Consider the following 258,478-nt stretch of genomic DNA (forward strand, 5'->3'; position numbering starts at 1 on the left):
CTCCTGACCTTTTGACACCCGCAGGAATCCCAGTGTCTCTTGTATTGTTTATTAGTCACAACATCAGCCAAAGTGACAGTGTGCACTGAAAATAGCTTTTTAAATAAGGGCACCAACGGCAGCCTGCCAAGGCTCCGATAATAAACCCGCCTGAAATTACAGCTCAGAGAAGAACATTAAAGAAAAACATTAGGGAACGTGTAGCTATTGATTCAAATCAAAGGGGGGAGCAGAGAGGAGTTTTACGGTCCAAACATAATGCAAGCCCTATGAGATTAAATAATTAGTTTTACAGTTTTTGTTTCAGCGAATATGCTTTTTCGAACACATTGCACTGAGGAGGATTATGCAATCTACTATAATCTGTAAATAAGCATTTTAGTTTCATTGTCCACAGTGAACAAAATGATTTTCTGCACAAGAGAAACAGTAAATACAAAGTATGTGTACTTACTGCAGGACTAGGGAGCTAAGATAGCTATTGCCTTCTTAGCTCCTGCAGAAAATGTTGCCATTGTGTTTGAACTTTTTAAATTTCAGGGTCATGATGTCCTTTAGTCTTTTTTTTTTCTTTTTTCTTGCTCAAAGCAGCTTTTTGCAAAATGGCTTTATGAACTAAAACAGTAAAGTTGTGGGTCGCAATAGCAAAACAATTAGCTGAAAGTCAATGATCTTCACTGCCATTATGAAGCTGATTTAATAAATTGGGAAAAATACTTATATAGTAGAGTGCACTGCTGCACCCTGTAACAGGCTCTTGTTTATGTGTGCAAGTCAGTGGTTTTGAGGTGGTGGTAGGGGGTGCAGTGACAGGTGCAGACACCAGGTAACTGACATGATGCAAAGAGACAGGGCGATGAGTCACCCCGGCCCTCAGCGAGCTGCCTTGCTTAACCTGCAGCAGCTCCTAGACGATTACCTATTTATAACCCTTCCACAGCAGTCCCACAACCCACTGACAGACGGGGAAATCTGGCTCCATTGGAGCTCTGTTTTGCTCAGAAGCATATTGAAGACATAACACTAAATCCTCTGCTGCTTAAGATATGGTTTAATAGGTTTAATGGAAAATCATAAGGTGCGAAGCTCCAACATATGCAGGCTGGTCCTGTGACACATCAGGGACAGCAGCTCTGGCACGGTTGGGAACTTAATTGGTAATTCGTCTTATTGGACTGATGAGATTACTCTGACTCTGAATAAAACCATATCCCTGCAAGTCATACAGCCAACTGTCATGCCTGGCTGACTCATTTCCTGCTATACCTATAAACACACTCCCCAGGATTAACGGCATGCTGTTCATTAGCACTAATAATCTTTCAAATGGTAATCCCCTGAGGTATTATTTCTTGAAAAATCTTTAATCCCCTTAAAGACGGACACAATGTCAGTATCAAATCATAACTGTTTTCAGTCTACAAATCAATAATGCAAACAATGTACACAGCTATTATATTTTTTCTTTTTTTTTTTCTTTTTTTTTTTTTACAGCTAAGACCTCTGGCACAGCATCACTACATTAGAAGGAATCCATCATATTAATGATCCCAAGGCCACTTCATTATTCACAGAGAAGCAGCTCGGCTGTCCAAATAAATTATCATTGGTGTTCCATTAATGGAAGTTTTCAAATCTGGCCACGGAGCATGCCATTAATCTGCACACAGCGTCTCTCTGGAGTGGAACGGTAGGCCACTGTACCACTGCCAGCGACCTGTGAAGATGAGAAACTCCCCACCGTCCTCGTTCACTTCCCTTCTGCGGGAGGAAGTCCAGTTATGATTGACGTTAACTACTTCACTGGCTCCAGACTGGATCTCTCCCAAGTTGCATGCTTTGCATTTTTTATGCACTGTTAAGTGGGATGCGTGCTTACAGGTAGAGGATCGAGCCACAAAGTGATAGTTCTGTCTGAAATTGTGGATGACGAACTGTCACCTTTCCCCTCCTGATGGAGCGCTTTCACTTAATCTGACACATATTGCATTTGTGTGTTAGATAATTGCAATGCCAAAAGCCTCTGCCGGTCCCTCGGGACTTCCCGCGCATCCATTCCCCCTGAACTGGTGCACAGACCTGTGCCAACATCCAGACACATACTGTTAATATTCTGATTGAACATTTGTAGAAGGACCTTGAAAAGTCACATACTGTGCAACTTTCCAACACTTTAATGAAATTGCTTCTCATAATGTTGGCATTCACTGACTATTATGTTTTTCATTATGGATGTAAGAGGGCAATAAATTCATTTCCTTTAATGCCCTACACTGTCTGGCTTTACTATCAGACCTTAACAAATAACTAAAGTGAAGTTAAAGTGAAAATCATTCTGTGGGAGCCAGATACCAGCTTCTGTTGTGCTTGTCAGCTCTTAAGCTCTATTTGCTCCATTGGAAGAACTAACCACTGCCTGAAGGTGAACAGCTGGATCTGCTGTCTGTTTTTTTTTTCCCCACCTACCTACTATCTTATTCATCCCCACTTCTAATTTACATACTCTCTCTCTCTGCCCACAACAGGACATGATTCTGTCATCCGCTTCCTGGCCAGCTCACTGTACCTTGAGTCAGGTGGTGAGTGCGAGGCAGTATTTGGCTGTGGCTTTCTGTTCGAGTGACTTTTTCAGTTTGAGCCTCGCTGGATGCCTCCAGGTCTGGAAGGAGCTCCAGCCAAAACCTTCCGATATGCAGAGCTTCCTCCTCCTCCTCCTCCTCCTCCTCCTCCTTCTGCTACAGCTCCTGAACCTGGCACCACGGGGACCTCACACAGCACCTGTTGTCTGTGATGGGCAAATGTAAGAATGATTGACTCTTTTTGAAATGAAAAGAGTGAAACTGTTACAACATTTGTCCAATATATGTCTAAATTATGTTTTCAAACACGTCTAGTAGTTGTATTTTCACTCTTTTTCATCAGTCCCATGAGTTGCTTCAGTGGACAGGGGTGCTCTATTGGCATATGCTTTGTTCAAGCGTTTAATCAAACAGGAAATAATGCAAAGAGCGGCCATGCGGGAAAAGCTGCTTAAACACCCCACCACCACCACCACCACCAGTCTTCACAAAAGCGGGCCAGGCCAGATCAAATTAAGTGGTTTGATACTTTCTCTGCCAATCGGATTAGCCTGATTAATTCCTAAAAGTGTTTAAACGATTAAAGCTGGTTAATGGGCCTTAGGAAAGTTCATGGTGTCAGAGTTGGCTGCAATATCAAACAGGGGAAACCGAGGGGGGGATCAAAACAAGAGGTACCTGTAAAAGATTTTTGCTGCATGAGTGTTGCTGTTTGTCAATCAGGAGTACTACGTGGATACCTGCACATTCAGCTCTAATAAAAAATATATAAAACAATCTTTTTGTTTCTTGAAATTACAAGACTCTGAAGGGAGAATACTTGACAAATAGTGCATCTGCTATGTAGTGACACGGTGCCTAAATATAGAGTAGAAAATGGAGCAGAAGAAAAGGGCACAGTGAGGACCATAAATATTCACAGTCCATCTACAGAAGGCTGGCGAAAGCATGGTCCAAGGAGAAATCTTCTCTTTTCATAAACTATGCTCAACATGGCACCACCGCGCTGTGCTGCTTTCGCCTCAAATGTTAGATTTGGAGGTTTCAGATGCTGGATGTTCCTGTGCCATTTTGTCTCAGATCTTCATTAGAAAATGTTCCTAATGAATACTAATGTTGAATCCTGCTATGAAGGATGATGGAGAGAGAGCAAGAGAAAGAAAGAGGAGTAATGGATAGGCAGTTACAGGTTCTGCCCCCCCCCCCCCCTCCACTCGCCCCCTCTGCTAATATACTCGTCTCCTGAGGGAGTGGTATCCATCACGGAGACGGCAGGGCTGTTATGCCACGTCGACTCGTGCATGTGAACGCAAGGTGACTCTGGAAGAGACACAGCTCATGTGAGCCCAGTCTTCTAAATGCAGCCCCATGTTTCCCCCATAAAGTGTCCATCAGCACCTTAATGCATCTCCCAGTGAAAGTGACAGGGCCTGGGCTTGCACATTATTAACTCCAGACATTTTTATGAGCTGGTGGAACAGAGTGCTCCTTCTGAATAAGATATGTTTCCAGTGTTCAGTGGCTGTATATCAGTCTTTTAGTTTTTGGCACTGCATCACAAACTCTGATAGCCAATGTTTTTAGTGTCTTTTTACATGAGTCTAAGCCGCAGACTGTGTCTCTGTAAATGCTGTAGTTACGTCATTATTATTCTCCAGTGGGATCAAAATAAATTAGGTTTATGTCACCCATTTGTTTTCATGGGAAATCTATATTCATGTTATGTAAACAGTGTTTACAATGATAAATTGTGCCATGGAATCATAAGCAGCTTAGCAGAGTGGGGTTAAAGGCACAACGAAATTGGCAGGCTCATGATAAATGCATGGGATTTGTTTAAAATATTAATCAAATATAAATGTGCAATGAATTTAATAGTGGCTTATTCCTGTGCTATATTTGGAACCAATCCATAGCCATGCACATTGCCGACTCAAAGAAATTAAACAGATTGGCACAGGCTTTTAGATGTATGTGAAATTTTTAAATTCATGGAGCGGGAAGGAGAGCTTCGTGAAAATGACCTGTGAAGTTTTTCGTGTTGTGTGTTTTCTACAATCAGTGGTGGAAGGATAACAATCATACAAGCTTACAGTTAACTTGAAGCAGTAATCATTTCAGGGAACAAATCTCATGGCGAGTATATATACCTTGTGTGATCTGAAACATATTTCGGTGTCTATCTCAGGAGGAACCAAACCTGCATCGAAACGAGGTGACAAAGCACCGCTGGGGGTGCCAGCACATGAGACACTGGGATGGAGGAAGACGCCCAAGCAAGGCAAGTTTGGAAATGTCAAATCCGCGGTGGGTAATAGAGTTTACAGCGCGCCTCTCACAGCCAGCCAGCTGGCAGGAGTCCGCTCAGCCTCTGTCGGAGTTGTTTGGAGCCTGAGCTCAGTGTGATAGTGTGCGTAAAATCTACCTGTCAGACGCAGCAGCGGTGCCACAGCGGGCAGAGCTCAGCGAGCAAAGTCCGTTCTCACACACCCGGAATAACTGCGCCCTTTAAACGGATACCATATGTTCTGCTGCGATGGCAGGTTCCTGCAAAACTGGTGATGTGAAGTAGGCAGAAAGGTGGGTCCGTCCGTCTCCATCGACTCAGTTGCGCCGAGGAACGATGCTGAACAAACCTGCGGGAGGATTTTCTACTACAGGTAAGATGATTCTCGGATATGTTTATCCACTGCTATCTAAGGAATACTCTTACGCTATTATTCGAGGGGAGATATGAGATCTCTCTCTATGATACAAAAGAGTGAAAACATGACAAATTCCCTCATTAACAGGTACATAAAATATGTAAAGGAATTATTTAGAATTAAAAAAAAAATGTGTGATGTCATCACAATTTGTGTGTGTGTGCATGTGTGTGTGTGTGTGTGTGTGTAAGAGAGAGAGAGAGAATGAGATGTGCATGAAACTGTAGTAAACAGGCAAAAACAGAGGGAGAAAGAGAAGGTGGAGAGACAGAAGGTGCTCATGATCATTAATAATTGTGGGGTCTAAGCACACACTCACATGTGCTGAGCGCACACCTTCTCATGTCAGATGAATTATTTGTGGATGTGGGTTTTGTTGTCTAATGTAGTGTGTAATGGAATTCCCTGTTATCTGGAGAGTGGTGCAGCCTGATGTGAGAATGGAAACCGCTGGACACACTGTTGGAGATAGTGAGCCTGAGTCTTGTGCGTGTGGGCTCAGATTCACAGCCGCTGGCTCCACATTACTCATGCTTCTCCACGCCAAACCAAACAGCTCTGAAACATACTGTTGCTTCAGGAGCTTTTGTTATCATGGGGTCACACGGGCCAAAGGTCTCCTGTAGATCCACATATCATGTAAATCATTGCATATGCAGACGGTAATGCAAAGCGGTATAATACTGTGCAATAAATATCAGATTTGTTCGAGTTAGACTGTCAGAGACACTCATACAAATCTTAAGGCTACGGTTTGTAATGCTGTTGCACTCAGTGGCATCACATTTTATGTTATTCCAGTTATTATGCCCAGCCCCTGTATGTCTGTTTCCTTCTTTGCAACTCAATCACCCCTCTGACCTCATAAATCATACTCTGCCTCTAATCTGTGGAAAATCACCAAATTGTCTTGTGTATTTCCACCCTGTGGCTCATCAGCACCTCAAACAAAAAAGCATGAAATCACTCTGACTTGATCTGCTACTTTCTACTAATTCCAAAATACTACACAGCTGCTTCAGGGGCTTTTATCTTATTTCATCATTACACGGGATGAAAGATTCATTTGATAGATGCGGGCCAAGCGAGACTGGCCATTGGTGCTGGATGGCAAATTTGCCAAACAGAATTGTGTATTTGCTTACTCAAATCTGGACATGCTCAGATCACACAGCCTTTTAATTGGTGGACTTGTTGCCTCAGCGACTGCCTCGCCCAACAGTGTTACTGTGTTTCTTTTGCATAAAACACTAATTTCATAACTGATCTTCCACTTCATTTGTCCTGCTGCTCTCCAGCTGCATTTGAAAACAACCGAGGAGGAGTCAAGGAGGCCAGTCCACAGATTAGTCAGAGTAATCAGTATGCACTGGGAAATACAGCAGCACCTGCCACACTTTTTCCCCTGATTTTCAATATAGGTAGCTGTGACAAGTGGGTGATATTTTTTCCCTACATGTTTATATGAATCTGGGGGTGTGAGATGCAACAGTTGAACATACAACAGATGGTGATTTTATGGCCCAGACTGGCGAGAGCTTGTGAGATGAATGCTGATTGCCAAATAAGATTTCCTGCACTGAATTCATGTCCAAGAGAGCTCATTATTAAAAAAAAAAAAAAAAAAAAAAAACAACTCATGTTGGATCAGACTGAATAGCTACATTGCATCTAAATTTACTGTATTTTCCCAAGTTTGTGCCATGATTTAGTTGGACTGTTGTTTCTGTCTTATAAGGTTTTATTATCCTGTTCTTAACATGTTTTCCAGCTGCCAGACTGCCAAATATTTTCTGGACTCCATCCTCTGATCCACTAAACGTCTGAACCTGCCGTCGTCGTCATGGAGAGCCTCAGCGAGCTCCAGAACCCCCTGCTAGACAAAACCAGCAGACACGTGGTCCCCAACGACTACCAGGGTTACCAGTGTGACTACCCGAGTCAGCCTTACCAGGACAGCCTAATCGGCTACTACTACACCGGAACCAATGGCAAGCATAAGACTCAGCAGTACCTTGATGCAACGTCCCTGCACCTAGCAGTGGAGGCCTTTTACAGGCCCAACTTCATCCTGTACAAAGACGACGTGAGTCTTCACAGCAAGGACTCCAAGAGCGAGAGCTTTGAGACCACTTTCACAGAGAGTAAAGATGCTGTGCTGGATGGAGCGTCCACAGAAAACTGCCTGGACAGCATGCAAGGAGAGAAGGATGTGAAGATCCAGACGGTGTCGTACGAGGTGGAGGATGAGCAGGGTCCTGAGTATGAGGTTAAGAGCGAAAAAAGTATTGTGTAGTGCTCTAGTGGTATCTTATTGTGGAGATTTAGCAGGATATATTTCAGTTGTACTCTGATACATGGTTATATACTCGAAATAAGCAGAAGTAGTAATAGTTATACTTCAAGTTCCTGACTCCTGCTACAAGCTACAAGGGAATAACTAGTGGAACTACACACGCTGAAAGGAAAATTGATGCAAGTAAGAGCAATTTGAAAGTGTTTGAAAGAGTAATTCGAATATTGAGTTTTGATATGAAATTAAAAGCATTTCATCACTTTGTCGTAACTGTTAAGGCCATCTTTCTGCAGAAAGTTGGTCATGTCATGTACACTGTAGCAATGCCATTATTTCATTTACTGTTTTAATAGACTGCCAGTCTGATTCATTCCTATTTCTCACTCTAAACGGTCAATTTGCTGGAATCTTTTAAATCTAGTGCAGGGTAATTGCGCGTTTTGTTTTATAATTACATTGTTAGAAAATGACACATCTGATTTAATCAATCCAGCCTATATCTTTTAGGACTATAACTACACTATCCAAATAAAACCGTGACAGCGAAAAAGAACAAAGTCCTTTCAGAAGTGGTGAAAATCTAATTTCACCCAGGGATGCTTTTGAGACACCCAGAGCTCTGAGCTGGCAGAGGAAGAAGTATAGCACTCTAACTGGGCTGATGATTGCGCCAACACTTGTCACTCGGAGGCCTGGCAGATAGATAGAGACATGGCAGTGACTGCCATTAATGCCATAAGTAATGACGCGCTTTGAGGGTATTAAGCGGGACTCTGCTGATGCACGGCTGTTGGAGCAGGTGAGCCTGGAGATAAAGTTATTCCATGTCAATTCAAAAGAGCAAATGAATCTGATGAACGGATGAAAGTTGTGTTTCCAGCCAGAATAGGAGACTTTTTACTCAGCACCTGCGTTTCTCTACTTTCCCTTCCTGTGTGTCTGTGTGTGTGAGTCTCAGCGCTAAGATTCATGTCCCTTTTGTTCATAAAACCACACAAATGTGCACACACTGTAGATTAATTCAGGAGTAGACATTATTCCAAGACTTGGATAGAGCATGTACCAGCTGTGCGTTGATGCTTACCAGCTTTCTCTACGGCAGCAATCAAACATTTAGAGGACTTTGACAGCGATGGGGACTAAAAATAAGAGCAGAACTGGAAGGCTTTTTACAATTTCATAAATTTCCAGGATGTAGTCTGTGAAGATTTGTGTGTGGTGTTTACACAGTTGCACTAGTCTTTGTTTTTTGTTTTTTTTTTGTTTTTTTTTGCTGCAACCCATATAATCACTCCACAGTTCCTTGTGCCCTATCCATAGTGTAGACAGGAAACAGGAAAAACAAGTTATGGCTCCACAGCTACTTTATGTCAGCATCTGTGTGACAGAGAGAATATAAATTGCAAGCAAAACGTAACAAGAGCGTGTGGATGATGCCACTGCAATTGTCCCTGCCATTAACAGGGTGCGCCCTGCTGTGGAGTTGACTGTCCCCCTCCAATCTCTAACAAGGCCTCGGAGAGAGCTGTGACAAGGTTGTTAAAGGCACTGTGCCACGGTGGGGACCAATCAGTTATACTGGCATCAGACCAGGCTGGGAATGTGTCCCCAGCCGGCTGGAGTTGGTGTCAGGACGACTGTCAGTAGGACTGAATGCACCAGTCACTCAGGACTGTTATCAGGTCCTGCTACAAAGATAAAAGGAGATTACTGCAGTTTGTGCCCACCGGTTTATTCATGTGATGTCAGATTATGTGGTTATGACCAGCTGCCGCTTTGATGGATCACGCCCGTCTGTCCAGGTGGGCAGTGTTCATAAAGCAGATAACAGGAAGCCTCATAATCTTTTTTTGGCAAAGCTAGATGTGTGGAAACAGTTTGGATAGTATAGCTCCGCCGTCCTCCACTTCCCTCTTACATCTAAATAAGGTTCCTACACAGAAACACTCCCAAAATAGCTCAAGATAATTACATTAAACCTGGGGTTTGGTAAATATAGATTAGATTAGAAGCTGAAAGAGAAAATTGTGCACCATATGTTTAAAAATGAGGTTGTCAGTGCACAAGCATGGTTCCTTTCTTGTCTGCCCGCCTCTCCTGACTGTTCTTTAATTACCTCTGAAATGGTTGGTTCAGTTCCTGCCTTACATATTGATTTCTATTTTGTGCCTTCCTTTTCCCCTCTTTGATTGATCCCTGCAGGCAGCAAGACTAACAAATGAAAGCTGCTCCTTATGAGAGCTATTTATTTAGACAAACATCCACTCTGTCTCTGGGACAGCTGAGAAGAAGTAAGGCCACATCCTCTTAAAGGTCAGCCATGCAGTCAACATCGCCATCCTCGCTGCAGGCACGATGTGCCAATGTACTCTGAGCGGCATTCGAATGTATCATTCATTAGCCCGCTCAGCCCCAGTGGCCCTGAGTATTTAGAAGAATTTTCTTTTTCAGAATTTATTTCAGAGTGCAATCAAAATCAATACAGAATAGAAATTGATTCATATCTATGGATATACAAACTCATGTACAAAGATTTCTGCAGTTTGAAAAAGGTGTAGGCCGAAGCTACAGGTTATTATGCCTACCCTTTAACATTACATCATATCCAATCATTATTGTGGCAACTGTTGGGTTTCTCTTTGCAATATTGTAAAGTCTTGACCTTAGCATGTAAAGTGCATTGAGATAATGTATGTTATGATTTGGCGTTATACAAATAAAATTCTGGGTATCGAGGCACAATATTGGGAGCCTGTTGAACACTCAGTGTCTTGTAAGACACCGGGTGCATTGAGGAGAAATGGTTTAGGTCTTTGATGCTGTAGAAGCAATTTAGCACATAAATGACACTGTCATCTTGCTGTTTCCCCTGTCACCTTGCAATGATGGAACAATCCGTTAATCCTGTGTTATCTGTCAGGCCGTTCATGGGTGTTGACAGAGGCACAAAATCCTCTCTGCCTGGCTGAGCACATCATGTCCTGGGTGGTTGTGGAACAAGGGCAGATACAGTGGCCTATGTGGTGGGTGGTGGAGTGGGGGTGGGGGTGGGATGGGGTGGGGATGGGGGCTGCTGGACGACTGCGAAGATGTCCAAAGTACACCTGACTATCTACACATGTCAGCCATACTCCATTATTACTCAGGTGTCAGTCTCTGGATCACCACACTCACCTTTTGTCCCTTTTAAAGAAAGTCTACTCAGTCTCACTAAATGTAACTCCACACTAAATGGCATCATCCACTCCTTTTCTGACATTTAATTATTCTTTATCAACCCGCTGTCTTCCAGAGTGACAGCTCCAGTGACAGTGAGAGTGAGGACAACTTCATCGTGCTACCCCCTCGGGACTACCTGGGCTTAGCCATCTTCTCCATGCTCTGCTGCTTCTGGCCGTTGGGCATTGTTGCCTTTTACTACTCTCACAAGGTAAAGGCCCAGAGACCTCAAGCCTGTCATTAACTCTGATTACACTGCATTCTATTTAAGGTCAGTGAGCACAAGCACTCAAACAAGTGCTACCGCAGCCCATTTTCCACCGTGTGACCCTCCTTGCAGTTGTTTCAGATGAGAGACTGTGTAAATTTAGCAGCTTTGGCCAGATTGTCAGTCTTCTGTGTCCACTTTAGGAAACCACTGTATGTTCTGTATGAGCGGTGCGCTGCATTTACACAGTTTGTCTCACAGTTTGTCGGAAAAGATTAGGCTCACGCCATGCAACTTCATACAAAGCACAGGATACACTTTTGCAACATCCTCCACAATAATTGCAGAGACAATTATAACGGAACAGAGAATAATGTGTCAGAAGAATAAATAAAGGCCAGGCTCCTTTTTTGATAGGAAACCAAAACACCCAAACAACGCATTTGTCACTGTCAGAGGGATAATGACCTAATTGCCATGGTAACTAATGGCTCCCCAAGAGCATTTCTTGTTTTCTCTCTTTTAACTGTGGCTTAACACCTACTCATACACTCAGTGCTGATGAGTAACACACCGGCTCATTTCACTCTGCTTTGTTTTGTCAGACTGGCAAGGCCATCGCTAAGGGAGACTTCTCCAGAGCAGGAATGAGCTCCAGAAGAGCTCTATTCCTGGCCGCTCTTTCCATCACCATTGGAACAGGGATGTATGTGGGGGTGGTTGTGGCCCTCATAGCCTACCTGTCCAAGCCTGGACACGTATAACACTGGGACCGGCATGCTTGGGGGGAGATAGTGAGAGGAGGCAAAACAAGAGGAAGGGAAAAGAAGAGGTTGGACAGATTTCCTCGCCTCTCATGAAGGCGTGTGCCTGTGCTGCTGCTGGCTGTCTGCGAAAGGAAGAAGCCAAATGAAGAGAAAAGACTAAACCAGAGATAGAGAAAAAGAGGGGAAAAAAACAAGATGTGTGGATGGAGTATCACTTGGACTGCATATTGATCTGGACTGGGATGCAACACTCCCACCAAGCTATTCCACCACTATCACAAGAAGAAGAAAAGAAAGTGCTGAAAAAGATGACTTTCACAAAGACTGTGCTGTACTTATATGTTAGAAGAAAACTGAGCTCAAAGCAGTAACGAACTACCTACCTTTTAACACGTTAGCCACTCACAGCATTTTTATTTTACCTTTACAGTAGATGTATTCTCTGTCAATATATTATATCTGTCAATATTATTACAAATTCATTTGTAAATGAATTTCTTGGAAAATAAGTTTGTTTATTCATGGAATATACAGGAAATTTGTCCAATTGGTCAACAGAGGGAAGCAGATCCTCAGTAGAAATATAACGAAGGTGACAGTCAGAATGCACACAAAGCTGCTGAGCAGTGGTCAAGAGGGTTAGTTGTGTTTATTGTGTACTGTAAATGTAGTCAATAAATACATTCGGCATGAATAATGAAACATTTGCTGCCATGTCTCCCATCATCTTACTTGTTGTGTCTTTGCAAGGAGTGTCTTAGAGCAGTGACTCTCAACCAGAGGGCAGTGGCTCTGCAGTTGCTTAAAAAAAGAAACTCCGAAAAATTTAACTTAGTTCCAGCAATTATTTTAAAAAAGATTTAAAAAAGACCTTTGGACCCTACTATAGCTGTGTTAAGGATGAACATAAACAAGCAAATAGGCCTACTATTAGATCTGGTGGCTAATTAACAGTGTGATGTTTGCTATTCTGGTTGGTATGAAACATTTGGATGATGCTGCGATTTGGTTACTAAACACAACTTTGAGCCAACAAAATATAAACGTCTAATGACGGTGGTGGCCAGGGCGTGCCTGCAAGGACATGTTGCAATTGTGAATGCATAACAACTCGTTAGAAAGTGAGCAAGTCAAAAAACTTAGCTCACAGCATCAAACTACATCCCTTTACTCACCAAAAGCTGTCTCTAGCGTTGGAAAACGACACCGATGTTAATTCTTGTTTCTATCATGTCTTTTCTTCTACTGAAGTTAGCATGCTAACCAGCTAGCCCTGGCCCGTCCCATCACTTTCCAATAGTGAAAGTGCTAGTAGCACACACTTGAGCACAGCAATATATATGCATTGACAATTTTATGGTATTAAATAATATTGTAATAATACCCACTTAATAATTAACAGTTAACAGTGTTAGCACAGTAAGAAGACAGTTGAGACATGATGGCTGGAGTCGATGAAAATTGAGCTTAGCTGATAGGGCTGTCAGGGCAACATTACTTTAGACAACAAAGGGAATCACTGAACAAGACATGGATTGTGTGGTTAGAGAAGCCTGTCAGAGCATTTTGTCAACCACAGCATTTTATATCGACTATTTTCTATTGCAGGCACAAGCCTCTGCTGTAACTGGCATGGCTCCTCACTGTCTTTTGGCATCACTGTCATCACTGTATAGCCTTGAGGTGACTTTAGCTGCCAGAGCACCGTGAGCGTGAGGCACAATGCCTGCTCTCTGAAGTCAGGATGTCAGAACAAAATGAGAGCAGCTCTTTATTCCCCTTCAGGACTTGGAAGGACCATCACGCACGCCCCACCTGTCATCCAATCACAACATTAGCCTCCAGAGCCAAAGTATCCTAGACCACTCAGCGCCCTTCAGGTTCAGCACAGTATTGATCACATACTGAGCTCAACAAGCAGAAGAGAAAAGATTCACTACACCTATACACCTTATCATGCACTGCATAAGGCTAAATGGAGCAGACGGCAAGGTAAGCAAGTCTTACAGAGAAGCTTACATAGCCTGACCTCTCCTAAATGTGTCTGTTTTCTCTTTTGCAGCGTCTCTCCAAGCAAGTCTCTAATGCACAAAATGTGGCTCGATAGGGGAGGCGGGGGCGAAAGTGCCGCTCTCATCAATGGGAGCTGTATGGGGTGCTGAAGTGGGCTCACTCTGCGAGTGAGTGCAGCGCCGCATGTGTTTTCTCTCCCTCAACAGCTAGGAAGCTTCACCCACGCCTGCTCGCACACTTACTCACAGCATCCATAGCTAGCTCAGACCACCAGAAGCAAACTGATTTTATTAGTCATCCACCCCCATGTGGATAAAAAACTTTCCAAGAGGCTGCAGCAGGTTGAATCTGAACTTCCGTTACATGTGCGAACACAGTTTTATAGTGTTTATCACTGTATACAACTCAGTGTTGGTTTGAGAGGACCATTAGCTCACTGTGGTTCTAAATATAAATATCGAAAATTAACCAAAAGTTTGTTTTTGTTACGTTTGACAAAGTCACAGCCCAGATGTCACAGCTAACAAATGACTTTAAAAAAAAAAAGAATTGATTTTGCACACAGAACTAAAGTGAGAAACACATTTCTAGAGGAAAAACATTGATGAATGTGTTGAAACAGAATGGATAAGAAGCTGAAAGGGAGAGGAAAAACAAAGACATTAGAGCTGAGTGCTACATTAATAAGGAGCATGATGCTCTTGACTGAAAGGCATTTCCAGATCCTTATCGTTGTTTTGATGAAATACCTGTCAGCACTCTGCGCATGGACAATAGACGCATAAACAATATTTTCAGTTTGTGACATGCCTCTGCAAAAGAGGATTTATCTGAAGTGGTTGCAACAATTACAGTAACAAAATAGCTCGACAACTTTCAAGGAATTTCTCTCTGGTGAAAAGGATAAATCAGTGTTAAAGAAAGATTCAGCAAAAAACATTTTCAGCTCACCACCCAAAACTGCAAGTGGAAGATATGAATGAAGAGTGTGGAAACTGTGCATTGAAATTTTAAGCAGATGGGGAAACAGTGGTTATCTTGTGAAAGTGGAAAAAACCTCTTAGCTCTGTAGTGTGACAGATCTTCAATCAAAACCACATACAGTAGTTCATTCGGTAGATTACAGACACTTGCATGCAGTTTGAAGTTCATCCACAGATCATTTTCCATGCAAGCAGATAAATTTAATGTATATTTGATTATTCCAGGGACACTTTCGAGGTCAACAGCAGCACCAGTCATGTCTGTGGCAATGGATGGAAGGAAATTCATGTTTGACAACCTGAATGGCAATGAGCATATAATAGCATTTACTCAGCTTTTCAACACACCAGCGGTTTCAGACAGAAATCTTACGCTTTCTTTTGATTGCAGTGTGTTGACCTCACGTCACATATATGCACATATAGCTTCAGAAAATGGCTGGTTGAATTTATTTCATAAATTGTTAATAAAAGGACAAATGCAATGTAGCAGCAGAACATGAGAGCATGAATATGAATTAACACAGGAAAAGAAACCTCTGCATCTCAAGAGTCAACATGCCTGAAATGGAAAATCTGAAATGGAAAAAAATGGAAAAAAAAATAATACTATAAGACTATAATATAATTCTTTATCAGAGCAATAAAAAATAGTTTAAAAATTTTTTCATTCTCATTCCCCACTCCATTTGAGATACTTTTTGGCACCAACTCCAAATGCAGCTTTTAAATATGTGAACAAAAGGATGAATAGTCTACTGTGTATCACAGAGAGACATACTGCTCTTACTTAAAGTATAAGTTCACGTTTTCCAAATCTGTCTTAAAACAACCGTCAGGTCCCCATATGAGCATCAAAACAGGTTTTGCTCACTGTAATCACTCCCCCTGTTCATTCGTGTAAAACTTTGCCAGTTTTACACGTCAAAGTCTGTTTACAGGTGTTGGGGAGCCTGACTGCACATGTGAAGAAATTGTATCAACCCTTTTTTGGTTCTATAGGGAGCTGTGGGAAAGCTGATAAATTGCCTCAAGTGATGCTGAGTCAGTGTCAGTTGGGTCTGAAGACTATAAATCTGAGAAATGAAAAAAATAATAATAATCTGGGGGTGTGGAGTAAGAAAGAAGTGAGTTTACCAGACCTCCATAGCAGGCTGATAGCACAGAAATAGTGTGCTTTTTTTCCCTTACTTCTTGTACTACATTCTTTTTGGCTTATGATTCATTACCAAAAACAGTGTCTGGTTGGGACTTCTTGTCAGTTGCTATGAGTTGTCACCAATAGCTGATTTTCCCCTCAAAGTTCTCAGATGGTTTCATTCACAGTTTGAGGCCCAAAAGGCAAAACTCTGCAATATTTCACCAAAATAATAATTAATAATCTCCAATTTATCTTGTGACTCTTTGGAGGGGCCTGACCCTGAACAACTGATTCTACTTCAGTACTTTCACTTTAAGTAGGATTTTGAATGCAGGGCTTCTAATGGACTTTTACATTACTAAATGATCTGAGTACTTCTTCTTAGCTTTAGCAGGTCAAATCTGTATTCGCAACAGGTTTTCTATGACACTTTTTATTGTGTATCAGGAAATGAGGACATCCCACAGTAACTCTTAGCACAACAGATATCAGCAACCATTTCTGTAAACCCATTTCTCTTTTGCCCTCTCTCTCTCTCTCTCTCTCTCTCTCTCTCTCTCTCTCTCTCTTTCTCCACTTTCACATCAGAGTTAAGCTCATCTTTGAAGCATTTCACACATACATGCTTATCTGCTCTCACACCTTTGTTGCACAGCAACATGCCTCTCTCTGTGGCGCCAGCATTTGCCAGGACGTACCGATAAGAGCCTCACAGCCTCATCTTCTCTGGCTTCACTTATCACTCTTGAGCAACAAGGGAGCACCGTCTATCTGTTCATGTTTCTCTGCTCATAATAAATACAGACTGGACACTTTGCTCATCTTTGCTCTGAGCAGTCCTCTTAAGTGCCGTCTCGTGCCAGCAGAAGCACCTAATGCAGCTCTGAGACTTAAAGCTGGTTTTTAATTGCAACCTGAGCGCCCGACACTTCACAGGAAGGGGTGATGTCATTTTCTGAGACAAGACATAAGAAGCAGGAAGTAATAAAGACGGGTCAGATAGTATTAAAGTAAACAGAGACTAACACAGTTTGTATCTAACCAGATGACTGGAGCTGGCATCTGAAACTGCCCACAGATGGCCTGCTGAAAATACCGAGCACTGAAGGCTGTAGGGCGGCTGCAGCAGACAGCTGCTGGTGCTGTGCCAGGCAAATCATTCTAGGACATGCAGTCAAGTCCAACGTCAAGAGATAACCAATAGCCTTTACTAGACTAGGCAGCAGTGACACAGAGGACTGGTGGTCCACGGGGCCAGCAGAAAAGGTTATCCAGGGACACAGAACTCCAGTCATGCTACTGTAATTCTTTTTTTGTTTTCACGGATATACCACTGCATGCTACTGTTGTTATGCTAAAGGAAATGCCAACAGGTCAGCAGGTGTGAAAATGAGATGCATTTCAATCTCCATTATTCACTTTCCTCGTTCCTTCATCTGCTGTGGACAGACTTTAATCTATCATAATGAGAGAATAAAGTAGCATTCAATAACCCACAGACATCAACGGCAGACTTCAGTCAGCAGCCAAATCAAAAGGCTTGTAGGGCTAAATTAGCATTATTATTACACAAATCCAGCAATAATTTCCCACACAAACTCAGAATACTGAGGCACTGAGATGATGATGATTCTTGTCCAGTGAAGTGTCAAAGAGAGATGGTCGGCTGTGTGTGATCAACACAGAATGGCTCTGGAAGGATGAACCCTGGAGATGAAATCAGCCCCCAGCCAGGACAGATCTTTTAGCTGCAGTATCAATCCTGTCTCCATTAACCCGCAGCAAACAGCTTCATCACTGAGAGCACCAGAAGAGTGACAGGAGAAGACAAATACTGATCAAGATATCAGATCATGTCGGCTCACAAGCTGCAAATATAAGACCTCCTTTTTTTCAGCAGAAGAGATAAAAATCAGTGTCAAGATGTACATTGTATATTTATATACTGTTCAATATGTGACTATAAACTTGTAATTTTATCCACATGTACACCAGAGTGTTAAGGAATCTGATTTGGAATGAAGTTCAAGGATGCCACCATGTGGCTAAAATGATGCACTGTGGTTCCAGTGATGAGATGCTGCACTCACAGAGTTGTCAGTATTACACAGATTACATTTTTGTGAAAGAATATATTTCTAAATTTACATCATTGAAAGAAATGAAGAGAAATCCAATGTGCTATTAAAGAGGGAAAAAGAATGATGTGTCACACATGCAGGTATGTCTGCATACATAAATGTATATTATGTGTATTGGGATATAATAATAATAATAATAATAACTTTATTCATATAGAACTTTTCTAAACAAAGTTACAAAGTACTGAAACCAGATAAAAGAGAAGGCCAAAGAGTCTAAGCATAGTTACTTCAGATTTATCATCGTTGATTTTGTGAGAATTTTTTGGACATCCAGGATTTAATATCTGAGAGACAAGATGTAAGAATCACAAGGGTGCTTTATGATTGAGAAGAGAAGGGGGCCAAGAATTGAACTTTGAGGGACGCCCCATCTTAACTCAGCCATGGAAAAAATGGAGTGGGCAACAGAAAAAGTTCTGTTTGAGAGATAAGAGCCCTTGTTGCCTACCTACGTTTCTTGCTGATGTAGGAGGATATGGACCTTGTCCAATGTGACACTTAACTTACCCATGTAAATAGACACTTTATGTATGTTAATGTGTATAAACATGCTTTATGTTTGTGCACTGTATGCAAAATATCATAAGTATATATATACACACACATACACACAATAGAACATAACAACTAATGCATATATAAGGATTCCTAAGCAAAGACACACTGTATTGTATAACAAACATACTCTTTGTAATGTATGCAGGTATGTTTATATTTATATATATGAGTTATATGCATTCACTGCAGGCACTATGAAGCAAGGGCATGGATGTCTTTATATGATATAGATCTCATCATTTGTGTGTAGGTTTGTAGGACAAATTTTGAATGACAGAAACAATTTCAACTATGGATTACAAAAACAGCATGTTAAAGCAGCTTCAATTTAAAAGCAGAGGCAGATGCAGTTTAGTAAACAAAAATAACTTTGATGAAACAATCTCAGCATGGTGTATTAACTGACTTTTTAAAGCATTAGACCATGTTACACATCGTTTGTCAGCTGTTTTCAAGCTCAAGAACTGTCAACTCAAGAACTGTCGGCCTCATTAATTTCATATTAAAACCTGGCATTTTTAAAGTAAAGTGCTTTTTTATCACTACCAGACAGCTCAGTTGTATGAATTAATTTAAACTACTTTAAAATTCAGTTGTTGCTCCTTATAGTCTTGATTCTCTTTCTGTCACAGGCGCAAGATGAGAGGTGGACTGGATTGAATTAAATCATTTAAAAAAAGCACATAGTAAACAACTGACAACAACTACATTTGCTGAGGAAGATCATGTGATGTGAAAACTAGTAATGGATCTTATGGTGAGATTGTTTTGTCAACTAGATAGCTTCATTTTCTGCCTTAACTCAGGCATATGGCCAAACTGCCCATGAGCATAAACAAGTGGTTCACAAATGAACTCTCACAGAAACAAAAATGATGTGTTAAGGGCCTAAAATTAATTGATGGTCATTAAATTCGGATATCAAGAGAGTAAGCAATTCAATATTTTCAGTTCTTTAGCTTGTGGTGGTTTTATTTCTATTTTATTTTGTTTCTGAGTTAAAGCATTGGAGTTCAGTTCATTCATTCACATTGGTATTTTAACATATTCATTTATTATATTTATGCAATATATCTGTAGACAGTAAATACAACTAAGAGTCTACCATCACGTTTTCTACTTCATATTTCACCGAATATGTTGAAGCCTTCAGTTTCAGTAACAGCCAGCTGTCTTTAGTTGTACTGATAGCTCTGTGCAGCAGAGGGCAGAACAGCACCACATTTAAATACTCTTCAGTTTGACTACATCTTGTGTTTCATCTCAGCCTTGCATGCAACCAACCCAAGAGCCGTCCCAAAATGATCTGCAAGGACTTAATCTCACCAATGAAATGAAATCATATTGCTAACCCCGTCAAAAAGAAATTGAATGTTAATATTGCATTAGTGGAAATCTTTCCATAAACCTCCCTCTGATCTCACTTTGCATGGATTGAGATGATCTTATGATGATCTTCAGCAAGCAGACTGTCCATCATAAGGGATACTGTGAATTACCTCCTCATATCCAATGCAAACAGCTTGATCTTCAGCAAATCTGATCTATCACAACCTTATATTCCACTCTCAGAGGATTAAATAGCTTTGCACTTTAGAGGAATAATCCTCACTCTGTATATGTCTTGGCCTCAATAACTGAACTGGACTGAGGGTCTGTGGAGGTGAGGGCTCAGTCTGCTGCAAATCATTTTACTCACTCAGCCTCAAATGGTTGTTGTGCTACATGGGAAATTTCACCTTTAAGGGGGGTTGAGGAAAGTTACATTTCGTGATGTTTGTTTGCAGTGTTGAAGTGTGATCGTAATTCTCCTGAAATGTTAGACTGAACCAAAATATGTGTGTATTTAAAGATGCTTTTGGAAATATGGCTGCCAGCGAAGTTATCAGTTTTAAGTTTTAATAAAATCGTGGTGGAGTTGAGGTGATCAGCCAAAAAAAGTCTGACTCAGGTCAGGTTGGTGTTAAGGGTCTTACTCAGGTATAACCGAGAGAGATCGACAGTAAACGAGACTTTGAGTCTACAGCCCTGGTGGCAGCTCTGCACAGCTGTGCTTTGAGCTGAATGCTAGCATCAGTGTGTTGACATGCTCACAGTGACAAGGGTGTCAGGCAGGTGTGATATTTACTTTGTTAATCACTTTGTTAGCCATGTTATTTTGGTGTGTTAGCATGCTAACATTCGCTAATCAGCACTTAACACAAGTGCAGCTGAGGCTGATGGGAATGTAGCTATTTGGTCATAAATCAAAGTAAAGTGGACCTGATGAATCCTGAGAGGGACATGAATGTGTGCACCCGATGTCTATGTGAACCATCCAATAGCTGTCAAATCAGTTGACTAAAAATGTTAACATTCATGGTGACGCTAGTCAGAGGAGCATCAAAGTCAGCTAGCTGAGTTATCATCCTCTGCGGAGCATGACTGTTTATGTAAAATATTGTGGCAACCCACACATGAAATTTCAGTCCGGACCAAAATGGCGGCATGATCGGCATCACCATCCTGAAGATATTCCTAGCATGGCTAAAAACTGAGGATTGTTTGGAGATACCTCTAGCATTTCGTGACTTTGAAAGTGGACATTGCATAAGTAGTGAAGCAGAATGGGTGAAAAAGAAGAACAATGACATTAGCCTTCAACCAAGAGTGATGCCAGAGTCAATTATGGCCCACTTTTTCAACTAGAATCTACTCGAAACAAAATGCCTGTCTGTTCTGGAGACTCATCTGTAGCTGATTTTATGTTCTGACCTCAAAATGAAACCATGAAAGTGTTTTGTTTTTTTAAACAGGTGAACATGTATGGTTTGTAAAGTGCTTTCGTGTGTCAATCTTCCCAGGTTTAAGTGTAAAAAGAAAGCCCCGGACTCCTCCATCACAAAGTCTCCTTTCAAAATACACCTCTCTCTTTCCCTCTGACACTATTTAAGTGGTCAAGCATCTTCTTAGATTTATACCTCAAAATACACAAATCAGGGTTATTCCCAGGTTCAGCGCCTCATTTATCACCCTGACACACTCCAGTGCATTTCTCAGCCATCGTTAATTATTGTGTGTATACTTAGCTCTGTCAACAGTGTAATTATCAACCTCTTCTCCATTTGGTGACATTATGGGTCCAATCTGAGAGCCTTTCAGAGCAGAGACATGCAGTGGCATACTGATAATCACTGTCCCCTGCCCTTTGAAATTGCTGTCTGTATAATTAGAAAAGAACTCAGTTATTCAACTCATTAGGATGGCTTAATAGCTAACTGAGAATGAAGTGTAAAATCTTATATGGATTACTGCTAATGCGAACACGTAGATGTGTTGTTCAAGTGACCTGATACAAAGTTTTATGAGCAGCCTGGGGAGAGACAAGATTGCCAGCAAATAAAGCTGTTAGACTTTGGCTAAGTATTTAGATAAGAGGATGAAACAGCTTGAGTGTTGCCTGGTAATAGCATCTATTAAAGTGATTTGAAATCAGGCTGAGGTCATCCTGCAGGGTGTGGAGGGGGTGGGTGGCTGTCACTCTTTCTCCCATCCCAAAAGCAGCGGTCCCCTAGTTTAATCTGAAATTGAAGGCTCTCAACTGCGACGGATTATAGGGACTAACCCGAGCATGCAGCCAGGGACTGTCTCCTAATGAGCCCGGCCAGCAGAGCATTAAGTGACAACAAGTAGCTACTCCAACAACGGGGCAACATCATGCCAGTTAAGAGTCACAATAATACTTTGACAATCAAATCATTTGTTACAGGTTCGAAAGGAAAGAAGAATAAATGGACACCAAAAAGCCACATTTAATAAAAGGCTATTTCTATTTTTATGCTTCATATTTTGAGATATACACATTTTGAAATGAAAACACAAACATCTTTTTAAGACTACAAGAAAACATATTTAAAATTGTGCCTTAGAGAGAGAGATTAATATATCAATTATATACAGCGCGATATAGGACAACATTTACTTTCTTTCTCTTAAAAGAGTACTGTCGGTGGGATGGTTCTTATTTCAAATGTCACCATTTACTAACTGTACAAGCAACATTAAAATGAATGTCAAGAATGAAATGTAGACCTTCAGACACTGACTACTCACTGGTCATTAGTAGTCCTAACTGAAATATTATAAATGCTATACTGGATAAAATTTGACTCATCTGGCTCTATATATACACCAATATTAACACTTTACTCCCACTCAGTCCAGTCTTCTCTACTATGCATAAGAAACAACAACTGTAAGTGAACTGTACGTTTGGAAGTAAATCAGGAAAAGTGCATTTGCATCTTCTGTGCAGCAGATGAGTTTCCTTCTCACAGACGTCCAGATGCAGGCCAGTTTAAAGAAGTCGATGAAGGATGAAAACCTGCAGGACGGTGTGTCATGTCGGGCAAGTCCGTACACATGCTGAAAGCAGCCAGGCCACTGCATTCACTCAGGAGAATAACAGTCCTCAGTGTCTATGGGCTTTTCTCCTCCTCTGCTGGACTCAGGGGATCACTGGCTTTCTCCTCGGCCACCTGTCTCTCCTGTTTGCCCTCCTGCAGTCTGTCATGAGAAACCGTCCCCAGCACTTTGGCACTGTGCTCCTGTGCCTTGGCCCTGAGTGCAGCAATGCTGTTCTCTCTCAGTTCCTCTTTAGAAAAGGTGGACTTGCCCTCTGACCTCTTTTCCTCCGCCTCAGCTTCTTCTGCCCTCTGAGAGCTGGGCTGCTGGGGTGCGTCGCACTTTCCTGTTGGCGGGGGAACAGCTGCCTCCATGGACTTTTTGTGCATCCCTGCAAAGAGTTGCGGGTATTCAGATTTAGAATTGCGTCTGTTGATTGGTAAGCCATCTTGGACTGAAAATAGCAAGCAAAGATAGTTCTGGTTTAGAATATAATGTCTGAATGGACAAGGGCAAATCATGGCCAAGGTAGAGGATGAAAATATTTTTTGACATAGAAAGCCTGTGCTAAATCTTTAAAGGCTCATGCTTAGCAAATGAGAGCATCTACTGTTCTTGTAAATAAGGCATCAGTGCCTGCATATACACAATCAGTTAGGTGGAGAAATTGTGATAATGTATGAAGAAGATGAAATACAAAGAGAAGATTTCAAGGTGATGATGAGCTTAAATTGTGTGGTTAAAATGCTCTTTACACCTGCTAAAACTGTCAAAATCCAAAGACAGAGCAGCTGAAAGCAAAAGCGAAAGAATATGTGGGGACATCAGTCTCACCGAGCAGCCAGGGGGCGCAGGACTCCATGATGCCATCCTTGGCAGACTTGAGGATGGACTCTGGCAGAGGGATTGAATGCCTCACCATGGCTCCATACAGCCCATACTCAGCCATCACTGTGCTGCGGCCCCAGCATTTCTCCCTCTTCCTCCATTTAGCTCTGCGGTTCTGAAACCATACCTGTAACAGGACAGCAAATCACTGAGTGATTAGGTAGAGGCAGCATCACCCCACCCACCGAATATGACAATTAGATAATTATCTGCTCTTCCTGTAGAGCATGTGGAAGCAGAATTGTAGTTTCCAATGAGGGAATTTTGTCCAAGTAAAAACTGTATCATTTAAATCAAACAGATCAGTGAGGCTAAAAACAACTCTGCTCAGAAAAAAAAAAAAGATTTCTATAATGATCACACTATTATTATTAATATATATATTTTTTAGTAGTCTTGGATGTGGCTGAGATGGAACTGAGACTGGTAAAGACTCATGACCCTTAACCTGCGATGGCCAAAGGGAAACATAAAATTGATGATCCTTGAGTTTTGCCAGATATGGCACAGAGTAGATATTGTGGAAATTTTGGGATTAAATATTTGTGATAACTTTTTGGTCTTGCTATTTGTATTTCCTTATGTGTAAAATGCAACAGTTGGCACCCTAAAGAATTTTTGGCTTTATTAATCATTAATAAATTATATGATAAGGCCTCACTCATCAGTCATAATCTATCAATAATTGTGATCGTCAATTTTGCTGGTGTTTATCCTCTCTGTTTGGTAATGCTGCGTCCATATATATCAGTAGTGCATTAATAAATGCTTAATTTGTTAATAAATGGTTGAGATCTTCTGTGGCCATTTTCCAGAAGGTAGTGAGGGTAACAATTAGTTTACTTTTTTTTTTTAAAGGTGCATTTAAGAAAGTGGAACCCAAGTATTTATTTTGTTGGCGCATGGAAACTGAATTTCCGCAGCTATTTTAAAGCTGAACTATTTGTGAATCAAAGTGTGATTCAGATTCACTCGAGATAACTGTTGCTCCGTTTTGATTCAGTCCATTGATTTCCCATAACCTCCTGCTACAGGTGTGAAGGATCTCTGCCTCCTGTCAGAGCTCATCTCCAGCTACCATGTGGTGGCTTTATAGATGGTTTGACACATCAAGACACTCCACTTGGCCACGGCCAACAGCTGCTTAAGGCCCTGCAGGCTATCTGTCAGCTCAGAGAGAGGCCAAATTGATTGTATAGCACAACACAGGACTGTTAAACACTCCACTTAGGCCCCTCTGACGGCTCTGTGAGGAGGGGCCCGGAGAGAAGATTCAAGTGAAGAGACAGATTTTAAATTGAAAACGACCAAACCGTTTTCAAGCTTTTTTTTTTCTTCTTCTTCTGGTAATTCTGATGATAACCCTTATTTCATACACGATACTTTTTTTTTTTTTTTTTTTTTTTTATATGAGAAATTGCTTCTCTGCCCCTCAAAAGAAGCCAGTGTGGAAGCCGCGAGGAGGAGCGACCCTGGGGCACGCCGAGGCTGATTGAAAAATAAGTTAATTTCAGGCCCAATCGATGGCGGGCAGGCGGGCAAATATCATGGGAAATTAAACTACCGGGACTCGGGGGAGCAGCGCTATTGACCCGTGCTAATAAATTCAATGTAGTTATTTCATTTGAGCTCCCTGCGTCTCTGCAGCAGCAGCAGCAGCAGCAGCAGCCTCCTGAGCTCGTCTGATTTAACTAATTACACTCAATGAGAAAATTGGGTGTTAATTTTATTTAGTATAAGAGAAGGCTCTGGGCTTATTTATTTATTTCCTTTTATTATTTATTCGCGGCTGTGCTGTTGCAGCCCGTAATGAGAATGAGATTAAAAGGCACCCCGGCAGATGGATGGTCCAGGTCACGCTGCAATCTTCTTCCGCCTTGATAGCTTGATTAGGTCGTTAGCGGCTTCTTCTCCGAGAACAAATTGTTTCACTTCCAACTATTGCGGCTGATGAGAGATTATGCGTCCTGGCGAGGATGCTGGAGGAGAGCAGTCTTTGTTCAGACAGGAGGGGAGCAGCGCTGATCGATTTACCGAGGGGGGGGGGTCACTTAGCCTATCTCCCCTTAAACATTAGAGCAGCATGAGAGGCAGCTCAAACATTACAGCAGGTTATTAGCACTGATGGAAAAGTGAAGGATGAGGAAGCTGCAACTGCCCTTACAGGTGCATATTAGGCAATTATAATATTCACATAAACTAATTAGGGCTATAATTAAAGAGACATATTAATTCTGATATTATTTACGCGAATAGTCTCACATAAGATATCTGTTTTGCAATGTGTAAGTGTGAGTCTAAAAAAATATCTTTTGTAGCAATGCAAGACACTTAGCTTTAACTTTATTTTATAAGTGCCTTTATTTGGCTTTTATTAGCCATATATTTAGGCTGAGAGCATCAAAAAGAGAATATTTGCTTTTTCAATTTTTTGAAAAACACTTCAAGACCCTATTGGATAATTTTGTTATTCATACTATAGCCCAACATAAGATAAAAGCGGTAGCATTTCCATAGGAAAAGTGACAAAAAGTAGTACCTAAAAACAACAAAGTTAAAGTGACCATAAAGGCTATATCGAATATAGACTCGATTTCATGAAAATAAACCAAAACAAATCAAACACGCCCCCTTGCACCAATAAAAACTTTAAATTCCCCAAATAATCAGGGATTCAAAAAGCAGGATGCACCATGTCCAAACACCAGAGGAAAAAATAACACCGATTCACTGTAGTATCAGAAAAACACAGCAAGCTAAAGGAGACATTTACCTGTATCCTGTCTTCGGGTAATTCTGTTTTCATGGCCAGCATCTCTCGGGCATAAACATCCGGGTAGTGCGCTTCATTGAAGGCCTTTTCCAGCTCCTCCAGCTGGTATGAGGTGAATATGGTCCTGTGCAAGCGGGATCATAGGAAATGTGTGAACGGGTTGAGCAAAACCTATTTTCCAGAGAAAGCTCTGCAGAAATATAGGCTATATTTTTTTTGTGTGTGTGTGTGTGTGCTCTTTCATTTAAACTAAACGAAGAGTGAAATATTGGGATTAAAAAGACAACAAATGAATAAAAAGGCAAATGTAAACAACGCTGAAAATTTCACGGGGAGAAGTAAACTCTTTTTTTTTTTTTTTTTTTTTTTTAAATTAGCTCTTTCAGTCATTTCATTTGTGTTGGGGGAACGATTGGAGCCGAACATTTCAGACGACCTCTTTAACTCCTGGATGACAATAATGGAGGAAAATACGAGCAATCTGTGGCCGATTTGGAGCAAATTCTTCTCAGTAATTGACTGGTTTATTGTCTGTAACAATAAGGCTACATAAAAACACAGACACAGAACTATTGCCACTGTATTTTGATGAGGGTAATAGTCCCTAAAGATTATTTCTTAAATTTTACGGAAAGAAAACGTAACCTGTGTGAACTTTAACTTAATTAAAAAAAATGAATATTATCATTCTAATAGCCAGAAATATCCACTAACCGGTGACGTCGTTTCTTCCGTTTCTTGCTCTGACTTACAGATGACTTTGAGAGTTTTCGTTCATTTGAAGATAAATCCTCGGAGTCTGGATTAGAGAAACAATAAGCAGAGAAATGACAGAGGATAATGACAGCTAAAAGACCATTTTCATTTATTTTTAATTGCCGTATTAAATACAAACAGCTGACACTGACAGAACATTCCTATTTTTATTTTTAATATTTAATTTAATATCACACAGTAACAGTATAATAATAATAATAATAATAATAATAATAATAATGCCCTGATAATAATCAAATGCATGCACAGTAGCCCTGGCTGCGAATATGACAAACACTTGTGTTGCAGTGATTTTTATTATGACCAACAATAAGCTGACCTGAGCTGGCAGACTGGCTGGTGTCCAGCGGCCCCACGGACCTGCTGTGGGGCTGCAGGTGAACATCTTGTGCGTCCGACAGCACAGTCTCCAAAAACGCTGGCTGGCTGTAGAACGACGGAATTCCACCAGGGCCGATTAATCCCATCCCCACACCCACACCCACACCCACACCCACGCCGGCGGGGCCCAGCACGGATCTGGCGGCGATCAGGTGCGCCCCGGCCGGCAGCGAGCTCAGCGGGCTCCTCGGGGCCGCGGATGGCTCCTTATTGAGCCCCAGTATCTCCTGAATGCCAAAGCCGGTGCACCTGGTCGGCGGATGGGTCGCGCTGCTCTTCGGCTGGAGGCTGTTACTCCCTCCGTTTGCACCCAGAGAGGTTTTCTCCGATAAATTTAAACTTTCCGACAGCACGGCGCCTTGTTTCCCTGTCATGGTGTCTTCGATGCTACTTGAAAGGCCTATTTCTTATTAAAGCGTCTCACAGAATGGTCCCCAGTGCATGATCCTCTGTGTAACACACAAGAGTCCTTTAGAAAATGGTCCTTTTATCCAACAGGTCCATCCCAACAAGAGGCAGGACCCAGCAGCCAATCAGCTGCAAGGATTCCGGATTCCTGTGGATCATGGATGCATTATACGCCCTCTCGGATACATATTTGCATTTTCCTGAGGACAGTATGGATAAACGAGGAAGGGATTTAGGCTAAAGAAAGAAAGGGGGGAATGGAATGACTATCCTCCTGCATGCTGAGAATAAAAACTATAGCCTCCATTACAAAAAAGAAGCTGGAACCCCACACATTTTATAGACATTAAATAATACAGAGATGAGAAAAATTAAAACTACAACATCAGACCTAGAAGTAATAAATACCCTATGCTTAAACCGTTATAAACTCACTGCAGACATACCACTGCTCATACCATTTTTCGTTAAGAAGTCAGGCCTAATTAAATCGTCTATTTCACACCTCTTACTTACCTTTGAAATGCTGCAGGTTTAGAAAATTACCTCAATCTCCTGGAATAAATCAGTGTGTATTACCTTTCGCTGAATGGTTCACACAGAGAGAGGGAGAGAGAGAGAGAGAGAGAGAGGGAGAGAGAGACAGCTATGATCTCTCTTCCCAACCACTGGCTCACACGACTGGATAATTGATCTCCAGATGCTATGGGAAACTCATCACACGCAAATCAAAGGCCCTCCCAAAAACGACAGCTGGACGATATGGACCCACTCTGCTGCGCGGCGCTGAGCGGCGCTAATCCCGCAGCGGCAGCGGCCGCAGCAGCGGCAGCAGCGGCCGCAGCAGCGGCAGCACAGCAGCAGCACAGCATACCCACCAGGATACACAGCAGATTCAATAGCTCCATGGAGGAAAAGTGAATTGATACAGAATATGGGCCAAGGAGGAAGACTAATAAATGATCAACTGACTGTTTATTAACAATTAGTGTTTTATATAATAATACTTCTACTAATAGCCCACCTATAGCTAACAATAATAATGCAACCTGTACTAAAGCCATCTAAGCAAAATGCTGGTTAACGACTAATTATGACTGGCCTAAGATAATTATAGAGGCCTAATTAACATTAGTTAAATTATGGGGGGTAAAAATGATGCCAGGATGTTGAAACGTTTATTGATGTTTTGAACATAGTTTGTGGCATTTTTGTATTAGCATTTTTAGCTGGCGTCTATTTTTGGATATGAGCCTAAAATATATATATATATATTTAGCCTACATATGTATATGTACATATCTCATATCATACATATGTATAGGCCATATAGGTATGAAATGGTTCTTTTTGTGACTTAATTAATGTTCTGGTTCGTGATCATTTTAATTATTTAACTATTTGTTAGTAGTTTTTTTTTGCTAATAACTATTTTGCCATTACCATTCTTCTTGGTGTTTCAAGGTCAGCCAGATGATGAGAGTGCTGTAGCGTTAGGAAAAAAAGAGAGAATAATCTCACCACAATAAAGCTAATCTTACACATTCGGGCTGAAAATGAAAACTTGTAAAATGACGTAAGCCTAAATATGTGCTGTTTTCCCTAATTGCTTTTAATTTCATTCTTTATTACACTGGCATACATTTGTTTGGGAATCGTGATTCGGATTGGCCCATTTTTGTGCATATGGGGGTGCAGGCTTGCTTTGCGCTGCTTCCATGCACAGACATCATCAAAGTGACACAACACAACAACGAGCAATGCGACGAGGCAATGAAGGAAACTAAAGCAGGTCAGTTCCAGAGCAAAACAAAGACACCCGGTGGGGAAGTGCAGCTCCGGACAACATGACGCACAACATGACTAAAGTTAAAACCATGTGAACTGGGACTGGGACTGCAGACAGCAGAGTCTCGGCGGATCCGCCTCGCAGAGTCATATTTTATATCAAACAGTGTGAAATGAGCTGCTGAGAAGGGGGAAATATTGCTGCTGCAATTAGCGGCTGGCCAGTTGAAACTAATTAGGGCCTATTTAGTGGAAATTCTATTAATGAAGAAATCAATGTTATTAGGATATGCTAATGACACATCAGCCTGTTGGGATCCAGTCATTTATTAACATGGAAGGGTGTGAGCCAGGATGACCCGTCAATTACAGGCAAGTCACTGCCCGCTCTCACTCCATCATCGCTCCTGCTGCAATCCATACAGGCTGGGTTTCTTGTTTGTTAATAATGCCACAGTTTCTCCTCTCTGCATGGCTTTTCATAATCCATTTCCTATACGAAAATGACTGCATGCTGATTTACATGCAGGAGAGAGGCTGCCTAATAAGGCTCTAGATTAAGGGAAGATTTAGTTCAGTCATTCGTGTAGATTGGGTTCCCCATCAAAGACATGCAGGATCTAACGGCTGCAGATTAAAAAGCAAACAGCTGTTGGAATTTTTTTTGTTTATCGCCAACCCCCCCCCCCCCCACCAAAAAAACAAAAACAAAAACAAAAAAAACACCACCCACCACTACTCGTCCCCTCTCCAACCCCTACATCCTCTCTCCCTTCGCTCCTCCTGTTCTTTCTGTGGCATTTTTTTTTTAGGCTTAATGCAAAAACCATGTTAACAGCACAGATATGAATAAGCAGTGATCAACTTATCCGGAGTGTAACCTTCAAACAGGAGTGTCAGGTCAAACACTGATAAACTGCTGAAAGCAAAAAAAAAAACCAAAAAAAAAAAAAAAAACCCGCCCACTATAATAAATATCATATCCTGCTGATGCGACTGCTAAAGCTTGCAATGCATTTGTGATAATGAGCAAGCAGACAACTTGTTTATTTGCAGGAAGGTCACAGCAGAAGCGGAAGCAGAGCTGAATGCATTAGCTGATCTCCAGCACACAAACAGTTTCTCAACTCATCGCTTTCATCCCATATATGAGCCCCTTTTCATCTAGGAGTGGTGCGTTCAGTGTCTCCTCCCTTTTTTTTTTTTTTTTTTTTAGGATAAAAGTGAAGCACAGCTCGACTACTCATCTGCTCTCAGACAAGCAGGCAAAGCAGCTATTTGGTCTCTCTGCGGTCTGACTCAGTCTGTCCTGAATCAAGCTGGATCCTCTGTGCTGGGATGGGGGTGCAGGCAACTTGATGACAGCACACATGTGGAGCCGAGTCAGGGGAAAAAAACTAAAGCACAGCCAGAGCCTCTGCTTTCCCAAAGCACTTGCCGGGCGTGATGTGATGCCATGTAAATCCCACCCGTTCCCCACTCCCCCCCCCCTATTACAGAAAGAGTTTGCAAGCCCCGCAGCTTTCTCATGGCTCCTCCACAATGGCATGTTTGGAAGCTGCCCGTCGGCATTGCTTAATTAGGCGAGGAGTTGATTAATTTGTACTAATTGACAGCTAATTTAAGGACTCGGGGCACATCGGATTGACGTTTGTCGGGGCACAGAGGCTATGTGAGGTCAAGGCAACGCGCTGGATGGTTAGATGGATGGATGGGTGAGCTGTGACCCCCCCCCCCCCCCCTCCCCCGCTCTCTCTCTCTTTCTCTCCGTGTAGAGGAGCAGCTCTGCGGGGACTGACCCGCTTCTTTAAGAGGCTGCTTGGCTGGAGGCTGGCTGCGGGTGACAGCCAGCCACCAGTGCGTGCACCATATTGAGGATGTCAGGTCGCTTACCGCGTCAACGCTCAGCAGACTGATCAATGTTCATCAGTCAGCATCAACAAGTGTCCACATGCAACCAGTCCCGGTGACAGCAAGGTCACCCCCAGGAGTTAATGCTAACAACAACTGAAAATGAAGTTTGATCAGGAATTTGGTGGGCCTGTAGGCTACTGCAAATTCCCACTTTTCTAATAAGGATCCAAATGTAACTAAGTACATTTAACTAGTATTGTATTTGAGTGCACTTTTGAGATACTTTCCACTTCTTTATTACTATCACCACATTTCAAAGGGTAGCAGTGCAAGTTTGATTGTAGATTTATTCAACAGCTACGGTTACTTTACTAATAACTTCTAAGACTTTATATCAAACATCTGATAAGCTTCCACAATAGGATAGGTTGTTATAGATTAAACCACCCTGCAGTTTAAAAGATTGGCAGTAAAACAGTAAAATGCAACCTAGATGTATCAGTAATAGTCAAACAATGGCAGTCTATCATTTATAACAGGCCTGCTATGACATTCCCCAGAGGGTCATGTTCCTGCTCAATGAGTTTGAAAAACCAAAAGGTTGCCAGGTCTGATGTTGTTTATGCTTTGGCATTAGTTAAAAATATTTGTACTGCATTGATAAATAGATGGGTTTTAACAATCAAATCTGCAGTTATGTTAATAAGTCATGATTGAAGTTTTTCCCTTTTTGAATAGCAAGCCATAACTCTGCAGTTACCTCTACACACATATGGCTGCCGTTAGAAAGTGATAGATAGAGGTTTCAGTGAACCTAATACGTTTCATTTGCTATTGAATTCATAGCTACTTCATTTTTTCCACAGTATACAAACCTTCAATGTTATCAGAAAAAAATAAAGTTTTTTTAATAGCTGGAATTGTTGCATGCAGGGCACTCTTGGTTGGCTGAACTACCCTTGCAGTTGAATTTTATATTGTGCTGTCAAATACTCTAAACACAGCTTTTCTCCTTGGTGGCCACTGCTTCTGAGAGCTGAGGGACTGTGTAAATAATCCATACTTTTCCCGGAGAGGTAAAGTAGGGTCCGTGTGAGAGGCGGGGGGGGGGGGGTTGAAGCCACTGGGGCAATGGCGGCCTCTGTCCGTGTGAATCGCAAAAGACGTTTAGGGGCTTATTAGCAGCCCGGGGAGAAGTGTAACCTGTTGGGAGTGAGCGACCAGAGCCTCAGCGACATCTCCAGCCGAGAACAGTCCGAGGCATTGTCTTACCTAATTATGGCGGATGGACTTCTTTTTGTTTCCCATTCGGCATGCCTGTCTGATTCTCTTTTTGCCCGGCCGCTAGCGCCGACAACGCTGAAGTGTGCTAATTAGAAAAGAAATGGTCCTAGTAATTATGTCAACTCTCATTAACGGCGATGACAATGAGCAATATTATTTTTACGCAATGTTTTGTGTAGGGGACCCTGCTTCCAATGCTCATTAAATGGAAAACATGCCCTGGTAGCCGGGAGAGCACTCTCACGTCGGGGCTCCTTACGTGTCCGCAGCCGGGGAGGTGCCGCACTTTGTGGAGCGGCGGAGGCATGAAGTTATGGCCCTAATTAAAAAGCTGAACAGTCTCGAAAAACTGTTGCATCACCAAAGTTAGCTGCTTTGGCTGCAAACTTAATCACTTTATAAATGAAAGGGAATCATCTTTTCATCTTAAAACTTTATTATACAACCTCACAAATTGCAAAAAATTGAAACCATGTTTAAAATAGAAATAAGAATAAATAGAGAACATTTAATCAAGGCAGGTCTACAAGCTACAGGGAAATTCTGTGAAAAGTAATAAATCATTTGAAGTTTCCGTAAAAGGAAAAGCATCTATCTAGAGGACAACAGGCGCTCTGAGGAGTTTGGAGAGAAGACCTCAGCTGTGTGAGTGAGCAATTTGCTCCAGTCTATGGGTTTGAAAGCAAAGTCTTTCAACTTTGTCTTGAAGGTCTGAACATTTTCAGAGTATGTTGCTAAACGCTTACATCAGATTCAGTTTGAAATCCCAAATCTCCTGTCGCGCTGAGAAAAAAAAAGCAAAGATTTGTCACTTCTTGGGTCTCTCCAAGATGTTCAGGAATTTTCCCCTGGTCATTTCCCTCGCTGGAAAACAAGAAGACACAACATTACATACTCTAGATAAACCACAGCACAGGTTAAGAGACCAGTTTTAATCATTATGCTTGTAAGAGACCGAGACTGCAGTTTGCTTTATTCCAGAAATCTTTCATGAGTTGGTAAAACCAGAACAAAGCTGTCAGTCTTACACAACATTTGCCTGCAGCTCGAACCATTTCTAAACTGTTGTTTAGTTATGCAAAGCATGTATTTAATATCTGCAGTATCAAGCTGGGAGGTAATTTACACAAACATCTGTTCTTTCAGGACATGGAAAACAACATAAAATGGAGACGTAGCTACCAAAGAGTCGAGTGGTTTGCTTGATTGCAGTCTCAATGTAGTGAGGCACAAGCACTCAGACTTACACATGCACTAAGGTGTATGTTTGTGTGTGTGTGCTTCACCAAGATGAGACAGAATAGAAGCAAAATATCTCTATTAACCTCAGTTTGTGTTATGGAAAATAGCCATGTATAAAAACGACAAGATGATTCACCTGAGCGGTAACTAAGTCAAAACAACCTTTTCAGAGTCACTGTTAATTCTCTCAAAGTTCTAACTTAAAGAAAAATATTCAAATCAAACAATGTTAGAAGTGAAAATCACTGAGACATTACAACATACAGGACTGTATTTTTACTTTGCTTTAAAAAGGACAAGTCTAAAGGAGTGGGACCCACGACCTTTGGTAATAACACTGGATACAACTGTCCCTTTTGTTTCTTTCTTTTTTTTGTTTTTCGTTCTTTGCCTACTCGGGAACCCAATGCCGGAGATTTAGTTGATATCGTAACGTTATGAGATGAGACATCCTCTTGCATTATCTATTAAAATAAAATGCTATAATTGCCATACAAACTATTTAATGAGAATTAAATGATCAATGAATTCATCACATCCACATTGCTAATACCACAAGTTGTTTTTTTTTCCTTAGAGACCACATCAGTAACCCCTGCAAATGAATGTACTCTACTCAAAGCTACATAACTGAAATTATGATATTAAGTAGAGAGTATTTTTTTAAGAGTATTTTTAATTTTATAATATAATATTAACTTAATTAATCTAATTAATCTAATCTGTTAACTCTGTGCCAAAGACAATCCTGACACTGAATTGTCCCTGCTGAAGTCCCTTTGTGAAACTGGTCTTCACTGGGAGGGCAATCATGGCTGAGGCTTTTCTATCAAAGACAAACCGTTGTGTCACTACGAAGACTGTGGGGACTTTCTTGCAGCATCATCATAAACCCCGGAGAGGCAGCATCCAGGTACAGTAATTACTCTTTTATAAAGATAAGAAAAGTATCAGGCTCTCAGCTCCACTACAGTTTTCACGAGATGCAAAGCTGGAATCCCCGAAGCGACTTTATTTGGCTTCTAACAAACCTTGTGCATCACAAAAATGTAAGACTACAGAGCAGGAGGGTGAGGACTGATTGTAAACAGGCATTAAGCAGAAAGTCATCCACCTTCACGATGCCTGTTCGAAGAAATGTGATCAGGGTCTCAAATGCTGTCTGCCTGTGTGCTGGTGTGAAGGGCCCCCGCCTCCCCTGCCCACGGCGGCTAATGAAAAAGCCGGGGCGGTTAGTAATTTAGATGAGTCGCACAGTCTGGAATGATAATGGTGCATCTGGGCGTGGGGGCCACGTCACCTTGAGGTGTCCGTCATTAGGTTAAAGATGATCCTAATTGGAATGGGATGGATTCATTTTGCACTTTGCTGTCTCTTCAAATCACGCTAAACAAAGTCATCAGGGGACCCCTGGACATGCATACGGCACTCCAGGTTGAAATGAAGCCATCAAAATTAGGCGAGGAAAAGTAATTACATTGAGATGACCCTAAAACCGCAAGTACATTGATGTCACTTTATTATTAGGAGCAGTTATACTAGGAACGGTAAAGTGTAGCAGTTAATATTTTTGATTTTTAAGGTGTAATGCCTCTCTATCTGCGTATCCTTTTCTCCTTCTCTTGATGAGCACAAACTGTAAAACAGATCAAGGATGGCTGAGCCACTCCTCCTGAGACCCCTTACCCCAGAGTGTCTCATTAATTACGGCTCAGTTCAGCCTCCTGCTACTCAGATAGAAACTCATAGCATTGATATCATCACATTAAAGACCCAATTAAATGTAAAGCAGTGCTCCATTTGTAATGTGTGGCTCTGTTTTTGTAAAAGAGGAAATATGGGAAAAGTGATGTGACTGGCAGGGTGAGGGTGGGCTCTCATTTCGGGGATGGGGCCAACCAAAATTCAAACATTAGCAAGTTATTACAGTATATGAAAGGTTGGGAAGAATGCATTGAAAGACATAGTCCATAGTACACAGACAGTGGGAGCACTGGCAAAGGTACAATAGTCACAGACATTTTGAGAAGTCTGTGTTACTATTAACAATAACATTGATTCAGTTCTATTCAACAGTCCCAGGAAGCCAGCCCCATGTTTTTAGCGCATTTTCAATTTGGCAATAAAAATAGCCTGGAGATGTGAAAAAATGTTCAAAATATTGCAAGAAGGTTTTTACATTTGGCTGAGGTAGCAAAGTTGGTGTATGAGTAAAAGCAAAATGCAACAAAGTGCAATGGAAATATATTTAGCAGATATGTGGTGATGTATGTGAAGCATATGGCTTAAATGTCCACTGAACCTTGGAGCGATGAGAAGACTGTAACCTTCCTCAATATGCAAAACAAACATAAATGCCATATTTCTCTCACATTTTCCACCTTGTCGTTGCTTACTTGAGATTAAACTGATGCTCTTTTAATTACATCATCTCACTGTGCCCCCTTCTTTTGCAGTGATTTGATGGCACCTGACTGGAGAATTATTGCCACCAACTGTTAATCTCGATGCACTGAACTTTGCGTAAGAGTAAACATGCATTCATTGATATTTCTGTTTGCTCATTATCTGGAAATTTGTTTTAAAATCTGCATTACATTTGGCTGGCTGGCTTGCTGACTTGCTGGCTGGTTTGGCTGGCTGGCTGGGGAGTGTGACAGGGAGGACCCTGGACCATGAAACTGGAATTCAGCCATTATTCATTTACACCTGAGACAGGTCAAAACGTCCTCTGTGAAGTGAGCCTATGCTAACAGGTAAACAAAATGTCAAAATGGAAAACTCAAGGCAAAAGTGTCACAAAAAACTGTTGAATTCAACTGTGCTGCGCTAGCGTGTTACAGTGCTCCGTTTCATGAATTAATTTTTTCCACAGACGACTGCGTATTTTTGTAAGAGATGAGATTAGAGCCTCAAAAGCACACGCCCACACACTTGCACACTCACCAACAGCCACATCTACGCAGGCTTTGTCATACAACAGGAGAGATCAATACTGATTAGGGGGACTTAGAGATTTGTTTAGTTGATTAGAAAGGTCAATTACTAATTTTGCACTAAGTTAATCAGCATCTTGTTACGACTGCCATCCATACTAAATGACACCTCATGGATTCTGTGGGCAATTCCCTTGCCCTGTTGATTTGTTGCTATCTAATTATCATTTAGCCCCAACTGGTCTGAGATTCCATCACAGTCGAACATGGTAGTTTAGTAAACAGCCACAGTGCACATTTTCAGTGTTACTAGACTGTGAACTTTTTATCTAAACAATTTTAAATAATTTTCATCCATAAAGAGATGTAATATATAAACGAACAGAGCTTAAGCCAGGCTATCATCAGACTGTGGGTTTATAGGATATTTGCAGAGAGGACAGCACAGAGCAGATAACAGAGGAGCCAGCTAAAGGTTTCTCCCACATCGGGCCAGTAATCCTCTGGATGTACATTTGTGTCTGATTACTGCAGCTGCAGTACTCAGCAACAGTGCACAGTGACATATATCTGAATAAAAAGATGCTCTATACCCTGAGGCTATTTAAAATTGTACTGTTTTTTTTTTTTTCTTACACATTTTACAATATTAGTAAAGGTGACTGAAATTCCACGGTGCAGCTCAAATGTTTTGGCAATATCCTGCTGCACGCTGGCGAATAATTTTCATTGGGCAAGTCCCTGGTGGCTCGAATGTAAATGCAAAGGAAAAGCGGTGGTGTAACATCTTACTTTCCCCTCGTTTACGGTGAGTGAGCTGGGTGTCATTGTCACAGCCCACTCCCAGCCCCCCACCACAACTCCCCTGTGTATAAAATGAGAGTAATCATCACTCTGCCCCACGCCCCCCTCCACCCGCCTCTCTAGATGGCACGCTCCCAGTGAGCCCGTGGACCCCTGTTAGCTCCAAAGACAGATGACCACCTGGGTTAACTGGAGTCCTGGACCCCGGCCGTGACTGCCCCAATTCACTTTCATTAAGAGTTAAGAGGACTTATCTGACCATCACTGCCCATCTCAGAGTGCTGCTCAGCTATTACGGGCTGTAAGCTTTATTTAATGGATTTAACATCCACTTTCACCGCCCTCCTCCCCGGGGACAAGGGAGACACAGAGGAGATGACACACACACATACACAAGCAAAAAAACACTTGGATGCGCACACATTCTGCCTACACACACCCCCTCCCCACCCAAACACCCCCGCCATGCAACACATACACCTGACGCTCATGTTTGTGTTCAAAATTCAATTACCCACTTATTGATACTTCACAGGGATATTTAAGATGCAGACACGAGCTGTGATTTCCCAGGGGAGCCACTGGTTCCTCTTTATGTCCCAACCGAGAGAGCCCACCCCTCCTCTCCTCTTCCTCCTCCTCCCTCTCCAATGCATTTTCGCCTGGCTGTAACACACACACACACATACACACACACACTCACTCACACACCAAAACAAACACATCTGCACCTCCCAACCCCTGCCCCAGCCTATTCCTGTTCAAGAGGTGTCCTTATTAATAGGCAATCAGTCAAAAATCATTCATTAAAAAGCCTAAAAGGTTTTACACCCGCACTATGATTAGCTGGGAAAGAAAATCCAATGAATTCCTAATGCCTTTATGGAAATGAGGTGTCATTTCCGATCTGCTCAGGGAGGCGGCAGGCAGGCAGAACTAAGGAACGGTGTTTGAGTGAGTGTGAGTATGTATGTGTGTGTGTGTGTGTGTGTGTGTGTGTGTGTTAGGCTCTGCCTCCCTCTTCTTCAACACAGCTCCGACACTGATCCTGCTTAAGATATGGACAGGCTCTATCAGATACAGCTGCAACCTGCTACACCGAGGAAGGAGAGACTTCATGTCACCCTGCTGCAAAATGTGTGTGGAACGGCTGACAGTTTTTCAACAATGGACCATGGCTATAAGTCGCAGCACTATTATGAAACAGCACACCTAATCATTTAAAATGTAACACTGAGGGAGTCAATCTGAGAGAACTAATCACACAAGGTTGAAGGTTACTGAATATTAAGATGATAAAGACTGAGCCTCTAAGCTGAACCATCCTTGATCCTCGTTTCACTTGGAAACACACAACACTGCCATTCATCGCCACTACGAGCCCACCGAGACACAGGGGAGAGGTGAAAAGACGAGCACAGCGGAGTAGTAAAGGTGAGGAGGAGGAGGAGGAGGAGGAGGAGGAGGAGGAGGAGGAGGAGGAGGAAGGGTAGTAACAGCGGTGGTGGAGAGGCATCCCCTGTTCCTCATTCAGCGGCTGTCAGCTCAGGCACTTCATAACCACCCGCCCCGCGGTCAGCCCGTCCTGATGGATTGATGGAGGCACATTAGCACCAGTGGGGCCCAGTGAATGCAATCATATTCAGCAGTGGCGTGCTTCTAATAGGCCGGAGATTGATCCTGAGGGTGAGGAGGAGGTGGTGGTGAGTGCGGGCCCATTAGGAGCTGTCAGGGCAGGGCGACCTTCAGTCTCACCTTCACACAGGAGGATGCAACAGGGGTCAGCCTGGGTCTGTGCCAGGTGGCATCAAGGCGGAGGAGAGGTGCTCTGTAGTGCTACACAGGTGACAACAGGTGGTCCTACACCCAAAGCTTTTCATTATCGTAATATGGTGATATCACCTACAGGTTGCATTTTTCCTGGGCTTAAAAACAACATATTTTCTCTGATGTGTTTGATATTTTATATCTGCGTGAAAAGGGCAGAGAAAACTGTTATGTTAGTCCATAGGCCAGACAAGATTTCTGTACCATTAAAGATGGCAAAAATCGAGATTTTGAAAGGTCAATATTTTCTAGTTAATATTTAAATACGACAGCCGTTGCTGAGTGGCAGCTTTCTTACTGTTATCAGCTCAGGTTTCCAACCCACCACAATAATGGAATGAAATTTTAATACTGGTGCATGTCCTCTTTTAGGCATGATACAAAGACTTTTATGAGGAAATATTCTTGGCTTTAACATGCACTGTGAGTCTGACTGACAAAGACACAGCTTTGTGAGCTCTTATAAATCTCAATGAAATCAATTTTTCGGACTTCAAACCCTAATCCTAAATTTGTGTAATATTGTGTAATTGATGAAACTGTCACTGAAGCAAGCTTGAGATACAATAATGATGACAGTACAGACACTGCAACTTGAGGAAAATCTAAATTAACGGGCTAACAACAGGCTTGATTATCAAAACCTTTCCTTATTATCAGCACGTCTTAGAAAGACAAGTGTTAAATGATTTTCAGAGGCCTTGAGCCCACCAGCGTGATAGAGCACCATCACCAACTCCAGCAGCCAAGTTACCAGCCGTCTCAGTAGCCGAGGCCCTCCAGTGCATCCCAAAGGAACACTCAGCTTTCAATTACCTCCAATAACAGCACTTATCAGAGTCCTCAGCTTTCCCCAGAGACGTGGGGCTTGATGCCCACGCTCAGCGGCCCACGACAGGGGCATTCATCACGGGGCGGAGTAACAGCTGGGGCCTGAGAAAGAGGCACGCGTCAAGCCCCTGTGGGACTAGACTGGGCCAGCGTCACATAGCCATTATGTGGGTGGGGGGGCCATCATGTCCTCCCATCACATCTATGTTAATATGTACAAACATGAATATGCAGCAATATGTGCAACAGTGCGCAATCTGCAAGAAAAATCAGAAACCAGCACCTGTACTGTTTAGGTGTGTTCTAGCTGTAGGGGGATGGTGTTCTGGTTCAGGTCCCTGTTCTCACTGCAGTCGGGTGGGTGAGTTTCCACCGCTTGATTGTGCTTTGCCCATTAACCAGCTCCCTCTTTAATGGTCCCACATGTTGAAGGGGGGAGGGGCAGTAAATCCTGTCCCCTGGCCTCACTGTGCCGCGACTCTGCGGTGTCTCGTTTATGGGTAGTGAAGAGTGCACAAACATGATGAAAAAGTAGCCGAGATTTACAAGGCCTCCCCTGACAGCCAGGAAAAGGAGAAAATTAAACCAGAGAGCATTAAACAGGCACCCATTACAGGGCTGCTCCGACACCAATAATAACCATCATTGTGTCCCGTCATCCCGAGGTACATGACATGATTGCAAAACCTGCAGTCCTGCACCTATGACAGCTAACATCTTTATACCAGCCAGATTACATGCTTCTTTGGGTTTAGAGAAGTCGCGGAGATTAGACACTTTGTCAACAAAATGAAGTTGTGACTTGTGGTCAAATACAACACATACTACACAATCTATAGATGCTTTCTCCAGCCTGTTAATATGTATTCACTCTTTTGCAGGCTTTCCTGACTCCCGTAGTTTGTCTTTTTAGATATATGTGCATTATATCGTCACCAAAAATCTTGAACATTTCATTCAGTCTGGAGTCAACTCCCTTGCCTAAGGTCTGATGATCTCTTTGGATAAATAAACATTTTCTACTTGTACATCTCTTAAATTTCATCAAAGACCTTCTGGATTTTGTTTGGCTTCATTTGATTTATACAAACAGGCTGTCATCATGGAGTTTTACAAAGCAGTCCACTCATTACAAACCAAAAGGGCTGGAGACCACAGTGCGACATATCTCCTGCTCTTTCTCTTGATCAAATCACTTTTCCCTTGTGCACAGACATGTTGGTTAAATTTAATTGATTTAACCTCCACGCATATTTATTCATATATCTGATCCTAGTAAGAGGGCAGCTATACCACAATTCTTCATTGCTTGTGTGCTTTTCACTGAAAAAATAAATACCCATTTTTCTCTTAGAAAAATATGAGCACTTATCTACATCTCTCTAATCCACACTCCACAAGGATTATGACAATGGAGGTAGTGTGGAATGGATTAAAAACTAGATTTTGCATCCATCAAATGCTTGAGCACTTGTTGTATGGGCTCTTGGTGAGCATGCCCCTGTTTCGTACCTTTTCCAATTTAACAAGATTGACCTAAATCCATTATTTTTGAAGACCTCAAGGTCATCTTATTTATACAGTTTGACATCAATGGAGCTGGAGCTGTTTCAAAACTGCAAAGTTATGTTTTTTACATTACCTATTCTGTCTGTGGAAAAAAAACATGTAAGCCTGTGTGCAGTCAACCTATTTGGGATTCTGTGAAACCCTCCAGCTAGATACTGAAATGCTGTGAGCACCATCTAGTGGTAATGTGTAACTAACTAACATTTTAATATCAAGGAACCTGAAGGTTGGATCAACCCAAAGCCTTTTACAAATATTAAGTGTGCATTGCCTTGTATGTGTCGTTTATGTACTTACACTCCTCTAAGCCCAGCTGGTAAGCGAGGTTCTGAAGTCCTTTGACCTTCTCCATCAGGTTGGCTGTGGTCAGACTCCCTAGCTCTACAGAAGGAAAACAGGAGACTCTCAGCTACATGTAGTTTTAGCAAAATGTTATCCCATTTGACAGGATTATATTTTAATGCTGTTTCTGTTCACACTCACTACAATCATCCAGTTTAACACCAACTGTTGCAGGTACACTGAAAATGTTTCAAAAAACCGTAACATGTTACATGCACATACCTTTCAGCATTTCGATGTCCTCAGTCTCTAGTTCAGCCATCCACTTGGGAGGTGAATTAGTTATGGGCTATAATGTAAGACACAACAAAAGTCTCAGCAGACAGCTCATGAAAGATTTACACAGCAGGCTAATATATTCCAGGATGTCAAGGCTATTTAATTATATACTTTGTAAATCAAAGTGACCCACAGTGAATCTAACTCACATTTTTACAAGATGCAGCAAATTCTGCAACTCCGGGCACTGTGTGAGAGATTACAGGATAATTAAGATTCAAACAAAATAAAACATAATTCCATAATAACTAATGACACAAGAGCAAACTTACACTGTTCTGGCCACAGATCTGGCGACGCTCTGTCCAACTTCTCAAAACTCAGCAAAGAAGACTCAAAATCGTCACCTATCATGACACAAAATGCATTGTTTCTTTTTTCTATGGAAATTTCATAAATGTATATAATTCAATGGCACAGTTTAAGAGAGAATCAGAACACGAGCACAGATCAACACCTCTTGGTGGTTTTGGTGGACTTAAATGCACTGAGTGCTTTAAAAAAAATAAATAAATAAAAATAAACAGGAAAAGTGGAGGAATTGGGATGAAAAAGTTGAAATGTCACTTCTAGTGTTGAAGCAATATCCATTTTAAGTTAGTACTTCAAAAGTATTTTGTTTAACACAAGTTACTAAGTACTGACTTTAATTTGGTTTTTTAATTTATTTTCAGTAAAAGTTCATGAACTAAAAAGTAACAGTTTGTTAACATTTCAAAAAAGTCTAATTTTTAATGTGTGTTTGGTGCAGAGGTTGTAATTGTTTGTTCTCACTTGCAATTAGCCCAAATGTTTGTATACAGCTGTAGTTGGCTTTTTATTACATGCAGTTTTTCAGACAGGATGAGCTCTGTCTTTAAGATTGAACGTCCTGTGACTAAACTGGTGCACATCTGCAGTACCAGATCTGACTAGTTTAGTTACAACAGACAAAAATCCATTATTACATACTCTATCACTTCAGTTGAGAAGAAAAGTGCATGAAGAGCAGGAGCTGTTTATGAATAAAAGAGGACTTCTTGTAAAATGTACAAATTTTAAAACATAAAGGTACAATGTTCTGTCTGAAATGAAAATAGCCACTTTCATTCAGATTTCATTACAAAAATCTTTTGCACATACTTCAATACTCCTTACATGTGGTGTATTACTAAAAGTTCTATCATGTATACAGCTGTAAAAATTTGTCCATTAATAGATAATTACAGATAATTAATCAGCAATTATTTTAATCATCCACTAATCACTTTAGTTGGTAATACAAAACACCTGAAGATCCCCGGGCTTTTTTTTTCTGTTTTTTTATAACATTTTATAGAAAAAAACAATCAACTGGCAAAATATTCACAGGTCAATTGATAATGAAAATGATCATTAGTTGCGGCACTAGTCACATGGTAGCACACAAACAACCAACATAATGACAGACAAAATAAATAAATATAAAGCTACATGTTGACTTACATAGTTTAGAAACTGTACATTTAAAATACAGATGGGTGAAAAATTAATGGAAAAACACAGAGCTGTTCCACCTGGAGCCTCCCAAGCAGCTTCACTGCTTCCTTGTCATAGATGCTGCGACTCTGAACTCTACTGGAGGGATGAACAACATTCAACCCAAGGATTTTGTGTTTTGATGATAATGATGGTGGAAATCACTGCTTAACACGTTAGTCTAAGATCTCTCATAGCTGTTCAATTGGGTTGAGATCTGAAGACTGTGAGGGCCATTAGTGATGGGTTGATGAAGCTTTGTTGAAGCACTGAGGCTGTCAAACCAACTGTGTTTAATGTGTTCACTTGGGACACGTAGAAATACCACTAAACACACTGTCTCCACAAGCTCCTCCATAACTTAGCCGTAAGCATTTCAAATTGAAATATTTCCATACTCACTCAAGACAAGGAGAAAGGCCCCATCTCAACAGCGTTAACATATCACTAATTTTCATACTCCTTAAACCATTCAATGATCCCTTGCTCCCTGTATGGAGGCTTCACATTTATTACATCACATTTATATATGCTACATTTATGATTGCACTCATTTATTGTGGATTTTCTTTAGTTTGTCACCCATCTGTATGTGCATATGCTGATGTATTTAAGTACAATTTGGTTAGTCACCTGGTTAAACATATGCAGCTTAACAAGGACAAGAACACTCAGTGGCCACTTTGTTAGGTACACCTGATCGATCCATTGCAAATCAATACAACAGCGTTGCCATAAATTCGACCTTCAGAAGTATTTAATGTTCAGTTATTGTTAGCATTGTCGCAAATGTATAAATCCAATTATATGTTTACTGAGATAGTATAGTATGGGACTACATTACATTAAGCATATATATATTACCACCATCACTCATGACTGAAACATATTAGAGCTGAAACTGAAATTTAGTAGATTAACTAATTAGCAGATTGACTGTTTTGATAATCAATGAATCTTTCTTCTGAAATGGCTGCTTATCCTTTATCGTTTATTGTAGTAAACTCAATACATTTGGGTTTTGGACATTTGCTCAAACAAAACAAGACATTTGAGGACATCCATATTGGATTCAATTAATTGGTTTGAATCAATTAATCAATTAATAAACCATTAATTGATTAATCGAAAAAAAAACAAACAGGATATTAATCTTCAATAGTTTCATACAATTTAATCAACACCTTGATGACAGAGTCTAAAGACCTGAACATTGTAAGCATCATAAGATAAGACTTTATAGTACAGCAGATGTATTGGTTGTCATTAGACTGTGTACAGCCCAGTGAACTGTACCACCAGTGTACTGGACCAATTCACTGTAAAAATCCAATGAGTGCACACTCTGCAGTGATACCAAGGCAAAGCGTGAAAAATCGAACAGCAGCCATGAGTAAAATGCATAAATAATTATAACGTTGTGAATTATCACACTGTGACTGTTACCCATGGTATAAACAGAGGTGGTTTAGCCTGTGTGCAGTGCAGCAGCAGCGTATGTTTTGGGTGAAGCTGTACGTTAGGTTCAGGCTCTGTGAGTCTGCTGTGCTTCCCTTTAGCCAACGGGAGACAAAAACATCCCCAAACAGTAAAAATACGGCGCTAACATGTGTGTTCTGTCGTCCCGGGGTGTTCGTGTAACACAGCATAGGAGTCGGTAACCGTTTAGTGAGCTTAATAATGTCAAATTTACCATTTATACACGACATAGCAGGGTAAGGAATTAGAATTTACCTCCATTTGGAGACGCCATCTTCAGAATAAACACGTGACGAAGGACAGCCAATCACAGCAGCCGTCCTCGGAGATGACGTGTGCGGGTGTACTTCACGAACACGCCACCGGGCGGGCCACCGGGTTACTGCTCAGCATCAAGGTGAAGAAGAGGTCCCAACATACTTCAAATACGTGGACCCCACCCATTTCCTACGTTAAGCGTTCACGACATAACCCCCTAATTTAGAGACATGAACAAATGAATACAGCTGAATGTCAAGCTATCTGTTATAATCTAATTTTCTCTATTTTATTATTGTTTTACGATGATGTTTTACGTCATTCAAGTTGTTTCAAGGATTAAAACTATTGTAAAATTTTATTAAAATTTTTTACATGACTATATCAGCACATTTCTATTTATTCCTGATTTTGTGGAATATCTTGTATTACTGTATCTGTCTTACTTGTTTGTAAGAATTTTTTGATCTCAGAGGTTTCCTGATGCAGCTTTGAGCTTATATTGTGGTCCAAGTTAATGCTTTATGGTGCAGTAGCTAAAGGGGCTGCTTGGTAGCTGCTTGGCAGCTAGAGCACCATGCTGTCTACCTGATATGGAGTTACCTGGTTGTAACATGTTGGTAAACAAAGTTAATATAGCATGTAAGGTTGTGTTGAGTGTGAGGGTGCAGTTAAGGGTGCTAAGAAGTGAATATTGGTGACACAAGAAGAACCAAAAGGAAACACTGATGATATGAGCATAAGTAAGAACAGACTACAAGAATATCATAGTTTATTAATCACACTTAAATGAGCACAACACTGAGAGTCAGTAGTAGTCTTACAGTGTCAAAACAGAATCCAGTACCTGACAGTACATAGACACTAAGATTAAGACAACTGCAAAAATAAACAACAAAAAGACAAAAACAAAGAAAAAAACAAAAACAAAATGGATGTATCTGATATCCTACAGCTACATAACAAATGTTTTGTTAAAATGATGAGTAGAGAGATGCAGCATTTAAAACTTTCGTCACTAGTTCCAGGCACTTTAGCTTATTATTGTGATACAGACAGTACACACTAAGTTCAGGATGTAAGATGTGTTCTAAGTTAAGGCAGCTTGGTGATGATTATGTGTCTGGATCTTTATTCTCAAATACTCCACAACACTCTGGCTTTCATATATTCTGATTCAAGTCTGTCTTGTCTCTCTTTCTTTACACTACAATACTTGGAAATGTTGAGAAACATAAATACTTGGACAGGTAGTATAACAGTGTGTACAGTCAGTACTGTATGAAAATAGTTCAATGTGAAAACACTCTAAGACAACAAGTGTGTCAGACACATGATTACTTGAAGTCCCTCATATTAAGAGCAGTTGTTATACATCTTTTCATCCATGTCATCTTCATGCAAAGTCGTCTAGAACTCCCAAGAGTCCATCCACTTCAGGCCAGCCATTGCGCTGCCCGGCTCGTGTGCCAGAGGTCCGGTCATGCCATAGGAGAGTGGATGGAACAGGTAGAAACTAACAGACAGGGAATGGAGTACAGTGACTCACACAAAGTCAAATAAGTGCTTTTAATCTTTAAAATATGCTATAATATAAAATCACAGTCCCTCAGCCAGTTCTGAGAGCTGTGACTGCAGCCTCAACTGACCACACTGCAACAGACAAGTTGTGTTCACTGACAGTATTGTGACTGTTGTTAATAGTATAGACGCTTTGGAATGTATTGTATTGAAATGTATTCGCTTTCTTGCCAAGAGTTAGATGGGGAGACTGATAACTAACACATTAAGCTGGAAGTACAACATGGTGACAATTTAGTTTAGCATAACTACCTCCAACTCCTTAACTATCTTCTCTATCTTGGTGCTATGCTAAGCTAACCGCCTGCTGACTGTAGCTTCAAATTAGAGTGGCATCAATCTTGTCATCAAACTGCCAGCGAGAGAACAAAAAATGATATAATATCAAATAATAAATAATATTAAACAGCTATTTTAATATCACTGACTTAATTTTCATCTTCACGTCAACACACAGCAGTGAAAATGGGTTTAAAAACAATTGTTTAACCTCAGTAAATGCAACAGACATTACATACTGATGATAAACCTTTTATGAAAGCATAAGAATGAACTACAACAAATACTTTCCTTCACAGTAATGACTCTACTGGTCAGCTCACCTGTAAAGACCAGTAAACAGCAGTACCATCTGCCCGGCTCGCTGCAGCCAATCAGAATAAGGTGGGCGGAACAGCAAGTCAGCACTTTTTAAAAGGATGTCTAGTGTAATTCCTGTGAGAAAGAAACACAATGCTTTAACCAGTGAACCACGGCCAACATGACTGCTTCGTCTACATCAGGGGGTTTCAAAGCTTTAAACCCTGTCAGACAAAAAATGGGTGTGGGCTACAGCCCTGTTTAGAGTACAGACAGCTATCACTGGATTAAGTTGATACTGAAGCAAACTTAAAATCCTGATAGTTCTTAGAAAAGTTGTGGAACAGATTTACAGACAATGTATTCACAATGGACAAAGGAGAAAGTGATATCCCCAGACAGCATCAGGTTAGGACTGAGAACAAGTATGAATAGGTACCTTCATTTGCCCCGTGCAGTGTCTTTGCCTCACATCTCTGACCTTCAATTCTGCCTCACAGTTTGAAAACCTCTGTTCTATTAATGGAATAGAATTGAAGGCAAAGTGCAGTGGGATTTAATACCTGTTAGCATGCTGTTGAAGAGCATGGCAGGAAAGTAGTGGTGATAGTAGAGTACACGGCCCATACTATAGAAAGGTGCATAGTGAAGCAGCCAGCCGAGAAGAAGCAGTCCTCCCCCTCTCTTAAGCACATGAGAGTGCTCTGAAACACAGAGTGGAGTACAACACAACGTTTACTTGATGTTTAAATCATCTTTTTACTGCTGCTACAACCATGATCTCGCAGTTTACAAAAAACAAACTGCCCAAATCAATATTTATACCTATTCTTCTTTGGCTCAATGGGAAACCTCTTTGGAGGGCTACAGAGGCCACTGCCACCATGATCAGATACAATCCCAAACTGGCCAGGTTCATCCACCAGAGCACCTGAAAAAGAATATTTAATCATGAGGATTTTAATGGACATTGGTCCGAGAAGAGCGACAGTGGGAAAATGAGACTTGACTTACAGGGTTCCCCAGCAGGTAAACACGATACTCTGTCTCATTCACTCCTGAAAACCTCAGTCCCTTTACAGAAATAAACCAAGAACATGTATGGTTAAAAATACCATGCATGCATTTCATTTCAATGTTTTTATACTGCAAATCATTTTGTGCACCTGGTAGTTGATGGGCCAGTGCCAGGGTTTGGAGTTCATCTCATTGTCTTTGGGTTTCAAGCCACTGTTACCCTAAAGAGACACGTTTTTTATTCCAATAAATAGTTTCTAATAAAATACATTCTTTAAGCACACATGGATTTTCTCAGTGTTTCTTACTCTTATCATAACAATGTGGGACTCCAGTAAGATCTCCAGAAAATGGGGCTTCAGCACAGACAGACTAATGTTAGGCACTGGCCAAACATACAAAAGGAAAAGTAAAAAGTTGGTTAGCGTTTAACATCAACACATATATACAAAGATGTAGGAGCACAAGTACTGAGTTTATCATACATTTGGGGTTGATATGATCTTCAATGTTCCACTGTGAGCTTGGAGTTTCTTTCAAGTAGGGACTACATGTCACCTCCACCTGTTCCCAGCCCCTGAATGGAAACAAAACTTAAAGTACACTTTCACACACACAAAAAATCTTGAATAAAAGAGGAAGTTAAGTCAGAGCCGAGAAGATTAGTTTTACCATTTTGGAAGAGTCTTTCCAGAGGAGTAAAGCACGCAGCCGGTAGCTCGGTGCAGAAAGCGAACTTTGCTGCGGAGCACCTTCACCAGGTCACCCTTCTGACCTCCACACACCTCCACCTGCCACAGGTCATTAGCGTCTCCTGTGCCATTCTAAGAACAGACCAAAGATACAGTGGCGTGTTAAGCTCATATGAAGATATAATAACAACATGAAATCACAATCGCAATATGACAGGTTGGCATCTCTGAACGGCAGTCAAAAGGTAACATCAGTTCTACCCAGGAACTGTGTAACATGTCACAAGTCGACTGTTGTGCTTCAGATATGGTGGACTAGACTCACTATGCCATAGCCTGTAACCTGGAAGTGTTTCTTGGTCAGAGGGGCCTCATGGAGGTGACTGTGAAGGTTGCGAGATGTTCTGAAGGGACCACAAAAAAAAGAAATTTACATTGTAGAGCACAGATGGAGATTAAGATTAAAATTAGATTTTATCATATAAATTAGCTGGGATTACGTACTCTTTGTGTTCCAATCGAATGATGTCACCATGCCGAACCAGGTCAGGGGTCCCTGATTGAGCTTAATAAAGATAAACAATAGAGAATAACAATGAGAGGCTCATACATTACTTCCTTATGACTTCAATTACTCTTAAATTACAGTAAATCGACCTCATCTTCTCACATTCATTATTATTCTGTCTGTGAACAAGCCACAAATTGTTGTAGTCTTTATGCAGATAGGCTGTCACCTGTAAGGACGAAGCAAAAAAGGTGTTTATTGGAATGAATAAAAGGATCACAGGTATTAGCATAAATAATTATGATAGTGGATGTTTTACAGTTGAACCTATAGCCTGACCTGCTGCTGCCGTGCTCCCACTCCCTCTGGGTATAAGTGCCAATGAGAGTGCAAATAGCCTCCAGCAATACGGAGATTTTTCACAGTAATGGTGGAGCCATATGCCAAGTCTACATCATTAGAACAACAAGGTATCAGTCGGACCACATCTTTAAAACACAGTACATTAAATGGAAAATTCCTTTTCTTTTTTTCTTTCTTTTTAAACATCATTAAAAGTGACACCAGCAAATTATGGAACTGAACATAAGACAGAAGAGTAAGTTTATGTAACTTTATGAAGCAGAGGCTTCAGCCCATCTGGCTGTCATCAATACTGAAGGAATGCCTACATTTCTCTTTGACCTCCCTCACATCTTCTTATTAGTGTTTTAGTAAACACAGCTGCAGCACCATGTGGTTTTATTCACGCATGTGTTTGGGACTCACACTCAGGCATGGATGCATTGTGGAGATTGTTCCCGATTAGACGGGACTGAAAGGCAGAACTGAAGAAGCCATCTCCTGGTCCACTGGTGAGAGAGAAAAATCATGATGGCCCACACAATGCTGTGGATACTAGTCTGTGTGCTGAGCAGTCATCACACTCACCTTTTGTTCAACACAACAAAGTGGATGGCAAATACTGTAACATAGAGGAAGAGTGGAAGCAGGATGAGCCCAACAACTCGAGCCAGGAAGTGCTTTGCAATGTCCACCTGCAGCCAGGAAAAGTCAGAGGAGCGGCCAAATGTGAAACATTACTCATCGACACTCTGTCATCAGTACCATTAAAAATTGTTTACTGTTGTTTACCAGTGAAAGGCTAAGGTCTCCCAGAAGCCTCCAGAGGTCCCAGACTGTGTTCAATCCGACCAGGAGGATGACAAACAGACCCACAAACTTCACCCCCAAAGCTCCAGCAAGGTTTACACCCGTCAGTACCAGCCAGAGCCACCAGGAGGCAGAGAAAGGCCTGAAAACAAAAACAAACAGGGAACAATCAAGTGTATTTACTTCTAAAAAAGATCTCCAATGTATATCATGCTTATGTTCCACCCATTAAACATTATCTGAAGATTTGTTCTTATCAGAAAAAACTAGTAGTGCCTAAGGACTATAATTACAATTGTTGCATCATATTGTAATAATAAAGACAGAGCTCCATCATAAGATGCCACAACAGTGTTCGATTAGGATGTGAAATAAAAAAACAAAACAAGCCACACAGTAAATGTGTGGCATTTGTACCTGAAAATGAGTTGATTATTTAATAATAAAGTAATTAAAATTGTCAAGAAATAATCAAAATAGTCATCCGTTTGTTAACTGTTGACCAGCTACAAGTTTCAGTTCTACACCACAAAGGACACGATAGACTAGAATTACCACTCTGGGGTTGTGTGCCTCCGCCACTTAGATTATTTTCAGGTTACAGACCTGTTTATTCAGAATCACATCATATAAGTCTTAACCATTTGTGTGAAATTTTGTCATAATTGTTGTGTAAATTCTTGAATTGTGGCTAAAAATGTTTTGTGCGGTTACAGTGACCTTGACCACTAAAATCTAATCAGTTCATCTTTGAGTCCAAGTGAACATTTATGGCAAATTTCTCAAGAAATTCCTCAACGCTTCTTGAGAATGGGATGGACGGACAGACAGACAACCCGAAAACATAATGTCTCCAGCCCTGGTTGTCACTGGTGCAGAGACATAAAAAACTGAAATTAAAGTTCTACCTGTTCCACCCACCTGTAGCTCTGCTGGTTGAACTTGACCATGCTCAGCACTGCTGCCATGATGAAGAACATGAGTATAGGGTCTAACAGGATGTACTGGGAAATGGTGATACAGCCAGTGTCTGTCAGGAGGGCGAAATGAAGCACAGATTCATGCTCCTTCATCCAACAGGATGAATGCACGCTGCTAATCCTATCAATACAATTTGCCATTTAAATTGATTTTTTCAGATACAAGAAACTTCTGGTATTTATCAAAAATTGTTGTTGGCAAAATATACATAAAATAAAATGAAAATTATTATGAAATTATTTCTCTGCTCCCAAAATGTGTAGGTTTCATCAAAACCTACTTTTACTCTTTCAGAGAGAAAAACAAAGAAATTGGAAGGTACAGTTGTTGGTGTATTGCAACTTTAATATGTTCTTGAGTCGTGCGACCTTTTTAAACAATTGGATGATTACTCACCAAATATAAGCAGAGTGGCAGTGATGAGAGCAGCAGTGTGAGACTGAGACAACTCCAGCACTATGAGGTAGGCGAAGACTGGGAGAAAGGAGCCCAACACCGCACAAAACTGTAGGGCAAAGGGGTGGGACAGACATATCAGCAGTTATAATACATGTTGTCTTTTTAAAACTGTGACAACACTATATGTATATATTCAAAAGAGCAGTTTCTCTACTGTGGAAAGCAGCTTACCCCTCTCATCCCCCAGTAGTTGTGGTGTTCATATTTATCTCCTGGCTTTATGAACGGAAAGGTGCCATCATAGCCGGTCATGTAACCTGCAAGACCTATCAGCATCTAGGACAGAGTAAAAGAGGTTAATATTGGAGAGATTTCACTACATGAAAAGGATAATTTGCCATCTCACTTTTCCAAGAGGAGGATGGACATCAAAAAAGAAGGTCCTGTTGATGTAGTAGCTCCCCATCTTTCCAAAGTGCGTCTCATCCCAGCTGAAACACCAAAACGAGTCACTGTGAACAAACGGCACACTATGATGCTCAGAATAAAGTGCATGTGTTTTACTCACCACACATGAGGGGGCTCCGTCAGCTTGTAGAGGCGTGTAGAGAGAGACAGGCCCACCACCAACATCAGCAACGCTCTGCTTTGGGGCTCGCTACTTAAAGTTCCTCTGGCCAAAAACTGAGCAGATGTCCCATTTGAGGACTGAGTGTCATCTTCTGGCTTGAGCCCAGCAGTTTGACAGTTTTTGTCCTTTGACACAGGAGGGGATGGGGTTTGGAAGGTCTTTTCTGAGGCGGGAAAGGTTTTCCTGTTTCGTAGTGTTGAAGTGTCCCCCGTTTTGATGCACTGTGTAATGCATTCTTCTTTTGCCATGAGGAAATAAAACCTGGAATAAAATGACTAGACCTCCTTCCAAGCCAGGTAAGCCAGGCAATATTTTGGTAATATTATCAAATCATATACTAATAGCTAGTTCATAAGTGGTGACAAGATGATGTGCAACTACACTAACAGGGTCAAATAACTGCATTTAGCGTGGACATAAAGAAGATGTAACACTGGCAGTGATTGTCACACCTTTCCTACTCAACAAATTAACAGACATAATATTAGTTACAATGTCGGGACATTTTCAACAATAACATACTTATCCTAGCTTCCTTTATCTAACAAAAATATCCGGTCCCAAATAGTAACAAGTAACAAAGTGCCCGCCTCTCTCTGTCGCCTAAAATTCACCGTTTCTGTGTTTAAAGATTTACATTAGCAGCACAGCCAGAACACGAGAGGTTGTAGCTCCAGTCCTCGACACACGTAGAGAGCGAAGGGAATTCTGGGAGGTGTATTCCACTGTATTATTCATGTGGGCACGGTATATCAGGGTAAACACGATTTCCCAGAATCCTTCTGGAATAGCTCCTCGTCCCCGGTTAGCCAATGGGATAAGGCTGTGGAAGAGCAGCTGGAAAAGCAGAGATTGCGCAGTTCCATTTGGCCACAAGAGGGAGATATGGTATAGTAAATTATTTCAGTACACTGTTTTTTTTTTCATGTCTTTTCTTGTGAAATGTGATTCTGTTAATACAACGGATATTTCTGGTCCCCAGTTCTGATTTATTTATAATCCAGAGGACAGACTGTATATAAAAAGTCTGCGGTTTCTACCCGTAGTCAAACACATTTGCTCAAGTACTTTAAGTACTTTTTTTTTTTTTTTTTTTTTTTTTTTTTTAATATTTCCATTCTCTGCTACTCAATGCTTCTGTTTCACAACATCTCAGAGGACTACAGGAATATTATGGACATAGAGTACTCTTTGTTCCACTACATTCATTTGGCAGTGGTTTGTAGATTAAGATTTTACATTTAAAAACCAAATTATGATCTTACAAAGGAAGTTACTTTGTCAAACCACCCAATAGTATATCAATGAGTTAAATTAGCTTCAACATTAAAATGCTGCAAACATGCCTTTGTACAAAAAAAAAAAAATGCTTTATTAACACTAGTATCTACTAATATAAAACCCTAAATGAGGTCATTTTGCACAATAAATGCTTTCACTTTTGATAGTTTCAGTAGTTTCACGTTTGCTAATAACAATTCTACACTTTTACTAAATTTGTTTACTGAAACAATAACATAACACTATATTTTCACATTGTGTTATTAGGCTACTTCTTTTTAAGTAAAGAATCTGAATACCTCTTCCACCACTGCTAAACACACATCAGTTACACACTAATGTGATAGCTATCTATGTACATACCTGCACCAAACTATTCAATAACTACGCTGCTTGGTATAAGGATATCTAATGTCTCTATAACCGTTAGTTCATGGCAGCAAATGACTGTGAATATACTCATGGAGAATGCTAGGTGTGTTGGATGCCATTTTTCAAAGTAAACCATCAAAGAGATAGATATTTTTATATTTTTATTTTTATGACTGATAGTGATTACAGTCAAGAGGTAAACAAAATGAATGCGCATGATATTTCCAATGACCACAGATTTACAACAAGACATTTATCTCAAGTTATTTGTGGTTTTGAAAGGCTTTAAATATTCCAACTTTGTCCTAAATGTTAAACTTCTGGTCCGGTTTAGGTGATGATTTGAACAGCACAGTAAAATACAGTGGACATCAAGTGGACGCATCTGTACAACTGTAGGTTTGTAGATTATGAATGCAGGTTAAGGGCATAAGTTATCCTCCAAAGTTAGAATTGAACTTTTATATTGCTGCTGAGCTTTCTTCACAAAAGTTCAGTCCTTCAGACAAATAATGCCATAATTTTCTTAAACCTGAATATAAAAGACAAAAAGGCATGAGAGGGAATTCAGAAACTAAATGAGTAAGCTGATACAGTCTATGATACATTCATGACAAAAGGACCCAACAGAAACTAAAAGAAATAATGTTCACAATTACTAATATTTAGCCATAAAGTTGTGACGCATGTAAGCTGGTGCTTGCATTTCAAAAGCATTGTCTTTGTAATGAACTTGAAGAGACAAAATGTCTGTGATTAGAACAGTGCTGCCACTTCCAAAAATATATTTCATTGTCTGCTCCACAGGGCAGGTTATACACACAGTTCCTCTGGTACAGTGTCAGCCACTCTCCTCATACATAAAAAGATATGCTTTAAAAAACATTTTTACAGACATGTATAAATCTACAAAGCTATAATGCCAGATTTTTCTTACACTTTAAGTTTTATGTCAAACAAATTATTGGTTGTGCTATAATGCATTAAGAGAATATGTAACAAAAATAATACATAGTACTAGATCTGTACAAAATAAACCAAACCTCTCCAACAAAGCCTCTGTTTTTACATGCATTCAGATATGCACACATGGGAATTGTCTGATGTGAGATATGGGATCCAATTGCATTGCAGCTGAATGAGAAATCCTTTTGCCTGTGTGACACTGGAGCATAAAGTGTCCAATCTCACAGTTAAAGCAGTGATATTTGTGGATAATTTCAACTAATGTACTTTGTTATAATTTCAGAAGTTAGGCTAGAACATAGCCTTGAATCAAACTTCGAAAAGTCCTGGTGGTTAAGTATATAACAAGTTAATACTTTTAAGAAGCAAAAAATAATTGGGATCAGCAACTGAGTCCATGTTTTCCTACTTCATTGCTTGTGTTAAGATTGGGATAATGGTGTCAAACAGAAGATGGCAGGTAACACCTATTGCATCTTTTTCAAAACATTACATAGACCATCATATACATCTACAGTCTTTCCATGTCCACGTAAAGGCTGAAGCTTTTAATGCGAAAGATTGGCTGTACTGTGTGCTTCCCAGTTCTTGGTCCAGAAATTCTTCAACCTCAGTTTGTGGTAAATCTTGAAGTACAGAAAGGCTGCTGTGGGGAAAGTTCTTCCTTCAAATTTGTGATGTTTGTAAACCTTGACCTTCATTTAGTCCAAGGCCAAAGCTAATTACAATGACTCAGTGAGATAATATTGGTAAGAGGTTGGACAGTGATGCACAAGTTGTTTTATGAGTGGCTGATTTCTTAAGGCATTCCTTCCTTTACAAAAGACAAATATTATCTCCTCACACTGTCTCTGAATCAATTGTTGAGACAAATAAAACAAGAGGAACCAAGTACGCCTTCTGAAATAGGTTGCTTTCTTAGTTTGCAGAGGCCAGTCAGCTAGATGAAATAAATAACACAACAAAAAAAAAGAAGTGACAGAGAAAATAATATGGAAAATATATCTGTATATCAAATTGCCTGGGGTTACTGAATAAAAAAAATCAGTCCACAAAATCCCTTTAAGGCAAATGGATATCTGGTGAATACTAAATCCCATGTAATACATTCACTGCACTGTTTTCCTGGTCCTCTTAAATGTGTACGAGGGGCATATGAATGTGGTCTATGCTGAATGCAAGTGTGTGTGTGTGTGTGTGTGTGTGTGTGTGTGTGTGAGTGTGTGTGTGTGTTTGTGTGTTTGTGTGTGTCTGTATGTAGGGAAACGAGTTTGGACGTTTCAGTGTTACTGTTGGAGGTTTAGTGCCAGGCCCTTGGGGAAGAGGGCAGAAGGGTGTGTAAGGTGATCTATGAGGGAGCAGGAGAAGCAAGCGCTCCAACAGTCACTGTCTCAGTTTCCTGTCTCCCTAAGCCCAGACTCCGGGATCGTTGGGATGCATTTGTGTGGTTGGGCAGAGGCCACGAAGCCCGGCAAACAGGTGCACTTGTACGATCCCTCTGTGTTGATGCACTGCCCGTTCTGACACAAGGGCACCTTGTCGCTGATGTCCTCACACTCATTTATGTCTGCAGGAAGAGGATACATGAGGAGTTAGTCACCAGGGAGATTTCACAGCTGAAACAGCTGCCTGCATCACATCTGCTGCTAAGTGGCCTTAAGGGTATTTGAGGTTTCACACAAATGATTTCACTTTGACTTTTTTCTTTCTTTCTTTCTTTCTTTCTTTCTTTCTTTCTTTCTTTCTTTCTTTCTTTCTTTCTTTCTGCAATATTCTAATGTACATTGATTTCAAGTACCAAAGTGTATTCTTGACCTTAAAAACAGCAGTTTACAAAATAACCTGACCTCAAGGTTCATTTAGTAGCTTTCTGTCATATCCCATGGCCTTCATTAAAAGAAATGAGAAAAAAAGTACTCTCAAACTGCATCGTCAATTTTAAGGCACAAATCTCTGGTTTAGCTTCCAAAATGTGAGGATTTGTTGCTTGTCTTTGTCTTACACTGTAGTAAATTGAATAATTTGGGGTTTTGGACTGTTGGCCGGTCAGAGCAAGACATTTGATTTGTGGAGGAAACAATCAGCAGATTAATCAATAATGAAAATAATCATTAGTTGCAAATTCCATGACAACTGGCCAAAATCCATGTGCAGATATAGATCATGTGATATGATCAAAAGCCTCAGAACAGTTACTAAATGGACCTTGACATGAGATTGTTAAATATTTTATACAATCTTGTGAACAATAAACAAAGCTGTTTTAATTAGTTCCACAAAGGTCCGGCTTTGGAGGCACTAAGTTGTCAATGTTGCATAATATCTCATCTTGTATATCTTTAATCAAACATGCCGTCATGTTGCGTGTCGGCGGGACAAGGTCTGAACTTTACTTCTCAGTCATCTTGAGCACTGAACGGTTCAGAATGATGTTAAAATTAACAATGCGTTGGATTACATTTCCTTTTGGCCTTCAAGAGATTTTTCTTTCCCTTTCTCAGCATGGGAGGTCTGATTGTCATTTCATAGCAGTCAATCTCAAATGACCCTTCTTCTGTTTATGTCATGTTCTGCTGGGGAAATGCTGGTGGTGATATTTATAAAAAGAGGCATGGCACGAGTTGCAAAGCTCCCACATGTTTCCACAGTGTCGGAATTCGATCGCTTTCCTTGGGAAAATGGCTGGCCTTGGAGCTGATAAGCTTGTACGCAGACAGGATATTGTAAACACAGCATTTCATTACAACAAGACAGTCTCACTTTCTCGCAAAACAAACAAAGTACAGTTAAAAGATATAATATCGCATGTAAAACACTGAGCGGCTAAGATTCAAGGCCTCCTTACTCTTGGCAGTGTGCGACTAGGGAATTTCAGACCAAAGGGTAACACACAGTGGTTTTGAGGAGTACACCGCTTTCATTAGTTTCCCATAAAACATAGCTTAATGCAAGGTTGTTAAATTCAAAGCTTCTCCTTGAGCATGATGATATACTGCATGAAGAGTTACCTCACTGAAATTAACCCAATACCGAGCTCAAACAGGCTTAAACCTGAAGGAAGAGTTCACTGTGGTTTGAGCTCAAGATTCAACACCACATTTTGAAACAAGATGAAATGCAGTGATTGATTCTCTATTGATTCTAGGAAGTCCCTGAACATTTTTACTTGGAGCACAGAGTCTGTGTGTGGGTGGTCTGCTGGGAAAGATATCAGAGGTTGCTGGGGATAGAACCTACCTATACAGGCCATCTTGTTTAGATCAAGTTCGTAACCGTCGAAGCAGTCGCAGGTGTAGCCTTCTCGCACGCGAACGCAGCGGCCGTTCTCGCACCCATTCAGGACTCCACATTCCTCTGCTTGGAGACCCTCAAAGCCTTCGTAGCGTTCTGATTGGATGCAGATAAAACACAAATGTTTGTTAACCAATAACAAAGCTGCCAAACTCATTATAAGTGATGCATAATGGCAAATTATTAATAACGATGTATCAAATGACAATGTGAAAACAGCGTGAGTGTGAAAGTTCCCACCAACTTAAGGACAAATAAGACATAAATAAGTAAAAAAGGTGTAGTGTTTAATGATAAAGTGTAATGTAATCATTATAATCGTCAGTAGCTGAAAATCATATTTTGCCTGCATTTTACTTGTCAGTGCATTCATGCACATAATATGTAATATTCACAAATACATATTGGAGATGAAAAGCTTCACAGTGTGTCCTTGTATGAAAAGGATGTATTCTGTATACCCACCTGCATAAGAATCCACTGGTCGTGGCTGGTGCTCTGGTGGCCGTGGGACGGGGACATTTACAGGTGGCTGTTGAACATTGTAGTCATTGTCGTTGAAGAGAGGAACGCTTTCAGGAACGTCAAAAGGTCCTGCAGGGCTACCATAACTGTCCCAGTATGGAGGAACAAAAGGCTCAGCAGGATCCTCTGGCCCCTCAAGACCGTACTCGTATCCTTGGCGCTCCCGCAGACTGTCTGAACCTCCTCTCCGAGGCAGGTTGCACATGATTGCATAGTCATCTGAATACAAAAGCACACAGGGAGGAGTTATACAACTGTATGTTGGATAATTATAACAAGTGATGTGTTAATGTAAAAGCAGTTATTAAACAGCGTAAACATTGCCTTATGTGCATCCTGTATCTTACCAGAGTCTCTCCTGGGACAGAATGCACACTGTCCACTCCAGGCGATGCCGTATAGGCAGCAACACTCAGTGTATGTCGTCCTGCGTCCCTGGAGGGGTTCTGCACACATGTTGTCGCCCTCCAGGCGCTGCCAGCATATATCCATGTGCACATCGTGATCAGGCTCTAGAGTTTCTGGGAGACAGAATGAGTAGGGATTAACAAAGCGAGTGAAGACATCCATCCAACTGTCCATTACAGTCGCCCACCGCAATAAAAATTGGCAACATGCACCTCTACGGACTGGACTGAACCCCACCTCATATCTCATTACAGACTCCCACCTCTTGTTTTTACTTTATAAAAAGCAAAATTCTACCCACCCTGTTGTACTGTCCACTCTGCTTTCTCAGCAGGAACGTCCTTAGCCTACACCCTAGCTATTGTTATTGTTGCAGCAGATTATTTTTCTTAATTAATTCATTGATTGAGTGATCAATTTTCCAGAGCACAAATTTCATTTGAATTGTTTGTCTGTATCTTAAGTCAGTATCTAAAGTTACAGAATTTCAAATGATATGTCAAAGGCAGCAAATCTTAACATTTGGAAGCTAGATTCGGAGTGTTAGTCATTTTGCTTAAAAATGATTTAAATTACTTGATTAACTGCTGCGGATTAATTTTAAATTTATGAACTAACTGATTCATTGACTCATCATTTTACTATTGTGAAACTCTCTGTTTCTAGTTTCCAGAAAGAAGCAAATATCACACGTGTGTCGAGTGTGTGTGTGTCACACCTTCTGTGGTATTGAGGCCAATGCAGCGCCGCCGTGTGCTGTCCAAGACTAATGGAGGACTGCAGAAACAGTTGAAAGACCCGGCCACGTTCACACAGGCTCCATTCTCACAGGTATTTCCAAATTCACACTCATCATAATCTAAAAACACATATACAAAGAGAAGCGCACAGACATTAAACATCAGTAGTAATTCATTAAATTTGCATGCATTAGTATGATTACTAAAACCATATATAGGATTAAAAGGTCAGCATCCTCTGGAGAACATTACATTTCTTATACATTCTTGATGCCAAGTGAGATTTTCTGTATGATATGGTTTTGTTGCAAACTGGTTGAGGATGATGGATGGATAGAGCACAGTTCATCTGTTATTGTCATATGAATGTTTTCAAATGTTAAAAAACATAAAGAATGTAATTTCTTACCCACACACTCAAGCCGGATGTTGTCGTAGTAGAAGCCGGAGCGACAGTAACAGGTATAGGTAGAAAAGAGATTTGAACACTGCCCATTTTTACAAATGTCTGATCCAAACATCTCACATTCATTTGCATCTGAGGGGAGACAGAAAAATTCACACAATGGTATTACATAAGTGGTGAAACGCTGCTTCCAAAAAAACTGGCCACCTGTCTCAAATGTCATTCACTCCTCTTGTAAGAAGCTGTCAGTCCACACTATAATAACATTAATTAATCAAGTATGCAGGTATCCCATTAAGCCTTGGCTAGCTGTAGAGTCTATCTATCTGGCTTTAAAAGTTGCTGCAGGTATAAATAAAACAAGGGCTGGCAGTGCACCTTTCTCAAGGATATTGATAAAACAAGTCAGCACTGATGAGAGAGAGAGTACCTATGTAAGGACGCTGTTCTCCCAGACTTTGTGTAGAAGAAACAGGCAGAGTTAATAATCCGCTACCATGAGGGCACAACTGGGTATAGTCATCTGGAAAATAAGTTAGAAATGGTTCATTAGTAAAATGCAAAAGAACTCAAACAAAAACATCAATTCTCAGTATGGATCCTCAGCCTCCTGTTGTACCTCTGCCAGGGACAGGGCAGGCATGGATCTCGCAGTTGTCCCCCCAGCCCGCCCCCACCGTGCAGCAGCACTCCTGCTTGGTGGTGTTGCGAGACAAAACGTTGTCGCAGAAGTTGGCATCATTCAAGTTATAGTAGCACTCCTTCCTCTCCTCAGCTGAGGTGGCAGATGGAGGGACTTCCAGGGCGAGTTTTGGGCCAGTATCTGTGGTAGACAGAGGTCATGGTTAGCTATAGAAAAGGAAATGTGGAAGTCGTAGGGATTTGGTAGTTCAGGAGGGCAAATGCTCACTGATAGAAATGCTTGAACTTAAATCTCTGTGTTTAGGTGGGATCACCCAGGACAGAAAGTAACAGTAGATCTGACACTCCAGTAGCACATCATCACACAGCAGAGGCATCAAGTGGCCTCTGCTCTCCATCCATCAGAGACTGTCCACATGCCTCCAGCAGGTAGTGAATTACCCACGCCTGCCACTGCTGAGCCTGCTCATTTGTCCAAAGGCATGGGCTCAGGCATTTCACCCTTAAGCTGCTGGCTTAGCCAAATGGAAACACTGGCATGTGAGTCAACACACCATTCACTCTCACATGATTGATTAACACACGTCAAAAGCAAACAGCGGAATGTGGCAAAAAGGTACACAAAGGCATAGCTGGGGTTTAGTGCCCAGGCAGAAGAAAAAACATCCCCGCTGAGGTCGCGCCGCTTAATAATGTAAATACGCCCAATTCGTGTACACATACGCCTATCAAGCCTGAGATGTGATGGTATTTCCATGACTCAAAAGGCTCGTTTTGTCATTCGGAAATTGCAATACATTGCGTATCTGTAACCTCTGCCCTGAAGCTCATTTTAGCACGGAAGAGAGCAATGTGTCTTTCGCGGTAATTGCCAATAACTACACCTTATCCTTGTTTGTCTTGGTGGGAAAATGGGTTTACAGTAACTAGGGCCTTCGCTTGGCTGTCCTGGAGGAGTTACTTCATCATTTGTCTGAGGGATTAGGCTAGCACAAATTTTTGTAGGCAACCCACCCAACCTTAACTCTAGCCTATAAAACAAATGGAAAGAGCTAGGTCAAAAGATACTCCAAGAGACGTGGAGTGAGTTATGTCCACCTCGTCACCCCTGTTGTTTGGATAATGAGAGACAGCTCATTAAATCAGGGAAAACTCCGTCTCCCAACGATGGGATGGAGAATTAAGTCCTGTGAGTCACTGTGAGCGCTGGTCCTGCTCTATTACCCAGGGAGCGGCACTGGCTGGAGATGGGATCAAATTCCTCATTGTCGTTGGGGCAGATGCACAGGAAGCTGCCATCGACGTTCTCACACAGGGCCTCCCCGCACAGCGCCAAGCTCATCTCACACTCGTTCACGTCTGCGAAAGACAGCAGAGGAGGGCGTGAGGTTGGTAAAGGATCAGAACAGTACGCACAGGAATGTGCTCAACATGGTCAAGGCAAAGTCATGAAAAAGCATAGGCATGAAATAGCCATCTTTATCATTACTGAAGCCATATCTATACAGTTCTCTACTACAAAATTTGTCATTTTCTATGAAGAGGACACTTTTTCTCAATCTCAATACACAAAAAAGAAGAAGTCTGGTGATTTGCTATATTCTCTACAACAAATTCAACAAAAAGGACCACAATCAAGAAAAACTTTTGTGTGTCTCTCAATATTTTATTATTTTTCTGTGGCTCTCCAAAACCTACTGGCATCACAATTATACTTAAATTAAAAAAAAAGGCTGGATAATAATTTCCTAAAACAGCTGGGCACTGTAGTTTTTAGTAAACATTACTCAAACAGGAAAAATGGTGCTTTTGTTTGGCACTATTTTCATCTGCAGATGAATACACATTTGCTGTTCTTGTATTAATGGCAGCAGGACAGTGTGTGGAACCAACTCAAAGACAAGTCAGTACAGTGCCCATGTTCATTGTATTAAAGCAACATGTCATCCACTGCAACGCTGTGACTCACAATTGTGTTTTTGGACAAAACAATCATGTTCTCTGGCACAGAGGATTTGGCTATACAGAAAATAGGCTCAGTTCAATGCTGATTTTGTTATTTTCTGGGTTTTTTTTGTTATTTGTTGACAATAAGAAACCAGAAAATACCACCAGATTCGCTCATGAATATTTATCGGCGAGTAGTTACACACCAACACATCTGCTCATATCTCCCGGCGGGTTGGTGTAGCCTTGGTCACACTGGCAGCGGAAGGAGCCATCTGTGTTCTCGCAGAAGCCGTGGTTCCCACAGATGGTTTCATTGACGCACTCATCAATATCTGCAAGGCCGGTGCACACAGAGAGGTGAGTGCAACGTTAATATTTACAGTGTCAGTCTGCACAATAGACATTCAAACTGCCTCAGTAAACAGCACTGCTTATCCAAAATAAACATCACTACCATTCTGACTTTACAATAACAAGAGAAATCACTTCCATCATAACACGGTAGACACAGTGTACTGAGTAGACAATTCATTAGGAGGGTTTTCAAACTGTGGTGTCAGTTAATTCAGGGAGACTTTCTCCCTGCTTCAGCACAGTGAATTTGAATGTACTGGGATCTGGAAAGCTGCGAGGGAGTGTTTTTTGGTTGTGTTAATGGAGTGAGAAGTGACACCTCGGTCACTGGGACGTTGGCAAAATGTAAGCGATGGAGGAGTTTTCAGCTTCCAGCCAGCATTCAGCATTCTTACCAGACACTTTACAAGCAGTTGGAGAAAGATGGCTGAAAGTGCAGATCTGTTGTGAAGAGGTTTTTGACAGTGTTCTGGCAGGAAGTGCTTTCCACTATAATCAATGAAATCTGTTTAAACCCACTTAATGCATTCGACATCAGCTGTAGATGTCCTCAAAAATTAAATGGTCCTATGAAGGGATTGTGAGGATACAGTAAGTCTTGGTTTTAGGCCCACAATGGTAGTTAGTAATCAAATCTGGCAGGCGGCAGCCCGTAATAGTTCCTTCTTTGCATGGCAATAAATCATAAAGCAAGTTTAATAAACCCAGTGGAGCAACGCTGCTATATGTCAGCATATGTGGGGAGGGAGAGACACGGATATGGAGACAGTTAACACTGGACCATGTAACGGCATTGCTAATTCCCTACCACTCACTGTCTAAAGGCAACATTTGTTAGCAATTTCTGACATACACGATTTAGTATTTCTTGGCATCTCCAGTGCAGCAGAGAGGCCAAAGACTGATACCGCTGGAGGGCAGGTCTGATTATAATTGTTAAAAAAACAGTCAAAGACATTAGTGATCACACTTTAGTCATGTGACTTTGGCCACTGGTCAGTTAGACTTGACACCGATTAGTATAAACAAAACTGTTTCTTGACAAGTTAGTTTTTATTTAGTTTTCCAGTTCCATGAAACTGTATATTTGAGTTGAGAGTTTAAAAAATGGCCTACTCATCTGTTCCAGTCTTGTTGAGGTCTAGCATGTTTAAACATTAATTTGTTATAAAGTGCATCTTGTTCTTTTCAGTTTAGAAATAAAGAAACATAATAAAGCTTTTCAGGCAGTCTAGCTGTTACACTAAGTCAGTGCTTGCATATTCTCTGAAAGAAAATAGGGGGGAATATTTTGACAGACAGGACTATCATTTGATATGAGCTGCACTGATGTAATTAGAGGACACACCACTATGTCTGTTTTATCGCAGGCATGATTTTGTTGACGTTTTAGTCTCATAACAACCCTCCATGGCTGCTCCATTCAAAGTTTCCATGACTAATAGTAACTCCACTGGAGTGAGGTTTAGAAAAACAGGAAGACCTATTTCAAATATGGAAAAAATTCAGACAATAAAATCACAACAACTTCAATAATTAAATTACAGTTTGATCAGTTTCACTTAACAGCCTCATAACTTGTAAAGCTCATTCTGGACACATCTGCTCAGTTAAGGTAAAAACTCAGACGTTAGAATGAAGTTCTGTCATTCATATGTTGACCACAGCAGTTTTATTCTGCCTCGGAGCACTCATAAAGGTTGTATCCATCGAAGAAAGGAAGGAAGAAGGCCAGGGAAACCACAACCGATTTGATTTGAACAGAGCTCTTGGCCAGGGCCCTGTCTCCCCCTCCAACACAGACAACTGCTTTCTCAGGCTTGCTGGGGGACTTGTCCTCTGTCAGTGTTCCTGTCCTGACTTGGCCACTTCTCTAACATGCCTCTGGGGTCAGAGACAGGGGCTCCCACAAGCTAATAAAACTGCAGAGACAAAATTGTCTTCGTCATTTGTAAAACCTTTCACAGGAAATGCTGAAAAGGACCAAAATTGCTAGAATAGACTTGTGGGCTCAAATGGCTGCAAGATCATAGAAGAATGGATGGACACATACTGAAAACCGCCAACCCATTGGATTTGCATTTTGCAGCTGCGGAGTGAGATGCCGAAATAATGGCGTAGTTTTTTGGACACTTTAATATGTTGCATGTAACTAAAAAATACAAGAAGTATATTCCCAAAGCTCTATCAAATATATTCTAAGAGTAAGGTGAAGGGTATTGGGTATCAACAGTTTAAGAAACGTTTCCTCAAGTGTAAAGCACTTAAGTGGAGTTAGGAATGTTGGACTGACAGCGGCTGCCAGCTGGGAGGTCTGGTAGGAAGGCAATGAAAGCTCTCTGCTAATATATGAAATAATCAGTGTCTACAAGCAGCTTTTCATTCATGTGTGACATGGAACACAATCTGTTGCAAACCACATGTTGTGATGAGATGCAATCAAAGTATCATCCCAGAGAGGAATGAGAGCATCGAGAGCAAAACAATTTTAATGGCCTTTGTTTTTTTTTTCTGTGTATCTGATTCTGGTGGTGTTTTAGTAGCAGCACTGCTTGACCAGCCATTCAGATCTGTCATCCAAGCACAGAGAGTCAGCTTGCTCATCACAAACAGCACTAATGGTTCATGGGGAAAAATGAATAATACAAAATGAGATAACTCCACCAAGAGCTTGTCTCACACCAGCAGGACATGGGATCGCTTTTCTTAGTCTTTCCATGCAATAATGAGTAACGTTAGGACACATGCGGCGCTGAAAATCACCCACGGGGAAGAAGTGAGGCAGGGAAGAGGGTGAGGAGTTCAGCTGAGATGAGAGGAGCTGAGGATAGGAGGTGACCCAGGCCCAATAGGCACCTATCCTAATGGCCTGACCCAGGATTGGGGGTAGTGGAGGGCGGTTAAGTGTAGGTCTCTGTGCCACGTGTTAATCTACAGCACATGGTGGCAGGCAACATGAATATAGGAATCAGTGACTGTTGGCTCACCCTCCGCAGCCCACACCTCTCCCCTATTCTCTGGGCAACCCCTTGTGTGATTGGACCCATATGTAGAGGTTACTTCACATGCAACTGGGCAAAGATGAGGTGAGGTATTTGTTTTCAGTGAAGCATGTTAATGCGCTTTATCTGACTTCACATCTACAACCTGCCTCAGGAGGTGAACCTGTCATATCGTGTGTGTAGTTCTAAAAAAAAAACCAAAACATCATCTTACATCCGCACAACAGTGTGAGCAATCACACACACACATGGTAAAGTCTTTAGATTTCTATACATTTACAGGGGCGGGAGGTTGGCAAGAGTGTGACCACAGACAATTTCCGCCCTTAGGCCAGTCTCATTAAAGACAAGGCATAGCTGGAGTGAATTTATGAGCATAATCATGAGTTAAAGCTAAAAACAATAACCTGGGAGTACACACATCCAGACATACACACATAGCCCTGTGTACAGTAACATGGCAGGGCTGAGTGCAGCCCTCATAGCACAGTTGTGGCTGACGCGCTGCTGCGGAAAAAACCCTGTTTTTCCCTTTTGTATCATTGCCTCTAAATCTAAATGAGCACTGTGACCGGAGCCAAAGACAACCGCTGCCCCTTCGAAAGGCCGGTGAGTAAAAATAAAACAACGCCCCTCACAGAAACTGCAAATTACAGTGTCTGGCCTCTTCTTAAATATTTGATGATTTTTACAAGCAGACAAAAGTGCCTCGGAGTAATCGAGCTCCCTCCCTGGACTTTTATTGGGGTGACGGCAGCATCTCCCACAACTTCCCATCGTGAGGTGAAACAAGCCACTATTGTGTGTAGTGTTGGGCTTCTGAGGGTAAGAGGGCTTGGTTCTCAAACCGGGGCTGTGAGTCAGTGCTGAGCTGTAGAAGTGTTTGTTGTGGGGTCTAGTGAAAACACGGACAGCTGGCGTGACAACATAGCAACGGGGGGGAAGATGGTCAGATGTGGTCATAACTGGGCAACCATACAGACACATTAAAATGGGAGTTTTGTGACGCCATAGGGGACAGCGAGAAGCTCTTTCAATCAGGTCCCACCTCAAGATTTCCTAATGCATGTCAGGTAAGATGGTGTGTGACATATAGCATATAATAAGTCAGTGGAAGTCTTTGTCCCCTACATATAATACAGTTATATATATTTATCACACACCAATGTGCACTTCACTGATGTGTTTTGAGTCTAAAGGAGCTGAGGTGAGCAGCTGGTTTCAATCTGCTCTTATCACACTACAGGCCCCTGAACCCTTCAGCTGGTGCCAGACAGACAACATTATAAAGTGCAGCGAAGAGTCAGTGGCACGTAGCCGGGATCAGGGTGATGGAGGGGGCGCAGGTCCGATCTGTCACTGATCAACACTGCAACAGCATATTTTCCCCTGATCTACATCTGTTGATTGTCCAATAAAAACTCGGGGTTGTGAGAATATGTGAAGCTGCGCAGCACTCCGAGTGAATCTCTACCACCGTTGCAGTCTCTGGTTCCTTTTCTCTAACACAAACACAAGAGCAAAGATGCAAAACCCTGCAGTTAGCCACACACACACACACACACACACACACACTTGCACTCTCATACACAATCACCCACAAACACCCACAGCTTCCAGCTTTAGTCCAACACATCATTCCAATCTGATGCTCTCAGACTGATCTCCCCTCTTCGCCTGTCACTCTCCGATGACTGTTTGGATCCTATCTTAATAAGAGCAAAATATTTGGCCTTTTGTTTTTGTCTCTCATAAACCCAATTTGTTGTTTTATGGTTCTATGAGAGCAACAAAGAGAAGCAACACAGCAACAGAAAACAGAGACTGATAAACTCACGTTGTTGTGCAACAAACCACATTAATATCTCAAGTCCAAGGTGTCTAATCCTGCCAGTAAACACATAGTAAGGCTCCATGTATTCTGGAGGTCATGGAGATGTGTGTGTTGATGTTGGCCAGTTGTGGGTCCAGATGTAACATTATTGCAAACCTAGCCAGCCAACATGGGTGACCGGGCTCCGCCATAGAGGGGCACAAAGAGGTAAGGGACCGTATAAGCCAGTCTGACAATCCTATCCCCTCTCAAAGGGAGAATAGCAGCGATCAGGTTCCACCTTGTTTCTCTGCCAGAGCCACTCCATTAGCTCCGTTGTCAGGAGGATGAGACTATTATCGGCTGCTGGCCTCACACACTGCCTCCAGTGACAGTGCACTCTTCTTTCTAAAGTGCCCCAATTTCAGGGGCCACTTCTCCTCATCTCCCTCATGGTCTCTTGTGCGGGAGGACTTTGAGAACCTGATAGCTTTTGATTCACATCGGCCTCTTTGTGTCTGCATGCCAACCAGATATCATTATCTATGTGCAGAGAGAGAGCCCTGAAGAGTATGTAGAGTGGTGAGTTGATTTCAGGCTACTCTCTGTTCTCTGTCTATCTTTAACTACTGTACAAATGATAAATGGACTGAATTGGGGAACATGTATGCTACAAGAATAGGTAGGCTCATTCTTTTGAGACTGAAGACAATTGGGCTCCACATTTGCCTACTTTTTCTTAACATAATTGTGTGTGCTAGTCTTTTCACTACATGTGGTTTGACCACTCACCACAGTCTGTGGCGTCTTCTCCCTCGAGGCCTGGCTGGCAGCCCATGAAGCACCGGTATGAGCCGATGGTGTTCTCACAGCGCCAGGTACCACACACTGAGCCCCCAAACTCTTTGCACTCATCCTGGTCTGTGAAAAGAGAGGGACACAGATGTTGGTTAGTGACTGACAAACAGAGGCACAAACACAACCACATGTGCTATCAGACACTAACATGGACGCATGCACCCCCGCACACACAGTATTATTCCCTCCATTGCTCCTCTGCTTCCAGCGTAATGGCTCTGCAGCAGGAGTCGGCCAGGGGGCCTGCGGTGTAGCTGTCCTCAGTAAACGCAGCAGGCAACAGGAGTGGCCAAGAACAATATTATCACAGCAACTAAAGAACTTGTGAAGGAGCTAAAGGGAGACGTTCCAGAGGGAGAAACACCTCCTGCTCACAATGGGGTCATTCATACTTCCCTCGGGAGAGAGGGAGTTCAGGGCTCCAGCCACGTAATCCAGGCACCCCTCAGTCCTGAAACCATGGAGGAAAAACCTCAAAGCCAGGCTTGGACACTTTCACTGGAGCCCAGTCCCAACTGGCTATAGATAATCAGTCATAGCCAACTGTGTGCTCTAGCCAAAATGCACCATGATGATCAAACAGCTAATGCTGACATGTTGGTTTACCCAGAGAGAGGAAACGTCAGGGCAGAATTTGGAGTCAATAATCACTATGACATACACAACAGGACATCGTACAAGACTTTTATTCCATCTTACCTTCACAGTCTGCTGTGTCAGCATTGAACTTGAAACCAGCCTCACACAAGCACAAGAAAGAGCCATCAGTGTTGAGACACTGGCCCCGAATGCACACGTTGTCTTTACCGCATTCATCCTCGTCTAAGGCAGAGAGAAGGGGAAAAGAAAGACGGGCAAATTAAGAGAGATAACCGGAGAAAGTGTGGGTTGAGATTTGTTACATATTGACTATCACTAAATAGCCCCATACATCCCCTGTCTTCATTAAATCCACAGGGAACACCACTCCTTTTCATAAGTATCACGAAAAGAATGTGTAATCAAGCGCTTGTCTGAACACAAGATGCATGGGCCATTTGGAGCACTTATCGTGTACTGGCAAACAGGAAACAAGGGAGGAAAAACCTCTACCTCAGCTTTTCAGGCTGAGAACATTTCCCTCTGACTCGTAAGAATTAATAATGAATGCTATATGCTTGATTACCTGTAGATTGGTGGGTAATTGCAGCATTACAGCATAACTTGTAAGGTACATGCATCTGGGGTAAAAGGTGGGGGAAAGGCAGGAAAGCAGAGGAAAATGATTCAAAGCCTGTCTTCCTTTTCCAACCTTTGATTATCAGAGGAATCTTTCAGAGATGACAAGGTAAACACCCATTTGCAAAAGATAGGGAGAAATAAAATGAATGCTCCAGACTATAAGTAAACACATAAATATGCTGTGACTAGATATCTTTGGATTTATTTCAAGGACTTCAAAGCCCGCATTGAAAGGCAGAACAAATCCATGGCACAACCTGATGATTTGGATTAAGTTTAGATATGTTTCAGTCCGCTGTCAGTCCTTTATTATGTATGTTCTGTTTTTGCTGAAAGTTTGGCCAGGTCGAGGCCAAGCATCATTTTGGCCTCACCTGACTAAACCCTTCTTTCATTCCCATAAACTCACACACCCTCATCTTCCCTTCACCTTCCCCCACAGGCTCATGTCAGAGGGGTCTGGCTTTCATTGTGTCAGCACTGTACACACAATGGCAGACTGCAAGAAAATATACGACAACTGCTGATTTATAGGATAATTAGAGCCCTGTATTTGTTGTGGCAAGCAGCCAAAGTACCTGATGCAAGCTGGGCAGTTTGCTGTGGACGTCTGTGGACGATCTAAAGCACTCCAAAGCCAAAGCCTCAGTGGAAGAATGTCCCTGTGCAAGGAGGGACCCAAGTCCTCTTACCCTCAGCCGTTGCCATAGACTGTATATAAAAATCGATTTAGACTCCAGGTGAAACCTATGCTAAAAGCTGCATTCTATCTAATGACCATCAGGGGGCAACTCCACTGGTTGCAAAAAGGAGTCAGATTGAAGTCTATGGGAAAATGGCCCTACGTCTCTCTTGATTTATTACCTCAGTAAACATTTTCCTAATGAGTTAATCGTCTCAGTTGCTATTTTCAAGTCTTCTTCAATACAACATGATGTTCATTTTTTAAAATTATGGTCAAAATAGATGATAAAGCAGGATATGAATTAGGGCGTGGCTACCATGTGATTAACAGACTGCACCACACTCGGCGACCTGCCTGACAATCAGGTTAGAGTACAGAGCAGGTCAGATCCACCCCTCACTCCTCTTTAGCTCTACCCTTTCCGCCAAATATGGTCTCATCTGGTTTAAAAAAAAAAAAAACGACAACGGCCAAAATACAAAGTCGAGGCTTTAAAATGGCCATTCACAAACCACTGGGTGATGTAACAGTGGGTTGCCACTTGGCCTGCACTCAGATATCCACCCCTACCTGCATCATATCATGACAGGATATTTCACTGCCAGACATCCCGCTGTTTACTTAACTTCACCTCTTAATAACAACACCCACCAGAAATAACACTGATCCAATTCTGACATCCTAGCCAAAGTTATTTCATGTATTTTGACAGCAAATGCTCCAGTTTGTTGAAAAGAAAATTCTTCCTTTGCTGATGATCAGGCTACATTTTCATTTTCCCCCCATTGCTGTGACCAGAGGGTCACTGGGTGCGGCTGGAATAACATCAAACTGATTTCCGAACAGTTGATGAGGACATGGTCCATTACACAGAAAGGCTAGTCTGAGCACCCATGCCAGGGGTCCCAGGCCTGGTCTCAGCACCCAAGACACTCTGTCAGCCTGCCTGCACTGAATGAAGAAAGCCAGCAAGCCAACAAGGTTACTGTAAAATGACTAGAGCAGCATGTGCTAAAAAACATTATTACATTATTACCAACTTTCGCCAATTTTTGACTCTGCCTCACCCAATTACACAAAGTCTATAAAATTTGTCTGAAAAATAATTTGCCATTGCTGTTACTGTTCATGCTGAAGTGTGTTACTCTACCTTGGCAGCCAGTCCTTCCATCAATGGTGGTATATCCATCAGGACAGATGCATGAGTAGGAACCCTCCGTGTTCAGACAGTCTCCCTCACCACAGATCCCCATGATGGTTAAACACTCATTGATATCTGTCACACACAAGCACAAACATACACACACAGCTGTGTCAAGATGCCAATATGAGGTAAGCCATGAATGGTCAGGTACCTTGCAGAGCCTATAGTTCCCTATTTTCCCAATAGGACACTTCGCTCTCTAAATGCAGGTCTACTTGTGGTTCCCAGAGTTTGTAAGAGCAGAATGGGGGGCAGAGCCTTCAGCTATCAGGCTCCTCTCCTGTGGAATCAGCTCCCAGTGTGGGTTTGGGAGTCAGACACCTTCTCTACCTTTAAGATCAGGCTTAAAACTGTCCTGTTTAGTAAAGCTTATAGTTAGGGCTGGCTCGGGTATGTCCTGACCCATCCCTTAGGTATGCTGCTATAGAGCTAGACTGCTGGGGGATTCCCATGATTCACTGGGCGCTCTCTCTCTCTGTCTCTCTCTCTCTCTCTACTTTATGCCATTAACTTTGTATCTTTTTCTCTCCCGTAGTTTGTGCTTCTCCTCTCTCTCCCTCTCTCTGTCCTCATTCTGCAGGTCTCTCTGCCTCGGGAGCAGCAGGATCCAGATCCACCACTACTCATCTTTACTATTAACCACTGTTATCTGTCATTATTATTGATAACACCATTACCTACACAGCTGTTCCTGGTCTCTCTCTCTCTCTCTTTTCTCCTCTCTCCTCCCCCCACCCCCCCTTTTTTATCTCCTCCTAAACCCAACCGGTCGAGGCAGACGGCCGCCCACCCTGAGCCCGGTTCTGTTGGAGGTTTCTTCCTGTTAAAAGGGAGTTTTTCCTCCCCCCTGTTGCCAAGCTCTTGCTCTTTGTGGGAACTGTTGGGTTTTTCTCTGTAACAAAGTAAGGTCTTGACCTTGCCCTGTAAAGTGCCTTGAGATAATGTATATTATGATTTGGCGCTATACAAATAAAATTTAATTTAATTTAATTGAATTAAGCCACTAGAAATGGTTAACCACTAATGGTATATTTTATGTGTCTAATTATCCATAGTATATATATAAGTGTGTGTGTCTATATACACCTCTGCAGGATGTCCCATCCACCAGCTCCAGACCAGCAGGGCAGGAGCAGCTATAAGAACCGACGGCGTTGGTGCACTCGCCTCCGAGACACAGGCTGGTGTCCTCACATTCGTTCACATCTGTATTGACACATACACAGACGTCATCAGTATGACACATTCACGCCAGCTGTAAATCACTGGGTCTCACTTCAAATTTGCCCAAGTTTTGTCATTATGGGTGAAGAGCTTCCAGACCACAGTGAACATGTCAGAAAAGTTAGGCATCATCGACATTGGTGAGTAATGACTTATTCTTACTATAGCACGCTGGAACAGATGACTGTGAAATGGATTGCGCAGCCATCGTAAATTTTAGTGACCACAGTGAACCACCCACAGCACTGTACCTTCACATGAGAGCCCGTTGGGTGCCAGTGTGAAGCCCGGGTCGCAGGACATGCAGGAGAAGGAGCCCTCTGTGTTGGTGCAAACACCCATGGGGCACACACCTGGGGTCTGGCACTCATCGATATCTGAGAGACAGAAGAAGAAGAAGAGGAAAAGGTTAGCTATGGGTTATCATGTTAAGCTAAGGGACCTCTTAAGAGTCCACTTTTTGATAATTCACTCTCTTATCTGTTAAAAATTGTTAATGGCTTCGTGTGACTCAGTCCAACATGCAGTAAGAAAAGCCCTCTTTATTAGATCGCACTGACAGTGTTTTATTAAAAAGAGTGGAAAGATAAGTATGCAGGATGGTCACTGAATCCAAAACAGCAAGCTATTACAGGTGGCGTATAATGACTATATCTACAAACAGTCACTGGCTCGCTGTTATGTGATCATTGGAAATTCCTCGAGCCGGCACAGATTGTATTTCTTATGAAGAAAATAGTGTGGGCCATTGTTAAGTGATTGAGACGGCTCGGTTTTGCCTTTGGGTGAACAGAGAGAGTTCAACAGGGCGAGCTTGCTCCAGTACATGGAAGGCAGGGGAGTGGTTGACTTCATTTCAAATTAAGCCCTTAATATTTTCCATGGCATCAGAGACATCCATTAAAATCCTGTCAGAGGCCGACTTGGACTGGTGCTTGTTTTGTGAAACTTTTTCCCAGCACAAAGACACATATCGGTGGGGGATCTTCCTCTCCGGCTTGATCCACACTTCCATTGAAAAACACACCACGGTATATATGACTAACTGAGGCCATGTTTGAATCCATTTAAATAATCATTCCTTTTCTGCTTCCCATGAAGTCATGACAGATCTAACCTCCCTGGATTCATCAAAGCAGCCATCTCACCGCATTGATCTCATAAATCATGTCATGACAAATTACTGAATACTGTAAAGATTTTCTGTAATCATGTTCTAGGGCTAACGCAGTCCTCATTTACTGTGGTCTACTGTAATGTCAGGTCCAATGTTCACCATAGTGGCAGCTTAAGCTATCCTTAGCAGGTAGGTAAATACAGATGGAGTCTTACCCTCGCAGCTGTAACCGTCCTCAGTCAGTTGCAGGCCGGCTCCACAGCTCCTGCATATGTAAGATCCTGGGGTGTTCAAGCACAGCTGGCCGGGGCACACGTTAGCCACCGAGCACTCATCCACATCTGGGCACAGATACACAGACACATCATAGCACAGATTATCATCTCTGGCTTCAAATAAATAAACCCCGCCAGTTTTAATCAGTTAGATCAGTAATCACTGGAACTAGGAATTACAAATGTCGACACCTCTGCCTTTTTAGCTGAGCTATCTGCAGGACATTCGCCTGACATCATCTTGTTCTATTTGAGGGCCGGTGTCTCATTGTGTTGAGCAAGGATTAAATGAGTGGTGCCAGAGGTGGAGGGATCCAGGATCCAGCTATGATGTGATGTCTAGAAGGAGTATTTTGGGATTTTGAGCACAGATGAAGGAGCTTTTAGTCCAAGCTGTCACACCTGATGCTGTTTACATACAACCTACCCCAGCTGGGGAACATGTTTGACAGAGCTGGCACATTCACCCTAACCGCAGCTTTGATGGGTATTAAAGCCTCATCTGGCATGCTTGAATAGAAGAGGCTACACACACCTGTGCTCAAGTATACAAACATAACAAAGCACATTCCTGCACAAAAACAGCCCAAAGCCTCACCATCACACTGTTGTCCATCCTCAGAGACTGTGAAACCGGGTTGACAGATGATACATGTGAAGGAACCCTCTGTGTTTGTGCATGTTCCCTGGGGGCATGTAGTGGGCAGTGCACACTCATCAATATCTGGTGTGAAACAACAAACAATGTTAGACAATCTCTGCAGGACTGGGATGTCTCTACAGCCAAGAAAAAAGCCAAGAAAAAAGATCCAAATTCACAAAGAAAAGCACTTTCATCCCCAGTGTGAGGTCTGTGAGACTGCATTTAAGATACATGTGATGTTCTGCAGTGTTCCTTTTACAGGAATGGTGTGTAATAAACCAACCTTCACAGAGCTCCCCGTCATAAGATACTCTGTACCCTGTAGGGCAGTTCTTACAGGTGTAAGAGCCTTCTGAGTTTAGACAGATCCCGTTGCCACAGGTAGACAGGGACTGGCACTCATCAATATCTGAGTGAAACATATCAGCACAGACATCACTATAAAATGTGGAGGGAATTCAGTTGCCCAGCAAAGGAGTTTTTAATGGCGGGAGCCCGGATTTACCTTCACACCTCTGCCGGTCTTGAGACACTCTGTAGCCAGCCTTACACCTAGTGCAGGTGTAGGATCCCTCCGTGTTGGCACACACCCCACCTAGACACAAGTCAGCCTGGGCACACTCATTCACATCTGAAAACAAAAAGACCAGATTTACCACAGATGGGCAGATGAATCATCACAATCTATCAATGTTTGTCAAAAAGCGCAGTTTAGTGGAAACCATTAGACAGCGGACTTCATACCTTCACATCTCAGCCCATCAACAGATGGTTCAAACCCAGGCCTGCAGTTCTGGCAAGTGTAGGAACCTGCTGTGTTGATGCAAATTCCCGCAGGGCATGCATTACCAGTTGCGCACTCATTGACATCTAACAAAAAGAAATAATTTGCAGACATTATGCTGCTGTCAAGAGAGCTTCACGAGCAGAGCATGCAGTGATGAGTTACACCCTACATAGATAATCCTTTGCAGACCTTCACAAGCTTTGCTGTCTGAGGTGACTTGGTAGCCATGGTTACAGGTGCATTTGTGGGTGCCGTCCAGATTGACACAGCGGCCATGGAGACAGACTCCCGGGAGCACACACTCATCCACATCTGGAGGGAAGATATAGAGGATAAAAAAGGAGGGCCTCAGGAAATAAAGACAACTGCTGACTCTTTGTAGCCTCTTTATAAACCTTCAATGGTGCCGCGAGGCTTCTGTAGTAGCACTGTGGAGAACTATTCACAGAACTGTTACTTTGAAATGAGACATTAATAATGTCTGACTGATCTTCTGACCGATAGTTACCTTGGCAAATGTTGTCCGGTGAGAGTTGGTAGCCTTGGAAACAGTTGCACCTATAGGAGCCCTCAGTGTTGACACACCTACCATGACTGCACACTGTTTGGTTCAAGCACTCGTTTACATCTGAGGACAGAAGGGATCAAGAGACACATGTATGGGAATATGATTTTAGGTTTTATCCTGCCTCAATTAGAATTTAAATATTACGTTAATAATATTAAACAGCAATATATCTTTTAAGATATATATAAAGTGTCAGGTATCTGTGTAATCCACAGACGTCAATTCTGGCAGATTCTAGGGCTTCTTTAGAAATATCACTTTTCGTCTAATTGTCTGTGTATGTTTTAAATGCTGTTAACACCACAAACAAAGTTCACCCCCATTTTATTAAGGTTACGGCAGAGACCTGAAAAACAGAACCTCCAAACCTGGAAAGCCTGCATGGTTGGTTGTGCCCACTGGAGGTAAGAAAAAAAAATTTATTTGATTTTTTTTTATTTTTAATTTGGGTGAACCAACCTTTCAACATAAGATTAAATATAAGATGTAGGGTTGATGATCCCTGTGGTAAAAATGAACTTTTGCCGCAGGAGACAGCATTGATAAAATAAAGACCTGTATACAAACTAAGGGCTGTATAAGCATATTGCAGCAATAAAGGGGAAACAATCACAGCATAATTAGTGTGCAAAATGACAGCAGACATTAAATTACATCAGCGCACAGACCCAAACCTCATTCATGAAGGCCTTTTACTATTTACAGCAGTAGCTGTCTTTTCCACTTCATGAGTCAGAATAGTTGACCCAGGAATTATGTGGAAAACCTCATGCAGAAATAATGTTTTATAGTGGAATTTACCAAGTGTTAACAATGGCAAGTTTTTCAGGTCTCATGAAGGTGTGGAGAGAAAAGGCAACTGAGGTCCAATTATGTGAGTGTAAGAGACAGTAAAAGAGGAAGGGAAAGGGGGAGAGGAAGGAAAAGTATTTGTCTACAAAGGAGGTGGAGAGAGTTACTGAGCGGTGATAGAGATGCTGAAACAGAGAGCTCACACAGTGAAAACACAGAGTCACAGACTGGGTTTTGTTTGCCTAGCCATAGGCACTGCCAGACGTCTGTCAGTGTGGCCCGATGCTTTGTTTCTGCAATCATCCGGCATCTCTCAGGCCTCAACGATAAGCCTTGACAAGGGAATGGAGCTGTTTTCTCTATCACACCAGCAATTAGGCTTATCCACGATTCGGCCAATTGGGCCCAAACTACTGAGTTACCGTCAATTGACTGAAGCAAATGCTGGAAACCCAGCACTCATGTTGCCTGTTTTATGTGACTCCCACAGCACCAGACGTATACTGTGGGACTGTTAGCGCTGCCTGTGTGGATGTTCGGAGTAAAAATATTTACCTCTGGTGTTATCCCTCATTTACCGGGTTCCTCTAAGTTACTATTTATATACCACAGATGTACAGGGAATGAATACTACTAGTTGACTGACAAACAGTAAGTAGCTGAAGTGGTGTTTTCTTTGGAATCAGGAAAATCATGAGACTTTAAACGAGGGCATCAGTTGTCAGACCCACTGAGAAATCGTTTAGAAAGAACTCCAAAGTACTTGTAAAGCTGATTTCTGTATTTTTCATCCTCATTTGGTCTTTTAGCTTTTCACATTTCTGGAACCCTTATTCCAGGAGCTTAAGTTTCCAAACAAATTAGAGGGGTCTTAAAGAGGGGATGTGGTTAGTAACACCAGTCAGGCTGTTATGTAACAGGGACAAATTCAGGCTGGGAGCTACTAGCATGTTAGCTTAAAAAACACACATCAAATGCAGTTTGTCGGCCATTTGTGTATTCAAAGCTAATAATCTGCAGTAAGAGTTTTACAGTGGACCATGACAACACTATGGATGAGTGAGAGAATTTGCTTACGTGTCAAGACCTCTTCGCTTTAGGGAATTGACCGTCTGGCCTCCTCATACATCTCCAGTGACTGCTCAGTTCTCTCACCTAGCTCAGCAGTGGTAATAAAACCGTGCTGGCCTCTGCCGGGCCCAAGAGTGCAGTGGCCAGAGCTCTCCAACAATAATACGCTGTTTGTTCAAGGCTGTGGCCAAGAGAAAATATTTGGACTCTCCCAAATTGAAGTATTATAAACAATCTTTTTACGGGGGTCAGTGATATCGAAAGATCAGCAGTAACACGGTGAATGTGTTTAAACAATATTGGGGATATGCAGAGGCTGCTGGGTGGAGAAGCTGATATATCATACGTGGAAACACTGAATGGACAGAGAGGGTGGGTTGTTGTGCTACGCCCACAGTCACTGTGGTTTTGGGCTGTCATGTGGGCCGAGTAGTGATCCACACTGCACAGAGAACATCTAATACGCACTGCTGAAGCATAAAATAAAATAGTTTCTGTAAAATTTTGTGCACATCAGCAGGCACAGTGTCCCTTTGAGCAAAAAGCTGGGCTCAGTAAACCTAATTCAGCTCGTGCTATTAGGTGAACTGTGCTGGATCACAGGCTGTCAACAGGTCTTTAACAGCATGGCTGGTTGCCATGTCACCTTGGTTATTTTTGGTGATGCCAACCGGCAGCAGCAGTTTCATCTACGTAAATGTTACCTAAAACAGGAAGCTTTTATGGTGTAAGAGGGAAAACCCAGAGGAGTTTGTGTAGTGGTGGTGCTGCTGCTATGATGGAGTGTGGGGTTGCCTTACCCACACATCTTTCACTGACGGGCCTGAAGCCCGGGCCGCAGGCCTGGCACTGGAAGGAGCCGAGAGTGTTGATGCAGACACCGCTGGGACAGGAGCTGGGATCTCTGCACTCATCTACATCTGCTCAGGGAGAAGGTGGGATATGAAAATAATAATTTGAATTAGCTGTTACTAAATCAATGTGCACATGCATAGAAGAAAGGGTGTGACGTCACAGATGCTAATATATGCAAACAAACAATCGCTCTGTCACGAACTGAGCAGAGCTTTCTCATAGTTTTCTTCCTGGCTTCCACTAGAGGAAAATACATGTGTTTTGTTACCGGGCTACACATTAACTCATGGCAGCAAACAAATAGGTCTGGCTAGGACTGTGCTGTTATAAGAACTTGACTGTGTGCGTAGGTGCTTGTGAGTGCATGCATGTCACCTTCGCACAGGCCTCTCCAAGACTTGGCGTAGCCACTGTTGCATTCACAGGTGTAAGATCCTTCTGTGTTGACACATTTGCCATTCTGGCACTTGTTGGGCATGCTGCACTCATTAATGTCTGCCAGTTTGAATGAAAACCAAGGAGAACGGAAAAGAAAGTGACTATTGTGTTCCACAGCATTAATTAGGGCAGGATGCTTTTTAAATGAACAGCGCTGACAGACAAGAACTTGCACTGCTCTGACAGAGAGTCAAAAAGGTAACAGCAGCCTGTGGTGACTTTCATCCACTGGAAACATTATATCTCTTGCTGTTTTGCTTGGGCTGTGCCTCACCTTGACAGAACTTCCTGTTCTGGGTGATCACTTGGCTGTAGCCGCTGTGGCACTGGCATGTGTAGGAGCCATAGCTGTTTACGCAGCGGCCCTTCCCTTCACATGGGTCCTCGTCACACTCATTCAGATCTGCGATGGGAGACAGAGACAGGAGGTCAAGACAGCGAAGGAGAGTAGAAAAGATCGAATACAACATCATATTGCAGTTCCATTTCACCAGCAAAGACCATGCACTTTCCAGCCCCTGACTTTGGAGCTCCTCTACTATACAGACATTCCACAGTGATGGGCCTGAGCCCAGCCGGGTGGAGCAGAGGCTCCAGCCAAGGCCTTCAATGTGAGGTAAGGGATCACAGCACTGTGGCAGCTCTTTGGATGGCCTGCACGCTGTTGTCAGGCATCACGGAACAGGTCAACATAAACAAACGGATCTCTTTCATTTTGGCTTGCTTAATTTCTCAAGGCTTCTGTGCCGTGTAATGTTTGGTGTTGAAGACTTGCTTGCACTGAGATGATGATAGACAGAGCCGCTGGGGCCTCTGGTGTCAGCATGTGTGTGTCTGTATGCCCCCCCTTCTCTTTCAGTGTCCAACCATTACCCCTGTCTCACTCCATCTCCCTCTCTCGCCCACCGGTGCTTACCAATGCAGTTGGTCTGCAGCGCACTGAGCTTGAATCCTGGCTCACACTGGCAGGTGTAGCCAGTCTGCACAGGAATGCATTTCCCACGTCCACATATGGTGGGGGTGGTGGCACACTTGTCAATACCTGAAAGAACAGCCACGGAAATGTGCACAGTCGTTACTCAGAAAGCAGACAATGATATTTGTGACCTAAGGTTACACAACATTACAGACAGTGTAAAAAATAAAAAACGCATTCCAGTAACACATGTTGTTCTCCACTGGAACCTGTCTTGCTGTTTTATAGGTGGAGTCTTGGATGAGAGGACAGGTTTTACAGCACCGTAGTGTTCTAACAGGTGGTATGGAGCGCTTACAAAGAGGTCGACGAGAAACAGGTCATGCACAGTAGAGCCTGACATCAGTGTTGTTCTTGTCTTTTTCCATCCAAATGGACTGTGGTAAAACAAAGACACTGAACTGGGCCCCTGTGTATGGCTGAGGAGGAAAAAACTAACTACATCATGTCTTTTTCTATAGGATTACTGTAAATTCTCCCCACCTCCTTAACCTTCCAATCGTGAGTCACTTCACTCTCTCTATCACACACACACACTTTCACTCCGTCTTCCCTTCTTCCTGCATTTGTCATAAATCTGGCCTCCATCCACTCAGGATAGCTTCTCCTTCCAAGAGGCACACTCTTTCTTGGTTTTTCGCCCTCTCACCCTCTGTGCAGTGCCGCATCTTCAAGCCAACTTGGCTTTGAGAAAAGGGGTCAAATAAAAGCAGAGTACAAGCGCTCCACAGCTTTACTCTGGGTCAGCCTGCAAGAATGCCTCATGAGAAATGCTGCTGTCTGCCAGCAGTTGACAGAGAACATAAAAAATGAAGAATTCAGTTTCATGCTGTTCTTGCGCATGGTTGTCCTACAGCCCCATACCCACCTGGTGATTTTAGATTTGCATCCAGTGTAATAAGCTGATTTACATCAGTTATTTTGTATTTTTATAACCTGACTTACATCAGTTATTTTCATTCATTTCATTCTGCCGTCCATATTTTACTCTGTTCTGACAGCGATTTCATCATTTGCAGTTAATATACAATAAATACTTTTTCAGAGTGCTTCAGGGCTCGTTCAGTACCTAACAAGCTTAATAATAATTCTTGTTTACTTCAGAGAATTAAGGACGTGGAAGATTTCTGTTTGCTGGTTAACACACTCTGGCATGTGTGAGTTTGGGACTGATTACTGCTGACGAAGTGCGTTTAGCTTAGCTAGGTTGTTGTCATCTTTGGAGAGAGTGAGGACTGCTGTCGGGTTAGGGTTAGCAGTCATCAGACCGAGACAGGCCTGGTGACGTTGAGTGCTGTGTGTGTTCGTGTCGTTGACTGCTTTCTCTTTCAGTGTAATCCTTCCTCTGAATCTGGAGCATCAGAAACTTTCTTGGCTGTTTCCCAGGTTTTTCTGCCATAGGCCCTGCCACTCTCCATCACAACAGTCCCTCTCCTCTTCAGCTCTGGCAAACCAATGATTGCTGCTCAATGTAAAACGAATCACTACTGATGCTCCAGTGTGGAAATGTTGCCACAAACACCAGATTTAAAACCAGTATATAGTGAAATACAGAGAGATTTATCTGCTGCTGATAGGTTTAATCAGCATTCTGTGGACTCATTTGTGAATGGCTGGAATCTAACAGATGTTCATTTATATATAAAAGTCCTGCACTCCAGTTTTAAAGAACAAACTGATAAAAAAAGTGCACCCAGGTTAACACAGACTAAATTGCCCAAGTCTGTCTTGTTTTTTTTCTGTTTTTCTATTCTATTTTCATAGTGGGATTTTTCTGTATTTTGATATGTGTAATTCCTACATTCGGTTAATACGAGGTTATTTTACCTGTGACTGAGTCTGTTTGGGTCGTGTCCTTTGAATCTGGCCTCAGGCTGGTGATGGAAGAGTCTGGAGAAGTCTCTGTGAAGAGGGAGTGGGTGAGTGTGAATACAAAGAACCACTAACACTGTCTTATAAAGTAAATTATCATTCTCCACGACCTTTACGATACACTGCTTGTTTTCCCAACCACTACTACTTTAGCTGTCACTCACTGGGCTGCTGAATAAAAATGATCTACTCTTTTCTCTGGGATAAAAACAGTACAATGACCAAAATAAATCAAGTACACTTAATGAATGAAGGGAACCTTCAGACTTTAATGTCAATGTTTTCACTGGCGTGAGGGCAGAGCAGACAGGGACTGAGACTGCCACCACTGTGCAGGAGTGAGCAATTTATAGAAAACACATCACGTCTGTGCCCGACTAAAACTACAACTGGGCCTTGAGCTTAGAGATGCTAAATAAAACCACAAGAAGCATTAAACAGCAGTGCTGAGGCACTCGTCAAGGGTGAATATGTAGTAAAGCCAAGAAAAAAAAATACCTGGATATTTCACTGGTGAGTCAGTCACAACAGCTGGCTAAAAAACAAGCAAGTATTATTTGTTAAAAACAGGTTTTGATTACATTTTTCATTACTAAATTCATATTCATACAATATGTCTGCTTTTGTTATCATATTTAGTACTAATTAGGAGTGTTTATCTACCAAAATGTGGCCTGAATAAGTTATATAATCAAAACAAACTCTCCAGCTGAGATAACTAGAGTATATCGTCTTAAGACAAACATTTCAATAGCCAAGACAGGGAGGGGGAACTTACCAGGCTCAGAATTTCCACATCTGCCACCAGACAGAGAGAAGAGGAAAAGTTTATCAGTAGCAAAAGCTGACATTCTGTTCGTATTAACAAGTACCCTCACTGACAACAAGCAACATACACAAAAATCTGTGCTCTCTTTAAGCACTTGACTTGCAGCTTTGGAGGTCTTTAACTCTAATAAAACAAAGCTTACAGCACATTTATCCTCTAAGCCAGACAGAGAAAATTGTATCATAAAAGCAGCGCAGACTACTGGCTGAGGAAAAATGCAAAGAGAGACAAGGAAATAGATATCTCTGATAATGAAGACAAAAATCCTTAAATATTTACAGAATTGTCTCCTGACATAAATCAAAATGTGGTGGCTGTGCCAGTAAAGTATCTCACAAGCATTAAATCAGGAGGATGCATTTGCAGAAAATCCTGAGGATTTAGATGTATGACCAATGTTCATTACTTGTGTGTATTGCTGTGATGCTCACAGGGGTTTCACTTTGATGGATGGTGAACATGAATACTCCTCCGAATTTGTTCGTTGCTGGCCTGAGCATTTATTTGTGGAGCTCAAAACATCCTGTTGATGTTTGGATTCTTAAAAAAGAAGTTAATCCATTTACGTCCTGCAGAAAAAAATTCCTATTGTGTAATCACTCAGCTGCCCTGCATTGTTTATGACATGGGTTGTGGTAAAAATATTCAAGTGGTTAAGTGAATACCATGTTTGGATAACTCTGAAGCCTGAGTGTATAATATGTACAGAACATTCGGCAGCAACAATTTTTCATCTCTCTACTATTCAGAGTAAACATTTATCAACCTAAAAGACAACTTGGCAAAGGTTTCATGTACCACGCATTTTAATCTCACCTTCTGGCTGTGTAGGTGTCTGTCTGTCTGGATGAGAGGGATGGAGAGGCTGCTGTGGAGTCAGAGGATCCTGAGGTACCTGTGGTATCTCAGGGTACTCAGGGTATTGGGACACTTGTGGTGTCTGTGGGTAGATGGGGAATTGTGGCCTGATGGGCAACAGCAGTGACGGCTGGGAGGATGGAGGCTGAGGGTAAGTGGGATTCTGCTCCTCCCATGATACCCCTGTGCTCTGCAGATCGTCACCTTCCAGCTGTCTGAGAGAAATCTGCACATCAGAGCGCGAGTAGGTATATCCATGACCAGCTGGGCAGATCTCCTTGAAATGGTCTGCAGGGTAGGAAACACATCAGCAAACAATGAGCTATAGAAAACATTGCCTTTGTGTCATGCTCGCCGACTCTTAAAGCTAACGTCAAACATTGCCAGAGTGTAATTGTGGCTTGTATTTCTGTCTGATGTCCACAGCAATACCATAAGCCATCCGTGTAATACTGTTATGTTGAGCATGCTGTGCTCAACATAACAGGGCAGTGGCAGGGCAGTGACAGCAGGGCAGTGACAGCTGTCACAGAGGGCTACCAGGAGGGGATGTGGCGAGACTGGGGGATCTCTGCAAACAAATAGACACAACCACTGCATTTGGGGGAAGTAGAAGATCATGTAATACTGACTGACCTTTGAACTCTTTGGTGTAGAGGTATGTGAATGAGAGGCTAATGGAGGATTGGCTGGTTACTTAAAAGTAGGGAGACTGCAATTCTTTGTGTCCGAGCCCAACAAACCTCAGCAATGGTGAATCCATTACAAGTGAGGAGCACTGTGTCCCCTACCTGACCTGAAACCAGCAACTCTATGCCAAAAGAGTCTGGAATAGAGATACGAGTAATGACAGATATGTGGTCGCTGTAAATGCTTGTGTAAATGCAGGAAATGTGGATACGATAAGCTACTGAATGATGAATTTAAAGTGGAGGGAAATAGGGCTATATATGATCAGGGGCCACATCAGAAAGTTAAATATGGAATGAAAGTCAGTGGGCTTCTGTTACCTCCAAGTCACAAGAAATGGGCCTGGCAGCTTTGTTCAGAACACAGCTCTAACAGCTTGTCATGCCTTACAAAAGCCAGCGTCCGAAATAATCAGAGGCTGTGTGTCTGTGTACTGTGTCAGTGCTGGCTGAGCAGCACCATGGAGGTCTGTGTCTCTGATATCTGATCTATGACAATCCCTATGAATCATTGGCCAGTACAGACACTCCATAAAACCAGCCTGTTTCTCTCAGAGACTTTGAAGATTAGATCGGTATGAAAAAAAAAAATGATGACAACTACTTCCCATGTTTCACTTGGCCAGGCTATTTATTTCTGCTGTGAAGTTTTGCCGGTCTATTAGTGGGGTTTCTCTCTGGAGGTTGGAGTGATAACACAAGACTGACTCCCACTATTATGTAGCCTCCAAAATATGAAAACTGTTATGTTTTTGGTCCTTTTCCACTCCAAACACATTTGATTATTTTGACCTGCTTTACATGCCTAGCAGAGAGCAAAATGGTGTCTAAGTGGTAAATATTCTTTGCCTGTGCTTTCACTATCATTGCTCACCCTTGCATAAGATTAGATATGACATTTTATATCTGCAAAAGCATTTAACCCAGCGAATGGTTCTTCAGCAGGTACAGTAAAAAACAGGTATGGATGGTTAAGTTTGCATAAGGGTGACGAGGTCAGCCTTGAGGAGAATTCAGACACATGCAGAAGCAGTACAGGGCGACTTTTGACTGTACCTGATCCTGGCAGAGGGCAGCGATCGCACCCAGAGCCCCAGGCTTTGCCCACTCGGCTGCAGCAGCAGATCTGCTTGGTAATGTGTTGAGCAAGTGGCAGAGAGCATGTGCCCACTGACACCGAACGGTAGCACAGTGCCCTCTGGACAGACACAGCCTTGTCCGCTGAGGAGAAAGTCGATACCATCATGTAAATCAAAGCCACACGTAATAAAATAGTCACAGCCTTATGATAATGTGTCATTATGAGCAGCACTTACAGACACAGTGACTCCTGGCAGCGTCTAACATGAAGCCCGGTTTACATGTGCACCTGTAGCTTCCCCTGGTGTTGAGACATTCAGCATTCTTACAGATCCCAGGCAACAGGCACTCATTGATGTCTGTGAAATATACAGTATGACAGTCATGCAGTATCTAGTACATTCTGATTATGGAAATATCATGAAGTCATGTTTTTCCCCTGGCAAAACTTTATTGAACTCCCAATGAACCAAACATGGTACAAGTATCGATATCAGATTTAGTGCTCTGTATTTCACATTAAGTATACAGAGCTTGCATGATGTAAGGCTTTAGAAAACATCTACACCTTGAAAGGTGACAAATTAGATTGCAATAGATCATGTGGTCAAAACCACCAGCTGCTGGGAGGTGATGAAATACAGGAACTTTAAGGTCACGCAGTCGTATGAAAGCAAGGAGGAGTGATGACATGGGGGAAATATGTACAATAAATTTGACCACTACACTCAAAATCACGTATCCATGCGACTGTAAGATATCACAAGCTCACAAAGCTGCGGTAACCTTGACTTTGAAATCTGGGCAGTCAAGCACAGACATAGAGGAAATCGCAGAATGTTTTAGATTATCATCTTCCTCAGCATCTTTCCATTACACTATCCCATAAGCTCACTGCATCCTTAGCTTACGTCAATGAGTGAGAGTTAAAGAAGTTTTTCCCCCTGTCTGACCTGAAGCATGTGCCAGAGTGATACGGTGGTCGGTGGAGTTTTAGTTATTGCTCCAACAGCTCCTGAGTCACTAAGCCAAATGAAGGCAAGCTTGCCAGTTAATGTGCCAGCCAGGAGCATAGGGGGACATATTTCAGCCGCTTAGTCATGCGATCACACTGGGACCAGGCAAAGTTTGTTGTTCTACCGTGTTAAAAAAAGAGTACATCATTAGGTCTTTTCCCATTGCTTTGATGACTGGAACTAGACAGCCTGCCACCACAGATTTTCCCAATTCTAATTAATCTGTTCTTGTTTTGTTGTTTTGCTTCCTGCTGGAAAAAGTGAGCTTATAAGGGATTGAGTCTGATAAATTCTCTGGACTGAAGCAAATCCAGGGAATGCCTCAATGTCCCTTTTGTTGTGCAGTTGTTTCCTCTTTTCTATCTGTTTTTCCATTTCCCTTTGCACTTTTCTTTCTCCCCAAGGAGGGACTTGTTCTGAAGCTAAAGCTGACAAAGCCTCCAGCCTCTATGTTATGGCAATGTAAACAAGTCTGCGTCTCTGTCAGCAAAAGCAACTTGTTTAGATGAGAAAGGATGGGGAACATACTGTGAAGACGATGAGACAGACTACAGATGTCATTACTGTCTCTGCTCATATTCACACTCTAAAGACTGGAACAACAATATTGCGTGGTTGAGTTTAAGCAGCATGCTATCTGGTCAGAGTTCAGGTCAGCGTTGGGCTCAGCCTTCATCACATGGGGTCTTTAATCCATGGTTCGGTTGAGTCCCAGATTAGTGCTATTGTTACAGTCTGCTGGTGGGTTGATTGGGATTGAAGCTGACTTCCATGACAACCTGTCATGACCAGCACTAATCTCAACATCTATTTTGAATTTATACTTGGTTGCTCTCATTGACAAATAGTCCTAGTGGTAAAAACTCATGTGTCCGTCAACACCTTTTATCGATTCTGATTGCTTCTTTATTATTTAATGACACATATTGATGACTGCAATATTCTGTCTTTAGTGTCAACCAGTCTGCTGCAACCTCACTTGACCTTGTCCGCTCTTAACCTCTGGAAAAACCAAGAATCACATAAACACCTGCAGAATTATTTATAGAGACTGTAAAGGAAATTGGCAGCATTACTCTCTTTATTATGTATTGGCTGTTATGGCCAAAGGGAGCACCTTATGACTACTTTGGAAGTCTCAAACCAGACATAACTTATTGGGCCAAACTTCATCCATTTAGAGACTGTGAATAGTGAATGCACATTCTCAAAATGCAGCCAAAGCAGCCATTACAGGGAACAGTAGATTTTTACAGGCAAATTCCTCCCTTATAAACCCGATACATCAGGATCTAACCCCATTGACCCAGGCAATATTCAGTAAGATGAATGTCAAATGTCAGTGTTTTTGTAATTTATTATTAAGGTGATTGAACATGTCAAAAGAGTTCCTCCTGGCACCAGTTTACCACCCACGACCAGAGACTGCATGTGCAACTATGGGGGCTTTTCATCTAACAAATGGCCAATTCAGCTGACCTCGTTTCTAAGAAGCAGCTTCTGAAGATAAGGGATCATCTCTGAAGTCAGTGTGTGGCGTATGACTCTGACAGGGAATCTTATCGTATCATAGTAAGGACGTCACTGACCACAAGGGTCAGTGTACAAAGCCAGAGTGGTAAATCATGCCTATTACAGAGTATGAGACAAGCGCTTCTCTGTTCCATTAGAATACACTACAAACAGCTCAGAGAAGGAGCTCCAGTTTGGCAAGCTGGACACCATCCTGATAATAATGACAAAATCCAAGAAAAAGCAGGTTATTGCCTCCTTGGCAGTTGTTGCAAGACCTTAAATTAGAAATAATTTTTGGGAATGGTGCAGCGGCTGAACGGGACAGACACTTAAAAGCGCCCCAGTAAATATTGTAGGTAACTGTCAGCTTTGCTTTTTTGGAAGTCAAGAAACAAGCAACTGAAAGGAAGGAACATCTTGAAACAATCACAAAAGAAAAGCATGAATAATAGAAAGATAAATTTCCACATTTGTTGGCTAGTTGACACACGATTGGAAAATAAGTGTGTCCTTGTTCACAGGTCTTTGTTTTAATAAAACATGTTTCCCAGCTCAATCATTACCTGAAAACATTAATAGGCCAATAGTGCGGATACGAAAACATGTTGAACTTGATGAACCAGTAGAAGAGGCCTGTTATTGATGTAGTCAAAGCTGCCCATTGGAGCATTATGTTTTTACTCTCCATAGGCTTCAGTAAGCATTGCCTTTTGGATTATGACACCATTAATCAAGTCACTGACAGAGCTCAAGTCGACTGTCAGAAGAGCTGCATTTTGTTTTCCAAAGCGTCAGCATCCGTTGCCTTGTTCACAGATCAAGCGGTGCATTTCTTCCTGTCTTTGAGCCGAGGTTTATTTGTTCATGTTGACTAATTCCAATGCTGTGTACTAACACAAGCAACACATATAAATTGTCCAATTCTCGAGAGGAAGCTTGTCTACAGAGTTGACACTGTGGGTGGTTATTGCTTCTTGAACCATCGGTCATCTGACTAATGGCCACCTCTGGGACACTGCGATGACGGAAAACACAGTGTGTATTCAAGAATGACCTGAGTTTGTTTTCACATACAGATGGATGGGTGAGCTAGTGTTCATACATCTTCTGTTCTGCTGGCACATTTAGGAAGGCCGAGCAACAAGATCTGTGACTAAAGCTCCCTCAAAAATACTCAGAGAGCCACATTTACCATAATCGCAGCCTACCGTACCATTCTCCACTTAGAACCCCAAAGACCAATTAAAACAACAGCCCCAGACGCTTATTGGCTGCTGAACTCTGACCCTGGGCCGAGGCTAAGTGTAGTCTTGACCTGGTTCCCATAGGGGCCAGACATACAGCAAGGGATATTTTTATAGGCATCCTCAGGGGTCCATGCATGCATGGAAACATATGGGCAGTAAGTTTTTATAACATCCATGCCATAACATTTAATATAAGCTATGTTTTTGTCATTGGTAAACTACCTATATATTAAAATATGCAGTGGGATAAATCATATAATAAAAATATTGAACTAAATAGACATTTTCCAACATATTTCATAGCTTACCTTGACAGTGTGTGAGATTCATCCTTTTAAAACCTTTGGAACATTCCACTTGTCCATTTGCAATCACTGCATATGCTGCAAACAGAAAGAGGAAGCACAGCTTTAGAGGAGGAAAATGATCTTACAGTGCCGTGCCTGTCTGTCACAAAGCATTGCACTCATCGCAGAGAGAGAAGACGAGCTCAGCTTTAGGAGGGGACCATATAACTTACAGATGTGAGCATCTTGGCAAGAGGAAAAATTAGGGGACCCACAGCTGGGCCTCGAGGGACTTCTAGAGTGAGTGTATGGAAATGGATCCCGATCAACCACGTTTATAAGACAGCACTGCCATCCAGCAGAATGTAACGATAACACTCGACGTCATTTATAATCATATTACCCATAACTCTCCTCAACCCCCAGGGACAGATGAAGGAAGTGCTTATATCATAAATATGTTGAGGAAGCCTACGTGACAGCCCTGACCTTCATCATCAACCACAGTGCAAATCTACTTAAACAAGAGACTAATGGTTTAACTGTACACACAAAGAATGATGATTAATGTACAGCTAACAGGAAAGTGATTACCCCAAAACTTCTTTTTGCTTGTTTTGCCAAAGCAATTAAAATCACATGGTGTGTTCTTCAGGTGTGTATACATTAGGGGTTCACAGAAGTGCTGCAGTAAATAACCCAAGTGTGTCTGTTAATGCCCCAGTGCGGCCATACTTTCAGTAACAGAGGGGGCCTGAAAACATCATGTCATTGCTCATTCGGCACCCAGTCAAGCCCCAGCATGCTCCATTAAATGTGGAGAGGGGTCAATGTGACTATCATTATGGCAAAAAGATGGTTTCTGTTTGTGTTTGAGTGTGTGTGACTGTGTCTGTGTGTTTGGCAGAGACAAAGAACTAGTGTGTATTAAGATATATAGATTTCTTAACAGAGACAGGGTGATTATTAATAGCAGACCTTTCCATGACACAAACTGAGATGAAGAATTTCGCTTCATATCGTGTTGAAAGGAGAATATCCAACTTCTGATTTTGGAGGGAGAAATGTGTGTTTGGGTGAGGAGAGCTCTGAAAATAATGGCATGCTTATTAGTATGACGGAACTGTTTCTCACTGTTACAGTCAAATTGAATTACAGTCATGAATCAGACAGCTTAAAGCCGTGATGGTGGGTCCTTGCTGCATGTTGCTTCCTAATCATGATCGCCATGATTCTGTTTTGCACTTTTAGCACATAAACACACTGGAAAAACATTGTTTCGGCCAAGATACAGAAAAAAAATATTTGGTGGCGTGTGTGCAACAAAGTTTATTATGTCTTTGCTCAAATACATGAGCATGAATAGGCATTTCACTTTTCCAAAATATGAAACAGGACTTTCCTTTTTTTTCTAAACATACATGTATAATGGCAGAATTTGCCTCATTCACATTCATTTTTGCTTGCATCATCATCCAATGTGAGCAAATGCAGAGAGAAATCATGATATCCAACATTTCCCACTCAGAAAACAGGAACAAAAGAAAGTGATGACAGCCTTTGGATTCACACCATGACAAGAAAAATTTTACCAAGTGCTTTAAACTCGCTGCCACAGCGACGAGGGGTTGAAAACAGAGGTGACGTATGCAAGAAACCATAACCGCAGCCTTGCCAGTAAAGATAACACATCTCCTTCCCTGGCAGAGTGCTCTGGGAAAAGGACAAAAGTTGTGTTTGTGACCAACTCCAGCAAACCAGAGTGCTGACTGAGAGACAGCTCTGGTCTGATGTCAGTGACTATCTGGATGCCTGACTGCAGGCAAGGAGGACCAGACAGGATTATATCTCTATAACTCATCTATCATGTCTACCTGACAGAAAGCAATAGCAAACACATACAGTGAACCCCCAATGTTTTAGAAGCTCAGTCATCATTTTTCAGAGTTGGACACTGGAAGGATTATGCACTGTATGGTTTGAAGTTCCAAACACAGTGGCCAGAAAAAAAAGACTTCATCAGTCTTCAACATGTGCTAGACACCAACACAACAATCTCGTAAATATATGCTGTCAATATAAAACCCAGAAATCAGTCATGAGTTTGTGTCATTTTCCCAGGAGTGACTGGAATGTGTGCCACATGGAGGTTTTCTGGGAACCAGGTCCTGGAAGCTGAGTTATGTTTTGGTCCTGCTGTGACCCAGTGGACCAGGCAGGGTCAGTGTACCTGAGGGTTGACAGAGCAGAAGTGGGTCAGCATGAAGGGGGCAACGGGGAAAAAGGGGGGAACTGTGTCAAAGCGACACCCCTGTTCCTGTCTGCCCACCTCCTCATCTTCCTCCACACCCCTCTAATCCCCCTCCAAAGTTTCTGAGTAATGAGCTGTTGTGGTAGGGCAGTGGGCACGCCCTCCCGCCGTGATGGGATCAGGGAAAGTCTGGCCTGAGTGACAGCAGGGCGCACATGCCAAGGGAAGCCCAGTGGGGGAGGTTCAGGAGTCTCAATAAAGCTTATTAGCAGAGAGGAGAGGACCTCTGCAGTCAGTATGAACTTCAGCATGAATCTGAGAGACAGCTCCTTTCAAAACTTCTTGGGATGTTGCAAATGTCTTGTGCATCCTTAAAAACTAATTACGTAAGAAGCATCGCACTGACATTAAGAAATCGGCATCTTACCACATGTACCTGGTACACAAACGTTGCACATAGGATCTAATTTGGTAGACTGTACTCAACATTTCCTCAGGTGTTTTCTGGATCTAAAAATAAATGCTTGCTATCAGAGCTTAGCTCAGTAGATCTTAATTTTCCCCTAGAGGGAATTTGTTTGAAGTAAAGTTTAAAAACCAGCAGCTAAAGGTTGATGACAGCCCTCCTAAATAGTGGTTGCCTTCTCTAGGATGCAGTAATCATAAGATACAGAGAATCTTTGCTGTTTGATTGATTAATTCATTTTGCAATGCCGGTGCAAGGCTTAATACATCACTTGTAGTTGAGTCTTGTTTTTGAATCCTAGGCTACTGTACTGGAAAATCAGAACCGTGTCATCTGAACATTCATCTCCAGAAAAGATGCTCAGCACCGGGACTAAAAATCAGTGACAACTTGGCCGTGTAATTTTCATTATTACACAAAAAGCTAAGAATTATGGTATCCTCAGAGGATTTAATGATGTGTCCGTTCTCATGCTTGTTCCTACAGTCATTTGTGTAGAAAACATAGAGTTACACAGGCAGTGGCTTGCAAGAGTGAGCTCAAGCTGCGCATCATTAGTGTCACCCTTGGTTACAAAGACTGTAGACCCAGACTTGTCTGTATCCACTGAGGGTACAGACAAAAAACTTCCAATTGTTGTCTATCCATTTAGCCCTGATCCACAAAAGACTTTGTCACCCCTCACTAATTTATTGTCCGTCTCCATTCAATTGTGTTGTGCATTCCACCGGTAACTGTTCAGTAATATTTGCTCAAATTCCATTAATTCAAATTCCTTGAAGCTTCCTGATTGGTGGTGCTGTCCCAAATCAAATCTGAATAAAGCCCTTGGGTCTCTTTTAAACATGAAAGTAAACCTTGCTCCACCAAGGGCACTGCTATGGGCATTCAAATGAAAGGACAGCTTATGCAAAATGAGAGAGAAAGTAAAGAGAGACGGAGGCAGGAGGCTGAGAACGGAGAGGGAGTTTATAGTCAAATGGGTTCCTCAGCTGTACAGAAATCTTTAATTGCTAATTCGGTACAATCACTCAGTGGACCACCCAGCCCGGGGGCTATACTTCTAAGACGATTGAGAGGTCTGGTCCATCAATCACAGGGCTCAGAGCCCTTTACCAACTTCCCCTGGGACCAGCCTGGGAGGCAACCTCAGTGTTGGGCTTCTCTCCTTAACTGGCTGGAAAACCTGAGAACGTGTGGGAGACAGGAAGGAGGAGGGACGGATGCCATCCACAGGACGGGAACAGGAGACAGCGTTCCTTTCCATTTCATTGGGGGCCACTCTATAGGAAAACAACCGACACCCAAGCCAAGTCCTCCTCAGGACCATTTCCAGCAATTTACTTTCTGACATGCCGCCACAGGACAAACTGGTGCCACAGAGAGAAAACCAGGAGCAAACAGAGCTCTTTAATCACCATGGAGGGTTTGAGAGTCTCTATGATGGCAATGCCATCTCCTCTTGGCCTTTGAGCCAATGCTTGATTGGAGCAAACAGTTTAAAAGGAAGTTTAAAGTGCTTTCAAAACAGAACGCCTCCTTGGCACACGCCACATTTGCCATTCTGGCACGGTTCATATCGCATGGCCTGTAGGTAATGTGTCCCTGCTCATGAAGCTAAGGCTAATCAGTGTGGACACATGGGCCTAATATCAACAACCTCCTCCAGATACAGACATAGACACAAAACCAGTCTACAAGCTACAAGATACTTGCTCAATCGTTAACAGACTTAGCTGTGTATCTGTATCATATTGCTTCGACACAACCATCCCGCAACACATGTGCATCAATTGCAAAAAGGCTTTGATCAGATGGTTATTTCATTTTTCTGCGACATTAAATCTTTACTCAAAACATGCTTTCCATTGTTCCTGTTCACGAAAGTATGCATTTTACATCTCTGTTTGTAGTTTGACAATTCTGCTTCACGCCCTTCTCCAAGATGCTAATGGAAAAGTAACCCGCATCAAACACACATTCAAAACAGATCCACATTCCTCATAATCTGAAGTTCACTGTGGAATATTAACCACTTGGGCTGGTTCCAAAAGAAGGCATGCCACAGTACATTCCCAATAAAAATGTGCTTAACTTAGCTTGTATCCAATTAAGAAATGCAACACAACTTTCATATCCATCTGCCTCCAACTGGGATTTATTTCTCATTGTGGTTAGGTCTGCTCACCCCTGATTAGCCACACTGCTGCCCAGCTAATAGAGTCCATCGTTCTAGTTGTGAAGGAATAACTCTAAGTCAACATCAATGAATCAAATGCTGTCAAATGCTTCTCACCATGAGACACTGCTGTGGAGATGTTCCAATACATCTGTTCTTTTGCGGCCTATTTCTAAAGCAAAGTCGCTGCATCTCTGGTTTTTGTTGGTCATTAACAAGTGTTCATGTTTGATCAGGGCTAATAAAAAGCAATAAGCAAAGGCTTTGGTCCTTCAATGAATGTCAGATTAAACGTTTGGGGAATAGATGGGAGATTTGGGAGGAATGACTTAATGTGGGAAGATCTGGAAGTCGTGGAGCTCTGTGGGCCCCCTCCTGCTTTGCCTCATCTGCCTTTATTGATCTAAACCTCATGAAGAATAGTGTCCTCGTGACAGAGAGAGACACAGGGAGGGAGTGGGGGTGAGGGGAAACAGGCAGACAACTTCTACAGATAGAGGTGGAATTGAGGGTGGGGCGAAGCCAGCTCAGGGGCACTGACATCATGATAACCCCGATGACCCAGGGAGGTAGAATTAGAGGAGGAAGCCAAGGCTCCTGTGGGTGTGGTTGTTACTTTAGGCCCTGGGGACATCTGATTTGGCTCCCCTGGAAGCCTCCCAGCATCGCAACGAGAGGGAAGCTGCCCAGCAATGACAGATGGGGAGACAAACGGCTTGTGGAATTCTATTAGCTGTGAAATGCAGTGAGGGAGGTGCTGCCAGCGGAATTACAGAGTCATGCCAACACTACAGTATGGGTCAGAGTCAGGCCACAGCAAATGGCCCTCAGTTGTCTTAGAGAACCTCAGATTACTTGACTAATAAAAAAGTATCCTTAAGTCATACCAAGGTTGCACAACCATCTTTATCATGGCTCCTTGCCTTTTGAAGATAAAATTCCTCTCACTATGCAGTGGATTCAGTTTCTGCTGTGTGCTTCTTATGTGACTTTGGCACAAGTCCTAAGGTTAGCCCTCACACCTGAGGACAGTTTTGACCACCTCTACATCAGTCTCTATCACAAATTACAATCCTACATCAAACTCAATTGAAGTTCAAACAAAGTGTGGAGCAGTTTTTTTCATGTTCATCATAAGAACCAGAGGGATGGAGCTGACTCCAGTTTGTTCTGGTTGATCTGGATCTCATTACGAGCCAGGAATCCTCAGCATGTGACTTTTAAAGGCACTGGCTCCTAAAGGCTTGGGCTCCCACTGAGATGGGACACACTGGCATTCATGCCCCCACAACGTCAACCTTTCTTTGCAAACATACATATGCAAACAACCTCCTCCCTGTATTGCCACAACACTGACATAACCTCCTCTGTGTATAATAATAAATAATATCCTGCTATATAATGTTGTCAACTGCTCTGACATACATATACATTCACAGACTTCACATAGCTACCCAGCCAGACTGCAACAACAGCATTATATTATGAATCTATATCACTTGACTGAGGGAGGCTGATGCAAATATACTAAATATACAGCAATGTGGAGGGTAAATGGGCCTTGCATGGAATAATAGATGTTGATATATTTAAAGCCAGGAAGCAAAGACTTAATAAGAATCCTGTCTACAACAGAACCGCATTAAACCATGGTCATATTGTCATCCTCTGTAAATGTCATAAAAAAATGTTTGCTCTCAGTCATCAGTGCCTTTTGTAACCAGCTATAAACTGACCAATGGTAGCGTTACACCCTTAAATACAAATGGGGCTTTCATGACATCATTATCACATACTCCACAAGAGACACAGGAGACTCTTTTAGAGCTATATGACTTTTCTCCACACTGCAAGCCCAACTGACCCATTCACTATGAAATGAAATGCATCATTTTTCAGGGGGGGCTGTTGTTTCCAGGTTGCATATCATTCCTGTCAAACACGTAAGAAAGCATACTATGTCTAGGCCAGCGAGGGAGGAATGCTGCTGAAAGATCTAGCCAAGTGTCTAAACAGAGAACAATAACACTCTGGAGGAATTCAAAGCATTTCTCTTATTAAAGCTCCCTCCAAGACTTCTGGGACATAGTATATGACTTCATTTTGACTTCATTTTTCCTTTCTTTCATTCTCTCTCTCCACTCTTCCCTGCCTGCGTGTGACCTAGGGCCCAGGCCTACAGTATGCTGCCCCCCAAAACAACCATAAAAATGAGTGAACGGGGTATTCACTCTGTTTCTTTTGCAAACTTCAAAGGAGGGATCAGGGGAAAACATCTGGGAGCCAAAAGAGGATCGTGCTGGGGACTTAGGAAGAGCAGGAGTCGGGCACGCTGAGGGAGACAGGAACGAGAGAGAAAAGAGTGGATAGGCATCTATGATAGATGGAGGGGACAAAGACAGATGATGTCTGCTTCTGATTAAGGCCTGGTCAGACATTAAAAAAGGTACGCGGACTTTGACAGCTAGTTTGACATCTGCGGGCATGGTTGTAATATAATTAAGAGTGCTGGGACAAAAACTGAAAAGAAAAGTGTCCCCATGTGCCATCATACTGTGGCTGCTTCCCATGAGGCTTTACAGCAATAGCAGGTCCTGCACCAGCACAGGGCCATAGCCATGCCCTCGAGGAGCTGTCAGGCCAAGCAAGAGTCTCCATCTACAGTGAAGGGTGTCACCACCCACCCTGCCTGCCAGCAAACAACCACCCTGCTGCTGTTTCTCAAACCTACCGCAGCTCTGGTGGGGCTGTTCATTTCCTCACTCTTTCAAGGCCGTGTTGGCTCATTCTGCCCGCAGGGTGGGTGGCACTCCTGCCAGACTCTCATCTTCATGCTAAATGTGTTTTCATTTGCTTTTCGGTTTTGGTTTTATGGAAGCGCAAACAGCTTCACTTTAACAACTGGTTGCATGAGCGAGTCATGTAGTTTAGGAATCTAATGATGACTGCTATGTGCTAATCATCATCAGTTGCAACTATTAATTAGGCCTATGATAAATGTTGTAAAAATCCACCAAGCATTAACATCTGCTGCTCAGGAATAAAACAGACATAACTGACTAAACACCTGAAAATACAGCTCTATGAAAGTAGAGCCCAGCTGTGTCTAGCTGCTTTGAACAAATGCAAAAACAGTACAAGAACACCAAGAGATCAACATACCAACAGCACAACAGAAAATAATACCAACAGAATTAGACCAGATTACAAATAGATTAGATGTAAGTATGCAATGGAACAGAACAGGACAAAAAATGAATTGCTCAGCCCTGATGGCTTTAGTCAGTAGGGCTTACCTGGTTTGGTTGGACATTTTTGGCACTTGTTGAGACCCCAGGAGGCGCCCACACTTCCACAGCAATCATCCTGTTTGGTTAAGCCTGGCAAAGGCTTGCCACACTACAACAACATACATCTGTGTTAAATCTAAGAAACAAGTTTTGAGAATGAGTGTTACATATTTGTGCATGCAGGCTTATTCGTGTGCACGGGCAAGGGCGGAATCCTCAAGTGTATTCGTGTCAGGGTGTGCATGTATACCTATCTGTGAGGACAGAGTGAACCAGACACATCTGAGACTAGTTACTTGGAGGAGGACATAAACACTGAGCCTCAAGAATAACTATGAACCTCCTGGCATGCCTCATTAAGGCATTTGGCTAATTGTGAAGGGAGATTCCTATCTGACCTTACTTACTGGATTTATGGCCAATAGAAATTTCTGAAACTAAAGAGGCAACAGAGAGGACATTCTTCTGCAGAACACCAAACTGGCAAACTGGCAGGAGAAGAGGGAAAACTGCAAGCTAAAGCTTTTGTACACTTCTTTTCTGGGGCAGTTGTGTTGTAGAACTGAAAAATCACTGCAAGGTTTCATTTCCAGTTCTCTCTCTCTCTCTCTCTCTCTCTCTCTCTCTCTCTCTCTCTCTTTCTGTCTCTATGAAACCAGAGTAGAGAAAATATGATCTGCAGTTCAGGACAAACAAACTTGTTCAAGGAATAATGCTGGCAAAAACAACTCTACTGCAAATCATCGTGTTGTTGCAACTGCAAACCTAAAGGCCAAGAGTCAAACATAATGCCTTATCACAGCCAAGCAAACAGATGCTGTATTAAGTGTATTAAGCCTTAGATTAGCCAAGATCACGCACTGCCATTTGAGTCCTTCCCATTCCTAACTTCTTCTTCCCTCTCAACAAATGTTTGTTATGACATCCATTCATTATCTTGTACAGTAAATCTGCAGTATCTGCCATACATGCTACCATGCAGACCATGAAAAGTGGCCACAAAGAGAAGGACCACATGGGCTCGATATCAAGCTTAACCTTTGTCCTGCGAACACACCCTAACTCACAGCTTGCCTTTGTTGGGAAACTGGTGGAACATGAGATGATGACCAGTGTAGTCAGAGCTCATAAATCCTGGACATTACATAAATCATTCCCACAGGCCCACTTCCTGTTTGAGACAGAGAAGGTGAGGGGATGTGGACATAATGTTGCCTGTGGCAAAGCAACACTTTCTCCCACTGGTTTCAACGCCTACAATGGATCAGCACACACCAGGTGGCTTGGATCAGCTAGTGTTGACAGTGTACATAGTGTGTTTTAACGACTTAACACAATACCTGTCCATCGACTGTTTCCTGAAAGCATCTTCCCACATGTCCGTTCTGACGGTTGTGCGGTCTGGCGTGGCCATTCCCATTGCCACTGGTATGTGAGTGCCTGCTGCTGTGTTCAACTGTGGGTTCATGTCCATTTCCAGGCTGGGAGCGTTGCTGGACAGAGTGAGCCCCCTCTGTGATGGCTGGTCTCTGCCCAGGCTGGACCCGAGCTACTTGGTGGATCTGGACCTCGGCCTCTGGAGGGTGCTGTATGTGGACGTTCACCAGGGATGGGTGGAGAGACACTGGACATGGAGACACACAGTTTATACAATATAGCCGATTGTTTATAGTTTCAAATTTTGAATAATGTAAGTGGAAGCATCTTCAGCCAAGGGATAAAAAGTGTATATACATCCTGCAGTTTGCGAGCTATTAGCGAACATGCTGCACAAACTTATCCAGCACATACTCAGCTTGCTTCATCACCAAGCTATGAGATGTACATGGGGAATTCCAGGCGGTGAAGACACTATTAAGATACTACAAAACAACAACAACAACACAAAGAGTTTTGGATTCTCTGGTTTAAATCAAATCATATTTAAGACTAAAAACAGATTTGTTGAGGAGTTGAGAAGATGTTGCAATGAGGAGAATGAGCTCTTTTGTCCTACTGACAGAGGGGAAGCATCTATCTTCAGGGAGTGCCAGGGTTTTTTCCCAGAATCCTGACCCACACTCATGAATCATAGTCTCACTGACAGGCGTCAGGGAGAGTCCAAGGAGAAGAAATAGACCTTATCAAAAGTCCTGGACATGAAACTGCCTCGGTGCATTTATAAAACATGCAGACAGGAAGGCTCATTTTTTTGTGGTGACATGACAATGCAGACATTGAACTCATGTCATCTAATTATGATTATTCATGTCATTTTATTCAAAATAGAGGATAGAGGATTTCTCAATGGAATTTAAATTCTCTGAGCTTCTGCTTCTACTTACTGCTAGATAGAGTGAGATGCTGAGCGAGACGTCAGGAGGATAAAAAAAATGATGCCAGGAGAGATGAAAAGCAAGCAAATCTTTTATATTCCTTCTTATAGCTTCATGATGTTGCCTTGCTCTGTTTCTAATATTCACTTCTGTCTGATAAAAGCAGCATTGTGTGAACAATATGAGGACTTCCATTGAGTCATCCATTACTTCTTTTGCTTAAAATAGAGTCTGACCTCCACTGCTGGCCTGCAAAGGCAGAGTGCTACACCGTAAACACATTAGTAAATCAAGGAGTACGTGTGTCTTTAAGAGCTGAGAAGAGAAGGAGAGCAGTTGGCAAAAAATAAAAAATAAAGGCCCCTCGTCACACCAACATTTAAAACTGTGAAATTTTGTGGCAAAATTACTGAGTAAATCCTTTGTGTTGCGTTCAGGTTTCCAACAGCGAGCCGTCTGACAGTTCTGACAGTGCTGTGTTGCACCATCCACTTTTTAACCCTCCTCTGTCAGAGAATAAGCTACTAAGCTAAGAAGTCAAGCTGAATGATTACCTTGCTGATTGGACAGTGGCAGCGTGTACATGGAGTGGGAGGGAGATTTTGGTGCCTGGTGACTGGCATCCTTGTGGCTGTGAGGGGTGGTTCTGGCAGGAGCTGGCAGGTGGCAAAACTTCCCCGTTGAGTTTGATGGACACCAGCACAGGTCCCTGCCGATGCATCGGCCTCCATTAAGACAGGGAATCTGACAGAAGACTGTACGGAAGAAGAAGGAAGAAAGCAAGTTATGGCTGTGACAGAGGCAAAGAGATAAAGAAGATGAAGGAAGACATTATTACGAGTGAGAAATCCGTTAGAGAACACAAGACGCTGCATTTAATTGCCCAGTTTTATGCATCCTGATACACAAGGATCCAGTAATAAGAAACAGAAGGAGTAGTCCTAATAGGAAGGGTATGTGCTGAGGCTTCATGTGGACGACGTTTGTTTGCAAACGGTTAGCAATGGTCATGTTGTTCTCTTCTTTGGCACTATCAGACACCTCATTCCACATGATGCTTATCAAGTTTCATCTTTGTCCTGAGGGCAGAGCCACGGCACTGCCCCTCACGCTGCACCTCTTTCATTGGCATGTTTTGCCTCACATCACTAATTACATACTCCTGTGCAGGGTGATGAGTGATGATTCATCTTGTAACAATTTCGGAGAAAATAACAAGTGCATGCATATCTGTATGGAACACTTGGCTGGCAGAAGGAACAGAAATGAGAAATCACTAAACTTTCAAGAATATAAGGAGGTCAACTGTCTCTTAACCATGTGAGTAAATTGAATCCCATAACATGCTCTGTCTACAATTTGATTTATAGATTGCAATTTACCACGGAGAGAAAAAGAGGAAAGGTCAGTACTGACCAGATGGTGTTTGACAGCACTGCCTTCACAGCCTTTTCATTGGCCTTATCTTTTGGCATAAGGGATGGGTGCCAGCTCAGCACCTTACATACCTGGGCCCATCTACAGATTCACTCTGACCTGACCTCTCCTAACTCAAAACATCAAAGACAAAATCAAATAAAAATATTCTATCCAACCGTGACGGATAAGAAAAGAACCATTCTGGGGCACAAAGGATGCAAAAGTGAAGCACTGCACTTTTTCCGGCACAGCGATACAACACACCACAAATATGGGGACTGTTTAACAAGACAGTAGCTGGAGGTACAAACAGCCCATGTACTAGGAGATGAAAGAGGATGCTGGTGATGGAAACACGCTGTGAGCTGCATCCTCTCTTGTCTCACTGAGACAGACAGTAACACACTAACAGGGTGCAAACGGGGAACAGACGGACGCTGGACAGTCTCGATGGCATGTGGGGAATGAGCTCCCTGTCACATAGCATTAACAACAGTGAGGCTGGATGAGGCAGAGAGGGAGGGATGGAATAAGAATAGAGGAGTAACAGATAGGGAATGAAAGGGATTAGGAGAGGAGAATGTTAACAGAGTAGATTGAAAACAGAAGAGAGACTGGGATTGAGAGAAAGAGTGAATAAAGATGTGGAAAAGCAGACAGAGAGACTACGAGACGTCCAGCGTTGGTGTCCAGACACACAGGAAGGCCTCCTGTGATTATACATGCTGGCTAAATTATCAGCTCAAGTAGGCTATTAAATACTCTCAATGTGGGATGCAGGTCTGCACTGGTCTCTATTAGGCCAGTCCCACCCCAGCACGGGGCAGGAACTATTCTTAGACAACAACCTACTGTTGACTCTGCACGCCACGCTCCCTGTCTGCCTATCTGTCTGTCTATTTAACAACCTCTAACAACCAAACAGACACACACACGCACACACACTTCTCACTCAATAAACAGACTTCTGCCCAATCTAATATCCGGTTTTGAAGTAAGTGCTGTACACAGGGTGCGTATCAAGGGAGCCTGTTATAACCATCCAGCCAGATTTTACTGCACCCTGTAAGGAACATAACAACAGCATGAGATAACTGTTTGCTGTCCACTTGACATTCCTTGACGAACACGCACACCCGAGCAATAACAGGATGCGAGCCTAAATGGAAAGCAGTCGCTTTTTAACGCACTCTTTAACGCATGCCTTTACATAATGAAGGGAGATTTCTAGAGAATAAAAATGGGGCATAAAAACAAACCGCTGCTCAGGGAAGAAGTGGAGGTGCCAGGAATGTAATCTTGTGGAAGGCCTCTGCCAGGATGCTGTTTGGAAAGTGTTTGGAATATCTACGCCACGTTCCAAAACCCCATTAATGGGCACATAAATCTGCAACATCAACCTGTTTATATATTCATAAGTCAGCTAGGTCCTCCCCATAGAGCCTTGTGCACTTAGGTGAAGGGCAGTTGCACGTTTGAGTTTGTATTTATGTGAGTTGTGACTGGAGAGGACGTGTATGTGTATGTGTGTGGTATGTGCGACCTTCACCTCTAATCCACAAGTAGTAATTAGTCTGAACTTTAGCTAGACCCTTATAACTGATGAGAAAACTAAGAAACATGCAGGAGTACGACCCTCCCCTTGGCACTGACCGCCCCCTCCCTTCCCATGGACACTCCTGTGTGAATTTGGAGCAAAGCCCCCCGGATAAATGGCAGGTTTAATGTAATCCCTATAAAATCCTGTTCATGCTGCTACTCTTTCTCTCTTTCTGCCTTTCCATCTCCTCTTTCACTTGCTCCTTCTCTCCCAGGGAGCGCATTAAATGGTTAACGGCGGGGCCAGCCGCGAGGTGCAAACCGCAAAGAGATGGGGCTAAGTGTTGGGAGCGTGGGACCACCACGTGTGTATGTGTGCGCGAGGGGAGATTAGTCCTCTTTTACAGAGCCCGCTTTTAATCTGCTCTACCCCCGTCTCTCTTGCTTTCCCTGTCTCTCTTTCTTTTTGACAGTGAGAGTTTTTAGCGTAGCTCTCAGCTTTAATCTCCACCACTCTGCCTCCTCTCTGAGCTTGGTATTCAGAACAGACGGCATGCCACTGGGAGCCCATTTTGTCAAGCTCACCCCATAAAAAAGAAATGAGAAACTAGGATGGAGACACAGGGAAAGTGTGTGAGAATTAGAAAGTAAGCAAGAGAGACAGTGAGAGGGAGGGAAAGAGAGATGTAGGGGCAAGAAGAAGCAGACGAGAAAGATCAGCATTAATGACAATCAGAAGGCCTGGAGTCGACACTCACAGAGTCTGAAGCCCTGGTTCTTTGGCTGCTGCTGCTGCTGCTGCTGCTGTGGCGAGGTCTCACTGTAAACCGTGGTGATGTCTCCCCTCTCACAGCTGTTGTAGCAGCGCCCGCCGCTGCACACCCTGCGGCACAGCATAGGCGTGAAGACGATCTTAATGCGGTCCAGGTTGGAGGTGAGGTTGGCCCCTGGAAAACACACACACACCTGGTTGAGAAGGAGCAGCAGCAGAGACAAGCTGGAAATGAGCTGCATCCTTCCTCCTTCAGCCTCACTGTGACACACTCCCAGTCTGGGCAAAGGGAGGTTTATAAGTGTGTGAGGGTGTGTGCTGACGGTTGGCCAGTGGCACGCTGCAGCTGAACGAGCGATGTGCCACAGGCCAGCGAATGGGGGAGAGGATACTATTAGGTATTGGGCTTGCCTCCAAGCCCTTTATCTTTGGAAGAAGGTGTTTTGGATGTGTGTATGTGTGAAGGAGACAAAGAGAGCGTGAGTGCAAGTGAACATTGTGTAATGGTGGGAAGCCGTTCAACAGCCGTTGCCCTGGTACAGAGCTAAAAAACAAGAGAAGCTTGAACAGCAGACAGCTGTGCACGCTGGAGAGTGCATCAGAGGAAGATGAGGTAGTGAAAGAGGAATAAAATTTAGGAAAGACTAGATCGCATTTCTTTTTGTTGTGGGTAGAGGCGCCAGTGCTCAGTGCCTGTCATGTCAGAGAGGTGACAGCGCAGATTCCCAAAGATATCAAAGCATGTCACTGTGCAAACACACAAGAACAAACACTGCTCACAGTCCTCTCCAGCAATTATGTGTTTGTTGACCAGCAGCACACACACACACACACACATGCGCGCGCACATACACACACACACGCAGTCACACATTGCATGCAGCTTTGACATCAAATGTCTATCTGTTTGGTGTGATGCACACCACAGAGGGGATGGGGTGGGTGGACGGTGGGAGAGGGGAACTGCAGCCTGGGATGGGGCCAATTTTCTTCCTTGTGGCTGATGTTCCATTTAGCGATGACACCACAGGATGTGTATGTGTGTATCTTAGCCTCAGAAAATTGAGTGAAAATGGGCTGGTGTTTGTTTTGATGCGGCTTGAGTGGCTGGAGGGTGAAAGTGAGGACAGATAAAAGTTTTATGATATGTATTGCACTGTGTTTGATAGATATGTTTTGTTATTTGTCCTTACCTGCTGGTAATAGTGCATTGTTGAACTGTCCGTGTAGCTGGCCGTCACTGTTGGGCCTGTGACTGCTGTGGGAGTGCACATTGCTTTGTCCATGTCTGTGTCCATGCCAGTTCCTGTGCTCATTGCTGTGGCTGTTAGCATAGCCGTTGCCACTGGGTAGAGCGTTGGAGGTGATAGGCCCAGAGGACGATGGATAACGTTTCACAGTGCGGGAGGTCCCTGTCTGCTGAGGGGAGGAGTCAGGGGGTCCCCGTCTCACTTGGGTCCTGTCAATCACATCATCACAAGACCATAAACATATGACCTCAGACAAAAGCTAATGTCCTGCACATATATACACTCATAAAGATACTCCCATTACCAACCTATGTGCATCGCCGTGAAATCCATTTGAGCGTGGTCAGTGTGTGCAACAGAAAATAATATCCCTCAGAGACAAACATGCTGTCTTAGGTCATAGCTTTGCTTTAATTGATTTTATAGATAAGACACAACGATTTGGAAATAATTTTGCTTTAATCAAATTAATAATACCATATCATTCTTTAAGCACACTAGGTTTCTCAACTAACATCTGCTGTAAGTCAGAGAGCCATGACGCTCACTAATTAATGAAAGATTCTGTTTGACATTAAAGGGATTTCGCAAGAGAAGATTTTTCACCACTGATTAACAAAAAATGTAAAGTATCAGGCAACCAAAGGGAATAAGACTCATTGGTCCCAGTTTGTGTGTGTGTGTGTGTGTGTGTCTGTGTGTGGCTGGTCTGTTTGCCTCGGAGACAAGTGTGTGATTAAGCACATTAGATCTTTCCATCATGACTACAAAACCTCTCCATCACCCATTGTGTCTGCTTGACTAGCTTATGAACTCCCTGTTCTGTCTGACTGTGGCCAACGAGGGAGCAACATCCTGAGGGCTGCACCAGGCTGGAGGAAGTATTAAAACTAGGGTCGTGGAACAAAGCTCGACCAGAGCTGCAAGGGGCACGTTTTTTTTTACCGGTGAGCATTTGATTTGGGTCAATTACTTGGGCCTGTGTTGCGCGATCTGGAAGCTGAGCTCATGTGAGCGACCTGGGGGAGGCGCGTGCCTCTCAGACAGACAGGCAGACGGACCTACCTTGGCTCTGGAGGTTTAGGAAAACTCAGACAGTGTTGGGATTCAGCCCTGCAAAAAACATCTGGATCCCACTGATCTGCCCTGACAGACAGTCAGCAGAGCAAGACAAAGATGAGCCATGTCGGCCAGATCAGAGGAACAGTTCTACAAAGCACACCTGTGGCCCTGTAATGTAATTGAGGCTGTAATCAAACCTCAAATGAGGATATAAACCATGCACTAACATTTAATATGTGAGGTTTTCAGCCACACACCACGTATTTTAACCCTGAATCAGCTCTGCTGACCCACAGACACACAAAGATAATCAGGCAAATAAACACACTTGTGCATGCTATTCAAAAATGCATACGCATACACACACACACACGCACACACTTGCACACACAAAAACACACAGGCACACACCCTGTCCCAGCTGTGCTAGATGTAGCACAAGCCTATGCATGTCTCTTTATTCACAGAGAACAAACCCCATTCCTGCTGCCAAGAGGAACGGGACACGGAACGAGAAGGGGAAAAGAGAGACAAATGTTTGATAATGGCCTTTCACGTCATCTTTTCAAAAGACCATGGGCAGCACCTATAGACAGCTGCTGACCCAGATCTCTCCGGGGCGAGTCCCGAGAATAGGAAGTGTCACAGGGAAACAAGAGGTGCTTGTGTCAAGGTGGTGAGGACAGACACCATCCACTCCAAATCATGATTTTGTTTTTCCATCATTAACAGTGACACCTGGCCTGCAAGCATCCTGCCCTTCTTCCTTGGCTTAGCCAGATGTTGCTCTCGCTGTCTCTCTCACTGTCAATGGCAAAGTGACTTCCTCCCAGCATGAGCTCAGCGCTGCCCTCTCTGCCTGCAGATCAGGGGGCAGCAAGGGCAAGCACGACTCACTCTGCACGTTTGATGTCATCATTAGGAACTTCAAGGCCCCTGCGATCCAAGGAGGAACCATTCCCCCCACCTTGTTTCTGGGTGACTTGAAAGCAATTTTGAAGACCTCTGCCAAGATTACACGCAACGTGGTTTCAACAGACAGATGGAAAAAATGTTTTGGGTAACAAATTATGACCATACAGTTTTAATTAAATCACTGATGGGGCTGATAAGAGAGCTGCTGAATGAGCATATGGTAGAGATATGAGGCATATAAAAATGATTAGAAAAATATATTATATAAAATATATTAAATTTACAAACTTCACTACTAATTATAAGCTATATATTTAACAGCTGTCAGGTGAGCTGTTGTTGGTATTACAGTAGTTTTGATCATCTGCATCTTTCCTAAGTTCTACAGAACAAATTTCTAAATTATACTTTCCAGCACCTCTAAAGCTCACTGATTAACACATCTCATCTCCAATCTATATACAAACAGAAAAATAAAAATTTTTGGTTTTAGGGAGACTTAACTCCTGTAACTGTCTGCTGACAAATAACAGTTTAATCCACCCAGGACTTCTGTGCTGCATCTCAGGCTTTAGCAGTGGTTAAACCCACCTCACAGTGACAACAGTCTCTGGGAAGTCAGGTAGCATATCTTTGAACTTTGGAGCAAGCTAGGTGAACTGTTTCTCCCCCATTTCCAGTATTTATACTAAGCTAAGCTAATCACTGCCTGGCTCTAGCTCCATGAGCGACTTAATGCACAGACATGAAATTGGTATCAATCTTTCAATCTAACTCAATAAAGTATTGAACAATTCATTTCATGGCCAGAGAAAAAGGGTACACGTGATGTTGAAAAGTCCCAAGGCCATAATCATGTTTTATTATTTAGATACTTGCATTACAGAAGGGAGATTCACTCAAGGCTCCACTTTAGTGGACAACATGCATTATTTCATGTTCAGAAAATGTGCTCAATAATTATATTCAAAGACAGACTGTTCTTATGCGATGATAAATCTCAGTCCAAACACTTGATCAAAGCACCAGTTTATATTTGATAGCAAAGGAGGCCTCCAACCAAGACACAAAGCCATTGGCGCTGTCCACTTTCACTCATCATTATTCATTTCACATGTATGGAAAGCAATTAGAACTAAACATCATCACATTTGAGGAAATTACAAATCAAAGTGATGGCCAAGAATCGACACTGTGCATGAAACTTCCAGCGCGTTGCAAAAGTATAACTTGGCACTCGGTTGCTGTGTATCTTTGAACTCATTGCAGCATTACAACATGTGAATATTAGCTCTCATTAAGGCATGACAGGCACCATGAATGGCAGTTCCAGCCGTGCCTCTTGACCCAGATGAGTTGGAGAGGAGGCAGTTTTGGAGCACAAACAGCACACAGTGAAAACACAAGCCAGGACAGAGAACTGGAGGACAGTCAAAAAGGCTGCAAACTCTCTGATCTCTCAGCTTCTGCTGATGCTGTGCATAAACCGCGTTGTTAAAAGAACTCCATGAATTACAGTGCCAAGCAAAATGCTAGGTGCACTTTGAAGTTTTGATGAAAGTGTGTTGGGGAAGGGGGTGTTACGTGGTGAAATTTGGTTAGGTGGCTTTTTTTTAAGTGCCAGGAAACCCCCGTAGCGGGGGCTTGGAAAACACTACTTCCCATCATCCCAGTGGTGACTGTGTTGTTTCTGTAAGTTGCCCACTGGGAAACAGGAGCCTCTTAAATGGACGGGGAAATTCAGGATTTATCTGATGATCCTGTTCATCCCAAACATTTGCACACCCGCTCACACACACACGCATGCAGTGACCTAGATCCTCGAGAATTGTTTACATCTTAAACCATCTCCGTAGCCCACTCAGCATGACGAGGCCAGAACAGTGTTTATGTGAAGCACTGCACAGTAATGTATGGGCCACAGCTGATTCATTCACTAACAGTTCAGTCTCTGACGTGCTTTCGTTATCATCTGTCACTATAAATCTGGATATGAAATAAAGCATATTTGTCAGTTAATGTATTTCAGACGGAGAACCTACTTTTTCTAAGTGTAGGATGCCAAGTAGGTTGGAAACTGGGTCAGGATTGTGATAATAAAGGACTAGTGTGTTGGATTTAGTGTGCAGGTAGCACTGAGGTTGTAGATTGCAACCAACTGTATACTCCTCCCCTCACCCCCCTTTCCAAGCGTGTAGGAGGACCTAGGGTGGCCTTCAGGTAATGTACAAATGCAAAAGGCCCTCTCTACAGCCAGTGTTTGGTTAGTCTCCTCCGGGGTACCGCAGAAACATTATTATGAATATCATATTCAATTTCTGCCAATAGATCCCCCTAAATCCTACACACTGGTCCTTGAAATGGTTTTTCACAGGCACTCTCAGCACTTGAAGCTCAGCACAAGTCTACCTTGGCAAAGCTCATTTTTCATTTTGATTTGTTTTAGAATACCTAACTCTGAACCCACATCTAATGGCTTGGATTGTTGGCTTATAGCAGCGAATGCAGAAAATAGACTGATATGAAGAGCTCGTCTGGTTGCTGGATGGAGCCATTTGGCTTTGAACAGATTGTCTAAACAAGACAGTCTGACAGCAGACAGGAGTGTCTGGCATGAGCGTCCCGGTCTGGGTTACACCACAAAACTCGCTAGCTCCCAGTTTTGTCACTTTGTCCCATCACAGTTGTCTTTGTGTTGGACTGGACATGACCTCAAGAGTGATGGGCGGCAAACCTCTGGAACCATCAGTAGGTTTAGGACCCATCAGCACAAGTCTCTCTCTATCCTGCTAAGGAAAATCAGGTCATTATTCTTTTTATTTAAACAAAATGTTTAATGGTTCCATTTGCCTCTTTCCAACAAGGAGCGTCAGCCAAAAACCCTTATTGCATAAGAACTGCCCATAATTAGGGCAATTTGAAAGCTACTTGGTAAATGGGAAACCAAATGATGGTCATCAAAGACCAAGTGTAAATCAAAGTGTAAATCAAAGTTTACACACATTCACCGCATTCAAAGTAAGCATTAAAGACTGTTGTTCATTTTAAAGCTTGCCCTCGGATATGCAGATCATCAGTCTAACCGGAGGGAACAGCAAAAATCTAAAAAATTGTGCAAACAGCAGCTGAAACAATGAAAACTTTGTACTGCTAAACCACTGCAAACGCTGTTGGCAACAAAGGAAGAGAAGATTTATGAGTGTATTTGGGACATGCACTTTTGGAGAGAAAGGGACGGAGAGCTTTACGGAGCACCGTGTGAGAGGCACAAACTGTTTTTGGATACAACAAAGCATATTGGCCCTAATCCAAAGCTTTTTAGTGTTCCCTGTGAAGCGGCAAACCAACAGTTAGGAGAGGTTGGACTTAGATGGTTTGTGATGAAACAAATAAACCATGAAAAACAGTGAGCTTGCAAAAACACCGTAGTGTTCAGAGGAGGTGCTGTTAAACTGGGAAACACCTTGAAATGGACAGAGATCATGTATCATTGTGCTCTAGATTTTAAATTTGAGATTGTCAAGAGAGAGATGTTTTTCACCAGAAGGCTCTACAACAGATGGTGCTCCACATTTCACAGACTAAAGCTTGCAGACAAGGAAGGAGAGCGCAGACTGTTGAAACTAGTCCCACGAGGTGTCATTCAAGAACATTAGCAAAGACATACACACTTGACTCTTGTTCATGTTTTGCTATTCAAAGCCCAATAGTGTTATGAATCTCTCTGACGTCCAAAACATTAACTATAATGTCTACGAAAAAGGAAAACATTCCAGATTATAAAGATACTATCGCAGGTTGACTAGGATTCCTGTTCCAAGTATGACTAGTATGCTTCAGCATTTGATTTAGCAAAAATTCAGCTTTTATATCTGATATTTGATAAGAATTCATTTCTAATTTGAGATTATAGGTCTATTTTGATGTTTCATTTGAAAAGATGGGCTTCTTTCCCCATGTTTGATCTAGCTGAACGGGAAAAGTTTAATTCAGAATTTGGTCAGTCTTAACAACCTTGGTGTATTTTAGGAGGTGGAAGTAGTCTCTGTGGGCTGAGAAAGAATTAATCCTGTCATACCCACCCAGTCAGTGCACCAAGCCATCTGTACCACCAGTGGTCAAACCCCACTGTGGTCACACATCTCATTCCTCAGGCTTTATGCAGAACGCCCTCATCCATTCATTATTCACCACCGAGGTCCCTGTGTGTTTCTTTCAATAAAATCCTGAGGTTTGATCCTTAGCAGGCACCAATACATACAATATCCAACCCCACTTTCATTATATTGTTGTTGTGCGTTCCTCGTGGCAACAAAGTCATGCAATGCCACGGTGGTAAAATTTGTGTTCACTGGAAATTCAAAAATAACTCAACATGAGCCTCTGTCACATTAAAGTCTTACCCTAAATTACAGCTTTTTGTGGATGTTTAATCTGTGGTAATAAATGTTTTAACCTCCAGAGTCTTGGCTTTTCTCACAGCTTGTTTTGCAAGATAATCATGAAGCTTGCATGTCAACTTCTCATTGAGAAACTCTTAATCCAGGAAAGGATCTCAGAACGGGGCAAGGTGGTGGCTTTTGAGAGAATATCCTATAGTCTAATAAATGAAGTAGAAAAATACAATAATAAATGGGGAATGTTTCTGCGGTTTCACTTGCAACAGAGGAACCAGCAGACACAACTTTCTAAGGATTTGCTTGAGTGCTGGGCTCATAAAATATATGGGTTATGCTTATAATAATATTTGTTTGTTACAACATGCTGTGTATTTGTAAATAAGAGTGAAAGAGTAAAGAGAGTGAAAGAGCAGAAGGAAACAAAAAAAAAACTTGATGCTGAATATTGTTTTACAGGAACCTTTCTGGAAACATATTTAATAATTTTCTTGCTTAGAGTTAAATAGTTAGCTTAGCTTAGCATAAAGACTGGGAAAAGGGGGAAACAGCTTTGTTGCCCTTGGCTCTGTCCAAAGGCAACGAAATCCACGTACCATAACTTCTAAAGCTCACAAACTAATTGACACGTTTAATCATGTTTGTTTAATCAGTGTAAAAACCAAACATCATGTTGTAATTTCACAGGGATTTATGCACCAGACTTTTTCTCAGCTGGGACCGGTAACTTCCTAGAGCCTCTGCTGATTATTTGGCAAGAAACCGTCAAGTACATAACTCCTCGTAAAACTGCCAATTGATGTTTTTGCACTTTGTTTTTTGTTTCAGATTCAATAAAAAACTAAATGTTGTGCACTTAGTAAGCTTTAGAACTGGTAGCCTCCAGCATTAGAGCTGGTAGACTAGCTGTTTACCCTATTGCACTCTGCACTAAGCTAACCAACTGCTGGCTCCAGCCACATGTTTACTGCATAGATATGAGAGTGATATCAGTGTTCTCGTCTAACTCTTGGCAAAAAAGTGTGAGCATATTTCCCAAAATGTTGAACCATTCCTTTTAAGAACTTGCATTATATACCACTGGTTAGATTTCAGAAAAAAAAATGTTCAATTTACTCAGATACAAAGAGTACAACCTGAACTATGATTGCACAGATGAGAGAGGATAAATTGTGGAAAAAATGATTGTAAGCAGCAATGAATGGGTGAAATAAAAAATATGTCTCGGCAAAGCAACAATAAACAACAGATTTTATTCTTGGAAAAATGAATAATGAATTAATACAGCCTGAATAGTCAGAATACCAGAAAAAAAAAAATGAAATTTTGACTGAAAGCGACTTGGAAATTGAATTTAACATTGCCAGTAGTCCAATAAGTGTCCCATACTATAAACAAGGAATAACAGGAAAACACCTAGTCACAGAAACATGTGCAGCGCTTTAATGATAAGCTCTTTTCTCCTGAAATAAGTTCTTCATACGTGGCTGCATAAGGCTAAACATCAGTGAGCAATTAAGGCCGGGTCTTTCTTTGATAAAAATCTCTAGTCATTATGACTTGGATAATTGTGGGTCCTGGCAGAATATTTCCCCTTGTGAAAATCTGGGTGTGTCTGTGAGCTTATCGCACCAGCCACGGAGGCTGGATTAAATCATGTTCTCTCTGTCTGGACAGCCTTCCAAGAATCCCGCTAGTAGCAGCCAGAGCCTGGGTGAAATGAATTACAGTGGGGCTGGATTGATTCAGAAAGCTTTTTTTTTTTCTCCCCGGGGGATGAGGCTTATATTAGTGCAACAACTGGGCAGAAAAGTAGAAAAGGTTCTTGAGAAATGTATTTAGCAAAGACTGTTATTTGGATCAGCCAAAATGCTACACAGACAAATGAAGAGATGAAGTTCCACTTAATTCTATAGGTATTACCTCCCTCACTGTCAGCATGAAAATAGATTTTCTGTGAATATGACCTCATTGAGGTTTTCAGTCAGTACATGATCAAAACATATGACTCCGGCAGTCTACTCAATCACAGGCCACAAACTGTGAAATAACCAGTTCCTTTTTTTTATCTCCAGGGGGGCAGTGGCAGTGGCAACCTGTCTGTTTTCACCTCAGCATTTATAAAGTCGGGTTTTCAAACTATAAGAAATCCAGAAAGGCCCGGTTCTGGATGTAAGCAAAGCAGTGTGGTTGCTGTGGTTCAGGGGCCAGAACCAAAACGCCTGGAGACATGGGGAACTGAAAGGCCATTCAATACTCTCCGGTTTATTGTAGTTGCTATGATCATTCACTTAGTAAAATGCCGCAAGACAGGTCAGCAGGAAGAGCCATTACAAAGTGCTGACTGAGACTGTGCCTACACTGGTTAGTGTCATATGTCAGACTGCTTTGACAATAAGCCAGAGAGGGTTTCCAATAAGAGAGGTGATTGAGGGAATTTTTTAGCAGACCTGTTACATGGGTTTGAAAAACAATAAAAACTTTAGCAGAGGTTCAAAGAGAACATGAGACAAAACTGCAGACAGAGAAACACAAAGTCGAGTTCTGATGTCTGGAAAGAAGATGAAACTGGAACTTGAGCACGTTGGATGAGCATGTTTGCCGCCTTTGGAGGTCTGCTCCACCACTTGGCCCCACAGGAACCCTACATCCTGACATCTGAATAGATTAACTGGTCCCATGCACAGCCATACTGCTAATTAACACTTTCAACACTTTGCCCCATGTCTGCAGGATGAGCCTGATTGATGCTGTCTCCATCTGCCTCAGCTCTGGAGCTGGGGCTGGACGGCATTCTGGGATAGGCGCCCCTCTTCCTATAACTGCTGTACAGTATTTGTGCCTCTAACAGCTGCATCTGCACAGGCCTGCTTGATGAGATGGATTTGGCCACGGACGCAGAGACTGCTGGCACCGCAGCACAGAGAGTGTGTTTCGGATGGGGCTTCGGGAGAGTTGGGATGAGGAGAGAGAAAGACATATCTGTCCCACGCTGAGTGCTGAGTTCTCTATGGTCCTTTGTTCCCTCTGGCCTAGCAGGAAGCCAAACACTCATGGGACTCGTTTGGCTCTGTGTTTGTAGAAAGAAAAAAACACCAAGTCTTCCTGGCCTGGCTCGTTCAATATGTTGCGTGTTTAGCTTCCTCGCATTTGAAAATTTACACGACATTTAGACACACATTTTAACAACATATGCTGCATCAGTCTTGCTTAATTTCTACCATCATATGCTGTTCAAAATGCAACATTTCGTCTTCTTGCCTTTTCCAGCATGAAGGGAGTTCACCTGAGGACAGGGTGGCCTCCACAGCTGAGTCTGCACTCTGCCATGTTGATGTTAACCCATAGTAGCAGAGGTGCACAATGCCCTATGCATCACAAAACCATGGCAGAGGATGTCCAGCCATGCTCCGGAAAGCCCTATCCCATTCATATCACAAGTGAAAATGCTCACCAGGGACTGGGGTCAGGGCAAAGGTCAAGTTTGTAGCACCAGCACGCCAAGACAAACACGCCTGCAATCCACAAGCAGAAAGCCAGTTAACCTGACCCCGTTCAAGTTCGTTCCCCAGTCTACCCACGCTGGGATACAAATCACAGCTCTGGACACATGGTCATATGCCTGGTTTAGAGTAGAGATAGAGTCCTATTCATGTGAGAGCAACACACCCAACCTGTGGGAATTACCCTGCACTCTCCCCCCCAGCTCTACTGTAGCCCATGACTCCCCATCTGCAGACCTCCTCTGTTTTGGCAGCAGCCAAAAAGGGAGACATGAGGATGATTCTGAACATGTCCTCTTTGAGCAGCTAAGCAAACTGCCATGTGGTACAGTGGGAAAACTTTCCCAGGCTGAATGTTTAGATATATATTTTAGTGTTAAGAACACCCATGTCTGATCAAAGTCAAAGGCATCAAGAGTATTATGAGATGGAAAGCTACTGTGGGGATTTGGGCTACTCTTTTAATTTATTATCCTCTCAACAGAGTTATGAGAAACTTGTTGAGCGAATTTCCACTCCAGCTTTTCAACATTTATGATCATATTTTATTCAAGCTCCGCGTTTCTCTTACACTCGATACCCCAAATTCTTCAGTGATCGTTACAAGCAAGAACCCTGGTGATGATAGTAAAACAATATTTCGATACAGGTGCTGAGGTCACCTAGAGGATTTTGACAGAGGCTCCCGTCAACACTGGTCGTGTGGTTTGTCTGGAGTGGGAGTGAAAGCAAGCAGTGATCCATGATTAACATGGAGAACTCCCACTATGACCACAGTTTCCTCTGAGAAACAGCTGTGTGGCTATGTGCAAAGCCTTGAGTCAACAAGCCACATAACCGCCAGTCCTATTAGTCACCAGGCAAACGGTGGGGTTGATATAAGCATAACAGTTAATGCCGTATGTATCACCCGCTTAAGGGTCTTTTGCTCCATGTTTCTGGGTGTTTTTATTTTTCTTCAGCATTTCAGTATGTCACTGGGTGTGACTAAATTTGTAATTATCCCTGAAGCAAATTGCACTTTGCAAAATTGTACCGAGCAGTTGCTTTCAGTTATAGACCAAGAAACTGATGCATTGAAATTAAATTTGAAACATTTTAAATAAAGAACCGGTGGTAATAGATGGGGATATATTGATTCTGATACCGATATCCCACCATTGGGACACTTTGGCCTTGACAGCACCACTTTAGGTGTGTTTTGGTTAGTACCGGACTCAATCTTCACACAGCTTTTTCAAATTATCCATTGTTTGAAAGCTCTAAGTCTCCTAATTCTATCTGTGCAAATAATTTAAGATCTCCATATCAGTACAACAGCTGTTGACACAGAATTGGTTCAGACTTGCGGCTATGGCTCCAAAGTATTTTCCATACAAAAGGTACAGGCCTTTGGTTCAGTAACTCTTATACTCATTCTGCCTTTTCAGTTGAGACATTTAAAGATTTGCCTTTCATAGACCATGGTTATGGCTTGGCTTGTGCACAAAAACGTAGGGGGAGGGGGTAAACACTTAACACGAGGCCAGGGATTACAGTGACACTTCAAACTGAGTTGGCTGTCTGTTGTGATTGAATGAATGTAAGTGATAGTAGAAACACTGAATTATTTTAAACAACAGTATCAAAGAAACTTCATTTAATGTGGATCAGTAATGGCTGATAACTGATCCACTTTTCTAGGTCAATATCTGTACTTAGACCGATCCCATGTAATAGATCAGTGCATCCCTGGTGTTAAATCATATTTACATTAGGCAGGTAAAAATGATTAATCCTTAGTGACAGCAACAGTTTATCATCATGCTTTCTCTACCAAAGTGCTGTCCTTCCATATCATATTGTATAAGTATCATATCATATTGTATATTGTTCATTGTATTGCACTTCATATCAGAGTGTACTTCATATCTTATTGTATCAAAACACATTGTATCAGATCACAGTGAATCAAACTGCATTGTACTGCAATTGCAGTAGCCTGTTTGAAAATAGAAGAGGTCATTTAATCACTTACTCATCAAATCCACAGCATGTTTAAACTCTAGTTCATAGACTATGGCAACTTGAACTGTATGCAGCTCTGTTATCCAGGTAGGTGCTGCCAGCTGTCCTGACTCTGATTATGTAACCAGAGAGAGACCAGAGACCAGAGAGAGGTGACCTTTGGAGGGATGACCGGCATACTGCACACACATCCTGCTCTGCCCTGCTCTGTTTCCTGCAGAGGGCTGATGTAAGAGAATGGCAGGGGTGTGATGTTCATACAAAGGACTCATAGGAGTTGGTGAATACGTCCTCTATGTGTTATCACAGTTCCAGCTTAGCCAGGAGTGTTCACCACTGGCCCTGACCTTCATACTGGGAGCTGATGGACTAGCTGTGATCTACAGGATCTTGTGCTGACAGGGACAAGCCTTTCACTACTGCTGAGCACAGCGCTCACAGGAAACGCTGGGTTACAGCGAAACGCATTTGTTCCACAGGTCCGAAGAGGGAAACAGTTATTTGTTTGCCAGCTGCATATAGGATGTACCTATTTTACTGTTTGAGTCCCACAGAACAGGCAGCTGAGACCTATGGGACACAGTTGAAAGGATCAGAGGGAAGGTGGGAGACTGGAGACAGGAATACAAGAAAAGGGAGTTGGGTACGGAGTTGTGTTCACATGTATCACAATTTTCACTGAACAGGAGCATCCTCATATGTTTTCTCTGTCCCATGAAGACTTTTACCCAAGGCTGTCACTGATAAATGTGCTGGACCCATTCAGTAGGACTATCCATGAAAGAGTTCATTCTCTAAAATAACATTTCACAGTGGAGGTGTGGCTGGAAAGAGCTGACAACGTGATTTGATGTACAGATTTGTTAAGGCAAAGATGTGTGCTCACAAGCAGAAAGCGAAAATGTCTTTGTTTTGCCACTTAAAAGCACTCAAGCACTCGATTTACACTGGCTTTGCGGGGACAGATGAACACTTGTGTTTTTGCAAGCAGCAAACCAAAACATACAGCTGATAGGTTACGCCTTTACTGCTGATATGCACAATTTAATTGAGGTTCTAAGGGAGGCTTATTTCATGGTGAGTGTTTTTTATGATAAAAAACCGGGTTACTTGAACTCAAGGTTTGTTCTGAGATGACTTAAAATTAACATTGAAACACTATGGGAAACCGCCACCCTAGTTGCTAACTGGACAGGATATCTTCAGGGCATCTCACTGTTTGACTCTGATGTTCTTGACCATTGTAGAAGTGTTACCTCCACATTTTGGTGAGGTACTTTAAACATTACAAAAATTCTGAATAACTCGTGTATAAGTCAAAAAAAAAAAGTCTATAATGATGTGATGCATGCAAATGTTGCTCAAGTAAATGATTTCAATAATAAACAACACCTACTGTTAAAGACATGCAATACAATACAATACAATCAAGTGTTAATGAAAACACTTTAACAGAGAAACCAGACTGCAAATTCTTTTTTAGTTGCTCATTGCCTAATCAAAAAAGCCTGTGTCTAGCCACACACATTTTAGGCGCTGGCCTGCTAAAAATTTAGTTAAGCATCATCTTCACAGAGATGTTGACAAACTGCCTAAAATCTACCACAGACACGATAATTTCCCTGTCGGTCGTCTGTAGACGTGCACAGTGACCCAGAGCTGGCTGGATAGTGAGAAGTGAGGCCAAGCAGCAGGTATGGACAGCACAGAGTTAAACTGATTCAAGACTTAAAACTGGTAAACCACTTTCCCTTGTTCAGCTGCACAAATTTCTTTCTTTGATTGATGTTTTCTCTTATTATCATGCTTTTTGTTCTGTCCCTCCTTGTCTGTCTCATTCCTTCTCTACACTATTTCTTGTTCTTGGCGCCACTTGACAGGCTGGGTCAGTAATAGGGTGCTCGTGACATAACAAGCTAAGTCCGCTCCAAGAAAGACATATATAGTACCTCACACCTTCTCTAGTAGGGAAAAATGAAAGGAGACTGGCTAGGTGCTGCTTCTATCGGAGTGGCCTTTGCTCCCTCAAGTGGGGGCAAGACCAACATCATCTATCTGAGCCTGAGCGTCTGTCCTCCCCACTCCTCTTCTTACTCCTTAATTGAGCCTTGGCACTGGTCTTTTCTCTCTATCTGACTCTCACTCGGCGTGACCTCACATTGCTCGTGCTTTCCTGGCCTTGGAAACAGTGGAACCTCAGCCTGATATATGAAACCAAGACTTACATCCACCACTTCTCCAGGGGGAACACTGTTCCACCCCGAAAAGATCACTCTGGGCTGAGAGAATGTAGAACATTTGCAGCAGTTCACGAGGGCTGAGCTTAAAATGTGCATTACACAAGCACTCAAATAGCTTCCTGGAAGTACCAATGAAAGAGAGTCAAGTATTCAAATAATTCTTTGACTAATGTTTAAATGAAGGCATTTTACAATTTTGGCATATGTTTTTATTCTGTCCTGAAGATTTCAGGGAAATCTGTCAACTAGTAATTGGATTAGTCTGAGCTCCATGCTTGGAAATTTTGCAGCAGAGGGAAATGGCTCATCTTGAGCTTAACAGCACTTCTTACAAACTATTAGTCAGCTTCAGTAGAAACATGACTGTGAAAACTGCCATAGTGGGGGCAATTGTGACTCAAGCACACTGTCTGCTTCTTACAATGTTGAACCTGTAGCCTCTGAGCTTTCTATTTTCCCCAAATCTGTGACTCAGTACGCAAATATGTCCTGTGAGTCAAGAACAAAGAAAACATATGCATAGCAACTGTGCACTCTGCAGAGATCTTGTATTGATTAGAAAATTTACCATGACTCCAAGATAATCGTTTTGGGGTAGGAGGATATATAAAAACTCCTATGAACCATCAGCCAAAACATTTAGCAGAGTTTCAGAGCTACCACAAACATGTGGATGGCTTAGCCAACGTAAATCCATAACACCAGTAAAAGCACAAAATGACACAAGACCCTCACAATTAGCAAGAGGAGCACCATAAATGTCAGATGTAATTGAGAATGTTTAAGTGGTTTGGTGGAGAGAAATTACACAGATGACAAACTGGCTAAAAAGTGAATGATGACCTCAGTGCCCAAACAAATTATGGCACTTTAACCAACTGTGAGCGGATTAGAAAAGCACCGGGCCTGAGTCCAAATGGAGTACAATTTGACAAGATAAGTCTGAACCTGTAAGCAATAACAATCCATCAAAATATTCCCAGAAACAATTACTCCCTTTCAACATCCTTGATCAAGAATATGGTTCTAGCCATGGTAAAGTGATTAATCAAATCAAAAAGTTGTTTCCAACAAGACTGGAACTAAAACAGTCAGATATTCAAGCCAAGAAACTATTAGGCCTGTCTGATTAGCAGTCTTTGGAGAATTTGCTGAATGTACTGAAAGACCCCTTAGTCTCAGCAATTATTAGTTGGATACATTATAGTCACAGTTATTCCAGTACATCAAAGAACAAACTTAAACAGCCAAAGCCTAAAGAAAATATAATCTTCCTGCTCTGTTTTCAAAGCAAATAGCATGGGTTAATACTTCTGTCTGGTAAATCATCTAATATTTTCCTATATTTTACAGATTTATTTTAATACATCTTCAAGCATGAAAGTAAATGGGAGCAAAAGCCTACTTGATTTACTTAGTATTTGTTTTACTTAAAGTGTATTAAAGATTTAACATATGAACCCAGTCATCTGGTTTGATTTATTCCAACGATAAACACAACCAGCGTTGAATAGGAGTGTAATGAACTACTGTTTGTTCAAGAGCCTTTAAATAATTTCTAATAGCACAGCGTGTCAATTTGTTTTCTGTGAGCCTGCCTGTATGACAGTAATGGTAGCTAAAACAAATATCTCTCAGTGAAATATCAGAAAATACTGTATATTAACATATGTTCTCCGCATTAAAAAAAAAAAAAAAAGTTTTCATAAGCTCTGAAAAAGCACTGCTATCAAAATAAAGAATGAGACTCCACTTTGTTGGCGTATAAAGCAGGAATGGTTTCCAGACAGTTGTGAAATAAGAGCAAATACATCTTTTGAATAAACTGAGTGAACTTATTGTCCCATTACAGACCTAGCTAACAAGCTTGCTAGCTGACGGCTAACACTAGCATTAGTCAACTGACAAGCTAGCCAACGCTGCCTTTTTTTCCCTCTTTAAAATCTCGTTATTGAGCGATTATTATCATTAAAGTGTTATTTCTCAAATAATGTACCATCATGTGAAATGGCACAGCGTGGCTAGTGTGTTAGCCATTAGCTTGCCAACAACAACAGTTTGTCGACAACCCCTACAAGCAGTCCCTCCATCTTCTAGCCTTCTGCCTAGAGTTAATAGAAGCACTTTCTATTTAAAGTTTTTTTTTTTTTTTGACCCATCTTTATTTGGCAAAGCTGTGGGGCTCTTTCTGGCTATAATAAGAGGAGGTACAGAAGCACAGCTGCATCACTTACACGGTGTGGACAGGCTGTCTGGTGGTCGCAGGTCGTGGGGTCTGGACCTTGGTGGTGTCGATGGCCTGCCTTTCTGAGGGCCTTCTCCGTGGTTGGTCTTTCTGAAAAGGGTTGCTGCCGGGTTGAACACGCCTCAGGGTGCCTCTGTCATGGATGTACACCTGCTCTGGAGCCACCTCCTCGCAGCGGGGCCCCTGGAAGCCTGAGCGACACACACAGGTATGTGGCCGGCTGCAGGAGCCACGGTTCTGGCAGGGGGGCTTGCAGTCAGCTGAAGAGAGAGCACAGATGGAGATCAAGTTTTCAGCAGGTCATGTTAGAGCATGTGCCCCCCTTGTATAAGGGAGCAACAGCAGGAATGGCTTTCCTGCTACTGCTCGTTCATGGCCTCCCCTGATCTCAACACTGGGGCTCACTTTAAATTGATTCAATCAAGGGGCCATTAGTTTCACTTCTCAACCTTTTTTGTCCTTTTCATTCAGCAGAGAGCCTGGAGGGGCTGTCATGTTCAATTTCTCTTGAGTCTTTAACTGCCCTGTTTAGTCTAAATGTATATGATCACTTACATTAAATCCTTATCCAATTTATCACTAAAGTACAGCCTGTATGCTTCAGGTTCATGGCTCAGTTTAGTGCTGCCAGCCTTTCTATACAGAGTGATTTCCTAAAAATACCTTTCGTCACTGATCTAGAATCCAGTGTGTGCTTTCACTGTAACACAGGCAGCTTAAAAAGGTTATAAAAGTAAGAGGTCATAAAAAAATGAGCGAATGGGAAAAACTGGTTACTAAAGGCCAACTGCAAATAGCTGACACTTCATCAAACAAAACGCCTGTAGAGCTGTATCTTTTATTTGAAAAACAAACTGAATCTGAAGGGGCTTACTGTACTTTCAAGATGAATGTGCGCATAATATTTATCAATAGTCTGCAAATACACACTATTGAGGTCATTTCATGGTCATGGAAAAATAATCTGTGTCACTCTACCAGCCCACCCCGCCCCCTCCGATCACACTCCAGATACTTGAAGCGCTGAAAGACCTGTGGCACGCAATTTAAAGTAAACAAGCTCTCGATCTTGTGACACACATGTATGTGGTAGACGGCAATTGAGGATTTATGACATTGTCCTCAAACAGTAAATCAGGCCACTGGTCTGTGGTGGCTAAAGCAAACAGCGGCACTCTGTCAACAGGGCTATGGAATGCTATTGACACAGATGCTGTGGACACTGACAGATCGCAGGCAGGAACGCTGCCACGGCTCTTGGCAGAGAGGAGCGCTGGCAGTCCAAAAGGGCCCCACTGGGTGCGAACAGCGCTCTACCTGCTGCACGCTTCCTGTTATTGCAATACTGCTCAGACTCTGAGGATACTTTTAACATTTCTTTAAGTCTTCAGTGAAAGCACAGTGGGCCCCAAAATTGCTTAAAACTGAACTTAAAGAAAGAAACATGACAAGGCTTTGAAACAACCGTCGCGTCAGGCTTTTATTTCCATAGACATATTCCCACACAGAGAGCCAAATTAAGCACTGTAATTTGGGTTTCTCAGATCATGATACATGTTAATTGAAAGACCACTGTATTACGTATCATCAGTCTGCGGTATGATGAGAAAAACTAACAAATTGAGGATTAAGTATCAGACAATCACCACTCTCTTCTGCTTTATGGTGAAGCAAATTTTATTTAGACCAACTAATTCACTCGTGCATTTCACTTTAACTACTCTGAGGAAAATGTAGACCCTTTTTTGATGAAGCATACACATTTAGAGAAATGTGGTTGTGGATTTGTGTAACTTGGTACGTGATCCGAATTTTCCATCATGGGATAAAACAGGAATTGCCTGAGCTCTGTTTGGCAATAATTTAAATACATCATCTAACTAAAGTACAGGCTGGCTGGGTGCCATCGCCTTGTCCAGAGTCTGTTTAACCTCAAGTTTGAGGATAAAGTGGTGGATCAAATAGGCCACAGATTCCAGTGACATTATGCTGCTGGGGGAGAACTTGGTAATGTGTGAAACTGCATTCTTCAAATAAACTGTCTGAATTGAAATGAGAAACAGCGCGGGGCAGAAAAAAATAACCCAATAAATGTCGGTTCATGGTTGGCTTCCGATGGGATATGCGTTCAGACGAGTGACGTGTGACCTGTTTTCAGCTACGAGGCTCAGAACTGACACCAGACAAACACGTCGCCCGCGCTGACAATAGAGTGGACAGGTCAGTGACTCTGGGCCTGACATGTGCCCCACATGAAGCCTCTTGCGTGGCTGTGGAATACAGTGTCACTGCCCCTCTGTGTTGTCTCTGGGCCCTGCCTCTGGGCTGTTGAGCACATTGTCGCAGTAATTGCTGTCGTACAGATTTGTCTTGCACATCATTAAAACTAATTGCCTCACATTCCACCCATTTCACAAATATGTGCAGCAATTATTACTTTGCGAGAGTAATAATAAAATGAGAATCCATCCGAAATAAAAGAGGAGAAATGGCAAACATTCCTGGCATTGCCACTTCAGCCTTAATTATGACTGAGACAGCCTGGCCAAGTTTGGGAGATTGTGTCCAAATCCAGTCATCTGAAAAGAGGAGACTATTAGACTGTTGTTGGCAGCTCTGAAACAAACATGCTGATCCAGACGAATCAGTAATAAAACACATTATTAATATGGAAACAACGTTTTCTTTGGGCTTAGCTGAAATACCTTCAACTTCATATATAAAGTGAGTCAGATGTCTGCAAACCCCCTCAAACTTGATACTCATGGAGGTCTTCACTGCCTGAGTAGCATCTCTAAAATAATGCCTGACAGCTATAGTGAATACATATTTACATATGTGTAAATAGTGTTTTCTTTTCCTATAATGTAAGTTATTTCTACTGTCAAAGTTCTTGGTTGGTCTTGGTCTTGGTTTTTAGGCAACCACAAGGGGAATCTGTACATATATTAAAAGCAACCTGGGGGTCATTACTGAGGTAAGTATTGTTTGTAATTTCCCTAGTGGGTTACTGTTACCTGTTACAAGCTTAGGTTTGCATGTGTGTGTATATCCAAGGAAAATTACCATTCTTGACCCCCCCCCCCCTCCTCTGGACTCTCATTTCCAACTTAGCGCTCGTTTCCAGTCCATTACAATCCACCAGAGATTCTTCTTTCCCTCTCTCTGACTCAAAGTAATACAACCCATCAAATCTTTATAGTCCTTTCATTCAGCAAAGGGCAATTTGAAACCAATATCTGAGATAACTCAAACATGTAGAGAAATCTCCTCACTTTACATAGGTCAACAGTGCTACCAGAGGAAACCAAACATTTCTGAAAATAATATTGATAATGAAAGCATAATCGCAATGCTCTTGGGAAGGACTATTCTACAGGCTGAGCGTCATTATGAGATTTAGAGGCTGGGAGCTGCTCCGGAGATTAGAATTTAGTAGAGTATGACAAAAGGCTTGACTGAGGGCCTTTTCAAACCCTGTAAAGGGAGACAGGAAGCTAGGGAATAAGAATGAAAGGTAAAATGGCATTAGAAATGATGGTCGGAGCAACTTATCTCTGATTGGCTGGTTGCAGTGTGGCCATCTCTGAATATTCTCTAGAAGATAGTAGCTGTTTTCATACTGGAGGCAGAACGTGTGCACTGTCACAGACATTTTTAAAACTCCTGTGACTGAATGCGTGGTCTGGTAAACCTCCTGTGATGACAGCAGGAGCCCCTCTGTAGGAGTCGCCACAGAACCTAACACATCTCATGAAATAGGTCAAGTGTTCAAGATTGTGGGAGGCAGAGGGGAGAGACAAGCTTAAAAATTTGGACTCACTATCCACTGAAGAAGTAAGAATTGGTCTATTGAGCAGTTAATACAATTGCCTCTCAATGCTAATCATTTCAAGTGAGTGTTAATCTCTTTACAACATGTGATTTCCACATGGTTGCCAGAGCAAGTGCTATCATTTCAGGCTTGCCAAACGCTAACTTTGCTGTCTACAACCAAACTGCTGTTACTGTAACTCTGCATGGTTTCATTAAAAGCTCAGAATCAAACTTCTCTATTGTTCTAATCAGAAGCAGAGGGAAGGGAGCTTGACACTGTTTGACAGATCCTTTATTTTTTCTTTGTGGTAAAACTTACAAGTAATATTTCACCAAATTAAGGTGCCTCTGTCATAGATGCGCATTTTACAATCACAGTGTGGGTTTTTCGGTCCAATACAGTAGTTGCAGCGTTTATTCTCCTAACCCACCTCAGCTCTGTGGGGGGATTTTGTTAACCTACATCTGACCCATGACACTGTGTACATTACTTTTAGCCATGCCATATCATGCCTCCACCGCACTCCTCAAACTCCCACATTCAGCTTCTAATGAGCCACATGCTGGGGCGCTCTGTGGAGGATATCTGGATCTGGGGGCGTGCGCCCGCAACTTGTAAAGCTGACTCTGTGAGACGTGGTGTTCACCAAAAACCCACAAACCCCATCATCCTGAGGGATCACATCCCAACAACTTCCATATGGTCTTTAAGCAGGAGGGTGCTATGATATATGGTTGGCTACGGGCTGCCCTAACAACACTGTGGCCTCAGTGAGCGTGTGTGTGACTGAAGGAGAGGGCTGCTTGTTGTTAATGTTGCTCTGCAAGTCAATAAAGCCCAGTCTTGCTTTTCTGGGCTCTGTGTGGAGAGATCTGCAGGAGCTGGTGTACTTTTTTGCATCATGACGCTGTAAAAAAAAAAAGAGAAGCAAATAAGCGTTCTTGAAGAATGCGTTTACTTCTCTCTTCATTATTTCCATATTATGAACAGCTCACGAACAAAGACGTTCAAATAAACAAAAAAGAAATTATACAGGAAGATGTCTAAGTCCAGACGCTGAGTACTACCTCATTTCACCACGCTTTCGTCTATGGTAGCAATTAGAAAAACATGTGGCACAGGAGGCCAGAACAAGACCCAATTGCAACCTACAAACAGACACACCAGCTGGAGTGGAGAAAGCTGCACTCCTGGTTTGGGGAGACAAACTGAGAGCGAGCTGTCCAGCGTCTATGTTAATGATGGGCTTTGGGACGATGGGGTGTGTATTGATTACAGGATCTGTCTAATGGGCCATAACTCTCTACAGGGCTGCCAAGGGAGTGTTTTGCCCCTGAACTGTGAACTGTGCAACCCCCACAAATCCACACACACGACATATAAAGCCGTGGAGGGCTCTGTGGCTGTCTGTCTCTCAGTAATTTCAACCCTGGCTCAATGGCGTCACGAGAAACACCAGCATCTTAAAAACCTCCTGCTGTTCTTGTAAAACAGAGGACGCTGCACAGGAGGCTTGGTTCTCATTGGCATGGGTTTCATTTGTTTAAAAAAAAAAAAAAAACCTTTGGGAAAATAAAGTTGATTTCTTTTTCATTTTTTTTGTAATTCAAATGACTAACTGCTGCAGAATAATTGTACATGTATGATTTACTCTTGCTCATCATAACATTTATTTTCATCAAATAAAAAATGAGAAGTAAACTCTCAGGTCTGCTGCTGGCTAGAAGATGTTGTGCACAGGATATTGACTCATATTTACAGTAACTCTGCTGAAGAGCTAATGCATTTAGCAGTGGCATTCAGCAGTAAAGTCCCGGTGACTCGGAGGATCATGGTGTACACTGTATCATGTGCTTGGCTGTGACTCATGACCTAGCCGCATATACTATCCTATTAAGTGTATATGCCATGACAAACCTCTTTAGCTAGAGTACTGTCATGGTGCGACTGATGTGTAACTACCTTTAAGCCAACTTCTTGAAGTTCAGCATGAGTTTTTGTCTGAATGCAGAGAACAAATTTTACTGTAACAGCGGGTCCGTTATATTTGAATATTCTGCTGTGTGTCACAAAAAGCAAAGTGAAACGGCTTGTATCTATTAGGTGAAGATGGTGAACCTGCATTTTTGGATACCGTTTTGGAGGTCAGAAAACGTTAACACGTGTATGTCCTTGATACTTTCCCAGCTGCTTCACACATGTTGAATCAAAAGAAGAGCATCTAATGTGTTTCACACACCAGATCAGGTTTAAATCTATAGAACAACTGTTTTTATACTACTGGGAGTGCAAAATTATTTAACTGATTAATTCACATAAAACCTACATTGTGATGGCTTTGACATCCATGAAAATCTCATTTCCTCTTCTGGACTTTAAATGAGCCTCCACTAAATCCAACCAACCAGTGTTATGTGCACAAATCAAGGCAACCATGAAAATGTTGAACAGCTAAGTCGAGACTTTAACTTGACTTACATGGCTCCCATTGTGCTCACGCTGCAGGGATTTAATTCTGCTCAAACTACACTGGAGACATGATGGAATAAGAGAAAGGGGCTTCATTCTATATCTTTTGTTTAGAAGGAGAGGAATGGTTATCTTGTGATGGCAGAGGTAAGCAAGAGAGAGAGACTTTCAGCCTGAGGAGTTATTTTAGCGTTGGGATGGGGCCCTGAGCGGCACAGCAGGCCAAAGAAAGCTGGAAGGCAATCAAAAAGAAACTCCTCTCTACCGCATTTCACTCTGTCAATTACCAACTGCTTAAGAGACTGAAAACAACTTTATTCCTCCACGTGAGTGATGCACCTTTCATCTGCACTCCCTCAGACAGCAACGGGTTTAAATCAAGGGCCACGTGTGTGCTCTTTTTTTGAGGGGTTCATGCTCTCAGTATTGGCTATTCTTGCCACATGCTGCCATATGTTGCACATTCTTTTGTCAAAGCATTATGATGTATCGTGTGGTGAAATAGATTCCACTGCAGAATCATAAGCCTGCACTTTATGGAGCACTACGAGCTCAGGTAAAATGTAAAGCTAGTTCCTGTCTGTGCTGCAGGGACTCTTTTCCCAGTCTTTAACTGCTCTGAAGTTTTTGATATTGTCCCACACCTTCACTCTATATCTGGTTAACCACGCCATTGATTATGGCTGAACAATTAATTGAAATATTTTTAAAATCACAATTTGGCCAAATGCAATAATCAAGGAAGCTGAATTGGGCCACGCTTGCCAGCAAAAATAACATTATCACCAATCATATTTTTTTTTTCAGCGCAAATAAAAAGGCAACATTTACCATTCCCACTAAAATTGTACGTTATCCGAACATCTGTCAAAATACTCACAATAAGATTTTTTTTGGACATAGGCTACTGTAGTTCCACCATGCCATTCATCCAGTTACTAAAACAGCCACGTTAGCTGGAAAAGCCAGGGCAACACAACATAACTCTGATGCATAGTCCCAGATGTACGCCAACACCTAGCGCTCCTTTTTTAGCCACGCTAGCAGGAAAATGTTTGTCCACCGCTTTGGTCAAGAATGAAGTATCACAACAGCTACTGAATACATTGCTATGACATGTTGTGCAGACATTTGTTGTCCCCAGGGGGTGAATCCTAAAAACATGTCTGCTAGCACCGTCATGAGGTTGACATTTTGGATTTTTAGTGACATAAGTATTAGAGGCATTTCCATGAAATTTGGCAGATACCTTCCTGTCTCCCTCAGGATGAAATGGAATGACTTTGGTGATCTCTTAACTTTTCCTCTATTGCCACCATCTGGTCAAATTTTCAATTTGCCACATACTTTATGAGCAAATAAATAACTAATGACATTCCCTCCAGCTTCAGCTGTGCTTGGTGCTTGATGCTAAATGGTGACCATTACCATGCTAACAAGCTAAACTAAGATGGTGAACATAGTGTAAATGTTATACCTGCAAGTCATCAGCTTAACATGCCGATGACTTGTCACTGTGAGCGCGTTAGCATGCTGACATTAGCATTTACCTCACAGAACCGCTATGTCCACAATAATTACAGCCTCAAAGAGCTGCTTGCATGGCTGTAGACTCTTAATCTTGTAAAACTAGTAGGTCTAGCTACACTACTTCCACCTCACCAAAGAGCTCATTTAGCTCAGACTAACAGTGTGTGTCCTGCCTGGTAGCCCATCCAAGACCCCATATACAGCCAGGTTTGAGTGAAAGCCACATTCAAAAGGGCAAAGATAAGAATGAAGCGTCTGCCAGAAGATACAAGGGGAAGGAGATGCACTTTAAATCTCCAGTTGAAAGTTCTTACTATAAAGTTTTTTTCCAAGAAATGTTGTAAACCAAAACTTAAAAACTGTAATTACACTGATACACAATATCTAATTGAGGGTTACTGTATTTATCATAAAACATACCAACAATTCATACCTTTATCCTAATTCAACAGCTAAGTAACTTACTATTTTGTAAATACATTTCCGTGGCCATTCCCTACACAAACTAGAGTGATGGTACAAATTTTATGAACCAATATGCTGTTTTCTCTTTTTGGAAATTACTGTTTATGCAGGTGTACAGCGTTCCCATGGCTTTCTATTGCTGGAATATTTTATGAATGATGTGTTGTTAATGTATTGGTGAGGCATTGTTTTAAATTGGTGTGAGATTCCATGAAAAACATTACAAAATTTTATCTGGAAATTTGACAGTGGCCATCTGGAGTGTTAGGAAGATTTAATCAGTTTTTGTGTGAGGACGGTGTTGACAGTTACAGTAATGAAGCTGACAGACAGGCTTGTCTTCTAACTGAGGCAGCGGGACGGCTGCTGGGCTGTGACTGGGCGAGGCTGCAATATGGCCTCCCTCTGCTCTTCATCTAAGCAACAATACTTTTGATGAACAGATGTGAATCTCAACACAGCAGGGAATACTATAAGTGCCGACCCAGAAACACGATGCTCCATTCATCTCAGTGAAAGCTTCGATCCTGCTTGCAAGTAAACAGATGGAAATAAAGCCAAGCTCACACCTGGCCTCACTTAACCAGCCAACCACAACAAAGATACACACCTTTGCTTCTTGGCTACCATTCATTAAATCAGCATTGGTTAGGTAAAACCTGAGTCATAAAAAGACATGAAGTTTTACCTTTAATCACAGCAGTTCACTTGGCTAAAGAAGAAATAAACATGAACCAGTAGTGGAAATGCAATGCTCTTAATGGATCAAAGCTTTCTATCTCACAACAATGGCTTTTTTCTGCACCAGAATTTGCTTTAATACACAAACAGGTCTGCTAACCATCCGTCCTGAATTCGAAAACAGAGACAGTCAGCACTAAGCCTGCCAGGACATGGACAGGGCTCAGTCTTCAGATAGACTCTACCCAGCAGACCCAGTGAGACCCAGACGTAGACCTTTTTATAAACACATTTCTAAAGACATGTAGGCGCACTCCCGGGACAACTAGTGATCCAATTCCTGTCATATATTTGCTCTGACTTCAACCCAATTGAACAAGGAGGTATTGTTAGGAAGCCATAACTCTAGACACCCAATCCAGCCTCGCGGGTGAAGCCTGCAGCTGACACTTTTAATATTAGACATTACTTCAATCCCTTCAGCGAGAATTTCCTAAACGCAGCTCAGCCATGATATGTTTTTACTTATGCTCCCAGCCGACAGGTTTGTTCCTTTTCTTTCCCCCACTGTGAACATGTTTTCTCATGCTGCCATCTCCTAATAAAGCAGCCAGGATCTCAGGCAGGGACAGAATAAAGATAGCCTGAGCCTGTTTTCCTCCACGGAGGTCTTCTACGTGGGGGCTTCCAGTCCCAGCTCAAGTCTGGGGCCTTTGTGTTGGCACCTTGCCTGCCATGGGACTTCACTCAGCTGATGATAGCATAGCCTCCAGTCAGACCTGGGTGAGGGCCAAGCTGTAAGAGGGTCCAGATGGTTGGACAGACCCCTGGCCTGCTCAGATTCACCGCCTTGTTTAACATAGGCATGTTAGACTGGACCTGTTACTTTCTGGCAGATTTTAAGTATTTACTCTTTTAATTTGGGTAACTGCAGCTCCATGTTAGATGTAATTTACACCTTGGTAACTGTGCCTTTAGCTGGGACTTGAGAAAAATAGATGGAGGCTTTGCACTGGGCAGGAGGAAAGGAGATCTAATTAGGAGGCTGCTGGGACCAGTCAGCTTGTTGTGTAATCGACTGGCTGAAATGTGTATGAGCTGTGTGTGCATATGTGTGTGTGTGTGTGAGCGTGTGTGTGTTAAGAAAAAACACGGAAGTAAACAAGAAGTAAACAAGTATAGCTGCTGGCTGCATAGCTTGATAGATAGCTCTATAGCTATCTATAGATAGATAGATAGATAGATAGATGACAGACAGAGCTTGAGTCCCAATGTTAGTCAAGAAATGTTGCTTGTGAGTTTTACTTCACTTGTAAAATTTAAAGATAACTTTCTCTTAAAAAAAACAACCCAATTCTAACCTGTTATTTCTGTCTGTAGCAAACAATGGTGTTCATAAATTTGAAACTGACGCATGACATGCAATGAGTAAAACTGGTGTAGGCACGTCTATTTTAAGCCCAACCTCAATCAAGAACTGATCTAAAAAAAATATGAGACTTTTGCTGTGACAGTCTTCATACAAGTTAAACACAGACGTATCAACATTATGATGAAAAGTAGCAATTTCAACCCGTCTCTGTCAATATTGCATTTCGAAAAGTGGCCAATTATTCATCCACAGCCAATGCTCTCCGCTCCACTTTTAATTATCTGGCTCTTGGGGTATCCAATACTGCTGTGGTCAAATAAAAGAAGCAGCAGTTCCACCCATAATTAAGGGCTTGTGTCAAAAAGACAGCCAAGTGCTAAGTGCTTGTAATTTCCACGCAAGGATCTTACATGAAGAGAAAAGGCAAACACCGCATGATGAACATGACCATGGGGGCAATAACACCCTAGGAAAAATTTCATAGAGCAATTTTACTTGACAGGACAGTCATTAGTAGCCTTTTACTGGATTATTTCTCAGTCTGTGTCCATATGTCTGTAAAGCTTCTCTGTCTGCTAAGTTTCCTAGCTCCAAAAGCTCTGTTACACAGTACATAAGGCTTGTCAGTGTGCTTGTGTGCCGTTTCCAGACTTGTATGACCTTGGTTGGAAAGCAATAAAATTGTTATCTTCAGTAGCTAAATGAAAGAGTGTCCATGCAAGTTACATTTATTTAAAATTTACGTAGGACAATAAAGTTTTTTTCCTTACGTTTTATGCAGCGATTGGTTCCTGGTGCCAAAACCCAGCCCGAGCAGCACTGCTGACCTCCACAGACATTTGGCCTGAACAGAGGAAGAGATACATAGAAACCATTATGAAGTTAGACACTGACAGCAATGTGTCAAGCATACATTAATATATAGAGCAATAAAAGTGAGTGTGGAAGGCCTCAGACCCTTGCATGTCAAAGAGATCTGACTGCAAAGACTGTTATAGTTTCAGATCATTCTGATGTGGCTGGCCCATTGATATGATCACCTGTGAGATTACACTATAATTGCATTTCATTTGATAAAATTTCAGGGCAAGTCACGAAACTCTATCTGAGTGTGGATCCACAAGTCTTCATTCTGTTATGCGAGAGTCCAGAGTGAAAACAAATACAGAGTTATCTGAGCCTTGAAGGGATTAGACACACGGGACATGAAAAGCACCCTGCATCTCCTATAAATCACTGAGCAAATGAGAGATGACAAGTTTTAAACAGTTATAACTGGATTCTTTGCACTCTTTAATCCTCACTTGCAGCGCAGGCCAATTTTTGCAGCAAGATAGATGAAAAGGCACCAGACCGCAAGAGCAACTTCAGGGCAACAGTCAAGGTGCTGGCAAGGATCTGTGCCCCGTCATCTTTTCACAAGATATTACAGTAAGTGGATGTCTGACTCATAGTGATTTGTGGAGATAACGGGGATTGACTCACTGACCTCAGTCAGAGTGCACTCATTAGATACTCCGAGCGTTACTGAGGCGTCACAGGGATAACATGCAGTTGTTTGGGCCCTCTGGCAGGCTTAGCTTTGTCATAAATCAAACAGAACCATTCCAAAGACATCAGTCATCACATTTAAATTCCATCATGAGATATATGTATGTCTGTAATGAAATACTTACAACGTAATTAGGATCATGCCTCTGGTTAAAATATAGCAACACCTTGTTCACACCTTGTTATATTTTTATTTAAACCCAAACACAAGGAGGTGGAGTCTTATTTCACCACTGAGCTGATCTGGATCAGTCAAATGTCTGACAGGTGCACTGAAAACAGAAGGGGAGTCACACTGAGTCAACTTGAATGTAAAGGAGGGTTAAGTGAACCCAGCACTGCCAGTGCCGCGGGGTACAGTAAATGAGTAAGCTGAGTGGGAATTCCAAGAGGAAATGTGTCATGAAAGCACTTTCTCTAACAAGCAGCAGATGATTCATCCGAAGCTAATGAATCAAAGTGTTAAAATAACCAAGCGGACTATTATAAGGTAATGTTCCCGTAGATTTATGTAATGCTACCTTTATGCTTCTTTAAAACTCAAAGGGCCCTATTCATTTAACACTGAAATGTGTTTTGTTGGCAATGTCAGGCAAGGCATTTGCCCTGTGCTGCAATAAAGCATGTTGGATCTAATACTACAGGCAGCTATTTTCTTTATGCATTGCTTTAAATAGACAGCACCTCAATTCAACCATGCATCGCTGCAGCTGTCTGAGTGACGGATACATTTAGAAATGTTGTTTTTAGTGTGTAATGGATCAGGGCCTGCTGGTGGTACATGGTATAACACATTTATTCCATGGACATGCAGGTATAAGTAGCAGACAAGATCCCTGTCCAGCCTTCCTCTTGAGTGTGAAGTGGTGAGTGTTAGTTTTCAAGGTCCTGCACCACAAAGCTCCTCTTCAAGCACAAAAGTATCAATAGCATGCAGGTGGGTGAGGGAGCAGGAACTGAAACATATAGGCCATTAGTCACGTTCCTGTTAATTAGGCTGGACTCAGTTGAGTTAACATTAGGCTATATGTGTGCCTACAGATGGCAAACCAATTGGCCGAATCCAATTCCGATTGGCTTATTGCTTGTAAAGTGTCCCCCATAAATTGGCCATACAAATAATCAATTTCCTAAAGGCAAGAGGCCCTGTTGTGGCACACAAAAGAGATATTTCATTCATATTTCACTGTCTGCAACCCAAGGTGAGCCATTCAAATGCCTCTCTGATTATTATGTAAACACTCTCCCCACCAGTGTGTATCATGCTTTGTCCCTATGGAACAAACAGGACTGGATGGACGAGGGTTCATTTAACAAAAAGAATAGGGCTCTAATAAGGAAACAACCGACTGTCCTGTTTGGAGTTTAACAGAGACAAAAAAATTGGGATTTGCAGCACTGAGAGAGGGCCATCGGAGAAACAGGTGTTTCTGATCACTAAGCAAATTTGCAAATGTTCACCAGCCAATGCTCCAGTTGAGCCACTACAATACATGGCCACGGGCAACAGCACAAAACTGGGGCGCACACATTGAAGTAGTCTGCAGCTACCCTCCTACTACGATTTAAATATACTGTAATGTGTGGTAATGGGAGGAAATGGTGATAATGCAATGATGCAAGGGTCTCAAAACAGTTCAAATATAGTTCAACCATTCATATACACATTTGCTGTTCATTACAAGCATCCACTATCAGCCCAGTAATCAGCACAGTGTTTAACCTCAGCTATTATTCCATGTCCTGCCATAACCTTGATGACAAAATACATACATTACACTAATTCATGAAGTTGGAGTACAGCTCTGTACTGCATAACAGTTTCATGCTCTCTATCCAAACAGTTTTGTATTGATATAGAGCAACACTTTGTAGCCATTTTCTGTGGGTTGTTAAGTTACATCACCACATGGTTTAACTTATAGGAAGAACGATTCTGCTTAAGTGGGCCACCACTACTTTACAGTAAACCACATGGACTGATGTACAGTAAAATAGGTCACACAAAGTACTTGCTCACACAGTGAACTTGAATGGCTGGAGCAGCTTGATAAAGCAAAGTAAAACATTTTTTTTTTTTTATCAGACTGTAGAACATTTGGCTGTCACTCTTACCCAACAAGTCTCCTTGTGTTGGCAGACTTGCTGCTCTGCCTGCGGTTAACTCTGGCTCGGTGCTGCAGGCTGGCCGGTTGTCTGGCGGTGCGCTGCGCACCATCCCGCGGCGCAGAGGCAGTGTCGTCCCGGGGGGCGCCTGCGGCATGAGCCGGTGCTGCTCTGGATGATGTGCCTCTGGGAACGCGGACCAGAGTCCTGACTTGGCTGGCCCGAGGAGAAGTTTCACCGGATGGTTTGGAGGATGCACCGTCCTCTGGTCCCCTTGGCAAGTGACCTTGACTCCTCACCCGTGACTGCTGCAGGTCCCAGACCGCCCGGTCTGCCCCTGCACCCTCTTTCCTCCCACCTGTTGTGTCCTTCTGACTGCTGCCAACTCGCATGAACGCCACAGTCAAAAGTATTAAAACAGCAAATCCTGCACGGTCCATTTTGAGCATGTAAATTTTTGAAACTACCGCGTAAAAGGGCAGGTCGAGTAACAGTTTATGGAGAGCCACTAAAATATGAGCAAATAAAAAAATTTTAAAAAAATCCGCGATTAGGCTACAAGAGTTCAGCAAGACGGCATCCTCTCCCAAGAGTGAAAGAAGCCTGGATACCTCTTCATAATGCCCAGGTGAGACTTAAAGCGGGATGTCTTCAGGGTATCAAATCAGCTCCTAACCACAGTCCAAAAGTGAGAAACTCTATTAGCTTTTTCTCCTTCCTGCGCTGAAGAAACGTTATTTTAAGCAAACATTATTCCATCTGTTTTTAGTTTATGATAAACAAGAAAAGAGGCGCAAAGACAGCAGCGCGTCGGTTCCAGGACTGCTGAGGCTCCCCTCCTACTCCAAGTGAGAGAGTTTGAATCGTGCTCCCATGAATATCACCACCTCCTTGGATCTGAAGTCACCGGGAATTTTTGTAGGGATTGCATGCGCTTTGCAAGAAGAAACTCCCCCTTGTCGGCTGTATTGTTGCTTCCACTCACTGCACCGCTCGGTCCGTGTGCCCACACGCACATTTCTCTGCCAAGTTACATCATCTCACTGTGTGTCTTTTTCTGATTCCTTTGAACAGGACTATTGAAGTTATCATGGCTGCAGCTGCATCAATCATTACCTTCAGTTTGAATTAAAGTTGACAGGCTACTGCAGTATCATAAAAATTAAGAAAACATTTCCAGATGTTTTCTCAAAGACTCAGCAGCACCATTGCTGGATTATTCAAGTAAATATTGCCTCTTTTATGATGATTTCAGTTCATTGAGCGTAGGTTATTTCATCTTTTCACAGTGCCACAGGACAGTGTGAAGCACTTTGACTCTAATTTACAATGCTGCAGTTCAACTTGTGCAGGTTACAACTCATAAAACGTGCGTCCTTGCAGTCTGTTGGCTCACAGACTCACTTTGATCTAGCAGTAAAAGGTATGGGAAGCTCACAGTTCAAACTCAAACTAAAAGCTTGGAAAACTGGTCTGGTTATGTAACAAATCTCATTCATCTCCCCCTCTCATCCATGCTGCATCATCACTTTCCCTCCCACTGTCTGGAAACAACACATTACTCTTTTCCCAGAAGATCTTAAACAACCCAAAGAGAGGTAGCTCCCTGCTCTCATTCAACCCACAAAGATGCACGCCTGTGAGTGGACCCTGAGCATCATTACCACTCACAGGACTGCCATCCAAAACACACAGCAGCAGAGAGGAAGACAAGTAGTCTGCCCATTCTCCTTCTCACCAGAGCTGAGATTTAAAAACCTCTGACAAGTGAAGTTTCACCAGGAAAACTGGGGGTTACTGTATGAACACTTAAAGAGACAGAGAGCCCTTCCACCAGACTCTTTCTGTTGGCTCTCCAAGCAAACATAAGTGGAGACTTGGACTGAGCACCACAGCTGATTACAGCTCATCTTCCAACCCATGAGAAATCTAATTAGAGAAAGAGGCTGCATTTGTCTTATGACTGTCCAGCGGTCTCACCCCGCCCCCAGGCATGCTGTCTGCCTGGTGTCAATGGCGCCTCTGAAACCGATCATGGCCAGTTGACCCCAGCGTCCTTGAGGGTGACCAGGGCGCGCGCAGACGAATCCATGAGGTGCTATCTGCTCGCTGACCTGTGGCTGCAGCACTGTTGCTGTGCTATGGCCCCAATCAGTGTCGTTTGTTGCAAGAATATTTTCACACAATTGTGTCAGCGTGGTCAAATCTGTATTTGTACAACTGGCAAAAGCTGGACAACAATTTAAGTGTCTCCATTGCTTCGACTGTCTACACTCAGTTGTCAGTTTATTAGAGCACACCCATCTAAAACTAATGCAGTCTAGGTTATAAGGGTCAGTTATTGTTGAAACTGCAGAGAGGTGTTGTCATCTGTGTGGTTATTTTGGAGGATGCAGTTTGTGGTGCTATTATGCTCTATTGCGTTATACTGACAAGTGTTTTCTATTATTTTGTCATTTATATCAATAAGGGTAGATGAAATAACGGAAACACCTCTCAGTGTAATGCGATACAGCTCCACAAATTGAATCAACACCTCTATAAAACAGAACAAAAACTGAACATTGTAGCCTTCACGAAGGCCTTCATGAAGCCCTGTGGTATAAGACTGAATTATTCCGAGCTACTGTATATGAATGTACTGGCACATGAGTGTATTTCAACCACTCAAACACAAAATGTGGCGAGTGTTCAGCTGTTACAGCCAGCTTAATAAGTGGGTAGAGTTTTCAAATCGAGTTTTAATTTCAGTTTTTTCTTAATTAGTTGACCTACACAGCAAGCTTTCACATACCCCGTGGCAACTGCACAAGTACCCTCTGGGGCATAAGTATCCTCTAGTTGGAAATCATTGAAGATCTGTGGAGCAGTCGTCCATGTTATAAAATAGGACTTAACGTGGCCCAATTTGATACAATTTGCAGCATCTGGAGGAACTCTAGTATAAATACCAGGAGGATGTCTCTGGCTATGACCGACGCTTCAACACAAAGAGTCCTTTGAAAACTCTGGCATGACAACCAAGCCACTCCTATCATCTTTCAAATGCGGGGCAGAAATATAACTGCATTACAGTGCACAGTTTCTTACAAAGCACAGGGTCGTTGTAACAATAACAACATCCAAGTCTCGTAGTTACATTGACGCAAACAGCTTCTGTGAGTGTGTGTATATGTGTGTGTGTGTGTTTGATGAAGAAAGCTCAAGGTGGCTTTGATTTGCCTCCAGACTACTTAGTGCTTTCAATTGCTCCACTTCCAAGATGGTTTTCAGCACATAACTGTGAGGCAAAAGTTTCATAGCTACTGAACACACATTTGAGGCCTTCTAATGAATCTTATCATTGAAGCAAACTCTGCATGTTTACATGTCAGCATGAACGTCCCAAGAGAGACACATTTGCATCCATTTAGTTGAGAGTGACTGCCTCGTCACTGCTGAGCGAGTGAAGGGTCAGGGTTCAAGTGTACCCATTGGAAAGCCAAACAGTATCATTGCACCCAGAATGTAGGGCTCTCATTATAAGCAAGTATCAACAGTGTATTTCTTAGCCTCGCCTCCAGAATTTTAAGTGATCCATGTGAATTAGTCTCTGTGATGACTTTCAATGGCAAGCACCAACAAGGAACGTCAATCTCTTCGTTAGCTACCTTTTGCCGTCTGTATCAAAGCCCCCAGCTCTCCTTCCCCTTTGCCCAGCAGCTAACATAATACTGACATTGTTCAGACTGGGCAGCAGTGAGGACCTGGGGGAAAACGTGGAAAAAGAAGGTTCGTTTGGCAGAGAACCACTTCGTAAAAGCTGAAATTATGTGCTTTATTAATGTAGTTTTTTTTCATTGAACATGACAGCTTTTCCTTGGAAGGAGTATTATAGAAGACCTCCATCGTGTTACCTAGCAGACTGAGCAGTGTACATAAAACAGGCATTCACGCAACAAGAGGAAACAGTTGAAGATAGAGCAGGATAAATGTAATGTGCTTAGGCCAAGGACTACAGGGCCTTTCCCAGCTTGTATGAATGAAGTGCTGTCAGCTGGGTAATAGAAGTAGGTCACATGGGCGTTATTTAAGACAGACGCTTCCACTTCGCCTTTCATGATATTCATTCTGAGTGTTTTTTCTTTTATATGGGGTTTGTGAGTGCTGGCTTGAAAAAAACTGAGTATTGTATGTGTATGTGTTTCAAAGTCATGCCATACATGCGAGGATTGCATTGTTTTTCGTTGCCTGAGACAAAGGGAACATCTATCAACGCCATCGACGATTTTAAAATAATCGAGTGATCCAGAAACATGATAAAGTTAGACAGACTTTAGCACCACTGGCTATGTTTCTGACGCATGTCATAGCACTGGCAATGCGTCCGCCCTGCATTACTTCATGGGTGAACGATCGGCTCTTTCATTTGTGGGTGTGAGTTGTTAAGCTAACAAAGGATTTGAGCTGCCTGGGATGTCATCAGCAAGAACACTGTAACAAAGATTAAATTAAGTACTTCCCTTTTACAAATTGCCCCTTTCGTGACCTCTGAAAATTTTCACCAGAGAACAAGCGGTTTTGGCTTTGGCTGAGAAATCATGACAAATCGTAAGTTATAGCACAGGTTGTGATATAGATGGACTCCTGGCTGTACAATAACCAACCAGGTGCCAACTGCATCAAATGAAGTCAAGCCTGGTGTCACAGGTCATCCTGGAGAAACAAAACAGACTAAATCCATCCTCCTATATTTAAGGTTTTGTTGATTTACTGTATGAGTCAGTGATATTATCAGCATGGCTCCATGAGGTTTAAAACCTGAAGAGGTTTAACGGATAGTTTTCCGCCTGACTTGATGGCAGCCTAATGTTTTATGGGCAAACCTCAGAAGCTTCCTTGTCATGGTCTTGATGTTCAGGTTAGCCAGCAGGGGCTTGTAGAACAGATTTGTGTGTTTTCTGCTGGTATAATAAAGTGTGTAGTGGACAGGGGTAAAGGCAACCCTTCTAGTTATCCATTGGAACATGAACGCCTTTGGAGCTGGAGCCCTGAATAGCTCTACTCCTTGAATATTTGAATAGACTCTGGTTTCTGAGATTAAAAAAAAAAAAAAAAAATATGGACAAGGACGGCAGATGTTGCCCTCCTGCTTCCATATAGGGGCTAAATATGTGAGAAGTAAAACAGTTCTCTTATTGGCTTATATTTTATCAGGGTCAGTTAGCTGACTGAACCATCTCTGCTATTTGAAATGTGACCCAGGAAGCTGCCTTACGTTATAACCGAGATATCAGATCACAACTGTCCCCTTTTCTCTCTCATTTACCCAAAACTGAAACATTCTTGTGGATTTAAGTTAATTTACAGTTAAACTTCATCACATAAAAATTGTTTTATCCATGGCAGCCTTGGTGGGCCGTTGAAATATTAGCACTTGCTAACATTTTTAACTCTGGTCTGTTAGAAAATATACTGCTCAGCTCTGTAAATACTTTCTAAATCCTCCACTCTAGCCTTGAATTTTGTGGTGTAGTCCTTCTGTCTCTTGAAGTTTGATTTAACAGTGTCTCTGATGAACAATACACAGAATGATGTCATGCTACTGCGTGATAAATGCCATTGGAGCAGACTCAAAGGGTGGGTCATGCTGGCAGCCAATTAGGTCAAATAAGAAGTTGCCATAACTTTCCAGAAAACATACATTTTCCAAAGATGTGGGGCCTTCCAGTCATTAGCCAGATGTAGACTAAAACATCCAGATTCACATGAAATCAATCACAACATAAATCAATACCGGCAGTTAAGTCTAAATAAGTGCGGGATGAGGATCGTGCCCACTGCGACATGCATTCTTGTATATTCTGAGTATTTAGTCGTCATGTTTTCTTTGGCTCTTAACAGAATTCACTGAAGAAAAAGCAGAGGGAGGAGTTAATGTGTGTGATAGATCATCCTGGCTGTTCACCCGCAGCTTTCTTCCTTCTTCTCCCCACTTTCTTCTCCCCTCCCTTTCAATTTTCCTGGCCCCTCAACCTCGATTCAGCGTGCTTCTCTAGCCGCTGGCCCAGAGCCCCATGGGCTCTCCTTCTTCTGGTCCTCCTGGCTGTGACCTGGCCACAAGGCCTGCTGGACTGGCTCAGCAGCTATTTGTCCTGAAGGGGTGATAGATGGCCGTGCGCCTCACAGCCTCGGTCCCCGTTCACGTTGTTTCACAGTGTCTCCAGCACGCGACCATGGAAAATCAAGGTCAAGCATTTTCCACATTGGCAGCTTTACCAGAAGGATATAAATGGATATCTGCTGCAATTACCTACATGCCCCCACCCACCACAGGAGACAAAAATTGCTCTACATACTTATCTTAGAAGTACAAACTGATGGCTCTATTCAACACACATTCATAACAGACAACATGAATGAAGCAATATTACATGGGATATTTTGGAAATTAGGGCAAAGGTGAGACAGGAACCTATGAGTTCATGCCAACTGTCTCGCAACAAACTGCCAAGGACCTTCCAGACATGCAACTGGTGCTGTAAAGAGACCTCTCTGGTGTCACAATGTGAGAACAAATTCACAGATTTTCAAGTTAAGAGACTACTTTTGGATCTATTTCTTCTCTTTGTATCTAACTTTAGTGAGCGTTGTGCAGATCTTATAAGAGTGATGTAATTTTTGAAACAGGACCTGTAAAAATACTTTTCACACTTGTGCACGAAGCGTTACATTCTATATACTCACCTAACTCCTTTAATTACCTCCAGAGACTTAGGTAACAGCAAAACAAAGGTAACAGCAAAACATCATATAATGTCAAATGATAAATAATGTTAAATGAAAAGATAAGTGTGATAAATGCCCTGTACATTTTCATTTAAATCATAGTGTATTTACCACAGTGTTAGTTGTAAATCACTCATGTGGAAAACCTCTTGTTTTCCTACAGGACTGAGAAAATAATTTTAGGGTTTCTAGAAGAAACAACTGTGGTACAGAAACTGTGAATGTCTGACACTGAAAAACAGCATTTTTTTTTTTTAAATTTCACTCCAAAGCCGCCCACTCAGTCTGAGTATACACACACACACACACAATAAAGGAAAGATTTCACAAATTGTTTTGATATTACACTGCAGCCTGTTGAGCAATGCAGGTTAAGGTCTGTTTACCCTTTGTGCTGGGAATGGATGATGCATAAGCCCATTTGGTAGTTGACTCACTGATGACACGTGCCTTCCAGCCGCACAACACTTTGGTGTGTTGTGGTGTGTAGTTTGGTGCCAAACCACTTGCTAGCAGTGTTTTCAAACTGTGTTTTTCTTCCCATATGTAGCGTTCATGTAATGTTCATGTTTGACGGCTGCTGGACGGGCCTCATGCTTGGCTAGCTCTGAGCAGAGAATCATGTGCTCTCCTCAGCAACAGTTAGGTGAATGAAAAATCTTCTTCACTGCTCCCAATTAACAGTGAAGGTCGAGTGCCAGAAAGTTATGATGCGATTTAACCCCCTGCATGAGGTCAATTTGACCTGAATAGCTTCCTATTAAGCATGATAAATTTGTTATTTTTCAATCCATTAAACCTTTTCGCCATAGTCCATTTAGTCAGAACAAACCATTGGCCTGCCATAACCTATGTCCTGTTTACCGCGAGCAAGCTTCAAGGGAAAAGGGGATGACACGACAATTAGCCGAGATGACTTCAAAGTGTTCTCTGCCACAGGCTTTCGCTAATTATCAGTCACCAGTGTTGGGTGGGAATCCCTCCAGCGCGAGGGTCAATAGGGTAACATCAACAGCAGCGTATAACAAAGACTAAACTTCAGTCCAGCCGGTGCGACAGCCATCAATGAAACCTTGTTATGCCCATGGGATCCATGGGACAGCGATTGAGGGGAGGAATAGGGGTGTGAGGTTCAGGGAGGAAGCCTCTCTGACTGCGCTGACCTGTCTGCAAGAGCCCCTCAGGCAGACAGACACCAAGGCCTCTGACAGATGTTTGGGAAAACTGCTCCATTCATCAAGGCACTTTTGTGGAATCTCTTTGAACTGCTTTTTTATTTTGTGCCAAAGTTGCCGGAACCGGAGAAGTTCAGACTAGATAGATAGATAGATAGATAGATAGATAGATAGATAGATAGATAGATAGATAGATAGATAGATAGATAGATTATTCTGGATATATTAATGTAATTTCCATGTCTGTTAAGAAGGCCTTAGTTCATGGATGTCTCCTGTCACTACCCAGCCAATTAATCACACCCCTGAGACAGCTGTTGGGCTAGACGTGTTATTGTGCTTACAAGCCCACACCACACTCAACTTCCTTCAGTGTTCTCATACAAACACACACAAGAATAAATTGGCATGTCCAAAGTGGAGTGTGAAGTCGTGGCATGGTTTCAGGGTTTCAATCAGTCCATGTGGAACTGCCTTTTTCCTCCCACTCTCCCACGCCGCAGCGGTGGGGATCAAATCACCCAAGGCAAAGATGACAACGACAAAACTATAAACAAAATTACAGTCGCAGAGCCAATGAAACTGCTCTCCCCATCAGATCGATTAATTTCTGCAAAAATAAAACACAGGAAAAAACTGCAGAATTTATTCTGTGGACTGTCTTTTGTTAACATTCCAGTTCACTGTAATGTAAAAGTATTCATATGACTCTTCCCAAGCCTGCCGGTACAGCTGAGTTTTATACTCGAGCGCTCCGTAGGGAGCAGGAAGAGAGGCCCCGTGCGTTCAGAGCCCCGTCTCCTGAGCAGCACTAAGCACTCAGCAGGCTTCAAGGGCAAATGTTCATTAGGGAGCCAAGTTTTAATAAGCCTGCAGACAGACATGCTGCTACACAGCCTCAAGTGCCAGAAGAGGTGAATTTATTTATCTTGCTGATCCTCATGACTTTACATGGCATCATGAGCAACGTATCTACATACATGACCCAATGTTCACCTACTGCACACCATTAACCATCAGGTCGGGAAATAGAGTTAAGTGTGTGAAATGTATTCGATACTTCATTACTGGAATTGGAGTTGAATAGATGCAAGTGGAACTGAGACAGATGGGTCAAGTAGTGTGAAAGTTGACTGAGCATGTGCAGTAAATTATTCACATTCACACCAAGTCCTTGTAATTACAGACTGCAGCAGAGTGCCTTGCCCAAGGGCACGTAAGAAAGTGAAAGGTTTGTATAATTCACTCGCCTTAAATTATTTCCCAGCAGGTCATGCGGTGTAAATCAGTAACTAGGTGGCACTCTCTGCCACCAGGGCTTTGTATTTTCCCATCAGTGGTGAGAGAAGTAGTATCAGTTACTATGATAAAAGCGGCAAAACCACAATTTAGAAATACTCCACCACAAGTAAAAGTCCTGCAGTTATAATTTCACTGACAAAAAAAGTACAGCAGCATTATCATCAAAATGTAGTCCTACTTACCATAGGTTTGTCTATGGTATGTTTAATCATAAGACAATTAGTTAAAGAACATTTTTGGAAATAAACTGAATCACTTATTTACTAAGAATTAGATGGACAAATCAATACCAGTCTCATGTCTGTCTGGAAAATATAAGGCTACAGCTTAAAGACAGCTTAAGAGTAAGGACAGGAAGCAGGTGGAAACAGCTAGCCTGGCACTGTCTGAACATAAGATCCACCCTCCAGCACCTCTCACCTAAACCTCACAAATTAACATGTTTATTTCATCTTTACAAAGACCAACATTTCAAAATGAGAAGTTGATCGTTTCATGAGCTATCTTAGCTAGTCAGAGCTAGCTCTTTCTCCCTGTTTCATAATGCAAAGTAAAACTAACAAGCTACTGCCTGTAGCCTCATATATTAGCATATATGAAAATGGCAGGCCTATCTTGTTTCCTAAAAGGCTGAAGCTGCAACTCTGCAAAGAAGCTTTAGCTGTCAAATAAATGTTGTTGAAATATATCATAAAAGCATATGTATTATAAAATGGCAATACTGAAGTAAAGCACAGTACTTCAGTAAATCTACATAGTTACAATCTACTGCTGTTTCTCATTTATTCATAGCAGATCTGCAACTGTATCATATCTATCAGCCTACTACCAAAACAGCCTTTTTATTTAAACAAATTACACTCTACAATCCAACGATAAGAACAGGGTCTCCACAGTGGGAGCTTTGATTTGTTTTCTATGACAAATGTTAAGATTCAAGACACCAGTAATATATAATGTAATGACAAATGAAAACACAAGAGCATATCAAGGGTGTACTTTATCACTCTGTCATTATGGAGTGAATTGAGTCTGATAACTGATCCACTGTTATTTCTGCAATGTCAAAGTTCTCTCTTTGCCGAATGAGTACCCAGCCTACTTTCTTCATGGACAGATCTTGGCCCAGTCCAGACTAGTGTTTATCTAAGGAAGAGGTAAATTACTAAATGAATAAAAACAGGATGACAGCTGAGTAGAAAAATACATGATGATAGACATGACAATTATCGAGAGCTGTTAACAAAACAATAAGGTCATAAAATTGTCCTTCAACTGTTTCTACTTAACTGTGTTGGCCACAAGATAAGATAACCCAGAGGAATCGATCACAGAGCTTGTATATTAAAACTTGCATGACAGACCTTGATATAAGCCCATCCTGTGTGGGATGTTTAGATACATTTCAGAGCAAAATTTGGCTTAAAATGTCGTACATTTTGTTCTGTACCAGGTTCTCTGTTCGGGGAATGTCAAAGGCTTCAGGGGGATTTCACAATGGGCAAAAGGAGACTGGAATGGAAGGGTGTAGTGTTCACAAACAAGCCAGTCTCTGTTTGTTGTTTGTAGATTGATCCAGAGTATTTTAAGCCTCCCTCTGAAAATAAACAGATTCTGTGGCATTCTAACAAAACAACAAAGACAGATGCAGCCAGTGATATTACCCACGAAAGGCCCGGCTAATATTGGAGGCCGTGTTGGTCGAATTCGTTTTGGTCCACTACTGTTTTCCACCGCTTGATTGTTTTCATCTTACTAGTCGATGGTATCTGGTGAGAGGTTTGGCAATCACTGGCTGTGATTGCTTGCAGAGGTATGAACCATCTGTCCACCATTTAGTATAAAGAATGATTCCGTGTTTGCAGCGAGTAGTCACATCTACTTATTAGATCACTGCGTCATCCCTTATGATGATGGATAGTGTCGTGTAGGGTCACTCTTTTATCAAAAAAATGTACTCAGTGTGTATCTGAGGCCAAGCCACATCTGGAGGCAGCCTGGAAGCTGTTAATCATAAACCTAAACAGAAAATAGCTCAATCTCCTTGTCACAAACACCCAGGAACTCCCTTAGTTGCATAACAGTCTTTATTATGTCATTTTCGTACTTAGCAAAAGACAGAAAATGGACAGTTTTCATATGTATATATTTATGAGGTAATAAATACAGGGTGTCTGTGAAATGTGACTGAAAACATAAGTGTTATATTGTATTTACTTGGACGTTTATTTCCATGCAGAACCTCTTCGGAGAAGTCTTTCTGGGCAAATTCTTTGCTGATGTAATGTTTATTTTGCCACAAAAATCTTGCTTTTGCATTCTCTAATGGCTGTAACAAGATCACAAATTTATTCAGTGGATGGAAAATATCTCAACCGCAGTCCACGGACAATGTTGGATATCCGACGAAGTTTGTATGTCCTTGCGGAGCCGTTGGCCCGTTATACAAAGGGCTTTGAAGAGATGATGGTGGTCTGGAATGGACGGCTTCAAAAGTTGGGGGATTCCATTGAGTCTGTGAAATAAATTTGTTAATTGGCAGGAGTGAAGCTGGGAAAGAAACGAAGAGCGGGGGGGGGGGTGCAACATCTTGACAGCCAATCTGATTGATTATAATGGCAGTGTAATGGCAGAAAATACAATGAATATTGTATTGTATTGTTTTTGTGTGCGTCACAGGGTTTCACAGCCTGGACAGAATCACCAGTGGGCATTGTTCCCTGCTCTTCAGCTTTTTCCAAACGAAACAAACAAATCAGAAGCATGTCAGCGTGCCTCACCTCTGTCCATCAGCCCAGAGCAGGGATACGTATTTTTATTTATTTATTTATTTATTTTAAATTTGACTGACCTCATGCAGACATTTTGCTGCAAAAATCCCTTTTCCTTTGGGAGTCTGTTGAACTCTGTTCAGTTCATTTTACTTTGATGTGTCTGTCGAAAACTGTAAAGCATAAATACACTCTTTGTTTTGTCAGCGTCACATGACTCTTTAAGATGCTGCTCAAAAACACCACAGGGAAACACAAGAGAGTCTTTTCTTTGAAACTGCTGACAGTGAGTGAGTCATATTTCTCATCATAAACAAATGCATGAAGTAGTCATGTGTTCAGAAAATAAGCAGGAGTAAAGAACTCACATGCTTTAAATCCAGAGTTATTTACATGTTTCTCCCTGATATTCTTGGTGTAGCAGCGTGGTGACCCTCGATGGGGATTCCTCTGCAGAGCCTCGTTACAACCACTCACCATAAAAGAAAAAATATACAAGCAGATCCTCACATAGCTCACACCCAGAGCAAAGCAAACACTCTCTGCCATGTCTGTGGCCTCTCTCATGTCCTCACTTGTCTCTGGTCTTAAATGTCCTCCCTAGAGTCTCTTGGATGGTATCCTCATCATCCCGTTGGGTGGCTGACACCCTCAAACAGGAAGGGACTCCTGCCATGACCCGCAATACTAACAGAAAAAGCAGAGAGGAGCCTGGGGTGAGTTACATCATATCCTCTTTGAGCTGACTTGGATCTGGAACCTGATAATAACTTTATGAGCAGCGGGGTCTGCAGTATTCCTTTAACTGGAGACAAGATTTGTGAGAGATGTCATGTTTTGTAGCTTATTTCCCATGATTACATGCACTGAATCTGAAACTTTTACATGCAGCAATGACTGTCAAGAGGAGTCATGTGACTCTGCTATTCATGAGAACATGGCTGAAATGAAATCAAGTTGAAAACACACGGTCTCTCTTTTTTTTTTTTTTTCTTAGGCAGCGGGCTGCCATTATCTATACTAGGAGCTGGGCACTTTTTAGAATCAGCAGCTGATAGGATGCAGTCAATCTTTCTGTCAGTCCAAACAGAGCCTCACCCTCTTCCTCTCTCTCTCTCTCACCGGGGTGGTCCCTACTGTGCCGACCATCTCTGTTTGGGATGACTTGGCTGAGATCGACGCAGCGGACAGGAACACGCTTCCCCTCAATCAGCAGTTTCCAGCAGGTGTGCTGTACCTCTCTTGTCTTTCATCCTCATCTCTAACTCACTGGCTCCTGGCAGTTCCCCTCGAGTGAATTTAACAGTATGTGGTGTGAAGTGCGGTGCCAGCTTAGAATTTCGTACACAGGCATCCCTGAGCCAAGCCAAATGTGTGTGAATGCAAAAATTCTTATTTTTCTAACATCTGTCTCTGATGCTCCTGTCAAACTGTTTTGTTCTCGACAGCTTTGACCTAACAGCATGGAGGTGAAGGTGATATGTGGCACCATAAACACTGTAATCTGGCCATTGCTGATGTGTACACGAAAAAGAGATGACACATGTGCTGGCCAGATGTGGCTACTATTGTTGTGGTTGCATGGTTGTGGTCAATGCAGCCCATTTAAAACCTCATCCTCTATCAGGAGAAAGTACGAATGAATGAGTTCCGCTGTGAGCTGACAAACTCTATGATGAATTTGAACTCAAAAGATGACTAAAAGCGGTAGAACTCCCACATTGTTGTGGTGCAGCCCAAACCGCAGAACAACACGGTGTTTCATTCACAAATACTGAGCTTTAGGTGGTATGATGTGGTTTTCTGGTTTCTGTCTCTCTGTCTGGATCGCCATCTCTCTTTCAAAGTGCAGGATATTTGCTAAGTATTCTCAAAAATTCACAAATTATCACAGTCTGTATTAACACTGGAACGAGGACAGTGCCACACGCACAGCATCCTCGCCCAGTCTATGCAGATGTATTTTCAAATGTGACCTCTCTGTTGAGCAGGATTTGCTTGGAGACATGGTCTGGCCGGGTGAGGAGTTACTGTGCCCAGGATCAAACCAGTGGCCTGGAGCTCTTTACTGGCTGTGGTTGGAAAGAAGACCAATGCCAGGCTCATTACTGGCCAGTGCCAACCAGAATTTGGCACATTTCAAGACACTCTGGGTGGCAGGAATCCCATCAAGTCATGTTTATTTTTCTCTTCTGTTTAACTGTGGGGAGTCAGAATTAATGATTGTGATTTTTGATGCTGACCCTGTGACCCTAAGCCAGAGCTGTGCAGCTTTTCATCTCATTGGGGGAACATGTTGTTAACCACCCAGTTCTTCTCCACGGTTCAGGAACTGTATGAAGCATTTTACATGTACGGTTAAAAGGGCAATTTGACATGGTGACGTTTATAAGCAGACAGACAGAAACAAAGACTAGGAGTCTGCAGCTATGCTAGCAGCTCTCTGAGGCTGAACAGCAGTGCATTGGGATAAATGCTAATGTCAGCATGAAAACATTTTAACATTTTCATATTTAGCACATATAATGATATATGCCATGTAACATACCGACTGATATCATCAGCCAAACCTAAGTACAGGAATGAAACTGAAATTTTGACCTGAAGATCACTTATTGCAATTCATCCTGAGAGGATCATGAATGTCACATCAAATTTTATGGCAATCCATACAACAGTTATCAAGACACAAAACCTCATGGTTGCACCAGAGGAAAAGTCAGGGAAACATTTCATCCCAATAATGTCTATTTCCATCTATTAGATGTTGAGATATCAATGTCAGAGGATCAGTGAAAATGTTGACCTGCTGGCGCCCCCCACAGTGAAAGTTATAGAAACGTAATAAGGATTTCATGGCAATTGATTCAAAAGCTGTCAAGACATTCCAACAAAAATGTCAACCTCACTGTGTTGTTAGAAGAAAAGTCAGGGATTCACCAAAGTCAAGTAGGATCGTCATCTGAGAGCCATGAATGTCTCTACAAAATTTCAAAGCAATCTATGAGAAAGTTGTTAAGATATTTCAGTCTGGACTGAACTGTTTGTTACACTTTTGCCGTACATGTACATACAGACAGGATGAATGATTCACAGTCCATTTATACCTGCTATAGTGACAGCCACACTGACAATAAGAGTGGAATGGCACGGGGGTGTTTTTCAAACAGTTGGATGGTCTTCTACATTAGAGGCCCTGTCTTTACAGAGGAAATATAAAGACTGAAATGTTTCCCGACACACCGAACATAATACAGCTGCACATCCCAGCAGGACAACTAACCCCATGAATCAATACCTTCCCTCCAACATCATATATAACACAGACAGCCATCAGCTGGGGGACACTTAATCTCCATGCTAGCAGTTTTTCAAGACCGCTTGCGGCTGTAAGCTTCTGCGTGTGTCTGACCTCAGTACGCATGGACGTTTATATCATTTTCAAAACAAAACATGTGTTGGCGGTCCTGTTTCTGCTGGAGAAACATAATTTAATGAGGCCTTTTCATGTATGTGTAGCCGCTCGAACATATTATTCAGCATGGACTCACTGCATCCCAGCTCGGGTGTTGAGAGCCAGGTCTCAGCACTTAAATCACCAAGAATTGATAGAAGCAACAGAGAATCTGTGAAATATCAAGAGATGGGGGGGAAAATCTCTTTAATCAGCAGCAGTATCCCATCCATACATTCCTTTGCTGCACTTAGTTGCCAGACCATTGTCATCACTGTGATGTGTATTTCTCACAGCCGTTTTCCCCATAATCCTCAACAACATCAATCGCAGAACCACGCTGTCACCAGTCGGAAAATGAGCCAATTAAGACCCTGATAGCACAAGTACAGAAGAGACAGCTGAGGCAGAAATTCCCTCCAAAAAGCCAAAGAGTCAAAGTCATTTTAGTGGTCAACCACTGTGGAGGGAGAGAGAGAACTCTCCTTTCATTCTCGGCTCAATCTGGAGAAGGACTTGGGATGCTCACACACAGAGACCTGATGTTAGCCAGAGTTTGGACCGAGGCCTGAGGATAACATGAAGTCAGTAACACTGCACAGTGAAGAGTAAACTTCCTGGGGAGCAGTTCAGTCCAGGCCTGCTGCTGCAGCAGCGATGCTCTCCTGTCCTTCAACAGCCCTGATTAAGATTGGCCTCTAAATCGGCCCAGTCATCACAGATGATGAATACCTGCAGCCAATCCAGTTGGCAGGTAATCAGTGGCATCCAATCAGGTAATGAGGACCTGCATGTTGGAATGGGAAGCAGACAACCCCATGGCTGTCTAGCAGGAAGGAGGGAGAGCGGTCATGTTCTAAAGATACTTAAGGCGTGCCATATTTGTGTTCTCTGTCCTGTGAAGATCAATGTCTGTGGACAATTATCTTTGATCAGAGAAACTGATGGACATCTCCTCAGAGGCAGGGTGTCTGATTCAGAGATGGGAAATGAGGCACTGCATTTTCGATCATGTAAATTCTTTGGTTGACGAGAACCACCCATAAATTGACTCCCCGAGGAATTTGGCAACCCCAAACTCCAAAACCAAGCTGCAGTCAGGTCTGGAGATGTTTATGGAATAGTACATGGAAAATTTGTCAGAGAAACATGTTTTCCCAGGGAATTAGTATCATCAGATGAATTTACAAAAATGCACAGTGTTGTTGCTGAGTGATCTCCCACAGGTTCTCTGGGGAAGAAGAACCATTCCAACATGGTACATTACTCTTGGTGAACGCCAGAGGATGACTTTCTGATTTGTGGTCCCTCTTTAGCAAGCATTCCTGGGGGAAATTCGAGAGAGACCATTATGCAAATCCACAGGTGCATGCCAAGACCAAATAACTGAACTCCTGCCTCCAAGTACTTCAAGATGCCTTTCTGCCTGCTCCTGATAGTGTTCAGACCACAGCGTGAGGAAACACGCCAGGAACATGTGGGTGTAGTGTGGAGGGCCATGGGGCCTGCATGTCCACAGCCTTCAAGCAAAGCAATTAAAAATGAATTTTTCCTTGTAGAGTCCATTATGAGACGGTCCCACTGAGGAAACAAACACTCAGTCGTGCAAAAGTGTGCGCCTATCACATCTTGTGCTGATAGTGATGTCAGCTATGCCACCATCTCCATGTGGTGAAAGGGAGCGCTTGTTTTCCATTTCACTTTCAGCAGTTAGGTATTATCACATTCCATAAACAGCAGAGCTCTCAAAAGACTGATTTCATTAGGCCTTCAGCTGACATGAAACCAGCAGGTTTGAATGAACGTTGTTTATTTTCATGTGTTTCATGAGGTATGTGTTGTATGCATGTGGGGAAATGAGAAATGTCTGTAATGGAGGGGGATTCAATCTGGTCTGCTCTCTGTGTTGAAAACTTGAAGTGTGGAGGGTCAGCTGAAGACAGGAAAGCCCCCTCATCATTTACTGCTGCTGTGCTGTCCTGAGGGATGACAGCAAGAGGAGGCACAGACCCTCTACTCATGACAAATGTAGAGCCACTGCCCCCTTGTGTCTAAAACATGAACTCAGCTGGCTGACGATAGTTCACAGTTCAGGTTTTTGTTTATAGTCTATAGTCTATAGTCGACATGAGCTATTAAGAACTAGCATTCCAAAACCTTTTGTCTTTGACGAAGATAGTAATACTAGAGACTGGAGTGTTACATCATCTTCAGTTCTTTACCTCAAGGAAAGACAATAACAATGTCCTAATCTACATTATGTTGAGTGCACCCATGGGCTCCTCTCCAGGTACATTTTCAGACACAAATTTAAGAACTGCTTGCCCTGTAAGGTCAGCACCACGAGCCATCTCCAAGTCCAACATTCAATGTTTGATGGGTTTGTAATCATTTTGATCCACACTGCCAAACACAATCCAAATATGATGCACAAAAAGTGAGATAAGGTGATAAGAATTCAGTCCATCATTTTTTTATTCCATTAAAGAAAGGACCTGCAGTGCAGAGAATCTCAAACATTCATCAGCAGAGGCTTGCCATAAAAAAAAAAAAGAAAAGGAAAAATGTACCCCAGCTTCAAAGTCATAGGCAAATATTTCACAATATCTACATTGCTAAAAGTCACACTTGGACAAACTAACCCAGAAACCATCCAAACAAAACAGTAGTAGGTAGATGAAAATCAAAACATTAAACAAGAACATAAAACTACAGGACAGACCTCCTTCATATTTGTTTATAATGGTCATGTCATCTAATGAAACTAACACATGTAATGCTGCAACTACCTTTACTTCATATAAATAGGATATCATCCATTGGTATTGGTGCTTAATGAAACATTTTCATAAGCATTTTCACGTCTCCTCTGCTGCATCAGTTCAACATTGCACAACCCAAACACGCACAAATCCACAAACCCTCTGACAAACCTCTTAACACTATAAAAGGCCAGCTAAAGCTCAAGCAAATACTAATCAAATCCCACTCTATTGGCTCTGTTGATTCAATGCAATTAAGTCTTTGCCATTCAACAAGTTAAATCTCTTAGTGGCCGAGTCAAACTTTTACTGCCGCCTGTGAGAATAATGTGAGGAATGGAGCCACATTCAGAGGGCTCTGTGTAGGAATATGAACATATTCAAATCAAAATGCTATGAGAGGAATTATTCAGTCACATTTTCTTCCTTCTTCTTTGTCTAAACATGAATTTTCCTAAATGCTCTACAAACAGTCTGACTGGCAGCACACACTATTACAAAATGGCTAGTGAACATGTAAACTCTGGAACAGCAAAGGAACAGCTAAACAAGTATGAACATGAAAAAAAAAAACTAAGAAAACAATTCAGTTGGCTCAGAATATAGACAATGCTAACACCAATAAAAATAAATAGTTTTATAATAATATCATGAAAAACAAACAGGCAATATTCCCCAAAGATATAATGCTTTAGTTTACTGAGGATGTGGGATAATATGGCTAAAGGTTGTACAGTCACAGGTTGGAAGGAGGCAACTATGAACAAACCGTGTGTATGCATTGCCCTACATGTGTATGAACACATATACACCTGTGTCAGAGGATGCATAGGTGACATAGGAGATTCTGAGGTAAACCCATAAAAGGCTGTGAAGGAGAAAGTAAAAAGCATACAGCACACACACACATATATATATATAATATATATATATATATATATATATATATATATATATATATATATATATATATATATATATATATATATATATATATATATATATATATATATATATATATATATATATATTATATATATATATATATATATATATATATATATATATATATATATATATATATTATATATTATATATATATATATATATATATATATATATATATATATATATATATATATATATATATATATATATATATATATATATATATATATATATATATACACACACATGTTATATATGGGCTCTCCCCAACATCCAACCAACACTCCAACATCCACAGTGAATTCTGTGGGCGATAGAAATATAGTAGAAACTATTAGCTATTACTGTCAACTACGCTTATCTCACCTACGCACCTCTCTGGATACAATCAGAGGCAAAGGGCATGAATAAGGCAGGTTATAAAACAAAACAAAAACATTTACCACTCCAGACAAACATTGTTTCAACAATATGGGTCAACACAAATATTTTCTCAAGACACAATAAGTTAAAAACATGTAGAAACAATAGAAATTACTTGGCTTCTTTTTAAAACCCATTCATCTCTACCAGAAAAAAAGCTTATAGAAATCATATAAACTCTCAACCCATCAAAACGTGCAACAATAAAGAAATCTCCTCTCCTTAAACACCAAATGAAAAAGTAACAAGATGAAAAGGTATGTATACACACTAGTATGTACAAGTATTGAAATAAAAGAGTGATATTAGATATTTACATACAAACATCAGTCCCTGATCGATTAAGGCCAAAGTGCTGTAGATGCTCGTGTCACCCACATCACATGTAGGCTGCTGTTGCACTTAAGTGTTCCTCAGTTTGCAAATTGCAAAAGAAGCGTTTATACAGTAATACTCAAGGCCTTGCTCTAGCATCCTGTGTCTTTCAAACATATAAAACTTAGCAAACTTTTAGCTTTAAGAAATAAAATTAGCCCAAACCTCACCTTTTCCAGCAGTCCGTAGTTTCTTGTTTTTTTTTTTGTTTTGGTTTTTTTTGTTGTGTTTTTTTACAAAAACAAGATATTTTAAGATACATACAGTAGCACTAGAGTTCATATGATCATGTCCTGTTTCCAGTTCAACTTCCTGTAACGCCCTCTCATTCTGAGAGAGTATTTATAGGGAGTCTGGGTGATTCTTTGCCAAGAAGCCCAACTGTTAAATGCAGATGAATGAATGTAAGGAATTGGTGCTGGTCTCCTCTTGTGCGAGTGGAACCACAGTGCCAGTGATGGAGGAGTCAGAGCATGCCGAAGCCTTCACTGCCCTCACTGATGGCCAGCTTCAGCATCTTGTGCAGCTCCTCGTAGGAGTCGTAGGTAGGGAGGCACAGCTGGTTAAAACTGCACAGAGAAGAGGAACACAAAGAGTCAGCTGTTGTCTACATTCTGATCAAGTATGTATGTAACTTTTACACATAATGCTACTAATATATTCTATATTTTTCATATAGTTAAACAATGACTTTACTGTAAGTATTTCCGAGTATAATGTAGCATATTCATCTGTGCCATAGAGCTCCATCGTTGTTCAAGAACTATTAAACACATATCAGTGACCCACACTGTTGCAGTGGGTGACAAATTCCTTCATTACAGTGAGCACATGCAAACACAGTAGTTTATTTTATGCTGATCTGTCAAGATGCTGTAAATGCTCAGTAGTGCACCAAATGTGTATTGATCCACAGCTCAAAACAGTCCCAAACAAACACTAACACACAAGTGGTTTTGGTCATTTCATGGGATATTTAGCCAGTAAGAAACAAACAGAACAACAGCAGTCTTATTTTAATATATTTAAATATATCTGCCTGTGATTTCCTACTCACCAGGTGTGTGCAGTGGGCAAGGTGCTGTGTGTGGGGGCAGCAATGATCTGGAAGGAGGGGCAAAGAGTGTTGAATCCCCCGGGGGGAAGCTGAGAGGAGCCGGTGGTGAACTGCAGCAGACGAGCCAGCTCCTCCTGGGTGAAGCTGGACACCACGGCCCAGAACCACTTCATCACCTGTAGCAAAAAAACAATCAACGTGCTCAGACATTTTCATCACTGCTCTGCTGTCAGGAGAAAAGGAAGACTGAGAATTTCCATGACATACTTTCTCTCTGAAGTGCCATGATCCTCCAACAATAACAGCGTGGGCTTTGAAGTCCTGCACATTTATATCACCGGTGCCACACATCAACAGCTGAAGAGATTAAAAGGAAAAAATTATAATTACCCAGTGGTCTTGTAAAAGACCAACAGGATTTTATTATAAACATCACACATACCTCCAACTCATTCTCATCAAATATGGCTAGCAGGTTTTCTGGAACCAGTTCGTTCAAACCTGCAATTGATCAGGAAATTACACTAATTACATGCACATTACCGGAGTCTTCAAATTAGAGGAATTGGCAAATAAAATGACAGACTGCAGCTGTGCTAGTTCCCTTACCTTTCAGGAAGTGTTCCACCTCATCTCTCACCTGGCTGGCCAGTCTGTACTGCGCCAGCAGGTTGAGATAATGCATCTTGTTTTCATTGGTAACAGCGATCTGAGCTCCCCCTGATATCAGCTCCACCACCTGCAAGAGAACATGTGGCAAGATAGACGTCAGAAAGAAATATAAAACAGTGCAACAATAAAATACATAAAACGAGATGCAAATTCTGTAATTGTGTGGCTCTCAAAAACTGGTCAGTGAAGTTTATTAGAATATATGATACTTCAGAAGCATTCTCCAATGTGTGTGTTTGGCTGTCACACACTTGTCAGCCTCATTATAAATATTTAATCAATTTAGAAGTTACATATGCATCTAATTAAAAGGAGGAGGTTGAACTCTGTTTCAGCATGGGGTGTTACACAGCCAGTTATTGTGTGGAATTTTATAATTGAACAACAAAAACAAAGTTTGAAAAGGTTTAAAAATGAATGTAAACTCACCACTCCCTCTCTTTAAGAAAAAAAAAACATGATGCTTGCCAAACAAGCAATATGGTTTCTTTTGTTTGGTTTATTGCTCCTATCTCCTGTGAAATTACATCAGGGATAAAAGGGGAAGTTCCTTTCCAAAAGTGTTGCCTCACCTTCTCCAGCTGTCCTGACTTGCTGTACTTCTCCTCGGCAAACACCAGGTCCATTTCACTCACGTCATTGTTTAGGATGAAGCAGACTTTAGTTTTGTAGAACTCCTGGTCGTCAGTCTCAAAGTACTGCATGTGGCAAATAAAACAAAAAAAAAAACCCCAAAAAAACAGAAAAAAGCAGGAAAATGACGTTTTTAAATAAACATGACATTATATGTTGTCGGTGGAAGGATAAAAAAATGACTGGGTCTCGTTTAGTTCTCAGCTTTGAAACCTTAGGAAGTTGGATAAACAGCAAAACACACTGGCTAGTTCTGCATGAAATAAATAATGCCAAGAAATAAATCAGGTTTCCTGGCTTTGTGGGGAATTTTAAAGTGATGAGACAGACCAGCTGACACCAGAAGTTAAACAATGAAAACAGGACCTTCCAACATCCAAGGAATGAGTCTTCTCTGAGGGAATGTACTGTGTTCCATACCTTGTAGTTCATCCTAAGGCCAATGATCTGGGCCAAGAAGGAACGTGTAAAGCGAGCTCGGACCAGCTGTTTGTAGGCCCCACCCAGGGCAGACTCATACAGGCACTTCCCTACGATGCGACCTGCAAACTCGTACATCTTTAACCGCAGGTGGGGTGGCCTGTCAGCATTTGGGTGCACCTGCAGAGAATGTTAATTCTATTATTTTGCATGAAATGTATGTAATATAAGAGAAGACAAAAAGTCCACAAGTTGTTTCAAAGGTGGAAGTGGTTTAAAAAAAAACGAACTTACAAGACCCTGGTTGTTGTCGCTAAAGCGGGTGAACAGCTGGTTGGAGGTGTCAAAAAGGGTCTTGCAAATCAGCTCAAACCACTCTCTGCGAGGGCCGCCCCAGTCCAGAGCTGCCGAAATGTGAAAAGTTTGAGCAGTGTGGTCACCATAATGAATTACTGTGTCTATGACTTCCATTGGGATGTAATCTTAAGAGCTTTTTGGTTTGAAGTCATTGCTGCAACAGCAAAAATGTAGAAAATTCTCAATACAACACATACACTTAAAACAGAGTGTAACAGTCCGTTACACTCAGATGTTTTATTTACCTTCCTCATCCTGAAACACGACCTCAAAGTTCTTACTCCAGTCCGACACTGAGAAGTTCCTTGTAGCCTTCAGGGACTGAGCAGCAGCAAGGGAAAGATAAATGAGAGTCAAAAATTATGACAGGGGGTCACATGATTGTTATGATTACATGCCTATTTTCATAGTGCACACATTATGAAGCAGCTTCATAACACAGAAGAAACGCACTCACTGAATCGAGAATGGAGTGTCGAGTGATTTTCAGGCAGGTCTTGGTGCGAGGTCTCTTGGAGTGGATGTGTCTGAGTTCACGCTGAAAGAAGTTCACCTTGTCTTGGAACGTTTCAGAGCCACCTGTGGACAATACCATCAAATTACTGCTACAGTGTCCACAAAGGACAGTGTTTATGAAGTGTAGCTCGAGGCTAAATGAATCACACTGGAACAAACCAATGTTCTTGTGCAGGAAACGAATGAAGGTGGCAGCCATGATGTTCCTGTCTTTGCAACTGAGCTCCACAGGAGGCTGTATCCCATCATCCACCACTAGAGTTAGGTACTTGTGAACCGGATCAGGACCATAATAGGTAAACTGAGAAGAGAGCAGAGGAATTACGGTGAGCCTGAACCAAATGAAAGAGGCCGGTTCTCCATTGTTTTTTGACATTAGTTGCTTACCTTCGTTCCTGGGCATACTCGAAAGGTGAAAAGGCGCCACGGAATTATTTTCAGGTAGAACTCCTTCACGGATAGTTGCTGTTTGACATTAAAGACCAAGTCAGCTTCATCTTACACTAATGCAAATACAAGTCTCTCATTTACCTATATTCACAAAAGCAAATGTTCAAGAAGAAAAATCCTACTCATCAAATGCAACCATTAAATGCTGGCCACTTACCTTTGGCGATATGTAACAGTAAACCTTTTTTGGTTTCTTGACTTTCTCAGGTTGTCCCTCCACAGGAGAGTCATGCTCATCCTCCTCTTCTCCCATAGAGGGTCTCCGCTGGGGTGCCAGCAAAGAGGAGGCTGGTAACTGCCACGAAGAACTGCTGTAGTTTCCACTGCTGTATAGGTATGCCTCAAAGTAGATACTTATGCCTGGAGTGGACACATTCTTCTCCACACAGGCCTTCTCATTCTCTGTAATATGCAATGAGAATATGAATATTAGGCCTTGAAAACACAGGCTGACTACAGTTAAATTAAACAACATTCACCCTACATCAATAAAATGCATTAATAAGTTATTAGAAAAAAGCATTTCTGGTTCATTTTTCAATAGCAGTGTATTTTTCCTCACCACTGAGAACAATTATGTCAAATTCTCCATTGCTGAGCGGCTGGTCCTTGTACGAGATGCGGGCCCTGAAACAGCCTGTCTTCCTCAGGGTCAGTCTCAGCAGAACCTGGCACTGCTGTTTGTTGAGTGACACTGACTTACTGTAGTACTCCTCCAGATTGTCATCATCCACAGTGCCCAGCTGGAAGAACCAGAAAACTAAAATGAATCCCTTTTTTTGGGAATTATTGGTAAGAACCCGTTCTGCTGTAAATCTAGAGACTTTGCAATTGGGAACAGAAAGTAAAAAAAAAAAAAGCTGGATTTCATTTTTACAGTTGTAATCAAGAAATAAATCTTCAAATTACACTTTAATGGATAATAGAAAAGGGGTTTGTTCCCTTACAGAGTGGACATGGACGCTGTAGTTGGCTTCATCTGTGAGAGATGTAGAGTTACTGGTGGGGTTTCCATACTCGTCCCTGGGTTCAATCTGCAAAGTGTGCTGCTGGCCATTTATTAGCACCAGGGTGGAGAAATGGTAGGCTATCTTGGTTTTGGATGGGACAACTGTACCTGAAGTGAACAAAAAAAAGAGGAAAACACTCAACAAGCAATTCAAACTTGTCAAATCAGTAATTACACAAAGCAGAATACAGGTTGGCTCTTAAACATATGAAGTTGTCATACCTGGCTGGAAGATCTTGTAATAAGGGCTGTAGGCTACATTGAGGCCACCCAGCTTCACAGCAACCTCATAGCGTCCAGCCTTGCGCACTGTGAAGGCCACTTTCACTACATTGGACTCTGGTTCTTGAAGAACCTCCTGTGTAACAGGGATGTCCAGAGCCAATTCGATGTGGGTGATGTTGACCCTCAGTCCCACAGGTCGATGGGCCGGGAAAGGCTGGCCATTCTTATAGAACAGCTGAGCAGACAGACATAAAAGGGGAGTAAGATTTGATACAGAGGACACATAAGTCAATTTTACATTTCTGAACACAGTGTTGCTACCAAAATATTGTTGACACTGATCCATGCATCAGCCACTTGTAAGAAAGTCAATGAGACTAGAAACAAGAAGTGCAGAACATCTTTAGTTTCAATGCATTAGGAATCCATTGTCACCTGCACCCTGAAGCTCATAGTCTGCCCGACTTCCTGCGGTTCCTTCCAGTCCCATGACACCTTGCAGGAACGTGGGTCCAGGTAGTTGCCCCGGACATAGTCGTAGATGCTACGGTCACCGCGTCGACCTGGATCCTCATTCTGCAGGAAGCTGACGACCCTCGCTGCAAGCTCACAGAGGAACTTGATGGTAAAGACGAACGCAATGATGGAAACAGTAATTCCACCTGCAACAAGAAGGGAATAAGTGCAAGAGAGAATTTGTTAGAACATGTGTTTTAAGCTATTTATATGGTTTTAAAATAAGTGGATTTACAAGTTATTCAAGAAAGTAAACAAAATTTTACAAGTCCTCAGGCTATAAAATAATAAAAGACATTTGTAAAACCGGTGGTACCAGGTCACAGCTGAAGTATGTGCTTGAAGGAAGACAGAGAATGAGCCACGTAGCAGAAATTCCAGGGCGGGTCATATAAGCCCTACCCAAAGAGCGAACACTGAACTCACCAATCACGTAAAACATGAGGTCCCTTATCAAGAAGCACAGTGCCACAGTACAGCCAAATATGAGAGCTCCCGCTGAAAAAACAAATGGATATTGTACCAATGAACAATTAAAATGAAGACAATACACACTTCCTGCTCTGGGCAAGCAGGGTAATTTTTGATGGTTGTACTTTCTTTTCTTTTTAAGAAATTGTTTTATGGTTATACAACCACAGCACCACTATAGTTTTCATGGTTTTCTGCCATTAAATGCTAAGAAATTGTGTGATTGAAGTTGTCAGTTTTGAATGGAAGTTAAATACCACACCCTGGGCAAGAATACCAGTGTAACAAAGGTTACTGTTTTGCATTAGAAATGTTAGAATGCAACAACATTCAGAGAGAAAAGGACAGAAAAACAAACAGAGGTTGAGCTGTAGAAACAGATGAAGCAACAGTGAACTTCTCTATTACATCGCTTTTGAGCCACAGTTAAATGATCTGCAACGTCTGTAGTAATAGCATTTAGCAACAACACAACCCGTCATATGTTTATGTCTTATATCTAAATGCCTCTCTATATTCTTCAGGTGGGGCAGGCAGCACTACACTAAAACCACTCTGAGGCAGAAAATGATTGGAGTCTCACCAATTGACCACTTCTCATTCAGACGCCTCTCAGCAAGGCTGTGCACCAGCCGGATCTCGTAGTCCTGGTCTCGACTCCCCCTGGAGGTCTGGAGGATCTTGATGCCTGTGGATAACCTTATGTAGTCTTCGTAGTAGTATCCCCAGGCAGCAAGAGATAGCTGCAGTTGACTGTCAAACTGAGACAGGTCATCCAGATTCATACAACCCAAGGTCTTCAGTCTGTAGTGGAAAACAAAAGTGAAAATAGATGAAGTAGATAATTGACAGGAGTGGTAGCACCACCTACAGTAGTACAGCCTTTAGAAATATAACCCTAGCCTCACCACAAAGTGTTACCCGAAGTTTATTGAGCAAGACTGGTGACTTAACTGCACACAGCAGGCTATCCCACACACTAAACAAACACTAGGTTTTTGTGAAACTCTGCACGAGAGTAACCTTGGTCTTATCAGCTAAACTCTTTAGTGAGATGGTGCGGCATGTTGCGTCTGGTCTTACTAACAGACTAAAGTGGCAAAGCTTCATTACAGGGAAGGGTCAGCAGGGGACAGTGCTTAGTAGATAAATGGTTGTAACCATTGAAACCAACACTTAATTTCCTATTGTAAAGCTACTATTGCAAAATTGTGTCTTGTCCTGTTAAAACTAGGGATGTGCTTGTGCTAAAATTAACTGTTCATAGCATGGTCATCATAGCCAAAATTATGGTAGTACACAATATAACTCTCTAATATAAAATCTGAAATAATATAAAAATATATATTTATAAATATTCTAACAATATTACACCAAAACACACTTAAAAAAATATATATTTTTTTATAAATATATAATTTTCATTTTGAAACATGTTTTTCATTCAAAATGTAAAAATCTTAACCCCGTACAAAGTGACATTGCTTTCTATATCTTATGTCGTGAAAAATATGAATTAACTGGTGTGTTGCTGTGTCTGGGTAACATGTGTGATGGGGGTGATTATCTACAGTGTGTTTGTGGTCAATTGTGATAACGATGGTAATCCAAACTAAAACATAATCCTCTTTTCCTTTTTCATCTAAGTATATAATTGTGTCTTTCCATCATCCAGCTCTTACTAACACTGTTTCTCTGAGAAGCAATGAGAGGCTTTTGTGAATCTGCAGCTTAATGTTCCCCATTTATAGTTTATTTTTAGCCAGCAAATTAATGCAAAGATCATCTTTGGTTACCACACAGTTAGCCAGTGAACTAAAACTCAGCTATTATTATGTGAGTAATTTCATAACAAGCAGCAACACAGGCAGCGACAGATTTACAGTCATGACCTTCACAAATGTGACATTGTGTCTCTTAAGAAACGTTACATCATACAATTGTCCTTAAAAACGTGATATTGTTTGATTCAGAAACACAACTGACCTTTAGAAACATTACAATTGACTTTTCTCAAACATAGGCAGGACGAACAGACAGTGTTGTGACAAAGCAGTAACTACTTATCAGAGTTGGTTCTGACTGCATCAATACAGAGCATCCAACACACACACAAACACAAACATCTGCAGTGCTGCAGGGTCTCACACTAACAGCCTCTAAAGAATACTTTTTACTGCAGTGACCCTCTGAAACACTGCAGCCTCCACAGCTCAGTGTCAGCAAACTCGGCTAACCATGATTGGAGAGGCAGCCCTCAAGCGGACAGAAATAAACAGTCTTTGGTAACCAGCATAGAACATGACCATAACCACCTAACCAATTCAAGACATTAAAAACAAGCAGTGGACAATCTATATTTATGACATGCCAACAAGTAATTGTGTCTGAAAAAGGAAGGCTGCTCACCACTGTTTGCCTGATTGGTGTAAATGCTTAAGTTAAGACCTTTCATTGCTTACGTATGGTAATAGTGCTCCAAGTTCTGGGAGCAAAGCCACTCCTGGAAGGCAAAGTCTCGGAGCAGCTGGATGTGGGCCTCTGCAATTTCCCTCCAGCGCTGCTGTTCCTTCACCACCTCTTCCAGGCGACTCAGTACACTCAGACTCAGTTCCTCCAGTGTCTGTACATCTGGATGACACATGAACAGCAAATAAAAATCCCCATGCACATACTGGCCAGGAAATCAGCATCAGTAATGCCACAGCACAGGCTTAAATACTCATTAAAGTCTATTATAATGAGTATCTAAGCCTGTGCTGATTCTGCGTACATGCCTCTTGCATCTCATAAGCCTGGATATTTTGTATTTTAAAACAAAAAAATTACCAGGGTCAAAGCAATAAGCAATACAATCTCAGCTCAAGTTAAGTTATACATGACATCGCTGGTATTTCTGGAGAAAATAGGATGGGTGCTGGAGAAAGTATTCTCCCCATAAACTGTTTAATTTCCAGCCAAGATAACCTGTCTTGCAGAAGTTACCTATGCATATTACAGAACCTACATCTGCTTACTTCACCCTTGATAAAAGCAACAACCAAACTTCTGTGCTGTATTGGTAAACTGATATGAAACAAATGTAACCCACTGACCTTCAAATAAGTGCCTGTATTGAGAGAGGCTATGTCCTTGGAGCCATTCCTGAATCTGACTTTCTTTTCCTTTCTTCCAGCGCACCTCCCAGAAGAATATCCACGACACTGAGCAGAAGAGGAAGGTCAGGAAGAAGCGGCGGTCCATCAGACCATCTTTCAGCCTTCACTCAGACTCCTCCGTGCTCAAAGGAAAAGTGCCATGTAACAGGAAGCTATTCAAGTCTTCTACAATAATGGAAAAACAAAACTGTTTAGGTTCAACTGCTTGACTAAAAACAGACACAACAAAAACCTTTGGCTTTCAATGAGGAGCACTGGTCAAACAGATGGGAAATGATTAAGCCTAAAAGCTTCAACTGTGAACTGCTCTGCTAAGAAAGCATGAATATTTAAGTGTCACCCTGGAGAAGTGTTGGCTGATGGGAAAATAACACTACTCCACAGCACTGAAATATGCATGAACAACTTGGCTGAAGAATAGTCATAAATCTCTCACCAACCTTTTTTTTTTAACTATCAGAATCCTAGAAACCAGGTCAATTTGAGTGTAATTATACTCTAAATTCCATCCACCGACAAGTCCAGATGATGGTGATAGTACTGAGGATGATGAGCTGTCTAGACATGCTCAGGTGTCAAAACGATTCCAAATGTCATCCGCTGCCACTGTAATAAACAGCCAGAAAGCTACATAACCTATTCAAAGAGCTTCGGTAAAGTTCACTGGACAGTTGCTTGAATCACTTTTCAAAAAAAAAAAAAAAAATGCAATATCATCAAGTCTCGCCTGTCTATAGACACCTGGAGCGCTAGGTAAAGCTAGCAGCTAATGCTAACATATGTTAGCATCGTTAGCATGACAAACGGCTACAGCAGCCTTAGTTGTCTAGAGAACGATGCTAGCAGCTAGCCAAGTTAGCCAACAATGTCAGCGTAATTTCAGAAAGCTCGTCTCCAGCCTGTGGCGGTTATCAAGATGCAGACCACAACATCTTCACAAGACGCCTCTTGCAAAAGCACAGCTACACAAAGCAAAACTGTGAATGCAAAAATGTCCTTAATTTATGTTATTATCTACCTTCGTCCGTTAGACATTCGCTCCGCAGCCCGGAAAATGCGCAGAAAAGGTGTCGATTTTTGATTACGTCAACAGAGATCGCATCGATACACGAGGGGAAGGGGACCAAGTTTCACTCAGCTACTGAGATCTGTGTCTCAAATTTAAAGCATGGTAAGTAATCTGTAACTGTATGACAGCTACTCCATGGCTGACTTGAGAGCTTGCGTTCCGTAAAACATGATATTTTGTATATTAATAAGACATTGAAGCTTTTTTGGCAGGCAAGCCACTAAGCTAAGTTAGCTAGCCTAGCCTAACGTTTAGTAAGCTATACACATACAGCGACAGCTACAATGAATATTCATCCAACTATATCGTTTACTTATATCAATCTAAAGAGCTTGGTTTGAGCATTTACACAACACAAACGGCAGTTGGCTTCCAAAAACCTGCGACCGTGAATGTAGTTTTGGTTTAACCTCTTGCTATCTAAAAACGAGTTCAGTGTTTTAGTAAATGTACTGTATGTACAGCTGTGGGACACTGCAGCATTGTGCTGAGAGCTGGACTCTCCCTCTAATCGTCCACTAACATATTTAGAATAATTTCTTTTGCTTTCAAACAATACAGTAACTGTAGGTTGTCATTTATGTTCTAAATAGTTTTTCTTTTTGTTTTTTACAATTTAGGGGAAGCAGAAAACAAAGAGGTTTGCTGCAATGAAGAGAATGATTAATCTGAAAGATCAAAGAATGTAAGTTTTGGTTTGTTTAAATAATTTTTCTCAGTTGTTGAGCCAAGTCACCCCTGGTTTAACCAGCTCCTCCATGACTATGAAGTTAATTAATCCAACAGAACATGCAATTACTGGTGAAATACGAACTTTAAAGATGTATTTGAGTATTATAAGTCTGTGTTTGTTTTGTAGAAAAGAGAAAGATCGAGCTAAAGCAAAAGAGAAAAAGAAGAAAGATCCCTCAGAGCTTAAGGAGAGAGAAGTGTAAGTTGGTCACACAAAAGCTTGAATTGGATGATAACTTGTGGTTGATGGCTCCTTAACTTGATTTATTTTAACTCTTTTTGCAGGACAAAGTACCCTTCATGCCTGTTCTTCCAGTACAATACTCAGCTTGGTCCACCCTACCATATTCTAGTCGACACCAATTTCATCAACTTCTCCATCAAGGCCAAACTGGACATTGTTCAGTCTATGATGGATTGTCTTTATGCCAAATGTAAGTACTATTGTCTAGTGGTGATATGAGGATATTTATTATAATACTCAAAATATTTATCATAATGATTAGGCAAATATAGTTGAGAAAAATTAGTAATTCATTTTTTATGCAATCTTATCCAGGTATCCCATATATCACAGACTGTGTGATGGCTGAGATTGAAAAGCTTGGAATGAAGTACAGAGTTGCGCTCAGGTACAAAGATGTGTGGTATAAAAGGGCTCTGGGGAGATGAACACATTAAATTCATTCATAAATTATTTTTACTTTAAATTTTTTGCTTGTTTTTGTTTTTGTAGGATAGCCAAAGATCCGAGGTTTGAGCGCCTGCCGTGCACACACAAGGGAACATATGCTGATGACTGTTTAGTCCAAAGAGTAACACAGGTAATATACTTTAATGTGCAGTTGTAGCCATACGTACATGACATGGTATGTCAGTGTTCACTGAATGATGACCTCGACAGTATGAGTTATAGCATGTATGTTTGCTGTGTAAAATAACAGCAGGAAAACCTACTGACACTGATGTATTATCCCAGCAGTAAATGGCTAAACAGTTATTTAGAAAAGTTTTTGTATTAGTAATATCAGCCTGTGAAAGCAGAAAACCATACTGGCACTAAAGTAATAAGTGAATTATACAGACAGGTGACAAATTAAAGGAAAAACCAACATAAAGTGTCTTAGTAAGGTGTTGGGCCACCATGTGCCACCAGAACAGCTTCAGCGATGCATGGCATTTATTCTTCAAGTCTCTTGAACTCTACTGGAGAGATGACCACTGTTCTTCCAAAAGATATTCCCTCATCTCCATGAGGTGGTGGAGAGCATAGTCTAACATTTCGGTCTGAAATCTCCAATTGGTGTTCAACAGGGTTGAGTTCTGATGACAGTGAAAGCCATACCATATGATTCACATCATTTTCATACTCTTGAAACCAATCAGTGACCCCTCTCGGGCTCTGTGTATATGGTAAATGGACTGCACTTATATCTTATTAACGGCTCAAAGCGCAGTACACGACAAGCCACACACACACATATTCATACAACACTCTCATACACACCAATGATACATCAGGGTATCAGTATCTTGCCCAAGTACACTTGGAGATGGGAATGGGAATGAAGATGGGAATAGTGCACACATATTTGACAAAAGGCTGGATTTGATAATGTAAGTTAATCTGCCATAGAAGTGTGCAAGTGGTGGTTGCTACTAGCGACAGATCACCCAGCTGAAACCAGCTGCTGGTAGCAGAGTAGTCGTCATATCATTGTTGTGTGTAAATGTATGGTATGTAACACTGAAGTTTTGGTACTGAGGGGCAGATATAACTCGCATAAAAATATTTCCACAGCACAAGTGTTACATTCTAGCTACTGTGGACAGAGATCTAAAAAGAAGAGTGAGGAAGATCCCTGGAGTACCCATCATGTACATCTCAAACCACAGGTATACCACAAATATGTGTGTGTGTATATGTGTGTGTGTGTATATATATATATATATATATATATATATATATATATATATAATATAAATATAAATCAGCTTTTTGCTTGTGTGCTTTTTTTTTTGAACAAATTTGTTTTGGGCTCAGTAACAGCCTTACTAAAAACACACTTTCCCCTCTATTTTTAAATACAGGTATAATATTGAACGGATGCCTGATGACTATGGTGCTCCAAGATTTTAATCTTATTACAACTGAGCTGGACCTGTACATGGACTGAAGTTTCCTCTTTAATATTATTTTTCTTTTTCCATATTGAAAATATTGTTATGTTTTAAAGTTTGATTTGGTGAGGATGGAATGGAGTGTGTTTGATGTAACTGAAAATTTGTTTTCTTATAAAACATTTTGTTTCAAGAATAAATGAATTGTTGCAGTGCATGTCCTCTTAAGTCTTCAGTTTTTTTCCCCAACACCCCAAATACGTAAAAGTTTTCTGTATGAGTAGAGATACTCATTTATTATGAGAAAGATAACCTTGACTAATGTTGGGTTCATATTTTACACCTGTGTTTCCCTTGAAAGTCTGTCTTTTTAATCATCCTATTAGAAGTTCGATTGTTACTACAGTGGAAATGTGTTTTGCTTGTTTTTTTCCCCCTATAATGTAGTTCATGGAAATGTATAATAGAAAACATGGTCAAGTCAATGTAAATGTCACACTAGTATACTTTAACAGATTAATCATTAGTTAAGTGGAATATGATATGACCAGAACATGTTGGAATTTAAATGGATGTTTAAAACAATGCTTTTTTTACTCTTTGGCACCCAGTGTAAATAAACAAAATTGCCTGGTTTTTTTTATAAGCTTTCATTTTAATGTATTCTCTTCAGCCTTCCACCACAGCAGCAAACGCTACACGGCTGGATTAGTAAATTGAAACATAACCCCCCCCCTAAATGGTGCGTTTCGGTGCTGTTGGATATAAAGCGGATTTCAGTTTGACACCTCGCAAGCAGCACCTGAACGCAGCATTTGTCACGGCTGAGATCATCCGCTGCCAAGAAGGGAGCATGCGCAGTACGCGGAGGTCTGGGAGTGTCTGAGCGGCTCGTTGGACGTGAATCCAACCCGCAGTCACTGAAGCCAAGAAGAGCATCTGCATGAACAATGAACCGGTTGACTTGGAAGGAAATAATGTGGTGCAGCGGACATAGAGTGGACGTCTAAGAAGTGTCGTGTTGGGATTGTACTGGAGCAGTGATTTGCTGGATATCTGTGGTGTGAATGACCTCTAACGGTACAGGGAATTAGACATTTCCAGTACTTTGTTGTCTGCAGAGTCAATCCTCTTATAGACTGTGATAGCGTGACATTGGCGGGCTTGTGTTTGCTTGTTAATGAACATTCATTATAAGAAGCTGCAGATCTAAAGGCTAAATGTCTTAATCTATACATTCATATCAATATCAGATTATTGGATGGCCTATAGCCTGATGGATTTTTACCAAAGTGCTAAGTAGTTACTGCAAAGTCGTTCTTTATTCAAAAAAGAAGCGTTTTTTGGGATCCACTTATTAAATCATTGCTTCATATTCACCTGCTTCAGCTGCAGAGGTGAGTTTTATTCACAGCAGATCACCTTTACACTGAAGACACCACTGCATTGACTCTTAGAGAGACTGGTCGGCACAAAGCTGCTGGATGTCATGAGTTGGCCATCTGTTGTGGGGACCTACTTAAACCTGCGAGTAGATTAACCAGTGAAAGGCATCAGTCAGGACATTTCTGTGCCAGGACTCTGTTGGCTTCCAGGTGGAGGAGGGATGCTGAGGGCCACTGTGGGCTCAGTGGAGGAGAGGGATGAGGAGCAGGAGGATGAAGGTGAAGAAGAGTTGAGGGATGGAGGGGTGCCTTTCTATGTGAACAGAGGAGGCCTCCCGGTGGATGAGGAGACTTGGGAGAGGATGTGGCGCCATGTGGCTCGAATCCACCCCAACGGTGAAGCTTTGGGGAAGGAGATCCGGGGTGCCACTGACCTGCCCAAGGTAAAGTGCTGAATGCGAAAAGTTGCAGCTGATTACACATGACAGGGGTAACTAGTGCAGCTCTCTGCGCTTCACACTACCTATGTGGAACTTGGGAGAAACAATTTATACCCATGTGTTATAGGAAAATGTTGAGTTATAGTGTTGCTATGCAATCCCACATGGCAGACATGTGCCTCCAAATCCAAACAAATAATTATTTTAGCTGATTTTTTTTTTTTTTTCAGTGTAATTACAGTCAGTAAATACAACACAGGTTTTGTCCAGTTTGCCCAGCACACTACCTTTGCATTTGTATGGATGTTTAAGACCTTGCAGTGATTTCTCATGAGAGTGGTTAAAGAGCAATTAAGATACTTCCACCATTAGTTGCACTGAATAGAGAAGAGCACAGAGGTCAAACAAGACTACATTCTCCAGCTGCAGTGAATATTGGGATTGTGTGATGGCAATGCAGTTGTTTGGCTCCTCTGTCCCACAGATTCCAGTACCGAGTGTGCCTACATACCAGCCTACCACCACTATCCCACAGCGCCTGGAAGCCATACAGAAATACATCAGGGAATTGCAGTATCCTTTGGCTGGGTAGAACCAAAAACAACGATTCATGAGTACATTTAAATGTTTTTGTGTTTAATTTGTCATTTATTGTTAGACAGATATATTTTACCCACAATCGTACTCAAATGGAGTAAGATTAAGAGTACATATCACGAGAAAACAAAAAGTGTAATACTCACAGACAACTGTTTATTAATCCCGCTGACCCACTGTTTTAGCACACTTTGATAGACATGGACCACATATTAGAAAGTAGGCCACTGTGGATATTATATTCTATATTAAGCAAAAGCTTGATTTCCAGTCAGAACAGACTTTCATGCATAATTAACCAACAACCTATGAATATCACAGAGCTCTTTAAGAGGTTTTCTTTTCCCCTCCCTGAAGCCTGCTTCGCGTTGCTCTGTTATAGTATGACCTTAACTGTGTCCTACAGGTACAATCACACAGGAACACAGTTTTTTGAAATCAAGAAGAACCGTCCTCTTACTGCGTAAGCCAGCTTTCTTTTTAACCCAAGATTTGATCATCAGTGTTAGACTCACAGAGCTTCCTGGCAGCACTCAGGGGATGTTAGCGACGGTGTTTGTTGATTTCTTACGGTTTTGCATGTGTTGCTGATGGCTGACGCATGTGGATCAGCTGTATCTCTGGTTTATGCCGGGGCTTTGTGAGTAGAAGCTAATTTCAATCAGCAGGGTCCTGGAACACACTTCTTCCTGACCTCACTTTATTAGATTAAGTAGCACAGATTTCATTTCCCTGGCTCATGGAAAATGTTTTTGTTTGACTGCATGGAATCAATAACAGAGGGTTCCTGTCACTTGCACTGCAGGTCACCAGTGTACTAGTGTCTTATACCACAGAATTACATGTCCTTATTCAATTTTTCTGCATAGGCTGATGGACATCGCGAAGGAGATGACACGGGAGGCTCTGCCAATCAAATGTCTGGAGGCGGTGATCTTGGGGATGTATCTTTACAGCAACAGATCATGTTGCATGACACTTTAGATGCTATGATGTCTTCACGTTCTGTTGTTGTGTGTTTCATTGCAATGACTGTCGAGGGTGACAGCTTTCCAAATTTTGCTCAATAAAGTGTCTAATCCATCAGAACAAAACAGAGGGATTGACCTCATGTTATGGAAGCAGTAGGCTAACAACAGGCTTGAAAAGAAGGAGGCAAATCTGCATTGATCAGACTGAATTTTTGCCATTGTGTGACATCCAACCATCCATTTTCTTGACCCACATTCATACAGTTATCTCACCAACAACATGCCGGGTGTGGAGCGCTTCCCCCTCAGCTTTAAGTCTCAGTTCTCAGGGAACCACTTCTACCACATTGTGCTGGGAGTTCACAGCGGGGGACGTTTCGGCGCGCTGGGCATGAGCCGGAGGGAGGACCTCATGTTCAAGCCCCTGGAGTTCCGGACACTGATGGACTTGGTGCAGGAATTTGACGGAGCCTACAGGGGCTACTGGCACACCCTCAACAAGGTCAAGATCGGCCAGTACGTGTCCCACGACCCTCACAGCGTGGAGCAGATAGAGTGGAAACACTCGATACTAGATGTAGACAAGCTGACCAAGGAGGAGCTGCGGAAGGAGCTGGAGAGACACACTCGAGACATGAGGCTGAAGGTACAACACAGTATACTTCAGGACAGACAGATCTGTAGTGGAGTTTGCTTTACGTCTCTTTCTGAAGTAGCAGCTGACACTAGTACAATTTGATAGAGCCCTTGCAGGACTAGAGACAATGATGATTAATATAATTTGCCCTCGGCAGATGGACTGCTGCTCCGGCTCATCAGGTTTCCTCTGACATGCTGTGTCTCCCTCCCTGCACGGTGACACAGAGTCAACCTGCTATTTGAGGGCCAGTTTCTCTCAAACGATGCTCTCTCATCACCTCTCCTGCTAACATAATGAAGGCTGCCTTGATGCTGAGCTCTGTGTATAATAAAACTAATGATGGCTTAACTCTGCTCTGCCGTGCTTCGTGCATGGCTGGCTCAATCCATCAATAGCTGATCTTTTACACTGAGTGCTCTGCACAATCACATTAAAGACTGACACTCAGTGCCATGAGGACATAAGCAGAGTGTAACTAACCCATGTGATGTTTTAAAGTGATTGACCTTTAGTGTGAACTGTTTTTGCAGATAGGAAAGCCTGTACCCCCTTCTCCCACCAAAGACAGGAGAAACAGCATGGGTTCACCCCTCAGAGGACCGGGCAGCCCCATACGCAGGATCAGCCGTGTTGAGAGACGGTATGACTAATCATGTGCTCTGGATAATTTAGTTCTTCACTAAAATACAGGCACTATAACCACTTAAGTGAAATCTTTGTAGTCACTGGAACAGATCTGGACAATGTCTCATGAGTGAAGTATTTTCTGAATTAGTCACAGTTTCCTTCTTATGTGAATAAAACTCTTTGTCTTGTTTCGTGTTTTGTTTGTTGTGTTGCAGTCCCTCTGGGGAGAAGAAGGTCTTGGAGCAAAAATCGTCCACAGACATGAGCGGATACCAGATTCGAGTCTGAAGAAGAATTTTACTTTGCTTGTGAAATTTAAGGTACCACACACTTGTTTCATGGGGCCACTGATTTACTCTAAGGCTTAATATTTTGTACACATTGGCCTATTCACAGGATGTAGTTTTGAATGGGTCACCAGCAACTTTTCCTCCCAAACACAAATGCCTCATTCTGCTTCCTTATGTCAGTGTTGATAGAGGCTTTTTCTGGAGCAGTAACTGTTTGTCGTAATCGGTGCTGGCAACGCTCACAAATGATAAAAAGGGGTCAAAAGTGCAGTAATTTGTAAACATTTTTAAATAACTGCAGAGTTTTGCTGACTGTACACAGTGTGAAATATGAGGCTTCCCTGAAGCTGGGCAAGACTACCACTCAGTGTAAATGTGCTACTGGACATATCATAGGTTTTTGTGGTGTTGCTATGTACAAAAAAAGCTCTTAAGGCTTGTCTGCAATCTGTATCGTCGTACTGTAAGTGTGCAAATACATTTAATGTAATTTTAAATCCACTTAGACTCTGCTGGGCAGCAAATGCTTGTGTAGTGACTAGTTTGTAAACCACTACCCTCGTGCCTTGTATGACAACTCAAAGAGAAGAAAAACACTTTTTTTAATATCCAATTCATTATTGTCATGGCCTCACTAAACACGAAGCAGTGTCACCTCTGCTCTTCTGAATTACTGAAGTAAACTAACAGTTACAACCCAGAAGCTAGCGTATTTAGCATGCTATCTACCTTCCAGAGATGTTGACTGAACATGGGATATGTTACATTAAATGCCTAAGTGTATCCAAGTGTAAGAAGGCATCTGTTGAGTGAAAATATGAGTCGTTGCTGTGTTTGCTGAATATAAAATCTTTCAGTAATTCGAGACAGCTGTCAAGGTGACTCATGACAACGCAGCTGACTGACTTTATCTGCATTTAATGTAGAATTCATATGTACTGTATAACTGCTTTATATATACAATTTCTAACTTTTATTTGTAGCAACTTTATCCAATATTTCACTTGCCTTAAGTGGTTTCCAAGCAACTGACTTCCATTTAAGTGTAAAGTGTAAAGAAGTTTGTTTACAGCACTTTTATCTGCATTTTGTAATTTTTTTTCAATTGTCATTTTATACTTCCCTCAGTGTTGGTGATCACCAGTAGATCTCTTAACATTTACCATGCACTGTTCCGAATATGTTGCCACAGCCAACATTTTTATGTGTACTGTAGGTGTTGTCCACTTCCACTTCAATATTGTATAACACAATTGTTTTGTACCAAAAGACTTTTGATTTACAGGATCACAATAAAGTGTCACCAGGATTGTGGCAACACAACTCTGTTTTCCATGTTTGTGATGTTTTTTTTTTTAAATTCATTGTTATGTATGTAATTACCTTACCTTTTTTCAAACTGCCTACGTCCTAATAAATCCACATATGAAGTGGTATGCTGTACTCAGTTGTTTAGGTGGCAGGCAGGGAACACTGCCAGTTCTCTGTCGACCAATAGTTCAAAATGAGCACAGGGTGTCCTCAGCTGAAGGGCGGCTTTTGGCACCAACGCAAATGATGACGAGAGCCGACTGAAGAGATCTCCAGACACTACCCATGTTAGGTTTACACAAAGGAAACTGAATGCCAACAACTCTATAAAAGGGAAGCGTAGGCTTCAGTGAATCACTTAGGCTAAGTGAGACACTTTCAACCTGTTTTAGATCTCAGAATATTGCTCAAGCTTAAGTTTCAAAATGGAAAACCTAAGCTGACAAAAATAACATGGTAACATTATTTTTCCATCTTTCATGTTGTCTTGGTGTTGCCAGTGTTTGCTTAACACGTATGAATACTTGTGGTAGGACGCTGGCAGCGTGTGCTTTGCTCTCATGATCAGGGATCCTGCTGTTTAATGGATCCCCATGTCCGCCCTGCCTGCAGCACAGCAATCAGCTAATAAGGTTTAATGGCTGCTGCATTCAATGAAAACCAGTCAGCAAGGAGCCACTTTGATGTATAGGCCGGTAACGTAGCTCTGAGAGGGTTATGGCTGCATGTAACGTAAAATACTCTGTTACAGTGTACCACATGAGAGAGTGGTGATATTTATGCAAGTGTGCTCCTGAAAACACGGGTTTGTTCATGTTGTGGTGGTCTGTCCTGAAGTTCTTGGTGAATTACGAAGAGATAGAAGTCATGAGAAAGATAAACAGATCCCTACCCTCCCTTCTGTGGATTCCAGATGTCAAACACCATGTCCACCAGTGTTTGTAAGATGTAGAAACAGAAGGCATAATGACCTACTTGGAAAGAAAACCTACTGACCTATTTTGTTCACTTACATGCATTTAATGCCACAGGGGAAATAAAAACACAGAATCTGATTCTGCTGTGCATTAAATAGTTGTGCTCATGGATGATTGTATTATAAGGCAAGATATTTTACATAGTGCACTGATGAGAATGAGCGAGGAGACGTCCTGCTGATGGGAAACAACTTCACAGACGTTCTATAGCCAATGCATAAGACAAAGCTCCCTCACTGAGCTCCCCTCATGCATGAGCACTCAACTATCTACATAAATTATTCATTCATGCATCAACCAGACACACACACACACACAGACATCTTCACCCGAACAAACTGAGTGGTTCAGTGTAGTAGGATGGGAGGGGCAGAACTGACATTCAGGTCTTAACCTCAGCACAGGATACACAGGGAGCCCGACACCGACTGAAAGATTTAATGCTAGTGGATGCATTTAACATTGCTACATCATAAATCCAGAAAGGAACAAGAAATTCTTATTTCAAGCTTTGAGGTACGCATGTAATATCTGTGATGAGTTAAAGATCAAAAATCATGAAGCAGGCACAAATTCATGAAAAATATTTATTCAATATTTTTAACCATCTGAAAAAATAGAACTGACTTATAATTAGAGAAGTTTTATTCTCGCTCCAAAATTAGGTGTAAAATAAATTAAAATGTGACAGCAGTTATCGACAAAATGAACAGATCAGTGTATTATCACGCTAGAAAGAAAGCAATCACTGCCTTCATTTTTAAATGAACTATTACATCCCCACTAATAAAATTTTTCATATCTCACTGATGGCTCATGGTTTATCTGATGAAAAACATGTGGAAAGAGACTCAATGTTGGCATTCATTATTTTTTCCTGGCACTTTTGAACAAAAATACAAACTTCAATTCAGTTAGAACACTATGATCCTCTGTTGCCAATATTGAACCACAAGTAATGGTGTTTATAATAATAAAAACAAAAACCAAATGTGTGCAGAGCAAGACCTGAATCATTTGAACAGAAATATGCTTATAATCTGAAGTTCATGTGATTTAGTTAACCTGCAGTCTTTCCTATCATGCAGCATTCAGGTCCAGTTGGAATTTGGCTACAAGACTGAGATGATCAGAGGGGAACATGTGATTGGGAAGGCCTTTCATTGACCATAAGACATCTTCCGATAGGAGGGAGAGACTACCAATCAACTTCAGACCCTCTCTCACAAAGTCACCACCAGCTAAGGAAAAGAAAACAAACAGAAACATTATTTAGCACATAATTCATTTAGAGCTGCAACATGTCAAATTCTTTCCTGCTTCGTGACCTGTCCCCATACCGTTTTGATCAGAGGGTGAGGTGCGTCTTGGAGAGTAGAAGATGTAGTCAACAGTGGCTCCCACTTCAGAGTGCAGGGTTGTGACTTCGGAGCTGCCAGAGCCTGGGAGAATATGTTTATACACCGACTCCAAGTCTAAGTGATGACGGATAGTGTGCCTGAACCTGTGACACAAAATTGAGTAATATCACATGGTATGAAAGCAGTAAGAAGCAGTAACACAGTTGATTCATCAAATTGCATCATGACAGGGAAACTGACCTTTTCTCCAAAGGCTGATGTCCCCTTGAAGTATCTGTGCACAATAAGAAGACACACATTTAACACAATACAGTAAGGAAATCAGTTTTGTTTTTAATGGAAGAATGGTACAACTTTACCTGGTGTGTTGTCAGTCACGCCTGGGATCAGGTTCAGGTCCACCGGACGGATACATGCAGCTGGACAATAGCGCAGCCGTAGCATGAAGTCATGGCTGTACTGACCTTTCCCTATTCAAGAGGAACAAACGTAAGATATTAAGATATTAATAGAGACAGAGACAGAGACAGAGACACAGAGAGAGAGAGAGGAAATAAAACAAAAAAGACTGTAATTCACTCCATGGGTCAAGATTACTAAAATAAGAACTTAACCTGATGTCTGACTCTTACTCTCAAACACATCAGTAGCATACTGGCAGTTGTCTGTGATGCCCAGACAGCTGGGCCACAGTGGAGCAAACAGCCTGTGACAATTGGTTTTGTAGGACAGGTCCTCTTGACCAGATATCTGTAGGGCATGGTGAATACATACATGGTTACAGAGGTAACTGTTGCAAGCACCATGACAGAAAACTTGAAACAAAGAGCTTAATACATCTATTCCAAACAGGTCCACAGAAAGTGATGTGGGAGCAGTTCAATGTTTGTCAGTTAGTATGCCAGACATTGATTATAGCATTACATATGCAGTGTTTCCGTCTCACCGTCCATGCTGGTAGACCCTGGAAGTAGAGCTCTCCTTTGGTGATCAGCTGGTACAGAGGCATGTGTGGGACAGAGTTAAAGTCTCCACACAGTATAACGTTACAGTTTTCACCTTTGGCCTTAGAGGACTTGACCATTCTGTCGATCTCTGCCAGCATTATGGCTAACTGAGCCAGCTTCACGTCACCTCTCCTAGGGTTGAAGAGCAGGTGGGTGTTGGCCACGCAGAGGAGTGGGCCCTTCGGCTTGGCTTCGGATCCCTGGATGACCACTGGCCGAAGCAGCAAAACAACGCCCACATTGTGCCGGTCCAACAGCTCAGTCTCTGGTCTGAAGTACTCCACTGGAGTTACTGATACCTCAGCAAAGCAACTGTTTCGATAACATGTAGCACAGCCGTCTGTCTTGGTCCCCGTACGCTGCTTGTACACACAGGTGTAGCCTGGAGCAACAACATGAAGTCAAAATATGTGATGTCTTCATCACAACATCGCCCAACATGATTATTCCACTGTTTTGTCTCAGGTGACCTACCCATCTGAGACAGGACTGGACACAGCTGTTCATTGTAGTGGTTCTCCTGAACCTCTTGGAGACAGAGAATCTACACACAACAGCACACACACCAATAATTAGTGGACACTTAGCCTAAAGATTAAATTAAAATGTAGCTACATTAAATTTGAGAAAAAAAGTTGCATTTGACTCACATCTGGTGCCCATTTCAGTATTTCCTCTAAGAGTAGGTTGCAGCGGTGGCTCCAGTCCAGCACCTCCAGAGGACAGTGTATGTACAGGTCCTGGTTGGCCTCCAGCAAATCTTGAGCAAGAATGTTGTAGGACATAACAGTGAAGTCCATTGAGGCCTTTGTGAATGGGAAGGGTATCAGGGCAGGTTCTGCTGCAGTGGTACTCTCATCTACCTCCTCCCATACTCTCCACATCACTGGGTGGAAGACAAGCACATACATTCAAGTCTGTGCAAGTAACAGCTGGATGTTAAACTGCTCATGAGCATAGACAAATGCCACTACAGTGGAAATAATACAATTTGGAAAAAGGTTTGACTCTGACCTTCAAAGGGCACTGTTGGTTCTATTGGAGGGTAATAGCTCACAGTGGGAAATTCCCACAGTGGGCATTGCACTTCTTCTGCCAAGCCAGGTCCTGCAGGGAAGTGCCAGCCAGTTTGCGTATCATGCTGCCCACTGAATTTAAGGTGGGTTTGAGTGTTAGAGAGAAGAGAAGTAAATACCAGCTTGGAACTGCTTGCCCCACCATGCCATTCATCAGCAGTGGGAGCTAAGTATTCATCCCAGCACTCAGTTATTTTGGAGACAGTTTCAGGTGGAGTAACAGACTCTTCCATGCTTGGTATCTGCATTTGTCTGTGTACTAGACAGGTAATTTCTTGCATGTTGTCTTCACCTGGAATTAGTGACTCTCCCAAGCTTTGCATTTGTACCTCTGTTGAACAGGTAGTTTCTTGTGTGCTGCCCTCAGCTGGAGTTACTGACTCCCCCAAGCTTTGTATCTGTATTTCTACCTCTGCAGGAAAGGTAGTTTCTTGTGTGCCATCTTCAGCTGGAGTTACTGACTCCAAGGTGTGTATCTGTATTTGTTCTTGTACTGGATAGGCAGTTCCTTGTATGCTGTCATCTGTCTGCTGGCACTTTAACTGTGCCCCAAGCGCTTGCTCTGGACTGATAAACTCTCTATTTTGTTTCCTATGCAGCTCCATAGAGATATCCTCTTGCTTGGGAACCTCCACTTTGTCATGTTGCATCACTCTCATCTTTATAGACTCATTCATTGTTTCTTCTCGCAGGACAGCCATCAGCTGCTCTTTGTCTGTGTCGATTCTTGCACCAACTTCTTTTTCTAAGCTTTGCTCTTTCATCCTTTCTTTCGTTTCTCCCTTGGTCGCACTGCTTGGGCTGAGCCACTTGTCCAGCGGGTTTGTCTCCGACTCGACAACACCACCATCCCACACTGCCTTGCCATTAACCACTGCAGGAGGGAGACCCTTCTTTGTGGCCTCTGTAAAACAAGATTAGTGTGAGAAAAACAGTGATGCATTCATGCTTAACTAAAACTTACTGAGCTTCTGTCTTTACCAAAACACAGGCCTAAATTACGCCACCAAAACAATCCAACGTGGTGGCGTCAAAAGTTCAGGAACAGGTGAAAGCAAACGCAAGTTGCCCTGAGCTACAGTTAGCTAAGCTGCAAAAACAGGAAACGCTGTGCGCTCCCGTTTTCGTAAAGGACAAACTGTTAGCGTCACCACAAACTGGGAAACCACAAGAAATGGGTCAAACCGAGCCTGAAATATTAAATACAAGTTTAACTCAACACCGCCGACAAATGTCAAGAGCTGCTAAGCGCTAACAACGAACTAAACTTAACGATAGCAACTGTTAGCTCCTAGCGGGTGCTCCGGGGAAACGTACGCACCTGACCCTAACAATGGCACTTTGAAAACAAGTATAGCTTTGTGAGAGTGCTGCGAGATTTACCTGAGCGCCGAGCAGTCAGGTAGCGTGATAATGGGTATAGCACGTAAAATAACAGGCTGCCAATCATGTTTCCCAACTGACTTCAGCGCATGCGCGTTCCGGGGTTGTTGGTGGAGTGAGAGGTTAGGGGTCACAAGTAAAATGTCACTCGTGTGGTTTTATCATGGAGGTGTTTGTTGTATTAAATGTGTATTAATGTGGTTAAGACATATGGCATTCTATGAAATTAGATTATATGAAAACGCACAACATTCAATCAAACACTATTTTACTCCAAACCATATCATTTCACACACTGTGCTGTGCTGTTCTTACAGTATGTAAGGATGGTAACCACACTGAGGCATAAATTATTAATGTCACTACACATGACACGTTACCTGAGGGGTAGAATTACCCACTGGACAGCACAGGCCTATTTCATTTCACAGCACCAGCCCATACATAACAACCAGGAATAAAAGGGCAAATACCCAAAGACTTCCCTTTATGTCTAGGAAATGGTTTCAGACAGGACATAAGCTCTGACTGCAGACTGCAATGTCCACACTATCTTTTGAGTCCCTCTGCTTAAAAGATGATGATTGTCCATCTCCAACTCAACCCCAAGGCGAGGAAGACGAGTTTGACACAGACTTGGAGTCGGATGGTAAGTACATTAGACTAATTCTTACATTCATTTTTGGTGTTGTTGGCTAAATACTGCCCTTACTGTAAAGCTGTAAAGTAAAATACAACATACAGCACATATACACAGTAAATTCATTCCAATGACACAAAAAGAAAACAATGGAATTAAATGGCTTGTGTGAATTGCTGCTGTAAGCTCAGTACTCTAGGTATAGGCAAGTATGAATGATACTCATACTGTATGGGGTTACTCGTTTCCAGAAAAAGAGGAGAGCAATAAGGAGGTGTCTGTAGCTGAAGTGTACCTGCAGGCCTGCAAACTAGTGGGTGTAGTGCCAGTCTCCTACTTTATACAAAACTTCGACTCTACAACAATGACCCTCACCCACCATGGACTTGGGCCTTTGGGATGCAAGGCACTTGCTATTGCTTTAGTGGTATGTTTAAAATGCAGGCATGTTATTGGGTTTGACTTTGAAATAGAAAATTTCTGATAAGCTCTTTGTATTTAGACTGATATGCATATCAACATCCTGGAACTGGCAGACAATCACATCCAAGCTGAAGGAACCAAATACCTTGTGGAGATGTTGAGGGCTAATTTCACCATTCAGCATCTGGTATGTAGGACTGCAAACCCACCACCAGAGGGCACAAGTGCTTTTCAGGTGATATTTTATTTGACTTTCACAGTGGAGTATAAAATGTACTGTAACAGCATCTGTTTTGCTTTCAGGATTTGTCCAACAATTATCTGCGGTCTGCAGGAGCTGAGTATGTGGCTAAAATGTTACTGGACAACATTTCATTAAAGTCTATTAAACTTTCAGGTAATGTGCACATTAACAGCATTTAACTGCGGTGATATTAGCTGGGAGTGACACCTTGAATTCAGTTTCAATTACCCACTCAAATTGGGTAAATATCTCTTAGTAGATCAGTAAATTTAACAGTGACAGGAATACGTTTATTGTTATTCGTCATCATTTATAGATTTAAACTAATATTTTCCCAACAGGAAATGGATTTACTGATGATGATGCTAAATATTTTGCAGATTCCTTCTCGGTAAGTTGTTAAAGGAGAATTAAACAAAGCCCCAGTGGCTTATTTGCTTATTTTTTGAATTATCATATTGCCACTATTTTTTTTAACACTTAGAGCAATTCCAGAATTAAGGAACTTGACCTGAGCCATAATGAGTTTTGTGGAAAAGGAGGTGAACATTTGGGACAATTGTTGGGTATGGATAAATTCACCAGTCGTAATATCTTATCGATGTGAGATCTATATTTTTTCTCTGATTTTACCATACTTTTGTACAGCAAATAATGAAGGTCTGGAGGTGCTGGACCTTAGCTGGAATCATCTTAGAATGAAAGGGGCTGTAGCTTTTTCTGCTGGACTCAAGGTATGGAAATTAATTTGATCATTGACTTTGTATACAACATTTGATAACATTTACTGTACATTTTCCATATTTAGGTGAATATGATGTTAAAACATCTTGACTTATCATGGAATGGATTTGGGAATGAGGGCGCCCTGGCCATGGGAGAGGCCCTAAAATTCAACAACACTCTGGTGCATCTCAACCTCAACAACAACCGCCTCACCAATGAGGGTGTCAGCCTGCTGTGCAGAGGTCTTGAGTTCAACGACACACTTCGAGTCCTACTGGTGGGTGGGCAAAGCTGTATTAAGCCAGCACACATCATCAGTATGGCTGCAGTTAAATTGTAAGGCGATGCTCTATTCTTATACTCCTGTAGCTGGCATACAACTCTATTACAGTAGAGGGAGCACTTGCCTTGGTGAACGTGGTGAAGAACACGCCTAAAACTGCTTTGGAGGAGATAAATATGTGTGTGAGTGACTGCTGTGGCACTGTTTGCATCCTGATTTGATTACCCTGTTATGCAATCTGATCACATTTAAAACAAATCACTTTAGCTGTTGACACAGTTGAGTTTGGTGCCTGTTTTAATCAAGAAAAAACTGCATTGTTTCTTTTTTCACCTTCTTCCTAAGCAGAATGTACTGGTAAATGAGAACTTTGTGCATCTGTTGGAGCTGACGTGTCAGGAACATCCTGGGCTGGATGTACAGTATGGAGGGGTGGGGGGCTTCATTGCAAAGAAGCCACCAAAACGTGTCGATCCCATGAAAGTCATTCAGGTCTGTTAAATCACCTAATGAGAATTAGGGGTCCTAAAAATCTGAAATAAATTGCCACATTCCATCATTTTGTATTAAAATGTAGTCTCACATTCATGTATAATGGTTCTTTGTGTATTTAATAATTATCAAAACACATTATCCCTTTTTTAAAAGGATTATCTGGATCACCGCAAGCTTCGTCTATGGGATTTCTTTCGGAACATTGACAAAGATGGCACCATGCGAGTCCCTGTCACTGACTTTAGGAAGGCTGTTCAGGTTCCTGAATAAATATTGATTTTTATTAACTGGGTAGGGCCAGTGACATTTGCAGGACAAACTCAGAATACAGTGAGACTGTCCTCTGAAATCATCCATGATGAGGTCTCTTCCTGTCCTATTCACAACTGTTTCCTGATGCTGATCGTAACTGACATAAAGTACATAATGAATCATGCAGTAAGGTACTTCACTGATGCATTGTATGAAAAAGTAGAAACTCTGACTCTGTCTTTTTTGTTGTGTAAAACCATGATAGCACTCAAGCATTCCTTTGGATCGATACCAGATTGAGGAGCTGATTCAGAGACTTGATCGTGACAGGACAGGAATGGTAGACTACAGGTGAGCACATCTAGTGTTTGATTATGGGGCCTCTAAATTGTGTCACAGAGTCGGCCTGGTTTATTGTTGGAAAATGTGCTAACAACGCTGCTGTGAATTTTCACAGTTGCTTGTTTTATCATTGTTTCAGCAATGGCATAGTTGTTTTAGTTATGATCTGGGAATTTGTCCAGATCTTCACTTTGGATGATGTTATAAAGACGTGATGTTTATACATGCCACAAAAAGGGCCATGTAGTGCATTGGTTGCAGTCTTAAGGTTTGGCTCAACAAAGCAAATATTGTCTGATGTTTCTGTGTAGGGGGTTGGCAGATACAAGGAAACAGATGATGAGAGATCACCGCCGCCAGCTGAGGAAGGTAGAGTCCCGTCAGAAGAAAGAGAAGCAGAAGAGCGACCGTATACTCAAGACTTTCCAGAGCGCCGTGGAGGCGGTTACACCTCACAGCTCCATGGTCATATCTCCAGGAGGTGCAAAAGATGACTCAAGTGGTCCGCAGCAGTTTTCTGCCACCCCTCTCAGCTCATGGCACCACATTGTCATGTCGAACAGCAGTCGTTATTCTGTCACTAACCTAAGCAACGAGCATGTCCACCTGCCCATGTTAGGAGGCAGCACGTCTTACCGTCCAACCAGTTCTCTGGCAATGCGCTCCTACTCCCAACCCAACCTGCTGGATGACTCCCCTCGCTCTGCCCCGGGAAAGTCCATCTCTGCTCAGGGTATACGCTCTGATCCAGAGATGGGCCACAGCAAGCTGAGCCCCACTGCTAACCACCTGACCAGGTCCAGGCCTGCTCTCAATTCCAAGCAGCCACAGGTTAAAGCCAAAACAAAGAAAGTGAAGAAAAAGAAAACTAAGAAACACATTGAGAAGGGCTCAAAGAATCCTTCACAAACTGTCAAGTGACTGTCAAACTCTGTATAATGCTATGAAATGTTATGATTCTTTTTGCCTGTTGTCACTGGCTTCTCTGTTACTCACAATTATCAAATAAAGATTGATTTTCATTATTTATCTTGTTTCTAATCTCTAAAAAAATGCATCCATGCAGCAAGTAGGCCATCTCTCAATCAATATTTCATTCAGTTTTCTGCTGAATCAGATCAGACCATCTGAGGAAACAAAACATTTCATAACACTTGGGAACTGATCAGATGGTTGACCCACCCATCAGTGAATCTGATGCACACCCAAACATTAGTGTGGAAACATCTGAGTAAATTATTTATGTTTGCTTAAGATAACATAAAGTGTTGTACCTTGGCTTATGTCTTGTGCTAATAATGCTGTGAACCAGGACAGGTGCTGTGAACTACAGGATGTTGAAACTGGCTATATAAGCCTTGACGATTCAACTGTCTCAATCATAAGCACTCTGACTGCACCAGAATGACTGGCACTTTGTATTTCTTTGCACTACTGAGCTGCACGCTGGCCTGGGGGGTATGTATGGCATGACTTAGATCAACCGATTCATCTTTACTCTTTGATGCTCTAACCACAATAAAGGTAAGCTTATTTACAGTATGTTCTCTTCTTCTCAGCGTGTCGGCCTGTGGAGAGAGGGGAGTGCAAGGAATGAGACAGGGGGTGGAAGCGGTGATGGATGTACCTGTGATGCCTTCCTTCCTAGTTCGACTTTTCCTATAAAAGACCTGGTGGGGGTTGAGCAGACAGCTGAGGAGATCTCTTACAGACTGGAGCTGGAGATGGGCAAGGTATATTTTGGAAGCACGTGCAATAAGTAATGACATAATTCAAATAAGAAAAAGTCCAAAATGTTTTTTCTTCCTGATTTCAGCTGGAAGACTATGAGACCAAGCTGACAGCATATGCAGAAAAAATAATAAAGATGACAGTGGAAATTGAAAAAATTGAGAAGAACCCTGATGGCTACAATGATGCTGACATTGATGAGATAAAGGTTGAGATTAAACAAGTGGAAGCTCTGATTAAAGAACTGCAGCTTTCCATCAGAGGCTCTACCACCGTCTTTGAGTCTCTGCATGTACAGGTACCGTACTGTAAGTACTGACGATGGTGGTCAGTGCATCAACAGGCATAATGCTGACAAACCATTTGTTATCTTTCAGATCTCATCCATGGAGGAGACCTTGAATAGGCTGGAGAAGACCTACGACAAGAATGTGGTCCTTCTGACCCGCCGAGAATACATCAAGGTGCAGCTGCAACTAGAGGAGTGCGAGAGACGCCACCAGGAGCTCTTCAATCCCAACATTGGTAAGCTCATTCACACTACCACACACATCGAAATCGAAGCAGTCTTTGAACTCGTTCAATGCATTTTCCTCTCTCTCTCTGCAGGGTCCTGTGCACACACTGGTATCGTCAAGGTCAGCAAGCCCATTGTGAGCCAACTGAATGCCCATCTAAACGCTGGCTACAAATTCGGAGGCTGGGGGAAAGATTCAAAACCTGTTCCTGACAGAGAATCTATGTACTGGTACTCTGGGTACTCTAGTAGCTCCATCTATGACATTAGGTTTTACACTAACTACAAGAATCTCATTTTGAGAAACCACTTCCAGCATCACAACTTACACAGCAGCTGGACTGGAAGAGGGAACAATTTCATCATCCGTGACAATACCCTGTATTATCAGATTAACAGTCCATTTGGGTTGGCTAAACTGAATTTCACCACCATGAAATATGAGTCCAGGGTGATTCCCAGGGCTAGCACCCGATTTTCCTACGCTCACTCCCCCAATCAAAACTTTGACTTTGCTGCTGATGAGACCGGCTTGTGGGTGACCTATGCTACAGAGGAGTCCATTGGTCGGATGGTGATTGCTAAAATAGATGAGCCCTCTTTTGGTATTGAGGAGGAATGGCAGACTAGTGTCTACAAACCAGGACTGAGCAACGCCTTTATGGTGTGTGGCGTTCTGTATGCAGTCAGGACAGTCGATATCCAAAATGAAGAAATCTTTTACAAGTACGACACAAAAACCAAACAAGAGACCTACATCAGTGTTCTCTTTGAGAGGTTCCAGGAAAAGTATTCCAACCTGGACTACAATCCCACTGACCAGAAGCTCTACATGTACAATGATGGCTACTATGTTAACTATCATCTGTGGTTTAACCACACAACTAAAGCCACTGTGGAGCCACCATTTCTCCTGACCTAAATCATTATGTGATTTACTGAAGTATAGCAACTTATAAATGAAACAATCATTGTTGCCTATCTCTCACTTTTTTCCTGTAGTTGGTGTAGTGCATTGTTTATCCTTCTTCTTAAATGCTAATAAATACATAAATAATCTCAAGCATTACACAAGTGTCAGGTCTGTTCTTGTGGAAATGCTCATGAATATTTATTTTTTTTGCTGATTACTGAAAATGACAGTATCTCCATCAAAAATGGATTAAATTTGTTAATAGAAAATAGACAAGAGGAGTAGTAGTCACATTATACAGTATTATGTTATAATGGAACAATAAACTTTAAAGGCCTATTTGTCTTTTTAAGTGACCTAGAAATTAAATATAACATCCATAAACATCTATACAAAAGGAGGGATTTATTTCCACTATGAAATGAGCATTTTAATCATATATACAGTGTGACACTAAAAGATATTTAGATTTGATCCCAAAATCCAGGTTGCATGTTCAGTAAATGAGTTTTGCTCTCTTAGTGGTTTTCAGTTTTTCTGACAAACCACAGACTCATTATCAGTCTGCAGCCACAGTGATGATTTCCCAAAGTGACCAGCTTAATGCTGCATTAAGTGAGACAAGCTACTGGTATTGTGCATTCTGTTTAGATTTAGCTATTAGTCTTTCTACTCTGACAACTAAGCTATCTCCATGACAGCTGACCAAATCTATTATTGATGACCGTAAGATATGATTGAAAGCTGATTAAATATTTAAGAATGTAACTTAAAACTGAAAACCTGCACATGAATTGGGGGCTTAATTTGTAGACTCAATTGTTAGCTACAGCCAAATAAGTTCAGTTTTTATTGCATGATGTCTTTTAAATTTCATTTATACTTCACCTTGATTTGTTTGGATATTCTATTTGATTTGTTGGATGTCTTAGTTGATTTGTTTGGATGTCTTATATTTGACACGTGAAGCACTTTGTTACTTGTACTGAAAAGTGCTATATAAATAAAGTATTATTATTATTATTATTAAGACAAACTTTCAGAATCATTTTGTAAATGCACAACAGCAGGGTTTTCACCCCCACTCAGCAGCACCATAGGGTAGGATCAATGATAGTTGGCCATGATAAATTCCTCTGGTTTAAGATTATTTTCTCATAGACAAAGTAAAGATGCTAAACAGTGCAGCAGTGCTACTTTGAAACTTGTGCAATTCAGTTACAACATAACTCAAGTTCAAACCCTCCAGTGCAAACCCTTATTACAAATTAATTATTACAACTTAAAAATGTAGTTTTATCTGTCTTCCACAAATTCCACAAATCAATTAATTTAATCATTTTTAATAGCAATAATTCTCAAGAAATGAAATGAAATGAAATGAAATACATGGAATAAGGGAAAAGGAAAAAGGAAAATAAATCATACATTCACAGTACAGAGTTCTGGTTCAACCTGCAGGCCCAGGAACGTCTTCCTGTGCGGTGATACATTGACATTTAAAAATGGAAACCATTCTCTCTTTTAGTCTGCGGAAGAATTTGCCGGTCCTTTGAAGCAGATTCTTCCGGCGTGCTCCACCAGGGCCAGTCTTTATATCACCAGCATCAGTGGGTCTAATGGTGGCTGTAGTTCTGTCTTTTGAGAAAATGGAGACTGCAGCTCCATCTTTTGAGGGAATGGAGGCTGCAGCTCTGTCTTCTGAAGAAATGGAGGCTACAGCTCTGTCGTCTGAAGAAATGGCGGCCGCAGCTCTGTCGTCTGAAGAAATGGCGGCCACAGCTCTGTCGTCTGAAGAAATGGAGGCCGCAGCTCTGTCGTCTGAAGAAATGGCGGCCGCAGCTCTGTCGTCTGAAGAAATGGAGGCCGCAGCTCTGTCGTCTGAAGAAATGGCGGCCGCAGCTCTGTCGTCTGAAGGAATGGCGGCCGCAGCTCTGTCTTCTGAAGAAATGGAGGCTACAGCTCTGTCGTCTGAAGGAATGGCGGCCGCAGCTCTGTCGTCTGAAGAAATGGCGGCCGCAGCTCTGTCGTCTGAAGAAATGGCGGCAAGTGGCAAACAATCAGTGTTTGTATTGTCATCACTGAGAGTACCAGCAGTGCCTGACTCATCTTTAGTGGAAGCAGCAACGTCTCTGGCTCCATCATTGAAGTGTGTTACTGCTGAAGGTCCAGTTGAATTGTCATGGATGGATTTGTTTGTGTAAGGAGGCTGATCACTGGGATTCTCAAGGAGTGAATCTTCTTCTCTGGAACAGGAAATGGCTGATTCACTCTCTAACCCAGTGGGGGCTAAAACTTTGTCAAAATAAAAACATGGCTTAGTTGGCTTGATATCATCATTGTCACTGAAATTTAAACTGAATGAGCTTTGATCAGTTGAGTCACTTGATACTGGTACTATAACACATTCACCACTGGAGTGTGGGGTGAATGAGTCTTCATCGGATGAGTCTCCATCATTGGACACACTAATCGCTGGCAATTCACCATCTTCAATGGAGGTCTCAGCATCAGCATCGTTACCACTGGAGCTCTCATTGTTTGAGTCACCACCAATGGAGCTCTCACTGTCACAGTATTTGTCGCTCTCTCTCTGTGCATTTTCACAACTGGAACTCTCAATGTCGGCATCCTCAGCATTAGAGTTCTCAGGGTCTGCATCTTCACCACCAAAACTGTCAGTTAATGAATCTTTTTCATTGGAGCTGGCAGTAGATGGCTCTTTCTGAAAGTTATTTGTGAGAGCACTGTCGGAACAGTCATGACGATAGGCCACAGGGTCTGACCCCTTATAGCCACTGTCATAACTTGTTTCAGTATTGATGAAAGAATCATCCGATTCGTCCAAATGATGCAGAGGGGAAACATTCATGAACTGAAGGGCATTGTCTGCATACGAGCTGGTTTCCATTTCGTCTACCAGGTGAACCATCGTTAGAAAACGGTGTTTAAGGGCTTTCCTGGGACTGATTCTCTGTTCAGCATCCAGATGCAGACAATTTTTCAGGAGGCTTAAAAATGCCATCCTATCTTCATATTCAAGATCATCCTGTTTTGCAGGGCATCTCTGCACAGCATCCTCCAAATTCCTGGCCAAGTCAAAAAACCTCCTCGAAACGTGTGACCTGACACCAGTTGCCTCCTTGTATTCCTCCGGTGTACGTAGTCTCCAGCCTTTGTCTGTTTCCAATTTGAAAAACATCCAGGTATTTTTTCCAGCAATCAGCTGGTGATCTTCGGGCTGACCCAGCAGGTGCACCATAGCTTTCATCCAATTATAAGCACAGTTGCCAGGGAAGAGATTGATGCCAAAGTATGTAAAGGCCATAACACAGCCCACTCCCCACATGTCAACAGCTTCAGAGAAGCGGAGGCCAAAGTTTACTTCCGGAGCTCTGTATGCACGAGGCTGTATGATCATCCCATCCTCCACCTGGCTCACAGGGAGGGCCAGACCAAAGTCAATCAGTTTGATCTTAAATTGCTGATTGTTGTGATTGACAAGCATTATATTATCAGGTTTGAGGTCCGTGTGGATGATGCCAATATTTTTCAAGGCTTCAAAAGCCACCATTAGCTGGTGGGTCACTGGTCGAATTTCACTGAGAGTCAGCGACTTAAACTTCCTCTCTTTCATCAAATCCCAGAGACTCCTGTCCAGCATCTCAAAGGCCAGACAAGAGAGGTCATGGAACCTGAAATGGTCCATGAATCTTACTATATTCTTCTTGTCTGGGTCAAGAGCCCTGACTGCTTCTAACATGTCCACTTCCCTTTGAATGATGTGTTCTTCACTCTTTTTGTGGATTTTGATGGCCACCGTCTTCCCCGTGATTAAGTCGAGACACTTGGCAACTTTGCCAAAACATCCCTCGCCGTTAAAGTCCAGCACCAGGTAGTTGGTCGTATTACTGTGAAGTACATCCTCCTTCTGTACCTGATATGGTGCAGGCGCTTTCTCCTTGTCCTTTTCATTCGTGCCATTTGAGGTTGAAGTTGACGTTGTGGAGGACATTTTTGCCAGAAAATCTTTCCAAATACTTTCCAAACACAGTATGCACTTGTCTTCTTACTCTGAAGGTAACCAGAATGCAACTGACTAGATTTAGACAGAGGTTTCAGTATGTGGGGTTCTCTGAAATCATTGTGATGTCATAGTTCAGTTCCAGACTTAGAAACTAAACAGAGTTCTAAATTCTAAAATACACACACATACACCCACACACACACACACACACACACACATGAACACACACATACTCATACTTCTATCTTTGTGAGGACACTCATTGACATAATGCATTCCCTAGCCCCTTACCCTATAACCTTAAACAGCCCAACTGCATGTCTATACCTAACCCTGACCCTAACTTAAACCGAATTTTTATCCTAACCCTAAAACCAAGTCTTAACCCTCTAAAAGCCTTCTAAAGGTGTGCCAGAAAGTGAGGGCCAGCCAAAATGTCCTCACTATGTACGCGCGCACACACACACACACACACAGAAATACCTTTATTAGCATAAGTCTTACGTTTTTGCCAAATTGTCTCTTCTTGAATAGTTACATTTCACACAGGAAAACAACAAAACTGATCACAGGATACCAAATACACTAAATAACAGTTAAATGAAACACAAAACACGAAACACAAACTACAAAATGGTGATTTAGCACAATAAAATGAATCAGGAGATTCACGTGTTTTCTCTACATATGCTTTCTACCAAGATGTAGGAAGTTTAGCCATATTGTGTGGAGCACAGCGTCTGGACATGTCATGTTGCCTTTGTGAAGAAATTCTATCACAATAGTTGGTGAACTAAGTGAGGGAATCAAACCCTGTTGTGTTTTTGCAGTTTTCTTTTTGACTGCGAATAACTTGATTGATTTGGATTTTATGTGCCAATTTGATCCCTTTGAACTGTTCATAGTGTGTAATAGGGATAAATGAATAAGTCACTGAGCTTCAGGATCAGCTGAGTGAGAGGACACCTTTCTGTGTGTTCCTCCTGGCTTCTTAATGTAGGCAGTAAAGTGAGTGAGGGTCACTTGTATTAATGTGTTGCCAACATTTGAGGGTTCTTTTTTCAGTTCAGAGGGAGCACGCTGATTCTTCCCTGTACAGGTGTCTGTTTATTTGTTCATCATGATAAACATTTTTTTATACTGCAGCTCTACAATAAGCCTTTTTCACAGAGGACATTTTTACATGTAACAGAAAAAAAAGTTTAAAAAAATCAAGGATGGCTAAATTCCTTTGCCTCATTATTCATTATATATTTTTACAGAACATAGATATTTTTAATCAATAGGTGCATATACAGTCCAATAGGAGAGGGAGAAAACTACAGTACATGGTGATTTCCTGGGGTCTGAGTCAGCATTTAATTCTAAAGCTGTTCTCGTTTGGCCCAACATTTCCTTCTTATGAACCATGCTGCTCAAAAACACCACCCAAGTCACATGCATAGGATTATGCAATTAACCATGTGGATGAGGAAGCAATGCAAAAAAGCAATCTGACGCCTTCATTCAAAATACAATGAAAACTGACTTCTGAGGTGATAATTATACAAACAAGTATGATGTATTAAGTATGATTAAGTATAAATAATATTGCTTAATTTTGATGAAATAAAATAAAATTAAACTCTTGAGGCAGTGCAATACGATGTGTCTACCCGTGGATATGACGACCTCTTCTCTCCCATAAAAAAACACAGGCCTCAGTGAACAGGCCATAAACTTTACTAGGTGTTGCTAGAATTGACCACACATGGTATTTTTCTCACCCACACCCTGTGTTCAGATCAGACCTTACCTGGTTAAGCTTATTGTCTGCAAACAAGGATTATGTCTGTTATGGACTACTTGTGAATCAACATGACACGTACTTGTGTTGAGCTCAAACAGTAACTATGGGAAGAGAGAAGGTGTCTGTGATGAGCTGATAAGATCTGTCTTTATAAACCCTCTGACTAAGCCTCCGAGGAGACACTTGAGAGGTAAACTGAGACACGATGCTGCCAATTCTGCTGCTGCTTCCGCTTGTTCTCAATCCTGCTTTGGCCTGGATTGTAAGTCACTTTTATTTTCCTTGACTAAATCATGCAAATGTATTGGTCATTTATTGGGATTGCCTTTAATTATGGTAATTTTCTTCTAAATTTTCAGCCAGTGGAGGATTGGGAGTCTGGCAATGTGACTGCATCAGTGGGTGAGTCAGGTCAGTGTGTTTGTCATGTGTATCTGCCTGACATCACATTCCCTGCTGACCGGGTTCAGCACATGCAACAAGTCAGCAAGGATCTGATCCTGGAAGTGGAAATCCAAATAAACAAGGTGCAGTAGGTCTGACCAGTCGCATGATGACTGAAAACATATGTTGTGATAAAACATCCTCATGCTGACGTGTGTTTTCTCTCAGATGGTGAGCTACGAGGGTAAACTGGAGATCTATTTGAAAGAACTGAGTGACCTGACCATTAGAGTGGCCATGCTGGAGAGCAGTCCTGACAGTTACATCAAACTGGACTTTGAGCTGCTCAGGATTGAGCTCAGAGAGTTTGAGGCTTTGGTGTCTCAGCTCAAAGACTCCCTCAACTCCTCCTCACCCTTGTTCGACAGTCTGTATACTGAGGTGAAAGAGCCATTTGTGAACCTACTTGTAAATAATGTGGCTTTCGTGAGTAGAATATTAGATTTCAGTTTAATGTGTGTGTTTATTTCCAGATCAGCAACATGACGCTCATTGTGAACCAACTGGAGACTTATGACAAGAGCAACCTGGAGGTGATCCGCTTTGAGTTTGCTAAACTGCAGAAGAAGCTGGAGGAGTGCCAGAAGGACCAGGAGTTCCTCAAGCCAGATATTGGTGAGGCAGCTAGACAGAAGACAGTGGGTAATAGTTTACATTGCCAGTCATTTTCAACATCTTTCTGTTTTTTTTTTTTTCAGGCAACTGCAATCACACAGGAATCATGAGCATCAGCAAACCCACTGTGCTCCAGCTAAATGCTCATTTGAATGCAGGTTACCGGTATGGAGGCTGGGGAAAAGACTCCAAACCTGTTCGAGGTTATGAGTCAATGTACTTCTATGGTGCATATTCCAGTCCCTCAGTGCATGACTTCTATTTGTACTCTGACTATGACAATCTGATTTTGAGGTCTGCATTCAAACACCACGACATACCAAGTGGGTGGGAAGGTACTGGTAACAATTACATTGTTCACGGCAACACCATATATTACCAGCACAACACACCTTTCGGTATGACCAAGCTTAATCTGACCAGTTCCAAATATGACTCCAGAGTGATCCCAGCTGCTAGTCAAAGTTTCTCATACAGTTACTCAAGCAATCAGAACCTGGACTTTGCAGCTGATGAGAATGGCTTGTGGGTAATGTACGCCTCAGAGGAGAGCAAGGGTAAAATAGTCCTGGCAAAGATAGACGAGAAGACTTTTGGCATTGCGGATGAGTTGCAAACCGGCGTGTTCAAGCAGCTGGCTGGCAATGCTTTCATGGCCTGTGGAGTCATGTACGCCACGAGGTCAGTGGATCTGAACACAGAGGAGATCTATTATGCATTCGACACTAAGACCAAGGAGGAGAGACACCTCAACATTCCCTTCCAGAAGTTCCAGGAGAAATACACCAACCTGGACTACAACCCCACTGATCAGAAGCTCTACATGTACAACGATGGCTACTATGTGTCCTATAATGTGAAGTTTAACAGAGAATGAGTCTTCCTCTTTCTGATCTACTGTATTGTGATTGATACAAATTATCTTTATTTCCTCTTTGTGTCACTGGAGCTCTATACAGCTGTGAACTGTCTTTTTCTGAATAAAATCAATCTGAAGCATTACAATGACATGGCCTTGATGTTTTTATGCATATGAATTACAAAATGAATGATACATATGATAAGGGCAAAAGTGTACCATTAGTCCCAGAAAACCATATAAAACAATTAACAAAGTGTAAATTACTGAAAATATGATCCAGTGTGTTCAATCCAATCCGGCGCCAATGCAAAAGATAAATCAATCAATAAATAAAAGAAAACAAAATTCACGTCTTTGGCTTTAGATCAGTCAAGTCCAGCTATAGGAAAAGTTACTTTTTACAAGTAAGGCAAATACATAATGTATATAGTTAATCTAATAAAGGTGCACATTTGCCATTGGGCAGTAGGTTTAACAGGATTTATAATAATAATGGGTCCACACCATATAATTACAACAGAATCAAAGGAACATATATACTAAAGTACAAAAGGTGCAAGTGCTGCAGCAAGCAGGCATAATCAATTATCATATCTGTCATTGGGAAGATTAAAATGAGCTAAATTTGCAGGTACAGCTCTCTGCTGCGTGTAACTGAGTTGACAGACAACTCAGAGAGAGAAGGGGAAAAAAAATGCTCCTGTGCTTTCCCACACATTAATATGAGCAGTATGAGTCAAGAATATGTTGGCTCGTATTTAATTTTCAGTTTTTCTCCAGGGTATAATGAAAGCTTAAGATTAATACCAAACCAATTAGCCTTTAGCCCCAGCTAATCAAAACACAAACTGACTGGAGAGAGAAATCAAATATCACCAGTCTAGCAAACGTTACAGATATTTCCCTCTTTTGGTCCTGAGTTGAAGTAAATTAATTTGAGAAATTGTCAGTAGTTTGTAAGCTTCGTGTCTTCTCAGGCCACAGTTTGGCTCTCAGCATCGGTAAAGTGAGCCAGACCTTACTCCTATGTTTGTGGCACATGCTGTAGCCTTAGATAAATAAATCATCGCATCAATAAACATTTCATGTAAAAATACTGTCTTACATGCGTCAAATTGGTTCGCCTTGTGATATTAACTGATTTGGAGGTACTTCACTGTTTTTAACACTGAATGCACAATTTTCTCTTTGCACACATATTTTCTTAATTAGATAAAATGAAAATTTACCATATTTTTTTTTAGGTTCAGGTTCATCTGTAAAGGGAACAGTTGCTATTTTCACACTGCAGCTATGTAAATGTCCAAATAAACTAAAACTTGTAGAAGGTAATAACGCAATGAGAAATAATACTGTGTCTATCCCAGTACACTGTGATGATATACACATCTGCACTGATCTCAAGGAGGCTAATAAAATCGTCACAACCGTGGAATCATGTCACATGTTTTAGCTAGGCTGAGGAAGTTTAAAACCCACTGTAAACAGTAGACATCAGGTCAGATGGCGATCAAACAAACCACCAGCAGAGACACAATGCCTCTGAATCTTCTGCTACTCTTTCCCATGCTGAGCCCTGCACTGGCATGGCTTGTAAGTTCTAAATATTTTCATTGTCCTTCAGTAAATTGTATTATATGCAATATCTGAGTAAAATAACTGTGTTTTCTTGCAGCCAGTGGAAGACTGGGAATCAGGAAATGTAACCACATCTGGTGGAGGACTGGAGTGTGTGTGCAGTGTGTTCCTGCCTGACAGCACCTTCCCTGCCGACCGAGTGCAACACATGCAGCAAGTTACCACAGATCTGAGGCTGGAGGTGGAAATTCAGATGAACAAGGTCACTATGAAACAGAGCATCAGCGATAATTTTCTTTTTCTCTTTTCTCTTTTTAATTTTGGAATAGATATAGAAAACCAAAACAACTTTAATATTTTAATAATGCAACAATTTAAACAGTTTGTAATATCAGAGAGTGATATTGGCATTTATGATTTCTTTTACATGCATAATTTAATAATACTTCAAACTAACACAGAACATTGAACTATAAAAGTGAATCAATACCAGATTTAGAATTGTTACAGACTTCCAGTGACCATTCACGTGGAGACATTTAAGTCTAAACACCGCATAAATACTGTATAATGTCTACGCTCTATCATCACAGATGCTCATGATGTGACACATTTGTGTACAAAGTAACAAACACTCCTCATTTATTCCAGCTTTATTTGCATTGCCATGATCTCTTGTTTGAGGCTTTAGTATACAGCACAGTGCCAACCTGTATGTATAATGCTTGTCCAAATGATTGTTGTTTGTATTTGTATGTTTAAATGTAACTGCCTGCACATCATGACAGTTACTATGTCAACTAAAGTCAAATTCCTTTCATATCTTTCAGCTTGTCCACTATGGGGGTAGACTGGATATCTACCTCGCAGAACTGAGTGACCTGACCGTTAGAGTGGCCATGCTGGAGAGCAGTCCTGACAGTTACATCAAACTGGACTTTGAGCTGCTCAGGATTGAGCTCAGAGAGTTTGAGGCTTTGGTGTCTCAGCTCAAAGACTCCCTCAACTCCTCCTCACCCATACTGGATAGTCTGTATTCTGAGGTAAAAAGGCATATTAAGACTAAACTTCACTATTCTTATATTTTATTGGTTATGTGCTAATTATTGTGGTGCCAATTTGTGCCAGATTCACAACATGACCCTCACTGTAAACCAACTGGAGACGCTTGATAAAAATAACCTGGAGGTGATCCGCATTGAGTTCGCTAAGCTGCAGAGGAAACTGGAGGAGTGCCTGAAGGAGCAGGAGTTCATCAGGCCGGATATTGGTAAGACCATTAACCAGTCATCTGCAGCATCTGGCCAGCAGGTTGCATGTGACGTACAGGTAATGACACTTTTTATTTTATTTTCTTTCCAGGTAACTGCAATCACACAGGAATCATGAGCATCAGCAAGCCAACAGTCATCCAAATCAATGCTCATCTGAACCCAGGTTACCTATACGGCGGCTGGGGAAAAGACTCCAAACCTGTCCGAGGCTATGAGTCAATGCACTGGTATGGAGCATACAGCAGGCCCTCTGTGTATGAATTCTACCTGTACTCTAATTATGACAAACTCATTCAGAGGTCCTCCTTCACACACCATGGTCTGCCACAAGGCTATGAAGGCACCGGTAATAATTATATTGTTCATGGTAACACCATATATTACCAGGCTGCTAATCCATTCAGGATGTCTAAATTAAATCTGACCTCTTCCGTTTATAGTCACAGACATGTCACAAAGGCTAGTGAAAGATTCACCTACACCTATTCACCAAACCAGTACCTAGACTTTTCAGCTGATGAGAAAGGATTGTGGGTAATGTATGCCACGGAAGAGGCCAAGGGTAAAATTGTGATTGCTAAGATAGATGAGAAGTCATTTGGTATTGAGGATGAGTGGACCACTAGTGCGTTCAAACCCCTGGTAGGGAATGCTTTTATGGTGTGTGGAGTTATGTACGCGACCAGGGCAGGAGATCTGAAGACAGAGGAAATCTACTACTCTTATGACACTAAGACTGGGGAGGAGAAATACATGAGTATTCCCCTTCAGAAGTTCCAGGAGAGGTTTGTTAACCTGCACTACAACCCCACTGATCAGAGGCTTTACATGTACAACGATGGATATTATGTTTCCTATAATGTGAGGTTTAACAGAGAGTGAATCGTCTTGTTCTTGATCTGCTGTATTGTGATTGATGCAAATGATCTTTGCTGACTCTGTTTAACATTCCTGATCTATCTGTGCGATGCATAGAAACTACACTTTTGTTTCTGGATTAAAATCTAAACTGAGCATTTAATTGAGTGTCCTGTTTTCTTTAATTTCAAATATGTTGAGAATGAAAGTGTGAAGCAAAACTCTCCCTTTGGGTGAGATTGCAGCATCTGATACATCTTGCCCCCCAACCACCCCCCCCCTCTCCTACTCTCCCCTTCCATGCTGGAGCCCCCCCCCCCTTTTGTAACCCGGCCATCCCTTGGGGTGGGGACTACTCTCCTTTGTGCTGTGGTTGGAGCCTGACTCCATCTGGTACTGAGCACCAAGACCAAGCAGATTATGGCTTCTGGGCCATTCATAGTGGATGGGAGACATCAAAGAAATCAAATAATGCATAATAATTTTACAAACTGGTCAGTTTTTTTCTTTGTGGGATTTGTCAACAGTCAACAATGAAAGCTGAGCACAGTCCATTTTAGAAGAAAAAGACAGGGGGTGAAAATGGCCTTCAGTCAGTGCACACAAAAACAGCACTGTCTCTTTAAACTGACCAGCATCTGTCAGGCTGAGAGGGGGGAAGTGAGCGCCTTGTGTGAAATGGTACCCTGAAGTGACATCATGCTCAGCCAATCGGCAGCCTCGCCTGAGCTCTCTCCTCCTCCTCTCCTGCTCCTGGGATGAGCTGTGCTGAGGCTGCTGAAGACATGAGCCTCTGCTGCTGATGCTGCTGCTGGGGCGGAGGGTGCAGGGCATGCTGGCCTCACATCAGGTGCAGTGTGTGTATCTGTGCATGTACATTTGTTTTCTGTTCTATTTGTGCATTTATTTTGTACGGTGGATTGGTTATTCAGTGGCTATGAAAGTGCATGTTGAGAGGATGATGGATGATTATGGAGGAGACTGAAGATGGCTTTGTGCGTTTCATAACACTCTTTAGATGATGTCGCCTCCATGACTGTAACCAGAATGGGGTGTGTATGTGTGTGATGTTTGTGTTTCATTCTGCTGCTAAATCAAGGGAAAAGGAACATTATGTTTTACTATAGTGGGAGATTTTGTGACAGCATTAGCCTTCATTGTGTGACTGTTCATACATTTAGTTTCATGTGACAAAGAATTATTGCATAATAGTCACGATTTTAAAGATTCTTGTCTGCAGAGAATTTATTTTCCCCTTGGGAATAATCCATTTCATGTGATTTGTCTAAGTGTGTGGGTGGATGTCTAAGACCACATCAGTGTGTCTACGGTCTGGCATTCACAAACACATGGTTTTTGCTTCATTTGTTTATTACTGGACTAATATAGTGAAAGCAGTTTGTCAACACCTTACCTGGTGTGTTCTTTATGCTTTAATCATCCTGTGGGGATAAATGACTAGGTAATTATCCTCAGACATGCGACAATGTGCCTCAGTGTTCTGAGTCATCTCTCTGTCATCTTGGACGTTTGCGTTTCTGCTTTTTTCCATTCATCAGAAATAGTAGGCACATACTTGCATTCACTTCCTGTGCTAGTCTGGAGGTTAACTCTTTGTTTCCGCTGGCTCAGATGATCATGCTGTGCTGCAAAGACCTAAGCCATGGAGTCACTGGGGGCACATGTACACTGAGCCCAGTAACAAGAGACAGAGATGTATCCTGTTGTTGATAAGACCAGGGAGCAAAGGTGAGTCATAAGCTGAAAATTTACAGTCTTTAAATAATCTTTAAAAGCCGAACAGCAGCTGTATGATTCACCCAGAGGAACCTAAGATTCAGTTTCTTTTTCTTATTTAATGAAACAGTGTGTATATAACTCAACTGTCTGCCATGTCAGAATTTGGCTCAGCTAAATCAACGATACCTTTCCGTGCTGTCTCAGGCCCAGCTGGAGCCTGACGGGTCCGAAACAAGGCAGCAATGGCAAAGAGAGATTACCTGGTGGAGGCGGCCAAGCAGATCCGCATGGCACTGGACAGCGAGGTCAATGAGGACTATGAGGCAGCTTTCAGTTACTATAAGAATGGGGTGGACTTACTGCTGAATGGGGTTCAGTGTAAGTAGACAGCATTTGTTTTTTTTTCACAAGTTTTTATGACTATGTGTGACAGTGAAAGGGGAATTTGAAGAGGTGTGTTTGCACAAGACATGTGATGGGAACATGTGGACTAGAATAAAAACAGGAAGTCACAAACCAAAGGTTAAACACAGATTTCCTTGCTGGCCAGTCATTTTTTCCAAGAGTGCCAATAGTCAACTAGCTGTGTGTTACTGTTTCTTGTCCTAGATCAAAGGCCAAATGGTTTAGTCAGGACAGGGCCTTGGCTGTTAGATCTATTCTGTTCACACAGCTACAGTATTAGTCTTTTTTCACCGGTGTCTCATAGTGTAACTGTCTTCCAGTGGACCCTAACAAAGATCGCCGGGAGGCTGTGAAGAGGAAGACGACCCAGTATCTGAAGAGAGCTGAAGAAATCTTCATCACACATCTGCAGGATAACCTAGGGAAGGGAAGCTCTCACTTAGGGGTAAGACAATCGTCCTGAGCGATCATTTACATGGAGATGATTTTATCGAGTGCTTCAAAGTGTCACTCTGTGTGGTGAGAATAATTTCACAGTGTTCTCCGCATAATAGTGGATAAGTTGCATCAAAGTGTCAGCATTCCTAGCTTGCACTCTTTTGAAGAGCACAAAGAAGAAGCACCTCCTGTGTTGGTTCTTACTCTAGATGAAATGAGTAGCACCTGTCTAGAGCCTTATTCATCTACAGAATTGCAATTCTGGGTTGTAATGTGCTTTGTTGTCCTGAAGCTAATATCCTCTGTGGCTTTCATCACCAGGGTTACAGCAGTCTGAGATTCCGTCCAATCAGACACTTGAGTTCACCCGTAGAGGATCTGGAGATGTGTAAGGTGGTCGGAGTGACTGATAAGGTAAGACACACTTTTTTGTACTCTAACACCTACTACCTGGATGTTTCAGTATCAGTGATGGCTTCGTGCACTGAAAGTCCTTGTTGAAACTATGAAAATGTACATGATCACCATTAACCACAAAAGCATGAGCATCTGCTTTGCTATGAATTATTTTTTTTTTTTTTCATCCCAAAGGTCCTAATTGTCCAGAGTATGGTCAATAAGGAGACATTTGTTGTAAAGGTGAGTATTCAGTCTTCTTCCATGGGCACCGCACAGGAGAACATAAGAAGTCCAGACTACAAAATGATTGCACATTTAAATTAAACACAAGTCCATTGACTTGACATTGACATCTATCCACTCGTAGTGGAGATGTTTTGGGGGTTGTGTCATCTGGCAGCAGTCCAATCTTTTTGAGTTCTGTGGCAGGCCAGTCGATGGGAGCTCTCTCCATCCTGTCTCCCTGAGTATCATCCAGCATTGATCTGCCTGAGAGCTCTCAACCTTTTAGCCAGTGCAACTGCACCTCAGATTTCAGTCACCAGAGAGACATGGTAACAGAAAGACATTAATCTCTTAAGGGGGCAATCCAAGCAGCATTGAATCTTTGTTTTTTGTTTTTTTTTTGGTCAGCCATGTCTGTAGTGATACACTTCTTTCCTATATTGATGCACATATTTTTCCCTTTCTAAAAAAAGTAGATGTTTCTCTTTCTGAAAAAAAATAATCATTACATGGATGTGTTCTTGCAGAGTCTGGCCAAGTCAAGCTGGGAGAGCAGGGACCAGCCAACCATCATTCCTCAGGGGGTGCCATACATGGTTAAGTTGCTAAGATATTATGTCAGCGAGGATGCTGTGTACCTGCATCTTGAGCATGTCAAAGGTGAGCTGTTAACAGCTGCTGAACCAATACTAAGTCCTTTTTTTCATAATGAACATTCAGCCAGGGTGTATTGCTACATTTTAGCATTCACAATAAAGCAACACATTACTTGTGCTATTCCTGGTCTTTTTTTTACCATTTCTCTCATCCTAGGTGGGAGGCTCTTCTCCAAGCTGCACAAGCTGAGGAATGAGAAGGCCAAGGAACACCCAGAATGCTTCAGCTCTGGCCAGCACAGCATCAAGCTGAAGACCAGCTACACCTCTCCCACAATCAGCACAGACTACCAGCACATCAACAGAGGAGGTACAGGGGTTATTCCTGAGAAATTGAGAGCCGATGAGAGCCCGGATACAGACTTCCCCACTTCATGGGATGAGACTCAGCAGCGTCTGGAGAGCTGCGGGACTCACTCCTACATCGAGGAGACAGGTTGTCTGCAGAACACACGCTCCGCAGCATCATTTTATACCAAGCTTGATCAACTAAGTCTGCATTCTGGCCCGCCGAGGAAACAGGTCAACACCCGCATCCATCCACCAGCTCCCAGTTTGTGTTTGCACTCCAGTGAAACTCAGGAAAATCCTGCTCTCCCTCTGTCTTGCGCTCGTGTCAGTCAAGCTCTTGACGTCATGTCAGAACTCCAGAAAAAGAAAGTTGGAATGGGACTGATAGAGTGCAGCTCAGAGTTTGAAGTTGCTTGGAAAGCTGCAGATCCAGCACACAACTGTGAGAAAATGAACCCCTATGCAGTGACTGAAAGTGATTTACATAGCACGCTTGGACAAACTGCACCTCATACAAATCCGACCTCATTTCTGAAGGCAGGACTGCCAAACAGTGAAAATAATGGTTTGAGTTCTTCCCCTGCCATTTTGCATCTTCCTCTCCATTGCCAAACCCAGATACGTGGCAGGGCATCATGGGATACCAATGGCTCTAACCAAGGATCCGTTTTAAGTGGTAACTCTGCAGACACAGTTACAGACTCAAAGCAAGACAGCAGCAGTTCCGCCATTGAGGAACGGAATGGTATGGTAGTCATCAGGAGCACAGACAGATCAGTATTTTCTGACCACACAGACACAAAAATAACCTCAGAAAGCTCCTGGTCTTCTTTGTCAGGGGTCCCCCTGTCCCTCTCAGGGGTGAAATACAAAGCAGAAACATGTTCTAGCGAGGCAAGAGAGGGAGCAGAGGAAGCCTATGAACTGCTGAGTCCTAGAGAGAAGGTGGCACCTGCAAAAGGAGGTTCATTTGTGGGCTGGTTCTCCTCTGTCCCTCCTGGAGCTCCACCCCACAGGAGGGGAGAGGATACGGATGTTTTCTTAAAATCAGAAGAATCAGAAGGGCAGGGAGAAGACCAGATCATTGAGGTGGATGGCTGGTGCCACCTGCCTCGGTTCCCCGTCAAGTCCTCCAGGCCTACGGATAAGGCCATGCAGACCTGCTGGGGGCTTCCTGAGGCAGAGGTGTGCGTCTGGGGGGCACAGATTCTGCTGGCCCTGGAGAGTCTGCATCAGCAAGGCGTCCTGTGTCGGGATCTGAACCCTAGAAATGTCCTGCTCACCAGCAACGGTGAGTCCATCAAATAACTATAACAGGCAGCATGAGGAAAAGTGCAATACTTTTGATTTTGATCAAACGCTATATTTTCGCAGGAAAGGTGTGTTTGACATTTTTCGGCCAGTGGAGTGAGGTTCAGTCAGAGATTAGCTCCAAAGCCATGGAACAGATGTACTGTGCTCCAGGTAAAATTATGCATCACTGTAAGGTCACATCAGTGGTTGTTCCCTGGTGTAACCTGCCACCTAGTGGCAAGATGCAGTTTGCCCACTTTTTTTCAGAGGAAAAGGTCAAGTGCTGCACATTGCATGGCAACACAAAAACATAATGCAACAAGTATATTTTCGAGAATTTTGCATGAATGTAACTAAACTCAGCTTTTTGCTTGTTAACAGAAATTGGTGGAGTGTCCAGGGTCACAGAGGCTTGTGATTGGTGGAGTCTTGGGGCCTTGTTGTTTGAACTTCTAACAGGAATGGTAAGCAAAAAGTGCTACAACCATGCTCAGCCTTGCAGAGGAACTATTCCTGCAAACTGTAATGTTGGATTATGGCTTCTCACACACTCTGTTCACTGTGCCTCCAGCCACTGTGGCAGCTCCACCCAGCAGGAATCCACTCTCACACTCAGCTGCTCATCCCTGACCACCTGAGCGCTGCAGCTGCATCTCTGCTCACGGAGGTTAGATTTAGGGCCTTGAACACCCACAAGGCAAACACAAACACACACACACTGAGTGATTTAATGTTATCTTACAGTATCTCCACTCTCCACTATGCTGCTCCGCAGTTGCTTCAGTTCGATGCCGGCTATCGCTTGGGCTCTGGAGGTGGAGGTGTGAGTGACATCAAGTGCCATCCCTTCTTCAGCGGCATCTCCTGGAAAGCTCTGAGCTGCTAGCAGGTGTGGTTGCTGCACCTGTGATCCCTCTCTGCTCCTCTGGACGAGAAAATGAATGCTCTCTTGAATCCAAGCATCCTCATGAGGCCGAATTGGATGCAGCACCAGATGCTGCTTTCCTCTGCATTTTGTGCTTCCCAAATAAAAATGACATAATAAAAACTGACACATGAACAAAACTGGTAAACGATGTCCCTTACAAAACGTGAAACAAATGGATTTATTTGAACCTATGACACTCTAGAGTCCTTCTGTGTGAATTTAAGATACCCCTGATGCAATTTTGATAGTACATTTTATAGCACTTTATACAGATGCATGAAAATTGACACCACTCAGCCCCAATTCTAATTATTACAATGTTTTTGGACTGTCTGCCATCAAATATTGTTGAAAAAATGAGGATATTAGGCAATAAATTGTTACCTCCTCCATGTAAATCCCTGAAATTTTTACTGTTAAAGCCTTCCATTACTGATGAATATGCTATGTATGATCCTATATGTATGGACTGAGACTCAAAGATGAGGATGGGTTAAGAGATATAAACCTGAATCAACACATCTGTCAAAAAGCTAATCAAAGAAACCTGCATAAGAAGAGAAATCAAATAAATTTTGTGGGGATACATTCTGCATATTGTAAGTGAACCACCCTTTAAACAATTTGTGCAGTTGTTACTGTAAATTTTACTATCCAAATTGCCAACATGTTAGCACACAAAAAAAATCCAAGAGAAAAACTTATGGTTGAGTAATGCAGCTTTTATTGTTTAAAACTTTCATCGTCTTAAATAGTCTTTCTTACACAGCATAAAGAGATTTTTTCCTCAATTTGTGAAACAGATGGTATAAATTCTCAAGAGGATTTCTTCACTTTGGACATTTTAGAACATAGTGTTTCTTGGTTTCTAGCCCAAAATGTGCTCATTGTTCTTCTCTCAACCAAAATAATGAAATGATACTATGCAGTTTTACCTATATTTGCCATTCCTCTCACAATAGAGTGAACATTTTTTTTTGTTGTATGTAGAAAATGACATATGGCGCACATGAGTTATTGAATATCCTCTTTTTGATCTAGAGACCAGCACCACAGAAGCCCCAGAAACCCCCTGAAACTTATCCACAACAGCACCAAACCTTTTATCACTGCCGGCCTCACAAATGTCCATTGCACAACCCAACTGTTCTCCAAAAATCCTTTTTTCTAGTTAACCAATACAACAATACATCAACTGCAGTTACGGTAATGTTCATCAGGTGAGTACAGCCACTGTTTGTGTAGGGTGGTTTGTTTGGTTGGGCCTGGAGTTCACAAGGGTTCACATGTCAAGGAGCAGCACCCTGGGGTCCTCCACCACTGACTTGATCTTGCGGAGGAAAGTGACGGCCTCTCTTCCATCAATCAGACGATGATCGTACGTCAGGGCAACATACATCATGGGACGGATCTCCACCTAAGCACAGGAAAAATCACTGAGAAAAATTCTTATACTCCAAACAGTGAAAGAGACAATTAAGGTATAATTGAACCAAATTAACTGATTTTTGATAAGATATTTTGGATTTGATCTATCTAGTGAATTAGTGAATTGACAATGAATTAATCAGCAGCTATTCTGATAATTGATTGTTTTAGTCATTTTAAAGCAAAAATGCAAAACATACACTGGTCAGTAATATCAATAACAGATTTCCAATTTTATTCTTCTCTATGTGAAGCATATTGCTGTAATCTAATTGGTTTTGTCAAAAACAGCTAATTTCTTATCAATCTCCTGAAGTTATTATTTAATTCATTTCAATTGATTTTTACTATTCATTTTCCATATGTGATTATTCTCCTGCAAAATACATCATTTTATTTTTGTACTCCTTTATGTATTTGCATTTTTAACACTGAGGAAACAAACCTTTCCACCAATCGCAACAGGCCTGTCGAAGATGCCATGCATGCCTAAAATAGCAGACTGTGGTGGGTTGATAATAGGTGTGCCAAACATGGACCCAAACACGCCACCATTGCTGATGGTGAAGGTTCCTCCGTCCATGTCCTCAACAGCCAGCTCATTCTTACGGGCCTGCAAACACACATCCACAGTTAATACTAATCACATAGTAAGGAAATCACAACATAAGAACATCTGGCAAAAAGTGAGCAGAAAAAAACAAACAAACAAAAAAAAAACCCAACTATGACAAACTAAGAATCTTAAATATGTAATATAAATCATCACCTTTTCTCCCAACAGATTGATGGCTTTCTCAATGTCTGTAAAATTCATCCCCTCTACGTTTCGGATTACAGGAACCACCAAACCCTGAGAGAGAAGTCACATGACTGAATTTTCTGCCCTTCACGTTACAGACAAGTGGGCTATCAAGCACTTACACTCAGTGTTAGAATATAATCCACTTGTCTCACCTTTGGCGTGGCCACAGCCACGCTGATGTCGACATAGTCCCTGTACACAATCTCTTTGGTTGTGTCATCAATTACTGAGAACAGAAAAACAACATAAATACTGTGCACAGGAAAAAACATATACAGATTAAAACTGTTAATGATCAATTCATTTCCCACCATGATTAATTTCCTTTTCTCACGTACCATTTCTGTTACACGCAAGTTAAAAGGAATGTGAAACCAAAGTCACTATTTTAGATTTTTTAAAGCCAGCAGTACAGACCACCCCTGCTTCATTGTGGTATCTCTATATAGGTCAGGGTGGTCTAAAAGCAGTAAATAAGTTAGTGTTGGTTTTGAGGTTTGGCAGTGAAAGATACTGAAACTTAAATCTTGTTCTTCACCACACACACTTGCAGTGACTTGATACCAAACATGCAAAGTGACAGTCAAAGAGACACCACAAAGTGAGGTCTTTTAATCCATACCAGCATTGACAGCAGGCTGGTCAGACAGCGCGTAGGCAGCAGCCTTCACAAATGCAGACATGAAGCCCAATTTGACGTTGTGCTTTTTCAGGAAGACATCTTTGTAAGTCTTCCTCATCTCTGAGATGTTGCTGCAGGGAAACAGAAATAAAATGCACAGATCAACAAACAATTTGGTATTAAGGCAACAGGCAAAGTTGAAACCTATGGGACATAAAAAAACAAACAAAAAAAAAAAAGAGCTGGCTTGATTTGGGGATTTGAACACACATGCATGCAAAATATGGAAAATATAGTGATGCTTATTACTGAGTCATAATTTAACATTAACCTTTAAAAAAAAAATCCTGTCATAGCTGTAAATCTGATTCACACATTTTGCATGTCATTAATGTGCAGTACATGAAGCTGATGGGAACTGTTTTTTCAGGTGCAACTGAAAACCTTTTTAATGTACTTGACAGTTTTATGTTTGTTTACTGGTTTCTTGCTGTATGTGCAACAAATCCATGGCTCTTGCTAATAAGGTATCATTTTTACAACTATAAGTAATACTAGACCCATTACTGAGATGTACCAATATTCTGTAAAATTGTAACCATGTTATGAAAGATAGATGTGATGAAATCTGACAAAAACATGTATGCTTTTTTTGATGGCTATAAAAGAATGCTTCTGCAGATCATGGTGAATTAAAGCTATTGAAATTGGGCTGCTAATTGTTTCACCATTGCTCATTTTTCTCTTGTATCTCTCTTTTTAATTGTTTGTTTTCCTGTCTCTAACCCTGTTGAAGCTCTAGGATTTCTCCGCTAACATAATTAGCCCCTCCCAAGACACAGACTCTCCGAGAAAGGAGAGAAGAAGCGATAAAAATCTTCACTTTCTAGAGCCTGTAAATCTTATTGGGCTGTCATAAAAGCCCATATCGGTTGAGGCTGCTCTTTCACTCAGAGCGCAGGTCTCTGCGGGCCCCTGCAGATGCTCCGGCCTCCTGCTCTGACTAGCTCCTTCGGCTCCAGATGAGCCCTAGCCTGGGAAGTCTTCCTCCAGACCGTCAATGTCAATCCAATTAGGATACATAGAAAACCCTGAATAGCCGAAAGCTGACACCACACATTTGCGGGGAAAAGAAATCCTCAAAGTGTCCTCTTCAGCACAGGGGGCAAGTGCAGACAATAACATTTCCTTGTAAATTAATAAAACCTGTTTTAACAATTCTTATCTTCGTTTTAGATGGCATTACGACCAAATATTTACATTCCAGTGTTTAAGAGGATATAGGGTTTCAAAAAGCTTTTCCTATTGGGCAGATTCCAATCTATAACCATTTGTGCAAGTGCTGTTTTGGCTTTTAACACAGATATGCATACAGTGTGTATACTGTATACGTGCTGTGCTGGAACTGTGTGAGAATGGAAACTAACAAACATGTTTGGTCAGATTTGGTCTGAAACACTCTAAAAAGGCAGAGGGCTTCATAATGTAGGTCAACCAATTTAGAATTTCCTACCTCATGTCGACCTCATTAAAAGTAGTCAACATAGCACAGGTGTTTTGGGCTTCCTTCAGTCTCTGGGCAATTCTTAGTCTCATGCGGTTCATCTTAACCTAAAATCATAGAAACAGGACAGAAAAATCTGTTTCACTACACAACTCTCAGCTCTTACTCTACTAGACTACTAAACAAATACAAAGTCGCCAGGGCCCCAGAAATATTTTTTAGGTGTTGTGGTTATTCTTGCACTTTACCCTGCTCTCTGTCCTCGCTCCTTTAGCTCCTCCCTCAGCCTGGGCTGCTGGTGCAGCTGGAGCAGCTGTGGGCTTGATGGCTGAAACTATACAAAAAAAAAATAAAGAAGCAGTTAGTATCTCCAGACATCAGTTTAGTGGAACTGGTAAAGGCCACTGTCTACAGAAAGCCAAACAATGATTAATCATGTAAGCTCGAGGTCAAGAGCACAGATGTCAAGCAAAACAGTTCTCACATGACACACACCGTCTGTCTGATGACAACTAACCTGGTTTGGTGTCCATAGCATGTGCGGGCACAGGTGGCACAGGGGGCATAATGGTGGGAATGGGGCCCACAGCTGAGGGGGGAGGAGGGGGAGGTGGGGCAGCAGAAGGTGGTGGAGGGGCTGCAGCGGCCGGGGCCTCGGCTTTTGGAGCTTCTGCAGCTTTGGGAGCACCAGCTAAAGACACAGAGGTGAACAGTTATAGCAATGCATCATCCCAGTTACACTATTTCATGTTAACCTTGTAACATTGTTAGTAAAACTCCAGTATTACAAACCTCCTTTTCTAAGCTTGAAGAGCGGAGTTCCTCCCTCGACTTTGCCTCCATCAGGGACTAAAAGCTCCTCAATCACTCCAGCAGCAGGGGAGGGAACCTGCACTGATGTCTAATGGCAGGGAAAAGAATTATCACAAGTTTAAAACAGAAAGGTAAAAAGTTCCAGGATATTTACCATATACATTTGTGATTTGGGTGGAGCCAAACTAATAAATGTATGCATTTCTTTAAGTGTAAAGAAAACTAAATTCACAACTTCAGTGCTTTCATTAGTGTTTTATATGCAATTTATTGCAATGCTTTCACTTTAGTAGGCAAAACCCAACAAATATCCACATTCACAAATATAGGATCTTTATAACGTTTATTTAGTCGTACCTTATCTGTCTCAATTTCACACACCACCTCATCCTCCGAGACACTGTCTCCAACAGCTGTAAAGTAAAAAGATTAATTTAGTATCTCAGTACAATTAGACTACCTTCTGTTGAAGTTGGTTGTGTTGAGACCAGTGTCTGTATCAGAAGCAACTTTATTAGAGTTACCTTTCTCCCACCTTACATCCCCTTCTGTGACAGACTCTGCAAATGCAGGAGTCTTGACTGTGACAACTTCATCTCCTGGAGAACAAAGACAAGTTGAAAGCAAATTTATTCCTCCACACATCAGCTCTCATATACAGATGAGTGTACAAATAAGAAGACATGCAGCATAAAACATACTGTAGGCTACAGACGTCCTGAAGTACTGGATTTGGAAGATGCTGGAACGGGGATCAGATTTTCTGAAGATAACAGAAAAATTAAAATAAAAAAAAAAATAAAAAAAATCAGAAATCGAGAAAGGTTATCACATCAACTTGTATGTGAGGAACGACACACACTTTCTGTTGAATCATTTAAACTGGAGACAATTTGCTGGCTGACAGATGGAGATACTAATAATCCGAGAACATGTTTATGATAGTATGTATGAATAGCAAGGTTACGACATCAACAAGTGAGGGGCTATTAAAAAAACAAACAAACAAACAAAAAAATAAACTAATTCATCACTTCTTAAGTGTCAATGGTGTCCTTGAATCTTGACAGTAAAGTTTCCTGTTTATAAATAATGATAATAATAATAATCATCATCATCATAATCACAATCATAATAAGTGTGTACTTACACATTGTTGTTGAAAGTGATAGAATGGCTAGCTGATAGAGCTGTTGGAGGAAGGACACGAGAAGCCTGTAAATAAATTCTTGTGGCAGGATTATCCAAAAGCAACGATTGGGATTTAAGATTTAATGGATGACCAGTAAGCACACATACCTGCCGTGGCCCGACGAGCTAACACATTATTCCCCTGTAAAGAGATACAGTCAGGTATTACATAGTATATACATATATACCATCTTTTTACATGTGAATCTGTGCCACAGTCATATGATAGCTGGAGAAAAGCACATTCATAAGTTGGATAACAGGGACATCAGGTTAAATGACAAGCCTAACAGAGACAACAACTGACAGCTGAGATTGTATGTAAGGGACAGTCAGAAACACGGACAGCAGTCAGTGCTGTCGGTCAAAGGTCACTTCTATTTTCTATTTACCGACCTTTGATATAATCATTAAAATGACCTAGCAAACAGGTAGCTCGTGTGGTTTTGCATGTGATAACCCAGCAAATGCACAACATGTATATTCGTGCAGGTAATTTAGCTGCATTAAAGCTTCTAATTTCACTGACACTTTCACTCTCTTTAACTTTACTAACATCTGACTTAGCTGCCTTTAACTTTTTTAAGTAGCTACGGAAGGTCACAATCTGAATGAAAGTAAACAAACTTAGTTCTTCCACTAAGTTAGCCAGACTGGGTGTCGGTTTCTCTCACAAACCTCAATATGACCTCAGCATGACAGCTAAGAGCAGCTAGCTAACCTACCCATACATTTAGCTCAGTTTAGCTCGTATGTTCATGCTAGCTAACTAAATATTAATGGTTAAGTTTGCGTTAACCTTAATGAACATGGACGGGGGATCTTTCTGCTTATGTCAAACATCTTCAACATTCATGTCAAAACTTGAGACCAACCCAACACAGACAGCACTGCTTTGAACTTTAATACAGACTGCAGCAGAGACTTGTGAAGGGAAGTGTCATACTGTCCTTGGCTTACAATGTTACGGCCTGTCCGCGGCCTACAGCAGCGAGCGGGCTAACGCTAATGCTAGCTCTGACAGAGATCGACCCGGACCGTCCGCGGACACAGACAGCGAGGACTCGGACAGCGTTTGATCTGCTTGTTGCCTACCTGGCGGATGGCAGAGAGGGAACGGCCGAAATTCCTGGTGAGACACCGGGAATGGGATAACATGGTGGCTGTGTGACAGCAGCCTGTCAGCGGAAGGGAAACTGCGGTCACAGCGACAAGCCAGACGCACGCAAGTACCGAGGAAGTACTGTGGGACAAACCAAGTGGTCTGAGTAGAAGGGGGGTGGGGTGGGGTGGGGGGGGCGGCACAGTGGTTTGGTCCCCTCTCACCCCGGTCTATCCTCCGCACAGCTGTGAGCACTGGCCACTGAGAATCCACAAATACATATTCAGCCACATTCACAGATGGCTTACGAGTAACAACATGAACACACATAATAGAATATAATAGAGTAGAATAGAAGAGAATAGAATAGAGGCAAAATGATGCCTGAATAGGACTATATAAAACATAGAATAGAAATAAATAGAATAGAGGTAAAATGATCCCAGCATATAACTATATAAAAACCTAGAGTAGAATACAATAGAATAGGCTTGTGAAAGTGGGACAACTTTTTCAACTGAGAAATCAACTTCGATGGTGCTGTAAAGAGTCTTTACATGTTTTTACATTTTTTCAAATTAATTTCAATTTTATATATATATATATATATATATATATATATATATATATATATATATATATATTAGAAAATAGTCGAATTATTCATATATAAATGAATAATTAATATTTTCAAGTTGTTTTCCCTCCTTTCTTCTGTGTTTAGGCGTGCCTTGTGTCTGTTTCATTACTAAGCAACCTCTGGGAGCAAAGGAAGTATTGATGGATTGAAGAGAAACAACAAACAATGTTATATGCTGGCCGAGTTGTTGTTTCCCAGTTCTAGACTAATATTAGCGCAGGATTGCTGGGCCATGCATATTAATGCATATTTCCTCAAGCATCATTACTTCTCATATTTCCGTCAGTGGGCATCAAATCCATCCGTTATGAAACCACTGAGTAGGTGATCAAACCAGCACCTGACAAATACTTTCCTCCTGACATTACATGGGTGATGAGCACATTACCATCTCGTTGCTTTCACATGGCCACGCCCCAGCTCTGTGTGATACACCGACTCTCCCGCACTCAGACTGTCTAACTCAGTGTGCGCAGGCCATCCGCTCGGCAGCACGTCCCGGCGCAACAGGTAAGGTCCCATCATCGTCATCATCATCCTCACCGCCGCTTTCTCTGTCTCTGTGAAACGCGGTTACACTGCAGCCCCGTAGGAGTGTGACAAAGTGCATGGGTGCAGATCACTGCATTTCAAAACTCATCACTTCAGTTTAGTGGTTTTTCATGAGAGAGATTTGCACTGGTGGGTGTTTCTGACACTCTCACGCATGCTTGCACTGTGCGGCTGACAACTACAGTCACGTTAGGTGAGTTTTTAATCGAGTTATCTCATGTCTTTTAGTGTTGTTTAGTGAATGTTTAAGGTTTTATAACTCAAAAATATTTGGTTTGCTCATTGGGATTATGTGTACCTGATTTTATGTAGGATAAAAGTAGACAATTAAAGCACTCTTCACCTCATCAGTTTAAGATATTTGAAATAAATAAACTTTATGTTCTTCTTCAGGCAGTGGGCATCAGCTAATTTACCATTTATCCACAAAGCAGTAGGTGTACAGACAGTTATATTGCAGGAAATCTTCAAACTTTAAAGAGTAGAGGAAACCAAATAACTCATACTGTGATAAATATTATAGGAGGTTTAAATGAACTTAAACTTTACATGGAGATAAGTTATTCTACTTCGTTTCAAATACACTTCTAAAGCTGTTTGGCCTTTTTTCTGCTTGTTGATAATAAATGTAGGAAATAGAAACATAAGTGGGACTTCTTAAGTTGTGTAAATTACTGATATAGAATCCACTATTTAATGCAAAAAAATAAAAAAATAAAGTAGACTCTGTTCTCTAAAGTCCATCTATTCCACTTGTAAGTACAGATAATTTATTTTGTCTTATAGCACAACAACAATTTGAAAATACACACTTAAAGGGAAGGAAGCCAGTGTCCACAGAATCAGGCAATTGAGCTTTTGCTTGTGATTATTCCTCAAGATGAAAACCATGAAGTATAAAGAGGTTTTCATGATATTTTCTCTTGTAAATAATATATACACACACAGCCGTTTCTCGTGCGTGGAATATGGCTTTCATGAGCTGAAATTTACCTTTCATGAGTAGCTGTAACACAATTGCTCTTTTTATCCTTTGTGTTAACCATTATTACAACCCCAAGATGAAACGGCACAAAAGACTCTCTTATTGCTTAAGATCAAGGATTTATTTATTTTATTTATCTGTTTTTTTTAACAGAACTGTCGATCGTGAAAATAATACAGATTTTTTTGATTGTCTATCATATGTAATAGAGTTACCACATTTTCCTGTTCATGTTTCAGTTTTAAATTAAATTCACAAGCTTTATAAAAAAAAACAAAAAAAACAGAATTAGCTGTGAAGGTTGTAGCTCTTAGATTAATGAGATCATTTTTCAAATTACTATACTTTAATGGAGCATTACATGCTTTTGTCATAGCTGTTTACTTGAATCTTACCGTTCAACAACAGGCAAAAACAAAACAAACATTAAGATGTCTTTTTTACTTTAACATGTAAAAGATACAATAACCAATATAAAATAATGACACATATAGGATTAAAAAACAAGGGTTATTGGGCTATATTTTATTTTATTTTTTATTGTTTCTTCTTTCATTATTTATTGTCTTAACTGTTAAATTTGTCTGTCTTTTCAGACTCTTGCGTTTCACTTTATTCAGATTCATTAGTGTGAGGAGCTGAAGCCCCAGTGAGCATGAACCTCAGTCTTCCTGACCAGAACATGCACAACTCTAGTGAAGGCTGCATAGAGGACGACAAGCCGGATGTCATGCTACCTTGCTTCCGCAGAAACATGTATGACGAGCCCCTGGCCTCATACTCCAACGGATCCATCATCTCTCAACTCCTTCGCAAGACAATCCACAACAAGAGGGCACTAGATGAAAGCCATTTCTACCTCTCCAGCACCACTGCCGCTGACTCAGGCCAGGAAGACCAGAGCAGTGTCTCCTCAAAGGACAGCACAGTGGAGGCTGCATCCCCCAGTGGTCACATCTCTACAGGAACCAGCCCGGATGGAGAGCATCCCATGACTGACCACCTGCAGGCCAAGAGGGCCAGGGTGGAGAACATCATCAGGGTCATGGCTGGCTCTCCCAACGGCAAGCAGCATGGAGACAGTGAGAAGTCTGACACAGAGGCCAGGGACACCAGGGAGGCAAGGGAGGCATACAGGGAGAACAAACGTAAACAGAGGTTGCCTCAGCATCAGGAGCACAGCGTCGGAGGACCAGCGAGCAGAAGACCTGGAGGCAGCACTAGTGATAACTGTAGCACCAAGGATGAGGAGTGTCACAAGTTGAAAGAGCAGCTCCACAGCATGCAAAGGCTTCTGCGTCAGCTCCAGGAAAAGTTCCTTCAAGTTTACAACCAGGATGATCCTGAACACGACGACAGAGATGAGACAGAAATGGCTGTTGAACATGACGCCCTGGCAGAGAGCACAGAGTCACACTACATAAGCGCTGAAGATGATTTTGAGAGGAAGAACAGCAGGGTGACTGCAGAGTGTAAGGACCGAATGAAAGCAGTTGGTTATCTCATGCACCAAAGAGAGAGTCAGAACCTGCAGGAAACCCTGAAGCAGGAGCTCTCCCGGGCTGTTAATGAGTGTGTGGACAGAGTCTTCAAGAAGGCGCCTTCCACAGGACTGGACATGTCCCCTCAGCCGTGCATGTGCTCATCTCCAGAGATGCAGATGAGCATGGGTGCAGACAGGAAGAGCCAGCAGGCCGGCTCCACCCAGGAGCAGCCCCAGTCTGAGGAGGCTGCACTCAAACCCCGTGCTTTGGAGTACTACGAAAGCTCTGAGGCTCAAAGCCCACAGGACCAGACAGAGGCGCTGTCATTGGTGGTCCGCAAGCCCGCGGTGACCCCCCTGAGCTCAGTCACCCCAACAGTGAAGAGGCCCTATCCTGTGCACCAGACACCGTTTCAGTTCAATTACAGCACCCCTCTGCATGACAGCCAGATCCTAGAGCACCTTCTCAAGTACGGGCCCCACTCCAACTTTGGGGGTCTGCCTTGCATGCCCCCATCAATGGACAGGACCTCCCCAGACTCAGTAGACCTGCCCTGGGACACCATCGCCATGAGGTCCAAGGTGACATCCAGCCACCTCAGCCACCACCCCCGTCCCTCCACCCTGGGGGCAGTGACGGTCGACAATTTGTGTCTCCCTCACGTCAAGATTGAGTGTGGGGAACTGCAGGGGATGGCAGAGCGAAACCCCTACATGTCTCTCAACATATCCTTTCACCTAAATGATATAGTTGTAGCCTAAGTGGCTTTGCCGTTTACCTTTTCTTGATGCAAAGAAAAAAACAAAAAAACAAAAAAAAACATGCTGCTATTGTTATGGTTAAAATGAAGAACCAGCTTCTTTATTATTGCTGTTAAAAATTTGAAATTCCCTTATTTGTAGGCTGAAGGTGCAGTGATGTAAAGATCCCGTAACTTTACCATAAAAATATAAAACAGCTAATAATGTATGACTACATTTTTTAAAATATATTTTTTACTCAAAGACTTAACAATATTAAATCCACAAAGCCACAAAATTTGCATGAAAGCACTGACGTCAAAACATCACAATTAAAAACATGGTATGTTTGATAATATTAAATTTATACTGTATATACCTTTTAATTTTTTACAATCTCCCTATATTCAGCTCTTCCATTTGAACAATGGCTGCTTGAGGTTCATTGCAGCATGGGCAGTTCCAGTAACAAACTTCAAGGAGAATTTTTTCTTTGATCTCACTAACCCCATAGAAAATTATAGCATCTTCTTTAATCTGAGCAGAGTAATGACTTTAAGTCTAGAAAAAGACAAATAAAAAGGAATACAAGGCTTTGATAAGAATTGCCAGGAACAAAAGCCAATTTTTCAAAGGCAGAGAAAGCATCGGTTTCTGTTTCAGGAAGCGTCGTTTTTTCAGACTTGAAAAGGTGCAGGATCTATTTCTCCATCATCAGAGTGATAGGGGTGCATCTAAAAGGTCACATCTGAGTGCTGGTGGAAAACACAAGTGCCTCACAACCACAACACTTGAGCTCTTGTCTTGAGCATTTGTTGTTGGATACCTTTGTCAGAATGTGCATGATTAAAATAGAGTGCACGATAACTGTATTTTTTTGCCTCAAAGAAAATCAAAAACAGGACAAGTTGCTCATTTTTGGAAAGTTAAATAAAAAAAAAAATTAAATTCTGTGGTTGCTGATGTCCACAATATGATTAAAATAATATCTAAATTTTTATCATTCTTTCAAGTAAATTGAAATAAATCATTCTTTTACTCGTCGCTCATTGTAAAGTAAACAATCTTAAAAAAAGATCCAAAAAATTGAGTTCAGTTTTGATGAATCTCTTGTCGCGAGGCATTAGACAGGGTTTGCTTTATCTTCACAGTGCAAAGAGATCTGCTTCTCTTTGAACAATACCACATAAATCTTTTATCCCAACTTCCTTATTTCAAAGGTAGGGTTCCCTAATACATGGATGGTGTGGTGACCTGATAAGGAAATATTATGACCTAAGGCATGGTGGTGGACTACAGAGGAAATGCTCCTGAGCAGCTTCATCGCCATGGGGGGAAAAAAAATTGAGAAAGAATTGCATTTATTAATATTTGCAATAAAGTCAATATTTGTCATAATATATAGCATGTTGAACAAATGGTAAATTGTTTTTTAACATACCACATAACCTAAGAAACTATATAAATGTTTATTATCTGTAACGTTTTACTCTTTTCATAACTGAAATGTACATTGTGGCAGGGTTTGTCTAGAGAAAAAAAAATATATAGCAACATATGTTGTCTTTAAATCAACTTAATTATATCAGAAAATCAGCTCCTTTTTTCACAACATTTCCAAACAAGCTGTCTTAACTGCCAGGCATGAAGTGCTTCGCTCTCTAATTAAAAATCCCTAATCTAATTCGTAATTCTGTTTTGCCAATAAGCACATGTTAGGGTCATTATTGACTCCCTGGTTAATGCCAAGCTGTTCTTTAGCGAAATTCAATTTAGCTGAAGATTGAGGCAACACAATACTCTGGTCTACTATCACTTTGCACAGGACTGTATGCTATGTGTTATATTTAATTGTCAGTTTTTTTCTGCCTTAACCTAAATGTTCACATCCAGGAGGGTCTCACCCCGAGCCATCTGAAGAAGGCAAAGCTCATGTTCTTCTACACCCGCTACCCCAGCTCCAATGTGCTGAAAACTTTCTTCCCTGATGTTAAGGTAATTTTTTTTTTCATATAAAAAAAAATTTACTTTTTAACATGTGAAACAACCAGCAGATTTGTTTGTCCTGTGGTCAACTCCCCGGTATCTACTTGTCAGTGTGTGTTTGGGACAGAAAAATCAGCAGTGTGTCGGAGGAGAGAAACAAAAACGCAGAGGGTTTAAATAACAAAGCCACTGAGCTGCTAGTATGTCCTGGGGGCAGAGGGAGATACAGGGGCATTCTCTCTTTAAAAAAGCCACTCCAGTCAGCAAATGGAGTGACAAAGGACTCTGTAGGAAAGGCATTGCTATTGAGTGTCAACAGAGAGTTGGTATTAGAGACTTGTGCAGCAGCAACCAGGCGGTGGTGAGCTGGCTCTAAACACAACATCCTGTGTGTTTTGGCCTTGGTCTCGTGTCATGCCTCCTCTTCTGTCTCCTCCTTTTGTCTTCTCTCTTGTCTCCTTATCTGCATCCTGTTGTTAGCTCTTTTCATTCATTCATCCTATTATCTGTTCTTCTGTTTTTACCCTCCTATTGGTGGCATAAGCTTCCACTCATTCCTCCTCCAATTTTCTCCAAACACCTTCCCTCTCCTCTCCTATCTTGTCCCCTGGATCTGTCTGAGTCAGTTCGGGGGCCCCTGTCTCTCAATATGCTCTGACCCCCGGGGTCAGGGGGGAGGATGCTGTTGCTGCAGCCCTGCGAACGTCTCCTCCTTGCTTACAATCCTGTGGTGGGAAGTGGCACTGAACAAAAGAGCACCTAATCCCAGTGTCTGATTCCATCCTATCAGCCTGAGTCAATGAGAGGGAAGCTTTCTTCTGTCCTTATGCTGCCGCTTTCTCACCCACCACACCAGAGAGAAGAAGCGTCTTTGATGCCTGCCCAGCCCTTAGGCATTTTTTTTCCTGTCTTTCTGGATGGTGAGATAGAATAACAAGACTAATGTCAAGACTGAGTTTAGAAACACAGAGGCCTGACAGATGTTTTTTCACCCCGCACATTGGTGGGAAAAGATCAGAGCAATTAATGTTGCGTGGAGTGACAGACCATTAGGTGGCATTTTGCCCTACAGGTACTAAATGCAAGTTTTCAATCAATTATGGAAAATGTTTCTAATGCCAAGGCATCAGAAAGCCACTTGATTTTTAATTGAATAGAACAGAGATTAATATTTTGAAATTTCTCACTGAAGTCTCTGTCTCTCTGTTGAATTCTGAAATTATATATTTCATTTCAAGCATGATCTGAGTTTTAATTTGCCTTCTTCACAGCTAGCAATTCATTGTCCTGCAGGAGACTCCAGCTGCACAGATGTTTGTCAGTGTGTGGCTTCAGGTGTGGAACTGTCCCTTTAACTGATGAATAGTATAAAGTCAAGCACTGTTTTTCTCTCCATTTCCAGTTCAACCGCTGCATCACCTCTCAGCTGATCAAATGGTTCAGTAACTTCAGGGAGTTCTACTACATCCAGATGGAAAAGTTTGCCCGCCAGGCCATTGTTGACGGCATCAATGAAGTCAAAGACATTACAGTTAGCAGGGACTCAGAGCTGTTCCGGGCACTGAACATGCACTACAACAAAGCGAATGACTTCCATGTAAGTATCACTCATTAGTCATCCCTCTTTTATGTTGCACTTTGTATTGTTTGATCATTCTGACTCTGACTTTCTGCATGTGAGGTTTTGTTAAAGGTAACTCTCATGCTGTACATACACAGCAACAGATAAACAGGGTTTGCTTAAAAAGGAAGGACATATGTTCAGTTCTACTCTCCATCCCTGCTCCACAAAGTCAAACTCTACTCCTTAAAGAACATTTTGGTAAATATGCCACACATTTTCTGGTGGAGAGTGAGAGGAGAAGATTGATGCCACTCACATGAATGTCACTTCTGTGTGATGCCACAGCCAGCAGTCAGTTAGCTTAGCTCAGTACAAAGACAGGAAGCAAAGGGAAACAGTTAACCTGGCTCTGGCTGAAGGTGAAAAAATACACTTTCCTAAAGCTCACTAATTAACACATTATATCAACTCCAGATAGAAACTCAAGTGTTGCAGTTTTACAGGTGGCTCTTAGCAGCTGCCACACGACCAGCAGAGGCCAAGAAATAGTCCAACTCCTAGGCGCCTGTAAACAGCTGACAAGCTGTTTCCTCCTTTTTCCAGTCTTTATGCTAAGCTAAGCTAAGCTGATCTTTTCATTCAACTCTCCACCCAAAAGCACATTTCCCAAAATGTCAAACTATTCATTTAAAGGCCTGGAGTCGACACACTCATCACAGGAGTTACTAACCTGCTAAAGTATGTCAGACCTCCTGTTAGCCTACGCTGTGGTCACGTATGTCCATGTGCTGACCTGTGTGTCACACTGCACCTGTGGCTGGCCAGCCTTTACAGCCATTATCTAAACTCCAGAGTGATGCTTTATCAAACTGTGGGAAGAGGAAGCCGCAAAATCCCACTAAAACAACTCAGGATTAGAGGACCAGCACGCCTGAGCGAGACTGAGATTGCTACTGATGCGGAATGCTGAGAAAGACGCTGTGGATTCCGAGGGAGAAGGCCGTTTGGTGGGAAAGGGACGAGACCGTTTTCTTTACCTTGGGACCAAGACATTCCTTTCCCAGGGATGCTTTTGTGTCAGGAGATGAGGGGAAAGAAAAATAACTTATGCCAACAACTGTTGTGCTAACTGGCCAGTGGATGGGAAACAAGGGCTGCAGGGCGTTTTTCTCCCAGCATCCCTTGCATCTATTCATTCACTGATGCGTTTTTATGGATCCTGCTGTCGTTATGGGCAACTCCCAGATTCTTATCCCTACTTTAACCACACCAAACCCCCACAGTAACACCGTTATCTCCAAGTTTACACCTTAACCAACTTAAGGTGAACTTAATTTAAACAACTAACCGTAATGATTTTTGTCCTCTGCTTCTTGCCGTAGGCCTGGTGGAATCCATGGTCATGCTTTGTTTACAAGCTCTGACAGTGCTGGGTAGAATCCCTGGGAAGAAAGCTCACCCGTAGTTAGTTTAGGTTCAAGAAAACAAGACTAGCTAATCAAAGAGGCCTCTAATTGAAAGTTAATGATTGCAGCATTGCATTTATTGTATGTGTGCAGAGAACAAAGAGATGAGCTCCCTTTCATCAGTTTGAGTGTTTGAAGAATTGCACTACAGGTCTTCATTTCATATATTTTTGACTTTGAGAAATCTGAAGAGGGCTTCAATATGTTTGTAACATGTGATTTTTTTTCCCCCCAATAGAATAAGGTTTTAAAGAGATTGACTTCATTTCACAATCTCTGCGTTTTCCCTCTTTTCCAGGTTCCTGACAGATTCCTGGAGGTCGCTGAAATCACCTTGCATGAGTTTTACAATGCCATTTCTGCAGCCAAAGATTCAGACCCCTCTTGGAAAAAGGCCATATACAAGGTGATCTGTAAACTGGACAGCGATGTCCCTGAAGAGTTCAAGACATCTTCCTATTTATAGGCATAAGTGGAGAAATGTACAGGTAAAGGAACTGGTGATTTTTTGAAGTTAGCCCCTCAACAGTATTATTTCATCATTTATTGTAGTGCATTTTAATTTTAGTGAGGTGAAATGTAGATGTTGGCTAAATAATTATTTTGTAAATCTGTAAAAAACAAACAAACATACACACACACACACGCGCGCGCGCGCACACACACACACACACACACACACACACACACACACACACACGAACATGCACGCACACACAGGCACCATCTTGAAAGTTAAGAATCTATAGTCTGAAATATTGTGTTCTACTTTTATCAAAAAGCAACTATTGATTATTATTAATGCTCTTGTGATTTATTCTATTGTTTAGTATTTACTCTTATGTAATCTGCCTCAACACATTTAGAGAGTTACTGAGTTTGTGGGTGTGTAAAATTGTTTACAAAGATGTATCACTTATAGTGTAGCCTTATTTAGCTGAACTGGAAGAGGTTTTTTTTTTTTGGCAGTTGTTGTCAGCATTAGTTATCTTTTTAATTCCATTTGTTTTCATAGCTGTGTGTGTTGTGTAAATGTACAAGCACTGCTGTTGTATGTTGCATAATGTTCTATAAATTTGTTGTAAACTATTCGCTTGACAGAATGTGCATGTGAAAATAATGCAAGTGACTGTGAGTGAGTTTCATTATGTATAAAAGTCATGTAAAGAACAATCATTTTCAGATATTTCAGTCACAAACATTGTACTGGATGATTATTGAAATTAAAGATGCACTAAATTATAATATAAAACTAGTGTGTTATGGTTTTCCTTGTCAATAATCACTACATGGACATATTTTTTTATGTTTGTAAGAAACAAGACACCCCAGGTAAACGCTTTATTTCTGCTTGTAAATGTTTAACTCTCCCGTGAAAATACTGCGTCCCAGTGTTGAGCCCCTAAGGTGCCTCTAATCCATGTCCAGCAGCCAGCTGTTAAATGTCCCCCAAACTATGCTGTTCTCATTGTTCACCGAAGCCAATTCAAGTCAACTTTCTAAGGCCTGCATTCATTGTGTGGCCGTTGCGGATGCGGACAACTGCCATGTCTTAAAAACAGCCACAATGCATTCCCTCCTAATGACTAATGCCCGAGGTGACCTCATATCACAGTTGTGCCACCAAAGCAAAATTCCACAAACCCGTTGACTCTTTCTTCCAGGCACTCACTCAAAGCACGCTAATCGCCAACACACACACACACACATATGCACACGCAAGTTTGATGATGTCAGAAAAATCACAGATGGGATACTTTTGATGCCTTGGGCTTAATATAAACCAGACAATCAAAGCAGCAAATTAAATCCACTGTCAGTTGTGTATTTCACTGGGAATGAACACAGTAAATCATCAAAATATTAATCACAGTCAGTGTCATTATTGCGTGTTTACAGGTGATTTTATTCCTGAAACTTTTACAAAAAGGCCACAATGTGCCTTTGAAATAAAGACTAATGATATGAATGCACTGTGCACAATAGCATGGACCACTTTTACAAAAGCACACTGTTTCTTGTCACAGTGCGAGATGACGTTGTCAGTGCCCAAAACCAAACATTTAATTGGAAAACCTGTTAGTCGCCCAAGCACCAATTACATCAGAAATGATAACATTAAGGAAATTAAAACATTAGTTGGATTGGTTGATGACAAAGACTGGAGACAATAAACCTCACTAATCTTTTAATAGACATTTCTTTTCAATTAGATCAGTCTTCTTCAGTAAATTGATTTATATTCTCAACTCAATTAAAATGCCTCTGGTTGAACCAAAGTGCTTTGCTCAAATTAATTTGTTGTGACATTTTCTGAACAAGACTTGGTAACCTCTGATATAATGAAAGAAAACAAAGAAAATACCTTCAGTTGTTTAACTGCCTCTGGCTGACAAGGCTTCAACTTAAACAGTACGATATGAAATTATGTTCTGTATTAGAGAGTCTCCGATAAAACAAGCATGCTTTCTAATGAAGATGAAATGAAAAGGAAAAGGCAACAGGAGGACGTGATAAAATAAAAAAAAACAAACAAAAAAAACCAAAACACACAGTTCGATCAGATGTTCTGTGTGTGCAATTTACCACTTAGAATTATCCTTTTACACATTTACAATACATTTTTACTTTTTTGTCAGAGTTTCACACAGAAAGAGACAAATAAAGAGAATTTCATCATCATCATCATCATCATCATCATCATCATCATCCTTAGCGCCATTCGCTTATAGTTCTTGGAGGTGGATGAACATGATCACAGAAAAGAGTAACAGCATCATCTAGTGAATCTCTGTTGTAATACACACAAGCCAGCTTGTCTCTGACAGTGCCAGGATGATATTATATGGTGTCAACAGTGTGTGTAAATTATTATTTTTACATTTGAGCCAATCCCTAGCCTTTTTAAAATTAAATATACTCTATAATTCTGTATTTTAAGCCATTAAATATGCAGCATCAAATTCTGCTGTGTACACAAATCTCCACACAGGGGTGCACTTGTCACTGTATACTGAACTGCTGTTTTTGGATTCTTCAAAACCGCTCAGTTTCTCCTCACAGCAAAGACTCCAGGGAAGTGGACACTGTGAAATCTTGTCAACATATATATTTTTTTCTATTTCTGAGTTAGGAAAGCATGGCTGATTGTCAGTGTGTGTGTGTGTGGTATGATAGTAATGAAAAAAAATGAGCTGGTGTCTCCTTAGCGGGGTCCTGGAAAGACAAAGGCTGGATCAAACACCCCTGAGCTGGAGACAAAAGGAGCTGAGGGACTGGGGGCACTGGGACGGTCTCTGTGTTTAATCTCCTGCTCATAGATACCGGCGTTTTGCCAGGCTTACTCTGGGAGGGCGCTGGGAGCAAAAGGGAGTGCAACTTGAGAATGGAGGCCGCTGACTTTAGGCTGCCCTTCAGACAACCACTTCTTGATGTAGTTTGGTGTGATCACCAGTAAATCTTTATTAATTTTAATTGGAGCCCCCATTTAAAAGAGCAATTAAAGCGGATTAATCGAGCCCATCCCGTATAATGTCTTCTGTTAATTAGTTTGTCAGCACTGTTTTAATATCGCTTAATGACTTCATATTTCAGGGATGACATTAAAGGGATGCTGAAGGAAAAGAAATGGCCTTATCACAATGCACTGCTTTAATGGGAGATGTCCCCCGCCAGCGGGCAAGGTCAGGCCTGGGGCCGCTGGGGAGGAAGAGGCTTCAGGGTGGCACCAAGGGAGCCACCTCCAGGGATATGCTGCCTCACACACACCACCACACAGTCAGGGTTATACACACAGTCTCTCATGTACTCATAGGCACATCACTGAGGAACATGGATACATGGAGAACAGTGGATGTTTGTCAGACTCTTTTATCATAATATAATGTTTTAATCTGTAATCATAAAGTGGCTCACATTCTGTTTCAGCTGAAAAGGAAATCTCAAAGATTTTATGATGAGAGTTGATGAGTGAGGTGAGAAGTTGAGGTGGCAGTATGTAGTTGTTTTTCTTGATGCCAGTGATTTATATAACTTTTACACAGTCTTCACAGGCAGGGCAGAGATGGAGCTGATGTAACTGAAAACTCTCAGGTCAGACTCACAGATTGCACTGCAGGAAACCACAATGATACTGCATAGCGTTCAAATCAGGAGAGCTCCTTTATCTTCACTGAATGATATCTACAAAGTGTGTGCTGTGGCATCCTGGGGTACCTAAAGGACGAGCCATTTTCCTTTAATATTGTAGAGTTGGACCACTTGTGGGTGATATTATATTTAACTTCACAATCAGTGGCATTAGCATCAGTGGTTACTGGTCTTCCAAAACATTATATCTGTATGAGCTGGTTTCCAGGCAGACATGAAAAACAAGGCAAGGAATCAACTGCAAAGTCAGATGTACATGTTGCTCTGTCTTTGATAGCTCCCCTTTAATTCATTACTTAGTTTAAGTTGAACATTAATCTGCACATATGCAAAGAATAATACGGCTGACTTCTTTTCATGACCTCGTTTATTGGTTACTTGGTTCATATACGCTGCATATTTTCATCAGTGTTGATTGTTTTATTTTTAAAAAATCCTTGAACGTTTAATAGAAGCAGTGACAAGCTATAAATGTTCCATGGGTGGAGACAAAGTTCAGCTCCTTTTTTAAACAGAAATTTGCTGTACTGTAACAGTGCCTTACATGTTTATCTTATGATGTCCCTCTCACAGTGACACTGAGCCAAAGGTGGCCAGGCGACAAGAAGTTGATAAAAACCAACAGCACATCCTCCTTATTGCAGCCCTGGCTGGCGTGCATCCCTGCTAATTTGAGTGTACCCTCGCACCTCCACTCTCCTCAGCAGATTCATAAATCTCATTCCCATTATCCCGCTAATTAGCCGGGATTACAGGAGCATGTAATGCCCCCGCTTCCCAATAGATTGATTGGAGGACGGTCTCTTTGTTTTGAAATCACTTCCTGATTGATGTACAGAGCCCTAGTTTGCAATTGTAATGGCCCAGATGTTAACAATCAAATGTGTTTCCGCTCCAGGAAGTAACAGTCTGTCATGGAAGAGGAGCCAGCCGAGCGTGTAACGACACATCACAGGAGTGTGGGGAAGGAGGGACTGCAGAGTAGGGGATGGAGGGATGGGGGGGGGGGGGGGGGGGGGGGGTTAGGTACTGGAGCCCTGGTCTTGACTTTCCGCTGAGAGAGGGCATAATGTACAAGTCCATGCTTTCATTTGAACTGTATCTAAGCTCTGTGTTTCTGGAGGTTTTACACTAGAAAACTAGTTATATTCTGAACCTTTATTGTGGATCTGCATTTTTTATTGTTTGAATTTTTGGCCCCCTAATTCTTTCCTTTTTCTTCAGGCTGGTCATAGTAATTAAAGATGTCTATATTAAAAGGCTCAGATAAACTGGTTTCAGGCTCGAAGAAACACAGAACCCTTTTCCAAAACTTCATCAGCACATTAATGTTGACGTTGTTGGTGCCAGTTTCCTCTCTGAAAGCAATCCACTTTACCTACAGTAGAGGGCACTATTGTCTAACCAAAGTGACGCCTTTGCTTCCCTCCTCATTCCTTTTTTCTTACCCTTCACCAATAAATCACTTTCCCAGATAGTTAATGGATATAGAAGCAGATCATGAGTGAGCTATCTGTGGGGCGATAATTTAAGTGAAGATCCCCACAATGATTGCAGTGAAAGGTTATTTATTTCAACAATAATGCAGGACACAAAGGGGGAATCTGGGCAAGATTACCAGCTAGGGTACGCTAGAGTGCTCATCTCCAATGGAGCAGCGTGTAAATTGGGTTCACTTTCCCCAATGAAAATACAGACTGCAGTTTATTTCAACTTTATGCACATGGAAGGCTGTGCTTTCCTCTCAAGGGTGGCTGGGGACTTAGAGATGGCTGTGCATATGAGGGGAGGGTGGGTTTAGACCTTGAAAAATGCCCCTTTTGTCCCTGAGTCTCTGGAAGGCTGAACTATTGAGGTATAGTCCCTCATCCACCAGATTCCCACTCTCCTCTAATTAAATAGCACGACAATAAGGAAATGGTCTAAAGCATGTTGGCCTGAATAATGGACAGAATAATCACGGGCCTCTAAATGGAAGTGAGGTAAACTCTTTGTGTGCGTCTGTCCTTGTGTGCTTGTCTATAAGTGTGTGTGTTTGCATGCATGTGCGTTGTGTACACAGTGATGCTGGGCACTATTGATTGACTGTGTTGGTGGAGAACCACAGGGCACAGAAGCCAGCTCAGCATAGACACTCCAGTTCTCAACTCATGCAGAAAAATGCATGATTAAGGCCCAACTGACATGTCTAAAAAGTCCTGGAGAGAGAGAAGAGGAAATAGCTCCATATGCTGCCCCATGTGGTCACAGCATCCTGAAAGCGTGGCACCGCTCACTGTCTGGTTCTGCATCACTTCCAATAGCTTCTAATCATCCGGGTCTGCAAACAATGCCGCCAGTAAACACATACAAAGCAGAGTATAGGAACTTAAAAGCTGCAGCATATAATGCTCAGCACACTTGGGTATACAATGTATACTTTTACATGTCTGTCTTGCTCCAGGCTTTCAACTATGCTGTCAGACAAGATATAAATCGGACATGGATCCAGTGCTGTGTGAGATATAACCATTGGGTAAAGGATGGGAGCCCTTGAGGTGCATGATAAGCACTGTCACAGAGACATAACATATGTATCTATGCTATGCTTTGCTTAACGCTCCAGCAGGCTTTGGTTGACTTTACCTGGGGTGGCAGGTGAATGCCCCCACTCAGCGCCAGAGCTCAGGAGTGAGAGCATCAAAGCAGAAGTGTCTGAAGTGAATGAATAGGCAAGAGAGGTAAAGTGGAGGAGCGTATTTAAGACTCTAGGGTTTGGACTCTATGGGGGGCATCCCTATCCCCAGATGGGCCGCCTGATCATCAGACTGCTTCCTCAGGGTGATGGAAGCTAAGCAGCCGTCTCAGTCTCTCCAGATGGGTGGATCACAGGTCAGATAGTCCCAGACAACTGACTGGGGACATTTGGGTGGCTGGTCCCAGGGGGACAGCATGGGACAAGAGGGAACCTGCCTGAGACTGGCAGCTGCAGCACTCCCTTTTGGCCTAACATACCCGAGGGTGTACCTGCTGCTCAGCTTGTGCCCCAGTGGCATGTGACAAATGGTGACATGCTTCTGCTCCCCTGATTTGTTAGATCGGCGGCCCTGATTGAAAGCAAAGCAGCAGGCATCTCTCAGATCCATATGTCTGCAGAGAGACGGAGATAAAGGAAAGAGAAAGCGGGCAGACTCATCTGCAGCTTTAGCGAACACTCAGACAAATGAAAATAAAGTGATATCATTCCAGCGCATAAACTTATGCAATTTTCTGCAATAATGGGGTTGTGGAGATGAGCATATGCACTGCCATCATTTTATTTACATATGGATGAGTCCATTTTTGTTTTTATGCACACCACTCTCTTCATTGAAATGTGCAGCTCATAGAAGGATCATATTTCATGGAGGAATAAGGAGAGTTCCAAAGGATTTTGAAGAAATAAAACAAGAAAGAAAACAACTGAGCCAGTCCTTCCACTGAAGTTCCAGCAGCCTTTATTAAAAGTGCGGCATGACTGATAACCTGTCAGTCATCGGAATAATCACGACCAATCCTGTCTCTCGCAGCCAGCTCTGCTTCCCGCCCTCATCCTTTATGCCCCTATCACCCCCAACACATCCACTTGCCATTGAAAACCTGTAATTGAATGAGTTTTTGTCATTATTGTGATTAATCATATTAATTTGAACTAATTAAGAGATGGTTCAAAGTTATGACAATTAGATTAATGAAATTAGTTTTAACTTTTTTCCCCCAACCTAATAAAGAAGGGAAAATCAGACCAGGACTGTTATGAAACAGTTGGCAATCTGGATTTTGGGACTAATTGAATGTCTGATTTTATTAATGATGAAATTTATAAAAGTCCTTGAGGGGGAAATTAACGCAGATTCAGCTGCTAAGAGTGGAAAATTAATTAAAATTCCTGGAGATATTCCTGTCATTAATGGCACAGGCCCTGTTAACCCTGGTCCTACTGTGACTGGCTAGTGTGTACACACAGGGGCTCTCCACAGTGGCTGGAAGGAGAGATATGGGTTTTTAGGGATAACAAATAAGCTTTAAGAAGCCTTCCCTTAACTGGGGTTATTAGAGGTTCAGCACCAGAACTCTTCATATTTGTTCAGGTTTTTCCCTTACCTATACCTTTTTATAATTTGCTTCAAATTCATTGATCAGTTTTAGAGCGCTGCCTGGTGCCTGTATGAGAGAGTCACTACAGCCCAATATCATATCATATCATATCATATCATATCATATCATATCATATCATATCATATCATATCATATCATATCATATCATATCATATCATATCATATCATATCATATCAGTAGATTTTCTAATCAGTGCTTGAGGGTTGTTTCTTGCTCCACACTTAAAACTAAAGGAGACTCAACTTGTAAGGTATTCGTGTCCAATCGTGATCCAGAGACACTATGGACACATTTAAATAGCAGCGCCTGTTTAAATTAGCCTTTGTTTAGTTTTTTTTAGCCTTTAGTTATTTATGTTAAGTTATGCCAGTGACATCATAACAATACTTAAAACTGAATACCTTGAAAATGATTAGCTTGACACCCATGACATTTACGTTGCACTGAGGATCAGTCCTACTGACTCTGGTCAGCTGGTAAACTTTCCTCTATCATCAGGTCAAAATTTTCATATGTCCAACAGCTAACTTACTTTGGTTTGTGACCTGCAAAATGAATGACATTCACATCAGCCTCAGCTGTGCTTAGTGTTCAGTTCTAATTAGTAAATGTTTGCATGCTAACATGCTAAATTACGACAGTGAGTATGGTATAGCCTAATGGCTAAATAACGGCATGGTACTGTCACTGTGGGCATGTTGACATTAGCATTTGGCTTAAATCATGGCTGTATCTAAGAACAGCATCACAGAGACGACAGTATGGCTGTAGACTCAGTCAAGTTAATTTATTTTTTAAGCTTAAATTGTGCATTTGTGGCATGTTCATGTCTGTTGCTTATGTTGTGATGATGTGGCATCAAGTAGCCATGGAAAATTAAACAATTAAACAAAACAATATTAATTTTGTTATTTAGGAGATTGTATAGAGGTATGGTTCCTATTTTGACTTGTAACTGACCCAGGAGCCTTTATTTTCGATATCCCAATATCCGTCAGGGAGAGATGATGCATAACTTTCTTGTGCTACTATCAAATAAAAAAGTTAATTTCGATGTGAGCCAAACTGCAGTGTTTTGGGCCCATTCCAAGAAATCCCCATCCTGTTGCTTGGCTAGTGCTAGTGATTGACACCCAGGTCAAGCCCTGCCACTCTGGGTGCAGTGGGGGTCTGACACTTGTGTTGCATGGGCTCTGCGCGCTCCTTCAGCTCTGCATATTCACCAGCCTGTCTCCCTCTCTGCAGGCCAATTCATAATTAACAGCTGTTGGCTTGTCAAGAGTGGCCCTGGCCGTGGCACACACACATATATTTATATTCACTGTGAAGACCCCCTTGCCATGGATGGATTTCAGAGGCCATGAACCCATCCTCTTTCCCTGAATGATGGACACTCACCTGAAAGCTCAAATACATACTCAGTCAACCTGCTCTTGCCATCCCACCCGCCCCACCCCTTCTCTCTCTCTTGGTTTCTAGCTCATTCAGACTTGCCCCCTCTCTCTTTTTCTCTTCTCTCTCCTGCTCACCACCTTCTGCCACCATGTCAGGAACTTTTGCATTAAGTCCAGTCCGTCTGGCCTGCGAGGCAGTATGAAAATGAAGTGTGGCCATGGCTGGCCCTTTGCTATGTGTGTTTGTCATGCCTGTTTAGCTGAAGTTGAAATGTAAATATAGACCGCGGGAGATCTCGGCTGCGATAGGCTGCTTGAAATTCTAATAAACAAGTAGCTGTCCACCTGTAATAAATGATGCCCATAAAAAGGGGTGATTCCTTGAGCAGATAAAGATGAAAAGTAATTGTTTGTGCTCACACAAAATTAATCAGATCAAAACAGGGGCAATCATTTTAAAGAGACACCAGACCCATAAAAAAGGGAAAGCTGTGATAAAGTATTGGCTATCAGGCATGCAGTCTGGAGGTTAGCATTACAATAATATGGAGGTTCCAGTATTCATGTGGCTGGAGATAGGATTATTGCATATATTCAAAGAGGGGGAAATGTTTATAGTACATACATATACAAGCAGAGGTTCACAAAGACATTCAAGGTACAAGGTCATAAGCAATGGAGAGTTTCACTACAGGAGGGATACCATCATTTTGTTCAATTATGTGAAAAATTATTACAAATCTTTCGCAATATACAAGAATAATATTTAAATCCCTGTAAAGAATAATTATAAATGCTAATCAAATACTTACAATTAATATGTTACCAATGAAAAATGATCAGTGCAGTACAGAAGCTATCTTAATAATTCATATAAATACTAATTTATTGAGTCAATTACTACTATTACTTAATAGTTTGTAAATGCATAATTACAAGGACATCTTTGCTCAACACTGTACCTGATGGCATTTGTCTATCACAATTTTCACATTTGTGCAAAAAGAAGCCTGATTTGAATGAGGTTTTGTGTCTTGTTTGTTTTGCCATGGCTACAATCACTTGTATTGAAACTAGCACACTTGCGGTGCCAGCCAGGGGTGTTCCCCTTACCCAGATGCCATAGTGATCAACACACACAGCTCGTGCCATCCGGTCTGAGGGCCCAGATATGACAGACCACCTGGAAAGAGAAGAGGCAATGCAAACATGGTTATTTTCACAGCTTTGATATGCTAAACACACAAAACCCCACTCCAGCAAAAGGGCCAATTTCTGTTGCTCACTGTTTAGCGATACACATGGTGAGGACATAGAGGAGCTCTGTTCAGCTTTTATGCACTGGCTGTGATCCTATGCAATGTGTTTACCAGGGCAGTGGAGAGAGACCCTGATACACACAAACAGCAGTGGAGCTCAGTGCCCACTAGCCACCTTGGAGACCATCCATACTCTATTTCTAGCATGAGGATTGTTAGTTGTGTACAATGTCTGTTTGCACACTTTCATTTTCTGCAATCCATCTTTTTGTCTTTCCCGAGTCCAGTGCCATAACCTAAACCTCTTCCTTATGTCAGTGCTCTCTTCTTGGAGTGTCTGATACGGTAAAAGGTCAGTGCTTTGCGATGAACCTCAAAATGAACCACAGTTCACTAGAACAGTTCAGTTTTTCTACTTCAGTGCAAAGCTGCCAAACTAAAAGTACAATGAACTCTGACACTGTCAAATAGAGGAGATCAACAAGTCTTCCATTTAGCAGCTGTCCAAATTGAGTGGGTGATGAGGCTAAGGCTTCTCTGGAGGTTATTGTATGCTTTGGAAAGTGTCTCATCTGGTTCCAGGCAAAAGATTGCATTTGAAAGTGAGAGAGCCAGCAGCCGAAGGCAGCGCTTATGTGAAACTCTTAACACCGACCAAATTCCCTGGTCTCTTTATTCTTGTCTGGCAGGTTGTAATGGAGTTAATTGTACAATAAAAGCTATTCTCTAAATCATTTCCTCTCTGTCCATACAAGATTGATCACGGAACCAATCCTTTCTACTGCTGTAATTTTCATATTTAATGAGCGTGACTCCAAAACTATTACACTAATTAGTCAAATCTCACATATCGGTAATGATGCTCGCAGTAATTAATATTGTATTTAATTAAAAAATGACCCATTTCAATGGCTTGCATGCAGGCGTTGCTGGTTGCTTTGCCCGCGGTAAGGAGGGGATGTTAGAGAGGGGGGTGTGAGGGGGGAGGATGGGGGTTGGGCTGTTGGACAACACAGCAGAGATGGATAGAGAGCTAGAAGAGATGGGGAGAAGTGGGTAGTGGGGGGGTTAGACAGGTGTAGGTACCGTGAGTGGCTCTCTCTCTAGCTGTGCCGCTGCAGATTTCCAGTTTCCTGCAGCATATGTCTGCGGGGTTAGCATGTGCTCCAAACCCCCTCTTTCTTTCACTGAAGGCAGCCAGCCTGTGTGATTTATGTGGGGCCCCTGTTCCACTGTGCATACACTGGAAAATCTCCAGTTTACACAAGAATTGCCTGAAAAATGAGATCTGTGACTACATTCTTTTCATTAGCGGCTTACGCTAGCGTGGAGCCTGGGAGCCTCTGAGCTCCTAATGATGCGCACGCAGCCCCGTAGCCTCCCAGCTGCTCTCAGCCTCTCATTACCTACAACATTCATGTCACAAACACTCTTATTTAATTTCCACAACAATTAAAAAGGAAAACAGTTGCTAAACTTGTGCTGCCTGAGGCAGCTGAGTGCTGTGTGTTCAGTGGCTCAAACAAAATGTTTGTGCAACAAATACACACTCAACGACACACATTTTGATGTTCAGCTATAAAGAGAAGCTATAAACAACGGCTATATTTTGATATTGTATTCAATGCAATATACAACCAAAAGAGCTCCCAGATAGGAAATGACATTAGGATGGATATACAACAATGAAATTTTATTACCAGGGGACCCACTTCACAAATGCACACTTAGAAAACAAAAACCATACCTGTCTATCTGAGTAGTGACAGATATTGTGCATGTGGTGTCTTCGTCTGCCCTCCCACAAACAACATTCAATCTCTCTTATAACATAAGAACATGCAAAGACCAGCCACTTTCCCTCAGACCCCCCCACCCCCCTTCTTACTCCCCCCAAACCCTTCCTCCTCCTTTCCACCTCTCCAGCCATCAGTAACAAACAATGATGCTCTCGTCCCAGGCAGCAGTTCAGTTCTCTTATCTAAATAAGATTTAGCCTTCATTTAAACGGGGCCTCCATCAGTTTGGAGAGATGGCAGAGGAATAGTCAGCAGGATAGAAGACCTAGGGCACCTCATTTTATCTTTATTTATGTCTCTCTGCCTCGCTCTTTTCCCAGCAGCAGGACTGGGTGTGCACATGCCACCGCCGAGACGCACTCAACAATGTAATTGGGGTGATGAAAAATTATCGTGATTGGGGGCATTGCCTCTCTCCCTCTCACCCTGCTCCCCTCCGCTCCCCCCACCCTTTGCCGCCCTATGCTCCCCAGCCCTCACCCGCTCCTCCCAACAACCCCCACCGCCACCACCACCCCCCCTTCCTCCCCCGACCAGTAATAACATCTCCGGGCCCATCTGTCACCATCTAATGTGACAAAGTTTTTATCGCATGTATTAAGGCGGCCAGATTAAAAAGTAAATACGGCAATCTCACCAGGCCCCTGCGCTGGCAGGTTATGGCGCATTTCACGGTGGCCTGAGCACCTCATCAGTGTTCCGCCGCCTGTGCCCCTGGCAGGGAAACAAACAGGCCCCCAGGGAGCAGAGCCTGAGGGGGGGTGGAGGTAAAAGGGACCGTGGTGGGGTTGTGAGTGGGTTGCGGTTGGCTGCAGGGGGAAAAGAAGGGAACGGGAGGTGCTTGGCAAGCAAGGGGGATTGGGGTTAAGGAGATGTTAACGGATACCATTAATGTTATATGTCTTCTTCCCCAAGAGGTAGACGGCAGCCTATATTTCCCCTTTGTTCCCTCCACGTTCTCTGCTCTTGCTCTCCGTGGGTTAAGAGTGTGGAAGAAACCAGGTAACTGCATGGAAGGAGAAGACGCTGCAGGTCCATCATACCTAAGTGGATGTGGTACCATAGCCTTCTGAGCAAGCGTTTCACATAAACTAAACAACTAAAGCACTGAATTGGATAAATTGGATGTTGATTCTCCCAAACTTCATGCCCTAACCAGGTGATTCATCCGTGATATGACCATACCCTCAGTCGTCCTCTTCCTCCCTGCATCTCTCTGCATCCATGGTCAGTGGCTCGCTTCTAAAGTAGGGTGTTTTCCATCTGGCCCATCCATCCCGGCTCTGCACTCAGGAGGAAACACACTGTGGCTCTCAGCACCGCGGCTGGCAGATGGGGAACTGAATGCAGTGTGCCTGTCAGATTAGCTCCTGTAATGGCTCATTTGGGCTCCTATGAGAAGATATTAGCACATGTGTTCCATACGTCTGTGCTGAGCTCCATTACACTACCAGGAGAATCCTTCATAAACACAAAATGCACACTTCAGGAGTCATCTTAACAAGGGGGACCAAGTGGAACAGGGTAGTGATGAGAGTTTTCTGGAAATTTAACATTAGAGTACAAGATGACTGAACAACAGCGACTCTGAAAGACCCTCGACAGCAATTCAAAGCATGAAAAGTGCTGTTTATTTGTGTCCCACACACTCTTAGGTGTGTTGATTATGAAGTGGCCAAGGCCGCTTTGAATAAAGCCTTAATGAATCTAAGCAGCAGCAGGCTTGGCAGAGCAGCCGACAGAACAGGGTGTGGAGATTGTCAGCCGAGCACCTGGGATAGCTGGGCTGCGTGCTGGGCTGCATGGCTGACAGGCTGGCTGCTGACAGCTTTGTGACAGGTCAGTGTCTGTGCCGGAGCGCTATCTGTAGCCTCCTCCAGAGGGAGAGCCAGCGAACATGTGTAGCTGTCTCTCTGCCTGTCATTAGGGGGTGCTTAGCGAGAGGGCCCCAACGCGCCACTCCAGTTCACAATTAACTTTGCAGGGCGCCGGGTGTGACAGACAGTGGATAGTGCAGGATGGTGTCGGGCCAACTGCGAGGACAGGGCGGCCGCTGTGCTGCTCCCATCCGCAACAGATGCTAGTTCAGATGCCCGGGACCTCTGTGTCACTGACCAGTCTCATTGCCACCACACTCCACGGACCTGAGATGGCACTTGGACAAAGACCAGGAAATTCATTGGCAGCAAATTCTCCATACACATGTCTCACTCTGCATAATGTAGTGGAATGGATCACTGACGGGCTAGTATGCTGTGTAGAACTATAGCTACAGTACAGTTTAATCGGCTTCATACATGGTGCAGGTCAACGAAGTAAAATGTCATGTGGTGCTCTCATGCAACATCTTGTTTTCCACCTGCCTACGCTGCAGGTCTGAACAAAATGCAGCTGCATGCATTGTTACCGCCTCAGACGGACACACTGTCCTGCACTGAGGACTTCTCTGTCATGTCTCAGCAGTTCAGCGCGCTTGTGTTTGTGTACGAGAGGGAGAGGGCGCGTTTGCATTTGTACGGCCGAGCGTGATGTGCTGACAGGCTGCTGATGTCTGCCAGCCAGGCCACACTGCAGATGGAGGACACCCATGGTGCTGAAAAGGCCAGGGCCAAACACTTAGGAGTCAATTCACCAGAAAGGAGCCCACCAAGAAAGGTCAAGTGGACACATTTACTGGATTCAGTGAGGAAGACATAGGCTTTATAGGGCGGAAGAAATCAATTCATAATCTCCTAACTGAAGGTTTTTCTGTGTGCGTGCGTGTGTGGGCCAATATCTGCTATATCTCTCTCTTTCTGTGTGTGTGTATCACGATGCTATATTATTGAATGACCTATCGTGTATCTAGTCTTAACACACACAAACACACATTTCAGTCACAACACTTAACTTATCCAACTCCTGAGCGCTGCACTGAGAATCTAAATAGCACAGCTGAGTTACTTGACTTACAGGCTTTGACTATGATAGTACAGAAGTGGAAAGAAACGATCTCAGAGCCTTTTAAAGATCGGAGCGATTTTACACACAGTAATACAACACACTCAGGTACACAGTGCAGAAGGGAAATATCTAATAAAGTCTTAACAGATTCAGTTGCTTTTTTTTTTCAGCGCTTCAGTATTTCTGCCAAGTGGCCATCTATCATTGATTCCTGTAGCCATTGTGATCAGATATGTGAATGACCTCTCATTAAGTCAAATGCAGCAGATTAATCAGGGCCAATGGGTCCTGTTCAGGAGCAGGATGGGAGAAGGGGAGAGACATAATGACTAGGGTATGAAATGAGATTGAGAGGAGGAGGAAAGGAACGTAAAGACAGAGGAGAGAAATGGATCATCCTTCTGAGGCAGAGAAAGGTGAGGGGAGAGCTGCGAATGCATATGCCAACTGCGCAACGGATGTACACTTACACCAACACTCACTGAATTACTCTGTTCATTCTGTTTTAAATTGATTGTCTGGGCGTGCGGTGTATTGTATAGGAAAAATAATACGTCCTAGTATTTATTAATTTCTCAAAAGAGCTGCTTTGTTTGCAGCCACAAGAAAAGATCATGTAGATGTACCACATGTTAAAAGAAAGAGAGAATCATCAGATTTCTATATTAATAACTGAAAAGATGAGTATGAACAAAGAGGTGATACCTTTAAATTCTGCATATTAAGTGTGAAATGTTTAAGGCAATATGCAAAAAGGAACTGATGCATTTTGGCATTAGCAGACATCCCACACATCTTTATGATTCTTCAGATAGATTTCCATTGTATTCCAAGTTTTGTTAATCTTGTCCAACATTTCAGAATTAAATAGGTTGTTCTAGTACATTTTTAGCAGCTATAGAGAACAGCACCATATTGTTGATGCTTAGAATATTGGAATATGGCCTCTTGAACTTCTGTAGTTTTGGAAAATGGAGATACAGGTGCTAACTCATCTGTTTAATTGTTTTGCCAACTTCAGTTGAGTGTCAGCTGGCCCCAGCAATGACAAGATTATTTTTTTGTAAACAATAGCTGTGAAATTGAATTCATGTTTGATTAGTCTTTGGCTCTTTTTAATATATTTTGACTAACACAAAATCTACATCTGCAAAATGTTTGTGTTTTACACACCCATACATTTAGCTGATAATAGTGTTTTTGCAATTACTGCTGTCCCTCTGCTCACACTACGTGTCCCTTCAGCTACAAGTAAATTAATTCTTCCTTTTAGTAGAAGGTTGCAAATGCATTAGTCAGTCTGACTTCAGCACTTACCTAAAGGAGGCATGTGGAACCTGTGCACATTGCTTTCAGCGCAATGTGGTCATAAAACCTATTATATGACAGTTAAATACTGTACAAATATTATCCAAGAAAAAAATCCAAACCTGTCGGTCTTTGCTTACTACACATCTACTGGCTGTCTTATAATGTGCTCCATCTATCTGCCTGCTGACATCTGATATTTCCTTTAGTCCTGTGTGTATCTGGTCACCTGAAATTGCCTTCGTCCAGTGTTGTGTGCATATTGACGGGTGGACAAGGTCAAGAGCCAGCAGCCCTTCCACCTTCTTGTGCATGGCAATTAACACTGAAGCAGTGGGAGGGAGGGACCTGATTTCACTAGCCAGTCAAAGTGCCAATCAACTCTGATTGGCTCTCCTTCCTCTGGTGTGGATGCTGCTGGGAGATGGGTGAGATGGTGTGTGTGTGGGGGGGGCTGGAGGGGGGATGGCTGTGGTTTGAAGGGTACCTACAGTGATGGTTGGCAGAGAAAGGGGTGTTTAGGCTTTTACCACTACTCCCACTACTTAGCGCCTTTGTTTAGCAAAACGGTAGTCCTGATTTAATTAACACTGCAATTAGATGTGATTGCATAAACACTCTGCTAATAACAGCAGAAACCCGCTTGTAAGCGGTGCAACATTTGAAGGAGTTTTTCTCATTATGGCAATGAGAGCAATCTTGTTACACAAATGATAATTAGGTGTCATTAGCACATACAAACTGGGTTAATTAGGGAGCAGGAGCACAAACACTTGAGATGGACTGATCAAAGTTCCAGTCTGACATCATTACGAGCAAATCCAGCTATGGGTACAGCTACAGGATTATCACTCGTATCAGCTATGGAGCCGGACCAAACACAAAATATGAATACACAAAACCATCCATTATGGGATGTATTTTATCATACTCTCAGGCTCCCCCTTATCGTCCCAAGTTTCTTCCTCTTTATTCATGGAATATTCCTCTGGTAATCTGTAGCTGCTCAGAACATCCCCCCACTGCTACAGCAAGATGGTAGACTCACACCTGAACTTTGATACTCTTTAGAATAATTGCATATCAGCATACAGCATCACCATGGTGCACACCAAACAAGCTCTTATGCATGGCAAAAAACCCCACTGTTTGCATAGGCCCATTTATTATGAGTGATAGCGCTGCCTTCACTGACATTTCGTAAACTGGAAGTGCCTAATCTTGTTTGGGCTTGATACTTATTAAAATACCAGAATAGTCAGGCAGCCGATGTCCAAAGCAGCGCTGGCCATGCCCTGATAGGCGTCGTGTTTTTTGGTAACAAATATAAATACATTTGTCTTGTGGTGGGCTGGCTGGGTGCGCCTGTGTCTGACGCGCTGTCCGAGGTGAGAGGAGCCCTGTGGCTGCCCGCCTCAGTCACATGATTTATGATCTAAAAGCAGCACGCAGGAAGACATGGCTGAATATGAAAAAGTTCATGATGGCTGGCCAGAGAGCAGGCCTGCCTTCCAGCCCCGTAACCTTCCACAGCTGGCTCAAACAGCAGGCCAGAGGAAATGCTGTCAATATCACATGAAGACGATCAGATGTGTGCCTCTGTGCAATAAAGGCGGGTGGAGGGGGCCTGTGATGGTGGTGTGGAGGTTAGCGGCTGAAGACAGGTGGGGGTAGCGTTGCCGAAATAATTGAATTCTACAATGGCTGGCAGATATCTGAATGTGACTTTGTGCAGCTCCAATCCTTTATCCCTTCCGAGTTCGAGTATTGACAGCTAAAAACAACAGCCATTATCTGTTAATTACATTAACATTTTATCAGCGGTGGGTTGCTGGGGTGCATGTCCCGCAGCTGGAAGATAGCTGTCAGTCAGCAGCATGACCATGGAGGGGAGTGGAGAGGGGGCTGGAGGAGCAGGCCCTGGAGATGCAGCCCTGCAGGAAAAGGGGCCTTTTCTCTGAGCTGCCCTGCTGCCCTCATACCCCTGCCCCCTCCAGGCCTAACAGGGAGGGGGCTGACAGGGGCACGGCACCACCCCCTCAGTTGTCCTGTCCACAGAAGACAGGCCAAGATAACCGCTGACACCTGCCAAGCTATCCAACCCCAGGGCCAGAGACTCACTGATTCAAACAAACTAGTCAGGACAATGGACTTGAGACACATGCAAACGTGTGATCAATGCCACTCTGCAGCTCTCACTGAGAACTAAAGGTGGAGCTGTTGGCTCTGCAGCTCTCTGTTACAACCGTAATTGTAGTGGACTGTTTTCGAGCTCTCTATCTGTGTGTATCAATGGATGCTGCTCTGTGGCTCTGTTGGCCCTGCAGCTCTTTTCTCATTACAGCTCTCATATGTTTTATTTATGCTGTCTGTAGAGTGTCCAGCTCTGCCTGGGCACTGGCATGGCTGGCAGTGCCAAATAGAGGACAATAAGAGCCGGTGCCAGCTAGCGCTGCACGACTTGGCAGTGGACACTGTGTGATGGCCTCAGTCAGGGAGTGGAGAGATGGTTTCGGCTCTGCCTGCAGGTCTTTGGGGTGATCCACAGAGCTCAATCGCATTACCCCCCGGCTAGTGGGGCTCCCACCGTTGGGACTTGGCCCTGCCCCTCACTGCTCCTGGCTCTGTTTATTGATTGGAAGCTGACTTATAACTTAATATTTCACCTGCTTATTTCCCCCACTGAGGCTGCTTCCTGTCAGAGGGCCGACGGGGGGATCAATGGGAACCTTGTCTGAGCAGGGGAAGGTCCCGGCAGGGGTCGGCCACTGATTGACAGGAGCCCTGCATCCAGCTGGCAGCAGGACAGCTCACGGTCAATGAGAAAAGCCATGTCACTCTGGCCATATTGGGTCTCCTCACAATTAACAATGTTACCTTGTTTTTACACAGGACAGTGCTGCAGTGCCCAGTCATGGAAGGGTTAAGGACCTCTGGCTGGACTGAATACACACAAACACATACACCGTACACCTAACCATACACAAAAAATGCTAAGAACCACTGCTGACAAAGAGAGAGTAAGAAAGAAAGAGATATCAAGTGTAGTAATCAAAATGAAAAATGGGTCTCCAGCTACTTTAAACAAGAGCTAATTTATCACCAGAAAGTACGGATAAGTAGCCGAGTTGTTGCCGTTCAGTAAGTACCCGTTCTGCACCAAATTATTCCACCCCTGCCTGCGTGCAACCATAAATCATACACTTCCACACATCTTTTCCTATTAGCAGCCGTGCTAGGCATGGGCGCGTGCTCAGCTACCAAACACAGACTAATAGGCTACAACTTTTAATTTTGAGAATGCAACTCCCCCTTCAACGCTCCCCTCCTCCAATCCCTCATTTTCTAGTCATCCCCCCCCCCCCCCCCGCGCCGCCCCAACTCCCACCGCTCCTCTCAGCACAATATTCGCATTATCACATACAAGAGCATTACACAATCATGTTTATCGCACAGTGCCAGCCATTCAAGAGCCTTATTGTAAAGGCTGTCCTCCCCCTTAGTCCTCGTTTAGTGTGGTGTGACTGGGGGGCTTCATGTTACAGACAGCAGTGCAACCCACCAGTGCAGATAGAGCTGATCTCTTAGCTGTGCTCCCTGGATGTAGACTAGACCCATCAATAGAGAGGACTGCTGTGAGGTGTATTAAAAAGCACAAATTTGAGTGGCTGCATTGGAAACATCACACTTTCAATGGAAGAAAAATCTTTCCTATCTCAGATGTGTCTGTTTAACTAATGAACAGTTATACATTTTATTTTTGAAGAGATAATGAGGCACTGTTAAATATTTTACTCTAATAATCTTGTGCTCTTCTTGATATCTGAAGTCTGCTTTGAAGTTATAGTTGAATATTTTGGGAAATACATTTTTTCACTTTCTGTCAGAGATTTACATGAGAAGACCGATACCTGCAAGCAGGGGGAAACAGTCCACAAGGCTCTGTTCAATGTCTTACCAGCACCTCTACAGCTTAAAAAAATGTACATGTTGTATTGCATTCGTCGCAGCCATACAATAACCAAAGTGTAAAAATGAAAATAAAAGAAATAGTACAGCGCACAACCCCCCAAAAAGCAGCAAATTCACATTTCTACTATCTCTAGCTAAAACAAGCTATACGCAGTATCACATGTTAATTAGTGAGTTCTAGAGGTGCTGATTTTATATTTAGGACATGGCCTGGCCAGCTATTTCACCATTTCCAGTCTTTAGACTAAGCTAACAGGCTGCTAGTTCCATCTACATATTTGACAAACAAATGTGAAAATAGTATTGATCTTCTCATTTACTGCTCTGCCAGGGAAAAAATAAGCATGTTTTCCAAAATGTTGAACTATTCCTTTAAACAATCTCAAGGAAATAACCAAATAAGCTTTCTCTCAGAATACATACTATATGAAATGCTCTACACCCCCAGTCAAAAACCCTCTCTTCATTGGAATAACAACAACAGCAAAACAATGGCCAGGGCAATAAATTCATCATGCAGGCTCGTGAGTTCGACTGGGAAGTCCCAGAGAAGACAGCAACGCCAGCCCCAGTCAAATGCTAAGGGGACGTTATACGTGATGGATGGAGTCTTTGACTTCCAGTAGAAGTGGCATGATGGCCTGGCATCTCTCTGAAGTGCTCCGCTCGCATTGTGACCAAATCCTGTTATGTCCCTGTTTCATTGTGGTGACAGCATGAGGAATGCTTGGTTTTGTTCTCCCCACTGTTGCTATCCATCATCTGCGGAGAAAGAGAAAGAGAGCACAGTGGCACTTTGCTTTCCACCCCCCCCCCACACACACACACACCTTCACACACCTTTCCCTGCACATTCCACTCTCTTTCTCTCTGTTGAGACATCCTCCAGACCCCCCCACCCCCACCCCTCTTCTACACGTGTGTTGTTAAATTATCCCTCCTGTTTTTCACATACTCCACACTCCATTCCAGTGGAGCTCTCTTTATGGGGCATGTGAAAGGACAGAAGAGGAGGTATGTGCTGCAGCTCTATTCAGAAACACTTAGCTCGTAAAGACAGCCTCCCCTTCCCCAATCAATCCACTACTTAAAGGCGGATGTAATTTGAGCTCAGTCAATGTGCTTGGTGTTGAAAGCATCCTGCTTCGTTTTCCTAACCTGGAAAAAAAAACACTAATGTCCAAGCATCTAATTAAACCTTGAGTCTCACTTGATCACATTCTGGAGCGGTCAATGTGGGGGGGGGGGTAATAGTTTAATTATCTCCTCCCCAAAGTGGTTAAAGCTAATATTTAATTAGAAAATAAACAGAAAACGGAGGCCTTGGTATCCAATCATGATCAATGAAGCAGAGCGAGGACCTATATTGTAATAATGGGGGAAACTCCCAGCTTATATTGCCACGTAAAAGAATCATAATTAGTCAAACGTAATTAGCAGAACATTACAGAATTACTAGGCTGCACAGCAATGCCTTTCATGCTTGTGTGAAGAGAAAGCAAGGAGACGACTAATCAATGAGCCTATCATTCTACTGATATGGATACTGCAAACCAACCAGTTCTTTGACTGCAACACAATACAGTGCTTACATTTACAACAGCATTGCCATTTTTCATTCATTTCTTTAATATACAACCACATTTAAAAGTTGGTGATAATGCTGGTAATAACCCGTATGAGTGCTGCTATCACTGTCAATAAGGATAAAAAATAATAACCTGTATGTTGATATTTATTGAGGAAAATCCCACCTCAGGCAAAGTATACAGACATGCTGTAATTCTGTTGCCTAATAAGCATCCGAGACTTGGCTCTGCATGTGAGTGTGTGTCAGTGTGTATGACGCAAGCTCAAGTGCTGAGATCTTATCTCATAAAGAGGCTTATAAATGTACAACTATCTCATGTCACATAAAGGAGCCCACTGATTTATTCCTATTGATCAACTGCCGGGGGCCGCGACAGCCTTGTAACGGAAATCAACACTCCCTCCCAGCCAAGGCAGTCTGGCTGCACTGAGACATGTGCACACAAGTTGTCTGCTGGACTATACGGATTAAAATGGAAATTATGCATGATTTATCACGCTTCACTTGAAAGTAACTCCATGAGAAGAAATACAACGTGTATTGCAGAAAGACTGGCGGACAGGTGGACATACAGAAACACATGAATATTGCAGGAGGAAACTGCACAAGCACTCCATCCCCAACTTTGGCGAGCTTTTAAAAAACAAGTGGCGTAAACTGACACCCAAGTTTACTAAGTGTTTATGTGACATCACAGCTGACCAGTGCTAGACAATGACCCTCAACCTGTCTCTGTATGGTGCCCCAGAGGTGTCATAAAACCTGGGCAGGGAGCTTTGCTTGGGATGACAGAGTGCCAGGCGCTCTCCCACCAGGACCTAATTTCCCCCTGTGAAAATGGATAGCACGTCCATAGCGTAGCTTAGTTTAAAATGCAAAATGTGGACATTATCTGGCATGGAGATTCAGCGGCATCCATCACACTATGCTAATGCAGCCCAGTGGTTAAGATATTCTAATGTAAGCCACCCTGGAGATGTAGAGGAATTAACACAAACAGAGCAGGGCGGCGGGAACACAAAGGGGTCAGGAGATAGGACAGGGGAGCTACTCCTGAGACAGGCGCTGCCACACACAAATGCACACACACACATGCATTTTCACAGGTGCAAATAAAAGCAAGCACCCAACAGTGTTTCTGAGCGTGTGCACATGCAGTCATACTCATACACACTTGCACTTACACCCCATATGCACACATGCCAACAGACACCAACTGAAGTGGGGCCACATGTCAGAATTTGCTTTCACATTACAAGGCATGGCATGTCATCTGTGATAGATGTAAAATGAACAGCAGGAATATACAAATCGACATAATCTGTGAATCAGTTTTTAAACCCACCATCCCCTGTTGAATTTCACACCTACTGGCAGCATCAGCTACTTGCTCCTAAATCCCATTCTCTCTCCATTCAGACGTTTTGTCCCAGGCTGGAGTAATGTTTCCATTCACATTGCAGCTGCAGGATCAGTGAGCTTGTTTTCCCCCATCCTGCAGGCTGTTTGGGGGGCTGTGCAGAGTCCCAGCAGAGTTCCTCTGCTCAGCTTAGCAGTGGTCATGAAAACCCTGTCCCAGTCCCCTGCTCTGCCTGCCAGAGCTGTAAGGGAAGGCATTATTATCATTATATTAATGTGACATTAATTGCTTTTACTTTTTCACTCCATTAAGTGTGCTCTATCTCTTTGGGAGCCTGGCCAGATGGTTTATCACTTCCCGTGCTGTTGGTAGCACCATTAATGGGCTAAGACACTGGGCTATAAAATAATTGCGCCGCAGTGTTGGAAATGTTCATCGTGCTAATTGAAAAGTAATTGCAGAGGTATAGTGCAACTGTCACACCATAAAAGCCTGTCATAGGAGAGGAGGAGGGCTTTATAGTAAAAGCCTATTGTTTGCAGTCATACAGTACAGCAAGTGGTCAAAGCAATGGGGGAACAGCCTTTATGCAAAATGTTAACAGGGGCAATGATCCATTGAAAACATGACTCTTTTATTCTCTACCACCTCACTTATTAATGCAATAAATATATCACAGCAATTCTCTTTTAATACTGTGGTGATATACATTATCTTAGTGTTTTGTTATGTCTGTAAACCATGTCTACATATTGTAAAATTAATATTGTGAGCAGGAGTATATGAGTCAATTAAAGGAGTGAAAGGACAATGCAGGTCCTGAGGTGTGATATTTGAGCATAAGTCGACTTTCACATTAACAGGTGGGGGGTGGGAAAAACTGCAGTGCAGGACGATGATTTTTGAAATTGTTGGCAAACGATCAAACCTGTTATATCGTAGCAGAACTGGCTCGCTGAGTAACCTGTAAATGATTGGTTAAAAACAAGAGAGCATACAGAGCAGCGAGAATTGGACTGTTTGGGTTGTTTCTGCTGACCGCACTAACGTACAGCAGCTCCTGCCGGCAGCGAGCAGAAACAAAACAAGCACTGAGACTGAATCAATGACTTCGGAGACCAAAACATTTATTCTCACTTTTGCTTGCCCTGTGCTTTCTCATGTGTAATCTAACATTTCCCAGTGTGTGTGTGTGTGTGTGTGTGTGTTTACAGGAAGCAGATGTGTGCATGCATGCGTTATGTGCACCCACACTGGTGCATCTCTGGTTTTCCTCTGTGCTACATATCTTACTGAGATATAAATCAGAATTACAATTTCAATAACCACAGCACCATCAGTAATGAGAAGATTTACTTCTAATGAACTTTGGACATTACAATGCAGAAGCAAGAGCATTAAATCGTTAAAGTGTTAATGTAACATTATAAAATGCCATTAAGCTGGCAATTAATCAGCTTGAAAAATAAAAGGAAGGATTTTACTGCTCCAAAACCTACAGATTTCTAATTTCTTCTTGAATGTTGAGAAATAAATCCCTGCAGCCTTTAATGCTAACGGTGCATCAAACAAATGTCTAAGGAGACAAAAACAGCAAGATGTAGTTTTCCTGTAACTCAGAACTGTGTTTGTGTGTAAGTGAGGGTCTGTAGTTTGTGTGTGTCCCATTATTGATGAAAGCTTGTTGTTTGAGGTGACGCTGTGGGTTAACGGAAGGGCCGGTGGGCGTTCGTTTAAGCCGTCATTACTAAAACAAAGCAGCCTCTCGCTGCTTATCAGCCCCTCATCGACTCCCCTTCTAGCCCCTGTCGCCCGGCCAATCCAGTGTATCGACACCCATTGACTCGGATTTGAGGAAGAACAGGATGGTGAACTTGTCTAACACAGATCAGGGTCAGGGCAAGGGACAGGGGATGGGGGTGTTTGTGTGTGTATATGTGTGTGAGACCCCCTACATTCTCCTGCATGGATCCAATAGTACTGTGCATGCTCTAAATCAATGACATGGGGTGAAAACGAGGCCTGAAATTGGAGTGATTGATTCCAGCAGTTAGGATGCTGCGTACATTGACGCACTTTTGATTTGAACTACTCTCCTTTCGATTCTTCTTACTTCTAAAATGGCCACACAAGGTGCAGCATATAGACTGTAAACTGTGTGTGTGGGCCGATTTGAGGAAGGAATAAATTCTCTGTAGGTCAAGCAACCGCCATGAACTGTGAGCCACCTCAACCCTTCACCCAATTTCCCCTCCCTCCATCGTTCTCTCCTCCTTTCCAAGGTCAATATCCTCAACAATTAGTCCGAGGAGGAGGATGATTTGAAGCATGGTCGCACCCTCTCCAAATGCCCCCTCAAGGGCTTCGGGGGGCAGCAACGGTATGTCAGACTAAAGTGAAAAGTGTACCCATTCCCTCTTTATGTCTCCATTTGCCACCCTCATTAGGGCCATTCACGAGCACTTAGAGGCCCCCTGCACATCCACACATCACCCCGGTCAGGTCTGCCCTCTCCTGCCATGCACCTTCCCCAATCAAATAACTATCATTAAAAGCCCATGTGTGTGTCGGTGTGTATGAGTGAAAGAGACAGACACAAAGCAAGAGAGGCAGTCACCAAGTATCTATATAGTGCGATCATACTAATGTAATATTGATTGGTCCCAGTCACCATGGCACCAGGACAATAGCCCAGTCCTGCTGGCCACTGGTCAGTCTCCCAGCAGCCTCCTGTGTCTCTCTCCTCCCCCCACTTGACTGGCTGCATGATCCATACAGCAGCGCATTAAAAGGCACGGCTCTCTGCATCTTTGCATATAGCTGTGTAGCCTATGACAGGACAGGACAGCAGCGTCAGGGGACAAAATCTAAATGTATTCATAAACTTGATCCTCAAAGTAGCAGATCCACACACTCGTAAATCTCCGGCTCAACCGCTCTTTCTCTCTCTCTCTCTGTCTCTGTCGACGCCCGCTGGCCTGTCAAACCTCGGAGGAAGAGAGAAAACAAGAACGCGGCTCTCGTCAGGGAGGAAGAAGAGTGTGAAAATACAGTGAGGTGAAGCAAGTACAAATGTTGAGCTCAGAGAAACTAGTCCCCTGTGAGCCTATGCGCAGTACTACAGAAAAAAAAATGAGACAGAATCATTACATTCAGCTCAGGATTTGCTGTTTGTTCTCACAGTAGGCCACGTTTCACAGTCCTGAGTGCTTGGTACAAAACACAGTGGCAAGTTGACATCATTTTGAATTCCAAAAACCTGAGGCTGTGTTCTTCAGTTGTTTTGTCTGGACAGCTGTTCCCTTCATTCCACCAGACCACACACACACACACACACACACAGAAGTGTGGGATTTGCAGTAGCAAAACTGCAGAAGAGGAGAAATGTGGTTGATGACAAGGAAGTGAGAAGCAGGCAGCTGATTTTCTTGATGCCTCAGCTGCCTGAAAACAAAGAGCACAGGACTCCATTTTTGATTCAAGTGAGTGATTTGCATAGAAAAGTTCATAAGCACGGGACATAAGGATACGGTCATAAAAGAGGGCAGTAAAAAATTTTAACTATGACAGAATATTAAAAGTGGCAGTAAATTGAAGGCAGGCTTCAGAATGACCCTTGCAGAGTGACTTCCTCGGTTGGGACGGCTAATCTCAGTGTGTGAGAGGGGCCCTCACTGTACACAGAGAATAAAACATCTCCTGCCGACCCCTGACAGATATGGTTGTCTCTCACACTTTCATCCTGCTGGATAGTTAAGATTTAAGATAATGACACAACGACTTTCACGTTGATGCCGACATTGAATCTTTTTAAGAGGCCTCCTGCTGCCGAGCCGGGACGGCCTGTCAGCCACTGGCAGTGAAAGAGTTGAATGTCTTGCGCATACCCGTTTCCCGATGTCAGGAAGAAATTGTTCGTAACATCGGCCTCTCACACTTGTCTCAACTCATTTATTTCAGCCAAGGTCTGCGGATATAAATAAAAGGAAATGTTACTGGAGCATTTAAACTCAGCGCCAGCCTTGAGACCAGTAATGTTACCACATATCATCAAAAGTGCTGAATCTCCCTTTGTCACCACACATGACATGCAATTCCTCCAAACATATTCACGTTTGTTGCCATTCATACAAATAAATAATCACAGAGAGCCAGGACAGCCCTTTAAAGCTGACCTCTACAGCATCACTGAGTGTCCATCAGATTTATCCTGCGGCTACTAAAAATAGACCCTTTGAAATTATTTACCACCCACAAGCATTTTCTTTTTTAACACACCGGAGCGACAAGCTTCTTCTCAGCTGGATTTGAGGGGTTTTATCAGGAATGCAGTTCAACAGGTGGTCCATAGATGGAGCTCTTCTCATTAGAATATACATTACATTACATTACAGGGCTGTCCTCGGGTAACTGCTCGCCGTCCATCATTCTTCACCAGCATCGGAGGAGCTGAGCTGCAGTGTGGGCTCCACCTTTACCTGCTCTCTGTATAAGCAGAAAAAACAAACATGCTGCCTTACTGAGGGAGAAATGTTGCCATATCTCCGTTTTTGACTAACACAAATGCAGTGACCATTTTAATAGTTGTGTTTCTCTGCCTTACTTAACACACTGGACCCCTTGTGAGTGAGAGTCAAACCACAAACCACTGGGTCCCTGGAGCAGTATGACTTAATTGAGCTATCCTGGGAAATCTAATTACAATAATGCACAGAGGATTGTGTAATATTCCCTCTGCTTCTGCTCTAACACCTATCCATTCACACACATGCACTCAAACGCATGTGTTCACACACACACACACACACACACACACACACACACACACACACACACACACATACACGCACACATACACAGACATGGATAAAATAGATGGGAGGGTGAGGGAAGCCATACAGACATGGATGTGCAACTGCAACAACCGTAAAACCTTTCACGGGAGATGTTTTAATCACGATTCATGGGCCAGTAAAGCTTTAAACAGCAGTCAGTCAGATCTGCTGGGTGCTGAGGACAGAACAATGACAGTGTTAGGCACTTATACACGGACAGAATAAAGTTTCAAATCATTACTTTTTTTTTTTTTTTTTTTACAAGTTCGTGAGAAGGATCATGCGGAAGAGAAAACAGTTTAGTTGAAGGTGGGCAGGTGACACAGGAGAACAATATTACAACAAAAGCACACTTAATTTGCTCATTTGATTTGCATTGTACAGCTGGGCAATGATCATAGCAACATCACTGTAGAGAGATATTAAGCAAATCACAGCAATTCAGACGTGGCCATATGCAGTGTATGTCAGTGCTGCTGGGGCCAAGAAACAAGCTATAGAACACACACACACACACACACACACACCGGTGTGGTTACTGGGTTTTCTCAGATAATCCATCCTCTGACTGTGCTCAGTGACAGTGTTAATTCCTCTGAAACGTGTCCTAAAATGCTCGCTGATATGTGAGTGTTTTACTGCAGAGGACGAGTCCTGCAGCCGTACACTGGAGGTTGTGATGCTTGTCAAGCATCGACACAGGAAACCTTTGTGTTTGGTACACACTTGCACGAGTGACACTAAACAAAATGACGGAACACATTAGTGAATAAACTTGTATGATTGTGTGTGATCACACATATCTGAGAGTTGTGTGTGTGTGTGTGTGTGTGTGTGTGTGTGTGTGTGGTGTAAAAACAAGAGCATATAAAGAGCTGGACATGATTTGTGTATAGTTTCTTATAAAGTCAATATGTGTGTATGTGTTTGTGTGAGGTCTGTTTGTGATTGAGTGCAAGGTCAAAGGGACACAGGGGAGAGACGAGAGGGAGCAGTGGCGAACTAAGAGAGAAGGGGGGTGGGGGGGGGTTGCTACTATGCCCAAGGCCATACCCACACAGACGGACACCATATTGAAATTAGCAAATGGACTGCATAGTGTCGCTTGCTGCCCCATTTGCAGCCCCCTCTTCTATGGGTGATATACAGATGCACACAGTGAAGGGACATCACTGTCCCAAAGGGGCAGCATGTTTTGCACTCATCCCATAACACTGTAAATTACCTGCGTGGTCAATGCTCCTTTCTCTGGCAAGGAGAGAGGGGAGAAAAGGACATAAAACATGCGATCTGTATGATATTTAATTCAGGAATCACATATGATCTGTCAATTTCCATATATCATGCTTTATGAGTCATATTTTAAATACAAAATCAGGTTTATGAATATAAATGTGTGAATTATGAGTGGCCGTATGTGTTATATGATGTACAAAATGTCTATAGGCCCCAGACAGAGCGTCTTGCCAATATTTATGAGATTTCTATAGTAGATCTCATAAGAGGATAAGGGATGGGTGACTTCCCTCCAGGGGTCTTAGGTGGGTGATCACGCATGTGTTTCTCACCTGGCGTGTAGATTCATCATGCTGTTGACTGTTTGACTCCTTCTGAAATGACATGAAAGAGGAAACACAGATGATCACTTTGACAAACATGATGCAGTTTATTTTATAACCTAAAATAATTCATGTAATAAAACATGTTGAGTTTGGTTTGTTTGATACAAGAAAGCTTGACACTTACTTGAACTTAATTATACGGCAAAGCTGGCAGCAATAGAGACAGTAGACTCTGTGTGTGTGTGTGTGTGTGTGTGTGTGTGTGTGTGTGTGTGTGTGTGTGTGTGTGTGTGTGTGTGTGTGTGTGTGCGTGTGCAGAGAGAATTCCATCAGAGGGAACTCTCTTGGGACCAGCCCTGGTCTCTAGCTGAAAAAAAAGACTGGGGCCTCCTCCATTATGGCAAACAAGTGCATTTGCTTTAAGGCCAGTGGAGATTTCTAACCTTTGCTTGACATGCCGAAAAGGTCAGGCCCATCCGTGGCTTCCCACCGGAGTTGAGCCTGACCATTTCCTCCCTGCTCTTTTGGACCCCAGGAAATCCTGGGATCCATGGTACCAACAAGCACAGCACACCACACATAGTCAGCAAATGACATACGCCAAAAATATGTTTTTCTGCTTAAATCATAGCTCACTCATTTTGATGGCTTGCTCATAATATTAGTAGCAAATAGCAAACATATAATTAATTAGGACATTAAAACCTATATTTATATTTGGCAAAGAAAATAACGGAAAAAAATTAAAGCCTGAAATAAATTACAGATTTAAGTATATAAGCAATTCTAATATTTCAGTTTTAAAAATACTTAACCATGGCCAGAAAATATTTTTTTCTATAAATTAGGTCCTTATATGATGTGGAAAACAGGCCCAATCCACAATAATAACACAGCGATTGTGCTTAATGCCTGTGAAGTGAGCACACAAACCATTCTGTGTGAGTTTTTCTCCATTTGATGGACGTATCCATGCTTATCAATGTTCCTTATCTCCCTTCATTATTTCCAAACCAGTGGTTAAATTGGAAAAGCCCATAAGAACGTGTGAATACATGGCAGAGGCAATAAAACAGAGAGAGACCCTCCCCCCGCACCCCAACCACCCACCTACGCACCCACGCGCACACACATCCCACAACAGTGTTTTCCTTGGGTGGAGGGAGATACATTCAGCAGATAGTTGGAAATATTTCTGCTTCCCCCCACAGCTTCATATCAGTGAGCAGCACAGATAAAGATACAGTTGGGCAAATAAATCTCAAATGAAGGAAGAAAACCCTTCACATGCACTTATCTTGTATGTGTGTGTGTGTGTGTGTGTGTACACTTTATTACCTACCCGCTCTCTCACAGCGCTTGTGTTCCTACAATGTTCAAGTGTTCCAGAACACAAGTGCACTGATTTTAGCTAAAAGCAGTATTTTCTCCGCGGCGCTGGAGGGTCAGTGTGGTCTCATCCTAACAGGCGTCCTGTGTGGCGGCAGCACTTCTCTCTCTGTCCTTTGGGACTTGTTTTCAGGGGATTTTTTGGGTCCGCTCAATTTCTATAGTGCTTATCAGCTGATATAGTGACGTTTGTTCTTCTCAAGGACCCACAGTTTGCCCCAGAAATATTACCAGTGTAACTTATAAAATACACAACCTGATATAATATTTCATTTCCTTTATTTGCTCCAGATTTTAGTCTGACACCCAGGGCAGATTGATATCAGATCAAAAAGAAGATTTGAACTGTACTTATGCTGAAAGTCTCGCCTTTCACTGTATGATTGCATAATGGTCTGTCAGAAAAATGTAACCAGAGTAATTTGACAAACTGGGACAAAGGTCCGCTGATGGCCATTAGGTTTTTTAGGACAGCAGCTCAGCGATGCATTAAGTGATGAAGAGAGCAAGCGTGTAACCTGATAAATGCACTTAAAACAGCGAAGATGGACAATGAGGGGGTGAAATCTCAGATGGCCCGGTTGCTGTGCCTGCTAGGCACTTTGACAGCCTATTGATCAGCCAAAGAGAGTCTTGAGCAGGGTCAGAGGTGTGGGGATGCATGGCTCGGATACTGCTGGTGGGACAGGTGCAGGACAGCAGTAACCAGGATCTATTAGGAAATAGATCTACTCTTGAGCCAATTACATTGTCCTTTTGTTGAAGATCAGATGTGCTGTTGACTGCTGGCACTCACAGTTTCCCCTGTAGAGATGGGTGAGTTTTCCTCTCCAGTATAATACACAACAACAATATAGCAGTCTGTCTGTTGTTTGAAATTGATGTGACGTAACGTTTCCGTCTGGGACATTGATAGCTCACGGTTGTGAAAATGCCCAGCTCTTGTTATTGAATAGTAATAGGCTTGTCGGCTGGTGCCTCCAATTTCACAAATGGAGCAATAAATACACATAACAGAATCAGTGGAACAATAAGAATGCCCATAAAGGATGGTTGTGCCTCAAAACAAGGAGGTGAGTGCGGAGGTGGGCAGGGAGAAGGAAGAAGGAGGGAAGGGGGGGGTCAAAAGAAAATTTGACAAAGGAAAGAGATGAAAAGTGTGTGTGTGTGTGTGTGTGTGTGAGGGATACAGAAAGAGAGAGAGAGTGAGAGAGAGAGAGAGAGAGAGAGAGAGAGAGAGATGGTGGCCCACTCTTCATTTCTGTGCCACAAGCTCTCCTGGGCATTTGCGTGCTCCGTTTTCAACCTAAGTGTAATTTGAGCCCTGGGTTGATACAAAGTGTATGCAGCAGCTCTGTTCAAACCCAATCACTCACCCTGACGTGTAATCCTTTCCCTCACCATCATCAACGTTGCTTTGGGAATAATGAAACACACTTAAGCAATACACAGCAGTCATACAGCTGCACGCGGGGCCGCATCTTGATGAGATGCCTCATAACTCTAATGAAAGGTGTTTTGACCTGTCAATGGAGGTAAAGGATTGCCCTGCTACTGTATCTGTGAGAAACCTATTGATGGCAATATCTGGTCCAACCAGATGATTTGCATGAGAAATGAGAAGAACATTGCCTTTAAAAAATCCAGCACCTGGCAACTGGGCTCTACATTTTATTTGTGTGGGCCTCCAGATCTCCTTTTTCTTTCCCTTCATCCTCAAGTCATCCTTTCTCTTGCCTTGTGATGCCATTGTTTCCACATAGAGGATTATGACAATTAATTGGTTGCCAAGACATTATTTCAAAAAGGGAAATTGGCTCTTATAATTATATAGAGAAGGGAATACTTTAACTCCCTGGAATATCAGCTTCCTGAAATAATGGAGCTGCAGCCCCTCACTTCCCCCTCCTCCATCAGCGTTAGCGTGTCTGTCTGCCTGTTTCCTGTGACGGATCCATTTTCAACAGCTCCTGGCCCTGCAGTGGCTGCGGTTGATGTCTGGATGGTTGGGTGGCCTGCCTGAACCTCCGGCTTGAGAGCCTTGCCTCGCTTACTGTCACCCGTCTCTGGTCTGCTGGGAGCCCCAATGTGTTCTGTCCCATCACTGGACTCCCAGTCAGTGTATGTGAGTGTGACTGGTCGTGGTAAACACACCAAGCAGAGGGCAGGGTTAGGTATGAATTCCTCTACTGGGTGAAAGACTAAGTAGACATAAACTGATGGTAAACACAGTACAGAACAAATGTCTGTAGTATTGTAGTTACTTCTTTCTAACAGTTTTATGAATCATCAGGTTTTGTTTTTAGACGAATTACCATTGTCAGTCCACCACTTTGGTCCAGACTGAAACATTTCAACAACTATAAATTGGATTTTTGATCAATTTTGTACATTCATGCTTCCCAGATGATGAATCCCAATGATTTTGCAGATCCCCTGACTTCTACTGTGGCACAACCATGACGTTCACATTTGTGGTTTTAAGTGAAATGTCTCAACAACTATTAGAGCAATTGCCATGAAACTTTGTACACGCATTTATACTTCCCTCAAGATGAATCGTCGTCACGTCAGTGAGACCTTTTCATTTAGCGGCATCAAAACTTCCA

The 258,478-nt window shown here is 42.2% G+C and overlaps 17 protein-coding genes across 24 annotated transcripts; 9 read left to right on the top strand and 8 right to left on the bottom strand.

The window, feature by feature from the left end:
• The first annotated feature begins 4,789 nt into the window (after positions 1 to 4,789).
• Positions 4,790 to 12,476, top strand: LOC139633266 (synapse differentiation-inducing gene protein 1-like). The gene is made up of 4 exons (XM_071498830.1): positions 4,790 to 5,239; positions 7,056 to 7,553; positions 10,873 to 11,010; positions 11,613 to 12,476. Exons 2-4 carry the CDS (start codon positions 7,128 to 7,130, stop codon positions 11,769 to 11,771), a joined length of 723 nt encoding a protein of 240 aa, XP_071354931.1. The 5' UTR covers positions 4,790 to 5,239; positions 7,056 to 7,127; the 3' UTR covers positions 11,772 to 12,476.
• A 9,908-nt stretch (positions 12,477 to 22,384) lies between these two features.
• On the bottom strand, positions 22,385 to 28,331 carry vsx2 (visual system homeobox 2). Of its 2 annotated transcripts, none has more exons than XM_071498154.1 (5): positions 27,754 to 28,331; positions 27,372 to 27,456; positions 26,658 to 26,781; positions 23,831 to 24,011; positions 22,385 to 23,387 (listed from the first exon to the last, which is right to left on the bottom strand). In XM_071498154.1, exons 1-5 carry the CDS (start codon positions 28,187 to 28,189, stop codon positions 23,071 to 23,073), a joined length of 1,143 nt encoding a protein of 380 aa, XP_071354255.1. In that variant the 5' UTR covers positions 28,190 to 28,331; the 3' UTR covers positions 22,385 to 23,070. The 2 variants fall into 2 exon arrangements, with proteins under 2 accessions (XP_071354255.1, XP_071354254.1); XM_071498153.1 differs by having other exon boundaries at positions 22,385 to 23,450.
• A 5,236-nt stretch (positions 28,332 to 33,567) lies between these two features.
• lin52 (lin-52 DREAM MuvB core complex component) lies at positions 33,568 to 46,259 on the bottom strand. The gene is made up of 6 exons (XM_071498700.1): positions 46,211 to 46,259; positions 43,252 to 43,326; positions 43,129 to 43,166; positions 42,923 to 42,989; positions 42,656 to 42,739; positions 33,568 to 34,013 (listed from the first exon to the last, which is right to left on the bottom strand). The coding sequence occupies exons 1-6, from the start codon at positions 46,227 to 46,229 to the stop codon at positions 33,958 to 33,960; spliced, it is 339 nt and encodes a 112-aa protein (XP_071354801.1). The 5' UTR covers positions 46,230 to 46,259; the 3' UTR covers positions 33,568 to 33,957.
• A 709-nt stretch (positions 46,260 to 46,968) lies between these two features.
• On the bottom strand, positions 46,969 to 54,433 carry pomt2 (protein-O-mannosyltransferase 2). Its single transcript, XM_071498684.1, has 21 exons — positions 53,691 to 54,433; positions 53,529 to 53,613; positions 53,354 to 53,458; positions 53,120 to 53,228; positions 52,664 to 52,772; positions 51,725 to 51,884; positions 51,521 to 51,627; positions 51,359 to 51,441; positions 50,930 to 51,039; positions 50,753 to 50,819; positions 50,587 to 50,647; positions 50,408 to 50,486; positions 50,063 to 50,214; positions 49,876 to 49,967; positions 49,699 to 49,775; positions 49,540 to 49,611; positions 49,388 to 49,447; positions 49,199 to 49,304; positions 48,937 to 49,077; positions 48,397 to 48,508; positions 46,969 to 47,729 (listed from the first exon to the last, which is right to left on the bottom strand). The coding sequence occupies exons 1-21, from the start codon at positions 53,999 to 54,001 to the stop codon at positions 47,624 to 47,626; spliced, it is 2,304 nt and encodes a 767-aa protein (XP_071354785.1). The 5' UTR covers positions 54,002 to 54,433; the 3' UTR covers positions 46,969 to 47,623.
• A 1,122-nt stretch (positions 54,434 to 55,555) lies between these two features.
• LOC139632850 (latent-transforming growth factor beta-binding protein 2-like) lies at positions 55,556 to 138,540 on the bottom strand. The gene is made up of 41 exons (XM_071498088.1): positions 137,461 to 138,540; positions 134,565 to 134,638; positions 123,450 to 123,720; positions 107,035 to 107,300; positions 105,828 to 106,016; positions 102,666 to 102,866; positions 101,137 to 101,420; positions 99,803 to 99,905; positions 91,632 to 91,706; positions 87,782 to 87,904; positions 87,522 to 87,686; positions 85,735 to 86,064; positions 84,868 to 84,887; positions 84,588 to 84,624; positions 84,045 to 84,119; positions 82,158 to 82,283; positions 81,516 to 81,644; positions 81,179 to 81,298; positions 80,749 to 80,868; positions 78,026 to 78,145; positions 77,707 to 77,829; positions 77,475 to 77,600; positions 77,236 to 77,361; positions 77,014 to 77,139; positions 76,686 to 76,811; positions 76,028 to 76,153; positions 74,947 to 75,072; positions 74,558 to 74,677; positions 73,418 to 73,543; positions 71,061 to 71,183; positions 70,296 to 70,424; positions 64,538 to 64,666; positions 63,609 to 63,743; positions 62,362 to 62,565; positions 62,173 to 62,265; positions 61,746 to 61,874; positions 61,315 to 61,455; positions 60,536 to 60,709; positions 60,129 to 60,407; positions 59,610 to 59,759; positions 55,556 to 57,939 (listed from the first exon to the last, which is right to left on the bottom strand). Exons 1-41 carry the CDS (start codon positions 137,898 to 137,900, stop codon positions 57,764 to 57,766), a joined length of 6,255 nt encoding a protein of 2,084 aa, XP_071354189.1. The 5' UTR covers positions 137,901 to 138,540; the 3' UTR covers positions 55,556 to 57,763.
• Positions 138,541 to 157,618: 19,078 nt separating this feature from the next.
• Positions 157,619 to 168,056, bottom strand: arel1 (apoptosis resistant E3 ubiquitin protein ligase 1). 2 transcript variants are annotated; one of them, XM_071498074.1, is made up of 22 exons: positions 167,932 to 168,056; positions 166,851 to 167,078; positions 166,218 to 166,386; positions 164,339 to 164,559; positions 163,711 to 163,782; positions 163,204 to 163,430; positions 162,766 to 163,003; positions 162,482 to 162,651; positions 162,097 to 162,277; positions 161,692 to 161,936; positions 161,472 to 161,549; positions 161,244 to 161,385; positions 161,026 to 161,147; positions 160,814 to 160,889; positions 160,506 to 160,615; positions 160,212 to 160,391; positions 159,731 to 159,856; positions 159,096 to 159,225; positions 158,929 to 158,987; positions 158,754 to 158,843; positions 158,487 to 158,662; positions 157,619 to 157,998 (listed from the first exon to the last, which is right to left on the bottom strand). In XM_071498074.1, exons 2-22 carry the CDS (start codon positions 166,996 to 166,998, stop codon positions 157,896 to 157,898), a joined length of 3,063 nt encoding a protein of 1,020 aa, XP_071354175.1. In that variant the 5' UTR covers positions 166,999 to 167,078; positions 167,932 to 168,056; the 3' UTR covers positions 157,619 to 157,895. The 2 variants fall into 2 exon arrangements, with proteins under 2 accessions (XP_071354175.1, XP_071354176.1); XM_071498075.1 differs by lacking the exons at positions 166,218 to 166,386; positions 166,851 to 167,078 and having other exon boundaries at positions 157,753 to 157,998; positions 167,932 to 167,976.
• Positions 167,958 to 171,052, top strand: fcf1 (FCF1 rRNA-processing protein). The gene is made up of 8 exons (XM_071498077.1): positions 167,958 to 168,084; positions 168,603 to 168,667; positions 168,842 to 168,913; positions 169,000 to 169,148; positions 169,274 to 169,346; positions 169,451 to 169,538; positions 170,516 to 170,610; positions 170,806 to 171,052. The coding sequence occupies exons 1-8, from the start codon at positions 168,082 to 168,084 to the stop codon at positions 170,852 to 170,854; spliced, it is 594 nt and encodes a 197-aa protein (XP_071354178.1). The 5' UTR covers positions 167,958 to 168,081; the 3' UTR covers positions 170,855 to 171,052.
• Positions 171,053 to 171,692: 640 nt separating this feature from the next.
• vash1 (vasohibin 1) lies at positions 171,693 to 177,113 on the top strand. Its single transcript, XM_071498076.1, has 7 exons — positions 171,693 to 172,663; positions 173,145 to 173,233; positions 173,664 to 173,720; positions 174,127 to 174,201; positions 174,493 to 174,874; positions 175,399 to 175,508; positions 175,711 to 177,113. Exons 1-7 carry the CDS (start codon positions 172,442 to 172,444, stop codon positions 175,781 to 175,783), a joined length of 1,008 nt encoding a protein of 335 aa, XP_071354177.1. The 5' UTR covers positions 171,693 to 172,441; the 3' UTR covers positions 175,784 to 177,113.
• A 1,533-nt stretch (positions 177,114 to 178,646) lies between these two features.
• On the bottom strand, positions 178,647 to 183,019 carry angel1 (angel homolog 1 (Drosophila)). Of its 3 annotated transcripts, none has more exons than XM_071498374.1 (10): positions 182,901 to 183,019; positions 181,456 to 182,421; positions 181,092 to 181,327; positions 180,916 to 180,985; positions 180,381 to 180,823; positions 180,049 to 180,184; positions 179,794 to 179,904; positions 179,675 to 179,708; positions 179,414 to 179,577; positions 178,647 to 179,314 (listed from the first exon to the last, which is right to left on the bottom strand). In XM_071498374.1, exons 1-10 carry the CDS (start codon positions 182,965 to 182,967, stop codon positions 179,154 to 179,156), a joined length of 2,388 nt encoding a protein of 795 aa, XP_071354475.1. In that variant the 5' UTR covers positions 182,968 to 183,019; the 3' UTR covers positions 178,647 to 179,153. The 3 variants fall into 3 exon arrangements, with proteins under 3 accessions (XP_071354475.1, XP_071354476.1, XP_071354477.1); XM_071498375.1 differs by having other exon boundaries at positions 180,067 to 180,184; positions 182,901 to 183,018; XM_071498376.1 differs by lacking the exon at positions 182,901 to 183,019 and adding an exon at positions 182,499 to 182,834.
• Positions 183,020 to 183,156: 137 nt separating this feature from the next.
• Positions 183,157 to 187,324, top strand: LOC139633025 (leucine-rich repeat-containing protein 74A). 2 transcript variants are annotated; one of them, XM_071498377.1, is made up of 13 exons: positions 183,157 to 183,549; positions 183,792 to 183,967; positions 184,043 to 184,150; positions 184,267 to 184,360; positions 184,549 to 184,598; positions 184,692 to 184,773; positions 184,856 to 184,941; positions 185,016 to 185,210; positions 185,303 to 185,398; positions 185,565 to 185,708; positions 185,865 to 185,969; positions 186,229 to 186,314; positions 186,617 to 187,324. In XM_071498377.1, exons 1-13 carry the CDS (start codon positions 183,441 to 183,443, stop codon positions 187,224 to 187,226), a joined length of 1,941 nt encoding a protein of 646 aa, XP_071354478.1. In that variant the 5' UTR covers positions 183,157 to 183,440; the 3' UTR covers positions 187,227 to 187,324. The 2 variants fall into 2 exon arrangements, with proteins under 2 accessions (XP_071354478.1, XP_071354479.1); XM_071498378.1 differs by lacking the exon at positions 183,792 to 183,967.
• A 325-nt stretch (positions 187,325 to 187,649) lies between these two features.
• On the top strand, positions 187,650 to 189,622 carry LOC139632884 (olfactomedin-4-like). The gene is made up of 5 exons (XM_071498152.1): positions 187,650 to 187,763; positions 187,865 to 188,038; positions 188,122 to 188,334; positions 188,414 to 188,561; positions 188,646 to 189,622. The coding sequence occupies exons 1-5, from the start codon at positions 187,710 to 187,712 to the stop codon at positions 189,473 to 189,475; spliced, it is 1,419 nt and encodes a 472-aa protein (XP_071354253.1). The 5' UTR covers positions 187,650 to 187,709; the 3' UTR covers positions 189,476 to 189,622.
• Positions 189,623 to 190,788: 1,166 nt separating this feature from the next.
• On the bottom strand, positions 190,789 to 193,589 carry LOC139633031 (probable serine/threonine-protein kinase dyrk1). The gene has a single exon (XM_071498394.1). It carries the CDS (start codon positions 193,479 to 193,481, stop codon positions 190,917 to 190,919), a length of 2,565 nt encoding a protein of 854 aa, XP_071354495.1. The 5' UTR covers positions 193,482 to 193,589; the 3' UTR covers positions 190,789 to 190,916.
• Positions 193,590 to 195,433: 1,844 nt separating this feature from the next.
• Positions 195,434 to 197,343, top strand: LOC139632881 (olfactomedin-4-like). The gene is made up of 5 exons (XM_071498146.1): positions 195,434 to 195,544; positions 195,642 to 195,809; positions 195,895 to 196,107; positions 196,200 to 196,341; positions 196,425 to 197,343. Exons 1-5 carry the CDS (start codon positions 195,488 to 195,490, stop codon positions 197,216 to 197,218), a joined length of 1,374 nt encoding a protein of 457 aa, XP_071354247.1. The 5' UTR covers positions 195,434 to 195,487; the 3' UTR covers positions 197,219 to 197,343.
• Positions 197,344 to 198,705: 1,362 nt separating this feature from the next.
• LOC139633022 (olfactomedin-4-like) lies at positions 198,706 to 201,076 on the top strand. Its single transcript, XM_071498373.1, has 5 exons — positions 198,706 to 198,796; positions 198,879 to 199,043; positions 199,612 to 199,824; positions 199,910 to 200,051; positions 200,144 to 201,076. Exons 1-5 carry the CDS (start codon positions 198,707 to 198,709, stop codon positions 200,935 to 200,937), a joined length of 1,404 nt encoding a protein of 467 aa, XP_071354474.1. The 5' UTR covers position 198,706; the 3' UTR covers positions 200,938 to 201,076.
• A 590-nt stretch (positions 201,077 to 201,666) lies between these two features.
• On the top strand, positions 201,667 to 207,686 carry rps6kl1 (ribosomal protein S6 kinase-like 1). The gene is made up of 12 exons (XM_071498165.1): positions 201,667 to 201,763; positions 202,546 to 202,662; positions 202,858 to 203,031; positions 203,379 to 203,503; positions 203,818 to 203,910; positions 204,088 to 204,135; positions 204,648 to 204,780; positions 204,934 to 206,358; positions 206,442 to 206,531; positions 206,742 to 206,824; positions 206,932 to 207,027; positions 207,136 to 207,686. The coding sequence occupies exons 3-12, from the start codon at positions 202,896 to 202,898 to the stop codon at positions 207,244 to 207,246; spliced, it is 2,340 nt and encodes a 779-aa protein (XP_071354266.1). The 5' UTR covers positions 201,667 to 201,763; positions 202,546 to 202,662; positions 202,858 to 202,895; the 3' UTR covers positions 207,247 to 207,686.
• A 303-nt stretch (positions 207,687 to 207,989) lies between these two features.
• dlst (dihydrolipoamide S-succinyltransferase) lies at positions 207,990 to 214,902 on the bottom strand. The gene is made up of 15 exons (XM_071498166.1): positions 214,747 to 214,902; positions 213,760 to 213,793; positions 213,611 to 213,650; positions 213,162 to 213,223; positions 212,985 to 213,059; positions 212,818 to 212,873; positions 212,440 to 212,548; positions 212,165 to 212,338; positions 211,896 to 211,981; positions 211,657 to 211,754; positions 210,144 to 210,274; positions 209,674 to 209,747; positions 209,486 to 209,569; positions 209,162 to 209,329; positions 207,990 to 208,705 (listed from the first exon to the last, which is right to left on the bottom strand). Exons 1-15 carry the CDS (start codon positions 214,807 to 214,809, stop codon positions 208,571 to 208,573), a joined length of 1,389 nt encoding a protein of 462 aa, XP_071354267.1. The 5' UTR covers positions 214,810 to 214,902; the 3' UTR covers positions 207,990 to 208,570.
• A 603-nt stretch (positions 214,903 to 215,505) lies between these two features.
• prox2 (prospero homeobox 2) lies at positions 215,506 to 225,409 on the top strand. 3 transcript variants are annotated; one of them, XM_071498885.1, is made up of 5 exons: positions 215,506 to 215,903; positions 217,527 to 219,137; positions 221,040 to 221,149; positions 222,543 to 222,737; positions 224,469 to 225,409. In XM_071498885.1, the coding sequence occupies exons 2-5, from the start codon at positions 217,586 to 217,588 to the stop codon at positions 224,634 to 224,636; spliced, it is 2,025 nt and encodes a 674-aa protein (XP_071354986.1). In that variant the 5' UTR covers positions 215,506 to 215,903; positions 217,527 to 217,585; the 3' UTR covers positions 224,637 to 225,409. The 3 variants fall into 3 exon arrangements, with proteins under 3 accessions (XP_071354986.1, XP_071354988.1, XP_071354987.1); XM_071498887.1 differs by having other exon boundaries at positions 217,551 to 219,137; XM_071498886.1 differs by lacking the exon at positions 215,506 to 215,903 and adding an exon at positions 215,926 to 216,138.
• The last annotated feature ends 33,069 nt before the right edge of the window (positions 225,410 to 258,478 follow it).

Source organism: Trachinotus anak, unplaced genomic scaffold, assembly GCF_046630095.1.
Source record: "Trachinotus anak isolate AG129_WGS33_773 ecotype Australia unplaced genomic scaffold, CSIRO_AGI_Tana_v1 ptg000015l, whole genome shotgun sequence".
Lineage (NCBI taxonomy): Eukaryota > Metazoa > Chordata > Actinopteri > Carangiformes > Carangidae > Trachinotus > Trachinotus anak.

Bases quoted from the DNA above. Each gene is read 5' to 3' on its own strand.
- LOC139632850 (XM_071498088.1), bottom strand. From the start codon at position 137,900: ATGCTCAAAATGGACCGTGCAGGATTTGCTGTTTTAATACTTTTGACT. The intron at 134,639-137,460 runs GTAAGAGTGACA...TCCTCTGTTCAG, and splicing joins AACACAAGGAGACTTGTTGG to GCCAAATGTCTGTGGAGGTC. The intron at 77,601-77,706 runs GTCTGCAAAGGA...TCTTTTTGTTAG, and splicing joins AGACAGCAAAGCTTGTGAAG to ATGTCAATGAGTGCGCAACT.
- LOC139632884 (XM_071498152.1), top strand. From the start codon at position 187,710: ATGACTGGCACTTTGTATTTCTTTGCACTACTGAGCTGCACGCTGGCC. The intron at 187,764-187,864 runs GTATGTATGGCA...TCTTCTTCTCAG, and splicing joins GCTGCACGCTGGCCTGGGGG to CGTGTCGGCCTGTGGAGAGA. The intron at 188,039-188,121 runs GTATATTTTGGA...TCCTGATTTCAG, and splicing joins TGGAGCTGGAGATGGGCAAG to CTGGAAGACTATGAGACCAA.
- vsx2 (XM_071498153.1), bottom strand. From the start codon at position 28,189: ATGACAGGGAAACAAGGCGCCGTGCTGTCGGAAAGTTTAAATTTATCG. The intron at 26,782-27,371 runs GTTAGTGGATAT...CCGCTTGCACAG, and splicing joins CGGAAGAAACGACGTCACCG to GACCATATTCACCTCATACC. The intron at 23,451-23,830 runs GTGAGACTGATG...TGCTATTTTCAG, and splicing joins CTGCGCCCCCTGGCTGCTCG to TCCAAGATGGCTTACCAATC.
- prox2 (XM_071498885.1), top strand. From the start codon at position 217,586: ATGAACCTCAGTCTTCCTGACCAGAACATGCACAACTCTAGTGAAGGC. The intron at 219,138-221,039 runs ACATATCCTTTC...ACCTAAATGTTC, and splicing joins AAACCCCTACATGTCTCTCA to ACATCCAGGAGGGTCTCACC. The intron at 222,738-224,468 runs GTAAGTATCACT...CCTCTTTTCCAG, and splicing joins ACAAAGCGAATGACTTCCAT to GTTCCTGACAGATTCCTGGA.
- vash1 (XM_071498076.1), top strand. From the start codon at position 172,442: ATGCTGAGGGCCACTGTGGGCTCAGTGGAGGAGAGGGATGAGGAGCAG. The intron at 173,721-174,126 runs GTAAGCCAGCTT...TTTTCTGCATAG, and splicing joins AAGAACCGTCCTCTTACTGC to GCTGATGGACATCGCGAAGG. The intron at 174,875-175,398 runs GTACAACACAGT...CTGTTTTTGCAG, and splicing joins CTCGAGACATGAGGCTGAAG to ATAGGAAAGCCTGTACCCCC.
- LOC139633022 (XM_071498373.1), top strand. From the start codon at position 198,707: ATGGCGATCAAACAAACCACCAGCAGAGACACAATGCCTCTGAATCTT. The intron at 198,797-198,878 runs GTAAGTTCTAAA...GTTTTCTTGCAG, and splicing joins GCCCTGCACTGGCATGGCTT to CCAGTGGAAGACTGGGAATC. The intron at 199,044-199,611 runs GTCACTATGAAA...CATATCTTTCAG, and splicing joins TGGAAATTCAGATGAACAAG to CTTGTCCACTATGGGGGTAG.
- LOC139633266 (XM_071498830.1), top strand. From the start codon at position 7,128: ATGGAGAGCCTCAGCGAGCTCCAGAACCCCCTGCTAGACAAAACCAGC. The intron at 7,554-10,872 runs GTTAAGAGCGAA...GCTGTCTTCCAG, and splicing joins AGCAGGGTCCTGAGTATGAG to AGTGACAGCTCCAGTGACAG. The intron at 11,011-11,612 runs GTAAAGGCCCAG...TTGTTTTGTCAG, and splicing joins CCTTTTACTACTCTCACAAG to ACTGGCAAGGCCATCGCTAA.
- LOC139632881 (XM_071498146.1), top strand. From the start codon at position 195,488: ATGCTGCCAATTCTGCTGCTGCTTCCGCTTGTTCTCAATCCTGCTTTG. The intron at 195,810-195,894 runs GTGCAGTAGGTC...GTTTTCTCTCAG, and splicing joins TGGAAATCCAAATAAACAAG to ATGGTGAGCTACGAGGGTAA. The intron at 196,342-196,424 runs GTGAGGCAGCTA...TTTTTTTTTCAG, and splicing joins GTTCCTCAAGCCAGATATTG to GCAACTGCAATCACACAGGA.
- dlst (XM_071498166.1), bottom strand. From the start codon at position 214,809: ATGTTATCCCATTCCCGGTGTCTCACCAGGAATTTCGGCCGTTCCCTC. The intron at 212,549-212,817 runs GTACGACTAAAT...CCCTGCCATTAG, and splicing joins GTGAAATTGAGACAGATAAG to ACATCAGTGCAGGTTCCCTC. The intron at 211,982-212,164 runs GTTAGTTGTCAT...TTTTTTGTATAG, and splicing joins TGCTATGGACACCAAACCAG to TTTCAGCCATCAAGCCCACA.
- fcf1 (XM_071498077.1), top strand. The intron at 169,149-169,273 runs GTAAGTACTATT...AATCTTATCCAG, and splicing joins GGATTGTCTTTATGCCAAAT to GTATCCCATATATCACAGAC. The intron at 169,539-170,515 runs GTAATATACTTT...ATATTTCCACAG, and splicing joins TAGTCCAAAGAGTAACACAG to CACAAGTGTTACATTCTAGC.
- rps6kl1 (XM_071498165.1), top strand. From the start codon at position 202,896: ATGGCAAAGAGAGATTACCTGGTGGAGGCGGCCAAGCAGATCCGCATG. The intron at 204,781-204,933 runs GTGAGCTGTTAA...CTCTCATCCTAG, and splicing joins GCATCTTGAGCATGTCAAAG to GTGGGAGGCTCTTCTCCAAG. The intron at 206,359-206,441 runs GTGAGTCCATCA...ATATTTTCGCAG, and splicing joins TGTCCTGCTCACCAGCAACG to GAAAGGTGTGTTTGACATTT.
- LOC139633031 (XM_071498394.1), bottom strand. From the start codon at position 193,481: ATGTCCTCCACAACGTCAACTTCAACCTCAAATGGCACGAATGAAAAG.
- LOC139633025 (XM_071498377.1), top strand. From the start codon at position 183,441: ATGTCCACACTATCTTTTGAGTCCCTCTGCTTAAAAGATGATGATTGT. The intron at 184,599-184,691 runs GTAAGTTGTTAA...TTTAACACTTAG, and splicing joins ATTTTGCAGATTCCTTCTCG to AGCAATTCCAGAATTAAGGA. The intron at 185,970-186,228 runs GTTCCTGAATAA...AAACCATGATAG, and splicing joins ACTTTAGGAAGGCTGTTCAG to CACTCAAGCATTCCTTTGGA.
- angel1 (XM_071498374.1), bottom strand. From the start codon at position 182,967: ATGATTGGCAGCCTGTTATTTTACGTGCTATACCCATTATCACGCTAC. The intron at 180,986-181,091 runs GTGAGTCAAATG...TGTTGTGTGTAG, and splicing joins TACTGAAATGGGCACCAGAT to ATTCTCTGTCTCCAAGAGGT. The intron at 179,905-180,048 runs GTTAAGTTCTTA...CCTCTTGAATAG, and splicing joins GAGTAAGAGTCAGACATCAG to GGAAAGGTCAGTACAGCCAT.
- arel1 (XM_071498074.1), bottom strand. From the start codon at position 166,998: ATGGACCGCCGCTTCTTCCTGACCTTCCTCTTCTGCTCAGTGTCGTGG. The intron at 163,783-164,338 runs GTGAGACTCCAA...TTGTTTTTTCAG, and splicing joins GAATGAGAAGTGGTCAATTG to CGGGAGCTCTCATATTTGGC. The intron at 158,844-158,928 runs GTATGTGTGATG...TAATCTCTTCAG, and splicing joins TTGATGAGAATGAGTTGGAG to CTGTTGATGTGTGGCACCGG.
- lin52 (XM_071498700.1), bottom strand. The intron at 42,990-43,128 runs GTGAGTTAGATT...CTTACATTATAG, and splicing joins TTGCTGCATCTTGTAAAAAT to CCCATAACTAATTCACCTCC. The intron at 42,740-42,922 runs GTATGTGCATGT...TTCCTTCTGTAG, and splicing joins GGACATCGAAATGCTGAAAG to AGCTAGGGAGTCTGACCACA.
- pomt2 (XM_071498684.1), bottom strand. From the start codon at position 54,001: ATGGCAAAAGAAGAATGCATTACACAGTGCATCAAAACGGGGGACACT. The intron at 53,459-53,528 runs GTGAGATGGCAA...ACTCTGTCCTAG, and splicing joins TCCATCCTCCTCTTGGAAAA to ATGCTGATAGGTCTTGCAGG. The intron at 50,487-50,586 runs GTACGTAATCCC...TGGTCCCTTCAG, and splicing joins ATTCGATTGGAACACAAAGA to AACATCTCGCAACCTTCACA.